Source organism: Chrysemys picta, chromosome 21, assembly GCF_011386835.1.
Source record: "Chrysemys picta bellii isolate R12L10 chromosome 21, ASM1138683v2, whole genome shotgun sequence".
Classification (NCBI taxonomy): domain Eukaryota; kingdom Metazoa; phylum Chordata; order Testudines; family Emydidae; genus Chrysemys; species Chrysemys picta.
In genome coordinates, this window is record NC_088811.1 from 10,719,185 (window position 1) to 10,965,835 (window position 246,651).

At 43.4% G+C, this 246,651-nt stretch overlaps 3 protein-coding genes across 24 annotated transcripts; 2 read left to right on the top strand and 1 right to left on the bottom strand.

Annotated features, from left to right (window-relative positions):
• The first annotated feature begins 1,936 nt into the window (after positions 1 to 1,936).
• On the top strand, positions 1,937 to 2,974 carry LOC101951144 (forkhead box protein L2-like). The gene has a single exon (XM_065575070.1). The coding sequence runs from the start codon at positions 2,077 to 2,079 to the stop codon at positions 2,821 to 2,823; it is 747 nt and encodes a 248-aa protein (XP_065431142.1). The 5' UTR covers positions 1,937 to 2,076; the 3' UTR covers positions 2,824 to 2,974.
• Positions 2,975 to 42,874: 39,900 nt separating this feature from the next.
• Positions 42,875 to 91,373, top strand: PIK3CD (phosphatidylinositol-4,5-bisphosphate 3-kinase catalytic subunit delta). Of its 2 annotated transcripts, XM_005292863.5 has the most exons (23): positions 42,875 to 43,022; positions 59,387 to 59,550; positions 60,704 to 60,932; positions 61,394 to 61,623; positions 62,527 to 62,706; positions 63,554 to 63,703; positions 67,109 to 67,198; positions 69,488 to 69,709; positions 73,697 to 73,793; positions 74,235 to 74,365; positions 75,841 to 75,900; positions 76,207 to 76,374; positions 76,955 to 77,076; positions 77,239 to 77,382; positions 78,526 to 78,625; positions 80,499 to 80,677; positions 81,498 to 81,607; positions 82,335 to 82,413; positions 83,535 to 83,702; positions 84,581 to 84,704; positions 86,588 to 86,733; positions 88,047 to 88,179; positions 88,954 to 91,373. In XM_005292863.5, exons 2-23 carry the CDS (start codon positions 59,410 to 59,412, stop codon positions 89,089 to 89,091), a joined length of 3,141 nt encoding a protein of 1,046 aa, XP_005292920.1. In that variant the 5' UTR covers positions 42,875 to 43,022; positions 59,387 to 59,409; the 3' UTR covers positions 89,092 to 91,373. The 2 variants fall into 2 exon arrangements, with proteins under 2 accessions (XP_005292920.1, XP_065431396.1); XM_065575324.1 differs by lacking the exons at positions 42,875 to 43,022; positions 59,387 to 59,550; positions 60,704 to 60,932; ... (1 more) ...; positions 62,527 to 62,706; positions 63,554 to 63,703 and adding an exon at positions 66,938 to 66,959.
• Positions 91,374 to 91,518: 145 nt separating this feature from the next.
• LOC101931671 (beta-catenin-interacting protein 1) lies at positions 91,519 to 237,261 on the bottom strand. 21 transcript variants are annotated; one of them, XM_042852904.2, is made up of 23 exons: positions 237,007 to 237,120; positions 233,407 to 233,533; positions 216,304 to 216,400; positions 210,007 to 210,128; positions 208,865 to 208,955; positions 129,648 to 129,770; positions 120,634 to 120,663; positions 119,272 to 119,467; positions 115,230 to 115,438; positions 113,902 to 114,051; positions 113,612 to 113,797; positions 110,853 to 111,101; positions 107,288 to 107,409; positions 105,992 to 106,154; positions 103,872 to 103,931; positions 102,352 to 102,509; positions 101,214 to 101,362; positions 99,307 to 99,533; positions 98,675 to 98,845; positions 98,349 to 98,494; positions 96,526 to 96,661; positions 95,306 to 95,490; positions 91,519 to 94,042 (listed from the first exon to the last, which is right to left on the bottom strand). In XM_042852904.2, the coding sequence occupies exons 4-23, from the start codon at positions 210,100 to 210,102 to the stop codon at positions 93,851 to 93,853; spliced, it is 3,039 nt and encodes a 1,012-aa protein (XP_042708838.2). In that variant the 5' UTR covers positions 210,103 to 210,128; positions 216,304 to 216,400; positions 233,407 to 233,533; positions 237,007 to 237,120; the 3' UTR covers positions 91,519 to 93,850. The 21 variants fall into 21 exon arrangements, with proteins under 21 accessions (XP_042708838.2, XP_005292909.2, XP_005292908.2 ...); XM_005292852.5 differs by lacking the exon at positions 233,407 to 233,533 and having other exon boundaries at positions 103,881 to 103,931; positions 237,007 to 237,148; XM_005292851.5 differs by lacking the exon at positions 233,407 to 233,533 and having other exon boundaries at positions 237,007 to 237,148.
• Between the last annotated feature and the right edge of the window lie 9,390 nt (positions 237,262 to 246,651).

Sequence of the window (246,651 nt, forward strand, 5' to 3'; positions counted from 1 at the left end):
AGCTGCCGTAGCCCTGTAGTATTCTGTCACTATGCCACCTTCAGCTACGGGCCCATCCAGCAGACCTCATCCTCTACCTGATATAAAGGGAGGCTGCTGGGGTTTCTAAACTGGGGGTGTTGTAGGGTGGATAAAGAGCGCTAGATTGAGCCTGGTTGATCACTTTGACTTGTGGCCTAACTCAGATCGGAGGGTTTCAAGACCCATGTGTTGATTCCTTAGAGATTACTTACTATCAGCATATTGAGAAAGTTACCAAACACTTTACTTTTTTTTTATCACTCCCCAATTTTCCTTACTCGCCTCTACCTCACCCACCCTGCAAAACATATCCAGTATAATTGCTAATTTAATTTTCACATTTAAATTAATAGATGTATAAATCTACTAGTAAATAACTTTTATATTCACAGAGTATCATTGACCCCTACTTTGTCATTCAAATATTGTTTACAGGTTTGCTCTGGTAGAAGTCTAGGACTTTTGCCACTGATTTCAATGGGAGGAGGTTCACCTGTCCACATTAAATTACTTTAAATTATTTAATATCTTTTCATAAGCATCGGGGTTGTTGGCACTAATTTTAAACTTTCCTGTGGTAGACCTTAAACCATCTTGCATTCTCTTCTTGATCTTGGTTATCTGTGCTCAAGGCCTCTCCCATCAACTAACTCCCTTTTAACTGCTCAGCAACTGCACTTTCTTTCTGTGGCTGAATTTATAGTCCCATCTAAGGCCTTGGCTACACTTACCGGCAAGTTCGACGGCTGGAAATCGAACTTCTGGGTTCGACTTATCGCGTCTAGTCTGGACGCGATAAGTCGAACCCGGAAGTGCTCGCCGTCGACTGCGGTACTCCAGCTCGCCGAGAGGAGTACCGCGGAGTCGACGGGGGAGCCTGCCTGCCGAGTGTGGACCAAGGTAAGTTTCAACTAATTCGAAATAAGGTACTTCGAACTTCAGCTACGTTATTCACGTAGCTGAAGTTGCGTACCTTAGTTCGAATTAGGGGGGGTAGTGTAGACCAAGCCTAAGAAAGAGGCAAGTAGGTGCTGCTGTGTGTATTCTTTTAAATTTACCATCAGGCCCCTTCAGGGAGACCCTAGGGGCTGGGCCCACAGCTTTCTGTACTAGAACAAAATCCCCCAGGCACAGCCTAGTGTCCTGGAACAGGATTGAACTACCCCCAGCATTATCGGAGCTCAAGGCACTCCGTGCCCTTGGGAAGGGGCTATGCTGCAGTCGAGCTAGATACTGTTTGGTTCACTTGTTTTAGAGGCAATAGGTCCCTACAACAGTCTGCTCTCAGGGCACTGCTGGGCTTGTGCAATCTCCCAGAATGCTCTGCAGTTGGCAGCTGAGGTACTGCCTACTGGTGATTGTACCTCTGGGGACTTACAGCTGCCCTGACTTAGGGTGATTACAGGCTGAGCCTGAATGTGGTCCAGCCCTGCTCAGGGGGAGGCTTGAACTAGTTCCCTTACAAACAGTTCAGGGGCCTAGTGTGGACAAGGCCTTCCTGCACTCTCCTGGGGCCTCCACTCCCTCAGGGCCTGGGCCTATGGCCAGAGGGGATCTCTCAGAGCAGGGCCCTGCTCCCTTGGGGTCATCCTGCTGCAGGCCCTTCTCCCTGGAGCTGAGGAAAACTTCAGCCCTGACACAACTCTCTCTCCTGCAGGCAGATGGCTGAGCCCGGGTTTGCAGCTGGTGAGTTTGGGTGGGGTCGGGGGGACACTAGCTTTGCTTACGCCCCCTCAGCCTGGTCCCTGAGCGGGGGGTGCAGGTGCCACCGGCAACCTCTTGACCTGCTGCTGTATTTGGGTTTTTTCGTAATGAAAGCAAGGGCGTGACCTGGCCCTGACCCTAAACCAGCGCCAGGAGCTCTGGCAGGCGGGGGGCGCCCCGGGCAGGACACAAGTGCAGGCAGGGAGCCGGGCGCAGACAGGAGCCTGAGCGGGGCAGCGCAGGACACCGCGTGCCCAGGCTGGGACCCAGCAGCGACCCGCGCAGCCGGGACCCCCCGTTCCCTCCTCCAGCTCCGTGCGCCCCCGGCGAGGGGCGCGGAGAGCGGGTGCCATGGACGGCGCAGCGTCCGGGGCGCTGGGTCCCCAGCCGGAGCCGCCGCTGGGAGCCGGGCAGGGCGCGGGGGAGGCTGCCCCGGAGCCCGCCGCCCCCCAGAAGCCCCCTTACTCGTACGTGGCGCTGATCGCCATGGCCATCCGGGAGAGCCCGGAGCAGCGGCTGCCGCTGAGCGGCATCTACCGGTACATCGTGGGGCGCTTCCCCTACTACCGGCTGGGCCAGAAGGGCTGGCAGAACAGCATCCGCCACAACCTCAGCCTCAACGCCTGCTTCCTCAAGGTGCCCCGGGAGCGGGGCGCCGAGCGCAAGGGCAGCTACTGGACCCTGGACCCGGCCTTCCACGACATGTTCCAGCAGGGCAACTACCGGCGCCGGCGGCGGGTCAAGAGACCCCAGCGGGCCCCTCTGGGGGGGCCCGGCCCGGCCCCCGCCTGCCTCACCTGCCAGGAGCTGCCCTACCACCTGCCCCACCAGAGTCCCCCGGCCGCCTACCTGGTGGGCAGCGCCTGGGCGTCCCCGGGGCAAGCCCCGCCGAGCTGCCCCCCGTGCACGGTGCCCCTGAGCGGCTACGGCCCCTACCCGCGGCTGCTGCTGCCCGGAGGGGTGGCGCATCAGCAGCTGAGCCCTGCGACGGGGGGGGCCGGCTGTCCTTACCAGCAGCCCCCGGAGCTGCCCTTCATGCGTTACTGGGGGGAGCAGGAGAGACCCTACGGCGCCTTGCCCGCCGGCATAGACCTTTGATTCCTTGGCCGTCGGACAGGAGCGGGCAGTGGGTCTCCCCTTCCCCCTGCTTCTACTCTGAGCGTTGCGGGGAGCCCAGGCTGCGTTTGGATTGATAACGGGGACCCCTCCCTTGTCAAGGCAATAACGGAAGGGGTGTCACAGGCAGGCGAGATTTGATGCGCGCTGCCGCTAAAGATAAATCGTTGAAAGGTTTTGGGGGAGCCTCGCTGGAGGAAGGGGGTGTAAATTCGGTTGAAAGGGGAACAACGCTTTTGAAAAGAGGCGCCACAGCGGAATGGACTTTGGGAGTGAGCCTGTACTTCCCTTGCTTTGAAAAGGGGAGGAACTGGGACAGTACCCCATTAAGATTTGTGTTTACATTGATAAACTTCGAAGTTCAAATTAATACAGTGAGGTGTGAGTTTCACCCTGCAGCTCTAACTCTCCAAATTGATTCTTCTCCGGGCAGAGGATCCTAGAGGATATTATTTGTTCTGCAAAACTAGACCCTAATATTTTAGAAATTCCCTGTCTGCAAAGTATTTGAAATAACTAATTTGGGGTCAAAACTTTCTTGTTCCAAGGAAACAATGACGCGTTTCAGACATTGTTCCCTGTTAGTTATATAGTTATTGTAGAAGGTGTAATGTGTTGTTTGAGTCAGAATAGTGTTAACATTTTCAGAGACGTTTATTTGTGAAAGCCGCTTTAAAATATGCAGTTACTGAAGAAGCATCAAGGACAATAGATTTGAAAACGGTTGGTTGATTGGTACATCTGTTAGGAATTAAAAACCCGTCTATATTCTTTTGGATTATTGAAGTGATTTAAAGTTTGCTGCCTTGTTCATTCTTTCCGGTGGCTCATGAGAAACGTGAATTCTCCACTGCATAACCGTTGTTTCTTTTATTGTGTTAAATTCAGTGGTACTAGTGAAACTGGAAATGCCTGACCTTGGGCTGTTAACTGAAAGCAAAAGAAGTTGATCAACTGACATTCCATTTTTAAGTCAAGTCTGAGAAATTGTTTTGGGAACTGAAAGTAATGTGCCATCATTTTAAAAAGTGAAATGTAGTTACTTTCTGGAAAATACTTTTTGCAAATGTCCTTCAAAACTTGATTACTGAACTTTTTTTTTTTTAAGCACTATGTAAAGGAATACCTTTTTTTTTTTTTTTTTTTTTTTTTTTTAAAGATGTTAAATACCAAAGACTTTTGGGATAGATATGATCCTTATGTTTTTATATTTAAGGATAAACTATTTGGGTTGACGTGAAGTCAGAAGGCATTTTATATACTGTTCCTTGTTAGTATAGTTATTGTGAACATGTTTATATAATGGCAATGCAGCAGTGCTTTTGTCATTTACATTTCAGGGGTGGCTTCAGCTCTTTTCCTGCCAAAAAAAGATTCTAAACGCAAATAGTATTTCTAATCGAAATCGCAGGTTGGTTTGTTATAGAAACGAATGGTTGAGATACTATCAGTGTGCATAGCAGCATTTTCTGGTCTGTTACATTTTGAGACTTGTTTAAATAAATATTGGTTACTTTATAAAACATATGGCTTTCTTTAAACTAGTTTTTTACTGTGTTGACTTCCCTCCCGCCTTGATTTAAAAGAATGTGTGACCCAAACTAGACCAGAGTTCTAATATTTAATCTTTAAAGTAGTTTTGAACTTGTTCTTCTTCAAAATAACTTCCATAATACAACACAAACAAAATTTTAGCAACCTTAGTAGATGTTAGTTATGGGACTATCCTTTGGTGAAGCAAGTGTGTATATAAGAAATATCCATTTGTTGCAGATTTTCAGAGAAATAAGTAATTTTCCACTGTTGCTTTAATGTGAATCCTAATATATTGTTCAACAAACCACCTGTTGATTATAGTTGAACTTCGGGTATTAAATGCAGAAAAAAAGCTACACAGAGAAATAATTCTGGAATTTTACAGTTGATAAGTTCCATGGAAAAGAGGTTTTTCCCTCACTGAAGTTAATCCACTTTTATGAGATGCGGTAGCTAGGTTGGTAGAAGAATCCTTCTATTGACCTAGCTGCATTTACACGTCGGGGGGCTAGGTCGACCTAACTACGGTGCTCAGGATGCAAAATTTTTCACAGCCCTGAGCAGCTTAGGTAGGTCAATCCAATTTTGAAGTATAGACCAGGCTTTAGACTCCCCTAGAAGTTAATGAGAGACAAAGACAGACTACAGAAGAGGCAGCGGAAGGAGTAAAATAAACTGTAGAGACCTGGGATAAATTCAATGTGTTACTGGAGCCTCTGCTAAGATGGAATTTTTTTCCACAGTCACTGTTAAGGGTGTGTGTGTGTGTGTGTGTGTGTGTGTGTGTGTGTGTGTGTGTGTAACTTAAAAAGGAAATTTTGTTTTTTTCCTCTCTCATAACTCAATCTTTGAATGGGCTTTCCTCAGATTTATATATATTCTCTCGCTGTGTATGAAATACATATGAATTATAAAATATATTCAACAAAAACCCTAGACTGGAAGCAGGGATGGAAAGTCTAGTCCCAGAGGAGATCTTTTCAGTAAGGTGTCACCAAGCAAAAAGAAGTTGTTAATGGAAGTTCATATGTATGACTGTGTCTATGAGTGGGAGAGAAATAAACCTTTCAAAAATCTCCATAATAAAAGGAGACAACTGATTGGTTTTGTGCTTTATTACAGAGAGCAGGACTTGTTGGATAGTGTTAGCGTGACCAGATGTCCTGATTTTATAGGGACAGTCCCAATTTTTGGGTCTTTTTCTTATATAGGCTCCTATTAGCCCCCGCACTCTGTCCTGATTTTTCATATTTGCTGTCTGGTCACCCTAGATAGACATTCTGATACAAGGAAAGGCAACACACTGTCTGCAAATGAGGGAAAACCCCATGCAGGACTTGCAGTTACTGGTTGGCAGCCACAGGTGAAATGTACAAGACCTATCTCATAGAACTGGAAGGGACCTCGAAAGGTCATAGAGTCCAGCCCCCTGCCTTCACTAGCAGGACCAAGTACTCAGGGCTGGCTCCAGGCACCAGCTTGCCAAGCAGGTGCTTGGAGCGGCCTCTATGGAGAGGGGCGGCACGTCCAGCTATTCGGCGGCAATTTGGCGCACGGTCCCTCACTCCCGCTCGGAGCAAAGGACCTCTCGCCTAATTGCCACTGCAGATCGTGACCGTGGCTTGCTTTTTTTTTTTTTTTTTTTTTTGCCGCTTGGGGCGGCAAAAACCCTGGAGCCGGCCCTGCGAGTACTGATTTTTGCCCCAGATCCCTAGGTGGCCCCCTCAAGGATTGAACTCGCAACCCTGGGTTTAGCAGGCCAATGCTCAACAGATTCAGCTCTCCTGCTGTTGGCATCTATAACATTCCAGCTTCCATCAGAGTGCGTGTTAGCCTTTCAAAACTAGGTAGAAGAACTTTGAAAATAATGATTTCCATTTAAATAGGGTGGTGAATTGTTTTGTTTAGTTTTTCAGTGATTTGGCCTGTTTCTAGAAGTGTGAATGGGCAGCCAGGGTCTGAGCTTGTAAACTGTTGGCAGGGGTATGATTCGTGGGGGAGGGGAGGGCAGGGAAAGGTAGTGGTAATAGTCTGCTCCGTTCTTCCCGTAATCCCAAAATGTGAACACAATCCCAGAGAAGAGGAATGCTTCTGCTAAAAGAAACCATAGTGAAATGGTGACTTTTAAAATATTGTGTCATGGCTTCAGAGCCAACACCACCAGTTTGATGAAAGGCATAAGTTCATACCTTTCATCTACAGCTATTGTTTTGGGCTGTCTGCAGACTCAGGAAGATAAACACACCAGTTTATATTTAGTTCACATTCAGAAAATGTTATTTGCAGCCACACTAGGGAAGTCTTAGATTGCAAACTCTCTGGGGCAGGGACCATCTTTGTTCTGTATTTGTACAGCGCCTAGCACAGTGTGGTCCTGGTCTATAACTGGGCCTCCTAGGTGCTACTGCAATACAAATAATGAGAGAACAATTTTTTAATGTTAAACAAAAATTGTGCAGAAACTGATGGGGTCACCACAGACATGCTGGTCTGGAAGGCCACCAAATACCACCAACTCCCTAGCAGTTGGATATTTCAGCTGAGGCTGCTAGCTGAGGGTGAAAAAGTGCTTTATTCCTGACAGCAGTTAGATGTTTGGTGCGCATGAAAGCATTAGTTAGTAATGCTCTAACCCGGGGAGAGGGGGGCAGGAGGAAGTATTTTTTGTGTCCCCCAAGGGCCCCCTGACTTTTTCTCTGGCTCACTTCCCACCCTCATTTTATTACCTTGTGCTAGCCAAAGGGGGTCAGATGGGACTCCTTAGATTCCATCAGTGTGCCTCCTGTATCATCAAAGTGGGGCAGGGTACAGGGCGTTCATCTCTGGTTGCTAAAATGTTATAATTTTTAAATTTTCGTGCTTGTGAGAGGTGCCGAAGACCAAGAGTCTCCCTCCTATGCACAAAACAAACACTGCATCAGCTGTGCAAGTGTCTCCATACTGCTCCACTTGTGTGCATTGCCATTGCTCTTAGCTTCTCTCTTAAAACTGCAAAAAATGGTTCAATTTCCCTGTGGGTTTTAATTCTGCAGGTAGCTGGACTGAGACCATCAACTCCTTGAACACGGGGTACTGAGCAGCCACCCAAGTGGTAACAGCTTTCAGTTGCTACTTGCATGGGTTTTCATTCAAGCCAGTGACTTTGAGGTGACTCTGATTTGTATTTTCAGTCCTGTAAATCTGAAAGTGAGTGGGACCTTTGATGCATAATGGAGAGTTTTTAGATGTCACTGCATCTAATTGGGGTGAGGTGACTTGTGGAGCCCTGTAGGGATCATCATTGTGTTATGCTCGAAAATCTATGTGAGATTGTAAATGATCTGGAAGATGGAAGTAAATAGCATGTTAATTAAATTCACAGATGGTCTCAAGCTACGAGGTGATGCAGACTCCATGGGGAACAAAGAAGGAAGTACAGGGTGATTCAGAGATGCTGGAAAAATTGGCAGAAACTCATAGATTTGAAAGGGAGGAGGACATAGCTTTTGTGATTAACCAACCCTCTCTCTTCTCCTCCCTTCCCTGCCCCCCCACCTCCCAAAAAGAAAGAAAAATACAGTAGAAACCAACCTCCTCTTTGTTATTATCTCCTAAGGAAAAACCCAGAGGCCTTCCATGACTTTGATAAGGCCAACAGAACGTGACTCTGTCTTACCAATGAAATAAGTGAACTCTAGAATTGCTGCCCCCTGCTGAGAATGCTCTGCCACCGTCCCCCAGACTTTGATCTATGGATTCGTAGCTCCAGCATCTTAAACTGATCTCAGCAGTTGCAATGGTACATACAGAGGCGGTGCTGTCTGATAGGCAGAAGCCGGAGTATGCTGGGGTGGGGGAATGGAAGGGAGTCGTCAGAACTAATGCTGAAAGACCCCGGTGGATGGCAAGGTCTACATTCAAAATTATGGCCAGTTTAACAGTGTCCCTGGGGGCGGGGAGGGGATAATATTTTAATGACATGCCTACATTGGCAAAATCCCTAGTGTGGATGCCCCTATATAGGGGGGGAAAGTGCTTTTGCTGTTAGAGCTATTCCCCCCCAGGGAACTGGTATAGGCTACACCAGGAAAAACATTTTTTTGCCAGAATAAGCTGCATGTACACTAGGAGAGTTTGCCATATAGCTATACCTGTATAGTTATATTGGCCAGCTTTTCTGTTGTAGAGTAGACTTGTAACTGTGACCAGCACGTTGGATGTGAGCCCATAAAGTATGAATAGAACTGGCCTTTTAGCCACCTTGAGCTATATACAGAGAAGCATCTAATTAAAAATCAGAGGTGGTAGTCCTCCTCTATGCAGCGTTGCTAAGCTCCTATTTGGAGTTTTATTTGCAATTTTGGAACACCTAACTATCGTTACAATCCAGGCATTATGTAGTAATTTTTGTTCAAGGCTCTCAATAAATTTCACAAGCATTAACAATTTAAGCCTCATGCACCACTGTGAGATAGGTCTCCATTTTACAGATGGAAAAACTGAGCCACGGAGATGGCAAGTGACTTGCTAATGGTCACATGAGGAGCCTGGTATAGCTGGGAAGAGAATCCAGGTCTTCCAAGTCTCAGTCCTGTGCTTGAACCCCAAGGTCATAGGCAAGTTAAAGAGGATAATAGGAGAAGCAACAAAGAGAGAAAGTGAGTGGAGGAAGCATTATAAGAATTAAATACATACAGCTTGGTTAAAAAGGACAAGAGTGGGAAACTGACCACAATCTGTAATGGGATGGAATAAAGTAAAACACAGTTTAGACTGGACATCATGAAATATTTTCTAACAATAGTTAAACTAGACCAGCGGTGACCAACCTGTGGCTCCGGAGCCACATGCGGCTCTTCAGAAGTTAATATGCGTCTCCTTGTATAGGCACCGACTCCGGGGCTGTAGCTACAGGTGCCAACATGCCGGGGGGTGCTCACTGCTCACCCCCTGGCTCTGCCACAGGCCCTGCCCCCACTCCACCCCTTCCCATCCCATCCCCTCCCCTGAGCCTGCCGTGCCCTCACTCCTCCCACTCCCACCCAGAGCCTCCTGCACGCCATGAAACAGCTGATCGGGATTTGCGGGGAGGGAGATGGAGGTGCTGATTGGCGGGGCTGCTGGTGGGCGGGAGCCGCTGGGGGCAGGGCAGGGCGGAGCTGATGGGGGGGCACTGCTGATGTATTACTGTGGCTCTTTGGCAATATACATTGGTAAATTCTGGCTCCTTCTCAGGCTCAGGTTGGCCACCCCTGAACTAGACAGTAGCTTTTCAAAGGGACCTGTTAGATTTGCATCCCTAGTTGTTGTTTTGTTGTTTGTATTACAGTAGCACCTAGGAGCGCCAGTCTTGGGCAAACGCCCCACTGTGCTAGGTGCTGTACAAACACAGAAAAAGGCAACAGACCCTGTCCCAAGATCCTTATAATCCCAGTAAATTACTCACACTTAGGCTGGACAAAGCATGGAACAGTCCTGCACTTAAGAAGAGAGAGACTAGCTCTTTCTGACCCTAATATTGTAGTTATGAATATTTTTAAATATCTCGTTTCAGCTTCCAGAGATGAATTTAGAGTGACTTTAGAGCTTGAGATGCTCCACTACTGCAGTGAGGAGCATGGTATACATGTTTAGCTAGACTTGGCCAAGATTACAAAAGTGACCAGTGAATGTGGGTGCCTGACCTGGGACATGTCATAGGAGGCTGATTCTGAAAACCAAACTCTTTTAAAGGTGTTTTAAGCTGGGCACCCAAAACCAGACCTCTTAACAGCCCTGGTTTTGTGGGACTGTCCCACTTTGACTCCCCAAACCCTCTGTTCCGGTTGAAGCAGCAGCTCCTGTGAGTATGATTTTGCATGCCTCCCAACGTTTCAAGTGGCTAAAGCGGCGGGGAGGGAGGGTAGGCCAAACCTGAGCAACACTAGTGCAATGCTAGGAGCCAGGTCACGATATCCGGAGCAGGAAGCCAAGTTCAGCCAGCCCTGCAGGATAGGAGCTGCCACTACAGGGTGAGTGGGTGTGGGTGTGGGGTCACTCTGCAACTTTCCCACCCCAACAAGCCTCCCACTGCTGGGCAGCACCCATTCCCCCAGGGCCTCCTACTTCCAGGGGACAGCACTCAGTCCCCCACCTCAGGCCTCCCAGCCCTAGGGGCAGGACCACTTTAGCCTGGGCACTTTAGCCACTGGAAATGTTGGGAGGTATGCAAAATCATAGTCATTTTTTAAAATCTGGGCCCTGGCTTATTGTTCATTCCCTTGTCGATGTACGATTTTACTGATTGGGCACGCTTCTCTGCGTGTGTCTGACACCTTTCAAAGATTTGCCAATCTCTCATCTGTGAGAGATTCTTTCAGGAATTCACCCTTATAGTGAATTCTGGCTTTGAAAGGGATAATTACAAAAACACAAAACAACTCATCATGCTTTCCAGGGAGCAGTTCTAGCTTTTAATTTAGGTGTTTGAATTTAAGTATAATAAGTAAACAGCACCTCTTGTCTCTGTAATCATAATCACAACAACGACATTCCAGGCCCTATTGCTTTTCTCCACAAAGTGTTCTCTGTCTAGGAAAAGGAAGCTGTGATCAGATAATATCTGAATACTGCTTCAATCTTTGTTTTATTTAGTGATTGCAGTGGATGCACCGGCACTAAGCGTGTTTAACATGTATGGCAATATTTGTATCTAATTAAATGTCAGAAAGTCTGTTTATATGATACTCACTTTAAAAAGCCTAGGAAATACAAAACTAAGGAGGAGAGTAAATCCCAAAACGCAGCAATGGGAAACTGAGTGGACTGTCAAGTCTTAACGTCAGTTTTTTTCTTGTGCCTGAGCGATGCTGCTTTGAAGAGAGAGAATCCTGGGGATGGTGTGCATGATAAAGCTACCTTTGAAATGTCTGGTGGGGGCAGAGGGATATATGAATGGATCAGATCATTGGTGATGGCAACTATAGGTCATCCGTTCTAACCCAGCCCCGCTCAGGGTTGAGGCAGTACAGGGGAAGCTTGGGCGGCTGCTGCCTGCACTGTAGATGCTGTGTGGACAAACAGGAGATTACAGTCATCAGGGCCATGACTCAGGGACCTTTCCCAGGACTATACTCCCTGTTGTTCAATTTGGTGTCTTTGTGCATTGGATGAAAGGGAGCAGATGTTAAGAGTGAAATACTGATCCTCGCTGGAGGGAAACCATTAAAAAGCTGAGTAAAATGAAACTGGCAAAGGATGAGAATCTCCCAGTAATTAAGGTAGCAGGAAGGAACCAAAATATGGTAAACCCCCTTCAGAGATGGGACTGCACAGGGGGCTAAGTCTTGTTTTGGATATGTAAAGCTTCTGAAAGCCAAGGTAAATCAGCTTACCGGCCAAGAAATACTTTGACAGATAGCACTGGTCTCCTCCTCTCCACTTAACTATCTCATCATTTTAACTATTATTGCAGGGTTTATCCTAGAAACAGCCCTAGAGAAAAGGTGCCCATATTCCAATGGGAAACATCTGATGCTCATCCATCAAGTCTCAGTAACTGATAAAACAAAAGACGGTCTTGCTGGGTGTGTTTTTGGAGGGCAGGATCTCCTCTTACTCTCCTCCCAATGCACACGCTCTGTCAAGACCAACATGGAGGCAGCTTTCTTGCTAGGAGGAAGATTGGGCATAGAACTTGTTGGCAGCTTTTGACAAAATGTTTTTTTGTCTTAAAATGCTGATTTGTTGAAACCCAAACTTCACACACAAATGTATCAGTTTTGATGAACAGGATGAACTTCAACCTGGGTCTATGAATGCCTCATGAATGCCCTAACCACTGGGCTATAGAGTCTGTCTCTTTCTTTAACTCTCACCTGCTGAAACTATTCCACTTTTTATGAATTAAATATTCATTGGACTAGAGAGAGGGGCCCTGACCTGGGATCTGGAAGCCCTAGATTTAGGTCTCTGCTCTGAATCAAGCAGAGCACCCCTCTTAAACCCTCTTGATGAACCCTTCCTTGGGAAGGTTTCTCAGGTCTAGAATGGGATTTCTGGTCAAAACCAGAGAGAAAAACCCACTCTAGAATAGCCAGTAACGTGGTGGCTAAGGCACATGCATCCCAGGTGTGTATCTCTTTTTCTATGTGTGGTGTCCCCCCTCCCCCCCCCAGTAAATTTTGTTGGAAGTTTTTGGTTTCATTCCACATCAGAATAGAACCAAATGTCAAAACCCTGAAATATTTTATAAAACATAATTCTTCTTTTCTGGCTGGCCTTAGTTGGGTCCAGTGCACTCTAGAACACATCGGTGCTGTTCCCACAGTTGGCCACAGGGAGACACTGGAGAGCAGCATGAGGCGCTCCCTCTCCTTCCAGTCCATAACATCCTTCCCTTTGAGCACATGGATTTCCCATCAGAGGGGAGGATCTAGCGCTACCTGTTGTGCCATAGGGTGTCCAATGGCTTAGAGTGGAAAGCTAGCCACCCGAGGGGAGATCTAGGCAAGCTTTAGTTAAGTGAGGTGGCGGGGGTTGTAATCTGCTGATGTGTGGTTTGCGGGGGAGGCAGAGGGAGGCAATATATGTTGAGTATATCAGGAATGGTCTTTCAGTCTCCTCTGCTGGGTAGATACAGTGCTCGTGTCTGGATTCGAGGTGTGGGCAGATAAAAGACCAGGAGAAATATATAGAAGGGGGACCCCACTTCTCCACCTCCACGGTGCTCATTGCTTTTACTCTTAATAAGTGCATCTCACTGGCGTGGTCATGGCCTTTACAGCGGCATGGGAACATTCTTTCCGCAGGTGAGCGGTTACCCTGAAAAGGGGAGACTAATGCTGGCATGAAAGCTCCCTAGCTATTCATCAGACACCTGGGTAGTGCTGGTCAGGAAATGGAGGTGTCTTTCCACTGAAAAGTTAATTTCTTTTGGCGGGGAAAAAGAAAACACTAAATCAAAATATTTTTATTCCAAAATGCTAACACAGTGCCTCACGGGAGTTGTAGTTCAAGTGCTTCTGTGAGCTTGCTGGTTGGAGCATGGGAGCCCTGGCTGGTGAGGAGAGGTGGTGCATCATGGGAGTCTCTGGCCATGTGCATGATGAGATGTAATCTGTCTGGGAGACAGGTCTATTGAAGAGAATGGGCATATAAGGCAACTGAACTACAGCTCCCAGAAGGCATGGCGACCTTGTATCCAAATAGAAACATTTTGGGGTTTGGGCATTAGTTTTTTTTTTATTGGAATTTTTTTTTTTTTTTTTTTTGCAGGAAGTCAACACTTTTCACTGGCTATTTCCTTTAGTCAACTCCCCCTCCCAATTTTCCATCCAAAAACAGTTTCAACAGAAAAATTTTGACCAGCCCTACATCCAACTGCATATTGGGTTGAATACACAACTGAGATTTCATCTCAGCCTTGATAACCACCTTCGCCTGCCCATGTGTGCAATGCTTTTGGCTTGATATTGAGAGAGAGACTTGGTAGTGGGGCAGGATAGTTGCAGGTTGAAAGATAACTGGTATCTCCTTACAAATACTCCTCTTCTCACCCCCCCCCCCTTTTTCTCCCTCTTACTGTGGCTATATTTCATTGAGCGGGAACTCCCTGAATCCCTGGAACCTCATGGGTTTGAATCACATCAGGGTCCGCTCAATGATCCCAAAGTGAATACACTGAGTACCAGGCATGGGTGAGTTCTTTTGGACAGGCCTTGTCATGGAAATCCAGTCTGGCTCAAGGAGAGGGGACTGTAGTGTACGACAGGAAATTCTGGCGGTACCGCAGATTGATCAGTGCGTGTCTGAATTTCAAATTGTGAGTTACATCCCCGTTCGCAATACCTTAAAAATGAACGAATACATCCCAGCACCCATCAAGACACAGTAATAATGGTGCAAAATTATAGATGAACCCCACCCAAAACACCCAAATTTAGGACAAGTTCAGATCTGGTCCTTGAGGCTCATTTTCATCTCTGTGCAAAATACTCAGAAGTAACAAGTCTGAGGGAACATGGGAAGGAGGAAGGGGGTCTATTCTTCCTTCGTTATGTGCTTGTCACTCCCACGGATGATGCTAAAAGCAGATGGGCGTGTGCAAGTTGATAAGAGAATGGTCACTAGAGTTAAGACAGTTGTCACTTCTTCAGCTCCTGAGTGCTTTACCTCCTGTCGCCACTAGATGGTGCCTTTGTATTGTGCTATTAGGATAGCTTGTCAATACATTGTTTTTAGTCACAGAGGGGTGAAGCACCTACAATTGCTCATCCCCTCTGAAAATGAGGCCATAAATACATCCAGTTGTAAGCAAATCTTATCTAGAGGGTTATTCTGAAAATCCTGGGAGGAGGGGGAGGCCGCTCATCCTTTGGGAGAAGAGCTCAGAAACAAATATCTGTTGTTGTCACTGAGCTACAGGTAAATGAGAATCATCTGCTGCTGACCTTGTCTCAGGACCTGGTCCCAAGATCTTTGTGACCCATTAGGCTATGCTGGGTTAGATTAATTTCAATTAAGGGGCTTGGATATGTGTGTGGACCAGCCAACAGAAATGGCACCCACTGTATCACTAATCAGCGCATATGTGACTCAGGCAGAGTGGTCATGACGCTGGGGTTATGGACTCCGTTGTGCAGAGGTTAAAGCCAAGGACTGGATTTTAAGCTACTTTGCACTGTCTCCTCTGGTGTTTCTCATGCTGCAGTCAGTTTGTCCCACTTCCCAGGTGGTGAGGAAAGAGGCATGCCCCATCAGTGAGCAATTAGATCCTTTTATGCAGAGGTCTTTTATAGGGTTGCCACGTATTGTCGTTCTCCATGCCTGCCATGGTAATATTGGCTTTGTCAAAGCCTGGGAGATTGACCTCAAGCTGGTCTAGCTGTTCAGGTGTATTTGGGGCCATCCTCAATGGGTTTTATATTCCTGTTAAAGGTGTAAGTCTTTTGTTGGTAAATCTCCTCCTCCTCCTGGGTCTGTGTCCATGTGGGTTTCTGTTTAAATGCTGATTTCTTCAGGTCTGTATCATTTTAAGAAAATAAAACAATTGTCATTATTATTGTTGGTCCTGCAGCTAAACCAGGCTGTGTCTGTTCTCAGCCATAGCCCTCTGTCTGAGCAATATGAAGACTTTTTAAAAACAAACCCAGAACTGGTTAGTTGTATTTCCCCCACTAAGGATTGGAATAGGATGACCTAGACCGCTGTTTTCCACTTAGCTACACTAGGGGGTGCTCTCTGTGCAAGAACAACAAGTGTGGATTTGGGTGGCAGGTCTGGCAGCAGTTTAAACTGTGTGAGGAGCGTCAGGTTTGCATTCAGGGCAAGTTTTGTCCCCTAGTTGCCATTTGTGTTTTCACATATGTACCCCAGCTGTAGTGTACTCCCCCTGTGTGTGCACCTGAACAATTCTACACTTGCATGTGCAAGAGACTTTCTACCCACAACACCCAGTAGGGCAAAGGGTTTTGCAGGTGCAAAGCCCAACAATTCTATGCATACAGGTGTTAGGATTTTTAAAAGCATGCATGGACGTATTTGTACTCGTAAAGATGCTGGTACATGTGCATGCAATTTTGCATGACTCATGAGATCTGATGAAGGTTATATGGATCTGGGATCCAAACTGGTCCTGCAGTGCAGCTCTGGTAGCCTCTCTTCCCTTGTCTCTTTGCCTCTCCTACCAGACAATGTCTGTCACCCATGCTGAGTTTAGTAATATGCAAAATGAATACTTGAGAAATTGTGGCTGTGAGGGACACCTGCACTGGTACAAGCATGCTGCTTTTGCATTGCACAACCCTACACTTGCAGCCCACAAAACCCAACAGGGTGAATAGCTTTTCCACCGACGTCAGGCATAGTGCAGAGAGGTGCTACACTGATGCCCCCCGCCCCACACAGCTCTGCCAATGCATCTCAGTCCTGACCTGCAACACTGCCAACTATCTTAATCTTGAGTAGAAACTGTCAATCATTCTGAGCTGTACTAGGTTGTTGAGTGGCTTCATGCTATGAACCCAGTTGTCCAATAAAGATTAGGCTGAGATCATCGAATGCATTCTTCCTGCAACCTTATCAGAATTGGAGCCTGGGTCTCCAGAGGCACAAGGCCAGCATGTTTCCCTTCAGCATCACTGAGCTTCTTGTGATATTGTTTCTATTGCTCCTACTTTTATCCAGTTAATTGTACAGTGTAAAAATAGAAGCAGCTGGTCATGGCAATAAAGCTAAGAAGTTGGCAACCCTTTGAGCAACTGTATAAATAAGGATCGCTGATGTTGGCTGTTGGTCTGTGCAGTGGATTGTTTGGCTTTCCCACCCCCACTGACTTTTTGTCCCTAGCTGTTCAGTTCCCTCCTCCCCACTCCTTAATCTCTCAGTGTCATGTACACTGGTGAAACAATAAGGGGCCATGAACAATGATGACTTCCTCAGAATAGAGGCCTCTCCCTCCTCTCCGAAATCACTGGTGATCTCTGAATTCTGAGGGCCCACAGAGCAAGAGGATCCGCCTTCCATCTTTGGTGGGTGCCCATGACTAGGTGAGAAGGAAGGAGAGAGCCACTCAGTAATTAAATGGCTATGCTAAAGAAGCCAAAGGCCGTTACCCTACTTGATTTCATAGAAGGTGCTGCGGTTTGCTGCACATCCTCGGTAGGCATTTGAAGTTACACATCCAGCACGTCGGGGATAAAGGAAAGTGCTCATTATTAACAAGGGAGAAGAGCAGCCGCTTAGCGGAGTGCATTTCAGGTCCTCCATGTGACCTATGGCAAATGCAACTTTTGGAAGTTCTAGTTGAGTGACAGATCCTGCCCCTTTGTGGCTAGCTTGGAGAGGGCTGGGTTACAGGGATGTAGCTGGCAGTTTCTCATCTAACTGTTAACCCCATAAATGGCCAGCTAGACTGTGGGAGGAGGGCTGAGCTGTGGCAAGGACTAAATAACAGATGCAAATACAGTGAAGAGCAGGGGGAAGAGCAGGGGGACAGAAGAATGGGGACAGTCTGTGCCGGGGATGGCACTTATTACTGGGGAATCCACTGCAGACAAACATTCAACAAACTGCTGCTTCCTGATCATTCCCTGCACTGATCTGATGCAGGGTTCAGGAACTAGCGTGTCCCATCGTCACTATACAGAGACCAGGGTTTCAGAACGCGGTGGGTGATTTTGGGTGCCCCAAATCCTTAGTCACTTCTGACAATCTAGCTTAGAACATCTGGAACAGTGAACAGCTGCAGGGCGGGGGGGGGGGGGGGAGTTAGGGGGAGGAGGTGATAGTGGGAGTGGAATGGCTGGCAGCCCTAGGGAAGGCTGGTGACAGAAGGGGAGAGAGAGGAAGCCCAGGAGAGACCCCGCTTACCAATGAAAGTGGGAAAAGCAAGTGGATTCAAAGGGAATAAGGCGGGGGGGGGGGGGAGGGAGCTGCCATCAGACTCCTAGAAGTAGAGGCTCCTTTGCTGCAGCTTTGCAGGTTCCGCCCCCCCCCCCCCCCCCCCGCCTCCCTTACAGTCACTTGCTATTTCTTCCCTATGTAGGATGGTGTCACTGGACACCTGTATTTGAGGACAGCAGAGGGTGGAGTCATGGCAGACAACACCTTGTTGGCCTGGCAAGCAGAACTCCCCTCCTCCTTGCCCCGGTGGAGTTCCTGGCATCCACCATGGTCTAGGCATGGTCAGAGGACTTGGGTCTGACCAGCAGTCATGAAGATCTCGCATGAGGGGGTGTGAGAGAAGCCAAGCTCTGGGGCTCTGCTCCCTCTTTTTATTTTTGCCGCTCATTCAGGCCATTTCTGGCCTGGGGTCTGCCAGGAATTGTATTAATAACCTGCGCTGCCGGGGATCCGTGAGCCCTTGCTGTACCGCAGCCCTGTTTGTTTGTTTTACACCCTTTTTAATTTTAACACAAAAACCCCTTGAGTCTACTTAGGTTTGTGAGAAGCATTTCCCTTCAGGCTGCTGGATTTCCCCTCTCTGGGGCTCTCTGGCCACACTGCAGCGTAACCAGTTTCCCGTCAGAGTTGGTGTGGCACGTCTCACCGAGAGGGGCCTGTGGTAATGGGGTGGGAGGAGAAAGGAGCGGGGAGCTGCTGTGACTGCTGCTGCTTGTTGCCTTGATCTTTCTTCTGTCTCTCTCCTCTGGCTGACTTCCTGTTTTTTCACACCACTGCTCTTTGAAACAACAAGCTGCAATTGACTGTGAGGACAGCTTGAGGCAGGAGATTAGTGGGCACGGAGGCACCTCTATCTGAGCTTGCCGAGGCTTGCGCCCCTGCCTTCAGGCCTAGCATTCCTCACTGATGCATCCCAAGAGGCGCCTGCAGCTGCATGTGGGGGCATGCCCATGTGAAAGGGGCTACCTAATCCCTGAGAATGGACTGCTGACGTAGGCACATGTTGCTCCAAGGTACATCTCTCTTTCATAGTGTCCCTGGCCCAGGAGAGGGCTCAGAGCAGGCCTATCGGCAGGGAAAGCTCTACAGCCCACTCTGAAGTTATGCAACAGTATTTCAGGAGATGTGACTGCAATTGCTGAGCTGGAATTTGCCCAGGGCACTGGCCTCTTGTGGAAAGTCCCATGGGATCCTGGACTAGATGACCTCCTGAGGTCCCTTCCAACCCTGATATTCTATGATTCTATGACCACAAGTGGCCAGAGCTTGAATGGCATTTCCATCAGTGTCACCATAGTGCCCTGTGTCCACCCCACCCCACACACACACCATCCTTAGGGCACTGGGTTAAGTCCTGGATTGCCAGCACTGTTTTCTGCAGCATCTTGAGTTTTCCTGGGAGGTCTCCTATCCAAATACCAAGCAGGCCCAGTCTTGTTTAGCTTGTGAGACCAGGCAAGCTCACAGCCTGAGGTGGTATAGCTACAGGCTGCCCTAAGCTAAGTGTTAGCAACTTGTGCAAACACTGGAAAATGAGTGAACTGTTCAGAGAAGTGAGTCCCAAACTCTGGTCCATGGAGCACTTGTGTGTAGTCTGTGGGAGACTGAATGGTGTTGGTTCCTCCTCCTCATTTGCAGCTGCTCTATAGCATTAAAAGAAGCTAAAAATCCATTAAGTACTTTCCTGGTATTACTTTTCCATGTGAGCAATTTCAGAACCTGTCACATGGATGTTGTTCAGTCATAATAGGAGGGGAGATGGTCTGTGGGATCACAAATAGGAGAGAAGGCTTCCAGAAGATAATCTCTGTTAAGAAATTATCTGCTATGAGCAAGATTGAGGTCGTGCCCATAGCAAACCTACAACCTACTGTCCATACTAGGACTTGTCATGTCCCAAACTGCACAGTTGCAGCCTTGAACAGTTGTAACATGCCCAGGTTCACACACAATGTGGTTACAATCGTGCTCAACTGTCCATCTAGTCCAGCATCCTGCTCTGATGGTGGCCAAACGGAAGGTGCAGGAAGCCCTGTAGCAGGCGGGTCTAGCCCAACTTTGGCTAGTAAGGTTGTTACAGAATTGACAATCCTGTTCACCATGACAAAGTGGTGCAAATGTGTTGGCTACAGCCAAAAAAAAGCAAACTGTTCAGAAGCAACATTTTGGCGGAATGGAGCTAGACATCCATGTTCAGTCCAGGCTGGAGCAAGCTGGGTTCAGGATTCAGTGTAGACAGGACTTTCTATGGAGCAGCTAGCACGCTAAAAATAGCGTCAGCGTGACTGGCGGGAGGGGCTAGCCACGCCAAGTGCGTACCCATCCAAGACAATAGGTACATACTGGGAGCGGCTATGCTCTATTTTTACGAAGTCCACTGATTGATGCAGTCTCTCCCCCTTTTCTTCCTACAGCATTGACTCTGGCAGCCAAGGAACCCTGCTCTATTTAACTGTTCTATTTATCTTTCTCTGAGCCCGGCTGCTATCAGCCAAAGAGTGCCAGCGTGGGTTTGTCTACTGGAGCTATGATTTACCTCTCCAGCTCAACGCGTAGCCATACCCTATGGCTCCGATGCTACATGTAGCTGAGCACCCTCCGACTCCCATTGGCTGAAAAAAGCTGTCCCTTTGGCTGACAGCAGCAGGATTCAGAGAAAGGTAAATGGAGTTAGCTACAAAGGGAATGAGCTTGCTCTAGCAATGTTTCACCTCAGCAGGTGGCGGATGGGACGTCATCTGAGAGCAGCTGCTGTAGGAAGAAAAGGGGAGAGATTGCATCGATTACTGAGCCTTGTAAAATAATAAGCCAAGGTTGCAGCAGGCAAAGGGGCAGAGAGGGGAATAAAACCAGATGCAGAACCATATCAAAGGCATGGGGAAGGATCCAACCTCTTCTTCAGAAGAGGAGGGAAAAGAATAGAATGATTTTTTTAAATTAACTTACCCTAAGGCAGGAGGGAACTAAAAATTAACATTCCACTTTGTGTGGGTGCAGATCCTGGAAGTGGAGGTATCCTCTATACAGTTATCTCCCCCAAACCTCTACAAATAAAATGCCACTTTCTTGGCCCCTTTCTGACCTCCGACCACAGGTGTGAAGATGGGAGAGAGCAGGGTATGCAAACACTTGCTAAGTATGTGGGGGGCTAGGCGACTTCGTTCCACCGGAAGCAGTTCCAGGGTAACAAAGGGATTTGTTCAGAATATTGGTACCTCCTGGTTCCTGAATGCCAGGAGCAGCTTTCTGGTGGGTGTTAATGATTTCCTTTTTCCATAAGATTACAAAACGGTGGATAGTTCAATCCAAGGACACTGGCACAGCATTGACCTGGCTGCTGTATTATTTGTGGTCTCAGATATGTTTGCAGAAGTAACTGTCTTCTGTGATACAGACATATAGCTAATAGGATCAAGTAATGGGTGTCTACTGTGTCCTAAATGTAAACAAGGAGTCTCTACTGCTTATGGTGTGAGTGTCTACCTGGTGCCCCTTTAGATTCTTTGTGTGACACCCTGGCACCCCAATATTCACCACTGTCATGTCATTAGGATATGTTTTGTACAAAGTATGCCTTGTGAGGTATCATTCTAAAAGTCTTGATCTGCTAGACATGAATATCTTACTGGATTGTATGTGAAGTTATGAAGTGTGGCTGTGTGTGTGTTACTGAAACATGCTGTGAGGTTGAAAACATCCAAAAGCAGCCTTTCAGGCACAACAGTAAAAAGGCCAAACAATGTTAATGGCTTATTGAGGAAACGCACACAAGCCACAAGGATTACCCCAGGAACTGTGTACAATAGAGATCTCTTAGAGATAGCACTACGCAGTGGGAACTGTTTGACCCAGGTCACAGCAAAAGAGCTTTCCAGCAAGTGGGAAGAATATATAAAAGGGGGAAAATGACATAATGGGGGGACCTCATTCTCCCTACAACAACACACCTGAAAACACCCGAGGAACAAAGACTGAACAGGGGCAAGTGATGGTCCCAGGCTGAAAGGGATTGCTAGCCTGTGTATGAAAACCTGGGAAACCCAAGCTGCAAAGCCAAGATTCTGTGCCTTAAGAATCTGTCAGCCTGTTTATCACTCATGAGAATTTGCTAATTCATATCTTATCTAGTATGTTCAACTCAGTTTGTGGTTTTGTTTATTTACTAGGTAATCTGCTTTGATCTGTTTGCTATCACTTATCATCATTTAAAATCTATCCTTTTGTAGTTAATAAACTTATTTTATGTTTTAATCCAAACTGGTGAGCGTTTGACTAAGGTGTCTGGGAAAATCTCAGCTTGGTTACCACAAGCGTGCATGGTCCTTGTCACATTGAGGGAGAGACAGACCGGGTGTTAAACCCATATACGGGCCAGAATTGACCAGGGCAGGATGGTACTGCTCTGGGGTCCTAGGCTGAGAGGCTGGTGGTTAGAGAGCCTGCATGTGACAGTAGCTGAGTGTGTCTCATGTGAATGCTGGTGGAAGTCCACGCTTGAAGAGCTTTGCAACTTGTCACAGCAGCACAGTGTGAGAGGGAGCCCAGGCTGGTGGGTCAGAGGGCTAAAGTGGCACCCCGGGGGGAACCATCACACTTTGATCTTCAATATGTCCATCCATACTGTTTTATTCATCTGCTTGGCACTTGGCTCTCTTTGTGGTTCCCAGCAGACCTCTCCCCCATCTAGATGGACTATTATTCTGAGACAGTATGGCCATTTTTATGTTCTCCCATGTCTAGAGTTTAGCTACCGCTCTATCGTGATCTTAGCAGAGAGTCCCATGTGTCTGCTTTCTGTGCTGGCTAGCTGTACACCAGAATCAAACCTTCTCACTTTCCAAGGTCCTTCTCTATAACCTTCATAATTTTAAAGAGACGTGATAAACCCAGAAGAGCAATTAAGCTATTACTATACTTTGTTGGACAAAACTGCTGCCAAATGGATAATCCTCAACTTTCTGACAGGCAGTTCCTTGCAGGGAGTGAAGAACAACTGACGTACGGGCAGGGCCAGATTAACTCTCCTGTGGGCCCGGGGCTATTAGATTTTGTGGGGCCCCTGTATACAAGTCTTTTTCCTAATTTAAAACACAATGATCACAGTTATGGCATCGAGGCTATTAACGCTATTCTAAACTTGCCTTTTAATTAACATAAAGCCGTTCTGTGGTTACATTTAGAACGTAAATGTAAAACATGTAGAATATAGTTAAGTTAATTCAAAATAGCTCACTTCTTACCTTAGAACAGCTGTTGTATTAGTTTCTTTCTGGGAGGGAGTTTGGGTGCAGGAGGGGGCTCCAGGTTGGGGTGCAGGAGGGGGTGTGGGAAGGAGTTTGGGTGCAGGAGGGGATTCTGACCTGGGGCAGGGGGTTGGGGTGCAGGAGGGGGTGCAAGGTGCAGGCTCTGGCCGGGAGGCGCTTACCACAGGTGGCTCCTGGCCGACGGTGGTGGCGCAGCCGGGCTCAGACCTGCTGCATGTCATGGCCCTACACCGCTCTTGGAAGCGGCCAGCTGTTGGTACATCTCTGCACGCCCCTGGGGGAGGGGGACAGCATGTCTCCATTTGCTCCCTGTGCCCGCAAGCGCTGCCCTCGCAGCTCCCATTGGCTGGGAACTGGCCAATGGGAGCTGCAGGGACGTTGTTGGGGTGGGGTCAGCACATAGAGCCACCTCCCCCCACCGGGGACCACAGAGATGTGCCAGCAGCTGGCCGCTTTCTGGGGCCATGGCATGCAGGCAGCCTGCATGAGCCCTGCTGCGCCGCTGGACTCTTAGCGGCCCGGAGATCACGATCGACTGGCAGAGGCTCCAGGATCGACGGGTTGGTGACCACTGAATTGTACATAATTATGGATTTATTTATTTTTTTGCAGGCCCCCCTTAGCCTGAGGCCCTGGGCTGCAGCCCCTAAAGCCCCTGCATTAATCCGGCCCTGCGGACGGGACCCAGCATGGATGAAGGCCCACTGAAGGGAGCATCCCAGCATCAGAGCAGGGAAGTAGTGTGACTGGAAAATCAGGTGTGTAGCCAAAATGTGACTTCTGAGCACTTGCAACTGAGAGAAGTGCTGCTGATCATTCTTCCATCCATGGAGAGTCAGCCACATGAAGGTGGTTGGGGATAATTTGGTCAGTGTTGATAGGCTCTTACTTGGTTACTTGTTTCTAGGTTCCCTGTATCAGTGAATCTCTCTCTCTCTGAGAGCTCTTGTCTACAGGAAATGCCCTGTGCCTCTCCGTAACATGAACTTTCTCAGAAACTTCTGGGGAATTTGTACACGGCAATCACAGCTGCTGACTCCTCATGCAAAACTTAAAAATGTGTTTTAAGAATCACTTCTGCTGATACGTGTTTTCTGTTGGTCTCTTCCTCTATTTCTTGTTCTTTATGGTACGAGAGACAGCAGTGCAAGCTTCCCACGCACTGTCTTGCTCATGTGCCCTAAGACTGACCACAAAGCAATGGGAAGGAGTCGCTGACCATTCAGTCCTAGGTTTTTCTGCTGAGGCTGCCAATACGGAGGTTCGGTTCTATCCGTATCCAATGTGACGGGGGGATTTGTGGTGAAAGGAGCACTTGTCCAGTAGCTACTGTGCTGCTGTGACTGCCAGCTCTCCTCATGCAGGCAAGGCTGCTGGAACCAGAGGGAGCAGGTGGGGTGGGAGAACACATGTTCTCCCCTTCCTCTGTTTAACCGGCAGGGGGCCATGCGCCAGCACATTGCCCACAGCAGCTGTCCCCCTAGAGGAGGATCAAGAGTGAAGGCCACTCACAATTGAGCCAGGGCCAAGAGAAGGCCATTTGAAGGTAGGCCAGGAAGCAATGGACTTAATCTGCAGCAAGGGAGATTTAGGTTAGATAGTAGGAAAAACTTTCTTACTCTCAGGGCCGTTAGGCTCTGGAATAGGTCTCCAAGGGAGGCTGTGGAATACCCATCCTTGGAGGTTTTTAAGAACAGTTTGGACACACCCCTGTCAGGTTTCCTTGTCCCTACCTTTGCGCAGGGGGCTGGGCTAGATGACTTCACGGTCCCTTCCAGCTGGACATTTCTCTGATTATACGATAAGTGTTCATGAGCTTGTGGGTGCTTTGCTACACGCCAGGGCACCTGATAGGAAGGCTTCGTTCCCCTGAACTCTGTGGATCATGTGGCCCTTGCCAACACACCTGCCAAGTGTCTTGATTTTCCCAGTATGGCACACGGGGGTGGGGTGGGGCTTCAGGTGCTGTGCGTAGTATGTTTGCAAATATACCAGATTCTGGCCACCTCCTCCCTCCAGTTAGTCAGAGACAGCAGAGGAGGGGCAGCAGAAGGGGTGGGGAGAGTTGCTGTGATGCTCCCTTGCTGAACAATCCAAGTGGAACCAGGCAACTGAGCTTTCTACAACAGCTCATGTGGTGCTGCTTCCAGTCCATCCTGCGGAAATCCTTCCTATACTCCAGTGCATGGAGCCTGCTGGTAAATGGGGTGAGAGAGCCTGGACAATCAGAGGTGAGAGAAGGCAACAGTTCTGCAACGGGGGAGCTGTGGGAGACGAGGGGTACTGCTGCTGTGGGAAGAGTGAACATAGGGCACCTACTTCTCCATCTCCTTTGTTACAGGGTTGGCCACCGAAATTCCATCAGATGGCAGTCACTCCAGACCTGGGCTGGATTTGATCCAGCAGCGTAAATGTTCCCACTACCAATTACCAATTTGCTGAGCCACCTATCCTTCTTTCCCCAGTCTCCCCTGTTCAAGCATTCTTTATTGCTATGGATGTTTTACATGCAGTCCGGGAAAGGATTGTCTTGCATTAAGGCCAGGAGTCAGAGGTAGCCTCTGTTCCATGCTCTGCTAGATACCACTTGTGTGATCTTAGGCAAGGCTCTTAACTGCACAATCCATGATCCAGGGATGGGGGGAGGGATAGCTCAGTGGTTTGAGCATAGGCCTGCTAAAACCAGGGTTGTGAGTTCAATCCTTGAGGGGGCCATATAGGGATCTGGGGCAAAAATCTGTCTGGGGATTGGCCCTGCTTTGAGCAGGGGGCTGGACTAGATGACCTCCTGAGGTCCCTTCCAACCCTGATATTCTAAGTAGAGTGTGGGGAATAATCAGCAGCAATAGATGACCTTTCAAAGGAAGAGGCAACCGTAGGAATAAATAATGTACACGGAGGAATGCAGAGAGCGTGGACCATCGGCACAGAATGATCTCTACATAGATATTGCACCTAGATTCTACAGTGACAGTGTTAAAGACCCATATATTGTATGCAGTGTTGTTGTAGCCACGTCGGTCTCAGGATATTAGAGAGACAAGGCAGATAAGGGAATGTCTTTTATTGGACCAACTTCTGTTGGTGAGAGAGACAAGCTTTCATGCAACACAGAGCTCTTCTGCGGGACCTGAAGGACCCAGGTCTCTCTAAAGACCACAATGGCATCAGAAGAAGTTTTATGCCAGAGGCGGACAATCATTTGGCTCCACAGCAGATGCTTCTGAATGATCAAGAGAGACAAATTAGTCTGGGAAACAACACAGAGAGCAATGTGCTTCTCTTAAAAAAGGGAAGTCTGAGAAGGAGGCAGGATATATTTTTAGTGTCAAAGGGTCTCTGAAGCTCTTTGCTTTTGCCACATAATAATCACAGGTGTAGCAGCTGGCTATGTTATTTAATGTGCCTGTTTTTTTTGCATACTTGTCTTTACACAGCTCAGTGAATATCTCAGTTCCTCAGAGCGTCCTGAAGTAACCCTGAGAGATTAGTAAGTGGGTGGATGTGTGGTCAGCGCAGTGGAGAGGAAACACTCTCATTGGGGACACCTTCAAGGTGGTGTGTCATGTGTTTGCTGCCTGGAGAGACTCACAAGCCTCCCTGAGACCTTTTAAGTTGCGCCTCATATAGAAGGCAGACATCTAAGGCGTCTCAGGCTGGTTTAACTTCTCACGCGTTGCTTTTTTCAACTGCTATAATATAACCTGGGACCTAGACATTGCACAACTGCATGCTATGGCCATGTGCCACTGAATTTTGACAACTGGTGTTGTCCTGCTCCAAAAGATTCTCCCTCGGGCTTAGGGAGAATCTCCGTTACCTGGAGCAGTATTGGGGCTTATGGCAGGGGTCGGCAATCTTTCAGAAGTGGTGTGCCGAGTCTCCATTTATTCACTTTGATTTAAGGTTTCACGTGCCAGTACAGTAATACATTTTAACGTTTTTAGAAGGTCTCTTTCTATAAGTCTATAATATATAACTAAACTATTGTTGTATGTAAAGTAAATAAGGTTTTAAAAATGTTTAAGAAGCTTCATTTAAAATTAAATTAAAATGCAGAGCCCCCCGGATCGGTGGTCAGGACCTGGGCACTGTGAGTGCCACTGAAAATCACCTCGCGTGCCACCTTTGGCATGCGTGCCATAGGTTGCCTACCCCAGCTTACGGCATAGAAGTGAGCTCACCTGATAGTTCATGTAGCAGAGGGCAGTGGTGAGACATAGGCACTAACCAATATGGTACTTTATCTAAGCCAGATCAAAGAGCTCTCCTCTGGAGTTAAATCTGCTGCTGCTAGGGTGCTTAAGCTCCAAATCTCTGAGCACAGAGGAGATGTTTGGGCTGAGGTGGGATGTTGGGGAGTGGGTATCAATCTGCCATCAGCATGGGTATTTAGTACAGGGAAGATGAGGTTGGTTCCTTTTTCTAGTCCCTTTTTCCTTCTTATTAAGTCTTTATATATTAATATTTTCCAAGACCTGGAGCCTGAGACCTGATTGCTAACAATTGACTCTCTTATTGACTCTCTCAGTGCCCAGCTTGTCTGTCAATTAGTTTATTCTGTCTAGGTTCTTATGTGATCTTCTCTCCTTGTTAGTATCTTAGAATAGAGCCCAAATCAAAACCCTAGACCAGAAAATGCCAAACTCTGTAGTGGGTCAAAATCTGCAAGTGAATTTTGCAGTGTCTTCAGCTCTACTTACTATGATGTATGGGTGGGGGCAAATTTATGTCAAATTTTTTCCCCCATTGGAAATTTTTTTTTAATTAAACAAAATTTTATCAGAGAGGATCTGCTTTCCCTGAACAGTTTTGGGTTTTTGTTTTGTTTTACATCAGAATGCCCCAAAATTTGAGAACCAACTGTTTTAATCTAGAAAAACAATTTTTTTTTTTCAGCCAAAAGCTTTTTGGTTTTCAGCCAAACGCTTTTGAAACCCCCCCAAAATCCGCTAAAACTGATAAAAATGTTGGCGGAAGTTTTTCAGGTTTTGGTTTTGTGATTGAAAAGTCAGCATTTTCTCTCTGTGTGTGTGTGGGGGGGGGGGAGGGCAGGGTGATGAAAGCCTTTTCTGACCAGCTCTAGTATTTAGTGCCAGTCATATGCTCAGGCAGGAGGGTTGCAGTGATTTAACTAAATCACTTTCTAAAATGATTGATTAAACTGGTCTGATTTTCTTGTGTAGACAAGGCTGTTTGTATTGGGTTCTCTCTTCTGTTTTCTTTTCCTGCCTCTTCCCCTGTATTTCACCTGGGGCATGTGGAAGTGCAAAACAGCTCATCTTGGACTTGGACCACATGCTCTGGATAGGTGAGCCTAAGCATTGTACCTTTTGTGTGGCTGCTCTGCAACATAAAGGAACCTCAAAAAAGGTCTGACTGCTCATTTAAGCAAAGGAGAGTGCTGGTTACAGGGCTGTCTGCAACCGTGTCCCCTTTCATGCACCCTACCAGGTGTCAGGCCCCATGCCTTTACCTATTCTGGGGCAGAATTCCACAATTCTCCTACAGTACCTTGTGTATCCACCGTACTTACCCAGTAGGTCCAACTGGGTTCAGGCACCTGCAGTTCTTCCTGTGGGAGTCTGCGACCAGTGGTACCCAGTGATCAGACAGCCTTCTTAAAACTCAGAGTGTCTATTTTAACAGTAGGAACAAAGTATTAGAGAGACAAAGATTTGAAAACCACCACCAGTCTGCACACATCTACCTTACAATTCCTAAACCCTAAAGTCTTACAATTCCCGGGTAGCAACTGAGGCTGGCCTAGCTTCTTCAGACATCCCAGCAGATTCCTGTGTGTCAGTCAGATTCCCCCATCCAACTCCTCACTGAGTGTTCCTTTTTAAACTGCTGTACTCCTTTGGACATCCTGTTTCCCAGGCCTTTTCCTGTCCTGGCTTTGTCTCTTAACAGCCCTCATGTGTTTGCAGAGAAGAGTCTTGTCCGGAGCCATTCTTTTTCCTTCCTCTATGTTTTTCCTTACAACCCCCTATTAAACTATACCAATATATTTGTCTAGAAAACATCCCCGTAACCTGGTCAATATACAGCATTTGTAAATTATTACAGAGCCGCTCCAACTCCATCACAGTATACAGACCCTTTAATAACAGTCTGGGTGCATTTAATGCAGGAGGTAATTGACTCTGTGGAGTTTCATCCTGAGTTCTTATGCAGTGATGACTCATAACAGCACAGTTTGCTATAACAATGATAAAGATCAGTCATCCTCCCTACACAATTCCCACACCATCGCTACCCAGCTTCTCAGGGGCAAGGCTGGGAGAAAAAGTGGCCCTTGCAGCATGCCCTGAAGGCTGTCAGAGATACAGAATCATAGAAATGTAGGGCTCTTGAGAAATTATCTAGTGCAACCCCCAGTGCTGAGGCAGGACCAAGTGTACCCAGGGAGGTGGTGGAATCTCCTTCCTTAGAGGTTTTTATGGTCAGGCTTGACAAAGCCCTGGCTGGGATGATTGAGTTGGGGATTGGTCCTGCTTTGAGCAGGGGGTTGGACTAGATAACCTCCTGAGGTCCCTTCCAACCCTGATATTCTATGATTCTATACCTCAGAAAAAAATACATCACCTGAGATTCTCAGGTGATCTCCCATCCAAGTGCTAGCCAGGCCCAGGAGAGCTTAGCTTCTGAGATCAGCCAAGACTGGGTGCATTCTGTCCAGTACGGCCATATAGGCATAAACTTATGCACAGAAAAGCGGGTGACTTGTCCAGAGTCACATAGCAGGTCAGTGGTAGAGGCAGGAATAGAACTCAAGGTCCTGTAACTCTGTGTCTAGGGCCTGATCTCCTAGGCCATGCCTGTCCACATTTTGACTTTTCTATCACCCACGTATAGCACTGCAGCGATTTGAACTCAGTATCTCTGGCCTTGTAGGCAAAAGCCTTACCACTAGGCCATCCAGCTGCTTAGATGCAGTCAGGAGGTGAGGTCCCATGGGCAGAGCACTAACAAGACCTCCTTGCCAGCTGCCCCTTCTCTCCTATGCCGATAGGGCTTCAGCTTCATTTGTTAGGCATCCTTGTATTATTACATTCCCCTTTAACAGACAAGGAAACTGAGGCACAGAGAGGTTGAGGTTGCGATTTTCAAAGGCGCTTGAGGAAGTTAGGTGCCCCTCGCCACAGTTTCCATTTCTGCCTTTGGAACAGCTCATTTAGGGGAGATTTTCAGTCACACAAGAACTCTGTGGCCTAATGAAGACTAGAATTCAGGTTTCCCCTCTCCTAATCCTGTGCTTTGAGTGTCTACAGCACTGTTAGACTGACCAGCCTGAGCTATCATTCCCCATGCACTCGGGATGTTCTGGTATTTCATTTACAGCTGGTACTGCCTCCTTCCCCATCACACAGCACCACGCAAGGAAAGGTTTTTCGCCTTCGTCGTTCCCCCCACGCCCCTCCCAACAAAGAATTCTGCAGCTCATTGAACTTATTTCACCATCCGCTCTAAACACGGAGCTGGAGGTGGGTTGTGGGAGAGGCACGAGAGTTGTTTTTTCCTGTTGCCAGGTACCAAGGAAACACAATAGGAGATGCAAGCTCAGGTTGTCTACAGCTATGAACTTGCTGTGCATTTAATGCATGACCCGCCTGCACTTTCCCACTGTACCTGTAAGATGCTGCTGCTTTTTCGGTAGTTGGGCAGAACCGAACTTTAGACCTCTAACATTGCAGAAGTTACCCCCAGTAGGAATGGTCTGGAGAGGCAGCTTCCAGGTGTCCCAGGTAAAAGAGATCCTCTAACCACTTAGTCTTGGAATGTCATTTTTGTTTAAAGCATATGTATAGAAGAAACAGGAGTTGCCATGTACTATTCTTGTCCAGGAATCAGCTAATGAGGATCCACTGGAAATACAGTTGAATGAAATGAACTCTTAGAACACTACAACTTTCCAGACAAGTGACAGCTTAGCAGGATGTGTGAAGGTGTACAAGTGGGGGGTAGTTATACTGTGTCATTGATTGCATTTAAAGTGGAAAAAAGTTTAGGTGAAAGCATTTTTTTCAAACTTCCGTCACTTGCTCTGGTATCAGGCATGGATATTTTCAGATGACTAGGCAAATTAGAGAATGAGCAGGGGCAGTCTACTCTCAAAGTTGAACCAAATAATAAAATTGGTTTTAATTAACAACTTTTGTTATGTCACTGCAAATTTATGTGTAGACACTTTTTTTTTTTTAAGAATAAAAGTGTCCTGTTTTGATTTTACTTAAGGCAGTATTCTGAAATGAGCACCCACAGACAGATGTGCACCAAATTAACGAAAGGAGTAAATTAAAATCCTTTTAATTATGTTGGTGCAACTTTGTGCATAAATCCAGTCCTTATATGTGGTGAAAATAGGGATTATACAACAGAAGTTGGTATGTAAACATGATAGATAAGATTGCTATCAATGAGTGCTGTAATATAAAAATATGTATTTATTATTTACTATTTAAGTTCCAGCAGCGTGCTCAGTGTTGTACAAGAGACAAACATGAACGTAGTTCCTGCCTCAAGCAATTTATATTCTAAGGGCCCGCTCTACACACACAATTTGCACCAATTCACTAGAATTGATTTAGCGATGGGTGCAACTGTTCCATGTGGAAACACTTACATCAATGTGAGTGGATAACTATGATTTAGCTAACATATGCTTTAAATGAAGTTCCAATGACTTTAATTGGGCTCCTCCTTTGCTTAAAGTTAAGCATATGCATAAGTGCTTTTCTAACTCGGGACCTAAAAGACAGACAGACAACATGACTCACTGGGAAAGCTCAGAGGAGAAAGATGGCTTGAATTTTTAAAAATTGTTAAATCACTTTTTGTGGGCATCGTGAAAGAAGCAAGTCATAAGGAGTGATTTGAATGGAGAGAGTATGGTGGCTTGGCAAACTGGGCTTGGAAGGGAAATCCCTGGATAAGGGGCATATATGTTATATTATCTACACAGAAAGAAGTGAAGTTTGTGTACATATTGCAGTCTGCAAAGGGTGATGTGATGCATTATTTTCAGAAGAGAAATTTGCCTTATTTACAGCACCGAGTTCCAACATTGCAAAGAGAAGGAAACTTATTTTCAAACTATTGATATGAAAAATTCTACTTTATCCAAAAGGATATGGTAAAGGTACATATGTGGGGATGGCTTTTGACATATTTAAGATACAATACTTGTATAAGCAGGCATCTCCTATATGGCTTAGTTTGTATGGTTTCCATATTAGACTGGGGTGTGTGTGAGAGAGAGAAACGTACACACATTTTCTACAGTATATATTATCACTACATAATCTACTTTTAATATAGGGAAGAGTTCTGTATTATTGTGGGGGATGGGCTAGATGTCCTGGGAATTGGGGTGTGTGGCCATTTGGGGCCAAAGGGAAGAAGCCAGTTAAAAGTCCCATGTCCTGAGCTTGCCACCCCATTGCCATAGTAAATTACTGCAGGAATATATGCAGGCCCTGAACACGTTAAGAAGCAGTTGGTTTTGTTGACAGGTGTCCCTTGTTACCTTGTCTAATACCCCAGCAGGCTGTCAGCTGCCAATCTGGAATCTGGTGGTGAGCAAGGGGTCACAGGCCCAAACCAGAAAGCCTTCAAGGCTCTTTCAAAGAGCTTGAGAAAGTTACAACTGAGTTTGTTGTTGATTACTGCAGTCGTATGGAGACAGTTACACAAACAGGTCTGTGGTTTTATTCTTGGTTTGTTCTAGTCAACAAACCGTTTAGAATCTCCGATCAGTGTGGGGAATATTTATTTCAGATGTAACACAGTAATTAGTCCCTGTTATTACAATCAGGATGTAAAAAAAGCTGTCCCTAAAGACAGCAACTATTTTGTTTTAGGCTAAAAGAAAAAAAAGGAGGGGGGAGGGTGGTGGAGGTACCGGAGATGGAGAGAAAAGAAAAACGATTGGGTCTTATTTCTATTAGTCCAAACTAAGCATGTCACCACTGGGGCAAAGCACTTTACCAACATTAACAACGTTCCTCTCAACACTGCTGTGAGGTGGTTAAATACTGTCCTTCCTACTTCACAAAAGGAAAAACTGAGGTAACAAGTTTGTGAGTTGTCCAAAGTCACAGAAGGGGTCAGAAGAGAGCAGGTGAAAGCTCTTTGAGATGGGGAATATAATTCACTCTACGTTTGTGCCTAGCACAATGGGGCTCTGACCTGGTTAAAGCCGCTGGGCACTACTGCATTATAAACAATGTGTAATAATAAATAGAAGTAGTGATAATCTTTGAGAGTCCTTGCTCCCACTCCTGATTAAACTGTGCCTCTGTGAAACATACCTGTCATTTTTAACAATATGTTTAATAAACTAAAAACTTAAAAAAATATATTTTTGGACCAAAGTTTGAGTACAAAATCTCTTTCTGCTACCAAAGATGGTTCCCTTTCCTCCCAGCACTGCCCCCCTGGGACAACAGTTGCAGTTTTCCCAGCTGCTGTGTAAACATGTGCCTCTACATGAATTTCTTGGGTGGAAATTCCCCCTGGTTCACCAATGGAAATTTCATCCTTTTAATAGCTAAACTAACAAATTTTGTCTTGCCAAAACACTTTCATTTAAAAAAAAAAAAGTCTTTTCACATAACTACCTCTTCCCCCTCAGCCCTTTGGCATCAGTGACTCATGCAATGGCCTTTGCTGCTTATAAGTGGTTTTTCAGGTGGTGGGAAAACTTCAAAACTTCTCGTAAGCTTTGTCACTAGCAACTGTCCATTCATGCATAACTGTGCATAGTTTCTGGTTTGGTTTGTTACATACTGGGTGTGGTTCTTTGCTTAAAAAAATTCAGCATAAAACACCTTGAACTTTAAATATATATTTTAAATCAACAGTCCAAAGCAAGCAACCTTTCCTGGCCCCATAAGTCCCAATCCTGCAAGCTGTCCTGTGGAGGCAGACACCTGCACTTGCATGGGCTTAACAGGGCTCTGTGCATATCAAGGTCCACCCCAACAAGGAACTTCCGAGATCTGGGCCTTAATGGAAACCGCTAATAAGGCCCCTCAAAATTCCAGAGCTAGGAGGTTCAAGGGCAACTTAAATATTGAAAGACAAGCCAAGCTTTCTCTAAAGCATTCCTTGTGCACCCAAGACTCTATAGTTGAACTCAACAGGGGTTTTGGGTACGTGATGATCGCATGCCTCATCACTTCTGATCTCAGACAAGGGCTATATAATCCTCCAACAGTAATTTTAAGAAGAAATACCTTGGTTTATTTGAACATGCTGTTGCAGCTCATGATGGAAATCTGTGGTTTTACGGGTCACTTACCTTCTGCAAAAATACTCCCAAGAAATTTGGGTTGCAAACCACTGAAAGGAAAGTTGTGGCATCTGTTAATGCTCGTTAACTTGTGTTTAGTACCTGCGTCTTGTCTTCGAAGATCCTCTGCATAAAAAAGGGGTGTGTGTGAAAAGCATTACTGACTGTCATATACTGGGGGGGAGGGGGAAATAGGGAAATTGGTACAATTTTTAAAAGGATAAAGAAATTAACATTATTTTCTGTGTTCACATACTAATGCTTTAATTTCAACAGTGCTGCCCTTTGAGGATCTCAGACTACTGTATAGAAGACTTACAAAAAGTCCTGTGAGATTTGGAAATAGTTTCATCCCTATTTTGCATATGGGGAAACTGAGACATGAGCAGGCAATTGCCCAAGGTCACAGAGAGTCAGTCCTGGGATTAGAACCATGAGCTCCTGACTCCCAGTTCCCTCTGTGAAAAGGTTAAACTAACTTTTTTTTATTATTATTATTTTTGTAAACTGTTTTGCCTCTTGTTTTAGAAGTGAATAACTGACACTATGCCTGATGCTGTTAGTGCCTCATGTATCTATAGAACTGGGTCAGTGGCTTTTCCTCCCCTTTTGTTAAACATGTGGCTAATAAATTCCACTCTGCGCTCTGAAATGCTCCTCCACTGTCTGTAAAATCAATGTAGAAGTCAGTTTATTTTTTTCCTTTAACATTCTATTTTGGCACATGTACTCTGAGCTGGTTACTCCAACAGGTTTTCAAAAGTTACATTCAAAGAGGTATCAAGCAAGGCCTGATGGTTCCTTTCTCATTTTACTAATCCAAACAAGACTGGGAGACTTTTTTTTACTTTAGAAGCCTTGTGCTATCATCAGTGATCAATAAGATAGGAATCTCAACTGTCTTGTTCAGGTCAGTTCTTGCTGCTTATTTTTCTTCTGCTAATATTGCTAGGGTAAGTTGTATAGTCTTTTTAAATACACAGTTTCCACTATCCAGCCACACAACTTGAACAGTGTTTTCCCCTAGGAATAAACACTAAAATGTGCCATTCTGTCCTTGAGACAGATAAGGTATTTTTCTTGTCTTCATCTTCCTTCTTTCTGCCATTTCTACATCCTGTTTGTTTCAGCATGTGTTTCGATTCAAGGATGCCTTTTAGATGGGACTCCATATAGGCAAGGTCATTGGAAGCTCATGCTGTGTCCTTCCCAGTACGTGTGCTGGTGGCATGGTGTCGTATAACCTCCAATGGATATAGACTTGGTTCTGTTACAACCAGCACCCTGTGCTGACCTCCTGCTGTTGCGTTTTTCCCATACTCCATCAGTCACTTCCTGCAGAGTTCAGGGAAAGATTCCTTTCTGTTGTTTCCATGTTGATGTTTGTCCAGTGAATAAACAAAAAAAAACCACCAAGCCCTTATCATCCATATAGATTCTTCTCTAGAGCTCCTGGCATCCTCCCCATGGACAAAATTATAAACTAGCACAGAATCTAGTGAGACCACCCAACTGACCCCAAGTCTGGTCTGTGCAATAACTATTTCTTTTTTAATTTTCATCGTGACCACTGCCAACACATCTCTTTCTTGGGAAGGTTACCCAAGAGCAAACACAGAGGAATGGAAGGAACTAAATACCAGCTTCTGGGTATGTGCTTCCTATTAGCAAACAGCAGCGATGGAGCTCCACTTCCACCCCAGAGAAGACCAGCAGAATGTAGCTAAGAATGGAATCCAGAATAAAACACTGGATGCCAGTTCTTACGGTCTCTCAGCTGCAGAATAGCCATTGAGTAAAGCTAGCGATTGTGCTTGCGACCTTTACGTCCCTATTCCTGTCATTCATCATGGTCACCTGACCATTCCCTAACTGTAGTCAGTGTGAGATGCACCTCTTTGATGGCGCTTTGATTGACTGCCTCAACTCACCTTTTGTTCCTGGGTGCATCTGCAGAGGTCAGAAGGTCATTTCCCCTTGAGAACATACCACCGTGAAATATCTCCCTTTCCCCCTTGCAGCCCCCCAATTGCTTTAACTAGAATGAAGATTTTTCAGCAAAAAGAGAGAATCCTTTATAATACCAATTAATTGGAAGCGTTGTACTGCAGATTAGCACCCAGCTTCCATGCTTCCCAGAGCAGCTTTCTTCTTTCCTTCTGTTCACATAACCCTGGTATCCTTTACAGTGAGCTTTGAAATATTTCCCCATATCCACACGCTCTTAGGTGGCAACTGGCATTACCCTAAGGACTACTGATCTTCCTTCTCATTGCTCATCTCTTAAGCGATCATTAGCCAACACCTTTTAAATACTTCCAGTTATGCATTTCATTCCATCACTGCCTCAATACCCTAATTACTCACCTACCCTCACTACTCACCTCCCTGAACCTATGAGTTGTTTGTTTGTGGGTTTGGTTAGGCTTTGTTTAATTTCACCACTACTCCCCAGTACAAGGGATTTATACCACTGTAAAACAAAACCGGGACCATAGCTCTGTGGCTGGGGCACCGGATTGGGACTCAAGACAATGGTTCTATTTCTTACCCTTTTGCTGTCTGTCTCTGTGATTTTGGGGGCAAGTCACTTCTTTGTGCCTTCATTTCCCCCTCTGTTTAAAAAAAGGGTGGGAAGGGGAAGGTTACAATGATTACTCACTTTTTAGAATATTTTGAGAGCTGTAAAGGAAAAGTGTTGGGTATATTTTTAATGTTTTGCACATGGGTGTAGTGCAGACTGTGGACAACCTCACCTGTGAAAACATTAGCTTGTAAAGCCAGCAGCTTTTGGTAGTTGGTTGGTAAGTGTCTTGCTTTTGGGGTATAATCAGTCAATGAGCATTTGTTATGATGATGCCTCTGATTCGTTATGGGGGCTATCACATGTGCTACCAAACTGTTGATGCTATATCCATAATAATGATAATGGGCTTGAAATTAAAATTTTGGAGACAGATCTGAACTTCCCCAAAGTTCAGGAGAGTTTGGATCTGGGTTCTGGTTCCGTCCCATTAATAGTTTCTTCCCCCCGCCCCCCCCAGTATCATTAAATAGTCTGGTCTGGGAGGTGGAGGTGGGATTAAATTACACCTTCTTACTGTAAAAAGCATACTGTAAAAAGCAACAGAGGGTCCTGTGGCACCTTTGAGACTAACAGAAGTACTGGGAGCATAAGCTTTCGTGGGTAAGAACCTCACTTCTTCAGTGAGGTTCTTACCCACGAAAGCTTATGCTCCCAGTACTTCTGTTAGTCTCAAAGGTGCCACAGGACCCTCTGTTGCTTTTTACAGATTCAGACTAACACGGCTACCCCTCTGATACTTGACCTTCTTACTGCTCTCTGCAGGGATTGTGAAAAAGTTCATGTATGAAGGTTCTCATTGGTCTGCTCTGCTGTGGCATTTTAGGTGTTTAAAGGTGGAGAATAGGGAAGCTGTAAATGTGAGAATGAACGTTCATGGCAGTCTGAGGAAGAAAAGTGCTACAGTATGTACATGTTAACTATTCCTTTCCCCTAACATCTGGTATAGAAGAACACAGTAAAGCCCCAAGATTTTCAGGCAGCTCTCTTAGGCTCTGCTCTGTGTGTATGTTCCTGACCCAGGAGAGACCATGGGCTGCTCCAAATTAAGAATGGATGCAAAAGGCAGCGGTGTGGCACGAGAACCCATTGCAGAAATTCATCTTTAAGATGGGAAAAGAGAATATAGAAAAATGGTCATCGTATCTTAAACTACCAGTACTGGTGTACTGTCCGTTGGCTGGCTGTAAACTCCTCTGAAGAAGAACCTTATCTTCTGTGTGTTTGTACTCTGAGAGGTGCGCTCTGAAGCTGACAAGGCAGTGGACGTCTTGCCTCTGTGATTTCTAGATTGCATTATTGTAATGGACTGCTAGACTTTAAAGTCAGAAGGGATCATTGTGATCATCTAGCCTGACCTCCTGCTCACCCTATGCAAGCCCTGACCCTGCTATGAATCCAATGGCAAAACCACTCTTTTGACTTCAATAATAATAATGATGTATTTATTACCTAGCTCTTAGCAGGATCCAGCTACCTTTGCAGACCCATTGGAAATTACAGCTGATGCAGAATGTGGTTGCCTGCCTGATTAATGGTGTTAACCACATGGAGAAAATAGTAGCAATTCTCCAAAGAGTGCTATGGCTTCCTGCTTGCTTTGTGGTGCAATTAAATGTGGTTTGTTTTTTTGTGTTTTTTTTTAACTCCTGGCTATTGAAGCTTTGACACTGGCAGTTGTGTGTACAGGTTATAAATAAAATTATATGTGATTCTATTATAAAGCCCTATAGGAGTTGGGTCCTGGGACCCCATATATCATTTCTCTCCCCAGCCACCATGGCAGCTAAGAGCACTCTTGCTAGCAGTCTCTGGAGCTGGGTTGTAATAACGTTCTTCAGCTGCCCCTGCCTGCCTGCTCTGTTTAACCTTTAAACATTGGATGAGTTTATTTTTGTAGGCTTCACAGCAGAAATTGGTCTTGAGAAGGGATTTGAAAGAGGGCAAGTTAGCAGCTATATGGATCCCTTAACAGATCATGTTCTGTGCATACGGGGTGTTGCGGGAAAAGCAGATGAGCAGGTGGTTATGGCTGACATAATTGTTTGGCGCAGAAAGGGTCGAGAGCAATGTGAAAAGGGACTAGTGGATAAACATGGAGGGGCAGAGCTGTGAAAGGCCTTGAAAATAAAGACAAAAGTCTTGGACTAGATTTGGTGGAAGAGGAGAACGAATTCAAAGAGGAGGGTGTAATACATATAGTCTTACCCACATGTGGTCACAAGATAGGTGTCTCCTGCCTTGAAAATATACTCTCGATTTGACTTTGGTGATCACGCAGCAGCAGCCCATGATCCTACACATATTCTGTGTTTTATTTTCTGTGTGTGTGTGTGGCGGGGGGAACTGAGCTCTGGGCCTTGTTTTCACCAGAAAGACTCAGGGCAAGGTATCTTGCAATATGGGTCAACAACAGCACGAGTTGGAGGGCTTTAATTAATCCTTTCTTCCTGGCCCACACCAGTAGCTTCTTCCATCATAAAACCCAGTCAGGCAAACAAATTGTGTCTTTAATGTTGCTCACAAAAAGGTGGGTCTTTTTGTTTGCTTTTAATGTTCTCGCTTGTGGCTATGTGTATATAAAATAAATTTTGTCCCCAGTTTAGAAACTACCATGCTTCTTTCACACTTGCTCAGTCTCCAGAATAATCAGTTAAACACAGGTGTAGGCTTGAACAGTAGTTGCAACAATGTATGATTGTCTGTTTTCAGGAATTTCTAATAAACAGGAACACAGTAGCTAAATGGACTTGGCTCAGACCATGTGTATACACAAAGTAACAACATGATCCTTTCACATCACATCCCCTTCCTACTGATTTGTTATCCTAACTTACTATGTCATCTTTGTAAAATTTAGCTTGTACATTCTCTGGGGCAACGGACCATGTCTTCTATGTTTTTTCTGAAGCCCTAAGTATTCTTTTGGTCTCTATAAAAGCACTTAACTCTTGAGCTTCTGGAGTAATATGCAATATAGAGCAAACCAAAACTTACCACTCCTTTCTCTTGCCGTCCTGGAGTTCTTAGGTTCTTACCAGTGGGGGACTGTAACTATTTTTTTCTCCTTTCAACTCCCCTGTCACCCACAGCCCACTTTTCTTTGTCCAGTGTCATGTGGGCAAGTGTGTTTGTTGTTGTTACCATATACTGCCACAAGCCCATGTTGTTGCCATCTACTGCTGCACATGTGATAGGCAAAAATAATGAATAGAAAGGCTGTTACAAAAAAGCAGAACAGAAACCAGAATTCCTGTAAACAGTCTGTTAAAAATATCTCAACACATGTCAGGGCCTATGGTTTAAAACTGAGAGGCTCAGAATTTAAAAAGTTCGGAATAAAATATGATATCTGGATTGAAACAACATTAAAGACAAGATGTTCTCTCTAACTCTATGATCGATAGTAACATTTTGTACTTATGCTAAGATTGCGGTATTGCCAACCCCAAATGTTAAAAAATTATATATTTAAAAACAATAATTTTGGGGATTCTTGCTCAGTCACACACTTCCAGGAGTCTGGTACTTTAAGAGAAACATCAAATGTTGTGAGATTCATGGTAAAATCACAAGAGCTGATAAGTGAGAGTGGGCTAATGCACTAACATTTATAACATAACATTATGTTATGTTACAGGGGAGAGGAGGAGGGATAGCTCAGTGGTTTGAGCATTGGCCTGCTAAACCCAGGGTTGTGAGTTCAATCCTTGAGGGGGCTACTTAGGGATCTGGGGCAAAAATCAGTACTTGGTCCTGCTAGTGAAGGCAGGGGGCTGGACTTGATGACCTTTCAAGGTCCCTTCCAGTTCTAGGAGATAGGATATATCTCCATTAATTATTCTCTTGCTACACTGGCAATTCACAGCGCTGCACTTGCTGCGCTCAGGGGTGTGAAAAAACACACCCCCCTGAGTGCAGCGCTGTAAAGCGCCAGTGTAATCAGCGCTGCACGCTCGCTCGCAGCGCTGCAAGCTATTCCCCTCGGAGAGGTGAAGTTCTCGCAGCGCTGTGAGAGAGCTCTCGCAGCGCTGGCGGCGCGACTACACTTGCAGCGCTGTGAATCCGCGAGTGTAGCCAAGGCCAAAGATCGACTATTGTAACATAAATAGAAACAAACCATAAAGAGGAGGAGAAAGAGGTAGGTCTTTTGGGAGCTAAGCAAGGAAACAGGAATCAGGAAATCTGGGTTCTTTTGTTGGCTATGTATTATTTAACACCCGATGCATCAAACATCTATTTTGAACTGGTAAAAGCGGGAGATTTTCAAATGCACACATGGCAGTTAGACGTCTAACTCCCATTAATTTTCAATCAGAGTTAGTAGCCTAAATGCCATGTGTGCATTTGAAAATCTCTGCCTAGATCCACTCACTCTCTGTGACAACTCAGGCAAGTCATAGACTCTTTGTGCCTCATTTTCCCTATCCGTAAAATGGGGATAATGACAACCTCCCAGGCGTGGGCTGAGGTTTGATTCATTCAATTTATACTTAGAGATCCTCAAACAGAAGGCACTGACTAAATGCAAGGAGCTGTTATGAAACAGTAGCTACAGTACGTGTCTATCACAAAGCTCTCAAATGTATCTCATTCTGAGGGATGGCACTCATTTTAGTTACCTACTTTCCATGCAAAGTTGCTGTCCCCTCACTTTTAATTTTGAAAATTAATTGCATTAGGAAAAATAAATCATGTAATTGAGATTATAGAAAGCTATTTTCAGTAGAGGAGTGAATCCCATATCAGCTTGTTTGCTCTGTGAATAATTTTGTGTGTGTGAGAAAGAAAGAGAGATTCTGGATGTTTGTGTTACATTGTGTCTCACATTTGGGCCTTGGAAGGCTCAGAGGTACTCTCCAGTCATTGCCCTCAATTTCTAGCACAAACTTGCAAATGTACATGGTACAAAACCTCCTCCTTCCGTCGTCATGACGATGATGGAAAAAATTAATGTTTTACTTTCAAAATAATTTTTCCAATTCCCTTCTGTTGTTTGCCATGCTTTGTTGCATTTTACTTTAAACTAGGCTGCAAGCTAACTGAAAGGTAGGGGATAACTTGACAAAGCCCTGGCTGGGATGATTGAGTTGGGGATTGGCCCAGCTTTGAGCAGGGGGTTGGACTAGATGACCTCCTGAGGTCCCTTCCAACCCTGGTATTCTATGATAATTCTCACTCTGTGTTGGCAGGAGCACCTGGCAGGCCAGGGCCCCACTCCCGATGGAGGCTGCAACAGTAACAAATCTAGGCTGGTCGAGTTTGGCAAGGCCACTGTGGCAATCAATATTGTGGGAGTCTGGGGGACTCTTTTTGCTGTGGGACACTCGTGGCCAGGTCGGAGTCTGTCTGGCTAGTTTCAGAGTAGCAGCCGTGTTAGTCTGTATCCGCAAAAAGAACAGGAGTACTTGTGACACCTTAGAGACTAACCAATTTATTAGAGCATAAGCTTTCGTGGGCTACAGCCCACTTCTTCGGATGCATATAGAATGGAACATATATTGAGGAGATATATATGTTTATGCTCTCTGTATGTGTGTATATATATCTCCTCAATATATGTTCCATTCTATATGCATCCGAAGAAGTGGGCTGTAGCCCACGAAAGCTTATGCTCTAATAAATTGGTTAGTCTCTAAGGTGCCACAAGTCCTCCTGTTCTTTTTGTCTGGCTAGTGATGCTCTTCGGGGTGGTAGGTCCTGCAGGAATTCGAGGGCCAGATCTGTTAGGGGGCACGGGGGGAGGGCTGTCATTGGGTTTGCCCAGCTCCTTGACTTCATGCTGCAGGAGCTGGGCCCCCAGCCACCCTTCCCCAGCTGCCAGCTGGGGGCTTTGCCCGGGCGGCCTTGCCGCCTGGGGCCGGGCACTTTGCAGACGGCCCCTGACGCCCTTGTTGCGAGCTGGGCACTTTGCAGCTGCTCCCTCCCCGGCCCTCTCCCTGGGAGGAGGCGGAGCCGCGCGCTGGGGCCCGGCCCCCCGCTCCCGCTCCACCTCCCCGGGCAGGGACGGCGGCTGCAGCCGCGCCGCTACCCCGGCTGCGAGCGAGCGAGCGAGGGAAGTCTCGGGGACCGGGTTCATGCCGGGCGGGGAGAGCAGGAGCCCGGCCAGGAATGGGCACGGAGCCGGCCGAGTCAGGTCAGTGGAGAGGGGGACCCCCCCATGCCCTGGGGGAAAGGGGCCCCTATTGCCTGGGGGCGCAGCCAGACCCCTGCGGGAGGGGGGAGCGCCCCATTAAGCGAGCCGCCAGATGCCAGCCGCAATAAATGACCCGGGCTCCTCTCTGCAGCACCCCAGCCCTGCCCCGGGCGGTGCTCCCCACCCCCGGCTCCTTGGGGCGGAGGTGGGCCCTGCCGGTGTTCCTGGTGCTTGGCCCTTCTCTCCATCCTTGCGGGTAAAGCCGCCGGGCCCGCCGCCACTCTCACTGCTTCCTCCTTTAGTCATAATCCAGAGCACTGGGCCGCCCTCCGCTCCTGTGGGCTGGACCCAGCCTCTGAGGCGAAGCTCTCGTGGGCACCCGTGTACTCCTGCTCTTTGGCCGCTTGAGGCCAGACATTCTTTTTCTTTGGCCCGAAATGAATATTTCTTGTTCATTGTGTGCGGACCGACTCCCGCTGCTTGAGATTTGCCTGGGCCACTACATGATATTACTCCATCAAGAAGTCAGTAACACTGCCTAGAGAACATGCAAGCCTCCTAAGTGTTCATTGTTAAGATGCCTTTGCTGTCCACCACTCGAAAAATGAGCAAGACGACCTGGGATTAAAGTCAGACTCTGATTTAAAATACGCTTCCCTCCATCTCCTAGGAGTAGCCATTTAATATTTTTGCCTTGTGTGATTTTTATATCCCAGCATGTTCATTATGATTTATCGCATCCAATATATCAACACAGTGCTCTGTTTCTAGGATATGACCTATTCTCCACTAAGATCCTCCTACTTCCTTTGAGTGCGTTATAATCTCAGTAGCATTAATTCAATCATTTTTCTGTTCTGATATTAATATGTGATGTTAAGAAATGAGGTGAGTTTGTTTCCAAAGCATCATAAGAGACTGTGAGATGTTTTTGTTGCAAGAGGCAAAACAAGCTTGAAGCAGTGTGTCCTTTTGTGTGTGACAACTTTGATTGCAACGGTTGTTTCAGACTGGTCTTGTTTGTATTGAATGGTTGGTTAGTGGTTTTTACTATAATACTTGTTGAAACAATTGGAAATATTTGCCCCTAAAAGAGACATCCTATTTAGGTAAGTTAAACTGTTTTAACACCCAAGAACAATATTTGCTAGACAACCTACGTTACAATTTGCTTATCATACTCTTCAGAAACAAAACAGAAAAAAGGAAAAATGCTTTATATAATAAGCGTTTTGGAGAGCAGACCATGATAAGATTATATTTTTGTAGGGGTGTGGTGGGGAAGGAAGGCAGGCATCATTGAAGAGGAAGGGCTAGTAGGACCAGACATGTTTCACTTCCCAATGTTGAGTTTTTGGATCCATTTCTTATGTCATCTGACTTCTTTCTGCTCCCTCTTCTAGACCATTTACATCTCTTTTCTGTTCATAAATTCGTGCAATTTAGAGAGGAAGTCCACTACGTCCTTTCATACCCATTCCCTCCTTAATCCCGCCCATTCAGGATTGATCCCTGTTATGCACTTACTAATGTTTTATCCAATCTAATTTTAAATTCCCAAATTAAAACTAAAGTGTGTTTCAATGGCGTCCAGTCATCACCCTCCCAAAATTTCATAGATTTTTAAATCCAGAAAGGATACATTGTAATGATCTAGTCTCTCCCTAGAATTTAACTCAGTAATTCATGCATGAAGCACAAGAACTTGTGGTTAGACTACAGAGTGTCTTTCAGAAAGATATCCTGTCTTGATTTAAAGACTTCAAGTGATGGAGAATCCACCACATTGCTTGGTAAGTTGTTTCAATGGTTCCTCCTCGATAACAATTTGGGCCTTATTTCCAGTTTGAATTTGTCAAGCTTCAACTTCCAGCCGTAGGATCTTGATGTGACTTTGTCTGTTAGATTAAAGAGGTTTCTAGCAGCAGAAATCTTCTTAACAAAAATTCCACAGCTTCGGAAGAAATCCCAAACATTAAGAAGTCTGGAAGTAAACACTTAACAGATGCAGACAATTCCCCATTGCTATAAAATCCTCATTATTCCCCCCCACTTGATTTACATAACCCACCCAGCCTTAATCTTGCCGTGTAATTAGTTTGCAATCTTTTGGGGGGCAGTGTCTTCTTATGTGTTTTGTATAGTCCCTAGTATAACAGGGCCTCAATCTTGGTTAGGGCTTTAGGTGCTTATGCAATTCCACTGTTGTAAGCCATTTCTTTGACTTTCCCAAATTTGTTTAGGTTACTAGGCTATTAAGAAATCCTGGTTTTCTAGTCTGGGGGGATATTTCCAGTATAGGAAATAAAACTCTCTTCTAAACTCCCCCCCCCCCCCCCCATTCTATCCTGGCATGAGATTTAGCATAAGAAATTTCAGGGGGTTTAGAATCTTTTGGGGAATGTTACTGGAGGTGTTTAAAAATTGGGCATATAATGAGCAGCTAGCTTCAACCTTAGCTTCTCAAGCAATGGGGCTTCTACCACTTGCTTTGGGAGGCTATTCTACAAGCCAATAGATGTGACCTTGGCATCAGGCAGTTTTTCCTGATATTCAGCCTCATTATGCCTTGTTATAGCTTTTTGTTCACACGCTAAATCCCTTTCTTTCCGTTTTTTCATCCTTCATGTATTTGTAGATTGCTTCCTCCCTTAGTTATTGCTTAGCGTATTTACCCCTTCTAATCTTTCCATATCTCAGTCCCTCCACGCTTCCTAATCACTCTTGTAGCTTTACATGTTGCCATGACACTTCAGCTGTTTTACAGATCTTCCTTTAGTACACCTCTACCCCAATATAACATGACCCGATATAACACGAATTCGGATATAACACGGTAAAGCAGTGCTCCGGGGGGGCGGGGCTGTGCACTCCGGCAGATCAAAGCAAGTTCGATATAATGCGGTTTCACCTAAAACGCGGTACGATTTTTTTGGCTCCCGAGGACAGCGTTATATCGGAGTAGAGGTGTATTGTCAAACCTCAATTTAATCTCTCCATCTTTGTGCGATTATAAGGCCTCATTGTCCATTAGGTTCCAGTGCTTTGTAGCTTGCCAGGTGCTGAACTCCCAATGTTGCTGTGGCATATGGAGGATCCAGTATAAATACGTGCTGTATGCCCTAAAGCCTTGTTATTTTTGCTGCCACCAGGAGATCCTCTTATTCTCCAGGCAAAACTGTTTCTTTAGCAAGTTTTAAAAGAGTCTGGTAAGCTGTTTTGCGAAGTAACTCCCTGCTCTCCCTGTGTCAGTATATAATGCCTGCCTCTGTAACTGTCCAGCCCCCTGCCCTCACTAGCAGGACCAAGTACTGATTTTATCGCAGATCCCTAAGTGGCCCCCTCAAGGATTGAACTCACAACCCTGGGTTTAACAGGCCAATGCTCAAACTACTGAGCTATCCCTCCCCTTGTTGTTTTTGTGAGCTGTAATTTGGTGCTTGGGACATGTTTTCCTCTAATACCTGGATTGCTTTGTTGCTTTCAGAGCCCTTAGGATTTCCTTTCACGTTGCCCTCTCCCCCCGCCAATTTTGCAGCCCTTTCTGTCCTCAGAGAACACCATTTTGCAGTGACTTTCCTGTTGGCCAAGGAGGGCTGAATGAGGCTCACTCCTAAATCTCCCACTGCACTGAGATTCCTGTTCTACACCACTAGGTGAAAGGCACTTGTCCTGTTAAGACATTAGCCTGTCCTTCCTTGTTCCTGAAGCTTTAGAATTCATCACCCAGCAGATTGTCTCCAGCTATCCGGAGTCACCCATTTATTTTTGTGGCTGGCCAAACGTAGCCAGCCTTCCCTCATTGGATACTAGGGGTGTGCTGCCAAAACCCAGTTGTTAATGGCACCAGACGCGCCTATTGTGTTCTTAGCGGTGGAGTTTGAATTATGTGGTTTGATGGGGTATGAGGAAGAAGGTCTTTTAAAAACTGTGATATGTGTACGTCTCTTGTGTGTGTGTTTAGGGAGGGAGGGAGCCAAAAACAGAGGAATTTGGTTCCTGCACGGTATAGTTAGAAATATGTGGAGGCTTCTTTCTTTTCCACCAGTGAGATGTATTGGGTTTCTGGCTTTATCAATGACCCATACAGGGATTGAAACATTTATTTCAGAAATGTCTTCTCTCTAATTAGGTGCTTTAAGTCATCACCAGCTCCACCAAACTCCAAATTGACCTCAGTTGAGCAGGAATAATAATACCTTCCACTTCTGTCGTGCCTTTCATCAAAGGATCCCAAAGCGCTTTACAAATATTTAAGACTTGCAGCATCCCTGTAAGGTAGATTGTGATATTTCTGTTTAACTTCTGGGGAAACTGATAAGCAGAGGAGTTAGATAATTTGCCCATGGTCGCACACGGAGTCAGTGTCAGAGCTGGGAATAGAATCTAGGAGTCCTGATTGCCCAAGCCCCTGCGTTAACTGCTGGACTATACTGTTTTCCCCTAGACATGCTTCCTCAAGTAACACTGAGAACTCGATCGCTTCACTATGAATGCATCTATTAGGTTGTGACACCCAAAATCTTTCTACCCAGACAAGGCTCTTTGGTCCCTCTAGACCAGCGTTTCTCAAATGCAGCTACCATGGCCGCGTGCGGCCACCAGGGGCTTTTCTTGCGGTCACAACCTCCTGGGCAGTGATTGGGGGTGAGGGTAAAGCAACGGTTCCTCCCCTTGGGCTGCAAGGAGGGGTTGGGCCCTGCCCCCTTTGGAGCCACAAGCGCCAGAGGAGCAGACAGCTGGTGTGAGTTCCCCACCTTCCCGGGGGCGGTGGGGCTCAGGCTTCCGGTTTCAGGCCTGGGGTGGTGGGGTGGCAGGTTCCGGCCACGGGCTCCAGTCGTGGGGCTTTGGGCTCTGGGTTTTGGCTGTGCAGTGGCGGGCTCCGTTTCCCCAGCCCCTGGGCTCATCACCCCTAACCCCTGCTGCCGCCCCCAGCCTCTCACCCATCAACCCCATCACCCTTGGCCCCCCTGTCTCCCTCTCCACCTCCCCTTCCAGGGCTTAATTTTTCCCCCGGCTTGCCCGGGCTGAGTAAGTCTGCTGTGGAAAGTGGTATGTGTAGGTTTGTAAATATCACTCATCACTGCCTCAGACCTAGATAATAAGGCTGCTGCTATGAAAAGTGATATTAAAAAATATTCAAATATCACTTTTCACAGGAGCAGACTTACTAGCTAGCAAGTCTTAAAAAAACCCGAAACCACAACTAAAAAAAGCAAAAAACAACAACAACAAAAAGGGCAAGAACATGCACAACACCTTATTTGTGTTTCTATTCTGTTTAAGTCCAGTAAAGAATAGAGACAAGAATAGAGATAATCTGTACATGATTATTATTGAGTATGCAAATAAAAACCCTACATAAATAAGTGATTTGGACAAGTATGTGTGCATATTTATTTGTTTTTCCTAAATTAATTATTTTAGGGAAAATGGTAATAATGGCCACCAGCAAGATTTGGTGGCCGCACTCTGAGGCCACCAAAAAATGTGCTGTGAGAACCCCTGCTCTAGACAGATAATTTTCCTCACTATTCTTCTGCTGTTCTCTTTAACTTCTCCCGGCTTTTCCCTCTGCCCCCTCTCTCAAACCCATTGATTGTGTGTCACTTCCAGGATGGTGCATGATGTTTGGCTTTAGACTTCCTTTTCTAAATGATTTGTACCTGATCTCCGCTTCCCCCCCTGCACGTGCTTGTGGTTAGATTCAGGGATCTGGTATTTCACCCATGCTTGTCTATTAGTGTAAGTGAGGGTGGAGCAGTTTGATATTCTTCTTCCTATTTATTCTGGAGCAGAAAGACCTAGTAGAGCAGCCTGTTATGCATAAGGAGTTCTTTTCTATCTCCCCTTGCTGACAGCCCCTTCCCCATTAGCCATATACGCAAACAAGGTTAGCTCCAGTCCAGATTACATTAGCAGAGCTCTGCTTCCCATTACTTTTCCCTGTGAGCCTCTAATGGTTGTATGTGTTTGCGTGAGCAGTGTAAAGTCTCTGGAGACAAGAGTTCCTGCATGAGAGAAAGCAGGATTAAACCAAAGGGAAGAAGTGAATGCTTTGGGCCTGACCTTGTGGTCATCGCATAGATAAAATTCCCCTTGACTTCAGCAAAGGGTTTGATCTGCAGGGCTGAGACATCAGTCAGTGCAATATTAAATCCACTTCATGTGGTGTCTGAGATTCCATGGTCACTACACTGCTGTTCCTCATTGATATTTTGACACTAGGAGATACCGAGCTAGCAATGGATAGCATCAGCTCTTCTATTAAGGAAGGGAACATTGTCTAGTGTTCAGAACAAAGTACTGGTGGGTCTGGACTCCTGGTTTAGTTTTTGTTCTGCCATCTTGGACAAACTGAATTGGACCCCTCTGCCTCAGTTTAATAGTTTGTGTTTGATAACCAACCTATGAAGTAGGTGAGTAAAGGGGATTAATTGTCAAGTGCTTAGATCTTTAAATCAAAGCACTATAGAAACATTGTAGCGGATAGGATTATATATAAACAGCAAAAGGATGACAAATGCTATTAGCGAAGGAATGCAGTGAATTAACCAGCAGAATATAAATGATTGATGTATTAAATTATAGGCTGGTTTAGACAGACAGGAGATGATGTGGAAATCCTTTCCTTGATTTTATTTTAGGTAAAAGTAAGGTTCAGAATATGGCAGGCCAAATAGACTGAAATCGAGTAGAAAATGTAAATGAGGATTTGAGGAAATTAATAAATAATAATAAGAATATTAAATCAATGTTAATTTGTATTACCATAGTACCTAGTCATGGACCAACACCCCATTGGGCATTGTATGAACACAACAAAAAGTCCCTACCCCAAGCAGTGTACAATTGAAGTACAAGACGAGACAACAGATGGATACAGATAGATGGGGGTGCATAAGTGAACAGTGAGACAGTATTCATCATCATGATAGGCAATAGTCTTTACACACCACCAGTCAGTGTTGCTGTTGTCAATGTTTTTCTGTAGGTATCATGGCAAAGGAGAGGGTTGAAGGATTTGAAGGTGGATAATTATGTAGCATTGCAGGTCTGTACTGAGAGCACCTCCCAGGCATATGGGGCAGCAGGGGAGAAACCACAAAGGTGCTTGTTTGAAAATGTAACAAGTGGGCAGTGGTGCCTGGCATCATGGGTGGATTGGAGGGGAGCATTGGCATCTTGATAGCAAAAGAGAGATGTTAGGTAGGGTGAGGATTGACTGTGAAGGACCTTAAAAGGGAAGACAAGCAGCTTATATTTGATGCAATGGAGGATGGGGAGCCAGTGGAGGGATTCAAAGAGAGTGATATGGTCCAAGTGGTGGCCCAAGAAAAGGATCTTTGTGGCAGTATTCTGAATGGATATGAGCAGGGCAAGATAGCATTTGTCAGGGCCAGAGAGAAGTTGCAGTAATAAAAATGTTAGATGATGAGAGCTTGTGTGGATAAGAAACTAACTTTGGTAAAATAATCTCGTGTGTTTAGTTTCTAGGCCAGATCTGGCCACACCATACTGGAGAAGGAACCAAAGACCTTAAGAGGGAGTAAAATAGGATGGATGGTAACAGAAGTTAGAGCAGCCCTGTGGCAGCTCTAATTTATGTTGAGGGTCAAACAAGCTCCTGGTTGTCCCAGGGATTGGGAGTGCACAAACATGGCTTTAAGCACAGCTGAGCTGGACCGCAGGGTCTGGGGCTTTCATAAATAACTTAATAGGGGTATAAGCAAAACTTGATGGCATAAATGTTCTTACTGTTCCCAAAAGAGAATGCCCTTTGTAGCCCAGGAGCAAGTCTTTGGTGTTAACGCTCCCACAATGATGTGGGCTGAGTTCCTCAGGGGCTTCAAAAGGGGGAAGTGAAGCAGCAACTTCTGCAGTAGGCCACTGACTTATATCTGCCCAAGGCTGACAGCAGGGTCCTCCTTAGGCATACGCGGATGCGTGGGGCACCTCTGGGTCTTAGTGTCCACCCTTCTGCCTCTTCCTATCCCTGTTCTGACCCTTCCTGCAGGCTCCCACAGCTAGCTACTGCAGTCTGGTGACTCTCTTACTCCGGAGGGGATCTAGTAACTTAAAAGTGAAAAAGCCTCCAGCCTGCCAGCCCTATTAGCCCAACATTGAAACTGTTAAAGAGCCATTTAACAGGCATTTGCCAACCTCCAGATATATACTCTCAGTTTCTGAATTAACTGACAAAAACAGTTGTGCATCACTGTAATTTACTCAGAACATGTTAGTTTAAAAATATTTAATTAGTGTGTTGCTGAAGATGATAAAATCACATCTCTAAAAAATCCTTGAAGAGAGCCCTTAAAGGGACAACACCCCTTTCCTGCCAGATAGCAGGACAAACGAGTTTCCTTTTCTTTACTTCTGACTATTTGATGAACTAGTTTTAAGAGAACCCTCTAGCAAAGTCAGTACCTTAGTAAGATATAAAATCCTTTGTTATGCCTAAAATTTTTGGAAACATATTTTTTAAAGTTGGTGAAATTTCATAAACATGTCTATTGTTATGGAGATCACACAAAGTAAATTAGAGTTTCCTTTTTCTAAAAGCAATGAACATTGTTATGAATATACTAAACCTCTGTGACTGATGAATTTAAAATAATGTCTTTGTTTCAGTGAGCTAAATATATAATAATCTGGAATGATTACTTTATGAAGGCTTAAGAGTACATTTAAAATATAAAATCAGCTTAGAAATACTGATTAAGAAAATGTAAAACAGAGAAGAGGTGCATAATGTATTCCATAATGTTTAATGTTGTACTCAGCAGGACACCTGACTTGCTCTAACTACAAAGTTTTTGCAAATAAATCTCTGACAAATTTCAGGGTATATCAGAAAACCTGTGACTGATATTTTTTATTCCCAAATTTAGTGCTTTTAATTAGGTACCTTTTGCATGTCCAGTCTTCACCTTCTGGCATGCAGTGGAAAACATGCTCCATTTTCTTTAGAAAAAAATTGCAGAAGAGTGTTTTTGTTTTTTTTTCCAAATGTCATTTGCTTCATTTGGGTTCAGGGATTTGACTGGAAGGGGGTGATCAGGGAGGGAAGAGAGGAGGGAGACAGTGGGGAGAGGGCGGGGCCTGGGCAGAGTGGGGGCGGGGCCTGGGGCAGAGCAGGGTAGAGTATGGGTGGGGCCACAGGTGGGCTGGGGAGGCTTCACCCACCACCCATGACAGCAGGTAAAAGCGGGTTGGCTCCCGCACACGCAGCGCGCGCTGCTGTCTCCTTAGGCAGGGGCCGTATTCACAGAGCCGAATGCGTCAGCGCTGCGCATTCTGCGTGAGGGAGAGAGTACAGGGGTGTCTGCGGGGAACTGTGACTCTCCGCCGCCGTGAGGCGGGCCGGGCGGCTCGGTATTCTTTGCTGCCTCGTTTCCCCCCCCACATCCCCGGGTCTGCGAGCCTGGGCTGCCATTGGGCATAGGGGCATCAGTTTAATTATACTGCGTAGGGCTCCATAAATCCTAAGGATGGCCCTGGCTGACAGCAACCAGTAAGTCGCCATCTGATGGCTGTTCAGTAGTGGCCTATGTGAAATGAGTTGGTAGTGTCAGTACTCTTGGTAGCAGAACCCGCCTTGCTGGCAAGATTCAATAAAGAGGCCTAGAATTGAAGGGTTTCTTGCACCGAGATGCAGTCCTGGGTAGATGCACTTGCTGGGATGACGCAAGGGAAGCTTGCATTGCCACAGGGAGATGAATTCAGTCCCCAGGGAAGCTGTTCTGGCACCTTTCACCAGCTTTAAATTCACTTTAAATAAATAAATACATTTGCCAGGTTAATTGGTCATAAATGACTTAAAACTTTAACGGGCAAATGTAGCCACAAAGGCCATCATCTTGCAGTGAGCTCGTTGTGGGCGAGTCCATGGTGATTTCTGTCTGTGCAGAACTTATTGCAAGAATGCAGCCAAAATAGGAACTTTGGTCTATTTTCATCAGAGTTGGGGGTGGGGGAAGGGTGTGTGTGTGTGTGTGTGTGTGTGTGTGTCTGGGTATAAATTCCTTTGGTCTTCTTCCCCACCCCCGTCACTGCCTAACATGAAAGTCACTTCTTGCTGTCCCCTACTCTACATGCATCACCTGTGAGCTCTGCAACAGGCACTTCTTACAAACTTGAAAGGTATTTTTGCAATCGTGGGATTAGCAATGTTGCTGTCAATTTGTAGGCGTCGGAGCATTCGCATCTGCCTGGTGCAGCATTGTGGAGGCTTGTGTAATGCTGTGCCGTTTGTGATCTCTCTCTCTCTCTCTCTTTTTTTTTTTTCTCACCCCCGGAGTGGTTGCATATTGTAAACAGACTGAAGCTGTGGTTGATAAGCTTTGTAGGAGGAGATGGGTTTTTTGTTTTTCAACGGGCTGGCTTGCTTAATAGTGACAGGATAACTTTAAGTGTCTCTTTATGTAATGTACTGCATAAAGAAGGGCTTTGTATGTGATGACACCGTCCTCGGGGCATGTTCTGAACTCATAGTACATGACTGAAGCCCCATACTTATGTCATACCAATGTGTATAGCATGGCAACGAATAATGTAGTTTTGCAAATGCTACCCCAATATACCAGTTCAGGGACTACCCTGCAGTGCAGGTATTTTCCACATTGTCTCACCAATATACTTCAACCCTGCCCTGGCATGCTCTTGTGCTGCAAATGCACCAAGAAGAAGGAAGCATTCTTACCTCATGGTAACTAACACGAGGTAGAAGCCTAGTGAAGGCAGGGCAGTTTGCTGCTTTCATGTGGGTTAGCAGGGTGAGATGAAGGCTATGGGGGAGCTTAAGGTTTAACCTCCATTTCCAACTCGTGTTTTAAACTATGATTGCCTTGTCTTCCCTAGGATTTCATGTTGTGGTAGCTAACTGGAAGTAAGACCCCCTTAGTGAAGACAAGGCCCCTAGGAGTTACCAAGTGGAACAGCGGGCCACGAGGCTGCCAGAAGGGAGCCAGTTAGGGCCAGTAGTGATAGCTTTGGTGACGTGTCCCCTAGGAACTAGGCTGAGCCCACACCACTCATTTTACAAAGGAACTTATGCAACGACTGTTCGTTGTTACCATCTCTTGGTCGCTGCTGGGCTAGCTTTGAACCGTTGACTGGAGCCCTGGGGAGAAAGCTCAGTGTCTCATTACCAACCTAGTCTCCCACAGTTGGGTTACGTTTCTCATATAATTATTCCACAGTGTGGCCGTTCCCATGGTCCGCGCACTGTGATGAAAGCTCTGGGAGCCGTCAATGCGTGGTGGCAATGGGCTTTTCTTAATCGCCTTGTGAAGTGGGTTGTCTTTTGTGGGCCTGATCTCCTAGGAGAGGTTAGGGAACTGAGACGGCATCATGCCTCTTCTTCCATGCCCGCTGGGAGGCCCAAGCTTTGTCATCTCTGTCACGTAGGAACTTGTCTGTCTTAAAGACTGCCGGGGTGACTGGCACCGCTGCACAGAGGATGGGGTCATGGCCCAAACCTTCCTCAGAAATGCAGGTCACTTTCAAGAATCCAGCAATGACCTGGTTGTCTCCTACCCTGCATGGGTTCTCCCACACATCCTCCTGCTAGCCTCAGTTGTGGTCCCCATCAGACAGGCTTGTGCCTTACAGAAGGGTAAGGGGTAAAGACTGGGCAGCTCTGCCCCTCAGTCTGCAGGGGCCCTGCCCATCTCAGGGCGTAAGAGAATACATTCTGAGCAAAATAGGTTTCCCTTCATCCTATTGCTACGCACCCAGTCGTGCCGGCAGCACCCATAAAGAGGCAGCTGATTGTACAGAGCCCCCTTCCAAGAGGCAGCTACTGCAGGACTTGAAAAGACCAGTCAGCCAAAGCAGAGCCCTGGAGTAAGGTGACCCTACATCCTGTTTTTGCCAGGACAGTCCCTTCTTTAAGCCCTGTCCTGGCCGTCCCGACTTTTTTTGGCAAAAGTGGGCATTTGCCAAGCGAGTAGCAACACCAGCCCCAGCCTTGCAGGGGGGACAGTCTGGGCTCCAGTGAGCAGCGACGCCAGCCCTGCATGGGGAGGGGGGCTGGGGCAAGCAGCTCAGGCCAGCCCCGTGCAGGGAGGGAGGGAGGTCTCGGGCTAGCCCCACGTGGTGTCCCGTTTTCCCTTTGGGAAATATAGTCACCTTACCTCAAAGGACATTTCACTGATGCTCTTATTAGGCAAACACGTGGAGCTACGCGGGGGGGCTAAAATGCTGTCCCTGGGGTAAGAGACTTTTGTGCACAGATGGGCGAGGAAAGAGGTTCTTTCCCACGGTGAATGAGGAAGCATTGGAGGGTGAGGCCCCTCCTTAGGGCTGGGTTCTAATGGGAGATGCTCGTGGTATATTTTTGTTACTGTGCTGTGTGTCTGTGGCCTATACACATACTATTATTTCTGTAAGGTTTGGGGAGCTCTGTGCAGGGAGGAGGTGCAGCCTTTTGTGTCTGTTTCTCTCTCTCTCTTGGCTTTTCTGGAGCACTCGTCCATCACAGCATCTTTCTGCTGCTTGAGCAAATGGGTGTGGTGACAAAACTGTGTGTATCCCAGAGAGGGTTACGGTCAGGGCCCTGCATGACAAAGAATTAAAATACACACCCAGGGAGGAAGGGTGTTTAAGTGGTTAGGGCGTGAGCCTGGGGCCTGAGACATGAGTTCAGTTCCCTGCTCTGGCACCGACTCTCTGTCTGACCTTGAGGGAGTTATTTAATCTTTTATATGCCTCTACTCGCTGTCTGTGACATGGGGATAATAGAAATGTCCACCCTTGCTGGGTGCTGTGAGGATAAATGTGTTAATGATCATGAGGCACAAAGATAAAATTATGGGAGCCAAGTAAATGCCATAGATAGCCTCATCCTGCAGCCCTCATCAGTGTGGCCGGTTTGGTTCTCAGGTGTTGCTCAGCGGGTGAGACTGATGACGTAGGGCTGGGCGTAGGAGATGAGGAAAGCAAAAGAAGCTTTCCCGGTGGGCTGGTCTTGCTAATGTTTTTACATGGTCCGTGAAGAGCCCTGGGAACCCTCAGGATGAAAGATCAGACACTGCGCCAGTCGTGTAGCCCTCCTGGAATAGGGAGAAGCGACAAGCTGGCAGGGAGGACACTGCACAAGGGGGTGGCTTCTGGCTCAAGGGCACCCGTCCCAGCTCCTGGCTTTTACCAAAATGCCATGGTCAATGTGTTCAGGGTGCTGGGAGGGTGGGGTTCAGAACCCGGCCAAATGTCATCCAAAAAAATAAATAAACCCCTTAACATTTTAAATGAATACAGGTTGAGGGGGTGAGTGGCTACCGGGTCGGGAAGAAGCAAAAGTAGGGAGGAAGAATGACCAAGGCAGGGACATTGGTCATGTTTAAAATAGCACCTGGGAGTGGGCTTTTATTTAAAAGTTTGGGGAAGAGAGAGACCAGAACCTCAAGGGTGAGTGAACTGTGAACACCACAGCTAAAGCTGGGGTCCCTTCTGGCATAATTCTGGTTCTTGTATCACTGTAGTACCTGAGCACCTGCCAAGAAGTTAACACCCGTCCCTAGTGGTTTGCAAAGATTTGCAGGCCTTGAACCTTCAGGTCTCCAGCTCAGAGCCCTACCACTTACGTTACAGGAGGAGCATAAGATGGGATCTCTGGTGGCAGCCAAAATTAGCAACTTCAATCCTCCACCCCCACCCTACCCTGCTTTATAGGCAGCCTGTGTGAAGAGTCATATAAAATGGGTAGCTCAAAGCGGTGACCCAAAGTATCGCTGCTACACTCTGAGTAAGCTGCATGCCACAGGGAAGTGCTGTTGTTGTGCTTCGTGTCCACAGGTGAGCATGGCACAAGCCAGGGCCCAGCCTGAGGATCACCCTGCTGTGGCATGCTGGGGGAGGACGCGAGTGATGCATGAATTCTTTCTCCTAACTCACCATCTCCGGGTGCTATGGTGGCGTTACAGTCCAGGCAGAGTTACTCAAGGCCTGGGCTGAGGAATCCCTGCATCGCTCATTGCATGGTCCTCGGGAGGACAAAGGACTGAGTTAGCCCTGCTGTGCTGTTAGGGAGTCTGGGTACAGTATATCACACCTGCTCTCTGGATCACTGAGGCACACCTCCAGGATGCCACGTGGGATGTAAAATACAGTTTAGCTGTGCTGGGGAGTCACTGCCCGCTGCTGCCCTCCCGGAGAGTAGTGGAACCGTGTTGGTTAAATGAAGAAGTGGAAGTTGCGGGTGAGAGTCCTGGAAATTTGCTCCTCTCACTGGTAGTGAGTGGATAGGAGAGCGGGATCCTTTCTGTTGTTGTGCCTGACTTGAACTCACAAACCCTGCTCCTTCCCTCCCTCTTTAAGACACATGGGTTGCTTGCGGTCTCTGCATCCGGTCCCAGTGTGATACAGCATGTGCTTTAAGGAAGCGGGACAGATAAAACATGGCTCGTGTTTCTGGGAATCCTTACCTCACTGCTGATGGGGAAGTGTTGCACTCCCAGGCACTGGCAGATAAGATTCGGGGCTTCTCTTGTCATGTTTATGCATAAGATTGGCTTACAAGCAGCTCCCTAGGTGCTTTGGGGATTCTGCCTGGCCTCAGCAGCCTGCAGTCCAGTTTTTCCCTCTCCGATTAAAGGGGGAGAGAACTCGCTGCCCCGAACCCGACCCCTTTCTGGCAGCTGCAGATCCTGTATTTTGAGTTGTAAACAGCATATTCAACATAAGTTTCATGGAGGAAGAATAAATGAAACCCCATAGTGTTGCTCCTCGCATGAGCAAGTCTGAGTTTAGGTGCTAGGGGAAGGGGTCAGATTGACAGAAACCAAAGCCTTGATTAACCACAGTGCGAGAAGCTATGGGGTGAGCTTTCCTAATGCTGCACAGTCGTTGTGCCTCACCCCGACGCAAAGGGAGTCCAGCCCTGTGGCTCATTCAGGCCTTAGTTTCTCGGCTGAGACGGCCAGTACGAGCCCGTGTGACCCTCTGGGTAGGTACTTGGATAGCTAACCTGAGCCATTGCCTTTACTGTTGTGGCCATACTGCCATTTTTAGCATGTTAGCTTGAACGGTGCTGGGAAGCATGCTGCCAGCTGCTGTGTAGACGTATCCTAAAGGGCTAATTGGAGCCACCCCAGATGTGATGTAGGCTCATCAGGAACCGTACCCAACACCTCCAAACTCACTGCACAGATCAGCAGATGGGAACAACACTTTTCTGACTGTAATCAACAGAGTAAATTAATCCGAGCTACGTTCTCTTGTGGATGTTTCCTGCTGGATAAATGGGTGGGAATTGATGAATTCTCCTGATCAGCATTACATATCCCCAAAGAAGAAACCAAGTGAGGTAGGGTTGTCAGTTTTGGTTGGATGTATTCCTGGAGGTTTCATCCCATAACATAATCTTTAATTAAAGATTAATCTTTAATTCTGGGAGACTCCAGGACAATCGTGGAGGGTTGGCAACCCTAAAGTGAGGGGATTGAAATAGTCTGTGGCTTCTGGTTAATGATTAATGCCCTCTGCTGTCCTTGGAGTGTTTGGTGACAGACTCTCCTGCTATTCATAGTGTGGGGAGCAAATTACACATTCCTGCAAGGCAGGAGGGATAAAGCCAGAATCAGCCCTTTCTCCCCCCCCCCCTCCCATCCTGGCCATTCCACTCTGTGCATTTATTCCCCCCTATTCTTTTTAAAACAAAATTAATTTTTAATCTTAAACATTTTTATAATCTGGACCTGCACCAGCTCTTCCTTGTACACCTGGAACTCGTCTCTAGAAGATAGAAATGGGGGTTGAGATAGTAAGGTCCAGGGAATAAGATGTCAGGCTGGGAGTTGGGACTCCTGGGGTCTGTTCACTGAAACACATGCAAAATAAAAACAAAAACAAAAAAGTTTGACTGACAAAAGAGAATGTTCACTAGAAATGACATTTCTGAAAAAAAAAATAATCAGGTGGTTGTGGGGGTTTGTATTTATTTATTTATTTATTTTTGACCAAAACTATTCACAGAATTTGCAAACAGTTTCGGTGCCCAGAAAAATTCATTTTTTGGCATATTTACCATTCATTTAAAAAAATTTCGCCCAGCTGTAACACTAAGTATTTCAGATTCTTAAATGACTAAGTAGAAGCTGCTTTGAACTATAACCATGGCAGCATCTGGGTGCACCCGAACAAGGATGTCTTTTTTTTTTTTTTAAGGCACTGGATTTGGACTCTGGAGATCCGGATTGAATTCCCAGTTTCCCCATCCATTAAATGGGGATAATAATCTGGTCTTGTCAGAGCAGAGACCGGGTCCCACTGTGTCTGTGCAGTGCTTAGCCTTAGTCTTGTTGGGGCTTTTAGGAATTACTGCAATACAAATAATTGTCATTTCTCTCCCTTTGTTGCAGATTGTAGCTAAGAAGTGAGCAGGATGCCCCCGGGCATCTATTGCCCTGTTGAATTCTGGTCCAAGGAGGAAAACCAAACCATCCAGGTGGACTTCCTGCTGCCTACAGGCATATACCTGAACCTCTCTGTATCCTGCAATGCCAGCTTGGGCACCATCAAACAGGTACCAGCCTTTACCGCAAGCCTCACCCCGGTGGCTAAAGAGTCACCTTTGGGATCGATTTTACAAGCGCGCCGGGCGTTTTTCTTAAGCGAGTTCAGTGCTTGGGAAAGCCGTCTCGTGGTGATTAGGGGAACTTTAGTTAAAAAGAAAAGTTTTTGGTGTTTCCTTTGAGGAATAAAATGCTGAACAGGAGAGTAGAGGAAATGAAATTCCCTTTTCAATTCACTAGGCAGAAATCCGAGTGGAAAAGGTTCTCATTGGAATAGCAGCCTGGCTTAGATGACTCACACAGCACAAGAGACAGACACACGGTGCCAGATCATTAGAAGTTCTTTCTGTGCCTGCAGTTTTCAGGCCAGAAAACCATGGGCACAATAGATGTGCTTTAGTTGTTAAGTCACCAGCTATGTGGTCACAATCAGGTAATTAGTTAACTGTCTAACTGGCATCCACTGGGGTGGAAGGATGGTCTAGTGGGGAAGGCACTGGACTGGACTGGGGTACAGGAGACCTGGCTTCAATTCCTGGCTCTGTCATAGATGTGTGCCTCAGCTCCCCATCTGTATAATGGGGGTAATGCCTCCCTACCGGGCAGGGGTGTTGCAAGGCTAAAAATCCACGAATAAGCATTGTGAGGTGCTCAGATACTGTAGATACCTAGAGAGATTTATTGCAGCTCATTGCAAGCACAAAAAAAGGGAAGCCAGGTTATCGTCTGGCTGAAAATTGGGTCCTCGCAGTTGATTCTGTGAGATCACAAGTCATCGAGAAATAATTAGGCCAGTTATAGTTACAGCTACTCATGTCGTCTATGTTTTAAGACCCGGGGATGTAGCGAAAAGGGTTCGCACTGCCTCCCATTGTAGTGCATTGCGCCTCTCCCCATGGGCACACGCGGGCGTGTGCAGTTGTGAATTTCCTAGGGATGGCATTTCTCAGGTGTCCTACAAATGACTGTTGTTCTTCTCCGGGGGCTTTCATTAAGGCCCTGCAAGATCCCAATCAATAGCTGCCCCTGCTGTAGTTTGTGACCGTGTGTAATGGCCTTGGGGGATTGTGGGGATGGAGTGGGTAGAGAGTGGGGCAGTCGGGAGGGGATGTGATGGTTCAGCCGGCACATGGGTGGTTCCATCCTACTGTTGGTTTGTCCCAGGTGGTCTGGCGTCACGCACAGTATGAGCCGTTGTATCACATGCTCAATGACCCCGAAGCGTACGTCTTCACGTGTATCAACCAGACGGCCGAGCAGCAGGAGCTGGAGGATGAGCAGCGGCGCCTCTGCGACATCCAGCCCTTCCTGCCTGTCCTTCGGCTGGTGGCTCGTGAAGGTGACCGCGTCAAGAAGCTGATTAACTCCCAGATCAGCCTGCTCATTGGGAAAGGTGAGACCCCACCTGAGTGCCAGCAGGAGCTGCTTTAATCAGGATAGGGCACGCGTGCTGGCAGCAGAGGGAGCTCAGTTACTCCAGGCTCAACCTCTCTCAGCCAGGGTTGCTGTGCAGGAAATAGCACAGATGCACTGACTGACTTAGGAGAGCTCTCAGCTATGCCAGTCCTAGCAAGAGTCCCTGTGGACTGACTAAGGGCAAGTCTGGTCTAGTCCCAGCCTGGTCCTCTGGTCTAGTCCCAGCCTGTCCCAGCAAGAGTCCCTAGAAGGGACTGGTGTAATTGTGTAGCCATCATAGTCTAATGCTATCGACTTGGCTTTTTCTACCATATGTTATGGGATGCTGCGATCTCCCCGCCCAGCAGAGGCAGCTGATTATCAAGGACCAGTGACCCTACTGCTATGTGGATCATCGCCTTTTATTTATCTATGTATTTATTTTAACACCCGGCTCAGGTTTGCATGAGTTTGACTCGGTGCGCGACCCGGAGGTGAACGATTTCCGTGCAAAAATGCGACAGTTCTGTGAAGAGAAGGCGGCGAAGCGGCAGCAGCTGAGCTGGATGGCCTGGATGGAGTACAACTTTCCCTTGCAACTGGAGCCCTTGGCCAAAGGCCCCAGGACCGGCCCCCTTCGCGTCCCCAACAAGAACATCTTCGTCAACGTCAAGTTTGAGTCTGGCGGGGTAAAATCTGAGCTTCCTGTGTTGTGTAAAGGGTTTGTGTGCTCAGTTCTGCGTCCAGCTGTGGGACCAGGTGCTATCAGAGAGAGAGTATGCCATGGTTCCGTCTGTTTGGGAATGATCTTGGCTCCTTGAGATTGAGATGTTTGGAAGGACTGTGTGTAAGCCGGCCACCTCCCCACCAAACAGCTGATTGATGGAAACGGTCCCCTCCCCAAACGAGCTTTGCCCGCACCCTCTCTCGAAATTCTGCGCTGCTGAAACAGATCCCCTTTTCTTTTGAAATAAAAGGGTCAGGCGGTCTCATGATCCCAGCATGCTGCTTCGAGGCATTAGGCTGCCTCTGTCACAGAGCACCTGATAACTTCTCATTCCTTCCTGCTGCCCTCTGATAACCTCAGTCCTCGCATTAAACAAAATTTCCAAGGAGGCACCCGCTCAATCTGAATGAACCATCCATAACATAGCACTTGCCAAGCATTCATCCTGGCAGCTCTCTCTCTTCCTGCCCCCCCCCCCCCCCCCCCACTGATTAGCAGGTATCGTCCCCCTTTTGTGCCGACAGAGGCAGTAGAGGCAGGAAGTTTTAAATGACGTGCTGAAGGCTGCAGAGGGAGTAGGCGGTGGAACTTCAAATGGGACTCGGGAAGTTCCTGGCTCCCAGTCCTGGGCTCACACCACTGGACATACCCCCCTCCACTCTGACCTCCGTCCATCCCTGTTTGTTAATGTGGATAATTACGCTGCCTCCGTAGCCTTCTCTTAACCCCTAGGTCCTTTTGGGGAATCTAGCTATCCCTTCTGGCCTCCGGGGCTGTGGGTCTCGCTCTCTGCAACTCCCGATGCTGATTTCAGCCCCTTCTCAGCTGGTATTTGACTGTATGTACTGTTTTGTTGGGATTGCAGGAGAGCTTCACCTTCCAAGTCTCCCCCAAGGAATTCCCTGTCATGTTAATGAGCTATGCCATCAAGAAGCAAGCTACCGTCTTCCGCCACCAGACAGTGGAGAGCCCTGAGGATTATACTCTGCAGGTGAAAGGGAAATGTGAATATCTCTACGGGAACTACCCCCTGTACCAGTTCCAGGTGAGTCTCTTTCCTCCACCTACTGGTGAGCTCTTTCCCAAGCGTACAGGCACTTTTCTCTCTGGGAGGCAGGAAAAGGATGCTCCATGCTATTGTCGTCCATGTTCCTTATGTCAAGCTGGAAATACACCCTAAAGGGACCCAGTCCATTGTCCAGTTAACAACGGTGACCTGGATGCTGCCCCAATGAACGGCCCTCTAGGGAGGAGTCTATGAGCAGGCACCACAAAGAACATAAGGCTGGGCTCGGTCATGGGTGGAGAAAGTTTGACTCGATTGTGGGTCCCTTTGGCATTGAGCGCTAATGAGCCAAACCCATTGTGTGTGTGTGGGGGGGATTATGGTTCCGAGGGGTGACTCCCTCCATCCCCTCTCCCCAGCCAGGGTGTAGCTGCTGAACGTCAGAGTTGAACAATGGCTCCCACTACTGGGAAGCAACACCGCCCCCCCAAACGGCATCCCCCCTCCTCTACTGTGACACAGGCGGGCTCTCTGCTGTCTGGAGCAATGAATCCTTCCCGGCATCGTACCATAAAACCAGGCAGCCCGGTGCATGTATGGGGGATGGGCTTGGAAACCTGGACCCACTCACTCTTGGAACTGCACTTTAGTCTTCAGGGTTCTTCGTACCAGGGACACCTCCTAGGAACGATGTAGGTTTAGAAAGGAATTGGCAGGAGAACCTAGTTTTGGTGGCTGCTGGGTCACTTTCACATGCTGCCCTTCCTCTCCTGTCTGACCCAGCCCTGCTTCACCCCCACCACTACCCTCTCCACATCCTCGTGGCTTCCAGGCTGTCTGTTCTACCAGGATTACTCTGTTCTCTCTCTGCCCCTCCTCCCACCAGTACATCCGCAGCTGCCTGCACCATGGCCTGATGCCCCACCTGACGATGGTACACTGCTCCTCCATCATTGCTATGCGAGACGAGCAGACCAACTGCACCGCCCACACCCCGAAGATGGTTTCCAAGCCTCCCCCGCTCCCCAAGAAAAAGGTAACCATGTGAGCACACCAGATACCCTTCTCCCCCTGCTCCCACCAGCCTGACACACCCATTTGCTGCTTCTCTGTCTTTTCCACAATGAAATTGAGATGCTTGTGCCACCTGGAAGTGACTGCCCAGCAGGCAGAGTGACACCCTGGCCCTTTAATGCAGAGGTCATAACAAGGCCAAAAGGGGGTAATTGGGGAACCCCCTCCCTCAGTTACATAAAGGACCTGCACAGAGACCCTCTGTTTCTTCAAATGATGGTCCCTGTATGTCCTCCAAACGTGGGTGCGTGTGCGCACCATGTGCCTGAGTCCGAAAGGTTTTCCTGGCAGTGTCTGCTGACCCACATGTGTGTCATGCATCCCTTCGTGTTTGCAGCCGAGGGTATAATAGGTTGTGTGGGTCGACGCCACTCTAGTGCCCTCTTACTGCCGCATGGCCTGCCTCGGCCCTGTTCCTTTGCGCTCTTAGTTTTTGCTAAGAGAGTGATTTCTCTCCATTTGTCTATAGTTGTGTATAGTAGTTGCAGACTTAGTAGTAGGTTGGTTAGTACTAGCCATTCCCATTTGGGGACTGTCCCTCCCCCCACGCGGGGATTATGCCCACATTCTGGGGTTTAAAAACTGTGTCTCCTGCCCGCATTCATTCTCCATGAGCAATGAGCACCGGCGGTGTCTTTATCACCTCGGTGAGTCTCGTGTCACGGCTCCTTGCTCCTTCTGCGAGTCCTTCCTGCGCTGGACCTGGGAAGCTTGGGAGCTCCACCTCCGTGAGTTCCTCCATGGAGGAAGCAATGAGGCAGTTTGCTCATTTGGATCCGGGCCCATCGGAACCACCCACACAGCGACTTTCACCGGCGGTGCACGCCCCTTCCACTGTTTCCCATGCCCCGGATCCAGCAGTACCACTGGGGAAGGGCAGGCCCAGCCATCCGAGCAAGAAGCACTCCGTGGGCACGAAAGCAGGTCCCCACAGCGGACTGCTACTAAACGCAGCGTTTCCTCCCTGAGACGCGCCCGGTTGGATGAGATGTTACGCGCAGAGACGACCACACCGACGCCCAAGCTTCCCCAGGTGGAGGGAAAAGCTCAGCGCAAACGGGGTCTGGCAGTACAGATAGCCGCCCATCCAGAGTGCTCTTGAACCACCCTTCCCGCTGCCACCTCCGTGCCATTTGGACAAGCTGGAGACGCTCCCTGGCCCTGTGAGCATTTCTACGGGCACTTGTAGGACTCCCGGCTGATCAGAGCCCCTCCTCTCCATTGTGGAATTGGTGCTATCCTCCCCAGACCCTCTTCGATCCTCTCCGCCCCCCCCCCCTCGCACGTGAGGTTCCCGCTCCAGTGGACGAACTGATCTTGCTGCTCCTGGAATGACCCCCGCTGGTGCCACACTGCAGCCCGCCCATTTCACTGGTCCCCCCACTGCTGGAACCATCCTCGGAGTCCGAGGAGTTTTTGGAGCTGGAGCCTTTGTTCTCCCCCCATGTCACACCGCAGCTTGGATTCGCGTCCCCGACTGCCTTATCCACCAGTGTATGATCCAGCAGCGAGGGTCTGGTACTGGTACCAGTGGGGCACACCACACCCACAGGCCCCTTCGTCTTGGCTGCACTGGGCACCCTGGAACACCTACCGCCACCACTAGCCGCCTTTCCAAACGTCCTATCACTCCGCCCAGCACCATTGAACACAGAGGAAGAGGCGGACATTGAACTAGTACTGCCGGCTCCTCCGGTCCCCATGGCCACTTCCTTCTTGTTCATTCGTCCTTCCCTGTCTCCGCCAGATGATCACCGGCAGTATCAGGACCTGCTCCAGTTGGTGGAAGAGGACTTGGGAATACCGCTGGAAGAGATTCAGGATCAGCAGCACCAGCTCCTGGACATTCTCCAACCTCAAGGACCATCTATTAATGAGGTCATCCTCCCGCAGCACCGACAGAAATCCACCCCTCCAGATTGGGCGGCGAAACGCATGGACCTCTTGGGGAGGAAGATGTATTCCCTGGCGATGCTGCAGTAAACGATCAGACTCCGCTAGTCAAATATGATTTTAACAACTATACGGGGCTACCAGAGTTCTGGGACAAACTGCCACCAGACCAGGGATTCTCAAACTGGGGGTTGTGACCCCTCCGAGCCTCCATTAAATTAAATGACCTCCCCACACCTTTTTAATTTATAAGGGCGGGGGGGGGGTGTCACACTCAGAATCTTGCTGTGTGTGAGAGTCACCAATACAAAACGTTTGAAAACCACTACACCAGACCACCAGCAGCAGTGCTCTGTCCACACGTTCATGTCCCACTACTCCGTCGCCCAAGCGGCGGCTGCGGACGCTGCTGTAAGCCGTGTCGTACTGTGGACTGCACTTCCTCTCGCGTTCTTGCACCCATCTCCACGCTGATTGTTGCTCGCTACTCACCTGTGTTTGGAATCCATGTGGGGACCATCACTCGAAGAAGAGGAGGTTACTTACCTGTAACTGGAGGTTCTTAGAGATGTGTGGCCCTTATCAGTATTCCAATACCCGCCCTCCAGCTGCTGTGATGCAGACTGGACTACTCAGTGGTAAGAGGGATATGGGAGAGATGTTGACCCATACGACCTATTATACACTTGGCTGTGAGCATGAGGGGATGCAGGATGCACGTGCGGGTCAATAGACATTGCTAGGAAAACCTTGCAGACTCAGGCGTATGGCACGCATGTGTGCCCATGTTTGGAATACAAATAGGGCTACCACATCTCAAAGAACCTCTAGTTACAGGTAAGTAACCTCCTCTTTCCTATCGGAGATCCTGAGGTCAAAATGGGAGTGACTCCCTATGCCCGCCCCGGGGGCACCTCTCCATCCCTATTTCCAGGGTTAATAGTCTGAGCACAGGTCAGGGAGCCAGGAACTCCAGCATTCTGATCCCAGCTCTCACCCTGATTGTCACTCTGGCTTTGGATTAATTCCTTAATTTCTCTGAGCCAGATTCAGCCCTGGCATGAGCAGTGTCCACTGGCTGCTGTGTTGCCCTGGACTGGGGTGCAGGAGAACTGGATTCTATTCTGGCTCAGCCTCTAACCAGCCAGGTTAGTCAGTTCACCTTCTCGTGCCCCAGTTCCCAATGGGGAAACGGATACTGTACATCTCCATAAAGACCTTTGCTGAAGAGCACTATAGAAGTGCTAGGTATTACTGTTACAGTGGGAGATCCACCCACTTACTCTGGCTGAATTTGGTCCTGGATCAGTTTCCCCATCTCTAAGGTGGGTACAATACATCCCAGGGGAGCAAGTGGCGATGAGGGGCTCTGCTGCTGGGGGGCACCAGCCTGTCTCCTTGCACAGAGACTGCAGGTTGGTCTTCATTCTGGGCCAAGTGCTAACTTAAGTTCTGTTCTCTCTGCCCTTTCTAGCCAACTCACGAGTCTCTCTGGTCCCTTAATCAGCCTTTTTACATTGAACTGGTGCAAGGCAGTAAGGTGAATGCAGATGAGAGGATGAAGGTAGGTGCGGGCTGGGTGTGGGTTGTTCGGTTTTTTGCATCTGGTTGCTTACCGCTTGTGTGAAAGACAACAGGGATCAAAGGCCTAAGATCACATGACTCATTGCTGCATCGTCCTTCATTCAGCTTTAGGGCGACCTCTAAAAAGCTTCACAACAGGAAGGAGAAGGGAACTTGTTAGCCAGCAGCTCGCTGAGCGAGCGGCACATTCTTAGAAGCCTGAGCTGCAAGAGTTTCTGAGTACTGAGCCTAGCTGCTCGTCTGCGGTGACCTCACCTCAACGGAGATGCAGAAGTGCTGGAGACCAACAAAGGAGGAAGAACTAGGGCTGTGTGAGGGGGGTGAGGGCAGAGGAACGGGAGGTGGCCCCAGCATAGGAGAGCAATAGGGGAATGGAGAGAGAATAGGCCCTGGGAAGCAGAAGACTTGCTAACAGAATGGGGCAGGCAACAAATGGAGTGGGACCCCTGAGTTCTGGCAAATGAGGAGAAAGGAGGCAGAGAATGGTGCCTGAATGTGTCAGATATAGATGATGTTGCCTCGCTGAAAGTGTCTCCCAGACTGTGCAGGGGATCCTGACTAGAGGTAATTTCTAGTGCCTGGATGAACATGCAGCAGGAGGGATGGCACGGGCTGGGAAGAGGTCTCTTTTCTGTTCTGTGATAGGGTCCAGGCAGGAGAGAGGAGAAGTGAGGGCTGATGCATTTCGCCATATGGAGACTTGCGAATGCCAGAAATAGAGTTTCATATGCAGAGGCATTTCAAGGGGGATAACTAACCACTGCCAATGTGCTTTGGGGTTTGTTCTGCATCCAAGCCAGTTCTACACATCCTCCCCAGTGCTATTAATTTGCTTCTCCTTTGGCATAAGCCCATGTCCGTTTCTTGTTGGTTGCTTTCCCTACGGGGCATGATCCGGTTTCCTCATCTGGGCCTGTCTAGCCTTTCAGCAGTTAAGATTTGTTAAATGTTCCCACCGATTGGTTTTACTGCTGTTGGATTTTAATTTATAATATTTTTGTATCTTTGGTATAAAAACAATTCCAACGTGATTCCCAGCTGGCAGCTCTTTGGGGGCTGGTGTGAAATGAGTGACTTGGTCTCAGTCTTGTATACGGTATAGTTGTAACCTTGTCAGTCCCAGAAGGACAAAGCTCAAAAGCTTCTCTCTCCCTCACCAACAGAAGTTGTTCCGATAAGAGAGAGTACCTCACTTGCCTGGGTCTCAGTCAAGGCAGTCATGTCTTGTGACAAGGGGTACACTTTTCATAAGGGCCTAAATCCCATTTTCAAAAGCAGTCTCTTAAACGCTGAAGTCACTTGAAAATGGGAATTATGCTCCTAAGTCACTTGGCCCTTTTGAAAACTCTACCCAGCATGTCCACACCAGAAAAAAAACAGTCGCAATTGGCATCCGTGTTGGCAGGCTCAGCAGAAAGGCCAATGACTCAGTGGAGTGTGGAGATTCAAGGGAGGGCTCGTCAGAAGTGTCTAAGTGATTTAGGAGCACAATTCCCTGTTGACTTGCACTGGGAATTGTGCTTCTAAATTACCTAGGTGCTTCTGAAAATTCCAACCTAAGGCAATTAAGCACCCAACTCCCACTGAATTTCAATGCTCCTAAGAAAATATCGGCCTAAATTTCGCTATAGAGGAGAGTCTCTCTGGGTCCTGGGTAAGGCATACTGGCAAAGGACAGCTTGTACCACTGTTGCCCATGTGGTACCTGTCCTGGGATTAACAGGATTTAATTCTCCAGGGCTGCTGATCTGATGCCTTTTACCAGCACTGAATTGACACCCCCGAGTTCCAAACATTACATATATGTGGGCAACATGTGCTTTCTAGGAAGGGTGATAGCAGCCATCTTATCCAACACACTGGGAATTGATCTAGTGACCTCCAGAAAGAGAGACATGAGTGCCTACAGCTTGAGCTAAATAGTCAGGCTCAGTAGCCAAGCCTGTAACAGACTCCTCTCCTCTGTTGATCGGGCACAGAAAGGGACCTGTAGTACAAGCTTATTAGTGGATTAAATAAGCACGTTGCAATCATTAATTAAATTGGACAACCCACATGTGAGGTAGGAAGAGATCATATTAACTGTATAGATCAGTACGCTGACACACAGAGAAGTTAAGAGACTTGACCAAGGGCTCACAGAGAGACCGTGGCAAGAGATGGGAATAGCACCCAGGAGTCCTGGCTCCCAATCCTGGCCCCATTCTAATCACACCCCCTGAGCGAAGAGCTCAGGACATTGTGATCCCAACGCACTCTTCTTTCTCAGTTGGTGGTGCAGGCAGGCCTTTACCATGGCAATGAGATGCTCTGCAAGATGGTGTCAAGCGCCGAGGTGAATGTGTGTTCGGAGCCGGTGTGGAAACAGAGGCTGGATTTTGACATTAGCATCTGCGACCTGCCCCGCATGGCGCGGCTCTGCTTCGCCCTCTACGCTGTCATCGAGAAGGCCAAGAAGGCACGATCCACCAAGAAAAAATCCAAGAAAGCTGTAAGTGAGGCCCGGGAGGGGCTGGGGTGGGTGCTGGGCCAGTCTCACCAGCTCTGTGTGGCAGCGGAAGCAGCATTGAGCTAAACACGTAGGACTCTTGCATTTCAAAGAGGGAACTTCAGCCAGTAGAAAAGCTGCTGCCATGATGGGCTGTCCCATTGCAACTGCTCCAAGGAGGTTGGGGAGTTCAGGAATGGGTACCGGTACGATGGGCTGTCCCATTGTAACTGCTCCAAGGAGGTTGGGGAGTTCAGGAATGGGTACCGGTATGATGGGCTGTCCCATTGCAACTGCTCCAAGGAGGTTGGGGAGTTCAGGAATGGGTACCGGTACGATAGGCTGTCCCATTGTAACTGCTCGGGGGAGGGAGGGAAGAGGAAATTCATATTTAATATTAAAATTTACTCTATATTTAACTGCAAAGAAAGGGGAATTATTTGTGTTCATTTCCCTTTCTCTGCATTCCAGCGCTTCCTCATTTGTAGCTGAGGTTAAACCTCATTCTGTGATGGTTCTTCTCTATAGTAATGTCTTTCGTGCAAACCCTGTGTACAGCTAGTTTACCGCCAAGGGAGTGGGGGAAGAGAACAAACTCTGTAAGGAACCAGTGTACAGCCCAGGGGGAGTGAGAACAAACCCTGTGCAGAGCTAGAGAACAAGAGGCATAACCAGTGAGCAGAAAAGATGTGTTTTCAGGCGACATTTGAAATGGGCTGGACAAGCAGGGAACCACAGACACGTTCAGGGAGGCTGTTTGGTGCAAGCAACAGAAGGGAAGGCCCGTGGTGCTCAAATTCACTTTGCGAGCTCTTTTTGTTCTCTCACCTTCATCTCCTGCACCCCAAAACGACCCTCCTGTGATCCCCCATCTCTCAGAATCCTCAGCCCCCTGTATTCAAGGATGCATGATGCTATTTCAGCCCCAAGTGAGATGACCCAGGGTAAAGTCTGTTGTCCCATTTGAGGCCAAATGCAGCATTTACAGCCAGTGCACAGGAATGTGATCGTTTAAATTCATAATATTATATATCCAAAAGCATATTCTCTGCACCCAGGAATTGCACATTCCCTGGTACTGTCTAGTCAGTAAACTTAATCCCTCCAGCTCTTTCCCTTTGGAAAGTTTTCTTAATGACCCCCAAAGGGCAAGAAACACTTTTGTTTCCACGCAAATGCTTCAATTCTGTACAAAAGTGTGCAACCTCCATGAAAACATAGGCACAGTCCCGAAGCTGAGAACCGGAGGCCTGCAGGGTTCATCAGGCCGCCTTCGCAAAAGGACAGAAAAGCAGAGGGTTGATGCTGTTTGATTATAAAGTCTTCCCCCTGATGCCCCAGTCCTGCAAGTGCCTCCCTGGAAATGGGACCCCTGTGCTTGCACAGAGCCATGTTGGCATTGATGGGGCTCCTTGTGGGAGCTAACAGGGCTCCCATTTGCAGGGAGGCCTGAGATTGAAGCACTTTGAAGAAGAGACTGTTTTTTAAGTGTGGGAACCAATGGCTAGCACAGTGGAGCCCCGATCCCTGACTGAGGCCTCTGGGTGCTACCACAGTACAAATAAAACCCAAGTCATTCAAATGCTGCAGTCCGTTAGGGGCCCAAATTTCATAGAATCGTAGGAGTGGAAGGGATCTTGAGTCATCTAGTCCAGTCCCCTGCAGTCATGGCAGGACTAAGTAATATCTAGACCATCACTGAAATTCAGTGCGCCCAATTTCTTTCAATTCTTTTGAAACTCCCAGCCGTGTAGCATGACCTTTCCCATTGTCTAGCACGGTCCCTGGTCAGCCTCTTGTTTGCTAATAGCATTGTAACTGTTCTGAGATGCAATGCATGAACTAGCTGGAGCACGGTGGTCTCTCTGGACTGTCCAGAAGCAGGAAGGTGAGGTTAAATCACTTACTACCAAGAAAAGAGGCAAACCTGCATGCTTACAGGAATGAGTCGAATGACTAGTGTTTTTCTGATTTGCTCTCTTTCCTCTTTGAGTCATGCCAAAGCTATTTCTGCCCTTATATAGACGATGTTGAGTCATTGCTTTCTGGACCTTATCCACTAAGTATCTCACTTTGTGCTTTGGCAGCCTCCACCATGTGTTTTGATAGGGACTTTTGCTGTTGTTTGGCTTCTCATTGTGGACTAGAAGCTAATGTTGCAAAGGTGACCGTGCTGAAGCTACCCAGAGTCTGACTAAATCAACAAAGGGGCTTGGAGATTGTGAGAGGTCAGTCAGAAGTGATTCATGTGTATTACTCTGGGAAAACAGCTGACTTCCCCGCCTTTCCCATGAATTAAAAATCCCTTTGCCAGGACTGCTAGAGAAGCCTTAGTGTGTTCTTTAGAATGTGTCAGTGGGAGGATGTAAAGGGCTTATCATGGCTCCTTTTAAATCTGATAGATGCCCCCTTTGTGTGTATGCGCACATTTGTACTGAAATTTCCCTTTCTGGCTGTGCTGATAATTTCATCTGAGATCTGTCCCCAGCTACCCTTTTGGGAGATCAATTTCTGTGTTAGTTTGCTCTTAGACCATGGTGGCTTCTGACAAGTCTTGCTAAATGCTGGTTCTGCCGTATTGACCAAACTGTTTTGTTGAAGAATTGAGTGCAAACAAACTCAGCTCACCAGTGGAATTTCAAGAAGGCAGTGTAGTCTAATGGGCAGAGCACCAGACTGCGAGTCGGGAGAGATGGGTTTTATTATTGGTTCTGCCACCATCTCTGTGCCGATTTCCCCTATCAGTAAAATGAGGTTATTTATACTTTGCCACCTTTTGCAAAGTGCTTTGAGATCTATGGGTGGAAAGTGCTAATTGTTATATTAAAAGATAAACAATCCGTCCCTTCCCCTTTATTAAACAACAACAACAACCCCCCTCTCCCTCTTGATCAGATATACCTGGCTTTATCTGCACATCCTGGTTTCTGAATCCATATTTACTGAACTGAACTGGTCCCTGTATTAAAGTGGCTTAGAGGGAGCTGTAGAAATACACAAAGTAGCTAAGTGTAATGATAAGAGAGCGCTACGGAGTTAGGGTTGGAAGGCCTTGTTGGAAACCCAGGGGTTCTCCAGGCGTGTAGGTAACGAAGTATTGTCGCTACACTACACCATGAAAAAGACAAAGCTATTAACAATGCAGTGTTGTAGCCGTGTTGGTCCCAGGATATTAGAGAGACAAGGTGGGTGAGATCATATGTTGTACTGGACCAACTTCTGCTGGTGAGAGAGACAAACTTTCGAGCTTACACAGAGCTCTTCTCAGACCTGAGCTCTGTGCAAGATCAAAAGCTGGTGTCTCTCACCAGCAGAAGTTGCTCCAGTACAAGATATTACCTCCCCCACCTTCTCTCTCTAAAGCTGTTAGCGAGTCTATTAATGCCATCTTGTGCTGTGATCCTGGCAGATCTGTCAAGCCATGCAGGGTTGGACATGGTCAGTATTTGGATGGGAGACCTCCAGAGAAAACCCACAGAAAGAGGTGGTGGTGGTGCTCTCCCTTCTAAGTCTGCACTGAACCAGTGCTTCAGGGTAGTGCTAGGAAGAGCTGTGCTGCAAGATAACCCCTACTCTAAAGTCCTTGACACGTGTGATCAAGATTTCATGGGACTTCCCACAAGTGTAGGCATTTCAGTCTCATCTGTGTGGCCAAATTCCAACTCCAGTAACTACATTCTGCCTTCTTAAATCCCCCCTGCAGTTTCAAGTGCTCTTCTTGCCCTAAACTGAAGCGTAATGTTCTATGTGCTGTTGAAAAGCTGCTGGTTCCACCCCAGGTCTGGGTGCAATGGGTACTATATATTGTTGGGTGTACGTTTACCTGCTTCAGGTGCTGGATGTGGAGATTCTGAGGGCTGTTGGGGGGAGGGGTTATTTCTTGACATTTTGGGGGGGCCTGTTTTGCCCTTGCTCCCTTGCTAACCCTCCTCTTCCCATCAGCCAGCTCCTGGCATTACACCTGGTTCAATCGCCCTGTTCCCCTTGCAGGACTGCCCAATAGCCTGGGTGAATGTCATGCTCTTTGACTACAAGGACCAGCTGAAAACAGGAGAGTGCTGCCTGCACATGTGGTCGTCATTTCCAGGTACCACAGCTGTGGTCTCCTCCATCGGGGTGGGGAGGGAGCACAAGAGGGGCAAGAGTTCTTGTATTTTACTGACACTCTCTCTGCCAGCTAGTATGACTGTTGTTAAGTCTCTGTGTTACAGTAGCACCTAGAAGCCCCACCCCGATTAGGGCCCATTGTGCTGTGCATCTGGTGCACATGTCATGAGAGACGGACTCTGCCCAGAGGAGCTCACAAGCTAGAGAGACAAGACACAGCAGGCTGGGAGGGGAAACAGGGCACAGGGAACTGAGGAGACATGCCCTACCCTAGACAGCAGATCAGTGTCAGAGCTGAGACTAGAACTCAGGTCTCCTGAGTCCCAGTCCAGTGCCCTGTCTGCTGGGCCATGCTGCCGAGTCTCACGCTGCCTTCACTGAGCTTTGGGAATCCAGCCTGAGGATCTTTTTACTTTTTCAGATGAGAAAGGGGAGCTGTTGAACCCCATGGGCACAGTCCAGAGCAACCCCAACACGGAGAGCGCAGCAGCCCTGGTCATCTGCTTCCCCAGCGGCATACCCCATCCTGTGTATTACCCATCCTTCGAGCAGGTAAAGGGCAGGGCATCTCTCCGGATGGGTCACCTTGCTTCCTGGCCTATAGAACACAGTTCTAAAGTGTCCCATAGAGCAGCATAGAAGGGCTGGGTGCAGGTAGCTGGTTAATAAAGGCTGCCAAGGACTAATTGAAAGCTTTGTTCTTATCGCAACACACACTGGGGTGGGTCCAGCCTGTCAGTCAATCAGTCCCATCTAAGGCCCAGAAAATCTGTTCTCCGTAGAGAGGTGGTGAAGCACTAGGAGTGTGGTGAAGCACTGGAATGGGTTACCTAGGGAGGTGGTGGAATCTCCTTCCTTAGAGGTGTTTTAAAGGCCAAGCTTGACAAAGCCCTGGCTGGGATGATTTAGTTGGTGTTGGTCCTGCTTTGAGCAAGGGATTGGACTAGATGACCTCTAGAGGTCCCTTCCATCCCTGATATTCTATGATTCTATTCTATGAGCATTTGTCCGCAGACAGATTTACAAACTTTGCAAGCTGTGGTGGAAAGGGAGCTCTGCCTGCGTTTCAACTGGATCAGAACTTTGGGCTTCCTCTGTTGACGACCTCAGATTATCTGAAGTGGCTTTGCTCAAAAAGGAAGAGTTTCCCGATCACTAGTGGAAGCTTGTTAATGCAAAACTGCCTGATTCCAAATGAGAGTAAAATTGCAGATGGGCAGTTGCAGGTCAGGAGTGAAGGGCCCAGAATTCTGCAGTGTTTACAGAAGGACAGGTTTTTGAAAAAGCCTGTGTTTTGGCGTGAGGTTTGTGGAAAGGAGGGAAGAGAGACATAAGGGAAAATGAGTGCTGTAAGAGTGCTCCCAGCTGGCCAGCACTCACTGATAACTGAAAATGTGGTATGAGAAAGCTACATCTATTGCTCATTTCCACTGACCAGACATCTGGAGTGGAAACAGCTCCAGGAGAGGCTGTGTCCGTTCCAGAAAAGGAAGCGGGAAGTCTGCTCTTGCTGGAAGAGGTGGATAATTTTTCCCTGCAGACACGTCCATAACCGACTGTGTCACCACCCGTGGCAGCTTGTACAAAACCATCCGCTTGGCCGGAGCACTTCCAAGAATCCATCACTCTGTTATTGCTCTGGAGGGAATGGTTTGTGTTATTTTGGACGTCACTGAGTGTGACAGTGCCTCACATCTCTGCGATCGTTGACAGGCGCGCCATTCACCCAGAGGGACTTGAACCCTTGGCTTGCACAACTGCTGCCGTCTTGCCCATTTCTCTACCTTCTTATTCCTGCTTGGTGCAGTGACCCCTGGTGGTGAGAGCAAAACTGCATGGCTGATCACTACCGACTCTCCTGCTGCCAAACTGTCAGCAGGGCACTGTTCTGCTCTGGAGGGCTTGGGAACTCACTGGGCTCTCATGAAGAGTAGCTGAAGAGCGGGCTCCCCATTGGGCATAAAGGGAAGGTAGGCTGTGAAGAAGATGAAGGCAGACGCTTCACTTAGCCTGTACTTGTATTGCAGCTGTTGGAGTTGGGGAGGAACGGAGACTACACCCGCGCCACTCCAGAGGATCCAGAGGAGGTAAGTGTTTGGCATCATCCAGGTCTGACAGGCCCTCCCTAAGGAACTGCACACATGGGACTCCCTGGGTGCCTTTCCTGGGAGACCCGCCCCCTCCTCACCCAGCTGCCCTCCGCTCTGCATGGGCCTGGCTTTCCTGGGAGAGGGGGCCCCACAAGCTGTGTCCATCCTGGCTCCCCTCCCCACTTAGATTGTGCACCCTAATAGCTCCCCCTGGGGCCCAGCCTTGCAGCACCTCCCAGGGAACAGAGCGAACGGCCAGGCCATTTCAGATTCAGACTGAGCCCCATACGTTCCTGTGAGCAGAAGCAGCAGCTGAGGGAGATCCTGGAGCGGAGGAGCCACACCGAACTCTACGAGCATGAGAAGGACCTGGTGTGGAAGATGAGGTTCGAGATCCGGGACCAGTACCCAGAGGCCTTGGCAAAGCTCCTCATCATCACCAAGTGGAACAAACATGAGGATGTTGCCCAGGTGAGGCAGGGGCGGGTGAGGACCATGGGTCAAGCAGCCAGCCCAGATTACAGACTTTGGGGATCCCAGTTGGAAAGCAGGGGACAATGCGCGGCTGCTTTTGTCTTTCCTTTTCCATCGGCCTTTGCTCTGTGCACAGGCGCATCGGGGTGTCCCCTGCCCCTTCAGGTCCTGAGATCCCAGAGCTTGTGGATTCTGTTATGGTGCAGGCCGTATATGCTGTAGGGCTTTTGGGTTGGGACTTGGGGAGCTGGCTCCCGGTTCCATTGGGTCCAATGAGACATTGGCCCCACCGCAGTTGTGGTGAACTCCCCTGAACCATCTCCGACAGAGTCAAGGTTCTGCTGTGTTCTGGGCGTTGCAGTCTCTGGGTGCTATACAAGAGACAGATGAAAACTGTCCTTGCCCCCCAAGAGCTGCCAAGGCCAAAACAAATGCAACCTTGTCAGTTAGTAAAGTGTTCCAGGCTCAAGGCCTGGCTCCTTGCATCAGCCTCTCTTGATGGCTTAGATGCTGCCCCCTCCATTGTCTCCTCTTCCTTTCTGACTCCTTGTTCCACATCTCGTTCTCGCCCTTGCAGATGATCTCCCTACTCCAGTCCTGGCCGGAGCTGCCTGTCCTGAATGCCCTGGAGCTGCTGGATTTTAGCTTCCCTGATCGCTATGTTGGTTCCTTCACTATCAACTCATTAAAAAAGCTGACGTAAGTACACACCACGGGGGGGAAGCTGTTGAGCTGCTTTCTGATTGGCTGTAGGGTGGTAGAGGAGGATTATGGGCAAATGCTTGAGCCTCTTCTGTACACATAAGTACAATTGATGCCGCCAGGGTGATGTCGTCTTTGATCTTCTTTTTCCTTCCCCAGAGATGACGAATTGTTCCAGTATCTGCTGCAGCTCGTCCAGGTGCTCAAGTATGAATCCTACTTAGACTGTGAATTAACCAAGTTCCTATTGGACAGAGCTTTAGCCAATCGCAAAATAGGACACTTTCTGTTTTGGCATCTCAGGTAAAGAGCAACCTTATTTCAGACTCTGCCTGGGTAACCAAGTAAAACCAGCATGTACTGAAATCCTGATTGCGCAGGATTGTGTGTATATGAGAGAGAGAGAATCTGGGTTCAATGCATGTATTGAAAGGCTATTGATAATTCTTACCCAGTCACTTTCAGTGAAGTATTTCTATGATTGTCAGACTTCCAGGAGTGCAGTTCTGACTCTGAATGTGACTGTAAAAATGGCATCCCAGGGTCTTCTGTGTTTCTTCTCTTGCTGATTCCATATCAAATGGGACTCCTTTGACAAGTAAAAAGATGTTGAGTACAATTTTCAAAAGTACCTTAGTGACTTGGGAGCTTAAGACACGTTGATTTCCCAGAAGACTGAGGCTTCTAAGTCAATTTAGATGCTTTTGACCATTTTACTTGTTATTTCTAAGTGCCAGCGTGGCAAACTCACCCTGGAATCCGAGAGGCAAGATGGTGATCTAGTTTTAGACTCCAGATTGCTGAGATTCTAAACATTCTGGGACAGACCAGGCCTGATCCACACCCAAAGTTGCAGTAGTTTAACAAGAGGTATGATGTTGCACTGACTTAGTTAAACCGTGTGTGTGGACACACTTTTATCAGTTTAACTCTGGCTTGTATCAGTTTAGGTTGGACCGGTAATGTACGTTGGTGATCCAGATGTAAAAGTTGCATTTTCAGGGCACGCTTTCCCCTCTCCGCTCTCCATGAAGCTTTAGACACATCTCCGTGTGTGCCCAAATGTGGTGACTGGGGGATGCTTCCACTGGGTGCCCTACAGGGGCCTGCTTTTCAGAAGGCAGATGCTCAGCACTTTCTGAAAATCAGGCTCCTTTAAGATGTCTCAGGCTGGGTACCCGGGATCAGCAGTCGCAGGCTCCTCCAGGCCAGAACACTGAGGTGGTTCTCCGAAAGGAATGCTTAACAAGTTAGTCATCCAGGAAGAAGGCTCGTGGCTTCAGGCAATGAAGTTTTCTTTAGAACCCTCTGGGTTTTTTTTCCTCTGTTACATAAAAGGAATCTAAATGGAGCCATTAATAATATTTGTCCTGTGCTGGTGTGAACAAGAGAACTAGTCACTAGCTGCAGAGAGTCAGGCGAGCTTTAATCTCCCTCTTTCTATAGGTCAGAGATGCACGTCCCTGCAGTCGCCCTCCGGTTTGGCCTGATTTTGGAGGCCTATTGCAGAGGCAGCAACTACCATATGAAAGTTCTAATGAAGCAGGTAAGGGGTGCTCTCAGGCAGGAGGCCGACTGTCCCCTGCTCACAGCTGCATGTCGTCCGTTAGTGTTTAAAGATTTATTTGTATTGCTGTAGTGCCTTGGAGCCTTAGTCACAGACTCATAGACTTTTAAGGCCAGAAGGGATCATCATGATCATCTAGTCTGCCCTCCTGCACACTGCAGTCCACAGAACCTCACCTGCTCTTGACATAGGCCCCCTCACCTCTGGCTGAGTTACTGAAGTCCCAGATCATGATTTAAAGACATCAAGTTACAGAGAATCCACCATTTACATTAGTTTAAATCTGCAAGTGACCTGTGCCCCATGCTGCAGAGGAAGGCGAAAAACCCCAGGGTCTCTGCCAATCTCACCTTTGGGGAAATTCCTTCCCGACCCCAAATATGGTGCTTAGTTAGATCCTGAGCTTGTGGTTAAGACTCACCAGCCAGACACCTGGGAAACAATTTTCTCTAGTAATTCAGAGCCTTCCTCATCTAATGTCCCATCACCGGCCGTTGGAGATATTTGCTGCTAGCAGTCGCAGATCAGCTACATGCCATCATAGGCAGCCCCACCATACCATCCCTTCCATAAACTTATCAAGCTCAGTCTTGCAGTTAGTTAGATGTTTTATCCCCCCCCATTGCTCCCCTTGGGAGGCTGTTCCAGAACTTCACTCCTCTGATGGTTAGAAACCTTCATCTAATTTCAAGCCTAAACTTGTTGATGGCCAGTTTATATCCATTTGTTCTTGTGCCAACATTGGCACTTAACTTAAATAACAAATCTCCCTCCTTGGTATTTATCCCTCTGATATATTTATAAAGAGCAATCATATCTCCCCCCAGCCTTCGTTCGGTTAGGCTAAACAAGCCAAGCTCTTTCTCTTCTCTTATAAGGTAGGTTTTCCGTTCCTCAGATCATCCTAGTAGTCCTTCTCTGCACCGGTTCCAGTTTGAATTAATCTTTCTTAAACAGGGGAGACCGGAATTACACACACTATTCCAGATGAGGTCTCACCAGGGCCTTGTATAATGGTACTAAAACACTTCTCTGTCTCCACTGGAAATACCTTGCCTGATGTGTCCAAGGACTGCATTAGCCTTTTTCGCCGTCGCATCACACTGGTGGCTCTCTGGCTTATAGTCATCCTGTGATCAACAAATACACCCAGGTCTTTCTCCTTCTCTGTCGCTTCCAACTGATAAGTCCCCAGCCTGGAGTCCATTGTATTAGGCGCTGTGGAGACACTGAACAAAAGGATGCTCCCTGCCCCAAGGGACTTAGTCTGACTAATATCAGACTGACAGCGATAATTTTTTCTTTATGGGGTGTTAGACCCAGAGTCCCCCTTCATGTGCAGTTTTGCTTACGTCCCTCCCCACCACACACACAATCCACGAGGTTTATAAGTGAACCTGCAGTCCTTCCAGCTGGGTTGGTCCAGAATGGACCAGCAGGGCAGTGCAATGCAATGTTCACTAGTGGGGACTGAGTCAGATCTCCTGTGTCGGTTCTTTGTTCTGCTGTTGACTCACTGTCTGATTTAGGGCCATGACTTTCTGCGCTTCACTTTCCCCAGGTAGGGATTATTTAAGCACTTTACAAATCTGGGTTTCAGCCATTGGCTGACGGGCTGTAAAAGTGCAAAGCATTATCTGTGACTGTTGGACACAGCTGTGCCAGGAATGGGCATGTGACTGTGATAGCCAGAGCCAAGATGTGATTGCAAATCACTTACCTCTCTGGTGACTCACACCATAAACTTTAGCTCCTGAGAGGTGCTTCCGCACAACCAGAAGCCCTCAGTTATACTGCAGGATAAAGACACGTTAAATCTCTTCTCCTCCCCTTTTTCCTCTGTCTGTGTCAGGGGGAAGCACTTAATAAAATGAAAGCCTTGAATGACTTCATTAAAGTGAGCTCTCAGAAGGCCACCAAACCACAAGCCAAGGAGATGATGCATGTGTGCATGAAGCAGGAGACCTATCTCGAGGCACTTTCCAATCTCCAGTGCCCCCTGAACCCCACCGTTATTCTTGCTGAAGTTTGGTAAGGAGGATTGGTGCTCCATGCCCTTAACTGCCATGTGGTTTTTGCATTACTGTTCAGTGGAAGAGCCTAGATCGCTGGCTTTCCTGATCCTTCCCTCCCACCCGTGCTAGTCACGTGTTTGTTAGGAGCATTTGCAGCTGGTTTTGCATATGGGGCTCCACTCCCCATGTCCGAGCGGGAAGAGACCAGAGGTGAAAGTAAGCTGGTATGGTCCGGTACGGCGTACCGGCTAGAGCCAGTACGCTGTGCCGGACTGCACCAGCTTCCGCGGCGGGGATTTAAAGGGCTCTGGGCTCCCCGCCGCTGCAGGGAGCCCAGAGCCCTTTAAATCCCGCCCGCGGCTTGGCGGCTGGGATTTAAAGGGCTCAGAGCTCCCCGCCGCTGCGGGGATTCCAGAGCCCTTTAAATCCCACCTGCAGCTCCGGCAGCCAGGCTGGGGCCGAGATTTAAAGGGCTCGGGGCTCCGTGGCGGCCGAGCCCCGGGCCCCTTAATTTGCCCCTGAGCCCCAGGGGCTCCCAGCCACCTCTGCAGCTGGGAGCCCCCGGTTGATTTAAAGGCCCTGGGGCTCCCAGCCACAGCTAGTGCCCCAGGGCCTTTAAATCTCGAGAGGCCCCGCCTCTTCCAGATGAGGCCCCGCCTCTTCCAGATGAGGCCCCGCCTCTTCCAGATGAGGCCCCGCCTCTTCCAGATGAGGCCCCGCCTCTTCCAGATGAGGCCCCGCCTCCTCAGGACTCTGGCAGTACTGGTAAGTTCTGTAAATTACTTTCACCCCTGGAAGAGACCCTGACTGATGAAAGGTTTCTTCCTTTTCTCTAGTGTGGATCACTGCACTTTTATGGACTCCAAGATGAAGCCGTTGTGGATTGTATTTAATAACGAAGAAGCAGGTGGAAGGGGAGTGGGCATCATTTTCAAAAATGGAGACGGTAAGTCCTGCGAGTTCTGGTCCTCTGCTCGCAAGGGGGCATTAATGGGTATAAAACATTCACATGCAGTAAATGGGCTGGGGCTTGGATCATTGTTAGGTAAGGAGACTGAGGCTTTGATAGCAGGATTTCCGATGGAGATCTAACAGGCTCTTATCTAAACAGTCGCCAGGCACAGCTGTCAGTCAGACCTCCTGGCAGCTCCATAGCCCCAGTCGCTATAAGGAATGAGGCTGGAGCTGCGCAGGAGCCCTAGCCTCTCTTAGCAGGAGTCACTACTGGGAATGGGGAAGGAGCGCTGGACCTGGAAGCGCTTTCAGGTATTCCTATCCCAGCCTCTGCCAGTAGGAGTCGCTGTAGCAAGGGGGTCCTGCCATAGTGTATTTTGGCTCATGGAGGCTCAGTGATTTCAGCTATACCTCTGTTCAGAGAGCGGCTTTCTGAAATGCCCCAGACAGAGCCATGGGAACAGAGCCATTGGCAATAGACAAACCTGTCCCACTCTGGGGAAAGGGAAAGCTCTAACACTGCCAGGCCCAATTGCGGTGACAGTGGGAAACTCTGCTGTATGCAGGTGCCCCCTAGTGGTCAGCTATAGAAAGTGAGAAATATGGCAAATGCATCTTCCATATGCATATGCTCTCAAGAGAGCGTCTGCTGAAGCTGAGTAGGAGGAGGGGAAAAGGGGAGAAATAGAACTCTGTCTTCATCTGTAATGTCCGACCAGATCTCCGTCAGGACATGCTGACTCTGCAGATGATCCAGCTGATGGACGTACTGTGGAAGCAGGAGGGTTTGGACCTGAGGTGAGTCATTACTGCTGAGTCACTTGTGCTACGCCAGTGGTAGTTTGCATTTGGACTGAATCGCTCTGTCGGTCGTCCTATATTGCCCTACCAGGGAAAGACAGAGACAAAGCCTATGTGCCTGAGTCTGTGTGGAGTGGGTTGTTTCAGGGGGAGGTAAGAGCAGAGGTATGATTGGGTGAGGGAGAAAGAACTTAAATATCTGATATTGCAGCTGAAATCACAGTGGACATGGGCTGATTGTGTCACAGCTGCCCTTAGAGGGAACCAGCGGGGTTGCTCTTACATATGAAACTAGCTGCTAGCCCTATTTATGGGGCTAATGAGTGGGAGGGTGGATGGAGGGGGTAGAATAACCGCAGCTCCTGCTCCCCTCCTACTTACCCCAAGAACTAAAGGGAACTCTTCCAGCTCAATGTCCCATCACCACCGAAGATGGTGAGTGAAGTTTCCATTTGTTAATAATAGAAATGGCCCTATTTCCATCGTTACTGCAGTTATCGGCCCTGAAATTCAGTGGCAGGAGTAGTGGTTAGAGTAGGGCACAGAAAGTTGGGCCGCCTCGGCTTCATTCGAAGCTCCGCCACTGAGTCGCTGCGAAGCCTTGGGCAAGTCACACTGCTTCTTTGTACCTCCCTTTGTCCTTGACCGTCTTTAAAAAAATTTTTTTTGGGGGGGGGGCATGTGTAATGAAACTGACCAGCCTTCCAGGAGGGTTATGACAAGGCCTAGTGGATATCTGTAACGTGCTTAGAGAGCCTCAGAGTAAAGGTGCTAGACCAGGGCAAAATATTTATTATTTAACCTGGGCCTCCAGGTGAGCACCTCTTTCTTCTGTGCGCCCAGTCCTCCAAGGTGCAACCTGCCCTCAGTTCACTTGGGAGTCACTGGAAGTCAAGGCACTTGGCACTTTTGTATGCTGATGCTTGTTACTGGCTGAGTACCCTTGGGATTTGCAGAGGTCCCTGGTTGCTGTGTGTGAAGTTTAGGTGAAACACACACACACCCTGGATTTATCCCAGCAAATCCCCTTTGTAAAGTGGAGGATGGGGAACCCCAAGGAAAAGCCAAGCCAACGCTGTGCGAGGTCTCAATGGAAGGTGTTTCTCTCATCTCTGCAGGATGACCCCTTACGGCTGCCTCTCCACCGGCGACAAGACGGGGCTGATCGAAGTCGTCATGCACTCGGACACCATTGCCAACATCCAGCTGAACAAGAGCAACATGGCAGCCACTGCAGCTTTCAACAAGGATGCGCTGCTGAACTGGCTAAAATCCAAGAACCCAGGGTAGGTGGGACTGTGCTCACTGCAGCTTCAGGCTTCCTTCCAGCTGGAGACGCATTCTGTTGCTTTGCCCTATTGTTCCCTCCCCTCTTCGGTTCCTTCTGATTTCCAAGCCATCCAGGAACAATGGGGAGTGCATGCTGCATCCCTGGGCTATAGCTTCATTCTTGTGCCTATGTCCTTCCCCGGTACACCAGCAAGCATTCCATGTGTCCAGCTGGGTCTTGGAAATGTTCCAGGGCAGGACAAAGCTCACCACTCCCTTGGGATACAAGAGGATTTTTCAGGTTCAACCCCAGACTAGGGGGCTGAGAGGTGCTGAGCTCAGCATCCACAGCTTTATTGGGAGTCATGGATGCTCATTACCAGTTGGATCAGGCTCTTGAGGCACTAAGGGATAAGGGCCTGCATCTTCCCTGTTTTGTAGAATCCTGATACTACTTAAGGGATATAAATGAGAGGGCCAGATTGATGACCCTGCAGGCTTGAGTTCTCTATCACTTACAGTGACGGGCAGTAACACTGCTTCCCTCCTCCCCAAATCCACTCTGCCTGTCCCAGACCTGCAGGAACCACCACTAGGGATGAGTGCGGTTGTTCAGTCCCCACAGCCCCTCCAGTCCTGTGAAGCCAACTGATTTGGTTAAGACCAAGCAGGAGTCCCAGCCACTCTTCCCTGATGGAGGAGGGACAAGAAGAGTCTCCGGTGAAGGACCTCACAGAAAACACAGGATTGGTAGTTTGTGTACATATCCCACTAGGTTCAGCAGGTTTACATGGGGAAGGGGGCATGAGAGCGAGAGCCCTAGGGTAAAGTATTTGTATTCAAAGTACATCATCTGTTTGGTACTTAGACTCATCTTTGTTTCTGTCCCCTGCAGTGAAGCACTAGAACAAGCCATAGAGGAATTCACTCTTTCCTGCGCTGGGTACTGTGTGGCAACGTACGTGCTGGGCATAGGGGACCGGCACAGCGACAACATCATGATCCGGGAAACTGGCCAGGTATGGAGCATTCGCTGGGACTGAAGATCTCATTGCTGCTGTTTGTCTCTTTTGCCATAGGGTGTGCAGGCCACTCCGAGAGGAATAGAAACATCCCAGTTGGTTTCTTCACTATCTTCGGACCAGATAGTGTGGGAGCTGCTGAGGCCCAGATAAAGGCCCCAGACCTTCCACCCCAATTGTAGAGAATGGAAAAATTCTCACTAGCTCTGCCCATTTGTGTGGCCAAAACAAGACTTGACTCTCAGGCGATTATATAGCTTCAGAATATATTTGCCCTTCTTTCTTGCATGCCTTGATCAGCAGTGAAATAGTTCAGGACAGTGGAAATGTCAGTATTTATTAGAATAGTGTTAACACCCACTTTGTAATTCCTAGGGTGCAAGTCACACTTCGCAGCTATTGTTTGAGGCTGTCTGCAGACTCAGGCAGAGATCATTTACGCTGGCTTCCCATTTTGAAACTTGACTTTGCTATTACAAAGACTAGAGCCTTTCATGAAAGCTGAGGTCCCAAAGAATGTAGTTTTGTGCTCAAATTTCACTTCCCTGGGATTTTCATCTTGAAGCTTATATTGTATCCTTCACTTCCATTATTCCAGAGGCCGCAGGCAAAACTAGGAAGGGGAAACCCCTTTTGCCAACAGGATACACGTTAGACTGTGGGGACAGTCTTGTGGGAAGGGGTGGAAGCCCCATCTCTTGTTCAGTCTAGTTTGAAATGAGCCAAAGCCATAGGAAACAGACATGTACTGACCTATGGAGATGAACTAGAAAGAGGCACAGTAGATTGCTAGGTGCTATAGTCCTGTTTGAATTGCTATCTGATGTTAGTGAGCAAGCTGTCAGCTGCTGAGCTCTGAAATTCAGAGTTGTGGAAAATAAGTGGCTCTGTCTGCACTTTCTTCATGTAGCACCCCCTGGATCCCTGCTTCACCTTCCTCATGCTGTTTTCGATCCCTGTGGGTGGGACAAGTGGTGTCCTGGAAACAAGCACAGCTATTGCTGAGATGAACGACCTTATTAAAAACCTAGAGATGCCTTTGCTTTGTGAATGCAGCAGCAAGGGGTCTAACTTCGCACTCTGCATCTGTGGGGCTCAAGAAAACTCTGGAGAGCTGCAGCTGAGGGTTTCTTTCTGCTTGACAGAAATTACATGAAGAATCTGCAAGGCTCAGGGATATAAATTCTGCACGGCTTGTGACAATCTACTTTTTGCCACTAGAGGGTGCTGGAACCCTTTGAACAGCGGCATTGATTTGTTTATTTCAGGGTTTAGAGCAGCCTTGCAACCTGGTCATGAAAAACCTGTACTCACCTAGAGAGAGCTCTATCCTAAAAAAACCCCACTTCACCGGAGTGTGTAGTTTTGCAGCTGTCTCCAACAGGGCATCAGACATCCAGCCATAATGTAGGAATCAGAATTGCCCTTCTGGAATGAATTATTGGCTCATCTAGTTTGCTATCCTGCCTCTGGCAATGACCTATTCCCAAGGCTTTAGAAGGACATAAAAATCCCCCAGGTGTATCAAGTGCTGCAGGGGTAAGAATCCTTCCTGACCCAGCCAGCACTTACCAGTAATGCATCCCTGCATAAGTTAACACTTGTGTCCTATAAAGTAAGTACTTCCCCCTGCTATCCATGGACTGAGATGGGAAAGGTGGCCTAGTGTTTCCAATGAGACTGTGTCTGATTGCTTTAGAATAGAATCCTGAGTACAGTACAGATGCCAGGCAGCCACAGGGGCCTGATCATTTTGAGTAGGGTTTTTTTTTTTTTGCTTGGAGATATAAAGCACATTCTCACACTGAGAAGTGCAAGAGAGTTTAATCAGCAGAAAGCAGACACATCCCACTAATAATTCTTTTCTCTCTTAATTCCAGCTGTTTCATATTGATTTTGGCCACTTCTTGGGGAACTTCAAGACCAAATTTGGTATTAACAGAGAACGGGTTCCTTTTATCTTAACCTATGACTTTGTGCATGTGATCCAGCAAGGGAAAACTAACAACAGTGAGAAGTTTGAAAGGTGAGTGCCACTGATCTAACTCAGGCTTTCACAAAATGTTTTGGGGTGGATGTGTCAGTTTGTAGCAATCACTTCAGCAAATAGTTTTCTGCAGATGCTCTGTATCCAAAACTGTTAGTGTGCAACAAGGTGGGTGAGGTAATATCTCTTATCTGGTGAGAGAGAGACAAGCTTTTGAGCTTACACAGAGCTCTTCTTCAGGTCTGGAAAATGTGCTCAGTGTCAGAGCTAAATACAAAGCGGATCAGATTGTTTAGCATAACTAGTTAACACAGGTTTCAAGGGACCATTCAGTGTGAAGTGGTCTGTTACCACTTCTACAGTCATGAGGAAGAAAGTGGGGACAGGTATAAATTGTTGTACTAAACTCTAAATCCAGTGTGTCTATTCCATCCATGTTTTTTCGTTTCTAGCAAATTTAAGCTCCCAGGCTCATCTTTTGAAGGTGTTGTGCAGGTTTCCTTTAAGGATGAGGCCTGCTAGTTTTGTGAAAAGTGTTTGCCCCCAGGTAACATGGTGTTTTTGTCTTTTATCATTATTCAGTGTGAGTTCATTTGAGAGTGTAGTGATGGTCTGGTTTCACCCACATAATTGTTGCTGGAGCATTTAGTGCACTGGATGAGGTACACCACATGTTGCGATAGGCATGTGTTGGGCCCATGGATCTTGAAAGGTGTGGTGTGCGAGGTATTGATCATCATAGCAGTGGAGATATGGCTGCAGGTTTTTGCATCTGTTTTGCTACAACACTTCCTCTTCCAGCCACACAAGCAGTTTAAATTTAGGGTGGGAGAATGTACTTGAGTTCAAAATGACCCAGGCTACCACTTAGCTCTTGCTTGAGCTGACAAACCCTTGGGAATTGTCCATTGGTATGCGTGGTTGGTTTTAAGCTATTGCATTTAGAAGATTTAGTTACAGGGCACAGCAGAGAGCTGGCTTTCCTTTGCGGGTGCTCTTGGATCAAGTGCTCATGTCATAAGAATTGGCCTCACTCTAGGGGGTGTGGACAGAGAGACTAAACACAAACAGTTTGTATGAGAGAGAGAGACTCAGGTCTGGATTGGATTGGGGCAGGGGCCAATGAGCTACTGCCCTTAGTCTTTTCCCACTCTTGCTAAAGCATATTCTTTTAGTAACAATTGGAAGCATGGGCTAGTCAAAAAACATTTGCCCAGCTCTTGGAACACCTTGATTTCAACACAGAGGAGGTGAAGCTTTCACTGTGCTGTTTTCATGCCATCATGGCTGTAGTCTTGCTTTAGTTGGGCTGCTTGTCTCACTTCCGCTTTGCCCCTTCTCTTCCTGCACAGATTCAGGGATTACTGTGAAAAAGCCTACATGATCCTGAGGTGCCATGGTCTTCTCTTCCTGCATTTGTTTGCACTGATGAAAGCTGCTGGCCTGCCGGAACTCAGCTGCTCTAAAGACATTCAGTATCTCAAGGTGAGGCAGGAGAGGGTAGGACTAAAAGTAAGAGGTTAAGGAGTGGGAGTTGAAACTTGAAAGGAGCATCCTCTGCTGCAGTTTAAAAGCAGATATTCCAGCATGCAGGAGCCAGCTGTCAGATAGCCACCACCAGCTGCTAATTGATTCTTCACCTCATGCTGCTGTTCCCTGTGCATAGTATTTAGAGTTTCTCAATCAAATAATTCTAGGAGCTGGGACTCGAATCGAGTTTTAAATAAATGAGATTCTCAAACAATGTGGGCTAGAAAAAGTTCAAACTAAAGCAACCAATTGGTTTTTAATGGAGAGGTAATTAGTTGAGACACATGTTTTTTGAAGAGTTGGCAATATTACCTGCTGCCATCCGGTCTTCCTTTTCCTTGCCACCTGTTGCAGCCAGGTATGCTTAGTTGAGGAATCAGCTGCAGGGAGGTAGGCACAGCACTGCATGTGTTTGACTCTCCTAGCTCCCACTTTCTGGTCCCACTGTGCCTTTAAAGTGCTAAAAACCTGGTCTCCCGGAGCTGGATGAAATGGGGTTGTGATGTAAGCTAGTGTTTAAAGGATTGTTTTCCCAGCTCCAGCATGAAAATAGGATGTAGTTTACTTGCTGAGAGAGCAGCCTGCATAAAACAAAGGTGGTGTGGGGTTTGTTTTTGACCAGTAGCTGTTTTCTCTATCCGAGTGCTCCAGTGCAATTGGGCAGGCAGTCGTCATTTTGTTTCAATCAGTGGGAGGTGCCACACACTCATTTCTGCCTTGTTCTTTCAGGATTCTCTAGCTTTAGGAAAAACAGATGAGGAGGCATTGAAGCACTTCAGACTAAAATTTAATGAAGCCCTGCGAGAGAGCTGGAAAACCAAAGTGAACTGGTTGGCGCACAATGTATCCAAAGATAATAGACAGTAATCAGCCTGCATGTGGTCCAGGTGCTCTAGGAGAATGTAATAGCAGTGGCCACGAGCCAGTTGTATAAAGACTCCTGAATGTTGCTGATCAGCACCTGCACCTCAAGTGTTTGAGAAGAGTCTACAGAACCAACAGCTGCATAAGCCCATTCTAAATCTCTAGGGTGACAGCATGAGGCAATAAGATTACTGGGTACACTGAAAGGTAGGTGAAGCTTGCAAATGTAAGTTCTTAAGGATGCAGTCCATCGTTTAAGGGTAGAGGGGAGGCAGTTTGCTACTTCAGTACATTCCTCACCTACTGCTCACTTTTAGGGATGTGGAGGTGTGCTCAGAGGCTGTAATTTGGCCAGTAGCATATCAACTTTTTAAAGCCAGACTAGATTAGCACTAGCAGTGAACAATGGAGAGACAATAGCATGTTGGTGCATCTAATAACTTCAGTCCCTCTCTACATAAAGTGGAAGGTGCTGCTAGGCAATACTTTTTCTAGTTGAAGATTTCACCAGCTTACCCCCACCCCTTCAGGGATGTATTTTAATACAGCAGCACAAGATGGTATACCTGTTTTGAGACAGTCAGAAGATAATGCTACTAAGCTCTATAAACAAACTACAGGAACTCCTCACTTAGCATTGTAATTATAGTCCTGAAAAATGCAACTTTAAGCAAATCCAATTTCCCCATAAGGATTAATGTAAATGTGGGGGTTAAGTTCCAGGGAAATTTTTTTCACCAAACAATTTAATATTGGTACACAGTGATGATGATTGTGAAGCTTGGTTGAGGTGGAGGAATGCCTTACTGCTAAATGAACTGAGCCCTCAAGGGTTAACTCTCACAACACTCTACAAGGCAGCAGGAAAGGAGGGACAGAAAAAATGCACATTTCTCCTTTAAGTCCCTGACGGTAGGCTTAAGTACACTGCCTTGTTAATTAAATCAGCTTGCTGACAGCAGCTACTGCCTAGAAGCTCCCTCCCTCCATCGTTTGCCCCCCTGCTCTATGGAAGATAGGGAGACACCCCAACATTAGCCCCCTTCTTCCCCCATACAGCCAGCAGGAGTCTCTGGGAGCAGCACATGGCAGTGAGGGGAGGGACAGCTGCTGCACAGGGAATTTAAGGGAGCAGGGAGCTGATGGCCTACGCTGGTTCCAACCAGCTAGCTGTAACAGGCTGCTCTTCCTGCAAGCAGCGGGAAAAAAACAGGCAGCTGCCAAACGAGTTAGAAGAGAGCATTTCACAATTTTAAACGAGCACGTTCCCTAACTGATCAGCAACTTACTTAAAGTCCTGTTTCAATGTTGAGGACTTCCTGTACTCAGTAGTTGAAGCATCACCATAGATCCACCTTCTGCCTGTCAATGTTAAGTAGCCTGGCTTGTTGACAAAGGAGAGAAGAAGTATGGTGCCATTAGGGTGACCAGAGTTGGGGGGTGGGGGGTGTTATAGGAGCCCATATAAGAAAAAGACCCAAAAATTGGGACTGTCACTATAAAAATCGGGACATCTGGTCACCCTAGGTGCCACCTCACATGCTAAAGGCAGAAGATTCACTGTCTATACAGGGTGATGGTAGTGGAGAGAGCCTGGAAAGTTGCACCTTCAGTTTATGCTGTGATACAATATTTTTGTTTACATTAGCTCAGACCCTGCTCTAGTTTTGTAAGGGAATGAAGCAGCACATTAGTTGCATCTATTTTGTTTTTAAGAGTGCAATAGATAGCAGGTGTACACCACACCCAACAAGCAGGCAGTAAAGTGCTGATTGCCATGACCCCATTGTAGACTGGTTAGGCAGTCTTGCAGAATTCTCCTTATCTGTAATGAATAAAAATAATTTAGTTTTTCCCCCCTTACGTCAGTAGTGGAATAACTACAAAATTGTTACCATCTTGTATAGCAAAATCATAGGCTATATCTGGTTAGCAAAGATCCAGGCTCTCCAAAGTTAAAGCAAACATTGTATCTAACATCATAATTTCAGCCTCTTTCAAATGAAGATTACCACCTTTTGTAAATAAGTCCCAGACACAAGTTACATCCTTTTTAAAGTGATAAAATAACCTTTTACTTTGATATTTATTTATTTAGAGAGGTATTCATGATTTCTTATTGTGTATGTGCCCTCTGAAAAAAATGAATTTATTTTTTTAAGCCATGTCAGGGTTCTGCAACAAGAGAATGTTTACATAATGTTTGATTTTTTCAGTTACCTTCAATCTGTGATTTTAGGTGCATTTTGGTAAGTCTAAAAATAAAATGTTTAAGTTGTACACTAGTCCTGGCCAAATCATTCCCTCATTTTAGGCATTAAAGTCAAACTGGGATAATGTAGCCATTACAGGCAAGCCATTTAAAACATGGATAGTCAGTTATCACTTGACTCATCAACTTTGTACCATTCAGAAAGCATAGCAAACAGATTTCAGAACCAGAAATTTATTGTAGCTTAGACTTTTCAAACTGACTTATTACCAATATACAGATCTGAAAAGTTACATCCACACTGGCTACAAACCGCATCAGAAAGTTTACAGCCTTTCAGCATTAGCATTCAATCATGATCAGTTTTAGTCTAAAATACAGCAGCTACAGTATATGGAAGAATAAGTCTTCTACACATTGACATTAACACAGGACAACTGTCAGACATAAGTTAAAAGTTCCCCAGTTTACTTAAAACTAGCAGTTATGTTACCACATAAAAGTAGTCAAACCCATATCCCCATTTTAGAAATCTAAAATTTTACATTAAAAAACAGTAAGATTGTGTGGGTTCTCTCCCCTGCTTTCAGGTCCATTATTGTAAAAGGCACTCCAGAGTCAAGCTTTACCCCAGATAAACCCACACCTAGGTCCTGTTTCACACACTGGGAGGCAAGATGTGTAGTAGGTAAGAATAGGTCTGCTCTGAAAAGATAAAGAAATAGCTGGGTCTACTACTTTTCCTTCAGCTGTTCACACCCTCTGCTGTCTGCCTTTCTCCCCCTACCCCTAACCCCCTTATACCTGCTCAAGGAACAACTGGAAACTATTCAACATTTCCCACTACTAGTATGGAAGTTGAGCCACTAACCTGTTTTGAATTGGTGTATGCCAACAGTAAACAGATTACATGCAATATCAAAATCTGGAACTCTGCTACCATAATGAGTGAATGGAGTTCTAATTTCACATTGCAAGCAAATCAAGTTACCTTTTAACCCACCTCCAAATGTCAAATTGAATAAGCAGCTATGCATAAGACACAGCTCTGAATAGGACCAAAAGTGTTAAATAGAGAAGAAGACCTGCCTTACGAAAAATCTAGCACTCACCACCACGGGGTCATAACTTACTTTTCGTACCTTTCAGCCATTCCTTGAAGTAGTCCTTTGCACTTCCAAGTTAAAGGTCTTTGATCAGAAAATCAGCCTGCCGTGTCTTGGAACAATAATCTTAACTCAATTGACAAGGTTCTCTGGTTGGATAATATATGCCATAATTTCATCAGCAGGAAAACAAATTTACTAAGTGTAAACAAAAGGTTTAAATACATCAACAGTCTAGATTACTGTACAAGGAGCTACAGGGACTAAGCAGGACTGTGTTGAATAGGAATGATGCCCACCCATGCCCTAAATTAGAAAAGTTCACAATCCAAAAAATAAAATCCCTCTCTAGACTGGTAGCCAAGGCACAGGTGTACACAGGTCTCCGGCTTTTCAGCTTCAGTTACTGTTATTACAAACAACTGAATGACTTGCCCTGCCAGCCATGTGACCAGCATGCATCAGCCTTGGACTACAACCAGCCCCACTCCAATTAACAGAGGCTCTGGTGAGAACACTCAGAATATCAATAGTACACTTACTTACTCTAGATCCAGGCAGTGTTTCTCTCTCTCAATTTAGTAATCCTTACACTGAAATAAGCGAAGGATCAAGACTTAAACTCTACCAGGCAGTGCAGTTGAACCTCTGCAGAAATTCTGAAAAACCTTTACAGTTGCAAGCTTGTCTGTTCTCTCCATAAAAACAAAGTGGGGAGGAGGGGAAGAGAAGAACAGCAGGGCTCGAGTGAACACAGCAGTCGCGGCCAATGACACTGCATTATTAATACATCTACACTAGATAACTGCGCCTGTGCTCCTGCTGCAATAGTTATGCGACTTGTATTATTTCATGCTTCATGATTTTTACCTTAGCGTGTTTTAAACCCCAGTCCCTGTTTTCACTACCACAAATGACATAATTCAATATATTTACAAAATATTCAAAAAAGTCAATCTTCTACATATTAACCTCATTCTGCCACTTTACACATGCACTAGTTTGGGGAAAAAAATTCACCAAGCTGAAATAAGCAACTTTACCCTTTGTCAACAAGTGACCTTTGCATCATTCAGAAAGAATAAGATGAATCAAGCCAAAGTTGTTTCACCAGGAAAAAAAAGTGTCCAGAAACTCACGTGCAATGGCTACACATCTGTAGAGTCACTTAGCTGAGATGACATGAAGAAAAAAGTGCAAGGTGGTTCCTCACATAGTGTAAAAAATCCAGTCACTGAGGGATGGGTGAGGGAGGAGAGGTACTAACTACAGTTCTAGAGACAGCATTAGGAACTAGCCCATATAACACAAATATTGGGATGGGTGTTGGTTGGCTCTACTGGCCAAAATGACTTTTTTACACCATGGATCCTTGGGAACAATGGAGAGGATTACAGTGAAGTCTTCTAGAGCAGAAACAAAACAACAAAGGGAACAGCTGGAATCAATAGCTGAGTGTAGAGTCATCCCATTCCAGCTGCTGCTGTCTGTTAACATTCTGTTGGTCCTCTTCCTGCTCCCCTTCCTCTTCCTCACTGCTTTCAGACTCTGCACTAGTGATATCATCTTCTTCCTCTCCATCTTCGCTTTCTTCTTCCTCTTCCTCCTCCTCACTGCTGTGCTGGTCTTCATAGGTCTGTCAGACACAAATTGATTTTTCTAGCTGCCGACATGCTCCCATCCGTTTATATGCTACATTCACTGGGAGTTGTGGATGCTCAACTCTCAGCTGGCTATTAGCAAAAGTAAAGTGGCTCTGAAGTAGTTCTGTGACTTCAGAAAGTTACCAGCCAGTCTTGTCACACTTTAGTATAACTACATTCCCAAAGGTCATCCAGCGCTTTAAAGAGGGTACTATTGAAATAGGATCCTTTGGTGTGTACTCAGCAGCAGCATTAGTGATTTAAAGTGTCCCTGCTCCTCCCACGCCCCCTCCTTTTTTAATATTAAAGTATCAGAAGTTAACTGAAGTAGAAATGATCCTGATCCAAAAACTAACTGCATCAAACCAGGTGGACAGCAAGAATAACTTAATGGAAAAAGCTGATGTGGTGTGGGTTTATTGCAAGGAATATACTGAAGGAGCCAGTGTTACACCTTTATTTACAGCCTGGCATATAACACACAGGTACTTTTTGAGCAGTTTATAGCCATCATCCCACAACACAAGAAACGTCCACTCAACCTGTGGAACTCTTTGCCAGAGGATGGTGTGAAGGCCAAGACTATAACAGGGTTCAAAAAAGAACTAGAGGATAGGTCTATCAATGGCGTCCCTAGCCTCTGTTTGCCAGAAGCTGGGGATGGATCACTTGATGATTACCTGCTCTGTTCATTTCCTCTGGGGCACCTGGCATTGGCCACTGTTGGAGGACAGGATACTGGGCTAAATGGACCTTTGGTCTGACCCAGTATGGCCATTCTTATGCTCTCTTTCTGAGGAATGGATTCAAAAATTTTCCTGTGGCATTCATTAAACTTGTTGTGCCAGTACCCCCTTTCCAGATCTATCCTGCTCTGACAGCCATGCATGTTTGACAGATTGGAAAGCAGTATTTGTAGAAAAGGACTAAGGGTTCTGTCTACACCGCAAGAGAAGGTGTGATTATATTACTAGTGGGCATACCCAGGCTAGTTTTAATCTAGCTAGCACAGGTAACAGTGGTAGTGTGGACGTGGTGGCACAGGCTTCAGCACAGACTAGCAACAGAGTTACATACCAATGTCCCCAGCAGGCTTTTTGTTCAGATTACTAGGCTGTGCTGAAGCCTGTGCTACCACATCTACACTGCTACTGCTACATGTGCTTGCTAGCTTAAAGCTAGCCTGAGTATGCCCACCAGTAATACAATCACTCCTTCAATTGCAATGTAAACATACCGTGGGACGCAAGCCTTACCTCCATAGGATTCACAGTAATGGTCAAGGCCGAGTCATCCCAATCCATCTCATTTTCCTTTCCAGTATCCTGGTCACGCATTGTTCTCTGGTGCGCAGCTCGGATTCGGAACACACCCAGAATAATCATGAAAACCAGGAAACTGACACACACGACAATGACAACAGTAGCAGTACTTGGAACAACTGTGACAAGAAAGAGGGAGTTTAAGAATAATCATACTAATACACAATACTTACAGGTTTTTCCGAATATTAACCCCATAGTACAGATGAATAAACTGAGGCAAATTTATCCACAATCACAGAATAAGCCAGTAGGGAAGCAAGGACAAAAACTTAGAAGTTCCTGGCTCCGTCCTCTGGTCAGACTGCTAAACTAGTAAGTTTCTTTATTGGTGGCCCAGTCCAGTGGGCTGGATTCACATCTTGCTCAGGTAAGAAGTGAGAAGAGTTTAGTGCTATCAATCTAGTCTGATGAATGAATGTTCACAAAATAAATGCAGTTTCACTAGGGTTGGCAGCATCTGCTCAGGAGCCAGAGGCATACCAGTACTTACAGGGCTAGAACCAAACTGCATTGGCAGAACAGAATCAGGCCTATTATGCTCAACTGGTGCTTTTATATAGATACTGAAATGAGTCAAACAAGGACTATGAGGAATTTGCATCAATCTGAAAGAAGATCAGCCACCAATTAAAAAAAAAAAAAAAAAAAAAACTTACTATGAAGACTCCTTTCTTCAAAGCCTATCGCTTTCCTCCCACATGCACCACTGGAACATTAAATAGTTCACACCAAGTTAAAACATAGTGGAGGAATGACCAATTTCCTCAACGGAATAAAAGGTCATACTGTTCATGAGAAATCCATTCCCAGTTCCTCAGAGCCCTTTAATCAAGGTCCTTATACAGCACCCACTGCAGTGCTCTGTATCCCAAAATTACCAAGTCAGGAAGGGCTGGACTTTGTATCTGTCATTAGATTGGCATTTTCTAGATCTCTAGCAGGCTGTTCCTCCCGAGTGGAGAACAGAATGGGACTTCGTATTTTAGAGAGCATTAAAGTTAATAGCTGCATAGATTACTAGTTTAATTTGCTGGCTGTTTCTGGAAAGGCACCCCAAGAAACTCCAACCCTCTGCAGCAAGAAGCCATCTAGTTGAGCCCCCAGTTTAAAAAAAAAAATTTAACTGGAGTTAAGTGACTGACAGTCCTTACCTGAAAAGGGGTGGGGATTAGCTAGGTTGTGACCAGAGAGGTCAACAAACGAATGATGAACTGGATGAACAAACTGTGGTTGCATAGCTATATGATTTGCATGTTCAACTGGATTAGCTGTATGGATAACATTCACCTGAAAACAAAAAGGAAAAAATAATTTAGGGAAAAAAAGCAGCTTGTTTATGCACTTGGTTCAAGTAGATGGGATTCAGTTCCTGTATGTCAGTATCTATCCCCCTCAAAACAAAACAACAGCCACCACTGATCTGTCATGGGCCCAGTTTTATATTTCAATAGTCATTTCAAGCAGCAGTTCCTGATATGCTAGGGCTGGTCTATACAAACTTATGTTTCCTAAAACTGATTTGGTTATCATGGTGGAAGTCTGTATGTGGACATCCTTATTTCAGAATAAAAAGAATGAAGTCAATTTGTTACCAACTGCAGCTAAATTGATGTTTGCCACTTTCACGCTGAAATAAGTGACCACACAGACTTTTACTGAAATAACTAAGCCATTTTTCCATCCACATCTTTTGTTATTTTGATGCAACTGTGTAGGATCACCTTCAGTTAACAACAATGGGTAAACAGGAGGTCACAGACAAAACACAAAGAATCAGGTTCTTTGGAACTCCAGAGACCATTTTTCAAAAAGTTTAACAGAGGTTCTGATGAGATGGTTCATTAAGTTAGGCTCAGCTACAAGTTTAGCACATTTCATGTTTTGGTGAGCTTCCCTTTCCTCCCCACCAATGCACTGCTAAGTGTATCCTCCTCTGTAATGGGGAGTAGTGACAGACAGATGTGGTGCATGGCCAGCTGCACAATAGGAAGAGGGGAAATTTAGTAAACAACAAGGAAGCATTTCCAGTTTGCTAAAGTGTGGAGATCCTGGATCAAAGTTGACAGTATTTCCTCAGGAAGCACAGCCATGTTAGCCACGCATGCAATTTCTGCTCCGCGATGGGGAAAAGGAAGTGGGGGATGGTTAGTGGCAAGTCAGACTTAACTTCACCATCCTCACATAAGCTGCGCTTTTAAAAATCAGCCTATGAAATTCAAGTTTACAATGGAAAGATGTATAGATATGCAACAATGTCTCTCAATGCAACAATAACTTCATGTTGCAGCAAATATCAAGATTTATCATCACTCAGAGGACCTACTGATGAATTTTGGTGTATAGTTACACTGCGGGTTAGTTAACATCAACAGCAGGACTCATTAATTCATATTCTTCTATAGATACTGTGTGGTTTTAGCTATATTATTCCCTGCCTTCCCGTGTAAATATGCAGGACAATAATAATTTTTATTTCAAGTAGTTCCTCCTGTCACTCAGGATTAGTCTTCCTGGTAATCTCTGTGTCATGCAAGCAAGACAGTAGTAAGCCCCATTGCAAGAAAAAACAGAATCATTTACAGAATCACAGTAATTAGAGTTGGAAAAAAGACTTCTCAAGTCCATTTCCTTAGGGTCAATGCAGCACTGTTCCCAACAGTCCATTTTCTAGTGTCCCACCTCCCCAACCAGCCTCTTCCCCACTCACTCCCCTTAACTGCATTCCATATAGTAGGATACACATAGGTCCCAACTCCATATGATCTGGTCTGTGCATCACTCAGAGTTGGAATCAGTGAAGGCAACTTTTGGATTGACAACTCATTAAAACAGCCTAACACACCCTAGTCTGCTCTGATGACATAATATTTAGAAAGCAGAGATCCAAACCAGTTACTGATCAATTTCTTGAAGCATTAACTTTCATCTATGTAGGCTCTGACAACTTTCAAAGGGATGAGATTAGCTCACATACCTCCACTTTAAATTCATTGCTGACATAGCGACCATTAAGCTCAGAACAGACCAACTTGAACTTTCGGTCAAACAGAGAGACAGTGTGCCAGTTTCTGTAGCGTATCAAGTGCAAAACCTCCTCATAGCTGGCCATAGTATCAACACCTAGGAGGATAAAAAAACCCAGTTACTTGTCAGAACTATAAACTGTTTGGGGTGGGGGGAAGGAGAAAGTTTTCATTCAGTTAATAAATATTTCACTTAGTAAGCACACAAATACACAGTTCCTGTTCTCATTTGCCTCAAACCCTTCCCAGCAAAAGGCCAAAGGTGGCAACCCCTTACCTGTGATGATCATGCCAAGGTTGGAGCTGCTCATCTCAATGCCCTTCTGCTGTAACTGTGTCATGTCAACCTCCAGGCTTTCCTGCTCCTGATTTAGCTCCTCTCCTAGCACTGTGATCTCACATGTATCCAAGTTGTGCATGATCTCCTCCGATACCAAAGATTCTTGGACTGAAGGAGGACATGGAAGCCAAAGAAATAAGCAGAAAGGCCAAAGGCAAAGTGGAAGGAGCTGTACTGTGTCGTAAGCAGCTATAATTCTTCCCTTCTGACTACATACAATGATTTGGCCATGAAGAATGATCTAGGTGTGAGATTGAATTCCCATTTAAGAAACCACACCCAAAAAGCATTCTCTCCCTTGGAGAAGAAACAGTCTAAGACTGTTCTCACTTCTGATTGAAGTTCTGCAGGCCCAGGGGAAAAACAGCATGCCCACTGCCTCACCCAGCCCTGCCTACCCACTCTCTTCCTGCTAAATCAAAAAGACAGTATCATAAAAAACTGGACACCCACCCCCTCCATTCTGTGCTACAGTAGGGATATCCACACAGGGAGGGCCATCCCCCACTGCAGAGAACTTGGGGGAGGGGCACAGATTCCACAACTGGGTTAATAATCAAGTTGGTTACCGGTAGGATCCTCATCTCCATCTCCCTCTGGTTCCACCTCCCGAGTGATGGTGCTGATTATGCGAAGCTCAGGGAAGAGAGAAACTCCCTCTGGACTCTCAAACTCTGAAGCAGAACGGGCAAAATGATTGATGCCACTCAAGCTGATCTTGGGTTCCTCAGGCTGCAAGACCATTATATACCCATCCACAAAGGGAATGGCAATGCAGGCTTCTTCATTGAAACACCTACAAAAGATACACAGGCTGTTTGTTTAACTGTGCAAGACAGGCTTAAAGGAGAGGCAGTTATGCATCCCAGTGGCAATTAAATAGTTAAAATACGCTGAACATTTCAATCATTAATTAAATCCCACATAAATAAGCTCTGTCTCGGACCCAAGGGTCCTATAATTCATCCAACAACTGTGTTGGAAATACAGACCACCACTACCACCTCCTCAAAGGGAACAATGTTAAAATAAATTTTTGCTCATGGAGAACATTTTGTCCCATTTTCTGGGCTATGACTGACATCCACAGATTATGCCAATAGGTAAGGCTGCAATACTGGATAAGTCCTCACAGTGCATACTTACAATGATCACAACCAAGATTGCCCAACTAGGAAAAATAAAATCAAACCGGACATGAAGGAAATAACTGACCTCAAATAAATAGAGTAGAAATATAAATAGGACTGGAAATGATGGGTCGCATGCCTACTAACATGGCCCAGAGAACTCTGGTCATTCAAGTGGCCAAATGATGCTTTTTTGTTTCATGAAAATATAGATGGATTTAGATGCCTAACTACATAATGGTTCATAATTCACAGTTCCATATGCTTCTGATGCAAAACCAGGAGAAACTTTGTTTGTGAAGTTCTTTTAAACTGGAGCATTCCAAGTTTTATTTTGGGATACGGAGTACGTTCAAACCCAAAACTTGGGTAGGAAGCCAGGAAAATGCACACCCAATGGGAAACATCACATGAACTACTATAAAGCAACAATGCCAGCTCTGACAAGAGCTCTGTTTAAGTGTCCAAACAGCATAGCAGTTCCTTTTAACAAACCATCTCATACAGATGCTTATAGACAGCCACTAGCTGAATCAATGGCCTATAGATTACCGGCATACTCAGAGATATTATGCATTCTTGTCCCCATGGAAAGTCCTGAAGAATGATAGAATACATCCAAAATAGCTTTTTTTTTTTTTTTTTTTTTTTTTTAAATAAAATTACCATTTTCCAGCCTGACTTTGGTCACCTCTCTCTGATCAGTGTCTTCAATGTCATCTGAAACCAGTCTGGAGAAGTTCTGATGGCAATGCTAACAAATATGCAATAGCTCAAGGCACTTAAGGCTGCTGTTCACAGCAAAAAGATTCTGTGCCAAAAGACTATTCCAGAAGCTTCATTTGACTTAAGCAGGAATTGCAGGTGTCTAACACCTCTTTAAAAAAAAAAAAAAAAAAAAAAAAAAAAAAAAGTCAGACCACTTGTTCAGGTGCCTAGATGCAGATGTAGGCACTTAAATTTGAACATGTTGGCCATAATCAGCATCAAATATTTTACTTTACATCTACAACAACATTTACTGATCCCTGGATCAGATCCCCCAAAAATGTTACAATACCCACTAATATCTAATCAACAGTTCCAAGAAACAGATCAGGATTTTTATGTAACAGAACAAATTTGATATTGGTAACTGTTCTAAGGGCTGGTTCAAAGCCCACTGAAATCACTGGGAAGATTCCCTTTCACCTCAGTACTCAAGGCTCATGATCAGAGCCTTCAAAATAAAGGTCTGCATTAGTGACCACGTCAATGGCACTGCACTAAAGAATTTTGTTTTAGTTTATTTATCCAAGCCCCCAATATCCTTATGTATAGATGCATTTTTCTGCAGTAGGACATACTTGACATTGCTGGTGATTTTGAGCCTCCGGATTCCAGGTGTTGGGAACTGGCGGGAATTCAGGTAGGAAATGTGCTGCATGGCTTTGTCAAACCTGTCAATATCATCCCCTTCCAAGGACAACGTTGACTGGCTGGGATTCACATTAATCTGAAACCATTCCAAAGAGCAGAAGAAAAATGAAAAAAGAGATCCAAGTACCAATTTGCTGGAATAATTAAACCGAAAAGCTCAGCGCTGCTTAACCTATTAAGCATGGAGATAATTAGCATTTGTATTCAAAGCAGAAGGAATCATTATTCACTGGCTTTACAACTCAGTTTAAGTCAAACATTTACAGTATTTCATTATCCAAGAAAAATTCCAGGAATTTGGCACAATGTTGACACTCTAGTCATCTGAAAGAGATATAGCTAACAAGTCAGGAAAACTTAGCCTTGTTCTCACAGGCCTTGATATTGAAATAAAATACCTACTCATAAATGAGACCTATTATGTTAAGTTGTTTTGTTAGGCTCCATAAATATAAAGCGCTTATGCATCCGTTTGCATTCTCAAAGGCCACTGAAGGCCAAGCCTACACTAGAAACTTTTGCTGGTTTAGTAATATCACTAGGGGTGTGATTTTTTTTAAAACTGCATCTCTATACCACTAACAGTCTTAGTGAAAGGCAGCTGTACTGGCACAAAAACGCTTTAGCCGGTATAGCTTATTTCATTTGAAGAACTGGCATAAGATATACTGGGGAAAAACACTCTTGCTTTTATAAGCTGCATCTACAATATAGCTATATTGGCAAATCTTTACCAGGTCAAGTACTTGCTTTCTTAAGGCTAATCAACACTAGAAAGTTAGGTTGACCTAGATACATCACTCAGAGGTATGAAAACTTCACAGCCCAGAGCAATGTTGTTAAGTGAACCTAAGCCCCAGTGTAGACAGTGCTAGGTCAACAGAAGAATTCTTCCATTGACTTGGTGACCAAACCTTTGGGAGAGGTGGATTACTACACCACCAGAAGAACCCTTCTATACTACAGCAGTGGTGCTGCAGAGCTGTAGCTGTAGCATTTCTAGTATAGACAAACCCTTAGTAAATCACAGCACATGCATTTCACTTCATCCATATGCAAATTTACCTTCATGCCTTTGCCAATGCCATCAGCAATTTGCAAATCTAATCCTTCCTTGCAGGTATAGAGGCAGTCTATCACCTTCTTGTTCTTCAGTTTACCAGACCGGATCATTAATCCAGCCAGATTGCCTCGGAAAAACTGAGCCATGTGGAGTTCGCCACCTTTATAAAGAGGGAGGAAAAAACTTTATAGACCTTAGACCTTTTCTTTTTATCATCAATTGTGCTTTATTTTACCATGATGTATTGACATGCAGGTTAGTTTATATCCATTCCGGGTGTTAAACTTGTGATCATGTTCAAGCACAATGAAAGAATTAAACAGTTCATCATGCATATGGCCCTCAAAACAGACATGTATGGCCATCCTGAACTGTGAAGCGGAGGCTAGTGTTTCCATCACAAATGTTACTTTTGCCTATACAGCGAGGTGGTGTACTTAAAGAAGACCAAAGATAGAGCTAATGAGCTCTTTGATGAGACTTTAACCCTAGTGCTGAAATGATATCTCCTATTTGTCATTAACTCTAGAAAATGAGGAGACGCCTATCAGGATAGGAGAAAGTGCAACAAAGTACAATTTATGCCAAACCAAGAACCTGAAGTGCTGCATACATTTTAAACCAGAAGGGATGGTTATGATGATCCAGTCTGCCTGACACAGAGCACAGAATTTCACTTAGTAACTCTTATTTCAAGTTCATCATTGATTGAGGTAGAGTGCAGTTTCAGAAAGATATCTAAGTGATAGAAAAATCCACTGCAGCCCTCAGTAAGTGGTTCCAATAGTTTCCCTCATTTAAAAAACGCTGCACCGCACATCCAGCCTGAATCTGTCTAGCTCCAACTTCCAGCCCTTGGATCTTGTTATGCTTTTGTTTGCCAAGATAAAAGTAAGCTATCAGAAATCTTCTCATGTATGTACTTCTACAGCATTCAAAGCAGTTCCAGACCTTACAAGAACAGTAAGTACCTAAATGTATTCTCTTAGAAATATGTAGTAAATTAAATCTCAAACCAAGACATGAAACCCAGAGAACAGCTGAAACTATGTAGAAAAATAAAACATTGCAATGTCAGCCAAATGGGAAGAAAAGCTGGTATTTATGTCTGTTGGCTCCAACTGGCATTTTTACAGACTACTGATCAAGTGAGTACCCACTAGGAATTCTAGGTGTTATCAAGACACATTGTCCTTTGGGTTACATATAAGATCTATGCAATGATATCTGAATAAAACTGGATGAAAAAAGTGTAGCTAATACTTTGCATTAATGGCTCATATTACACCACTTCACTGCAATCACAATGGTTTCAAGTTTGTACATGGATGTGCACTTATATGCAATAAAAATAAAATCAGGAGGTGAAGCATTGGAAATAATAGTACAATGAAGAAACAGCCCGGAAGCAGATTATGTGGGGGGCATCAGGGGCCAAAACGCAATGCCTGCATTTCATGCTATATGTGAGATGAAGCAATGTCTTGGCTTAAAAATGAAATAAAAAAGTAGCGGAAAATACTCCAGCAACCTGCAGATGTCTCAGGCACAGTTTCATTGTCATTTTCATTTCCTGTATATTCTGTAGAAAAGCAAGACAAAGAATAGGGACAATGGGGAAGGGACCAAGTAATGAGGGACTTGTAAGTAACCTTTGTGTACACGTACACACACACACACACACACACACACACACACACACACACACACCTCTTTCACCAAGCATATTCTGCTTATATCCCAACCAGCTCTTCACAACTGGTATGAATTTAATCAGTTTTAGCCTTGGACACAGAGTTGGATTTTCTTATATAAACCATTGCCAAACCCAGCAGCTAGAATACTTCATATTCCCATTTTCACGGGTATGATGGGGAGATTAAAGTCTATGTTAACAGATCTCCTAAGGAAAAAAGTATTATGGACAGATCAAAAGGAGCCATTACTGACCAATAATTCAGACCAAATTAATAATACTGCATATATTAATTGGCCAATTTTTGAAATGGCAGCTTTTTAAAAAAGAGTGGGAGAATAAAAATGTTAAAGAGGATTTAGAAAGCATGACTTTAAGGAGGAAAAAGTATTAAAGTCTTCTTTATATATAAATCAATGTATTTAAAGTTTGGTAAAGCAAACAATATTGCTCTCAGGTCAAGACCTTAAGCATTAGTTTCACTCTTGGCATAAATTCTTCTTTGACTGAGTTATAATCCTCTTAAAATAAGGTTTTCAATAGAATTCCCTGACAGACCCACAAGTCCGCAACCCCAAAGTTTTAGCATCCCCATTTCAAGTCCATTACTGGCAATGGCCAGGATGGAAGCAGGAAGGAATGAAAGGATTATATAGTGGTGCTAATGCACATCACTATAGGGAACCTCCATGTGGAGGCCAAAGGAACATAAATATTTACAAGTAAAAATGATTGGGCTTGTGTTAGGATACAAGAGCCTATATCGAAGCCTTGGGGCATTCCTGACATTTAGCTGGCATATTTCTGGTTTCCCCGGCACACTTCAGCTCTCTGGAAGCTAGTTACCGCTCCACTTGCTGCTGCACTATAGCAAAACAAAAGGGATAATCTGAAAGCCATCTATATAGCAATAAATGAAGTGAACTGGAACCTCGCTAATGATTGGGAGACTGGTTGCAAGTTAATTAATTTTGCAAATTAGCAAGTATTAAAAAGGTAATGGGCCCCTCAAAATACGTAATGCTTATTCTGACCCCTGGACTGTCATTTTATCTTTCCAAGGCCTCAAATCTCAGAGACAGGAGAGGCACCATAAGACTCTCCTTATTGCATGCTCTATGAATATCCTATGTACTGTATGCAGATGCAACAGTTTGATGTAAGCTTGCAGACCTATAGTAAAATATCTATGATCCAATATTTGTTCTACTAAAAAAGTATTGTTCTATTAGGTCAAGATTTTCTAGCTAGGTCAGCAGTTTTCCAACTTGTAAGTAATTTGATCAGTAAGCAAAATGCACTGAACTGAGCAGCCCACTGCAGTCCTTTGGTAATCTACTTCCAACGCTTCATGTTCAGATGACACCTGCCCCATTTTCTCCAGCTTTTGATGAGTAAGCGTCACCAGTATTATAGGCTGTGAATCAGCATTAAGCAGCCTGTAGAGAATCACAATTTAAGCTTAGTTTGCATATAATAAAACTGCTGCTATTTTCTTCTTTTTATAACCACAAGTGGCAAAATCCTCAAGAGAAAACATTATTGTTACTTAATTAAATCCTCATATGGAAACATGGCCAAAAATGAGAGCTTGGTTTTTCTAAAGTCTGTTTCAAATTAGGTTAGAAAGCGAAGGTTCTGCCTAGTAATCTTCAGAATAAAATGTACTTTTGTTAGTATTACCAAAAATAAAACTGACTATATTCCCATAATTATTACAGAAATCACTTAAGTGGAACCCTGCCTGGCATTTCTAGATGTAGTTTGGTATTTCCTATCCACCTATGGGTGATGAGTACAACGGCATTCCAGAAAAAGTGACTACATTAAAAAAGAAATATATGTGATAGTGGGACAGAGGAAAAATCTGTAGGAGATGTAAAAAGCAATCTTCCATTGCCCTGAAGAGAACTAACCATTCATGGAGATGAGAAATTAATTGTTACCTTGCCAACATGCTCCAACTACCAGCTGAGTTTCTATCTTGGAAGGATGTAGTGGGTAATCCTCAGTCACTGGGAAAGGATCATATGAAATTCCATCTACATAGAGTGTCACTGCTGGAAATTCAACATTGAGGACATAATGATGCCATTCTTTGTCACACACCTGGGAAGAGAACGACAGGTAATGTTTAAAAACAGAGTTCTACCAAAGCAGTCACTGGAGTACATTTAGTACACTGCCATATTAAAACACTATTTGACAAGATTTTCATTCAGTTCTCCTGAAGTATTCTGTCTAATAGTATATAAATATGGCAATTTCCAGGAAAAATTTTTCCCAAGCCAAAATTTGAGATCTTTAATAATGGAAGCTGGTTGCAATTATGGGAATGCTACCAACTCCCCGTAAGTATGCACAAGGCCATTTTATAATCACAGCAGCATATGCCAGTATGTGAAGAATGCTAGAATGTTACTAATTGGGTGGTTACATTCCAGCATCAGAAATTCGGATGATCTTACTGCTTAAATAACTGGCAGCAAACAAACAGATCCCCAACATTAGCTGGAAGCAGATAAAGGAACCTCTATATGAGAGCTATTAGCCACATAAAATTTACTTATTTTGCTCAGATTTATTGGTCCAATAATTTTTTTTTTAAACTCTCTAATGGTAGTCTTCCTGATCATGAGTGCTACCAATATTACACAAATTGCTTGTACCAATTAGCCAGTTTGCTTATCTAACGCCAGCAATGCACATGGTGTCAGGAAAATTTTTCTTCCAGTGTGCAAAAGGATTAAAAAAAAGTTTTTCTGTTATCTTATTACATTATTTGACCTACAAAAAAAAGTCATATGCTCACAAATACTTAATTGCTATAAACACATGGGAATACTTGCAAGTAGAATGGTCATTCATTTTTTATTGTGTTCAATGGAGACAAGTTCTACCAAATCTGATTCCTATCTTTTAAACACTTAATTTACTCACTTAAAGCCAGTTTCTACCCCCCTTACTCATACAGTTCAACTCAGTATTCCATAACTAATCCTCATTGACTTCTGTAGGGACACTAAAGAAGCAAGATGTGACTCTACATGAATAAGGATAGCAGAATATGGCCCTGAAACTTTAGAACTATAGAACACAGCTCAGTTTATTTTAGTAAACTGTGGAATGAGGCCTTTGGATTTCCACAAAGACTTAATTTACTATTAAAACTATCATGCTGTTTTAGGCTCCTATGGATACTTAAATTGTAAATTTCTTAACAAGTTCCCTTTCATACTAACCTGGTTCAATTTCCAGTGGAATTCAGCAGGTTTGTAAGTTTTTCCCTCTGAAGGATCTTGGCGGAAGAGGAAAACAAGTCGGCAATTGTGTACATAAAGAGAGTAGTGGTGCCGGTTCATATCTGCACAAAAGGTTACATTAATGTTACTCTTTCCCATTGCCCTGTGCCCTCAAACTCTAGAACTGGAAATGATAGTCAAGAATTCACATAACCCTAAACTACATGACTGATATGTAAATGTGCTATTAATACCGTCCTTCAGGATAGTAATAAGTAATGAGAGCACAAGACAGATTTAAAAGAAATCAAGCATGCTATAGTTTCAAGGGAAAAGAAGTGTCCACGGAAGCAGTTTTAGGTCATCCATTCCTAAACAATCCAACAGTAATACTGATAACACCATAGCTAATAAGACACATGTCCTTCCCAACCAAGGACTAGGACTAATATATCACAGGGGTAAGCCTACAGATAAGAGAAATCGAACAAAATTCAAATTGTGGGTAGTGAAAAATCTTCTGTTGCTAATTAATACTATTTAGCATGTCTATAGCATTACAGGCAGGTAAGATGCTTTATGAGGATATTAAAACACACATGGTCCATGCCCTAAATAATTAATCTAAACCAGGGTTTTCTCAAAACTTCATTGCACCGTGACCACCTTCTGACATAAAAATTACTACATTACCCCCGGAAGGGGGACTGAAACCCAAGCCTCACCGCCCTCGGCCGGGGGGGTGGGGGGAGAGAAGAGGAGGAGGAGGGGGCTGTAACCTGAGCCCTGGTGCCCATGGCTGAAGCTGAAGCCTGAGCACTGAAGCCCTGGGGCTTTGACTTTGGCTTCAGCCCCAGGCCCCAGCAAGTCTAACACCAGCCCTAGCGACCCCATTAAAATGGGGTTGCGACCCACTTTGGGGTCCTGACCCACAGTTTGAGAACTGCTAATCTAAACTAAATACAAGAGGAAGATGTTTAGAGAAACAAGGAAGTGACAGTGATGATGAAGTAATTTTAATTCAGGTTACCCATATCATGCATAAATCAGCCAAGGAGGGAGGGAAAGGAAAAGGCCCAAACCCTTGTAGTTCCCATCCCAACAACACAAATGTAATACATTTCTATACATAATATGATTAAACACCACAGATCATCCCCATAAGAGACCTAGTTTTTTAAAAAAAGAAATTGTATAATGTGCTGCTGAAATGAAGATGAAGGGATTCATAATTTCAGAAATTATCAACTTCAAACAATACTGGATTATGCTATGGCATAACTGCCCAGAAAAAGCCGCCTGTTTTGGAGATATGCTGCATATCACCTCTGTATGCCCCTCCCCCTGCTAAAATAGAGCACAATTCTAAACTAAGTTCATTTTTCTCCATTCAGATTACTTCAAGGATTCCAGTAACTTTAGTTTTTAATTAAGGGGAGTGGGGGGATCTTTGTTGATCCTACCTGATACTCTCAAGCAAACACACACACAAAAGTTTCAATGAGTGATATTTGCTACTAGGTAGACACTTTACATCTGATCAAAGAAATATTTTTCAACCTATTGCTGATACAGTTCTCTCTCTTTTGATCAAATTCAATTCTGTTAATGATAGGGGGCCTATTTTGTTTTGCTTGTGTTTTTGGCTTGGCTTCCTTTGAGAGACCAGACAGCTTGTTACCCAGAATGCCTTCTTCTAAAAATCACTAAACAAATCCCCTGCTCTAGCGAACAAAGGCAAGAATCTTGTACTCTATCAGCCAGCAATTATGAAGAGTTATCAGATATTCCTTTGTATCAATACAGTGATGTTGCACTCCATATGCTTTATAAAAATATGTTTATGGAGTGTAAATATGATGTAACTGGAATAAGCTTCATGCAAAAGGTCTCTTGTAAGGTATATTACAAAGATTATAACCTACTGAGTATATTCCTCTTATTTGTAGGCATGTATCATTCTTGTATCTGAAACTAGGAATATGAAGTATAACTCTGACGTCTACTGTAATTATGCAAAGTGTAGGCCATTAATGGTGGTTTAGAATCTTGATGGCTCCTATTGACTAGGATAATTGGCTATAAATGGTTTATTTACCTGCAAGCCTTCCTGTATATGTGCGGACCAGCCCTGGAAGAATGGAGGGGGTCTCACAGGACATTTAAACATGTCACCTGATACTGGAATCCATCTTAAACCTGGTACTTTCCATTTAGAAGGAGGGGTGTGAACCGAGAGAGACAAAAGATTCCCACCTTGTGCCAAAAATATAAAAGGGAGTGGAACAGAACAAAGGGTGTCCCACTCATGCGAAAGCCCCTGCTTTTCACCTAAGATGCCTGCTGAAACTAACAAGGACTGTACCAGGGGAAAGGATTGGGCCCAGACTAGGAAGGAATCTAGTCTGAGAAAGAAACCTATTGGAACATCTCTGAAGGTGAGATTTACCTGTAATCAGTTTCTTAATGTATTAGGCTTAGACTTGTGTGTTTTGTTTTATTTTGCTTGGTAACTTACTTTGTTCTGTCTGTTATTACTTGGAACCACTTAAATCCTACTTTTTTATACTTAATAAAATCACTTTTGTTTATTGATAAACCCAGAGTAAATTATTAATACCTGGGGGAGCAAATAGCTGTGACTCTCTCTCTATTAGTGTTATAGAGGGCGGACAATTTATGAGTTTACCCTATATAAGCTTTATACAGAGTAAAACGAATTTATTTGGGGTTTTGATCCCATTGGGAACTGAGTGTCTGGGTGCTGGAGATAAGTGTCCAGCTGAGCAGTTTTTGGTTAAAGTCTGCAGTTTGCGGGGCATGGACGAGACTTGGGTCTGTGTTGCAGCAAGCTAGCATGTCTGGCTCAGCAAGGCAGGGTTCTGGAGTCCCAAGCTGGCAAGGAAAACGGGCTCAGAGGTAAATTCAGCATGTCAGGTGACAGAACGCATCACAAATACCATCTTCAAAATGATGGTGTTTGAAGCATTCACAGAAACTATTCAAAGGATAAAAACAGCTTCATCATGGAAGGGGTGAAGGGAGAGGGAGAGAGCTATTTTCCCCTAGAAGCAAATATTCCACATTCAATCCTCTTATAAAAAACAAAACAAAAAAAGAGTGAGGATCCATATTGCTAAATCTACAGCATATAACCTCATGATTATCATGAGGTATCAAGAATGAGGGTCTCTCAAATAACACAATCTAAACAGATTATACTGCCAGATCAATTGGTATATCACAATGGCTAAAATCTCTACAGTATAAAGGAAACTGGATATCAAGTTCCCTTTATCTAACTGAAACTAAATATTCTAAGGGCTTGTCTACACAGGAAAATTGATCAGCAGAACTATAGCTGTATAATTACACTGTTCTAGTTCTATGCCAATGTAACTCCCTATCTGGGCATTACTCCAGAATAAAAGTGAGTTTTTCAGTGTAGCTTGTTGCTTCCAAAGTGAATCTAATCTAAAAGAGAGCTTCAGAGCCTCGAGTGACCTGCAATAAATACATCACCAAAACCAAAGAGAGACTGTTTATAACTGAAGTATTTACAAACCTGTCTTGTCTGAATTGCAGAGTATTGTCTCCTTCTCCTTGGTACCAGGCCCATGCCTCATCCACACCGAAATCATAAAGGGCTCTTTTAGATTGACTGTGACAATGCCATCTGGAATCTTCACAGCTTGAGTGCCATTAAATTCAAAGACTTGGTCACTGTCATGGCCATTATCGGTAGGAAGTCCTACTGTCCAGTTAGCAGTGCTACTTGGAGGGGGAAGCAGCTCAGCTGTGCCAGAGGAAACACCTACAATAAAAGTATATTACTAAAAACACCCAGAAGGAAACAAAGAATTGGTGTCAAACCAAATTGGTTTTTGTTTGTTTGGTTTGATTGCTAACCTTTCCGCATTAGCTGTAAGGATCCTGTATTAGTGTCATGCACCAAGCAATTTTAAATTTAATTGCAATGTAGTTAAACATTGTCAGGCCTAACAGCTCTGAATTACTTGTTCCAGCCATTTAACCTCTTGGTAGACATCCAATTTAGCAAACAATGTTTGCTCTCTAGGCTTTGCCTACCTAGAGCCTCCTTGTTGCTGTTTACGCCAGGAGTCATAATATCACACATTAATGGCATTTTACTTCCTGAATTCCTGAGTCATGAGGATGACACCACTTTTCTCCTGTTATAACTCTCTACCAGTCTTGAGAGCTTTACTTCTTCTGGTTAAAGAGGGCTGGATGAGATTCCCTTTAGAGCCCAAATCAGTCACAGGAATTGCTGTTTAATCATGTAAAATATCCACTTCCTAAAAGAAGCTGGGCGTTTACTCAGCACTCCAAATCCAGGGTAACTGATGTCATAGTGAAGCACACAAGACTTCGGCATTGACTAATAGTGCCAGGAGCTCAGGACTGCCACAATATTAAGTAAAGTTCACAAATATGGATGTTATTGGTTAAAGTTTCAGCAGATAATAAGACCGCTGCACACAGGTATCCAGCTAAAACCTACATACGAGTCAAGTTCAGCCCTTGGGTAAGCAGAATTGCTCATGTAAATCTTGCACCATTATAAAGAAAATAGTCTAAGAGGAGAGATGATAAGGGATAGAGAATAAGTGTAAGCCTTGTCTACACTACACAGTTTTGTCAGCAAAAGGCATCTTTTGCCCACAAAACAGATGTACATACTAGAATGCTACTTACAAAATAAAACCACCTTGACAAGGGACATAGAGCTTTTTGCAGCAAAGTTAAAGCGACAAAGCATTGGTGTAGACACTGCCATTCATTATGTCGCCATAACTGGCCTCCCTCACTATCCCACAATGCCCACCATGACCACTCTGCTCACTGTTTCGAACTCCACTGCACTGCATACAGCTACACAGGCATGCGCCCCTCCCTTTTCAAATCTCTGGGAAGTTCTGACAGCTGAGCATGTGGCAGCAAACAGCAAATCATTAACCCAAAATCCTGCTTTCCCTGGGGGAAACAGGAACACAGCTGCAGACAGGCTGCTGCTGGAAGGGGGAGGGAGAGAGGACAACTGCTGTGCAGAGCCAGGGAGGGAGGTGGTGATTAATGGGGATGGGGGAGCTCCCCCTCTCCCTGCCTCAGGACTGATTGCTTCCAGCCACTATCTGAACTTAAAGAAGCCAGCATGCTGACACACTCACTCTCCCCCAACACACACAGTATCTCTCATATAAACACTCCCCTAACACATGCTAGTTTCTGTCTCTCCCCTACACATACTCTCCCCCCACACTTCTGTTTAAAAGTGGCTGGCAATCTAGTTGGATGCCCATGGAAGATGGGATTGAGAAATCTGCATCATGTGATGCTATACCTGCCCCATGAGGCATTGCAAACCCTTCCCAAAGCACCCTGCAGCCAGTTGCACAGTGGGATAGCTACCCACAGTGCACTGCTCTCTGTGTCAATGCAAGAGCTGCTAGTATGGCTGCACTCTGGCGACAAGGAGCATAGCGCGGACATGCAACAGAGGTTTAATTAAAGCGGCATAGCTTTTGTCAACAAAACTAAAGTAGACATAGCCTCAGTTAACACTTTGGGAAGAGAAGTGCAATTTCCTTCTCACACCCAATAAAAAGACGGTTTGGCAACACAGGCCATTATAAGCATATGGCCAGACTTCTAGAGGTGCTGAGCCAACCACAGCTCTTGGGTGACTCCAACTAGAAGTGAAGGTGCTGAGCATCACTGACAGACTGGCCCATAATTTCCATCCTTTCATTTTGCATCAGAGGGGCTCATGAATTTTAATCCTACTAATCATAGCATAGGTGAATGCAAAAGGGTCCTCTAGCCCCTATGCAACAAAACATAGATTTAGCTGGTTTAAATGAAGTCCTTCATTCCAGGCCACATTTTCTCCACTTTATAATCCATCTCTTCATCATGGCCTCTGAAAAGACACCCACATTCATCCTGCATCTTGAAAAATAGGCAGTTTTCAATAACGATGCCCATCCACACACACTCAGCCATTTAATTCTGGAGCATTTATCACCAATGAGAAATTACTGCCCAAAATAGGAGAACAGGAAGGTTGGAAGGGGACAACGCAATGATTCTTCTTCCTCTGATGAGACTGAACTTGATGTTTTCAAATAATTGTCAGGCTCACCAAGTATAAGGTCTGCTAGACAAGATTTTGGGGCAACTTTTGTACTGGCATGTTATTAAGTGTGCCCATTCGTTTGATATTCCTTATTCTGACTTGTGAAAAGATTATATTCAAAGGAAGACTTTTACTCAATTTCAAACCAATCAATGCATTCTTACCACAGAGTCTGTGAAGAGATTTCTCAGAGTAAGTATCTCTGTCACAACCTTTCCCAATATGATTAGTCTCTAGTTCCACTGTTGCTTGAATTGAAGTTATGGGTTCATCACAGGTCTCCAAATGTATATTGGGGAATAGAGCCAGAGAACCAGTCCCAGGCTCATATTCTATTCTTTTGCTCCAGCCTGTATAGTCACACAAAGAAATAAGATTAGAGATCTCTGGTGTTTACCAGTGTTTAACTGCAGTAAAGTAATAGCAGCTGGTGAAAGGAGGGGATTGAACTAACCTTGCCAGCCAGGCTTGCATGTAGGCTTAATGCTAATCTTCACCAATACATCCTCAGCAGCTCTTTTCTTGCCACAGTCATATGCTGTCACAGTCAGCTTATATTGGCGCTCCTTGCCATAGTTTAACTTTTCTGTGTTTTTTATATAACCTGGCAATAGTGGAGAGCCAATTAACAGTGAATATATGTTCATCTTTTAGACTCAGCTTCATTAAGTATACTTTCTCCCCCCCTCCAGGTGCTAAGACTTGGATAGTCATATGTAATTAAGCTTTAATTAACCCCTCCCTCAATTTATGTGGGTATAATACCCTAAACAGCAAACCCAATTCTTTAAGATTAAACCCAGAAGATTAACACAAATAAATACAGCAGCAGATGCAGTCTTAGCACTGTCTTTTTACAGCTCATTATGTTAGTGTAAATCTTTTAATAAAACCAAAGATTTAACTGTCTGCAGATAAGGAGCGAGGATTGTAACTTTGTGTGGTCTACACAGTTCAGGGAGCAAGTTAAATTAGTACTTTTCATTGACCCCAGCATCCTTCCACTCCATAGTGTAACCTCTCAAGCCCTCTCTCAGTGTCTTAAATAAGGTTTTACGTGGTGTTTGCTGTTCAAGCTTTATAAATTTAAAACCAATCCTAAATACAGAAGAACAGTTATAGAAAGAAAAACATCTTAACAGCTGGTTTAGAACATGGTATATCTACATTGCTATTTTTAAAAGACAAAACAGCAGGAGACCATAGGCTCTGTACTTCATGGTTAAGATCCCGTAAGACCTGAACTTGGAACCAGCTTCTTCAATAGAGCCCACAATTAAACATGATATTTTTAAAAGCTACAGAAGTTTGAAAAAGACTGTCCTTCCTGACCAAAACAGCAAATGCCTTAGAAACTGCTCTCTCTTTGATCCCTGGGTTCTAAGATGTTCGGGGGGGGGGAAGAAACACACACATGACACTTTCCAACAAAATACAATTTCAGAAGCAGCAAACATGCTTGAAGTCACTGCTGTTTGAGTGCAGCACTGAATGTAGACTTGTGGAAGCTAGATATGTTAGAAAGGTGAAATAGCGAGATTGGTACTATCAGTGAAAGACAACCTATTTTATATTATACACAGTTCAAATAGGAATCCAAAATGCTCACAAAAACATGTCTGCTCAGTTACACTGTAGAACTAGATTAGAAAATGGAGTGATTTAAGTAAGTTTGTAATAGAATACTCTGAAGCACTAATTTTATTTTGACATTGACCACATTTGAAACATTATTCTAAAGTACCAAATTAGAACAATTTCTCCCCCCTCCTTGGTTCTTACCATCTTTGTCAATAGCAAAGGGAACATCTGGAGTTACAATTTCATAGGTGCATATCTGGCTGAACTGGGGAGAACAATCTGCATCCACAGCTTCTACTTTCAGGATGTTGTCATATCTCTTCCCCTCAATAACTGTTGCTTTGTAGGACTTCTCTTTAAACACTGGAGCATACTCATTAACATCATTCACCTGAATATGTACTGTTGCTCTGGAGAGGAATCAGAATGATCAGCTTTTAACACTGGGTGAAATAGGAATGTTACAGAGCTGCCATTCAACTAACATAGGAATAGAACCACATTTTACAGATTAAGCTCCCCACCAAAATTTAGGCTCAGAAAAGAATAGTAGCCAGTGGTGGAAGAGACTCATTAGCTCAAGTCCACCCCTCTACTAAGGCAGGATACATTTTTCCTTTCCCAGAAGATTAATAAATAATATTTTGTACTTCCATAGCACCTTCCGTCAGAGGATCTCAAAGTTCTTTACACACAAATAAGTTACTCCTGAGGGCATTCTGCATAAAAAAAAAATTAAAATTCTGCACCAAAAAAACCAACAACTCTGAGCACAATATTTTAAAATTCTCCAAAATTCTGCAAATTTTATTTGTCAAATAAATGTGGAGCCTCTAGCATAGCATTGGGGAGCACAGGACACTGGCTGCACAGAGGTGAGAGATCACTGTGCAGCTTCCCCCTGGGACACGGACTCAGTGGTGAGGCTCAACCCAACCCTGACACAGCGCAAGGACTGGGCCTGCCCCAGAAATACCCCAGGGCCCCGCCCATCTGTGCCAGGTGCACCAGGTGTGGGCAGGCAGGCTCAGCAAGGCAGGATCCAAGTGTGGATGGGCTTAGTGTGTGGGGGGGAATCCAGGTGTGGGTTGAGAGGGTTCTGTTTGGGGCAATCTGGGTGCAATTGGACTCTGCAGGGGGGTCCACGTGAAAGTAGTTGGGGCTCAGCAGGCAGGGTGTCGGTGTGGGGGTGGGGCTCAGTGATGGGGTCCAAATGCTGGGGGAGTGGGGCTCAGTGTGGTGGGGATCCTGACACAGCTGGTTGGAGCTCAGTATTCTGGGGATCGGAGTGTGGGTGGCTTGTCGAGGTGGTCCAGAAGCAGGGGGAGTGGGGCTCATTGGGAGGGGCTGGATATGAGGGGGTCTGGATGCACAGCTGATGGGGGAGCAACTCCCTGTACAGTGATCCCTCCCCCTGCAACTGAGGAGCAATGGGTGCAGGAAATGGGGACAGGGAGGACTGCAGAGCTTCCTACAGCCGGGGGAGAAATCTGGGGGTAGGTCTGACACAGCCTTGGATGCCGTGCAGGGGCAGAGGAAGTCCCATCCTCCCCCACCTAGCTGGGACTAGCAGTTGAGCCCGGTGCAGGGTAGGAGCCACCAGCTGGGTCTTTCCCAGTCCTGCCCCCTTCCCCACAGTGACCTACCTCTCTGTCGGCTGCCCTGGGCACCTGAAACATACTGCTGGGGAGGGTCGCATGACCGCTCTTATGGCTTCCTTTTGCTTCCCCATCAGAAAGTCATTTTTCTGCGGTGAAGCAAAGACATCTGCGGGGGACATACATTCTGCACATGCGCAGTGGTGCAGAATTCCCCCAGGAGTAATAAGTCCTCAACACCCTTGTGCAATAAGTAAGTTATTGCCATTTTACAGAGGAAAACGAAGGCAAAGAAAGGTTAAAAAAAAACTAAAATCTGTGGCAAACTGGGCATAAAACCTTAATATCTGATTATTAATTTTGTGCTTCAAACACAGTACTATCACTTTCTATCATGCACCACCAGATATCAAGCTTATACTACACTTAATTTTTATGTTTTAATTAACAATTTGATATGGAAAACAAATATACAATGACAATTAGAAGTCAGGCTTCAGACTAAAGGCTCAATTAAGAACATTAGACTAGTTTTGTTTCAATAAGAATACACCAAGTTGTGTAAGTCAGCTAAAACACAATTAACTCATTTTTTGGAGGTGGAAGTGAAAGGTCAGAGAATATAAAAGTAGCAGAAAACCCACCTAAAATAGTTTATCATGAGCCAAGTAATCCCAGAAAGACTGGGACCACAGTGCCTTTCCTCTTGCACTTGTCATAGTATATGTGTAAATACAGAATGGAAAAATATGTCAATGAAGAAAACAACAAAGAGCAAAGTGTGAATGATGGAACAAGTGTCAAGAATGTAAAAATACTACGGGGAAACATTTTATTAATGCATCCCTCCTCCAGAAGTAAATATTTCTAACGCTTACCTAAGAGGTTGGTTTTTGTTTGTTTATTTTTTGTTTTTTAAAGGGGGCTTATTTTAGCCAATATGGCCAACAAATGCAGTGCAAAGAGACCCACTAGACATTTACATTTTCTTTAATGCAGGATAGTTTCTTCCTGCTGATGAAAATGTAACTTCATTGCCACACATCAGTTAAGGAGATTCAGGATAGTACATTCTGAATAATTTGTATTAGAGAAACATAATTCAACATGAAGAGAATGAGCAATACAGAGCTGATGACTAAGAGCCTAGCCACCCACAAAGTGGAAGTGCGGTTTTTGACACGGGGTTGGGGTTAAGCAGTCATTAATTGATGCTCTAGGAAGCAAGTATCCCAGTGCTGTTGCTTTCTTACCCATGCACTGGGCTTGCTCTAAACCAGGGGTAGGCAACCTATGGAACACGTGCCAAAGGCAGCACACGGGCTGATTTTCAGTGGCACTCACACTACCCGGGTCCTGGCCACCGGTCCGGGGGACTCTGCATTTTAATTTAATTTTAAATTAAGTTTCTTAAACATTTTTAAAACCTTATTTACTTTACATGCAACAATAGTTATATATTTTAGTTTAGTTTATATATTATAGACTTATAGAAAGAGACCTTCTAAAAACATTAAAATGTATTACTGGCACACAAAACCTTACATTAGAGTGAATAAATGAAGACTCGGCACACCATTTCCAAAAGGTTGCCGACCCCTGCTCTAAACTGTTGATTCTGCTTGTCTTCCCTTTTGTGTGTAGCCAATGTTCCTTTTGGTGGGAATTGGCATTTACATTTTGCGTTTGGTCCATCTCCTGGAGCAATGGGGAAAAGTGGCTGGAAATTGCAAGTTCTACTACAAAGTGAACAACTGCTGTGCAGAGCGAGTCACATGAAGCCACGCTGTACAGAGGATAGAATTCCACCCAGTCTCTGAAGTGGTTTGTAATCTTTCCCTTTTGAGTATTTCTTCAATAGTTGATTGTATTATCAAATACTTTGTTTACCTAAATACCACTTTTCCTACAGCATCTTTCCGTACAAAAAGGCTTCCCATGCTTGTATCCCAGCTGGGATTACTTTCCCTAGGAAAGTAATGATGCCTACTCCTGACCCAATCCTCATCTTGTTTATGCCCTTCTTTCCTGAGCACTACCGGTAGTCTGCCACATGCTGTACAGATGTTTCTTCCAAAGTGCTGTATTATTTTTGAGTGGTTTTTCGAAGCAGATGTTACTATGTGGTTATTTCCTTTCCCTCTACATAAAGAGTAGATTGCTTTGTTACTGTCATTTTAATCTAGAATGAGAGGAATTTTAAACCAGCAATTTGATTTTCTATTCAGGCTGCTTGGAAATTATAGAAACATGTGTTCCTTTACCCCTCCACAACACTAACACCTTTTGGAGAGATTTTCTTTGGACTACTTTCAGCTCAGTTTCCTTCTGAGGTCCTTGACCTCACGGGATTTTAACTGCTTCCCTCAGTATTTCTGCTGCCTAATTTAGCACATTAGTTTCCTGTGGAACTTCCGGAGGTGTCAATATGTCAAAGGACAAATAAGTCACTACACCCTAGAATTTAGGTGTAACAACTTCAAAGCAGTTCTCGTTTTTGCTTTGACCCACTTGCGTTAATATAATTTTTAAAGCCTTCAGAATCACCTGATTTACGTTCATTTCAAATATACAGACTATAGGCCACATCAATCAGAAGACTACTTAAACTGAACTTCCCCTCAGCCACCCACAGATTTACTTACTTGTGGGATTTTTTTGCATTAGTTCCATCTGGTCCCTTTCCACAATCATAGGCCTGGATGGTGAATGTGTAGTCCTTCTGTAGTTCACAATCAAGTTTCTCTTTTGAGCGTATTATTCCCTCACCAGTGGATTTATCCACTACCACAGCATCAAAGGGGACATTTTGCCCATGAATTTTAAATCCACAAATCTCACCTAGAGATTCAAAGCAGCACAGGTTAGAATTTCAGTCAAAAACCTCTCCACGCATTTTCAAATGTAAATGACTCAGTATTTTGCAGCCAGGGATTTGTGAGGGTCTGTGGACAAAGCAAGAGCACTGTGCTTTAAAATGGGTGAGTTCTGGGAACTTTAGTATAAAAAGCATACATCTGCCTTCCAAGCAACTTGTTTACTTTGCATCCATTCATGCAGGAATACAAAAGAGAAACGTAGACAGGCATTTCACAGGAGTACTTGAGATAGCTCTAGGGTAAGAGTAGATCTTATGAGAGCATACAGCCAAGGCCACTGGTAATATCTTCTATGCCAAGCTACTGGGAATAGCTGGGCAGCTTGTTTACTTTGACCAAAGCAGAAGGTTAAAATGCACATTTACAAGTTGAGAGGTGAAGAAGCTTCAGGTATAGGTTCAGCACCATAATTACAGAAATTCTGTCAACAGATCAAATGGACAAAGTCTTCCTGTGCAATGTACCTGGCTAAAATTAGGGAATCAAAATAAACTACTGAATGAGAAAGGTAGAAATACCAACTTTTCAGGCATCCATTTCAACGCTGTCTACTAATATACCAATTACGTTAATCTTGATAGTTATTTCATGTAGAGGGATTTACTAGATATTTCTTTCTAGTCAGACTTTTCTTTCTAACAGACCTGAAAAAGAAACCTACAAAGTAAATCACTTTTATTATATCTAAAACTATTTACAAACTGCATTATAAATCAGATCTACGATTACTAGTTAATCATATAGTGAGGAAAGTGTATTGCAGGTTGTGGCTATGTTTTGGCAATTATATTACTTCTCAAAATGTATGGGAGAAACCTAAGATGCCCCAAAAATGTAAGCTATTAGTGAAAGTACTATTTTTTAACCAAAGCTTAACTGCAGTGTTCATATATCCTAAATATAATCCCAAACAGTTCAAATGGATGTCTGATTTAAAGATATTTCTAACCAAGGGTTTGGCTACATAACAATTTCTATCAATATATTTTAAAATAGAAAAAAACTGGGAGAATAAAATGGGGGTAAAAGAGCATGACAGGATCTTCTGTTTAGGTGCTGATTCCCCATTTCATAACCAAAGTTAGTGGGTTAATATTCATAAAAGGGATAGAAAGAACCCTTTATCACCTTCTTTGGTGACTGTCACCTCAAAACTCTCTAAAGGGAAAAAAGATAAACCCAAGTCAGTAATACAGGAAAGACTGAAGAGGGAGCAAATAAGGAAAAAGTCAAAGATGCACACATTACACAGAAAAGCTTTGGACAAAATTGTATGAACAAATTCCAGTGGTCTTAACTGTTACAAATCTAGGGCCTCATTCACTAATGTGATTTAACTTCAGCCTTCAGTTTATCATACACTGTGAAATTCTCAGGTTAAATTAATACTTGCCTTCAGATTGTAAAAAGGTTTCAAATTCCCTTATTGGGTATTGGTGATAAAACTGGATATTCATGTGTTAAACAGGTAGATACTCAGTGAATTTCTGGGTTTTTGCAGAGGTACCCATCAAGTTTAATTCTCACTGAACTTAGTGTCTAGTAGTATCTCTATTTAAAGAATACATCTTGAAAAGGGATTTTTTTTGGCTTTTTAAAATTTTACTTAAGGTTATTATCCCCACTTCACGTTTCTAAAGTTTTTTGTAAATCTAATTCACATTTCACCATTAATGAAGTTTATTTACAGTTTACATTTCTCACAGCTTGAACAATGCACACATTCATCAGTTTCACCACCAGGTTTTCATACTAAATGATGCAACGTATGGGGTTGCAGACAGCAAAGATTTCTTCATTGCCACTGGATTTTTATGCGTCCTGAAAACATTTTTATTGGTATAGGTTCTATAATAACTTGTGTTTGCAAACTTGAAGTTCAACGTCAAATTTAGCTTCACAGTATTTCTTTAATTCATTATTTAAAATTAACATTTATGTTAAACTTAAGCAGTTTACTGAACATAAAAACTAACTTGTGAACAACTTTTTTTTCTCCTCTCCCCATTTATTCATACCCTCAAGCATATTTTCCAGACTTAATGAACAAGGAATAATTTCCACTCCTCTTTCCCAGCCACACCTGGCTCCTTAACTACTTGAATCTGAACACATGATTACTGGACACAGCTGACAGTATGCTTTCTCCAAACAGCAATTATAGTGTTATTAAACTATGAATTTACACTTGTTACACACTGTTGAACATTACACTTTTATGACTACTATTCTCTTTGATCTGAAATGCAGTTACAGCAAAGTTGACCCTTAATATGCAAGTCAAGTGGAACCAGTGTCAATTCTCATTTATTTTAGTAATACACAATTGTGCAACTAGTAAAAACTTACAAATTTTGGCTCTGAAAAGGAATTATCTATGCAGCAAACAGAACAAAATGCTATGTTTATAAGTACAAACAAAATATTGGTTCAAAACTAAAGCACGCATATCCTACAGGATAAAGGAAAAATTACTGCAGAATGCCTCACTTTTAAATAGTGGAACCTTATTATAAAGGAGCTAATTTCAGAAACCATCTCTTATGAAGTTATCCCTGATGACCCCATTTAAAGTAAACCCACAAGTTTATAATCAGCTCCTTATTTTAATGTACCACGTTTATGATCTCCTAGGGCTTCCATATAAACTATTCCAGGGACATAGCATATAAGTATAATCCTGAATTTTAAGGTATTTTTATCAAATGATTATTCACAAAACCTGTACGCTGCTTGAATTCCTGGCTAACGCTACAGAATAATGAAAAAGGACTATAGAACAATTGCAAGTTTTTAAATACTGAGCACCCCACCCCACCTAGGGAGTCCAGCATTTTGAGCAAGGCATTAAGATTACAGAAGACTACATGACTGTAGGGACATGATATGGCAGAAAGCCCAATAATGAGTGTTGGGGTTAATGTACTGAAGTGTGTTAATGTGACAGTTGTCTTTAAAAAAAAAAAACATAAAAAAAAGCTGCTCAATTCTTGGTGAACTGAACTCTAACTCTAGCACCAATGCCAACCTCTGCCACTAGGCAGTTCAAGTATTACATTCCTTGGCATCCCTCCACTATAGTAATCCACAACTAATCTTCCCAATAAATACTCATGTGTCTCCAGATGCTCCCTAGGGTATTAAAATCTCTGTTCAAGATATACTACAGCTCAATTTATCAGAACAAGAATCTACCCAATATGTTAACTTTTCCATTTCATTGTAATAAGATTTTAATAAAAAGCCCATTTAAAAAACATTACGGTACAAAAACTCTGACATTACAAAGAAAGGGACTTATGCATCAAAAAGCTGAAGCCCATAAAGAACTGTTAGTTACGATAAATGCTGTTAACAGGCCATATGCAGCTTCAAGTTTGAGCAGAGCTTGTCAGATACTACCAGCTATTTCCTCCCAAATGGTCTCTACCATAAGAGGCAAAAACAAAACATTTCAATTCCCTAAAGCACAAAATATTTCCTCTCCTCCCTTCAAAACAAATTAAAGGTACTATTACAGAGCACATATCAAGATGCACAAGACAATGTGCAGATGAATATTTTGGCGCCTGGATAATATGCACCTTAAATCAGTACAACTAATAACGGAGATTATGCAGCAAAAATCAGGAGCCTGGTACATCAAGAGCTTTCATATGATTAAACAATTCTTTTTAGTAAATTTCTTCATCTTGACACAGCAAAGTTAAGTTCCACATAATGCATCAAGCACCAAGCCGGCCCAGTAAGAACAAGCACCATGCTATATATTATATATACTTTATATAGCAATGCTTTTTGTCAGAGCTTTCTGATCTCATTACGGAGTTGAGGTGAAACATGTTTCCATCCCTGCCATACCCAGAAGGGAATGTAAATCAGTTAGCAAGTTGAATATTAGTTTATCATTTGATACATTTTCATCTCTGTAGCTAAGCAAAACTTAGATACAGTTCAATATAAACTAACAAGATTATGTATCCACCTTACTGTAGCCTGAAAACATAAAATAATCCAGTCTCCTTAAGGATATTCTTTATCATGGAACTTTTTACTGTTTTGTTGCAGCACGCTCTGATGAGAGTAATTTTTTTTAGGCTCTCATGGTATTATGCTGCACTTTGATGCAAAATACTTTACTGAAAATTAGTTTTTATAATATTAGAATTAGAGGGCATAAAGAGTGATGTCTAAATTTGTCTTAAAATACTGGAGTCAGCATCTCATTCCAGCTACCTTCCAAAGAGAGAAAAAAAATTCTTCCAAAGAGGGAAAGTATGAATATGTTCTAACAAATTCCAGACATGTATCATTCTGTTACTAGGACTTTGAAGTGTGGCAGTCATTTGGAAGCTCACCCTTTACACAAACTGTGCCATTCATCTTCCCTACCTACCCTTTATTTAGAGCCACTATCCAGCTGACTGCTGCATTACACATTAGCAGGCTGCAGACAGGACGTCAGCACAGTTCTCTGCCCTAAACAAACAAGAGCTGGCAGTTCAGTGTGGAGAAAAACCAACAGCACTCACCCACTGGAAAATGTGAGTTACACACATCTCCAGGAAGGGGCTAACAGAAGTGTTTTTTGTTTTTCAAGAGAATGAACAGAGACGCTACAAGAGCATTTTTCAGAGTTGCATACGCATGTACTCTCCAAACACAAAGATTCCTAGTACCCACAAAAATATTTCTTGGACTCTCTTTATATTTATTAATATGGGGAAAGCTAAATAACATTGCTTAAGAGTGGTTAACTACAGTACCTTTTTAAAACTCTATTATAATCATGCTGAAGAATCTTAATTCCACCAGTGGATCATCTCAAACAAAGTGCTACTTTAAACCCATTTAAAGTCCAACATTGCAAATTCAACAGTTTTGAGGGACCCGGGGCATAAAAGCATAGTTCCTTATTGAAGTGTAGATAGAATTTGCTTGTATGCTAAGAATTTAAGGCATTAGCATGATTTTTAAAACACATCATTTGATCTCATTTATACCGCAAAATGTAATTGTCCATAGCCTTCCCAGGAAAAAGTCATATTTGACCATACTCTCCCAACAGCTGGATTTGTAGTGTAGAAGTGCTTTCACACAGGGTTCACTGCAGAACTTTGTCAGTCATCCTCCCAGGCATTCCCATGATATCCTATTGTGTATCAGCAAGATTGTTTGCACAGGGGCTACTTTGAAGTCAGAAAGCAAGACAAGGCAGTTTGGTAGGACCACATTCAGATCCCTGCTTTTATTTAAATATGCTATATTCCAGATGTCCAATCATTCAAATTAACTTGGAAGCAGATATCTGGATAATCACATTTAGCTTCAAACACCTGAGCTTCTTTGAATGTGTAATCACAGTTAAGCCATAGTGCAGGGAACCATCCATAGTGCAATTCAAGTGAGCAAAGCAATATTAATGAATCATAAAATACTGCTGTTCCTTGTCCCACAATTCCATGCATTATAAAGCATATTGACGGGTTTAGATGGATAACATGGAGGATGATCAGAGTGGTTAAAATAGCTCAGTTTAAATATTTTTAAACCAAATTAGAGTTCAAGAAGTGGTTTAATTTCTCTGAGCGAGGGCAGTTTATTAGAACTTCAACTCTTTTAGGCAACACAAATTTTGGCATTTCTAACCAATTTAAGTCTTTACCACTTAAAGCAGAATAAGACAATTAATCTGAAGCTCTTTGTTTTGCTGTGACAATATTTTGTCACTGTTCTAATAGGGCTTCTCACTTAAACACCCACATAAATGATGCTGGACAATAACAATACTATTCTATGTTCTAAGATATGCATAAGTCACCACCAAGTATTATCCAGAACAGGTCATTATGCCGACTCAGCACCACACCCACATCTTCACTCCTCAAAAGGAAATTGGGAGTATTGTCCTATTTAATGCTAGACAAATACTTTTATAAATTCTCATAATATATTTCTCATCAGGAATTTAAATACAAGTCTACCAGCTCTGAATACATAAAGGAAGGCCCTCTGTATATTTTGTTTATGTACATCATATAAAGTCTAGGATCTTAGCCAATTTGAGACTGTTGCCCTTTGGACTTTGCTAATTTTAGTTTTCTTGGAAGTCACAGTATTAACGTTTATTTAAAACTTACAATTAAGTCAACTTATAATTGTCACAGGCACTTGTTAAGGTAAAGCAGGTTTACATACATATTTTTACTGCTACCATTACACAAGAGTTGTTTTGTAAAGTAACATGATGCTCTAATTTTGAACCTCCCCTTTACAAATTTGATATGCTATTTGAACATATCCTGCCAGTATTTTCTTAAAGCTTAATTATACCAGGACATTTACTTCCCAGCAGATACAGAACAGCTAAACTGTTGCTTTCACAAACTACTGAATAGCATCAATTTACTATTAAGGCAAGCATTTAAAATATTTCTGAACAGTAAGAAAGAAGTCCTATCCTCTTTTCCTAATCAACAGGACTGAAGATCTGTCTTCCGATATCATTATTAGATTAATTTTTGTTTAATAGTCTGTGTGCACACCTGTAGAATAACATGGAATTCTAAGAATACCCATGGTTAAGAATCACTGGGGAGGAAGCAAGCTGGTAACTGCTCTACATATCCTTACTGACAGCCATCTCTCTATGCACTGTTTTCTTTTCCCTTGTAGTAGAAAGGACAGATGCACACAAGTGAGGAGATCATTAATTAGATGGTTAGAACTTTATTAGGTCTGTTCTTGCTACAGATGAGTATCTTTCTAAGTTAGCTGTTGGAGGGTCTGGTAAATTAGAACAGTCTCCAATTCCAATTTTAATTTAGTTTTAAAGATTAAGTGTAAATATCATTAACTTAAGTGTGAACCATTACAGGATACAGCTGTTTTCTCTAAACCAATCATTCCAAAACTCACGAAATTCAGGGTTAGGGTTACACCTAAGAAATCCAAAGACATGAAGACACCAAAGAACCTTAACTCTGTCCTGTAAAGACATTGATAAGATTTTAAAATCATAATAATGTTAAGCGTTTATGGTCCCAGATTAAACAGATTTTTAAAAAACATTTTTCCCCTAGTTATCTAGTCTTCCTATCATGGATTTATTACAACCAATGTAATTATTTCATGTAAGTTAGCTGTATAAGATGGGTGACGATGGCTTCTCTTAAGAATTACCTGAGCTGTTGACCTGACTCGGTTTGTAGTTTACATAGCTACAATTAGATATAGTCATTTATAACTCAGCTACAGCCTACTTCTTCAAATTATAGCCTATATGTAAGATTTAAGTTACTCTTCAAACTTTCTGTATAGCTAAAAGTATCACCCTGTTAAGATCATTCATGACAAGAAAAAGAGACTAAGAAGCTTAGCACCCTGTGTCAAAAGGACCCAGTTTTAAATTAATGTCAGCTAAAATAAATTTGTGGATTGCCTTGTAAATTCTTGTAAAATTAGTTCTGTACTTAAAGTGTAAGCGCTGTATATTTGGCAGAATATGCTTTATTATTCATACATAAAGAGGTTAAATCCATGCTTTAAGTGCAGTCTTAGCTAGGGAGTTGTGACCAGTACATCCATAACACTTGACACAATTAGAATACTCAATATTTCAGCTGGCTGCTGATTACGTAAGTTCATTTTCATATCATTTCCAGTCTTTATTGCCAGGCTGCAAATAGAAAATAAATTCCTAAACTTGATAAGGCCTAAAATGTTGAATTGCTTCTAGTTCCAATTATTTTACAGGAACTCTAGATTCTTTAAGATTTTACTTGTACAAGAAAGTTTCTGAAGACAAACATCTCATTCGGGCTGAGAGCTGAAAATGCCAAATGTCCTTCAAACACAATCTTCTTATATCTAGCCCAAGCAAAGAGACTATCTGTAGGATATTTATATCCCATTGTTGGCTATTGTATCTTTAAACAGTCTTTAGAAAGAAATTGTTGCTAAAAGTGAAAGCCATTATTCCCATGTGAAAAGTAAAGCACAGCCTATCTTCAAACAACTAATGTTTTATCCAATAGCGCAGAGACTGCTTTCTTTAGTGTTCATTTGAAGCACAGTAGCAAGAAGATGGTCTTGCTGTTGAGGCACCTGCTTGTGGACCAGGAGATCTGGATCCAATTCCTAGATGTCTTGTGCAACCTAGGACAAATCACTTACTCTGAGCTTCAGAGTTCCCTATCTGTAAAAGGAGTAGAACAATATCTCCCTTTATTTTTCTTGTCTATTTATATTACAAGTTCTTTGGTGCTGGGACTGTCACTCTATGCATTTGTATGGCACCTACTAGAATAAGTCTCCATCTCTATTGGGGCCTTTAAGTACTACCATATTGCCATAGTAACTTGATGGGATTTATAAGGGATATAAAAGTGATACGATGTACATTTATGATTAGCTCCCAGAAGTAAGCACTATAAGAACATAAGAACGGCCATACTGGGTCAGACCAAAGGTCCATCTAGCCTAGTATCCGGTCTTCTGAGAGTGGCCAATGCCAGGTGCTTCAGAGGGAACAAACAGAACAGGCAATCAAGTGATTCATCCCCCATAGCCCATTCCCAACTTCTGGCAAAAGAGAGGCTAGGGACACTTCAAAGCATGGTTTTGCATCCCTGCCCATCTTGGCCAATAGCCATTGATGGACCTATCCTCTATGAACTTATCCAGTTCTTTTTTGAACCCTGTTATAGTCTTGGCCTTCACAACATCCTCTGGCAGAGAGTTCCACAGAATGACTGTGTGTATGCGAACAAATACTTCCTTTTGTTTGTTTTAAAACTGATGCCTATTAATTTCATTGAATGACTCCGGATTCTTGTGTTATGAGAAGGAGTAAACAACACTTCTTTATTTACTTTCTCCACACCAGTTACGATTTTATAGATCTCTACCATATTCCCCCCACCCCCAGTTGTCTCTTTTCCAAGCTGAAAAGTGCGAGTCTTATTAATGTCTCCTCATATGGAAACTGTTCCATACCCCTAATCATTTTTGTCACCCTTTTCTGTACCTTTTCCAATTCCAAGATATCTTTTTTGAGATGGGGCGACCAGATCTGCACGCAAGATGTGGGCGTACCATGGGTTTATAAATAGAACAGTATGCAAGATGCAAAACTCAATTTTCTGGACATATTTTCTGCCCTATGGCAAGAACAGGTCAAACAATCTTCAAAATGCATATTTATATGACCCATTCACACACTTTCAATATAGAAACTAAGGCATTCTGCATACAGGACCATGAGGTGTTTTGGCTGGTCACTTGAGAGGGCTTAAGAGGAAGTCAGTCAGTCTCCCTACCAAGAGGAATGGGGAATTCTTCCCAGGCTACTCTGATTGGCAATCAGATTTCTAACATTATACTTCAAGCTAAATGATCCTCAGCTAACAAGCTATATTACTGGGATAAAAAAAAAGATGCTTAAGACACTCTATAATACTAACTTTAATATAGAAAACAGGATAGACAAATAAGGTATCTTCTCATCTGCTAACACAGAGGAAGCATATGGATAGCACTAACTACTAGACTTAGTGACTGTAGAGATAGAAAAGGATGTCCATTTTCAAGATTACTGAATAAACTGACCCTAATCAGTTTGGATTTCTGCAGAAAACCTCAATCCAAAAATGGCGCAAAAGGAATACAACATTAATCTTGGTAGCAATTAATCATTTCCTCACCAAACCCTTTCAGTCTATAATTGAGAACCAGCACAAGCCCAGAAGACTATGAAGATAAATGGTGGGTCCTTTCAGAATGATAAGAAAACTGACTTTCGCAGAACGTTTTCTGTGCTGAATTGTGCAAACACTTATCTGGAGCACAAGTATTTAAAAGACCGTTAGAGTCTACACAAGGAACATCCAGACAGATTGGTACAAGTGAAGTGAAATGTGTAAGCATAAAACCTCAAGTCTGCAAGATACAACAACCCCTTGTTTAGAAGAGCTGTATCTTTTAAACACAAACCCAGTATCATGAACCAACATTTGCTATGGAAAACCTTAGGAAGCATTCTTAAGCTGCAGTTCATTAGAGAAAAAAAATGCTGAGTAACATACAGCATCTCCAACAAACAAGAACTTACATCAACGGAAAAACAAAGATAGATTCTGTACCTGCAAACCGCAGAGGTGCATCTTTATCCAGGGCTATCAAGGGGGGATCCAGAAGTACTGTGTTGTCATTTTCTGTAACTATGCCATGATATGTAGTTTCAATCCATGGCTTGTGCTTGTTAACTATAAAGAACAATAAAAAATTAAGGAAACAAAGTTAATTTTTATTTTAAAAGTTAATAAAATACTGAAAATGTTTTCCCACTTTGAATTTTCAGATTTTGAATCAGCAAATTATTAAAACAAAGAAATCTCATTTCTTAATGTTACATGCATTTATGCCTCCATTTTCCTAAAGTGTTCTTTAAAAAAAAAAAAAAAAAAGGTTTTCTGTCTATACCTTCATCTGCAAATACTTCCTTTTTGTATACTGATACATATGCAAGAACCTTTCCTGGTACAAACAGCTCACCAATTTCTCTCTATAGCAGCTTTGCAAAGTTCTGTTTACTCCCTCATGAAGAGAGCTGCTTTAGACAGGCAAGTGAAATTCATTTTTTTCATTATTAACCAGTCATCAGAACAAAGAGAATATAAATTGCCTGCGCCAGGACTCAAATGTTTCAAGGCAGTTTTTCAAGGCCACTCCATGGAGACTACTGTTGCCAATGCAACATGTGCTTTGGTTTTGTTTTTTTTACTTCTATCTACAGTCCTGTCAATCTTGCACATTTTGTGTGTACTAAATTCTCTTTTTAAGAAAGTTACAGAAAAATTACAAGTAGTATTGTATTTAAAGCTAAGAGAAGTTAATTTAAAAGCAGGTTTAAGGAATAAAATGAGAGGACTGCTAATTTTCCACACCACCTCACTGCTCTTCCTACTGCTCCACTTAATGCTCAGCATATAACCAATCCAATTACATGCTTAACCTTTGTATTTACAGCACCTTTTTACTATTAATTGTTCAAGGAGACAGAAAAATCTACCAAGACAACAGCCGTAAGAAACTGCAGGTTCTTGCACATAAACTTCAAGAGCAACATTCTCACTGCAAATGTACATCTAAATATGTCAATGCTTCTGGAAACTGGTAAGTAGTAGAGTCATACAATTACATGAACAGATACTCTAAAGAAATAAAACATTGCTACCTATCAGCTTTGAAAAGTAGTTTGTTTTGGTGGTCCATTAAGGTCCTAATATGTACAATCACCTATAAGTCTCTCCTCTCCTCCCCCCTTCAAAAGCAAGGCAGAACCATTCAACCCTGCACTTTATGAGTAATCCCCATGTCTGATTTAAGCATATACACCCAGATAGATTTCATGAACTGAAACAATTACAAGTTACTACCTGCAAATAATGCACCCATTAGTCAAAAAAAAGATTTTTCCCAAAATAATGTGAGAAAGTGGGTCTAGCTGTATTTGTCATCATATGACAGGCAATTAGTGATCTAAAGTATCTGTTCTAAAAATGCTGCCTTTTTCTTTACCAGACCTCAAGTTTAGGCTTAACTGGTTGAAGATACTCAGAAAATAGTTGTGTCCTATATATTCTGTATACCTGCATATGAACAAATTAAATTATGAAAAAAGTTCCTCTAGTGTTGCATAATTTTGAAATCATTCATAGTAGTAACCCATAATAGTGGTTTCTGATCTACCAGAATTAAGTTCAAAGAGCAGTGGACATGGAGGGTAGCTTTTCTCCTCTTTAAAGCCATTCCTGGCCAAACAAGTCATTCCTGGATAAAAAGAGAGTTCCATCTTTTTATTTTAATGAACTTATTTCTATTAACAAATGTAATAACAGCTTGGAAAGAAAGTAAGGGAGTTTCAACTTTACTCACACATATGCACAAATAATGCAGAAACAAGTGATATACATTTATTTAAAGAATTTTAATTCCATCCCCAAGTAGGACTGTGTTGCTGAAACAGAACACTCAAATATGAAAGGTCCATACCACCAACAGTACTACCAACTCCTTTTCTTTTGTGCATGTTTAAAGCACGTAAGTATATCAAATGCAGATAAAAGTAATCTGTACAGAAAGAAAATGGATTTGTGCCTTTCTTGCTTTTTCATGTTTGAAAAAGGCCTAAGATGTTTCTCACAGCCTGCTCAAAAATAAAGAGGCAGGGACTTGGTTCTTCTTATTTATAGAGTACACATTCTAGGGTCTTGTCCACAATGCTTTTCTTGGAGGACCTTATGGAGGCCTGAAAAACTTACATCATACACCAAGGAAATAAAGCCCAATTGAGAAGGGGGAAGGCATTTTTGTTCAGACTTTAGAACTCCTGTTAAAACTTAATAGGGAATCTTACCTATAAATCCTCACACCTGATAAATATTTAGATTTTTATCCTTCAGGTCTCTTTTGCCTACAGAGTATCTCAATTCACAGTGCTAGACCCTGCAAACTGAAGTCAGTGTACATTACATAACTATCCAGAATTCTATCCCAACTCTGACAGTTTCCTAATTATTAAGGCAAAAAACTCTCAATTTAAGACAGTCTGAAAACTTATTCTTAGCCCATTTATGCAGTGTATTTATAGCCAAAACTATGGTTAAGTCTAAATACTTAAACACAAGAATTCAGTAATCAAGGGATTGTGTGATGAATGCACAAAGCTGCAAGTATGAGGGGCATTCAACATGTAATGGATTTAATCCAGACACCCGCTTTCATGTCGAGGGTGGCATACCAGTCTCCTGGATCCAGGGAAGGGAGAATAGTGCTCAGGAAGACCATGCGGAACTTCAACTTCACCATGAACTGGTTGAGTACTCACAGGTCTAAAATGAGTCTGAGACACCCCCCCCCCCCCCCTTTGCCTTGGAGATTAGGAACCCTTGCCCCATAGCTCCTGAGGAACCTCCTCAACTGCCCCTCTGGCAAGGAGCGATTGCACCTCCTGGATAAGGAGTTGCTTGTGAGAGGTGTCCCTGAAGAGGGACGGGGAAGGGGGCTGGGAGGCGGGGGAGGAGCAGAATTGGAGAGAATATCCCACTTCTACCATGCTTGGTCCCAGATAACATCAGACCGCTGGGTTCTTCACATGGTAGAAGTTCAGACAGACAATTCAGAAAACATGAGTAAGGATCTGGTGGCGTGGCAGGTAGCCGTCCTCAGGTGCACTGTCCTCGGGCGCATCTTCAAAAGGCCTGTTTAGAGCCTGATGAAGGCTTAGACTGGACATGACCTTGCCCCGAAGGGGGGTTGGAAGGTTTCCGCCTGCAGTTCTTGTCTCTTCATCTATAAAAATCCTTCTTTGGTCGAGGAGGACATGAGCGTTGTTGTTGTAGTTGGGGCTTAAAGTGCTTGTGTTGGGTTGCCGGCGTATGCATTCCCAATGACTTCATGGTTGCCCTGGAGTCTTTCAAGCTGTGCAGCTTGGAGTCTGTCTGCTCCAAAAAGAACCCCGCACCCTCAAAGTGAAGGTCCTGCTGGGTTTGGTCCACTTCCGGGGGTAGCCTGGATGCTTGAAGCCATGATGTTCTCCTCATGGCTTTGCCTGACAAGAGGGTACCGGCGGCTGAATCCGCCGAGTCAGGGGGCGCCTGTAGAGAGATCCATGCTACTCCCTTCCCTTCCTCTATGATGGCAGATAATTCAGCCATAGAGTCCGCAGGGATCAGCTCTTTGAACTTCAACATGGAGGACCATGAATTGAAGTTATACCTACTGAGGATAGCTTGCTGGTTAGCTATCCTCAGCTGGAGGCCCCCAGTGACATAGACCTTTCTACTGAATAGGTCCATCGTTTTTGCCTCCTTAGATTTGGGGGCTCATCCTTGCTGTCCCTGACACTCTCCTGTGCTAATTGTCAACACGACCAGAGAGCATGGCTGCAGGTGTGAGAATAAGTATTTGCGCTTTCCCCCCCTCCCCCCGACAATCGGTGGAATTGAGGCCGGGGTCTGCCATAGCATCTTTATATTCTTTTGATCAAAGGCAGAGCTACCCGTGATGGACCTTCGGGAATGAGAATATCCACCATGGGGTCCTTGGCCTTGACCACTTCCTCCGCTTGCAACCGGTGCCTGGGATCCACCGATGGGGACCGGTAGCAGGTATCCAGTCCCCGCAATCGAGGATGAAGGCCCGATGCCACCAGTCGGTGCCGGTTCTCTGACATCACCGTGGGTCAGTGCCAGTCCTTTGTGGGAGCCAGGGATTGGTGCCGGTCTGGCCTCGATGCCGGGGAGGGAAAGCTTTGCATCACTGGTGCCAAAGGTGCTCTCATGGGGCTTGGTGCCAGGGAATGGTGCCGCAGTGAAGGTGACCAAGAGCAGTGCCAGGATGATGCTGAGCCGGGGACTGTGAGTGCCGCATCATAGCAGGCTTGCCTCTAGACAGTACTGGTCTTATCAGCACCGGAAGTTTGTCCCTGAGATCCGGGGGCTGTGCAGCTGTCATCTCAATGAGATCTCTGGCAGCTTCAAAAGTGTCTGGGGTGGAGGATGGCTCTAACACCTCCACCTGGCACTGCCCTGCGGAACATGCTGGACTTGATGGTCCCCTGTGTGGCACCAAAGTCAAAGGTACTGACTTGTGCTGACTTGGTGTTAGGTCCTTTCTGGGGTGTGCTGGGCATCCCCTGATGGTCCCACAGATATCGGGGCCGGCAAGCACCCTCTTTCAGCCTTGTGTCTCTTGTGTGGTACCGGGGAAGTCGAGTGGTGCCAGGCCGCTATCCCTGGGTGCGGTGCCAGTGCTGAGGGTCTCTTGTGGCAGAGTCCTTCCTCGGAACAGTGTCACATACAGATGCTGGAACATTCCATACGGACGCACCCGGTGCCAGGTCCTGGAGGTCCGCAGCCGGCTGTGGGCGGAGAGCGGATTCCATTAATAGTTGTTTTAGTCGGAAATCATGCTCCTTTTTGGTTCTTGGCTGAAAAGCCCTGCAGATTTTGCACCTTTCCGTTTGGTGTGCTTTCCCCAGACACTTTAGACAAAAGTCGTGGGGGGGTCACTGATGGGCATAGGTTTATTACAAGCTCTGCAGGGTTTAAAGCCTTGGACTCGCGGCATACCCCAGAGCCCAAGATGGGTTAGGAATTGGGGAGAGATCATACTCCCAAATCTACTATCTATACTAAATTAAATTACAACACTAACTAGAAACAGTAATGACTAACAGAAGAATGCTAAGGGAGCACTTGCTGAGCAAGTGAGCACTGTTCCAATGGCCATCATGGACGGTAAGAAGGAACCGTCAGAAGAAGGGGGGTCAGGTCAGCAGGGTCATATATTAAGTGCCATGAAGGCGCCACTCCAGGGGACTCCACAGCCAACCCGACAGGAGCTGCTAAGGGAAAACTTTCCAACAACCATACACATGGCGCATGCACACCTGATTGACATCAACGTGAACAAGCACTCGAAGAAGAACTGAACATACTTTGTCTTATGTGGAAAACTGACCGTTGTTGCAGCTGTCCTGAAGCTTCAGACAAGTTTGTGTAACTGAAGGCCAACTCATTACATTTCCTTTTTCTACAACAAAACAATACATATTAACTATACTAATTTAAGTGCTTACAAAAAACTGAACTGTACCACTGCAGATTTAAAATGAGCAGAATTATGTTCTTGTTGAATGGCAAGGATGGATGATTTATCAGACATCATGGTAAAATACACACTTGTGGTCCACTAATTTTTGCACAACTGCAATTTCACAACATGGTTTATTTTGCCCTTATCAACCATATTTTGCTAGCCCAGCTGCGTCATGGGTGAGAGGAAGGAAACAAAAACAAACATCACACCCAACTGACATACCTGTACCATCAAAACATTCAAGTGTAGAACAGACCCTAGAGCAAGCCTGGCTTTCAATACATTAGTCAAACAATTATGTGACTAATGGATATCCTGAGCCAGATGTATAAGCTCACTTATTTCTATTTAAAAAAAACGTAAATCCTAGCTATAGTAAGAGTTTTCTTATTAGCATAGTCATTGGTTTTCATTTTGAAGAATAAATAAGATGGTTTGCCTTATATTAGAAAAGAAAATAGTAGTTCTGACAAATGTTCAGTTGAAATGTTAAGACATCCTTACTTAGCAGAAACACTAGCTGCAATTGTGATCTTGGCTGACTGCCATACAAGGGATCCAGGTTCAGTTCCCAAGTCTGAATCTCACACTTTAGGCAAGGTGAGAATACAGTAGAGGCACAAATTTTCACCTATGCTTTGAAGTTACAGGATTCCAGAGTTCATATACAGTAGAGGATGAACCAAATAGTAAGAGCTACTTCTCCCCAACCCAAAAGTCTACATGCTTCTCTTAAAAATTGTTTGCTTTGGTGATAGCACGCAACTCCTTTCTGCAGATAACTCTGTCTCTGTACCAAGTTTAGACCATATCCTGACATTGATTTTTAGTCAGAACCTACTTCTGAAATTAGTAATTTACTGAATGGTCTCATAATGGCACCCTTTCCCACATCTTTTTTTAAACAAAGTTTAACACACCTTTAGTTTGTAGGTCAGACCCTTCTAGCACTACCAAAAAAATTTAAGCCAGCATTTTCTGAGTATTGGACATTGCCTATGTGCAATATATTACTAAATAGGTTTCATTATACATCAAGTATTTATATAATGCTTAAGTAGCTACTTATTTCAACTTTGACAAATCACAATTGGTTTATATAGCATTACATGCTCTGAACACTGCTAGTGTCCAATGACAGTTTGTTAGATATCAAACAATGGTTTTGTCAGTCTGATTTTCCTTTAGTTTGTCAGAAAACTAGAAGATTCCAAAAGCCTGTCCAAAAACAAAACAAGGTTAAACTCTTTCCAAAGGCCACTTGAAATATCCAGTTCAAAATAAAACAGAAGCAGCCCACTTTAGCTCTGACATTCACAACATGCACGGGCTGCTGTTAATCTCCTGTCACATAAACAGGATAAGTTACATTGGTTTCCCTGAAATACAATATTCATCCTAAATTCATCAGTCCCAGCTGGAATCTGCTGTAAATCCCATGATGAATATGTGACAACATTATATCCTAGCTCACATTTAATCCAGTTGAATAAGAGAATCTTCCTGGACACATGAATGACTGCAGACTGAATTTTACTTTAACTCTGCTAGTGATCCTTAAAATAGGGTGCATTGATTTAAATCACCAAGTGGCAAACCTTGATTTAAAATCATTTAATCAAATTTTCCATTTGTACTTCAGTTATTTTCTAAAGAAAGGTGTATTCTCATTGATTTACTACTAAAAGGAATCTTATTTTTAAAAAGAAAAAGTGTAAACAAAAAAAAAATACAGTTCTTTTTTTTTTAAATAAAAACATTGATTTTTATCCTCACTGCTTTAAAATAGCACTCATGTTTACCTATTAAGATGGAATTTAAAAAAATATAAAACTCCCACCAACAAAATTAAGAAAGCAGTAGCTAAACAACCTTCTTTGTCCTGATGTTGGTAACATAAAAGGAATTTTTAAATGTCAGGTTAGAGCCTTTAACATTCACACATCAGCCAGCAACATGCTCTGTTTTGCAAGGTCAGTTCAAGCACCTGTCAAATTCTTAATCTGTCTAATGGCAATAGCCACTAAGCAATGAGGGGAGAGGGGGGAGAATCAATGCCTGATATGCTATCTGCTTTGGTGAACACAGGTTTTAAAAAATTCACTGAGACCTAGTCTACAGTTAAATTTCGCACCAAGTGCCATGGTTAGGTTAGCCAAGCCCCCAGTGTAGACAGAGATAGGCTGATGGAATAACTCTTCTGTCAAGTTAGCTACTGCTTCTCGAAGAGGTCGATTAGATACATCAATGGAAAAACCCCTTCTGTCATTGTAAGACACATCTACACTACGGTGTTACAGTGAAACAGCTGCACTGTCATAGCTGTGCCACTGTACCATCTGTATTGTAGACATACCCTCACTGTAGACTAATACGTCCAGTTTCTCATGCGATGAGAAATGGAACACCCAAGTTTCTGCTAATGCCAATTCATATGGATACAGATAGTCCTGCAGGATAATTTGAGAAAGTATGGTATGCTAGGCATTTTGCTTCTCTAATAGCAACAGCTTACAATAAAGAATGTGACCTGTCAGATCAAGCAATAGGCAGAAATTTCTGCTATTTCTTACAGAAGCACCAAAGGATGGAAAAAAAACAACCCTAATGTATATGTGCAAGGGGGGAGTGTTAAGGTTGGTTTGGGAACCCCAACTGAGGGTTTCCTGACTTTTTAATAGTAGTTTAGGTTAAGAAAAGAGTTATACTTACATCAGTATTGCATTTAGCACACACCCCTTTAAAAAACAAAAACAAACAAAAAAAAGCTTAATCCCAATGACTTTTTTTTTTTAGAACTGCTCATGCATGTTCAATTAGGTCTGTACATGTTACTTTTTCATTGTGGATGCCCTGTTCTTTCCTATTGCAAGTCTTTTCTAACATGTTGTGGGGCAAATTAACCTAATATAGCAGGCATTGTTTGTTTCCTTGAGAGTGATAACGAACCTGTCATAAATGTGATGTATGCAGAGTTGTGGCCATATCAGTCCCAGACTATCAGAGAGACAAAGGGGTGAAGTAATGTCTTTTATTGGACCAACTTCTCCTGGTTAGAGAAACAAGCTTTTGAGCTTACACAAAGCTCTTCTGCAGGTCTGAGAAACGTACTCAGGGTATCACAGTTAAATAGAAGGTGAAACAGATTGTTTAGCATAAGGGAATGGTCCCTTGAAATGTTTGTTAGCTATTTATGCTAAACAATCTGATCCCCTTGTATTTAATAGTGGCACCCTGAGTATGTTTCCCAGACCTAAAGAAGAGCTCTGCGTAAACTCAAAAGCTTCTCTCTCTCACTAACACAAGTTGGTCCAATACAAGATATTACCTCGCCCACCTCGGGCATCTATAAATGTGATATGGCAGCTGGGATACTGCAGCTTTATGTAGTCTACCTAGCTAGGACTAGGAGGTGTGAAGAAAAACATTTCATGCCCTCCAGATAATTTGTGTAATAACATTTAGTGACATGCTTGCGGTGCGGCTGTTAAACAAGATCACGTCATCTGGAATATTCTTCACAGTTAGGTTAGGAAGACTGAAGTCAAAACAACTCCTTTGAGAAATAAATCAGTGAATTATTATTTAAAGTACACACTATTATTGCCTAATTTAAATATCACTGAGCTTCACAAGCTCAATCAATTAGGTGTCTAATACAATGACAAACTATTCAGACAAATTATTTCCTTAAGAGTCTTTATTTAGTTTAAAAATATATCCATCATGAAGTATAAACACATTACAAGAGAATGGTGACCAATGTCAGTGTAAATGAACTCCTCTGAAAATGTCACTACTCTCCTCAACGGTTTGAATAAATAGACTATTCTTGCCCTAAAGGTCAAGAGATTCAAGTTTTGTTGATTATATCACGCAACTTTAGCCCACTGCCTTCCTTTTGGATCAAACACTTTTGTTTTGCTTGCTGTGATACAGTGTTAAACAATGAGAGAGAGAGCTGTAATTTTAAAGCCTTCTACCACTTTCATATTCCCAGGAAAATTAACTGCATAATCTTTACATTCAAACAATTTCTTTTCATGTGAAAGACTTCGTGTGGATTTTAATGTAGTAAATATACACGGATCATAGAACTGAGGAAACAGAAAAGTCAACCAGCTTAGACTCCAGTTCCCTTTGAGTCAGTAAAGGATACAGTCCTACAGAACCTATGTATTCACACTAAACTTTAGAGTAAAAGAGAGAAGCATGGTCTGGAGGTTGAAGTGTGGGTTCTATTCCTTGTTGTGCTACAGCCTTACTATCGAACTTTGGTTGCAGTTCACAGTTTCTGTGCCTCTACTCTCCCTCACACAATCTGGTATAACAATACCTATTTCAGTCCTTATGAAGTTCCGAGATTCTTGAATACAAGACATTCCTTAAGGTATTACTTCCTCTTGAATTTTGTGTCATTTGCAAAGCTGCAACTAGATTATAATGATGGAAATGAAATGCCTATTAATTATTGAGATAAGTGCTTTATAGAACTCTTCATACAAATAACCTCACCAAAGGTACATATACCTGACATATTGTGTCTGCAGCAGCCAGACTTTTTAAAGCAATCCTTGGATATTTTTAAGCAATGGGATGAAGTAATGAAATAAAAATTGTGGCTAAAGTTGAGGAAAATTTGAGCAAACTTTCCCACAGGGAGGAATTTGATTTGAATTTACTCTGTGATTGTGGAACAGTTTTACACGGGAATAACGTAATTCCAATTGCTTGAGACATTAAAACTGCAGAAAGTAAGGAAGCTGTAGGTAACAAGCCTGCACTGGGAGAGGGACTAGATACCTTCATCAATTCTCTACTAGGTCTAGTTCTATTATTAGAGACTATATAAAGTTGGAGATAATGTGTTCATAGCCTGAGCTAAAGAGTGAATACTGATAGCTTCCAAACCTCCATAACCTTCAGGTGAATAACTATTATGGAAATTAACAAAACTGTATAATTTACTAAGCCCAGCATGTTTCCTATGAAACTGAAATCTCTCTGCTGCCTATTTGTTCACTGCTTGAAAGAGGAAAACTAGTTCCCTGTTTTCCCTACATCTAAACAGTTTCTCAAATTTGAATTTACTAGTCCAAAGGTGATATTCTTGATATATGTGAAATGGTTCTTCTTCAGTCCTGAAATGGAAAATGACTGGTATAATTAATTAACAAGTGGGGAAATGCTCATGTCATAGTAGCAGAAACAGGCCAGAGCCACAAAGCTTACATTTGAACTTAAATTGGGCTATTAAGATCAGAGGTTTGGGTTTAAGCCCCCTCTCTGCATAGTAGATCTTTTCACAAAAGCAAGAGTGTTAACTGTAGTATTCTCACCCAGTTCCAATTTAGGTACGTAATAATATGCTGTCCAATACAACTTGTACTCTTCCTTTTAAAAACACATTAACAACTTTTATTCCTTAAAAAATATGTTATATTGCTGGTGCAAGATGGATGCTACTTCCCACCCTAGAGATAGCTAAATTTTAGTGGGGGTTAATGACCCCTACATGGACACTGTCCATTAAGTCCACTGGAATAAGATACTCCATTAATATAATAACCTGATTTTGTTTGATTCAATTGTATTAATTTTAATACATTTATAGAACATTTATTTTCAATTAGATCAAAAATATTCTATTATGCTGGGTTTTGTTCATTTAAATTCTAACAGATGTAGTTTAGAATTACTGTAATGAATTCATGGCCAAGTCAAATATAACTTTCACCAATTTGTACCATTTAAATATTTATATCATGCACCTCACTGTGATATCAGATCTCCTTAAAAAAATAAATAAGGAGATTTCCTGACTCCATAGCACTCAAGTAAAATTGTGAGGGGAAGTTCCTTCCTCCCCCGCCCCCCCATAACCATGGGAAAATTAAACATAAGTCTTGTATTTTGTCCAAATGTCAGTGAGCTTTGTGGTCATTCTTATGTCCTGCAGAAGGAAGTTCCAAAGCCATAAGCCAACCGGCAAGAATTCTGTCTCCAGAGTTCACAAGCATTTTGGATTAAGTGGTTCCATTGTTTCTGGAAAAAAATATAATTTTGCAGTCATGTAGAAGGGCACTGTCTGAGGTAACCTGGGTCCAACCCATCAAAGGTTTTGAAAATTAAGACCATTCCTTCTATCTGACCCAGTATACAATAAGGAGCCAGTGCAGAAAACTGAACACTGAACATAATATAAGAATGGCCATGCTGGGACAGACCAAAGGACCTATCCTCCATGAACTTATCCAATTCTTTTTTTAACCTAGTTATACTTTTGGCCTTCACAATATCCCCTAGCAAGGAGTTCCACAGGCAGACTCTGCATTGTGTGAAGAAGTACTTCCTTAAGTTCCAAACTTTAAAAAACAAAACAAACAAAAACACACATCGGCAGTTATCTGGTACAGAGGCTGATTTAAGCGACAGGTTACTTCCCACAGTTAGTAGCTCTGCAATTTCATATTTGAGTTTCTTCAGAACTCTTGGGTGAATACTGTCTGGCCTTGGTGACTTCTTATTGTTGAATTTATCAATTAGTTCCAAAATCTCCTCTACTGACACACCAGTCAGACAGTTCCTCAGATCTGTCATCTAAAAAGAGTGGTGTAGGTATCTCCCTCACATCCTCTGCAGTGAAGACTGATGCAAAGAATTAAGTTAGTGTCTCTGCTATGGCCTGGTCTTCCTTGAGTGCTTCTTTAGGATCTTGATCTTCCGGTAGAACCACTGATTGTTTGGCAGGCTTCCTGCTTCTGAATGTACTTATCAATATTTTGCTATTATTTCCTGTGTCCTTATCTAGTTTCTCTTCATATTCTTTTTTGACCTGCCAAGTTTTTCTTTTACACTTTACTTGCCAAAGTTTATGTTCCTTTCTATTTTCCTCTGTCAGATTTGACTTCCGATTTTTAAAAGGATGCCTTTTTGTCTCTAACCACCTCTTTTACTCTACCATTTAGCCATGGTGGCATTTTTGTTTTGTTTTGTTTTTTTATTTGGGGTGTACATTTAATTTGAGCCTCTATCAGGGTGTTTTTAAACAGTTTTCATACAGCTTGCAGGCATTTCATCCTTGTGACTTGTCCATTAAACTTCCATTTAACTAGCTTCCTCATTTTTGTGTAGCTCCCCCTTTTTAAGTTAAATACCATTGTAGTGGGTTTCTTTGGTATCTTCACCCCCACAAGGATGTTTATACTTCATTACATTATGGTCACTATTACCAAGCAGTTCAGCTATAATCACCTCTTCGACTAGATGCTGCGCTCCATTTAGGATTAAATCAAGAACTGCTTTATTCCTTGTGGGTTACAAGAGTAGCTTCTCCAACAAGCGGTCATTAATGGTGTTTAGAAATTTTCTCTCGCTATCCTGTCCTGAGAGGACATATACCCAGTCAATATGGGGAGAGTTGAACTCCCCCATTATAATTGGGTTTTCTATTTATGTAGCCTCTCCAATCTCCTGAACATTTCACAATCACCATCACCATCCTGGTCAGCTGGTTAGTAGTATATGCCTACAGCTATACTCTTATTATTCAAGCATGGAATTTCTATCAGAGATTCTATGGTAGGGTTTGATTAAGATTTTTATTATATTTGATTCTATGCTTTCTTTCACATATAGTGCCACTCCCATGCCAGTATGACCTACTCTGTGATTTGTATATATTTTGCATCCTGGTATTTTTCATGTCCCATTAATTATCATTGTTCCACCAAGTTTCTGTGATGCCTATTATATCAATATCCTCATTTAATACCGGACCCTCAAATTCACCCATCTTAGTATTTAGGTTTCTAGCATTTGTATACAAGCATTTGTAATATCTGTCAATATTTAGCTGTCTGCCTTCACCTGATGTAATGAATAGGCCTCTTTCATTTGACTGTTTTTCTTCAGTTCCTATCTGTACTTTATCAACTTCTATCCTCTCTTCTTTGCTAGGATACAGAGTAGCCCCTTTAATAAATCCTCCCCTAATGGACGTCACTGTCCAAACTGTGTGCTCCTCCACACCTGTCAGCTTTCTCCCAGCTCTTAGTTTAAGAACTCCTCTACAATCTTTTTAATTTTACATACCACCAATCTGGTTCCATTTTGGTTTAGATGGAGCCCATCCTTCCTGTACTGGCTCCTCCTTTCCCAAAAGGCTTCCCAGTTCCTAATAAAACTAAATCCCTCCTCCCAACACCATCATTTCATTCATGAAACCCTGCAGTTCTGCTTGTCTAACTGGTCCTGAATGTGGAACTAGAAGAACTTCAGAAAATGCTTCCATTGAGATCCTGGACTTCAATCTCTTACCTAGCAGCCTAAATTTGGCCTCCACAACCTCTGTCCTACCTTTCCCTATGTCATTGGTACCTACATGTACCACAACCACAACTCCTCCTCAGCAGTGCACACAAGCCCATCTAGATGGATCAAGAGGTCTGCAACCTTCGTGCCCAGCACACAATTTATTTAGTGGTTCTCCCAATCATCACAAATTCAACTATCTATATTTCTAAGAATCGAATTTCCCATCACTATAACCTGTCTCTTCCTAATAAGTGAAGTTCCTTGCCCCAGAGAAGTATCCTTAGTGCGAGAGGATACCATGACATCATCTGGAAGGAGGGTCCCAACTATGCATAAAGTCCTCACATCTACTGTCATTACTTAGCAGACTGGTTACAACATGCTGAACTGAATAGAGGTTTTTCCCCCCAAAGACCTCTATCTTTATCCCCTGGTCACTGCCTTGCATTACTCAAGCTTGGAGGACAGACTTGAAGACTGAATAAGTGTATAATAATTTAGGAAACAAAAAGTGAGCTTGTCATTAAAGCACAGGACTGACTCAAAGGGTCTAATTCCCAGTTTTCCCACAGATTTACTATGTGACCATGGACAAGTCACATAGCCTCACTTTATTTCCCCATCTATAAAACTGGAGCGATGACTCTTTAGACCCAAAGGTGCTAAAAGACTTGAACGAATTCATGTTTCGAAAAATTGGATGAATTTTGAGGCCTTTTAACAAAAGATATTAGAAAAGAGTAAAATAGAATTACTATTACCCCGTTTGAAAAATCCACTCTAAAGTGGGTAGCTCTCTCAGTAACTGAGGTGGCCATTTCTTTTAACTGAAAGCTTACATTCTGCAGAAAGTTTCCATTCCTTATAATAGAAGGAAAACCATCTAAACCAGTGGTGGGCAACCTGCAACCCATCAGAGTAATCTGATTGCGGGCCATGAGACATTTTGCTGACGTTGATCATCTGCAGACACCACCATTCCTGGCCAATGGGAGCTGTGGGAAGTGGCGGCCAGCACATCCCTGTGGCCCCTTCACCAGCAGGCGCTGCTTCCCACAGCTCCCATTGGCCGGAACAGAGAACCGCAGACATTGAGAGCTGCGGGGGGCGGTGCCTGCGGACGGTCAACATCAGCAAAATGTCTCTTGGCCTGAAATCAGGTTACCCTGATGGGCCGCAGGTTGCCCACTACTGATCTAAACATTAACTACTAGCTAAAGTAAGATTCTTATGAGCTCCAAACCCTGTTCAGGCACTTCTGCAGCTGCTCACAGCTTTACCAAGCAACAGCAGCAGTGCAAAATTAGCAAGCAAAGTCATGTTCAGCACTTGCGCCAAAAAGTCATCACCTTTTCACTTGCCAGCAGTGGGGTGTGTCTGGAAAGCTAGGAATCTAAGAGCATTGAGGGTTGGCCCCAATACCTTTTAAATCTATCTGCTAATAGGTAAGAACAGAAGAACAGCCATACGGGTCAGACCAAAGGTCCATCTAGCCCAGTATCCTGTCTTCCGATAGTGGCCAATGGCAAGTGCTTCAGAGGGAATGAACAGAACAGGTAATCATCAAGTGATTCAGCAGATACCTGATCATTTTTCAAGCCCTGAATTCGGATATGGCCACCTGAATTTAACTCACACAAACACTGGTCAATGAAATTTAATTTTGATGTTCTCCTTGTTTTTGGTATTTAAGAATGCTTAATGTCTATTGTATTGCTTTATTTTTCAAACTAAATGAATACTATACATTTTGGCAAGATTGGTGAATAATAATTTCACTTTCATTTAAAATAATGTATATTACCATGTCCAAAAGCACTACCCTTGTAAGATTTTTTTTTTCTTTTTTTTTTTTGTATTACTGGGCTTCATGTATGAACCTTGTCATCTATTGGCAGGCTTAGAAGGATTCGATTTTTTTCTTTTTTAAATGGTAAATGTTGATTTCACCATACACAAAACAAACTAAAAAATAATTTTGATTATTGAATGGAAATGGCAGGCTAAGTACAAAAATGCTTCTTTTCAACTTAGAGTTTGATTTACAGATATTTACTTTGTATATTTTGACATGGGATATTGATAGCTTGTGTTTTAGCAGTTATAAAGCTTTAAGTTTTTGAATCTCAATGTCTGTCATTAAATAATTATTTTGACCCCGCCCCATATTTTCCTGCAACTGTGAAAATTTAAAGTTGAAAAAAATAGAAAAAAATAATTAACAATAAACATCAATATTATCTGTCAAAATTATTTTAAACCAATCTAATTCAGACAAGCCTTTCTATTGATTATGGAAAACTGCTTCCCTGAGTACAAACTTTGACTTGGGAACTGCCCAGTTTCCATATATGCAAGCAATCATAGTAGGAAACAAAGCTACTCAGAGGTTAGCATACCCTACCTACCCAGATACTGCTATAGATATTTTAGCCATCAACAAAGGCTAAAAACAGGCTTCTTTACTTTGAGAAAGACTAACTCATTCCAGATGACTGAGGATACAACTCTTTTTAAACAGTTTAGCAAGGTGCAAATATAGTAACTTCCCACAATAGCTTGTGTATATTCTTTCAACTCCAGCTTGTCATTTTCTCAGCTATAATTAAACAAGACTAAACACACAACAGAACAGCAAACTGTAATGCTGCAAAGCTTGAATTAGCAAAGCAGCACAATATTTGATTCAACCATTTTGGGAGCAATGAATTCCTATGACGAAGGAAAGTAGCTCTGTGAGCAAGACTTAATGAGGACTCTCACCTTCATTGTACACAGCACATATATCACTGCTCAGGCTGACTAGTCCAAGTCACAGATGCCTTTTAAAACACACGTGAATACAAGTTTATGTTGTTATCTCTTCACACAAGACAAGAAAATTTCAAACCCCTTCTATTTCGGCAACTGACATCTTGCAAAGCTACAAGAAGCTTGGGATGTCTGAATGGCTAGTAATGTTAGCTTTCTTTCAGACATGTTCTCAACAAGAAATAAAGCCTTCAAATTGCAGAGCACTCCAGGAGGAAAAATGAGTCATTGATATATTATAAAAATCCTTTCCACATATCCCCAGGAGTCACAGCAGCCTTTAAGTGAGCCAACAGGTATCAGTAAAACTTTTTACCTCATGCCCTCCCTTAACCTGTCCGTGCCCCCTTGGCACAGGTCAAGGGACCGAGGCTGGGGCCAGGAGCAGAGCCAAGGCCAGGGTCAGGAGCGGAGCTGGGTGGCACTCCTTCCCTGCCCCCCATGGGGGCTGGCCTGGGCCTCAGCTGTGCCCTCTAAACATTCTGCCACGGCCGCCTAGAGCATGTACCCCCAGTTTGGGGACCTCTACAGTAAAACAAAGGGGCACTATTTTCTGTGCCCCACTTCCACGGGTAGTGGAATAGAGCAAAACTGTCAAAGTCCAATTTCGGAATCATCATCATACGGGAGAAGGAAACCAGAAATAAGAAGACAATGCCAAATAAAAATCAAGAGGCAGAACCAGAAAAAGTGGTGAAAGTAATAAAGATACATCCAGAGAAAAGAGAGAAACTATATTTTTAGGTGTGTCCACAAAAATATTTTAGGTATTTCCATCCTTCATGGTGTCTCATCTACATCAATTTTTTTTAAACAATCCTGAAGGAAACCCTGACAGTCCCTGGATGTCTTCTCCAATGTAACTAAAACAAAAATGGAAAAAAAAACTCCATCCCCATGAATTTATAACACTCTCAGCAAACACATGATAAACTCTTTTGCTTAAAGGCAGCCTGCATTGTCATGTGGTAGACCCAAATCAGATTATTTTCAGTTTCTCACTCCCAGGCAGAAGTAAGGGATCTGAACTAGAAATCAAACTTAGCCTATGTCTACATTATAGACACTACAGCGGCATAGCTACAGCACTACAACTGTGCCACTGTAGCAACACAGTGTGGACACCTGCTAAGGCAAGAGGTTTACCAAGCCCCTTTCATTGCTGTAGTAAATCCACCCCTCATAGGTGGTAGCTGTCAAAAGAAGAATTTTTCCATCAACCTGACAGTGTTGTCACTGGGGGTTAGGCTGGCTTAACTACATCTCTCTGTACACCCCTGTGTGATGTACCTAGGTCATCCTAAGTTTAAGGTATAGACCAGGCCTCAGGGGTCTCCTGCACAGCCCTACAGACTGACACAAATTACAAATGAAGTTAATAAAAATGTAGGTTAATGAGCCTGTAGCCTGTGATTTTGCCATAGTTAAAAACCAGATAGATGGACAGGCATAGGCAATGGGCAAATAAATTTACAATGAGTGTTTCATTGATAGTTCAGAAAGCAGAATGAAAACTTACATGGTCATATTCAATTTATTATAAGGTAACTAAAAAAAAGGTTATTTCTACAACACTAGAGATTTCTATCAGTGTAATTTATGGCTCATATTACTTTGTTGGCTGTAAGGGGGGAGGAGGGGGAAAGACATGTGACCTGCACTCTATTTCTACAAGAGAAGAAAAAGTAGGTAGTGCAATGCTGGAAACATAGGCATAATAACTGATACTTGTTTAAACAGAATCATTTTTCTTCCACTTTAATCCCTGCAGATGCACATCATCTCATTTGTACTATGGATGGAAAAACCACTTAGCATTGTCTCATCCAACTTATAAGGTGGCCATTATACCACGCCTTACCCAACAGTATACATGCATTAATAGACAGGTTTTTCTATCAGTAACTTATAAATTTCTCCTTCACATTTTCTCTTTTAGACCCATAAAGGACCTTTTAATTTTTTTAAGAGGGTACAAGGAAGTCCTTTTGGATTTAGCCATCTTTTAGGAAAATTTTAAACTCTGCCTTTTCTGAGGTGAAAATAGGAACCAAATATACCACTCTGTATCAAGAAGACTGGCCTGTGTAATGTCTTGAATAAACAATCTGGAAAACCATATGGTAGTTGTGAGAAAGTTGTTTGTGGTTAGGTTTGAGAAATTCATAAGAACACAGGAAACCTCTTGAATTGCTCAAAATCAGTGATGATTTCCTGGGCATTACACTGTTTTGATTTTTACTGTTCCTTTCTGTGATCTTTATCACTCAGTTAAAAGACAGGACTTAAGGCCTGAGGTGAAGCAGGGGTAGCTTAATGTTTTACCTGGTCAGTAAATGTCTGCTGAAGAACAAGTCATTAAATGTATTGCTTTCTCATTTAAAAGAAAGACAGAAAGAAAGCACTCTTCCCTTTTGCAATTCAATTTCCCTTTCAGTTATATTTATCAGAGTGAAGTATTTAACCAAAGCATTAAGGAGTATTTCTCAATGCTAACAGCTACATTTTTCCAGGTTTCAGAGTAGCAGCCGTGTTAGTCTGTATGCGCAAAAAGAAGAACAGGAGTACTTGTGGCACCTTAGAGACTAACAAATTTATTAGAGCATAAGCTTTCGAAGTGGGCTGTAGTCCACGAAAGCTTATGCTCTAATAAATTTGTTAGTCTCTAAGGTGCCACAAGTACTCCTGTTCTTCTTTTTACATTTTTCCAATAATTTATGTTAAAAGGTTTTACAACTCTGGTATTATACTCATTCTTATTCCAACATAACTGATTACAAGATAAACACTAAAGAAATAATGTAATAAAAATTGCTTTTTTGAAGGACAGAAACACTAGGAAGAAATCAGGTCAAATTCAGACAATGACTTAGGTTTTTTTGTGTGTGCGCGCACACACACACAAAAAAACCTAGCCCCACTTAAAATGTTTCCATGTTTTGTCATGTTGGAGTTAGTTATTTTTTTTAATTACCACAAGAGAAACAGCTTCCCATCCCAAAGACATTTTCATGCAGTGTTTGCATTTTGTTAGGACTGGAAAGTGAAACTGATTACAAACAAAAAAAACTAAATTGATTAGTCTGCTTTCACTATCAAAGATGAATGACATACAAGTATTCAATTTTCACTGTTTGGTTTTTAAAACTGTTAATGTATTAGTAGCATATAAGGAGATAGTATTTTTAATCTAAGAATTTAAATGTGTTTATTCAGTTTTATGCATAGTAACAGAATGCTATATATGTTATAAATTACACCGCCATGAAAAGCTTTGCTAGCTTTCACTAGTTACATGATTTTTTCTATAAATTTACTTAAAGACACTTAGTCCATACTAGAATAATTACTATAGATTGTATCTTCAGATAAACAAAGTGTTCCAAGTGTAGCAGTCTCTAACTGTGGATGTACCGAAGCCAAACAAGGCCTCATAACCCATAATTCACAGTAACAAGTTAGTTAAGAACTAATCTTTAGAATCTAGCAGCTCAGGATTCTACTCCAGTAAAAGCCGCTTTAAGCTGGAAAATAAGAACAGTCTGGGCTCTAACAAGAAACTGCAGATTATATATAGCCTTCTGGAGAAATCTCAACAGTAAATAAAAATAGGCAAGTGGAAAATTAAGTTTCTGCAGCCATCTTTTCAAAGAAATCGAACAAAGGTAAGAGTGTATTCCATCTTCCTTCTGATATTTCTACTGTTACTTCAACAAGGTAACCAAGTATTCATGTTCTGCAGATACATAGTGTTAAAATGAGATTATGAGATGATTTCATAAATATTACATGTATAAAATATTGTTACATTTTGGTCTTTAGACTAGTAATAACTTGCTCTTTTCAGGTACTCTGACAAGAGTTTGTGCACTTTTAATCATAGCCACTATCTATAAAGTCCTGTAGACTTTCAATTTCTTATAAATCTTGATGCTATTACATACTAGTGGATGCTATGAAAAGAAAATGCAGCAAGAGATTGCAATTCACCCCAGTGAATTTATAGAAGCAAACATTTTTACAGATTAAACTAAAATATTTCCATCCCAAGAAGTCATTTGCAAGACTTCTTTGCATTTTAATCTCTCTTCAAATATTCTCATTTTTGATGCTCCAACTTAAAATTATAAATGTAAAGTCCACAAATACCACCATAAGATCAATTAAAGAATCTTATATGCCTTTCGAATACATAGGTTTACATTCCAGTAAAGAATGCAATACAGTACTCTAATGAAATCTGTTCAAAGGCAGACCTGCAATGCGTATGCTTTCAGTTTGCAAGATCAATCAATATCCAAAAGGCTAACGTTTAAGACGGGTATATAGCAAAGATACAATAAAACGATGTATTTGCTTTAGGAACAAGACAATGTTCTCTATAAAATCATGAAGGTTACGTTCGGAGGGGCTCAATGAGGTGTTAGATTTCCCGTTTCTATTCACAGTTAACGATTAAAGCTCCTCCAGTAACCAAAATACCGTCATGGTTTTAAAACTGCACACAGATAACTGCCTTTCAAGAGCCAGGGGAGAGGCTTTATTTACAATATGCAGCCAGTCTAGGATTGGGCGGATAGTTAGTCTCATCACATTTCACGAGTTTAACCTTTCTTTGAAACAAGTTACGACCTCTATTCCTCTATTCATTTCAAAGCAAACTACGCTTAAGGGGAGGAAGAAAATATTCACGACGTAAAATCCAAGATCTTTTGGGGGGACTATTATGTAACACACACACCCCTTGCTGCAGACTCCAATCAATGCAACCACCAAACCAAAACAGAGTCAGAACCATTATGCTTCGCGCATTCCTTTCCTTCCCACCAACATACATCTTAAAACAAAGTCATTAGCAGAGCCATTGCCTCCCCAGCCACTCCTGGACACCCGGGCAGCCGAGCCCCAAGCAGGCTTTAGTTTAAGCTACACCTCTCAGAAGGAAGAGAACAGCCTAACCCAAGGTGAGCAAGTCTCCCTTACCGGGAATAACCTACCACTACAACCTATCATCACGCCCGGCTCAGCATTCAAGAGACGTGCGGGTGGCAATTCCCCTCCCTAGTTTGTAGGGGGTTAAACTCTCCCAACCACCAACACACACGATAGAGCATCCCCTGATCGGGCTGTAGGGAAGTCTCCCTCACTAGGACAACTCTCTCCTCCCTCCTCCATCACCCTTTGCTCTATGATTAGGATAATGTTTCCCACACTCTGTATGGGGGGTAACTCCCCATCTTACCTCCTGCACCCCCTAACCGAGCACCATAGAGGAGAGGGAGTAACCCCCTCCCATCCCCAGCACCCTGGAGAGGGGCATCATCATCCAGCGGTACCCATCATCCCCCAAAGGACGAAGGAAGCCAAAGACATTGCCTCCGCCCCAACTCAGCCCCCGCATAGGAGAAGGTTTTACTCAAAGTAAAGGGATTATTTCCCATGTGAAATAAGAGAGGGTTAAATCCCACCGGGAGAGGGGTAAAAGGGATATTACCATGGGGAAACCGGGTTAGATCCCCCCTCAAGGAGAAGAACGGGGGTCTCAAACCCCACAGATAGGTCGGTAAATTGTGTGCCACAAGGAGAATGCGGTTAGACCCCACCGAAGAGAGGAACCGGGGGTTAAATGCCATAGAGATTATAGATGGGATGCATGAGATGTCATCGTGAATGGAGTAAACACCCCCCACCAAAAAAGGAACGGGGGGGGGGTCAAGCCTCCCAGAGGGGACAACTAGGTGCCATAAGGTTAAATTTATACATGGGATAGATGGGGTGTCACGGGGGATGGAGCGAGACACCCTCGGAGAGGAATTGGGCGGTCAAGCCCCGCAGAGGACTGGCGGGGTGTCACGGGGAATTGGGGGGGGCGTCAAGCCCCGCAGAGGACTGGCGGGGTGTCACGGGGAATTGGGGGGGGGGGGCGTCAAGCCCCGCAGAGGACTGGCGGGGTGTCACGGGGAATTGGGGGGGGGCGTCAAGCCCCGCAGAGGACTGGCGGGGTGTCACGGGGAATTGGGGGGGGGGGCGTCAAGCCCCGCAGAGGACTGGCGGGGTGTCACGGGGAATTGGGGGGGGGGGGCGTCAAGCCCCGCAGAGGACTGGCGGGGTGTCACGGGGAATTGGGAGGGGGGCGTCAAGCCCCGCAGAGGACTGGCGGGGTGTCACGGGGAATTGGGGGGGGGGGCCGTCAAGCCCCGCAGAGGACTGGCGGGGTGTCACGGGGAATTGGGGGGGGGCGTCAAGCCCCGCAGAGGACTGGCGGCGTGTCACGGGGAATTGGGGGGGGGGTCAAGCCCCGCAGAGGACTGGCGGGGTGTCACGGGGAATTGGGGGGGGCGTCAAGCCCCGCAGAGGACTGGCGGGGTGTCACGGGGAATTAGGGGGGGGGCGTCAAGCCCCGCAGAGGACTGGCGGGGTGTCACGGGGAATTGGGGGGGGGCGTCAAGCCCCGCAGAGGACTGGCGGGGTGTCACGGGGAATTGGGGGGGGGGCGTCAAGCCCCGCAGAGCGGGGTGTCACGGGGAATTGGGGGGGGGGGGGGCGTCAAGCCCCGCAGAGGACTGGCGGGGTGTCACGGGGGCAGAGGTTAGCGCCCCCCCCCCACATGCAGTCTCCCAGGGAGGGGTTCAGTGCGGCGGGTTTACCATCCCTTTACACACACGCGCACAGCCCCGGGTCTCACTCACCTCTAGCAGCCCAGAGCCCGCCGCAAAGCAGCCCAGTGGTCAGGAGCCAGGCGGGGGTTAGGAGCGGGCAGAGCATCCCGGGGCGCAGCATCGCTCGCTCTCTCCCCGCTCAGAGTGGGTGGGGAAAGGGGGGGGATTGACCCCTAAGAGACAGGGGAGGGGGCGCCCCCAGCGGGCCCGGCTGCGTCCCGCGCCGCGCGGTGGAGGGTCAGGGGCGCTGAGGAAGCTCCGCTCCCTTCCTCAGAGCCCAACGCTCCGCCAGCGGTAGCTAAGACCAAGATGGCGGCGGCTGATGCTTAGGCTCATTCTCTCCCGCACCGGTTACCAGGCGGGGGAGGGGGAGCGGGGGAGAAACCAACTCAGAGGGAGGGAGAGAGAGAGAGATGGGATATAAGGGATGGGAGAAACCACCTCATCCCTATGGAGGAAGGGAACAAACCACTTAATCTTCGCAGGGGTGCAAAAGGAGAGAACTCACCTGAGGCAAGAGGGTAGAACCATTTATGGGGGGGGACACCTTATTTCATGGGGTGGATTAGAGGGAGGAGAGAAATCAAACCTGTTGAGGGGGGTATTAATGGCGGGGAGAAACCACCTCATGGGGGTGGATAACATTTCTGCGGGAAATGTGGGGCGGGGGTTGAGGGAAGGAAAGTACCATCTGGGGCAGTAGACAGATGGGAAAAACCATCTCATCTATGTGGGGAGAAGGTTGTTTTCACTCTCTACCTGGAAGAAACCAAAACTACCCCGCCCTCTCCTTCTCTGGACTCATGTCATAGCCAGGGCTGGTTGTGCCTCTGCAGAGTCCAGTGCTTCCTCCTCCAGCGTGGGGATGGCTCCATTCCTTTTCCACTGAAGGGGGGTGGGAGGATGCTGGTGCTCATGTGCCTGCCCTTTTGCATTGTATTAAACAGCACATTGCAATGCCATCTCACATGATTTGTTCTGTATAGGTAGGAGGGAGGGATGTAGATGCTGATGCACCATCCATTTTGTAGTGCATTGCAAGCTCTCATCGCTTGTATTGAAAAGGGGGCAGAATGTAGATGATGATGCTCAATCAATTGTGCACTGTGTTAAGCACCACATAGTGGGCGCTACCAGGATAAAAATAAATAACATTGCAATGCATACTCCCGTGGTCTGTGTTGGCTGGAGTGGAAGGCAGAGCTAAATGCTGATGCATTATTCAGTTTGCTTTGCACTGCATTTCACACTGCAATGCAGACTCACTTGGATGCAGGGAGGGAAGGTACAGATGCTCAGTTCCTTTTGTGTCGCATTAAACTTAATATCCCACTGCAAACTCGCGTGGTTTTTCGCTGGATGAAGAAGAGGCGGAGGAGTTAAAACGGTGGCACCCTGTTAATTATTTAATGTGTGCACATGGAGTGAGTGGATGGGGGGAAATGTAAAATACTGTATTACTAACAATGCTTTGTCCTTTTTGTATCGTACAGTATTAAAATTCACAAACTGCAATGCAATGAAATCCATCCAGAAACCAAATCCTTCAGTCTCTACTCAGCCAAAAACCTAGCTGAAATCAAGGACATTTTTCCTGTGTAATAGCTGAGGAAAGATGGTAGGATTTATGTAAGAGAGAGTTTGCAGTATAATTGGCCTAATGCAACAATTATTTTCAGGAGCCTAGATTTCCCTCCAAAGTATGTAGGATTGTTGTCTTCTTTCTATTATTGTGTACTCTGTTTCTATGGTTATGTTGTTAATTTTTCATGATTTTCTCCAAAGAATCATTTGCATTCCTGCCATTGAAATTAACTGTGTTACAAGATTGCTCTGTATCTTGATAATACAAAAATAATATTTTGCTCTTGTATACCTTCTTCCACCTGAAGATCTGGAGTTACTTTACAAACATGAACTAATTAAAACTTCATGACTCAATAGTGGGACACTATCAAGTCATTCTTTTAAAAAATTACTTTTTAAAAATTCCAGTTCCTGATACATCAACTTTTAAATAATATCGCCTGACTTTCTAAACATTCCTTTACATTTTTATAAGAGATTTGCCTGCTCTCCTGTTAATGTTTACAAAGATATTTCCAGCAAGGCTGGAATTGACTCGAGGCCCTGATCCTGCAATCAGGGAGTTTTTCCATTAATTTCAAGGGGAGCAGGATCAAGCTCTTAGAGCCTGATGCTGCAATGATAGGCATAGAGGTCTGCCCACAAATATCACATTGTAGGCTAGTAGCCTCCCAGAGAAATGGTAAAAGAGACCTGCATAAAGTACTGTTAAATGCACAACATGAAAAAAATAGAGAAAAATATGGTGAGGGTTGGTTTGTTTTTTTTAAATAATCTAAGGCCACAATGCTGCAAAGACTTATCCGTATGCTTAACTTTAAGTAAATGCATAAGTCTGTGTAGGATCAGGTCTATAGGTGATTTTTGAGTCTGTGTCCCTTTAAGAATTATTAGCCCCATTTTACAGATGGGGAAACTGAGGCACAAAATGCCTCTCCCATAACTGAGTAGTATAAACATTTCTGCATAGAGTAGCTACACTGTTTTTAGAGTACCCAAGAAGCATGCAGACATTCATATTAGTGAGATGCATGTTTATGTACATTGATTCTTTTTTATTAGGACACAGGGTTATTATTTCTATCTGGGAAAACGTGCAGGTGCCTCACATGGAAGAAGCTTGCATGTGAATAATTCAGGTGCACAGAACCTGTTCAGCAGCGGAAGGATGATTGTCTCAGCTTCCTTTGTTATTATTGCTCTTTGATCAAAAAATTAAATCAGAGAGCCAATTTCAAAAGAGGAAAATTTACCTTCCCAGATTTATGGAGCTTCATAAAAGCCAAAGTGAGACAGACTGATTTTATCATTACAGAGATGACTGTTTTGTACCTATAAGCCATTTCACTCCCACAGTGAAATAAAAATAAAACAGACTGTTTTGACATCCCTGATATGGTTTTCGTTTCCGTATTTTTTTATAGCTTTAAACTCATCATGTGACTTTAATGCTGGCATGACAGACAGCTCTGTTTATCTATAGACCAGGCAGCCCCCGTAACAAATCCTGCCACGTTGCCCCACCAATATACCAGCAAAGCAAACTCCAGATGTAGGGGCCATCCAGCCTTCCAGAGGCAAGAGGATAATTTATTCACCACACTAGTCAGTCTTTGGTCTACTCTACTAAAAGACAATTATTGACAATTATTGTGCTGTTTTGTCTTACTCTTATGGACACTTCATGACTGGGAATTGGACAAAGACCACCAAACTCTTTTCATATAGGCCACCAAAGAGCCATCAGAGGCAACTTTCACTCTCTAGCATCCTGGGCTGGATTTAAACCGGAATCTGCAGGTGAAGATTTTCTTGCATTATCAATCCCCTAAATTATCCATCCCACCTCCAGGATGCTTATTTTAGTTTGGCAACTATATATTCTATGATGTTGAAATATGAATGCTTCCTCAGTATGGAACCAACATCTTGTGAGCATGTATCCCACTGCACATCAGAGAAAAGTAGTGAAAGAAGAAACAATGTCCCACATCATTAAAAGGAGCTTGGGAAGTCTAATGCTTGGAGCAAGACGCTACGAGACAGAATTCTTGGGTGCTATTCCTAGCAGTGCCAATCATTTGCTATGTGATTTTTTTGTTAAAAGCAAGCCACTTAATCTTTCTGTGCCTCAGCTGACCAATCTGTAAAATGGTAATAATAATAATAATAATAATAATACTTCCTTATGGGGTCATTTGAAACTTGTGTTTGTAAAGTAATGTGTGATTCTCACATTTAAGGTGCTACGGATATGTACTGTATTATTATTAAAACAGACTGTCCCATTAGAAGATGACAGAGAGCATTATAGACGGTCTACAAAAATGTATGTAAAATCATTTATTTTCCCCAGCCCTGGTGCTCGATCCAGGGAGGTGCTGAGCATCCACAACTTCCCTTAACGCCAGTGGGAGTTGTGGGTGTTGAGCATCTCTTGGGCTCAGCCACAGGGCATGTCTGGGTAGGCCCACTTTCTTTACACAGTTCCTTACAGATGCATCATTTCCTATGCAAACTGATGCTCAAGGAAAATGAAACCCTTCCGGGATCTTTTTCTGTGAGGCTCCATCCTGAGGGAACAGCTTCTGCTACTCAGATTGCTCTTTGAATTTCCAGGGTGCTATTCGGCAGCTGGAGAAATGCCAAATTGTGCATTGTTCAAAGAGTTTTATGAGAGCTTAATATGATCTCAGAGATGTGCCAAGTCTATCATTACCTGACAATAGAATTTTGTTAGTTCATAACAAAGTAGTAGGGCTTGGACAGCTTGTATAAATACATTTATGATGTTATTGCTTCCTTGGTGGAGAGCAAGAGGGTGGATTTTTATTATTTTATTTTAGGTATAAACAGCAGCATAGATACAACGTCTGACTTGGCAATCAAAGACTGCTGGTGTGACTACATCAACCAGAGATGGACCCAGAGCATCAGGGCAACCGAATCTGACATGTTGCTCACCAGCAAATGGAAAGATTGAAAAACCCAAGAGTTTGAAAATCAGAAAGCAAACCAAAGTAGTCCCAAAAAATTAATTTGCATCCAGAAAAGCAAACCCCCCTTCATTCTACCCACACATTACAACACCTTTGTTAGAACCACCATGTTCTGAAAAGAGCAGGAAACTACATGATAATACCCGGAGGGAAGACAGTCAGTGTTATGCTCCCTGTTTGCCAGTTGTGCAGTGCTGCTTCTAACTGTGCTGTGTAACCATCCATTGGCAAAGTGACCAGTTTACTTCACAGCTATTTATTTTGGGGTCTGGACGATGACCCAGACCACTTGCTTTATCAGCAGCTAGAAAGTCAATCTGCATTTCTTATTCAAGTCTCCCATAAAAATGTCTTGATTCAACAATCTGTTCAACTGTGACAATTCGGAGGTTCTGTCTATACCCACTTCTGAGTTGTGGATGAGGTTATGAAATTGTATCATGACATTACCGTGTCTTGGAAAGCCTATATGTATGTGGAACAACCCTGCTAACTCACGGTGATGTCACATCTCTGCCAGGCCAGAGACAATCGTGGGTGACAAAGCAGTCAACAATAGCCTATTCAAAGTAAAATACCTTTGGACAATGGATTTGCTCTAGCTGGGGGAAGATACTTCCTCCTCTTGGGGGTGGGGGTTGAGAGCAGTGGAAAGTTACCAAAAAGCAGAACAAAGCAGCAGGTCACCCCCACTCCCCAGCAGGAAGTTATAAAGGGACACACAGAGGGGACATGGGGGAGGAAGCCATTTTACACCAGATTAAGATGAGGCAGGCTGCAGCGGGGCAGGATAGGCAAGGGGGCAGAGAACCCTGCCTGCCTGATGGAACACAGATGATCTCCCAAGGGAAGGGTAAGCTACCGAGGGACATTGTATTTAGGATATTTTATGGTTTTCTGTATGATCTGTACTCTATGTGTTTTGTTAAGTAAAGAGCAGCGGTGCTAGAATTGGGGCTAAGCCTGTCTACCAGTATGGCTTGGTCTACACTGCAAGGTTAGGTCGACATAAGGCAGCTTACATTGTCTACACTGAAATGCACTACACTACACTGCAAACGTCCACACTAAAATGTTGCTCCTGCTGATGTAACTCGCCCATTACGACTACTTAAGAACTCCACCTCTGTGAGAGGCATAGCGTTTAGGTTGATGTAGTTAGGTTGACACAGCGTCAGTGTAGATGCTGCATTGCTTACTGCCTCTGCCTTTCAGAAACCATCCCACAATGCCCCACACTGACAGTTTAATCAGTGCAAGTGGTGAGGATACGCACCGACAACACAAGGAGCATAGTGTAGATATGCAAAAGCAATGTAATTACTTCGGTGACTGTAAGTCGACATAACTTAGGTCGATTTAGTTTTATAGTGTAGACTTGCCCTTAGTGTTTAAGCATTCACAATTACCACGTTGGCCCTGAAAGAGAAACTGTAAACCGGAAGCCAGGGCCAGCTCCAGGCACCAGCAAAGGAAGCAGGTGCTTGGGGCAGCCAATGGAAAGGGGTGGCACGTCCGGGTCTTCAGTGGCAAGTCCCTCACTCCCTCTCGGAGGGAAGGACTTGCTGCCGAATTGCCGACGCCGAATGAAGCAACGCGGTAGAGCCGCCGCCGAAGTCCCGCCGTGCGCAGCTTTTTTTTTTTCTTTGCTTCGCCGCTTGGGGCGGCAAAAAAGCTAGAGCCAGCCCTGCTGGAAGCTTCACACCTTTTGGGTGGAGTTCTAGGAGAGGGGTGTGCTTAAGTACCAAGGAGCTGAAGGGTCAGTGCTCCATGCAGAGGGGCTAGGCAGCTGGACGGTGGGTTCCAACACTCAGAGCGGGGTGCTAGATAGAAGGTCTGAGCTGTGAGAGTGTGCTTAGGGACTTGGAGATTGGGGCCGTGGCTGGATTTAATTTACCTTAATTTTTAAAAAATGAATGCATCTGCAATTATGTCACTTTGTGCTATGGCACTACCAGATCTCAGGGCTTGTCTACACTACCAGCCGGATCGATGGGCAGTGATTGATCCAGCAGGGGTCAATTTATCGTGTCTAGTATAGACACGATAAATTGACCGCCGATCACTCTAGTGTCGACTCTGGTACTCCACCTCAACGAGAAGCGCAAGGGGAATCAACGTGAGAGCATCTCCCGTCAACACACCGCAACGAAGACACCGTGGTAAGTAGATCTAAATACGTCAACTCACGTAGCTGAAGTTGCATAGCTTAGATTGATCCCCCATAGTGTAGACCAGCCCTCATTAATTAGTCTAGGTTGGGCTGGGTCAGTATGGAGCTGAGAGATTTCCAAGGAACAGGTAGGTGCCGCTAGTATCTCAGTAACTAAAATTCTTCCATCACAGTCAGTGCTGACTAAGGCCCTGAGTCAGTAAAGTCAATGAAATTTAAGTATAAAGGTAAGAACATGTTTAAGTGTTTTGCTGCACTGGGGACCCTACAGCCCAGCACACTGATAGAGAGTGTTGTGGTGTTGGAAATGCCAGTTCTGGATGAGACATAAAAATAAGGTCCTAATCCTTCATAATCATTAAAGATCCCTGGGCACTTTCCTAAGATTGTTAAAGATGGAGTCCTAACCAAATGCCTTGCATTCTGCCAACCTAAATTCACCCTGCAATTTCAGGGTGAAATTGAAATTGGTTCCTGTCCTAAACTTGGGTAGTACTGTTTGCTGTTAAACAGCTGCTGTGCTTTATGACTTTCATTGGTGGAGCAAGAGATCCCTCTACTCTTTATAAAAATGCAAGCTGCTATTATTTTCATAGGAACCCCATACAGAACTAACATAGGCGCCGTAATCTTTCCCACCAGTCTTCCTCAGACACCTTGGCCTGCCTCTTCATCGCCACAAATATGCAATTTTGTTTTTACTAGTAACCGATAAAACTGGGACAAAGGCCTCTTGGCAGAACCTGTTTTCTGTTAAAGCTGAAAAACTAGTGGACTGGTGTCCTTGAAGCACACAGCATGACTCATGCTCGGTTTACAAGGATCTAGGAGCACACATATTTCTTGCACTTGTCAGAATGGAGCTGAGCAGTCAGAAATGAAGAGATAAGGCTATAAGTAAAAATGAATGCCCTTCGCTGCTTCTTACTTCAAGGAGAGGTGTGTATCATGCATGGAGAGCCAGGGTTCCTGACCAGCAAACTCAGTCTATAATAGGGATGAGCCTGATCCACAAAGCTCAGATCCAGAACCAGCTTTGAACATGCTCAAAGAGCAAAGTGGTGTTCAGTTATAGGGGTTACACTGAGGCCCTTTTAGAAAAAGGGACCGGGGCACAGGCGCTGACTTTTGTTTTTGCCGATGGGTGCCTTCCGGATTCACTGTGCGCTATATGTGTACTCCTGCCGCCAACTGGTGACTTTTTGGTGCTGAGCACCCCCTATTTTTTTTGATGGGTGCTGGCACTCCGGAGAACCCACGGAATTGGCGCCTATGGCACAGAGACCTACCCATGGGAACCCTAGCCCTAGCCCCAAATCCTCTACTAATAGGAATCCTAACCCTAGCCACAGGTCCCCTACCCATTGGAACCCTAACCCTAGGGTGGGGACCCCTATTCATAGGATTCCTAATCCTAGGGCAGTGTAATATACCCATAAGAACCCTAACCCCAACCCCAAATCACCTATTCAGAGGAACCTAACCCTAGGCAGGGAGACCTATCCATAGGAACCCTAAACCTGGTGTGGAACCCCTACTCATAGGAACCCTAACCCTAGCCCCAAGTCACCTATCCATAGGAACCCTAACATTAGGGAGAGGAGCCCTACCCATAGGAATCCTAACCCTACTCCAAGCACCCTATCCATAGGAACCCTAACCCTATGGCAGAGACCCCTACAAATAGGAACCCTAGCCCCAAGTCTCCTACTAATGGGAACCCTGATCCTACTCCCAAGTCCCCTACCCATAGGAACCCTAACCCTAGGGCGGGGTCCCTACCCATAGCAATCCTAACCCTAGCCCCAACTCCCCTACCATAGGACCCCTAACTCTAGAGTGGGGACCCCTACCCATAGGAACCCTAACCCTAGCAACAAATCTCCTACCCATAGGAACCCTAGCTCTCACTCCAAATCCCCTAATCACAGGAACCCTAACCCGAGAGTGGGGACCCCAACCCATAATAACCCCAGCCCCAAGTCCCCTACCCACAGGAAACCTAACCCCAGCCCCATGTCTCCTACCCACAGGAACCCTAACCCTTGCCCCACGTCCCCTACACATATGAATCCAACTTGAGCCCCAAGTCCTCTACCCGTAGTACCGCTAACTCTATCCACAAGAACCCTAACCCTAGGGCAGGGACCCTTACCCATAGGAACCCTAACCCTAGCCCCAAGTTACCTATTGTCATGGTGTATGCACACACCCCTGTCCCTTTTGGGGTTGGTCGTGGGTGAGGGGGCACTGCGGTTACAGTCTACCAGACTGTCCTTGGAAGCAAGGCAGTATGGCCTAAGGGCCAGAGTCAATATGGCTGACCTCGGGATCAGGGTTACAGGGCCTAATGGCTGGAGTCAGGGGCTGCCACCCGGGGGATGACGGCTGGGATAGGGGGACCCAAGCCCTCCCTGCTCCACTGGGTCCCAGCCCAAGGCCCTGTCAGTGGCAACTGTCAGTCAACAGGGATGCTATAGCTACACAGAGATCTTCTTCAGGTGGAAGACACCAGTCACATTGCCTCTCTGGGACACTTCCTACCATGTTTCCTGAAGCCAGGGTCCATACTTCGTGGGGATCTCCGAGCTCCTCCGTACAGGTAGTTCCCCAGTATTCTGACTCCAGTTGGCCGCCTGTAGGCAACAAGTCTCCGGTCTGGTCCTTGGGATCACTGGTTCCCGCAATCAGGTACTGAAGCAGTTCCTGGGCTGGTGCCTCCATCAAGTATCCTCCCTCCTCAGTGGTCAGGCTAGAATTTGCTGGGCTGCTACCTTTTATACCGAGGCAGCAGTTGGGGCATGCCCAGCATGGTCTGAGGGACGGGACTTCCGCCACCCATAGTGTGGGGTTAACCCTTTCTTGTCTAGTGCAGAATATGCTCACCCTGTCACACCTATCCAGAGGAACCCTAACTCTAGGGCGGGGATCCCTACCCATTGGAACTCTAACCCTAGGGCAGGGACCCCTACCCATAGGAACCCTAACCCTAGCCCCAAGTGCCCTACTTATGGGAACTCTAACCCTTGGGCAGGGACCCTTATCCACAGAAACCCTAACCCTAGCCCCAAGTCCCTTACCCATAGGAACCCTAACCCTAGAGCAGGGACGCCTACCCATAGGAATCCTAACCCTAACCCCAAGTGCCATAGCCATAGGAACCCTAACCCTAGGGCAGGGAGAGCTAACCATAAGACCCCTAACCCTAACCCCAAGTCCCCTTCACATAGGAACCCTAACCCTAGGGCAGGGACCCCTACCTATAGGAACCCTAACCCTAGGATGGCAAGGTGAGGCTCTGATCTGAATTCTTTGGAGTGTTTGGATCTGGGGCTTATTCCCATCTCTATTACACACTCAGTGCCCTTTCTAATGGTTCCATATTGTTTAAATCTGGCCCTAGGTAAAGTTTATGCTGTTAATGGTAAATTAGTGACAATGACCCTCTGGCAGGAAAATGCAGGGAAGGGAGGAAACTTCCTTCATTGAGTTTCCTTTGAATTCTTCCATCATGGGCAGGGGATTTGAGAGCATGTGGTAGAGGAAAAGGTTTGGTGCGCAAACCCCAAAGGTTCCCCCATGAAATCCAGGTGAATCTTGGAGGATTTGATGATGCACAAAACTAAACATGTGCCTTCTCAGAAGCTCCAGGCTCCATCCCCTCTGGCTCTTGGACAGTGAGATTCCATTGGAATCACACTACCAGAAACTCACTTGCCCATATCTGCTCTTGAGGCCACATCTGAGAGGAGGCGTCCTAGTGTGGAGGGAGTCTGTTGGGAAGTTAACACAGTTCATGTCTCATAGAGATGGCTGCATAATGCAGCAAAGAGCTGGAAGGTTGTGGGAGTTGCAGGCTGTTATGTTGCTTCTCAAGAGTTGGCCCATTCCCATCTCATCATTATTCTTTTTTCCACTGAATAAATCTGTAGGAGATGCTCCAGGATATTATTTTATTTAAATTGTCTTCCAGTATTTAATAGGACTGAAACCACTTCACTGTGGTGGGTGGGGATGAGAATAGGAGCAGAATAAACTGGGATGAAATTAAGAAAACAAAAAGTGGGGTGAATAACAGGAATCGTTTCCAGACAATCGTTTGAGATCTGTAAAACTGTGGAGCAGTCTCCCGAAGGAATGGTGCAAGCTCCATCTCTTGGGACATTTAAAACAAGACCCAACAACAAAGCACTAGAAACTATATGGTAGAGAGCAGCCCTGCATTGGCTAAAGTGGAAAATGGATTAGATGATTTACAGGTCTTCCTCCCTGCTTTCTATGATTCACATTGTTCCAGCACTGTGTGAACAAAAAGATGCTGTGAAAATTTTTTTAGCCTTGGATCTTGATTGTACATGTTGGGGGAGGGAATAAGAGGACTGTTTCTCCCCCTCCATTTGAAACTTTCCAGCGTGCTCTTTGATCATCTCTGAGGATTGATTTAGGGGATGCAAATGAAGGCCTTGGCAATCTGAAGATGAAAATCTTCTCCCCTGACATTTCTGAGAGCGTTCAGAGAATTCTCAATAAGCCATTGAACTACTGGCTTATCAGAAAAAGAAAAGGAGGACAATTCAGTAAGACAGGGAAAGGAAAGTACAGAAAAATAACCAGCATTCTCCACAAAAAGCTAGCAGCACCTGCAAACCTCTTCTGCCTTGTTTATTTCCCTTCCCAGTTATCCCTACATATACCAAAATATGCAAACGGAAACATGAAAACAACAAAGGTGAAATACAAGTCCCTTTCCTTACAAAGGGGTGGACTTAATATTCCACAACATAATCGTAATATTTTATAGTTCATTAGCACTTCTTATCCTAAAATCTCCAGGCATTTTACAATCATTAATGGAATTAACCTTCTCACAACACCCTTCGGAAGTAGAGAGACACCTACTATGGCTGTTAGGGGTATTATAAATAAGTAAGAAAGACAATTAATATTATTGCTGTTTTACATATTGGGGACACAGGCACACAGAAGTTAAGTGACTTGCCCAGGGTCACACTGAAAATCTGTAGGGAAGGCAGGAATAGAACCCAGAATGTTACACTGTGACAACTAAACTAGTCTGTTTAAACTCAGGCTATTTAACCAAAAGGCATTTGTCAGCTGGCCTCTAGAGAATTAAATTTAATCCAGTATATGAAAATTTCTCCAGGTGGGCATACTGCTCAGGGAGGGTGTTACAAACTGAGTGAATTAACCTAATCAGCCCCACTGTTCTTAGTTCTTGCAGGGGCTGTGGTTACTGTCCCCCATGGAATGACATGCAAGCCATGGCCCACAGTGATACATAATACAGTAAGATCTCTGAAAGATCTGAAAGATATTGCAGGAAATTGCCAGAGCTATCACAGGCGACTCTTAAGATCAAGGAGGGACCAGGATCACAGTCCACAGTCACTGGAGGCATGAAGCTATCCAAAGCCTCTAGGGTCCACCTGAGAGCCTGAACCTGCCTCTAGGGCCTTGTCTACACTAGTATTTTTCTAAGTCTCTCATGGCTGCAGCTTCTCTTGCGCTAGCAACAGTGGGAATGCTTGTGTAGACATTTTAATTGTCCCATCTAACTCGGCTCAGAGCATGCTTAGACAAAACAGTGATTAAAATGTCAGCACCAGATGGTCAAGACTAGTTCTCCTGCCATTATTCTCATTGTGGGAGACTTTTAGAAAAATACTCGGGTAGATAAGGTCTAGATGAGCAGCTTTTCCCGAGGACACTAGTTCATACCATTTGCTTCCTACTCCACTGCACTGCTATCCTTACAGGCCTCACATGGAAGTTGGGGCCCTTGGGCTCTGTTGCAAAAGGCACAGGCTTTTAAAAAAATTAACATAAACTACAGAATAGGAATAGGAAATTCCATTAGCCTTTCCTCCAGAGAGACAGCAGGAGACTTTTCTAATCCCAGATAGAATGTCCCACCTTTCCCTAGCCTATGGTGCCAGTGTTTCTTGGCCTTGGTTGGAAGCTCTCCTTAATGTGAAAATACACCACAAGTAGCTGTCATCTTAGGTTAAAATAGGGGAATCTGAACACATTCCTCTTGCATCTCAAACTGGTGACACCACATAGGGAGGAGGAAACATATTGTGCCTGTTCACGTGAAGGCTATTCTGAGCTGATGTGTATAACCTGGAAGTGGAATACTGAATGGATGATGACTTACTGAATTATTTAGAGATTTATTTCCCTGACATGCTCCAGAGGAACAGAGTCTCTTGAAGGACAGTCTATGACATCTTCAGAGATGCCCATCCACTGCAGGGAAGCTTCTGCACAGCAACTGCAAAAGTTATGAGCTTACATTGAAGAGGTAGAAAAAAATACCTAGTGAGGATGGGAACTTTTTATTTAATGAGTCATCCCCGGAACCATGAAAATAAGAACTCGGGTCAGATACTGTATTTGAACTACTCCAGAAGGGGTGTCTGCAGAACAGCTAGACACTGTTGATCTCTCTCACTGCCTTCTCTCTGTTTTGTTTCCCCATGTATTGTATTTGTCTGCCCAATTAGGCTGTAAGCTCTATGGGTCAGGGTCATGTTTTTTTTTTTTTTTTTTTTTAAACATACACATGGGTAATGCTTTAGAAATAATAGGAGTCCTCTATACATATTTCTTAATTAGTGTAGAGAATGGCATGAGTAGTTAATGCTGGGAAATGGGAGTGCTAAGCAAAAGCAAAATGGTATTGTATGAGTGGGAAGAAGGATGATTTTGTGATTAAGGCCAGGGTATTTGGGCCCTATTCCCATCACTACCATAGACTTCCTCTATGACTTTAGGCAAGTAGTTAGACACAGATCTTGAAAGGTGTTTAGGTGCCTAATTCCCATTAAAATCAAAGGGAGTTAGGTGTCTAAATACCTTTCAGGATCTGGGCCTTAGGGTCTGTTCCCACGGAGGTCAATGGGCACAGGACGGAGCCCTTAAACTCTCTCTGTGCCACAACTTCAGGGCCGGTGCAACCCATTAGGTGACCTAGGCAGTTGCCTAGGGCACTACAATTTGGGGGGCGGCGACCGCGGTGGTATTTCGGCGGCGGGACCTTCCGCTGCCTCTGTGGGGGGCAGCATTTCGGGACGGGACCTTCCACCGCCTAGGGCGGCAGAAAAGCTGGCGGCGCTCCTGCACAACTTCCATATTTCTTAAAATTAGGATGATAGTACTTCTCTGTATCATGGGTATGATATGAAGCTTAATTAATTAGTGCTAATAAAGTTCTGGAGATCAGTGGGTGTAGGGTACTAGAGAGCTGCAAAGCCTAGGATCACTGTTGAAATCATACAACCTGCTGATGCTTTTTATTCTTCAATGTCATGGTACAAAGTATCTATGTGCAACAGGCTTTCCGTTTTGTGCCTGTCTGCCTGCGTGGGTGCAGGGGTGGGGATGGGAGCAGGGAGAGGAGAGCCATGGCATGAGAACTCCCTCCCCAACAGTCATGCTGGAATGTAAAGGCATTCTCCATATCACTGCCCTGCCCCGCAACAAGGTTCTTCCTTTTTAGGCTGAAGAAAATGGATGTTAATTTATTCTTTATTACTAATTCAAAAAGAAGCCTAAACATGAAAGCTCCCTTCTACGAAGGGTGTAGTTTAAGTCCAATTATGTGCTATTAGTGCATTTGCTCTTTGTTCCTGTGGCATATTAATTGCATGTCTGGTATTCTGGTAATTAACACAATTATACTCTCCCCCCGCCCCCTTCAGTAGACCATGAAGACTTGCATTTTATTCAGACAAGCTGTTTTCAGTAGCTATAAGAAGGCTCATGATTTATTATTTATATAATAAAAATAATGAAATCAACAAAATCAACAGAGCCCTGAGTTAGAGCTATAACCAAAGTGCCACAAATGTTCTTCAGCAAAAATAAAAGCTGGTGGCTCTCTCCCATTGGGTTGCAGTCTATCTAGCAGACTTCTAATGTGAAACCAAATTATAAGCCTCTGTCTGTGTGTCTGGCATTTTAATCAGTGGCTAGAGGAGGGGGACTATGCTGGTTCTGCCACACATGGACACACCAGGAATGCGGTAGCTATTTAAGGACCCACTCCCGCCAAGCATCAAGAGCTCCCAACTCCCATCAGTCAGTGAGAAATGAGGATGCTCGTCACCTTGCAAGAGCATACCTATGAACCAACAAGGGTTGTTTATACCAGGGTAGATTATCCCAAAACAAACAGGTGTTGGAGCTTGTTAGTGTTTTAACTAGACACAGTGATGAATAGCTCTGCAGTAATTTAAATCCCAGGCCTGAGAGCTCACCATGTGCAGAAGTCTTCATGCCAGCACTGTAAGGCTATGGCAACACTGCACACCTTACAACGGCACAGCTGTACCTTTGCAGCCGCGCTGTTTTAAGGTGCACAGTGTAGCCGCTCTTTGTCGCCAGGAGAGAGCTCTCCCGCTGACAAAATAAAACCACCTCCAATGAAGGGCAGTAGCTTTGATGCCAGGAGTGTGGCTCCTGCCAATGAAGCACTGCCCACACCGGTGCGTTTCATCATTAAAACTTTTGTCATTCAGGGGAGTGTTCTTTCACACCCCCTAGCAACACAAGTTTTAACAACGAAAGTGCCAGTTTAGACAAAGCCTCACTCCCTTTTTTTGCATTGTGTCGTGAAAGGACACAGAGCAAATACTAGGTTCCATGAGTCATGTCACTTACTGCATAGCTGGAAGGTGCTCAGATACTACAGTAAGAAGGGTGGTATAAGAACCTTTATAGAATAGAATGTCACATTGTATTTAGCTTTCTTTCAGCAGGTGAAGTAGATAACTTGGTATAATGTGTGCCTCAAAGCTACCTTCTGCTTTTCTTTCTTGAAGTGAGCTTTTTTTTTAACCAAGTGCCTACAACCATGTGACCACCTTATACTGTGACACTATCAGATTTCACCTGCTATGCAAGGTAAAGATAGTTCCAGATGGGGAAGAAAGAACTGCAATTAGCACCTATCGTAGGTGCTTTACATGGGTGTTTGGGATAGGTGGAAGAGGATGTAGGCCATTGCTTCTCCCTTTAGCACATCCCTGCAGAAACAGGGCAGGATGGGAACCTGGTACTGCATCAAGTACTAAACTGAGGTTTAACTAATGCACAAGGGAGTGCTGTATGGTCCCATGAGGGTAGGTGACCAGCTGATATGGGGGCAATGCCACGTCTCCAACCCCATTAGATACAACTTCTTTCATCCAGAAGAAGGCACTGGCAGGGGCACATGCTGATCCTTTTAGGGGCAAACAGTAAGAAGAGAAGTTGATTTTTTGGAGCAATAGTAAGGAGCTCAGTACTAAGGAGCGCAAGAAAAATGACTCAGGAAGCCTCAGCTTAGCCACTCCCTACAACCCAACACAGCTCTGATGACTAAAGGCAACATTTTCCCATGACTTTTAAATCAAAAGAAGGAAAGAGGGAACAGAAGGGATGAGAATCTATGGAAAGGAAATTACATCAGAAGATAAAAATCAAGAAAGCAAGGGAGAAAGGAGGGAAAGCACTAGTGACTTTCACATCTGCTGTACAGTTAGCACCAACCTGCATTAAGGTAAAAAGTCTCACTAAACTCCAAGATTATTACAAAACTAACAAACAAAAAAGCAATGCCAGACATCCTCTGGGTCCCGCTGTGATGCTTGTGAGTAGTGGAAGTAGAAGGCCAGTCCTGCAAGGTGTACGTCACCACACCTCCCCAGTGGCCACAGCATCTTACAGGATGTGGCATAGACTTTGCCAGTAAAGAGACTGGACTGTTTACACTGGCAGAGAGCATTTAACCAGGCCCATTTCCAATCTTTTACGGGGGAATTCTTGTTTTGCTGATTGCATTGCAGTGCCCATGAGTTCCCTCGGGAAGAAGAGAAATGAAACCCAAGCAGGTAACCATCAATATGAAGGAAGAGCTTGCGTTGCCTTTTCCAGAAAACCCCATCTGGAATATTTTTTAATTTGAATCATTGACTATTAAACCATGGCTAGCTATGATAAAGGGACAGAAAAGACACTGAGCTTATATTATATTGTCTATCATAGTAATGCCAAGGAATCCTAAACAGGGCTTAGAATTCCATAATTTCTGTCCCACAGAGCTCACAGTCTACGACCACATAAATGAAAGGTAGTGGTATCTAGTGGTTAGAGCAGGGGACTGGGAATTCTGGCTCCTGTGTTCTATTCCTGGCACCTCCACTGATTCACCCTGTAACCTTGGGCAAGTCACTTCATCTCGCCGTGCCACACTTATCCTCTCCACATAATGCCACTTGCCTATCCCACAGGGATGTTGTGAGACGTCATTAACTAACACTTGTAAAGCACTTTTAAGATCCTATGATGAAAGATTCTCTAGAAATTCAGAGTATTATGATTTTCATTAAACTGGCAGCCTGATGAGACGACCCCGGAGACTGCTGTTAAACGACCACATAGATCTTAAACTGACGGTGATTAATTTTCAAACACACGGAGATGTTTACAGCCTGCTTTTATTTTAAATATAAAGTGCTCTATGTGCAAGAACATTAAACCAAGAATATTTTGCAAGAGGATAGAGAAGCACCTATCAATCCACTATTGACATTTGTAATAAGGGTACAAGGCTCATCTGTTCACTTCTGTATTAGCCTGAAAGCGAGTTAAGTTTGGTGGAAGACTTTTTTGTAAAGTCATGGTGGAGTGGGGAAGAATAAGGAGTCTGTTTAGCAGCAGTGCCTGCAGTAGACCATAGACTGATTTTGATGTATGCTTTTCCCCCCACTATGTAACTAATCCCAGAGGCTTGCGTGATGGGCTCATATTTATAAATTATGAAAGAAAACAAAACTAACTGAAGGTGCATATTCTGCAGCCTGAACAGATGATTTAAAGCAGTGTTTCTCAACATGGAGTCTCAGAGATCTCCCGAACAGCAAGCCGGTCCCTGGTATCAAAAAGGTGGAGAATCACTGATTGAAAGAACCACATTTTGGGGGGGTTGTTGTTTTTGCAGCACATTCAGATATTTTCTTAAAGAAGTGCAACACAAAGTCAGTCATCTGGATCAGGATTTTGATCTTTAGACCTGTGCTGAAGACCAGCTTTGGAGCCCAGTTTTTTCCTCCAGGAAGGATGTGCAGCTGGACCTGACAGCATTTGAGCTGGGACCTTCATTGAGGCCTGAACGACTTGGTGCCCTGAGCATCAGTAGCAGGGGCAGCTCAGATTGCTGCTGATGTAAAGTAGACACAAGGAGAAGGAGCTGTGACAGTTGCTCAACACCTATTGTGGTCCCAGATGCACAGTTGGTTCAACTCTTGGTTTATCCTCAGTGCTACTCCTTTCCACAACTTTTGGGATAACTATTTCAATACCACCCCAATTTGAATCTTCAAACAATAGCTTGTGAAACAAGACAGGGCTTCTGGGCATTAGCCTCTGAAAGGGATAATATTTTCTTCTTCCTCATTAGCTGACAAACCTCACAACTGCTACTACACCATCAGCCAGTTTAAATGGGAAAAACTGGCTCTCTCCATTCCTGCGAGCAATATTAGCAGACAGAATCTAATAAAGCAGAAAAGAAGCATGTATAGCAGAATCACAGGACAGAGAATTGGCCCTGGCCCACCTATTGCCAAAACATATGCTGCCAATTTTCTTCTCGGGGGAGACTGGAAGAAAGGTCAGCATGGAAGGTGGTTTGTGAAAGACAAAGACAAGGGGCCTGTCAGAGCTAATTGCTTACAGGAAACTGAAATATAACTATTCCCCTCTGCAGCAACTGGAAGACGCAAAAACCAGATGGTGCAATGGACAAAAGGGTTTATCAGGTCAGCAAGCCCAGATTCAGAGAATGCATTTCTCTCTCCCCTACCTTCTTGAGTTTTCTTCAGAGCATACCTTTTGAAGATATTGTTTTTAGACATCTATTTGCTCACCACTGTCTTTTTTATGATGGTTGATTGGAACTGTCCAGGAAGGAGAGTTGTTTTGCTGCCTATACGTGAGCAGTTTAAATTACAGGGATGTAATCAGTCCTGGTATAATTCCAGTGACCAACAGTTACATCAAAACCTAATTTGACCCAATGCACTGTGCATTTAGTTGATGTAATGCAAAGGGCATGTAAAATAATTCAATCACATAAACCATATACATTTTCAGGAGGCTTGTTGGGTTTGCATCTCAGCCAGATGTGATGGCTTAATGGCTTACGTGTCAAATTCCAGGTTGACCCACTGAAAGCACAGATTTGAATCCTGACAGGATTAAGTCAGCCCTTTGTCCTCCTGCAGCAGATAAATGTAGACCTATGCAGGGTAATATCTGGGGTCACTCAGCTCAGAGCTACATAAGAACCAAGGTCCTGTCTGCTCTGGTTGAACATTAAATAGCACTCCACATTTTGTCCCAGTTTCCTTAGCCAAACCATTCCCATCACCGTGCAGCGTGTTGGGTAGTTGCTGAAGATGACTGTGTATATGTCGGCTCCAGTCCTACAACTGTATCCATCTGGGGGGATCCCTGCATATGCATAGAGCCCAACTGACTGGGTCCTCACGGATGAATCCAATTGCAAGGCCTGGCCCATAGCTTGTAAACCTCTGTGAGCTCCATGAGAGTGAAAGGTGGTATCTGAGTTTAAAAAATAACTATCTTCCATGCCACTTCATCCACTGCAAGCTCGCATCCTGAAACAACTGTTGATATGTTCTGTGAGACACTATACCTGGGCCCTGTCCTGCTGCTACTGAAGTCCACATGAGCTATGCCACTGAGGTGAATGGGAAGGCTGGCTCTTATTTTCTATATCACAGTCTGCGCAACTGGCTTTGTAAGGACAATACAAATGTCTGTTAAAAATATATTTCATTAGTTGTCTCACAATCAGTTTAAAACTAGCTGTTTTTACTCTCCCTGTGTCTCTGCTTATTGCTTTAGAACAGCCCTGGTTAAGCTACAACCAGTGAAATTCCTTGCTGTGCTATTCATGCTTAATCCAGCCATGCAAGAGAAACAATTTTTATAACTTCTGTAATGTGAACTCTCTTCCAGTGGTGCCCTGCTTAAATTCAACACAGACAATAATAATATTTTGCAGCTATAAAGATCCTTCAGGGGATCTGAAAGCATTTTACACCCATTAATATATTAAGCCTCACAACAGCACTATGAGGTCGTGTCAGTATTACCACAGTTTTACAGATGGGAAAAACTAAGGTGCAGAATCAAAAAGACTTGCCCAAGGTCGTGCAGGGAGTGTGAAAGAGTTGGGAGTCAAATGCAGGAAACCTGACTCACAGTCCAGTGCTTTAACCACCAAGCCATCCTACCTTGATAACAGTGGGAGCTCCCTCTTAAGACTACTACCCCCCATCTTACTTAGGGGTAGTCTTTTTGTTCTGTATTTGTACAGCACCTATCACAATGAGATCCTGGTCTATGTCTAAGACTCCTAGGAACTATGGTAACAAATAAAATAATAATAGTTTTGCCTTTAAGAACTCCAGAGCTGCCAACTTCTTTCTCGCAGTGCCCTGGCTATGTACGTTACAATCCCATTAAACAGGAGAGCAGTTAAATCCTTCCATATTTAATATATTTCTCTTCCTTCAGACACCATTTGTGACTCCTCCCTTCATTAAGCCACTGCCCCCCTGGCCTTCACTCTAATTGCTGATTTGCTAATTATGTTTTGATCCCCCAGCCAACTAATCACTGTCTGCAGCAAACCACAGAGCTGGGCCTATTTGCAGTGAGGAAGAGCATTACATGTGGATGCAGCACTCATGCCCTCATCCTTATGGAAGGGATCAGGGGATTAAGAGGCACAGTCAACCCTGATTAATGCTGCAGACTGAACCAGTGCGCCTTGCTGAGTGTGAGGACTGATTGCCTCCCTATGGGGAGCTCCAAGGCAGACAGACAGTCTCCCCTGCCAAGGACACGTCTCTTTTTTCTTTAATTCAAGCCGCTGCTCAGAAGAAGAAGAGAAGGGGGTTAAATATCAACCCCTTTTCTTCATCAAAAGCAAACCCTCGAGGGATGATAATACAGTTTTCAGTGGAACATTGTTCCCAGTGTATGTACGTACGGGTGTACACACACAGGTTTCTATCACTGACTCAGCCAGTTGCTCTCCATACACTGACACAAAATTTACCACCAATAGAAAAATAGAACAGAATTTTGTCCAGAGGCTTTTCCCTAGGCTAAACACACACTAGGAAGGTGCCTTTTTCTGAAGGTTTGAGAAGAAGCAAAAGCTACATCAGATCAATGGACCAAAAAAAAGACACACCCAAAGTAGGATTAAAATACACCCCAGGATGATCATCAATTGTATTACAATAGCACCTAGAGGCCTCAGTTGTGCTAGGTACTGTACAAACGCATAGTAGGAGACAATCCCTGCCCCAAAGAGCTTACAGCTTCAATAGACACAGCCGATGGTGGGTGGGAGGGGAATCAGGGGCACAGAGAGAGAAGGTGACTTGCCTAAGTTCACCTGAAAGAGAGGGCAATATATGGAATACTAAAGGGAACCAACCTGGGGAGAAGGACTATAATGGTTTTGCCCCTTCTCAGGGCGGCTCCTGAAAAAATGGACAGGTGAAGTTAGCGCCCCAAAGTGTCTTCAGAGCCACTTTGAAATAGCAGGGAAAGATCATGTCATATTTGATTATAAATCAGGATAGGCCTGCCCCTAGTCTCTACAGAGCTCACAGTAGCAGTAAGTGGGAAACACCCCCAAAAAGGCAGGAGAGTGCGAGAAAGCAACTTTTGTAAAAAGGCTTCAGATCTCAGGGTGAGATTCTCTCCTTAACAGAACATAGGATATATAACTGAACCAGACGTCACTCAGAAAAATGAGACTCCTCTTGACATGCTTCATTTTAAGATGTTCTTTAGTCTTTTAACTCCTTCATGTTTGCCTTTATGCAGTGAAGAGGAGGAGAAAATGCCAGCACTGAGCTACTGTGTAAAAGATGCCAAGACTGACATCCAGGGTCTCCCACTCCCTCTAAGTGCCATGCCAGGCACTTCTTCGACATAGCACTTCTCACCTTTGCCATTTCTGCATTCAGCAGAGGATTAATTTGTTCCTGGAGACTGGTTGGTTCTCCCCTCACTCCCATTGCTGAAATTAATCAAAAGTTGACTAGCAAAGCCAGCCTCCTTCAGTGCCTGGTTAGTGCAAAGGTGTTTTTTGTGCTTACTGTATGAAAACCTAAGAGGCTGCAGATCCCAAGCTGTGCTAAATGATTGAAATTCAGTCCCTCTCACTCTGCTCCAGCAGCATACATGTGTCTGCCTGCTCACTGCTGCTCCAGAGACAAATTACCCACCTGGTGTAAGTAAAATACTTAGGAGATGAGGCAGGCCCATCATCCTGGTTGGAGCTCATCTTACACAGGCCACTTCCTGCAGCAGCGAGAACAGCCTCTGGGAACGATGGGTAGCTGCACAACATTAGATAATTAAGAAAAAGAAAATCAGAGTATAATGGTCATAAAAGAAGTATCAGCAAAATTCTGAATACTAGAAAGTGAACAAGTGGGATAAGTGAAAATTGGTACAGAGTGGATAGCCTAGACTAGGGTTTATTCCACACCAACAGGAAGTGGATTTCACTTTTGGGCTAAGACAGAACTCAGGCCAGAGTCAAACATTTAATTACATTATTTGTAAAAAGTGCTGTGCGCCCACACTTCCATTGGCATGACCAGGAAGAAGAGGTGTGCAGCACTTCTGAAAATCAGGCCACCGCTGACCAAGACAAGACCTCAGCTGAACCAAAGGAACTGGAGTAGCCTTTCTTGGGAAGGAATCAGAAAGTAAATAGAAGGAGAAATAGAGCCAGATCTTCATCCATGGTTCATTTATGAAATAATTCTATTGTATTCAACAGCAACAGTCCTAGCTACTGGGGTGTTGTATTTATTAAAAAGTAATGTTGATGCTAACAGAGAGACACCCCAGAGGGAGAAGATCCATGGAGCAGTAGAGAGCATTGATGGAGTTGAGCCGCTTTCAGTGAAAAGGATAGAAAGATGTACATTATCCACCAGACAGGCTCGTAAGAACTCAGCATTAGAGCTTCTTTATACCCTTCTCGCCACAGACATCTGTGCCCCTGAGCTGCCTAACTCTCATTCCCTTTGACAGTTTCCCAAGCACCATCTCCCACTTTAATGCATCAGGTGCTGTTTAACCCACAGAGGAGATGGAAAGTATGTTAACATCCATAGGGTTCCCCCCTTGATCTCATTCCCCCTTCTCTTTGCAGCTTTAAGTGAGATGGGTAATATGAAATGTAACTGCCTCCATAGAGGCTTATTCAGCCCTGGACAGGAGCCCACTCAAGGCACCCTTCCAAGGTATGAGGCTACAAAAAATAGGCTCTTCTTCCCCCCTGGAAAGCAGGTTGCACCATCCCAAAAGGCAGCGGGGCCTTTCCTACAGGAACGTCAATCTTCATAATTCTAGACACATAGGGTCAAAATAATCATGAGTGCAACTCCACTGAAGTCAGCTGAGTTACACAATGATTGAATTTGGCCCATGGTCCCAGGTCAGTATGTGTCTAGGGAAATTTGAGAATCTGTGTGCTGCTTTGGGCTTGTGCATTAAGCACATTTGTGCAACTTGCTCTACAACAAGCCCATCACCAGATGGGGTTGAATGTTATGTCCCATCTGTTGTGAGTTCAATTGAAGGTGTTATTTTAATCTATAAAGCCCTACATGGTCTGGTACCTGACTACCTCAGAGACCTCTTTCTCTACCTATCTTGCCAGTACAAACCTCACCGACCCTATAGCCAAACTTTTACAGATGTGAGGTAGGGCATTTGCTATGGAGGACCCTCATTTGTGCAGCATAGTGCCTATAGTAACTGTACTATGGTTGTTGGCATCTGAAGAAGTGAGGTTCTTACCCACGAAAGCTTATGCTCCCAGTACTTCTGTTAGTCTCAAAGGTGCCACAGGACCCTCTGTTGCTTTGTACTATGGTTGAGTTTGCTGGTCATCAGAGATTGGTACAAGACCTACTTTGTGTGTTGATTCTAATGTATTAAAGTACCTCTGAAAGCCTTTCCCATCTCTTAGTGACATGCTGTTAGCTCAGTGAGAAGGGACTAGGTTAACCTCTAGATCCTGCCTCCTTGCACTTGATAACTGCATTGGAACTGAAGACATTTTATTTACATTTCTCTGCACTGCTCTGATTATGTGACATGTAGACTTTCCTACATGGATGCCATTCTGAAAAGTCAAATAAAAATAATTTTTTTATGGCAAATGCTTGTCCCATTTTCTTATGGCAAATACTTACATAGAAACAACCAGAAGGAGAGAACCCAAGCCCTTCCCTCATTCTCAGCAGGGTGTGACCATAGGTCAGTGCAAGGCCAGGAGGACAGTGTTATTGCTTGAAACACAAAAGGACTCTACTGTAAACTCATACGGACAAACAGCTCAGCATGCTACAGAACCAGCATGCTGAACAATCCCTTTCAGAAGGGCACTTTAGGACTTAGTGCTGCTAGCTAGGGCAGGCTATTAGGAAGCTTAAGGCTCTGTCCAGTTTAATTAAAATCTTTCTCCAGGCTCAAAGAAGCTTATGAGAACACAGCAGTGGGAAAAAATTCTCTCCTTACCCTTCCAACTAAAGGGATTCACCCACTTTATATTTACTACAGAGGTTCACTATGGTCTCTATTTACATTCACTTCTAATTACACAGCATGGATTACACAATACATTTGTTGCTTGCAGCAGAAAACCACAGTGCTTAGCTGTGGTTGAGCATCAGGCTCCAGGCATTGAGCAGGACCCTTGGTCAGGCAAAGCTTTGCTATGGCTGTCTGCTCCAGGCATTTGGAAAGATACAAGACAAGAGAATGGGGGAGAATGCCTGCCTACAACTGTCTATTCCAATCACGTTCAAGGCAATTTCCTTAGTGCCCTCAATTAGGAGGTCACTAGTAAAGTTGAAAATGGATTACAGTGCATAGTCATCAGTGACACAGGTTTCCATTTCATTCCATGATTAAATGACTCCATGCACCCTCCCCTCCTCCTGGTGTACACGTATGTATATAAAAGCCACTGCTGAATATGGTAATGCTGTACTTGCGTTGCGCAGTCCTTTCTTACAAAGTCATATTTTAAGAGTCTGCAAACAATTTAGCAGCGTCCTGTCTATACAGCAAAGGCCAAAGATTTAGTTATAATACTCTAATCCTACACCAGTGTAACTAAAGCAGGCCTCCAGAGTGAAGACTAGACATGATCAAGCCATATTTTAACCATGTTCTGAAACTGCAGTGCAGCCTTGTAGCTGAGTTCTGTATATTGCTTCTCAGGAAGAGCAACCCAGGAAGTGGGAGCAAAGCTAGTTTTAAGCTTTTATGACTGCTTTGAACAGACCCCTTCTAGGCCAGAATAAGCAAAGCACAGGACACTTTGGCAACTTCCTCTGCTCCTCACACAGCCCTACATCAGGGGATACACCCAGCAAAGCCCCCTAAACTTTGGGGGCTAGTTAAGCCACCTTTGCAGTCCCTTTACTCCAGATGAGCCATCGTAAAGGTGCTGCAGCAGAGTGTCGAATCGTGCCCTGGACTTTAGCCTGATTTGAGAAGAACTGTTAAAAGACAATTCAGTTCAACTACATTGTTAGACGGAAACATTAACCATGGCAGAGGGACTGTTGTTATTAGTTTTCCCCAATCATATTTGTGTCCTTTACATGGGCCTTGTAGCTCAAAACCTGATGGAATACCTGTGCAGCAGTGTGTAGAGCAATTGGCCCAGGTTGCAGACTTATGATGTCGTAAGGCCCTATACACTTGGCCAGGAACAGAGTTAAGGATCTGTCTAAACACAGATCCAGTAAAATTGGTTTCTCATGTGGTTTGAGTGAGGAGCATGAAGCATAACCAGTCTTACCTCAGCTCTGCTAGAACACAGTTAAGCCTCAGGGCCCGCGCCCAGCCAAACTGCAAGTAAATTTAATTGAAGCTGTTTTCAAACCTTGTTTAAACATTTTTTAAACTTGGTTCTAGCACAGTGTGAACAGTGCCTTGCTTCCTTGGGCCAATGGTGCTCAGGTGCAAGTGACAGTGACAAGCATACCATGTGGAGAGATAATGTCTGCTCTGCACTGGATAAATGCCTCCAGCTGCTCCCACAAACAATACAGAAGAGGCTGCAGTGTCTGTCCCAGTGGGGGTTGCATGCATTTATGCTTGCATCAAAAGAAAAGAGAATAATTGAGCGAAGTGAAAAAGCAATGGAAGGAGCAGATGCATCAGTCCACACTTGGAATGGCCTTTATATTGGGGAAAGGCAAGTTAAAGAGTAACGTAAATGGAGAACTCCTTCTCTGGGTTTCATGGAGCTTCTGATCTCAATCACAGTTCGCATCTAGGAGGCTCAATGTGGGGAAATGGTGAGGCAGCAAGAAGCTCTGCACATACAGCTGTTCCATGCCCATACATGATGCAGCTTGTAAGCAACCAAATGCTAAAGCTTTAAGAAACAAAACAGGATTATCTTCCCCAAACACAATCCATAAAGTTGAGGTGATCCAGGTTATAGTGGGAAATTAGCCAGTTTGTTTTATTAAATGTTGCAATAATTCTGTCTGGAGCAAATCAGCTGAAAAGAAAATGAAAGAAGGGCCAGAAGGGATAGCAGGGTAACAAAGAATCCCTTACTCACCACAAGATATCAACTGCAGAAACTAGAAGGCTCTAACATGGATTGGAGCAGCCAGGCCATCTCCTTGCCCTGATAATGTCTTTAACAATATGTAACCCTGCTGTAACACTTGTTATCCCTACGTTTTGGTGTTGTCCAAGAGGTGAGGGAGAAAGGGAGTTACAGAGTTATGTGACTTGCCCAGGGTTACACAGCAAATCACGGTCAGATCTAGAAATAGGGTTACCATACGTCCTCTTTTTCCCGGACATGTCCGGCTTTTCGGCAGTCAAACCCCCGTCCGGGGGGAATTGCCAAAAAGCCGAACATGTCCGGGAAAATGGCGGCTCTGCTCCTCCCCGACTCTTCGGCTCTGTTTAAGAAGAGTCGGGGAGGAGCAGAGCCGCCGCGGCTGGAGGCTCTGCTCCTCTTCGGCTCTGTTTAAGAGCCGGGCTGCCCGAGCGCTACGGGCTTCGGGCAGCCCCCGTGCCTCCGGACCCTGCGCCGCCGGAGCCCGGGAGGGGAAGTGCCCGGCTGGGGGCGCAGGGTCCGGAGGCATAGGGGCTGCCCAAAGCCCGAGCACTACCGGCTTCACGGTTTGCCGGGCAGCCTCCAGACCCTGCGCCCCCAGCTGGGCGCTTCCCCTCCCGGGCTCCAGCTGCGCTGGGGAAGCGCCGGCCGGGGGCGCAGGGTCTGGGGGCTGCCCGGCAAACCCTTTCCCCTGGCTGGGAGTGGGAGGGAGCGGAGTTAGGGCGGGGCTAGGGGTGGGGAAATGGGCGGGGCCAGGGCCCGTGGAGGGTCCTCTTTTTTTATTTATGAGATATGGTAACCCTACTAGAAATAGAACCGAGCTCTCCTGTGTGTAAGCAGAGAGTTATTCTCCGACACCTGTCTACCAGTCCAGTGTCCTATCCACTGGGACTGGCTACCTCTCTGCTAAAAGGGATACTCTGAAGAATGCTAAAGTCACAATTTAATCCACATGTTGCAGTCTGGAACATGGTTTCTGCTGTTGCCCTTCTCCTGATGCCCACCTACTCTATTCTTGCCCTTCCAACACCACATTCTTTCAGTTATCCCTGTGCAATCACACTGAAAGCAATTGGTCAAATTCAGTGCCTTTTACCTCATTGATGGGGTTAAGCAAATTAGCTTCAGGGGCACTGTGCTGTTGATAGAGTGTAATCTTCATCATCCAGAACTGTGGCTGTCAATTCACTTGCATGACCCTAGAGGTACACTTGGGACATGTGCAACATTACATGAATACTAAAGTGAATGGAACTTCAGGAGGTGCACATCAGCATGCAATTTACTATAAAGGGGTTGCACATAGGCAGATGAGAGCAAAATTTGCAGTATTCAAATAAGGTACTAAACTTATAGTGTTAGTGGATGGGAGGCTATAGGGAAGAAGTTAGCCTAGACACAGTTACCAGCACTGTGTCTGGTTCAACTCAGGACTATTCACTTGCGCAAGTACCAAATTCAATCCCATATAATGCATTTAAAATGCAACTTTAACTATAGTTACATGGTACAGCACCAGGTTTACTGAAGCGACAGGCCCAGCTGATGGGAATTTTCACACTAATCAACAGAAGACATGTGAAGCAAATTACTGAGAAAGACTAAGAGGCCCGAATGAAAGCAACACCACATTTTTTAAAAAATGAGTTTTAAAAAAAATCTTGTTTCCTTAAATTTTCTGAAAGGTAAAAGCTTGATATGTTTTTAAATCCAATAGGGCAGGAGAAAACTATTTAAAGGGCTCCTTTTCTTTTACACTTTTAACTTCTTCTACCTTTATTCCAACCCCACCATTGATTTCAGCATTGCCTACATTGAACAGGTGGGTCTCTGGGTTAGCCAATAGCACTGGTCCAAATCCAACATGAAGCTCAATTGTACACAGTAAAAATCTTACCAGTGCAGGATATGCTACATAGCAATGCTTTGGTATTCCAGTCGTTCCTCTGTCTAATACTATTTCTTTGCATTTCAACAGCACCTTTTAGCAAAGGTTCTTAAAACCTCCTTACAAACAATTAAGCTTTGCAACACTTCTGTGAAGGTATTAATATACCCTTTTCTCTGTGGGATAAAAATGAGGCAGACATGCCTAACAACCTTGATTAAGTATCAAGAGGGAGCCGTGTTAGTCTGTATCCACAAAAACAACAAGGAGTCCGGTGGCACCTTAAAGACTAGCAGATTTATTTGGGCATAAGCTTTCATGGGTAAAGTGATTTTTTTTAATCCACGAAAGCTTATGCCCAAATAAATCTGTTAGTCTTGAAGGTGCCACCGGACTCCTTGTTAAACTTGCTTAAGGTTATCCAGTGGATCTGTGGCAGAGGCTAGAATAAAACCCAGAATTTCTGACTGCTTACCACCAGAGTACACAGCAAACCATCAAGGATTTGAGAGGCAGTTACTCTAATGGTCACATATTGCATTGTACTGGCCCTTGTGCCACAAGTTTTACTTGTGGCCAGCCACACCACAGTCCTTAAAGAGGAGGCAAGCAATACAAAAAGGAAGAAAACTGGAGAATTAATATTAAAATATTCTAAAGGTGTAAAAGTTTCTTCAATTATTCAGTAACCCTCGTATAAAACAAATATCTTACATAACATTTGTAAGTCAGATTTGCAAGACACATTGACTTGCAACCTCCCATTTAGTGGTCCTTATTTTTCTCTGCTTAATTTGTCATGAGAATTTAATGATTGAAAAAAACTTAAAATATTGACCGCCCTGAAGACTGAATTTCTCTATTTATCCTCAGAACAGGATCACCAGTGGCTGTAAAAATTTACCCCACCCTGACAAGCAGTGACCAAGGGAGGGAGGTTTTCATAAGCTATTTATTCCTTAGTTTCTCCCAAGACTATTAAGGTGGGCATTTTAGCAGTATGGGCACCTGTGAAGTGGGCAGTGCACTGCCATTGAGACTGTGTAACTCCTTTCACACAGGCCACTGAACAGCCACGAGAGAGTGACAAGTTTTGATCACTATTTACCTGGGATAGATTGGAATAAGCAACTTAAAGGTGAAAGGCTCTATATCCCATTACCAGTCCTCACTATATCAAATAACCATTCCCTCCAAGAATCCCTATTACTAAATCTTCACGGGTTGACATCTATGCCTCACCAACAGCTCACATGCTCTCTTACTATAAAGTTTATTTAGGGACCTGGAAGAATCAGTAAAGGCTGACATGAAAGATAAGAAGTCTCATTTTCTTCAGTTACAATGGGCAATGCTCACGGATGCAATGACCTCAGCAAAAATTACAGCAATTGCTACCCACCTGAAGAGACAGGAGGAGTGTTTCCTTCAGTTCCTAAATTCCCTCCCTTCCCCCGGTCTGTAAAACTCCAGTGCACGTTGTGCTTAAACTGGGTAAGGAGAGGTCTTTAATCTGCTCTACTCCTGCTGCATATACAAGCAGCAACCCTGAACTCTGAAGTGAATGGCAGAATCTGTTTTTCTCTCTCAACCATTCTCCTTCATGCTCAGCCAGGCTCTCAGAGGATGCTGAATTAGCATTACCACAGGTTTCAATTTAGTTCCTTCTTAGTTTGGTTTGCCTACATTGTTGGGGTAAGTTGTGAGCTCTTAAAAGAGAAAAAACCCTAAAGTATATGGGGATCACGAGGCACTCTCCCAAAGATTTCCACCCAAGGATTTCAGATCTGCTCTATTTGAGAAGCCACCTAGAGACCCCCGCTGCCACTTTACATAATGCCTTAAGTACATCTTTTGTGGGCTCTCTGGCGTCACCTTTTGTGTTATACTCAGTGTTGTCAACTCATGATTTTGTCATGAGTCTCATGATAATTATAGTTTTCCTTAAAGTCCCAGCTCCTGGAGTCAAGTGGATATGTGATGTTTTCAGCTTTCATTCTTACAGAAAAAGTAAGTTTCTGACCCTCGTGGCTGTGGAGAAAGCTTCAAAATGTGTCCGCAGTGCACCCAAAAGACTCAAAAAGCAGAAGCTAAATGAAAAGAACACCCAATCTATTATTTTACATAATCTCATGATTTTAAAGCCAATCTCATGATTTTTTGTGAGCCTGACTCATGATTTTTGAACATTTGGGGTTGGCAATACTGGCTCATGAGTTATGTCTTTCAGTTTAGAGTCACACCCACCTCTGGCCCACATGAAGCTGGAGTTCTCAACCTTTAATTAGAAATTGTTTAGACAAGACAGACTAAAGCATGAAAGAGAAGCTATAGAAAGTGTTCTGTACACTAAAAAAGTCAGTCCCCACTGCTCTGTGCCCTTTCTTCCATCCCTCACTATTCCAGGGTTAACAGGCAAATCTGGTTTCCAGAAGAGGGACAACACAAGCACTTAGGACTTGGCCATAGGGGATTAAGAGGGTTTCCAGTGTTCTACCATATTCTGCCTCCCCCAACATACGAAAGTAATTTATCACAGATCCTCTTGCCCCATTTCAATGTAAGAAACCACTGTTCTAAAACCTGTAGCCAATGGAAATTAGTGAGACTGAGGTGGGAAGAGGAGAGAGAATAATGGTATAATAAGGATGCCAGGCAACTTGGGTTCAGTATACAGATACAAGAGATGGCAGCAATATCCTGATGTAAATATATTTGTTCAGGCATCTGAACTCCACATTATCCTGTTTTCAGCGTATCTGCATCAGAGATGCCTACTGAACCCTTCCAGTTTGGACTTTACAGGTAAATCTTTCACAAGAGCAACATGGATATTTTGCGGGTTACCAATATAATAAATCAATAAGAAACAAGAGTAGCTATTAAAAACTGTATTTTCCCCCCAACAGTTACATTTTTAGTCAAAAGATTAAACCACAGAAACACTTCACTTTTCTTAAAAAGATGTAACAGCTCAGAAATGCCATAGATACACATGGAGTATGCATGTTAGCTTTGACAATGACAGGCCACTACAATCCAGCCCCCTCATTCCAGCCAGTGGCTGAAAATACATATCACCTTAAATTAACCCTTTAAGGGCTGCCCCCTTTGCACCAAAGTTAAAATCAAAGTGCCTCTTAGTTCAAATCACAAGAACCAATTGGGCTCATTGATGGTTTCATTTTAATACAGGGAAATCTTATCCAGCCTCAATAAACTGAGGTAAGAGATTAATTTTCACATTGAAACTTTACAAAGATGCAATTGAATCAAAAGGATCTTTTTCATAGATAGAATTACAGTTGTTCCCATTTACACAATGGTTATTTGTTCAAGATAAAGTCCCCACTTCTCTCTCCCACACATATTCCAATGGTTTCTTCTGTTTGTTCACTTTTGAGATTTTAATAACATCTGTATCATCATAATTGCATGTCATGAGAACAGTCAAGTAGTCACAGCCAGGATCCTGAGCTGTTACTCCAAATAATTAACAATCGCATGAAACAAACTAGGTACAGGTGAACGGATTTCTATTTAAATACGGTTTGAAATATCTTAAATCAGTGCAACCCACAACAGAGTCTAGAAGTATTGTAAAAATTCACTGCACATAATAGAGAATGAAGTGCTTGGTTTTAGGCAGCAGCACAAGGTACCTCAGGATTTTAATATTCACTGTGCAGATTCCTGAAGAGTGAGTGCATGGTTTTAAAATTTCACTGCAGATGAAGGCCCTACTTCTTCTCCCAGCTCTGTGAATCTGCGCATGTCACATGTACACTCATATTTGGGCAGTTTAGTGCATTCCCACTGCCACCAATACAGCAATGGCCACAGAAAAACTGATTCATCCTGGAGACAGATGACTTCCATCTCATTGAATTGTTGCAGGTACTAGAGCCATACTGCACATAATACTGCAGGTGATAAGAAACTTTGTTTATTGTATTCCAGTGCAACATGGATATAAGATCATGGGTGGTAATGTTCCCCTATCTGAGAGCTAAATCCTGTGCAGCAATTAAAGGGTTAAAGTGGAGCTGTATGTACTATTTTACACAATTCATTCATATGCTATACAGATTTGGGAATTTAATGTCACAGCCACAGATCTTATCTTTTTCCAATTCCTGCAAATCTACAGCTCCTCTGTAAGAAGCAAAGAGAAAAGCAACCCAAATGCCAAGTTTTTTTTAGCAATTAATTAATACAGCCCATAGCAAAGCAGAGGGCTGCAGATCTCCACATTCCAGCTGCAACAGGTAGACTTATTAAAGTAAGTATGTTTTTGACACACGCTCCCAAGAGTGCCAGAGGCCATAGAGCAGATAAGTATGGAAAAATTGATTGCATGGGAGACCTTGGAGCTAATAGGAAATTAAAAACAGTTCTTAAGCCAATCAAAAAAAGCAAAGTGTGTGCGTGTGTTAGGTGTGTAATAAATATTGCAAAGAACATTTGTCTTTTTTCCCTCAGATCAATAAGTGAAAAGTAAACCAATGCACCAAAAATCAACTTTCTGCAATGAAAATGTTGATGTCAGCAAAATACCTGCAAGCAATCTAGAGAAAGCTTTAGCATTATCAGCCAATCACAATTCAATTCCAGTTCTATGCAGCCAACCAAACCCTGTTCAAATTCACAAATCTGACCTAAATAAGCACCGGAGCTTGAAAAGCTTCTTTAGAAGAAGGCTGTCAAGAGACTTATTTTAAAATATAAAATAAAATCAGAACTAAAATAAAAGATTTCCATTGGTCAAGTTTAAAAAGTTGTCTTCCTTTAGCCAATCATAAACAGAGTCTGTCCCTTTGAACCAATTGTAAATGCATCGCTAGCTTCGTCCTTGATAACACAGCCCAGATGAGAAGCAACAGTGTATAGGAACAGATGGCTGTCAGATGTGTTCAGAGAGTTGGCAAAGGGAAGCAAAATTAAAAGGAAAAGGGCAAGGGCTGCCAAGGAAAATTAGGGGTGGGCAAAGGAACTTGTTAATGCTCTGCCATCCTCTATCTTCAGGAATCTCCTTGCCCTCTCCAGCTCTGTGTTGCTCAGACACTCTTTAATTACTGCCTTCTGTCTTCCGTCTCTGATCTGGAAAATGCCATCACCACGTCCTCAGCACCTGTAAGTACATATAAAAAAAATGGGAGCTAAGAGTACTGCATTCAGAGAATAGGGGGTGGGTTGAATTTCAGTATTGTCAAAAATTCAAAAGTCATGAGTCAGGATCCCAGAAGTCATGAGGATTTTAAAAATAATACATTTTAGGTTCCTATTTGCCTTCTGGTGTTGGAGGATTTAGGCTTCATGTTTTCAAGCTTTTCTCTGCAATCGCAAGGATTAGAATTTTTGTAACCATTTAAAAAATGGCTGCTGATATTCTCCAGTTTTCACATACCTCCAGGAGCGAGAGCTTTAAAAAAACCCACCAAATATTGAGAGAGTTGGAAACACTGAAATTTGCAAATTCTTTGCTGGTCTCATCATCCTTCAGATCCCTGCACTGCAAAAGGGCCTTGCTGAACTATCCTGGAGCATGAGAATGGGGATGTTCAATAAAAAGATGTTTGGGAGTTGCTGCCCTATGTGTCGTTTTCTCCTTTAATGGGATATTTTGGTTACTCTTTGCAGCCTGCCTTCATTATTCCTAACAGGAATTTCCTTCACACTAGGACTACACTGTTTTGTTAGACCTGTTGAGAGGCTTTTCATTGTCCATGGTTATAATGCGAGCATGTACGGCACCTTCCATTCAAGGGAATCAAAGTTGTTTCTAAACATTAATTCGGCCTCAACACATGTAAGGAAGGTAAATATTATTCTCATTTTAAAGATGGAGAAACTGAAGCACGGAGGTTCAATAGCTTGCTTAGGGTCTCATGCCAAAACCTCCCAAATGTGGCATGGAACGGAGCAGAACCCAGATCTATTGTTTTCCAGCCCTCCGTCACCCACTGCATCCATGTAAACAACTCCTTGTTTATTCCAAAGATGGAAAGTCCCAGACACCATCTTAATGTTCTCTCAAATTTATTTCTGAAGACCACTTTTCTCTTACTTCTCTCTGGCTGTCTGGAGATATTTTTAATGCTGGCCAGCTGAGCAAATTCAGTATTTGCTACATGGTGCAGTTGATAAGTGCAGTTATAGTTGTCAATATCGTACGTCCTTTCACTGAGAAGTTGTTTATATTAAACAGATAACAGTGGGGGATATGTATCATATGCGCACCTACTGGCTCACAATGAGTCCAAGTGTTGCCAAACAGAGATGATCCAAAACTCAAGACACATTGGATTCTCACCTGGTAAGGTGTATAATTGAGGAACATAAAAATGGTCATACTGGGTCAGACCAATGGTCTATCTAGCCCAGTATTCTGTCTTCCAGCAGTGACAGGCGACAGTTGCTTCAGAGGGAATGAACAGAATACATCAATTATCGAGTGATCCATCCCCGGTTGTCAAGTCCCAGTTTATGGCAGTCAGAGGTTTAGGGACACACAGATCATGGGGTTGCATCCCTGACCATCTTGGCTAACAGCCTTTGATGGACCTATCTTCCATGAACTTACCTATTTATTTTTTTGAACCCAGTTATACTTTTGGCCTTCACAACATCCCCTGACAACACTTTCCAGAGGTTGACTATAGGTTATATGAAGAAGTGCTTCATTGTGTTTGTTTTAAACCTGCTGCCATTTAATTTCATTGGGTGACCCTTTGTTCTTGTGTTACGTGAAGGGATAAATAATACTTCCTTATTCACTTTCTCCACATCATTCATGATTTTACAGACTTTTATCATATCCTCCCTTAGTCTTCTCTTTTCTAAGCTGAACAGTCTCAGTTTTTAATCTCTCCTCTTACAGAAGAGGTTCCATACCCCTAATCATTTTTGTTGCATTTTTTCAGTTCTAATATATCTTTTTTTGAGATGCAGTGACCAGAACTGAATGCAGCATTCAAGGTGTGGGCATACCATGCATTTATATACTGGCTTTATGAATTTTTCTGCCTTATCTATCTCTTTACTCATGGTTCTTAACATCCTGTTAGCTTTTTTGAGTGCTACTGCACACTGAGCAGATGTTTTTAGAAAACTATCCACGCCGCCGCCAAGATCTCTTTCTAGAGTGGTAACAGCTAATTTAGACCCCATCATTTTACATGTATAGTTGGGGTAATGTTTTCCAATGTGCATTAAATTCAACGTTGATAATGCAAAGTAATCTGCCATTTTGTTGCCCAGTTTTGTGAGATTCCTTTATAACTCTTCCAAGTCAACTTTTGATTTAACTACCTTGAGTAATTTTGTGTCATCTGCAAACTTTGCTACGTTATTAGGAACGTAAGTTGTGAGCCATGTTTAGCTTTCCTCTTCATTTTGTAGAGTTAAATAGCACTGAACATCACTGATATGTGAGCATCGCTAAGTATATTAAGAGACAGACATTTTTGTTACACCCCTAACAGTAGTTCAGAACACTCTTTTTGAAACTGAAGGCCTCTATTAACCCACAAAACAGACTTGCCATGCTGTACAAGGTTCTCACACTGAGGTTCCAAAGTGCTTCAACCAAGACGTGAAGGAACCACCTGCAAGGTTCAGTTTCCATGACTTATTCAACCCTTGGCCTTTTGGCTGAGGCTGTCAGTTGTGGATGATCACCTAACTCATGCCTAACATGAGGGGAGAACTGAACTGAGACCTACCTAGCTCATTTCACATAAGCCATGAATAGCCTCATTCACTCAGCACTGACTTGGGTAGGATTTGAACTTGTGATTTATAGGCAAAAGAATCTTTAGTTAACTATAACCCACATGAGCTATCCAGTCCCATGAAAAACATTCCATTCTAAATTATTTTCATTCTTCAAATGACATTTCCTCTTGGGCCATCCACAAACCAATCTGTTCTCTGGACTCCTAAATATTCAGAGACGAGCACAAGGTGACATGTAAAAGTTAAATGTCTTCAGAATGTTGGGGAAATGAGAGCAGGTGGACTGGTCGTAAGGCAGTGCTACAAATAAATCTCTTTAGTCTAGATAAGGCCATAAAAAAGCAATCTAGGGGTTAACTGTGCAAGATTTTTAATCTGTTTCAGAACTTCCAGCCCCCAGAGACTCAAATAAAAGCAAATGCTGCTTTCATCTGTGGATCCCATAGCTCCAACTATAAAAATGACATTTTTTTTTATTTATTTAAAGAACATATTCTAACAGCCACAACCCACACAATTTCTGATATCTGACCAACCATTAAACTGATCCTTGCCATTTAAGTGGAACCGATTACACACACACAGCATTTTTTTCCCTTCATGAACTAATTAGGTCTGCATGAGCTAATTATTTCCTTTATTTAGATTTCCTTTGAAGCCTCTAACTAAAGGACTAGACTGCAGAGGAGGAAGCTTTGAGTGCAACCTTCTCATTGATTGTTCTCACTCCCCTCCCTAACTTAAATAAGACTCAGAGAGGCAGCTCTTTGGTGTTCTTACTAGAGATGAATGTGAACCAAAATGCTGTATCAGAACACCACAAACTAAGAATATAAGAATGGCCATATTGGGTCAGACCAAAGATCCATCTAGCCCAGCATCCTGTCTTCCAACAATGGCCAATGCCAGGTGTCCCAGAGGGAATGAACAGAACAGATAATCATCAAGTGCTCCATCCCCTGTCGCCCATTCCCAGTTTCTGGCAAACAGAGGCTAGGGACACCATCCCTGCCCATTAGCCATTGATGGACCTATGCTCCATGAATTTATCTAGTTCTTTTTTGAACCCTGTTATAGCTCCAAAACCTCCTCTAATGACACCTCAATCTGGGACAGTTCTTCAGATTTGTCACCTAAAAAGAATAGCTCAGTTTTGGGAATCTCCCTCACATCCTCAACTGTGAAGACCGATGCAAAGAATTCACTTAGTTTTTCTGCAATGACCTTATCGTGGAGGAATACTGGCGAGGACTGGTAACCATGCAAGTTTTGTTGGCTTCAATGTTGCCTGTAATTCTCATAGTATGATTAATCTGTGTGTCTACTAGTCTAGTGTGGGCAAGGGTTAACCAAACTGAGGCACAATATTTGCCAACTGAGTAGCAGAGAGTGAGCCCCAAACTATGAAGTGTTTATGTATTAATTTAAGAGTAGGTTAGATAAATGTCCATCAGGGATGGTTTAGACAGTATTTAGTCCTGCCATGAGGGTAGGGGACTGGACTCGATGACCTCTCGAGGTCCCTTCCAGTTCTAGAATCTATGACTAATTCACGAGGTGGACCCTACCCATTTGTTTGGGGGAAGAGTTTCTGCTCTTGATTTTCTCAGTTATTTTAGTGAGATGGTATTTATAACCAGCAAACTGAGTCAATTGGATCCCAGTTACTGTGGATCTAAACAAGGACAAGGAAATGCTAAAAGTGTTGGCCCCTCCCTCAAGCCTAGGCGGTAGTACTGCTGAAAAGGATCTAGGGGTTATAGTGGATCACAAAGTGAATGAAGCCAACAATGTCATGGAGTTGTGAAAAAGGCTAATTTAAGGCTGGGGTGTATTAATAGGAGTGTCATATATACCAGAACAGGTAATTGTCTCACTCTACTTGGCCCTTGTAAGGCTTCACCTGGAATACTCTTTCAGAAAGATGTGGACAAATTGGAAAGAGGCTAGAGACCAAACAAAAGTGAAAAAAGGTGTAGAAAATCTGACCTATGACGACAGGTTAAAAAAAAAAACCTGGTCATGCTTAGTCGTGAGAAAAGAAGACTGAGCAGGGACCTGATAACAGTCTTCAAATACGTTAAGGGCTGTTATAAAGACAACGGGGATCAGTTGTTCTCCATGTTCACCAGTGGTAGGACAAGAATAGATCATCTACAGCAAGGGAGAGTTAGGTTAGATATTAAGAAAAACTTAAATTATCCTTATAATTAGAATCACTGGAAAAGGTTTCCAAGGGAGGCTGTGGAATCCCCATTAATTGGAGGTTTTTAAGAACAGGTTAGATGATCAAGGATGCTCTACATATACCTGATCCTGCCTCACCCCAGGGAGCTGGGCCAGATGACCTCTCAAGCTCTCTTCCAGCCCTATATTTCTATGATTTTGTCCCTTTATGCTTGTGCTAGTCTTCTGTACTCCGCTGTAGCAAATTGTCCATGTTTCCACTGTTTGTAGGGTTCTTTTGATTTTCAGGTCATTAAAGAACTGCTGATGCAGTCATATCAGCCTCTTACTTGCTTCCCATCATCAGGATAATTTAATATTCTTTAATATTGTTTATCCTGAACTTTGAGAAGGTGCAGGTGTGGATCTCAAGTTTGTAGCTTGGGCAATTTTAGAGGTTGATCCCTACCAACCGATGTAAACGATGACTACTGTGCTTTGCAAATTAACTCAGCCAAAATTTCACTTTCCAATAAGCTGGTTTAATTCAACCTTTATTCTGGTCTCAGAAGGCAGCAATGCTACCACTCCCCAAAAACCAACCAAAAAGTTGCTCTGTTGCTTCCAAATGTATTTGAGGTTAGGAAAATAACTTCTGAAGGATTTACACAGAGAAGCAAAGCAACAGAAGATGCAAGTGGCACTGACAAACAGCAGCTGAGGTTGTGAAATGAAAATACAGCCATACATTCAGGCTGTATTTATACTAGAGAAACTACAGTATTTGACATAGGGTACTGAATAAGACAGTCCTTCTAGCCCCTTTTCAAAACCGGTCATTCAGCTGATATGGACCAGCTCCAAGTTCAGTACGCATTGTAGCAAAACATACTTGACACCACATAAAATTAGGTGTCTCATATTGCTGTGAGTCTATCCACAACAGCTTAGGGATGTTGAACTGGCGACAGAAGTTGTATATTACAGCTTCTGTACCATGGCATTTATTTTTGTTTTTAATAGCTGCGTTATACTAAACAGGGTCCCCCTCTCTCACCCTGGAGATACCTCAGCTCGGCTTGGCTGGTAAAGAAACTCTTACATCTCAGTTGAAGCTGCATCAGCTGGTCTCTGTGCTAACAGTGTGTAATGAATAGACAATGGAGAACAAGAGAGGCTAATTGTTTTGAGACAAAATTCTGTACAGCGAGCTGGAAAAGGGTAAGGAAAGAAAACACAAAGACAGGATGATAACCAAGTTTATTAAGACTTCTTTAAAATACAGTTTGTACTGTACCAGTTTTATTGGAGGCTTGCACAGTACATTTTATCCTCATTTTATAATTGGGGAAACTGAGGTACAAATGGAATTACCCAAGACCACACAGAGTCAGTAGCAGAGCCTGGTACCGAACCTAGGAGTCCAGACTCCCATGTTCATGCTTAGACCTCTAGACCACAATTCCTCCTGCTAATGTAATTCAAAGAACAAAAGCACTACTTATGATATTTATGTTCAATAATTCTTATACTCTAGGGCAATTTGTTTTAAGTTGTATATCCAAGAAGGGAATTTAAACCAGGGGCTAAGGAGTCATTTTGGTTTTCTTGTGTTTTCTTTTTTTAAAAATAAAGAGGTGCATCTTTTAATTATTACCCTCCATATCAAATAGGTATTGACTAGTAAGGATTCTAATAAGCATAATATGAGAAATTTAAATGCAGAGAGCTCCTGATAGTTGGTGCAACATTGAAACAGTTAAACAGAACGGGCAGGACATTGCTTGAACTTGGCATCCCATGTCTTGGTATTTGCCCCAACTTTCCTATTCCCTTAATATACATCCCCCTTTAAACTAAAGGTGCCTTTGCTATGTAGTTCCAGAGCAAGCAAGGTCTCCTAGCAACAGTAATATCACAGATGATATCAAACCCAGCACAGCAGACAAGCTAGTTTGGCTAACAGTTATTGTTTGTTTTCTTTATTTCTTCTCTTTTCAAAATTTAAAAAATTCTTGTGGTGGGTTTTATGGAAGTAGAGAGACTTATTTCAAGATAATCCACCAGCTCCGTAAGTCCCTCAGCTGATTTATCTCTACAACCCAACAGTCCTAGCTTTCTATGCTGTTCCCTTGCACTGCTCACTGTGGCCAGCATAGAGCAGTATGCAAAGCACGACAGGAGCAATAAATATCTCTAACCACACAGCAGATGCTGGGAATTTTGCAGTTCACATTGGCTTTCTCAGTCAAATCAGCTCTCTGAATAGCATGTTCACAGCTTGCTAGCTCCTGTTCTAAACAGCTGCAGTAAAAATAAATATTCAAGACAGTTTTGGGAAATACACATCATGGTTTCAGCAGCCCCACCCGATGAATTGTGCGGGTCTCTCTTGGGCTAGGAGCTTCTCTTTACCATGCCATTTACTTGAACCTCTTACTGGGAAACAGACTGGGGCACAGGAAATGTCCATGTATTCCAATGATGAGGTGAACAAACAAACAAAAACAGAACATTAAGAAAGTCATAAGGTAAGTTCTATTTTGAGGGGGGGGGAGGGGGATTTATAACCATGCTGAAGATTCTCAATTGCTATTAATTTCACTAGAGCTTCATTTCTTGTGGCCTGACCTGAAGTGGCAGTATGTCTAGTGACAACAGCAGGGGCCTTTAAGTAAAAAAAATCTGGGTACCATTAACTTAGCTTTTGGCCAAGTCACTGATATTTTCTGTTTCCCTAACTGTAAAATAAACAAAATAACCACCTTTGTAAAATTCTTTGAGATCCTTGGATGAAACACAGTAAGTACATACAGGTTTTATTATCACATTAACCATCAAGAGTATGGCTGCCTTTTTGATATTCTTTAATACATTCTATATAACTTGACTGATTTGCTCTTTGTAATTAGATGTAGGAGCATCTTTTGTACTATATTGCAGTTTCCCCGTTCTAGCTGCAACTGAACCAGTTGCATGTGGCTCATTGAGCACTTTCAATATCTATCCCTTTTTTCCTACAAGTTAAATTTAAGCTTGAAAATGTTTTCATGTACCTAATATAATTTGGGATCTCTCCAATCTAGCTGTTTCCTACAGTGCTAGAAATCTATAATAATTGTAAATACCAGTCCCTTACCCATGTAATTCTAACTCGTTTGATTTGTTTACCCATTTTCCCTTTAAAATGAGGTTTAAAAACTATTTTATGGCGACTAAATCTTATCCTATTATTTTAAGTTATATATTTGTAAAGTGCTGTTTGTGCTCATGAAAAAAAAATCACATTTGTGTAAGTTACCAATTGTAATATTCTTTGGTTATACGTTTGTAAAAGGCACTTTACAAAATGAAACTGTCCCCATTTTCAACACCTAGGAAAGTGAAGCAGAGAGAATAAATGACTAACAAAGTCACACAGGAAGCCTGTTACAGAGCTGGAATGAGGAGCTATGGGGTGGGGTTTTTTTTTTTGGGGGGGGGGGGGGGGAGAGAAGAAGGGAAGCATGAGAAGAGGCAGCCTTTGAGGTCCTTCCATGGATCTCATCTTGTCATGAGGTGTTTTTCCAGCTCAGCTTTCTGGTATGGTAGTGCATATGCGGTCTCTATTGCTCTCACCCTTCCAGTACAGTTTTTGATAAAGTTAATCAACACTGAATTTTTTACACAAACTTTAACAGCTTTACTTCCTCCTCCCATTCCTTTTTGATTCAGGGGGTGATGTGTTCATATGTGGTAGTTACATCCAAACCACTGTTTGCCAGAGTCTCAAGCAACTGCATTTAAACATAACAATAATCCATCAAAAAACAGATAACACCCCCCCAGGGCAGCCAGGTGGATGGGTGAGTAAGCAGATGGCACCACATGACACTCAGAAACATAATATACAGCACAAAGAAATTTGCAGACATGTAATACTGATTCACAGATAGCAGGCCCGGAGAGTGAAAACAAAACAGAACATTCCTATCCTGCAACAGAAGCAAGCCTCTGCTGTATTCCAATGCTCCCAACTATAAAGTCTAATAAATTGTGTAGCTAAGGCAGGAGGAGATACATTATTACAGAGAGCCACTGTTTGTCCAACCAGCACTAGCCATGAATAATTTATCTGACAGGCTGTGAAATCTGAAGCTGTATGTCCATGTTCAGCCATGAGCACACAACTATCCAGGGCTTAAATTCTCAGAGTATTTCCTGGAGCCCCCCATACCCCACCCCCATTAGGGGCTCCAGGTTTCAGCTGCAGGGGCGGGGATCTCAGGGCTTCAGCCCTGAAGGAAACAGGGGGTGCTGGGGCTTGGGGCTTCAGCCACGCGGGGTGTGCCGGGGCTACTGCAGGTTTGAAAATATTTACCGGCACTCCGCTCTGGACGTCTCCGGCTGAATTTAAACCTCGTAACTATCCCACCTTACTTTGAAACGGATTGTTTCTCACAATGGGTTCAGGTTTCTAGACAGCCTCAGGCCTAATCAGTTCCAACACACAATTGTGCCCTCTGGCTGCTGTACTTCATATGCTGGTTTGACATTCATAAAGAGCTTTATAGTTTATTGCCTTTAATAATGATTCAAATGGACTCAGAGGACTCTCCAAAGCCTAGGTTTCCATTCCAAAAACTGCTGTATGGCCTTAACCTCTCTGCCTCAGTTTCTTAATCTGTAATATGGGAAGAACTCATGGGGGGGGGGTGTTGAGGCTTAATGAGTATTTCTAAGCACTTTGAGATCCATGTTTTAAAGTAACTATAAATGGCAAAATACTGTTCAATCCCACAAAGTTCTCATTTCAGTTTCATTCAACTCTGTCTAGGTATTCTGCCACTGGGTTTAATGGAGTTTATGGCGGAATACGGGCCTGAGGCCCTGCATGTCAAAACAGGGAGACAAGGCGAATGAGGTAATATCTTTTACTGGACTAACTTCTGTTATGGAAAGAGACAAGCTTTTGAGCTTACAGAACTCTTTTAGTCCAGACCTGAAGAAGAGCTCTGTGTAATTATAAGCTCAAAAGCTTGTCTCTTTCCACAACAAATGTTGGTCCAATAACAGGTATTGCCTCACTCAACTTGCCTCTCTAATATTCTGGGACCAACACAGCTACAACACCGCAAACAATAGTAAAAGCATGGTAAGGCACCGAGGTGCAGGGGGCATACCTTGTTCATTAGCAAGACCTTGAAATGAAATGGAGATATCCCATCTCCTAGAACTGGAAGGGACCCTGAAAGGTCATCGAGTCCAGCCCCCTGCCTTCACTAGCAGGACCGAGTACTGATTTTGCCCCAGATCCCCAAGTGGCCCCCTCAAGGATTGAGCTCACAACCCTGGGTTTACCAGGCCAATGGTCAAACCACTCAGCTATCCCTCCCCCTAAACTATATCCTGGTTTTGTTCAGAGCACAAGAGAGTCATTCATCATTTTTCTCTAAGCACAAGGAGTGTTCTCACCTCCCCCTATTATCAGAGACCTGACAGAACCAGACTCAAATTATGCTCAGAAGCAAACACAAGATACCCATACTGGAGGAAGCCTATTAAAAGGTGTGATCTCCCCAGAATCAGCCCACAGTTGTGGAGCTAGAGGGAGAGAGAAGCAACAACAACAATGAAAGAAGGAAAAAACAAGTAAAACTGCATCTTTATGCATGTTTTCTAAATCATTTAGGTTTGTCCTTAGACTGAGTCTGGTAGTTAATCTAGGAAGGAAGAGTTATGACTTCTAGGTCCCAGTTGTGTGAGACAGCTGTGGTCCCCTATGGAAATTCACTTCAACCCCCTATGCCCTATTTACCCCTCTGAAACAGAGACCTACTTCTTGGGGGAGGTGTGTGTGCGCCAAGCACTTTGAGTTTCTTGGATGGAAGGCAATACTGAAGTGTCAACTACTAGATCTGTTTCCTCAACATATGCTCACAGCCTTCACATATTCGCAGTGGAGATGAGCAGCAGATGCTGCACTTCGCAGAGATATGCAACTCACCCTCACAGAGGCAGCATTGGTGGTGTCACTCAGAAGGAGCAAGGGCAAGAGAACTCCTGAACCCTGAGACTCTGGGCATAGTCCCAGACTGTGAGGAGGGGCTCCCCATCAAGGTGGAGGGGGGGAGGAAGGAAGAGGAGAGGGGAACAAGCTATAATAACTATACTATAAAAAATAACTCTGCTAACATAAAAACTATTTACAATATCTATTTACAGGCTAGAAGGAAGAAGCTACAGAAAACTGGATACAGAGGATTCCAATTCAGGCCTTGCAGTGGTAAAAAGGAACTGGAGCGGTATTGGCCTGCACCACCTCTTACGCCCTCTGTCTGGAGCATGAGGAGAACAACTGCACTTGTGTGGGCCAAAGGACACTACATGTTAATAATCTCCAGACACTAATGGCACACATGCATATCCATATGTGAAGTACACATCAGGACCAACACTTGAAGAACGCATCCTTCCTAAACAGGGACAGCTAGCGTATATGCAATAGAACTGGAGTGGACCCTGTCATGAGATCTTTCACCCTTCACAACCTGCTTATGGAGCATTAGACTGTATGAAGATACTACAGCAGAAAGTTTGGGCACACTTGCCCAGGGAAAGTTCATAGCATACCTGCATTCTTAGAAGGGACAGCAGTGTTTGTTGAAGTCCACTCCACCCACAACACAACAAGTTTGCTAAGCAGCCTGTGTTCACATACCATGACAAGTATCTCTAGAGAATGGAGCAAGGGCTTCCATCTGGGATGAGGACAACAAGGCTTAGAAGTCTTAGTGAACAGACCCTCAGCCCCAAACTAACTTGGCTCTCACAATGGACGCTTTCTTTGACGTGAAAAACCCCCAACACAGAGTTTTCAAAGTTAAGATGGACCTTTGCCAAAAGCCTGTGATCCAAACAATAGGGTCCTGAACCATATTTACATTGAGCACATCCTTCATTAGACATTTACACTTCCAGTAATTAAGGTATATCAAACAATGAAAAGGTACATACTCAGACTTGACCTTCCAGTTCCTGCTCATGCAACCCCTCTCTTCAAGACCCTCCAGAGTCCTTGGCCACTCGTTCCTGCCTTCAAATACAAACTCATATTATGAATCTGTATTTGAGGGTAGGAATATAAGCGCCAGAGCCCTGCTCCATGTCCCACCCTCCCACTCCCAAAACCACCCTCATCAAACAAGACTGGACATTCAGAACCTTTATCAACAAAAGTTTTTCAGGGCCGAGGTAGGTGTATGCACCCCCATTACTTTATTTTTAAAATGTTTTCTTATACACATTGGTTGATAGCCCTAATATTTAAACACTACCCCTAAATAACATATATTCCACGTTAAGATGCACTAGTGATAAGTCTCCCCCTTATTAACTTTCCAAATAGATTGCTGCAATAGCGTTAAAATCCCAGTTTCAAAATTGAACCCAAAGAAAGATACCCTGCTGGCTGGCAGGAGTTGTTGCAATTGCAGATACATGCCTATTACAGCAGCCTCTGCTTTCCCAGCCACATCAGTAAAGAGACAGGAGCTTGTCATTTTCACTCAGACTGCTCACACATAAGAATAGAAGTGGCAGGGAGAGAGGATGGATGGAACCAGAATGGCAAAATATCCTGCCCACATATGTGGTTGGGTACCATCTCCAGCATCTTGCACAGTTTGCAGGTTCTCACTCAGTGATGGTACTTGGATTTAACACCATTGCAGCACTTAATTTGGAAGATTACTAGCTGGTGGGAAGACAGAGTAATTTCTTAAAGAAACAAAATCTAATGTAGGTGGCAAAGGAGGAGGAGGAAATTTGGCACTTTGTGGGCCAGTCATCTGTGACAGCATCTTTTCCCAGCACTCTGGAACCTCAGTTTGTTCAGCTGAATACGGAAACATCTCTGTTTTGATTATATGAATTCATTTGGCCCTTTAAAAGGCAGGCAAAACATGCCCTAAAACACAAATAAAATTACTTGAAGGTCAAGCAACTAGTGAATGAAGCCGAACTGTAGGGAAGGCTGCAGGCAGCCACTGAGCTCAACACTTTCCAGCAAGTGGATCTGCCACTCAGTGGGAATCAGTTTCAAAGAAGAGATAGCAAAAAGACTGACAAAGAACATTGTTAAGTGGACTGTCCTTCAGCACAGGAAACTCCACCTTAGCAAGGTTTACCTGAGTTGTTCATCTTTGCTGTGTGACTCATAAGTGATGCATGGTAAATTGTTCTAGTGAGACAAGCTGTGTCTACATTAGAAAGTAAGCTCTACTAGAGAGTCCACTCAATATGACACTCCTCCGGCCCTATAAATCACGAATATGATTAGGCTGCTGTCACAGACCCCTTCAGCATGAGTCATACTTTCTGTATCATGTGTTGTGTAATGTGGTTCAGCCCTGTCAATAACAGAAGCCAAAACACTGTCCAGACATTCAGTTGAGTCAGAAATATGAAGCTTGCATTTTAAAAAGTGATACAAAAGTGTATTTAACACTTTACAACATCTAATGAGCTATTTCAAGTATCTTTTCAGTAACAAATCTATTCCCCTTTGCCCTGAATGCTCTGCAACCACAAGGAAACTAAGCCACCTAAGGAGCTTTTAGGGATTAAAGGGTTAAATATCTCAAGCAGCTTACTTGAAGGATGCAGAACTGGAAAAAAGTCTCTCTCCTTGGCTCATCCTCTTCTCCTGTCTCCGTCACCTACTCTCAAAGACCTTTCAATGTTTAGCCCTTTCCCTAAATCCCAGGTCTGGCACCCTAATACACAACTTTATAGAAGGAATAGACTCAGACAAGCTATGTGTGTATAGAAAGAGAAAAGCACTCAGTTGAAGAGATGCTCTAGCCAACAACTCCATCCCTCCTCAGCAACTACCCCAAATCTCATGGCAATAATCTCTTCTCCTCAATTTACACTGTGGGTTTATTTTTAATACTCTAACACCCAGATAGTGTGTCTAACCCAGCCAGTGTGTGTTTGCAGCTCAGCTCTGTCCTCCCCAAGGGACCTACTTTCTTTAAGAAGAGCATGGCATTCCTGTTGCTATAGGAACAGTGGTGTAGTCCCCAAGGCCTTAGAAGTGAAATCCAGGTACTGTACTTACTAGCTATACAGCTTCTGTTTTCCAGTTCAACCACACAGCAGTAGCCAAGCACAATTTAAAAACAAAATTTGCTAAGAAAAGGGAAGTACTGTATTTTTTACAAGGATATGTTTAGCTGAACACTTCACTGCAAGATACATTTGAAGAGTGATGGAGATTTGGTGGAAAGCCATCAACTCACAAATTCAAACACAAGAAGCTTACAGTCTGAATTGCTTTAGTATTTGCTGCAGTGGGGGGAAAGGGACTAGTGTGGAATAGATCAAAATAGATAACTGAGAAGAGGGAGACCAACATCCCTCCTAAGCATGTATTTATGAATGGAAATTACTTAGTTCCTTAGATCTTTCAGGACTTCTGAGCCCATGAAGAAAAACCTTGAGACTTAGTTACAAAATGTTTTGGAGTGGTGAAAGAGGAATAATGTACACTTATAAAAACTCTACACTAATGGCGCCAACATTCTATGGTTACAACACTGTTACAGCTGCATTTAGTACCGAAACTGTAGAATACTGCAGTCTTTTTTTCTCATTAATGTAAATGGTGAAGGGTGGGGAGGGGGAGACATGAAGCTCAAAAAAGTTTAGTCTCTTTCACCTAGTCAGGGAGTAGAGAACTCTGGTGCTTTCATAAAAGTCATACTAGTTTTTCCTGATAAGAGACATCTCATCCCATAGTTCCATCCCTTCCACTAATACTTCACCTCTCTCTAGCACCTTTCAAAAATGCTTCACAGACATTAGTTATACCTCACAACACACCTGTGAAATAAGGAAGAATTATCATATTTTACAGATAGGCAGACTGAGGCAGAGTGATTTTAAGGAACTTGCCCAAGGGTCAGAGCAGTCAGTAGTAGAGCTGAGGCTAGAAGTCAGATGCGTGTGGACTCCCAGTCCTGTACTCTAACCAGTAATAGCCACTGGTCCATGTTAAGGAAGCAGCACTGGGAGAGATGCGCTGCAATTACAGTCAAGATTTTGATGAGGAGTTTGCAGGAAATAGCCTCCTCTATGACCCTTGTCTTGTAGGGGACTGTCTCAGAGCTTGCTCCCTCACCCTAGATTCTCTTTGCAAGTGGCCCCACACTTTTATGTCAATTCACCCATGGTGTCCTTTATTTACACCTTATGCAGCTTCATATCCCATCACCAAGCTTCCACATACCCCCTAGTCACAAGATGAGAGGGTGGGGAGAGAGGTCTCACGTCTGAGATCCTGGGCTTCTTTGCCCTTCCTTCCAGGCTCTGCCTCTCCCTGTCTCCCTTTTAACCGTCCCCAGCTGACAAGCCGAATCCCTTTGTTACCTGGTTAATCATCCGGTTTTGGCCATGTGGGGGTACTTGTCAAAGTGCACAGAGTGGTGAGCACAAGGACTGAAATGAGGAACTCTAATCTGATTGCTAGAATTCATCACAACCACAGCTACCTTTATAAAACTGTTTGCTATATCCAGGCACATTTTATTTGTTCATAGCATTCATTACTGTAAAATTATGAATAATCAAGTCAGTATTATCAGTTGCATGCTATTTGGTTTGACATTTGCTAGAGTAACAAGGGTGGTATATCACAGATCATTGGAACAAGTTCATTGCCTGACTTGCATAGAGAAATACAACACAGAATCAAACTAAACTTGAGGCTTGCACAATTTCCTGTCAAGAAAGCAAAATTCACCCTTATAGCACATCCTTCAGAGGCATCTCAGGGGAGCAGCAATCACAAATGTAAAATGAGGTACATGATTAAGCCCAGAACAGGAGTTTGTAAGTTTTATAAATGGATAGCTTTTGGAAAGCAGAGTGAGCGATATAAGAGCACTAGATTTTGATCTGTTTTTCCCCCTTGGAATACAAGAACAAACTGCAGAAAAAATTCTGAGTCTATTCCTTTGGGGCTAGCTTTTAAATACATATATTATAGGAATTTTAAGGTGTTTCTTGATTACAGTTGGAGATTATTAGTGTCTATTTCTGACAGATCGTGTAATCCCCTAAAGCCTTTTGCCGACTATCAAGGTTGTAATTTAAACTTCAGTTTTTATTAATGGTGGCTCATTGGAGATTTATGACTGGAACAATTTTGTATTCAGCAGGGCTTACTCCCTCTGAAGCACCGTCTTGATGCTGCAAGTAAACATCACCCAAGACTAGATGCCCCGGTTGTAGAGTGATTCTCAGTAGACACAAAAATATCCTCGCTCAAATAGGCTGACAGGTCCTTATTAAGAAAGCTACCAAGGAACACAAGAAAAGGAAGACCTCAGTGGTCTTGTCTCAGGTGAACGTATGGCAACCAAGCTAGCTGGCATTGGTTTATAGGCAATTAAAGAATTTCTTCTTTTCATGTCCCTTGGTGCCTTAATTTTGTTCTTGACATCTTGATTTTGTGCTAAATGAGTGCTCATTTGTTCTTTTCATCCATCCCTTTTGTTTTAATGCCTTCCTGATTAGTCTAGCCAGCCTGTCGCCCCAGCAAACTGGTTTCCCCCTTCTACTGAGATGAAGGGCATCCAAACTGTACAGCCCTCTGTCCCCATAGGACAACTAATGTTCCACAAAACTAACACCCTCTACCCTTACACCATTTACACAGCCAAAGGTTCACTTCCAGAATCTTCTGTCTTCACTCGTGGGATAGGAAGGATTTCTAAGAAGATCACTTGGACTTTCCACTTCTTCAGCATACTTCTGAGTTTTCTGAAGTAATCTAATTTACAAGTATCAGAGGGCTAGCCGTGTTAGTCTGGATTTGTAAAAGGCAACAGAGTGCATGCATCCGACAAAGTGGGCATTCACCCACGAAAGCTTATGCTCCAATACATCTGTTAGTCTTAAAGGTGCCACAGGACTCTCTGTTGCTAATTTACAAGGTATCATCTGAAGCCAGTTCTTCCCATTCTTCTTAGCACAGATCCCGCACAAGGTTCTTCTGTCTTCCGTGGATGGGGAGAGCTCTCCTCTTGGGCATGCTTGATAGTCTTGCATCCTGGACTGAGCAGCCATCCTCAAGCAGAGGCTGGACCCTTTTCATAAAGGGTTTGGCCATGAAGTGTTCTCTCTCTCTCACCACATTACATTTCTGGATCCTTATAATTCCATTTGTTGGAAAGAGATTTTCTTGCTCTGCAGAGTGAATTCCATTGCATAATCTCTACTTGCTGTAAAAAATACTCACCTGACAGGGGAAAATTTAAGGCTCCAGGATTGCAGTTGGGTGAGAAAATAGGTGCCTCCACTTTCATTGGCATTAGAATTGTGTGGGAAGTTGATCTAAATCTTTTATTGGTATCATAGTTACAAGTCTAACGACGAACAAAATTAAGCCTTAGGATCCCATATTTATTCTCCCTGAATGTCTAATGCTGTGTGTGCTTAGTTTACAAGCTCAAGCAAGGTGGTTTTAACTGCCAGCTTAATATGTATCATGATCTTTTCTTTCTGCTTGATATCCCCATCACTAAGATCTGGAAGGAAACAGACTTCAGTTGGCAATTTGTGGAGTATGAGGTGATAGAACAGAATGCAGTTAACTTATGTATCTGTATTAGTTCTGCATGCAGTGCTGGCAGCAAAGTACACATGGGGTTGATATCAATGCCCCTTCCAATTAAACAAGTCTTGACCACATCACACCAGAACCATGCTTGTTACAACAATGGTTGAACACAGTCCTCTTAGCACGTCTTGATTTGAGAGGACAAAGTGTTTTAAGATTGTCACATGAGAGGCAGAATACAAGTACAATTTTAACAGTTTATTCCATTTTGCATTACTGGATTATACTGTACACAAATTAGATATTAGGACAGGTATTAAATTCTTGTCTTTTTTTTTTTTAAATAAAGTATCATTCAGGACTTAAGAACTTCTAATCTCAATATCCTCTGTTGACCCCGGGAGAATTACTTACCTCTCTGCCTCGACTGCATAACAGCTAAAATAGGGATCCTTTCTGTCCTGCTTCACAAGCATGAAGAGATTTAGTTAATGTCTGTACAACATTTGAAGAGTCATATCTCCAAGGGAAATAGGCAGAAGGGAGGAAGAACCAGGAGTTTGTCTCAAACCTCTAAGAACAACATGCCTGTTGGCAAGTTCAGCTCTCACAAATTCCAACTCTGGTACATAATTCTACAGCATGCTTAGGTTAGAGATGCAAATAGTTTTGTATAACACTAAAGGTCTGCTTCTCTGGTTCTATTGCATCATCTAGAATGCTAAGACTCCTGTTGCCTTTAACACATTGCTCCATATGCTGGGGAGAAGTTGGGCCATGAATTCCAACCCCTTCTGGTCTGTCTGCTGGGAGAAGGAGATGGTACAGATGGTATAGGACAATTCAGGTTGAGAGGTACCTTTCTTCTGTCCTATTGCTGGAAGAAGAAATCAGGACTTCCACTTGGCTGCCAAATCTTTGTAGGTGGGCCCAAAAATGTACATACTTTTTCCTAAATAAAAACTTTTTGCTTGTGCTTTGCAAAGGCTGAAAAAAAACACATGACAAGGAAGATCCCATGAAAGAGAAGAGAAGGAGGAGAACTAAAGAAAGAAATTCCTTTAAGAAGTTTTGAAGAATCAATTACGATTTAAGTACCTCACTGTGTGTCTAGAATAGAAGTTTTCAGCAAGAGATACTGCCATCTAGTGGAGAGGGAGCTTCCCTCAAGATGTTAGATTTTAAGTAAGCCATTAGTGTCGTTGGGATTTGTATCAATTTATTTTTGAAGCCATAGTGAACTCTTCCTTTTTCCAGCAACACTAAACATGACAACATGAGATAAATATGTCTGATGTAACTTCTGGCAAATCCATCACAACTGACATGTACCTTTAAAATAATACCACAGAAGAAACAAAGGCCAACGTTGTGGTAACATACTTAAGTGCGATAGTTTAACTGGAGAAATTAATTCTGGGATGGTCGAAGCCTAGACCAATAAATTTTACAACACTCATGCCAATATGATAGATTAGAGCTCCCTCTTCGTTCCTCAAAGCAAATGAGAATTGGTTAGGATGCCTGATTTACTTAACTCCTATTCTCCGTACTGCTCACTTTTACTTAACCTCATCATGTTCAAATTTGCCACCTCACTCTCTGGCTAGTGAGCCATTATCTCACCCTTTATTTTTGTTTTCTCCTCTCAAAAGGTGGATTTCTCTGGCTGTGGTCAGGTTTCCAAAAGCTGAAAGGGAAAACTGGTCAGGCGGATTTGGTCTTCAAAGACAGAACCGGCTCTCATTTGATCACAGTGATTACCAGTGGGGAGGAATTTACTTCCAGGAGAGAAGGGCTATGGCCAGAGATTCCTGGGACTCAGCAGGAAGTATAAAGGAGGTTAGCTGCAAAGAAGTCAGTAGTTATCTGTTCCAACATGGGACAGAGGTTTAATGCAATGAAGTAATTGCTGGTCTTTTTTGTTTTGTTAAAGAATGAACATGCAGATTTAAAACTGAAGAGCAAGTTTATGCAGGTTGTGTTTGGAATTGTTTTCTAAGTGACTTAACTATATTAAATGTCTTTGATTCTATATTAAAATCTGGGCTTTCTGGTAACAGGGCTCATCAACAACTTCCCCATCAAACCCAGATCTCATAATATGAACTTAGTTGAGCCAGTGCAGAACCCTTCAAAAGGAATGCTGGAGAATGAGGCAGTGAGATACAGAACAGATTTATGGTCTGGGTTTAGACAACTACATCAGTGCCAGACAATTTCCCTCCCACCAAAACTCTGATAAAGATTCAAGAGACCAAGAGCCAGCCCCATACCCAGTGACTAAACAAAAAAATAAGGCAACCTGACCATCCAAATAAGATTACACACAGTGCATCACCAAATGAAAACACCACAAGGAATAGTTTAGCATATATCAAAATAAGTATGGAAGTTTTACTGCAACATGTCCCTCTCCATCATCATCATGTTTCACAGTTCTTCATGGAAACAGGGAAATAGTTTAATGTAATCTAGAAACTTATTGAATCGTAATGTGCAATATACATTAACACAGCTGTAACATGAAGCATGGGGACCATTTCACCTGTCTGGGCCCTCAAAACTAATAGCCATATTCATCTATTGCATAAGAGATACTGTGCAATAAGGTATCCTAGCTCTTTTAAGAAGGTTTTGCCACACAGAACTACAGAAATACAATAGGGGAACCCAATCAGATAAGAAGATTTCTCATACTGCTCAGCATTCAACCTCACTCTGCTGGCTCTGAGTTACCTGAAGAGTCTTATAATGGACTCCTGTATTGACAAACATTTTACTCCGCTCACATATTTGGGTAAATGAGAAGGGCAGAGTGGATGCTAAACGACTCCAATTTATTCTGTGTGAGCCCTCACTTCAGTGTGATCAAATATCTGCTTGCAGGTACATTAATTAAAGCATCACAAGCGATGGGAATGCATTGTGTGGGTTAGAAATCTATTTCTACTTTTCCATTTTATTTTCACCTATACAACAGCCAAACAGTTTGGAGAACAGAGAAAACTACTGAATCCCATGTTCCTCTAACTACAAAATTATATAAAAGCACTGTTCCATTTAAGAATAAACCTCAACATTAAATTATTCATCTTCCCAGTACCCCCTTCTAAAGGGTTTCCTATACCCGTTTTTATATTTATATGCACTACTGTAATCTAAGACCACTGTGTTAGTTATTAGATAAAACACAACTAAAAGAGGGCCCACATCCCAAACCATTTACCTGTTTTTCTAGACACACCTTAGCTTATTTACTTTTTATACACTTCTTATTGTTTGACTTTGTTTAATCAGTTTCCTGCTAATACTCTTGTATAAGTGCCATGCTGCTGTGTTTGAGTCTGCATCACTACAGGAAAACGTTAAAAACTTCTTTAGTGGGAAATTTAACTTAAAAAGTCATGAAGTATTTCCATTCATTATTGTGACCATCCTTCACCCCTTTTTTTCTGGAGTAGGCAGGAGAAGAGAAGCACTACAATTCTGGGCATACACTACTTGACACTGTCAATTTAAAGGGAAAATCTTTCCGCAAGATTATTACCACCAGAGAAGTCTGCTCACGACTTTGAGAAAGGTAAAATGGTCAGTGAGAGAAGGCAATTCACGATGTGCTAGCACTTCCTTAGGAATGGGGATGAACAAAGAAGAATTGAGCTCACATTCTGGTAGGATCTCTCCTTTCTATCTTTCCAGAAAGCAGGACTGCAGTTTGTGCACTTTAACACATATAACATAGTCCACAGATCATTCCCAGCTAGAGAGATAGTGACAAAATTCAGACCACAGCTAGCGCAGGCAGATGAGCCACAGCATGTATGGTAAATGCAGATGCAGAGATGTTGGGTGCACCACACATACCTGGAATTCAACCATGGCCCCAAAAGAACAAAAACAAATACAGTTATAAGAATGAACAGAAGATACTGGGCGGTCATGGCTTACAGTCAATTTGGGAGAATTTGGCCTTCAGTGTTCTAAGTGGTCATGAATAATATTGACAGAGACAAGATGGGTGAGGTAATATCTTTTATTGAACCAACTTCTGTTGGTGAAAGAGACAAGCTTTTGAGATCTATAGAGCTCTCCGACAGGTGTCACCTTATCTCTCTCATATCCTGGGACCAACACTGCAATGAACAATACTATTTATTATGAAACTGCTCATCCTAAAAGATCCCAAATACATCCAGGATTCACTTCACTCATCACTGAGATGCAGCCACCTGTTTAACAGTGCATGGTAACACTCCTCCACAGTTTAGGTCAGAAAATGAACTGTGTATTTCTCAGACTACAAGAAGGATTTATGTAGGTTGGAATGTAATTACCCACATACAGGTACCTAACTCAATGCTTACCAAGATTATACTCAAAGGTTAAGTAGACATTAGAAGCCTGGCAGGCACAGGGCAAATGAATCCACCAGGATATGCAGATCATGACCAGTGTCATGAATGACAAGCAAAATGTGACAGTTCTTTCCATGACAGCAAAGATCATTCAGCTTTTGCCTCTTCAGAGAATGAAGATGTACCAAATTATGATAATGGCCAGTTTTCTGTGGGCTGTAAACCACTTCAGCAATTCTTATCAATTCAAGTGACATCTCCCTTATTTGAGACCAAGTCAGATCACTTATCTACCAATTGATAGAGAGACCTAGGGAGATAGATGCATGCTTTTTCTAATGGTCGATCATTGTATCCGAATTAAGGTTTCCTTTTTGTTCAACATGTACATCGTCCAAAAATATGCATCAGACCAAAATGCCTCAGGAACAGCATCAGCTGGAAATGAGTTAAAACTAGTTTCAGGTACTATACCTCCCCTCTACGAAGTAGTTTTGCCAATTGGGGGGGGAGAGAGTGAGGGGGGACTTACAGTCATTTTTCTTTTTTTAAAGAAAGGTTTTTCTTTCCAGTGTTGCTGTGTGAAAGCCCAATACAAACAGGAAAAACTGCTGTACAGATTGAAAGCACTGGTAAATCTTCCCCTTTGCTGGTACTCACCCTGATCAATAGAGTGCTGAGGAAGCTGGCTAAGTTGGCTATTCACTACACCTGCATACGTCCGCAAGAATTCCTCTTCACTGGCAGTCAACTGGAAATGTGCAAAAAAAGGAAGGATGAATAGCAGGAAACAGACTATTGACAAATACCACTGCCTTCCCCATATCAGTCCATGTACAATTTAAATTTAATTCATTTAAAGCATTTAACTCCAATTGGACCCAACTCTTCCCTTGCTACCATATTCTGATTTTTCAGAGTCTTACACTTCAAAAGCAGAGAGTATCAATCCCACAACCCATACTCACTGAAAAGTGGACTATCACAAGGATGGATGGAGTAACTTTTCCTTTCCTCAATGTCTTCAGATTTATATCCTCACTGTGCAAACCTAACTGAGGTTAATTGTACAGTATACCTGAAAGCATTTTCTGACCTCTAGTATGAGTACCCTATTACTGCTGATGACATGCAAGAGGGAAAGAACTTAGCTTGAATGTTAGAGCCCAAGGAAAATTTATGGGGCTGCACTTAGAGACTTCTTTTTATTTGTTAACGGAGTGAATTGTACATAGAAATCAGTGGGACCCAATCAATACAGAATCCGACAATCCAGATTTAAAAAAACCAATTTTTAAGATTTTTAACATCTTTTTTTAATCAGACCCAGTTCATCTACAATTTTTAATTTTACAAAGACTATATGAATTCCCTGAAAAATTATGAAAACTATAAACCCATTTATACAAACTTGGGTGTATGAGCCATATCTATATTCACTGCAGCCCTGCTATTCTAGTGCTAGAATCAGTGATCTCTACATGCACTTAGATCTTGGGTCAATGATGGCAAAACCCCTTCTGCTGCTGTAAAACTGTCTCTCCACTATGGGGTTATGCTGGCATAGTTACAATGCCATAGCTACGCTGCTATTGTCCCCGTAGTATAGACATGACCAAAATGTGTCTTGCAAAAGTGAATTCCAGAACAAGTGGCCCCTCCACCCATCTTAAAATAATTTAACAGAGTTTAACCCTGGGGACAGGGAATGGGAACATCCCAGTTGGTCACAAATTCCATGATGGGGTGGAAGAAGGAGGTGGTTAAGTTCTGATACTTTTTCAGGACTCCATTAAACTTACATTTGATCCCATCTTCCTAAGCATGAGCAGAACTCTCACTTTCTGCTGGATGTACATCTCCTCCGGACTCTTCCCGGGGACGCCCTCACGGTTCATTCCCCTCCTCCCAGCTCCTGGGACTCCTGCAGATGTAAAGAAACCAGAATGAAGTGAACTGATAGTTATGGTTTGATATGCATAACTAGAGAGTTCTATTTCCAAAACACCTATTTTTCACCATAGGCCAAAATACTTCATGAGTTGGTTTGACAACTAGGCTGGGATGGCTTGGTAGTCTAACTTCTGACAGGCGAGAAGAGGCCCGAGTCACTCCACTGTAAAAAGCAAACCAGACAGTGGATTTGGAAAATAAACCCATCACAAGTCTGGCAGCAGGAGCTGGCTGAGCAGAGTTTGCACCTCCATAACACTTGAGCCATTGAGTGTGGTTGGGGAAGGGCACAGAGTAGCCATGTATCCCCTCACACCACGTACATGGGATTAAATTATACAGGCAGAGACACCATGATAGAAAAAGGCTCATCTACTGACCTCATGACAGAGGGCTCAATCCTGCAAGATTCTGGGCATCTCCATCTCATTTTCTTCAAAAAGTTGAGAATGCTCAGCAGGTCACAGGACTGAGCCTTAAGTATGAAACTCAAACACACCACCACATTGCTGATCATGTCAATATCAGTTCACTTAGCACGTGTCATGACTTTAAATCTAAGGGGAGAAGATAGGATTCAAGAAAAATTGAAAGAATCATCTCTAATACCAATTGATTTAACTTCACCTGCCTATAGACTTTTTTGTAATAACCATGACTAAAGGTGGAGACAGGATGCAGCGCGTACATCATTCAAGTTTATTTAGCTCTACAGTCAAACATAAGTCAGGTGAAATTTATTCCCCAAGTCATTTTCCCTATTTCTGTTCTTATAATCTGAAAAATATCCATACATAATCCTTCTTTAAAAATTTCTAAAACTGATGTGTTGCTTTTTAGTAGGAAGTGGAATATCTTAAAATTTCCTTCCCAATATTACTTAATTGTTTATGTTTTCTGTCAGAAGGAAGCGTTTTATGGAAATAGCAGTTGGAGATTTATATCCACCATGTATGCCCACAGTAGCACTTCATTTTATTGCAGGAGTAGGTGGAAATTGCTTAAATCCCATAATCTGGTACTTTTACCAACCCACAGAGTAAATGTTTTCAATTATAATCCACTATTACTATGAATACACACACTGCATACCAGTTCATTCAGAGTCAAGGTTCAAAAAATTCTTAACTACAAGTTGTTTTGAAAATTAAGATGCTTCACACAATATTCACTCATGAAACAGACTAGCAAACTAACAGCTACTGTGCACTGGCTCCAGACCTGTGCATCACAGAAACTTAATCCCCACCAGGGAATTCCTTCATGGAGATGTAAGCCTGGTATTGCTCCACACTGCACATCTAGCAGACTGGTCCCCAAAATTCGGCCTGTGCTGAGTTGTCAGCCTTGTGATTCCTGGCAGGTTTCAGTAATCCAGGGAACACATCAGATTCATCAAGGCACTACTGCTAAAGAATTTGGAGCACCAGGTTTAGACAAGCTTTTTTATTTTAATTTTTTCTAAAGCAAGTCAGACCTCTCCTTTTCTCCTTAATTATAACTTTTAAAGAGAAAAAGTAATTAGGATGTGGAAAGAGTTCAGGTTATATATTGGCATTCCTGGATGACTCAGTAATTATTCAAACTTAAGCAGTAGCTGTAATGGAGAAACCTCACCACCCACTTTATTTCAGTACTGCCACGGTGCCGGTAAAATGCAGGCCTGAGATTTAACTATAATTTCACCAACACTACTTGAAAAAGTTCCCAGCGAGAGGTTCTGCATTGTGCTGATTTTGATGTAGAAGGCTATATTTGAAAACCAGCAACTGGTAAATATGCAATGTTGACTTCATTTATAATTGAGTTAACAGATGATTTGGGGAAGGCAGAAAAACAAACACAATCCAATGACATAAAAAAATTATAATTTCTTCTCTTAAAAAGGTGGAATAGTTTTTCCATTCAAAATGTCAGTAACTTTATACTGAAATGCCACACATTCCACTGTTCTGAACTGTGAAAAGAAAGTGAACAACGGAGAATAAATAAGCATGTGATGAGACAGGCAATCTAATTCAAGCATTTATAATAATTAACTGATCCATATGACACTGTGAAAAAACTGTGCAAGTGGTTCTGAATCACTCTCCACTGCACAGCTGTGCAAAGAGGTGAATTTAACACTAGTGAAAGGTGCTGGATTGGCAGCCAAGGAGATTCAATCCTATTTATCCTGTAAAAAAAAGCAGACAGCAGCAGCACAAGTTTCTCCCACTTTATCCCACCTAGACGCCCAATCTGGATGGACTGTTATCTGCAGTGTGCATCAAACACTGCACAGGTAAGATCTGTACTGCATGATCCATAATGGGCTTCACACAGTCTTCTGCTCTTCATACTTCTAGAACTCTAAGAACCCCACCTTGAAATTTTTTTGCCCCATTCCTTTCTCCTTCATTTTGTATTTATGGTTGAAAAGCTCTATTAAAAGGAAGGGTTTTGCAGAGAGTTGAAGTTGTAGAATAGCACGAGACAGCTGACACTCATTTTTGCTGTCCCAGCTTTTACAATCTGCACCAGTCAGTCATACTATAAGGCCACAGGAGCTAACAGCAGTGCGGCTGAGCAATGGCACAAATTAAGAATCAACATACCTGCTGCCTAACTATTAAATTCAAGCCATTAGGATTCAGTTACAAGTAATAAATAAAGACAGAACTGCAGTCATTTGAGGACTGGAAAGCACACCTGAAATAATCATTGGGGAGATCACAATACTTTAGCCTACAAACTAACATGATTTTGAAACAAGTCTGATCTTCACATCATTGATCTTAAAAAGTATGGATGTGGGATAGCTTTGGAAATCCATGGATGACATCTTAACTGGCTAGGCTGAGATTCAGAACCAAATGCCATCATTAACTGCTGTACCCTTATATTAATTCACTTTTTTAAAAACATTCTGGAAACATTTCACATACCCACATTTCTTTTCTCTTCTCCCGGTTACAGATTTTGGACCATTTTTGTAAAAGGCTTCACTATGCACTTTGACATTTGAACCACACAGATTCTCAGCAGGTTAGATTTCAGAATACTGTGCTTGGCTTTATGGATGCCATGTTAGTTTAAAGGGCTATCAAACACATCCATCTACCAGTGCAGCCAGTACAGGAACAAGCATCAATAGACTGACTGGTTCAGAATCCAGAGACAAGGCCCTAATGTGGGTCAGTAGTTTGAGAAGGGAAAAGCAAGCAAGTCCTTCAAAGGATCAACATGGGGCCAATTTCATTCACTTCATACACCAATAACCTGGAAGACGATGACAGAGCAAGCTTGTAGCAGGTCAGTACAGAAAAAGGTTTCATTTACCCAGGGTGTCAAGTGTCCCTTCATAATCTGAACCCCTGAATGGGTAAATCAGATGTTTCAGTGGGGCAGAAAGCAAGATATCCTCCAAAAATTAAAGGAGTTTAATCTCCCCACAAAAGCCTAAAAATGCCAAGAAATGCTAACACTCAAGCATATTAAATGTGGATAAAATTATACCAATTATCTACCAGTAGAAAGAAGAACAGGAGTACTTGTGGCACCTTAGAGACTAACAAATTTATTAGAGCATAAGCTTTCGTGGACTACAGCCCACTTCTTCGGATGCATCCGAAGAAGTGGGCTGTAGTCCACGAAAGCTTATGCTCTAATAAATTTGTTAGTCTCTAAGGTGCCACAAGTACTCCTGTTCTTCTTTTTGCGGATACAGACTAACACGGCTGCTACTCTGAAATCTACCAGTAGGTGGCACAAACATCCAGGGAGACGCCACTTCTGCCCCACTCTCCCACCTAGAGAAATCCCCCCACACTTCAACAGTTTATCTTTAACCATGGAAGGGTGACAACTCCTCTTCACTTTACCCCAACCTGAGAGAAGACAAAAGAAACAAAACAGGGAGAAAAAAATAGAATAGGATGAAAAGGAAGGAGATGATTGAAGAGAAACAGGAAGAAGGTTGAGGGGAATGGGGAGAATGAGGAGAAAAACACACAAAGATCAAGGACAAAACCAAGAGAATTGTTGGGAATACACCATTTCAAACTTCTGAATTTAGAATTCAAACATTCTCTATGTTTGCAGCAGAGAAATTGAGTTGGTTTGATACCAAGGACTAAAAAGAAGTGTAGAAAAAACACTTCCAACCCAATGCCATAAATGAGTTTTCCCACTCACAAGTGCTTGTGCTGGAGTAATTATAAACAATCGCACCCCCAACTTTTAAGACTCCAAAAAGTCAGAACTGAATCAAAGGTAAACAATCTAACAGTGTTATCTCTAGATTTGTTCTGCACTTGAGAGACCATTTACACAGTAGAGCATGTCACTTAACTTGCCTCAAAAAGGTAAAAAAATATAGAATTGAAAAAGCATCAAAAGTGATAAAAGGGAAAAACTAAACAGAGCCTGGTTTAGCAACAACCAAGCATGTGTGAGAACGGTGCCCGAACACACTATCCATTTTATCTAAGCCAAGAGAGGAATTGTTTAAGGTGAGCCATGAGGGCATATTAAAGAGTCATGGGATGAAACTGAGCAAATGAAAATTTAAGCTGAGTATCAAAAAAGATCTCTCAGCAGTGAGATCTATTAGGTCATGACAACACTGAGGAAAAAAAAGATGCATTTTTACAAGACAGCTAATGCTGTAAAAGCCTAGTGTAGGCAAGGCACTAGGATTTTATCTTGATGTAATTGGCTGAGATACCTAAATTAGAATTTTACAAAGTGTGAGCTCTCATGTTATTCATTGCTCTTCAATGGACTTATTTTCTGTGGAGATGCAAGTTTGGGACTCCATAACAGAACTTTTACTAAAGAAATTTCAGTAATTCTGTTAGTCCAGTATTTTAGATATTAGCCCTCTTAGGTTTTTTTATTTTCATAAAGTAATTGTGCTGTTGTTCTTTTAAATAAAAAGCAACTGTTTCTCTAGTAGTACAGCTGACTTTATGTTTAACAATAGGGAGCAATTCTGACTCTGCCTGACAACGCTGCCTGGATGAATCTTAACTATAGCCATATCTAATACTTTCCATTATAAGACCCTTTTTTCAGTTGCTTATAAATTTGTCAAATTTTAGACATTCATGCCAAAGTTTTCCATGCCAGCTATTTGCCTAATTCTGATTTTTTTTTAAGTATCAGCTAAAATTGTTGAGCCATTTCCAAGAATGAGGTTAGAAGAAAATATGTTGTTTTGCCTATTAAAATACTTACAACTATTTCATCGAGAAGTTGTAGTGCCTCCAAGCATTGGAGCAGTGACTTGAAATTTGGCAGGGGATTGCCCAGTGTTAGGGATGTGCCCTTTGTTGTCCACATGAAATCTGGCCAAATTTGGACCAAGTTATAAGCTCCTGAAAATCACAGTGTGCACATGCTTAGAATGGCTTGTTAAGAGTTTGACAGCTAAGTTTCCTGAAGTTTTTTGTCTTCGCTGAGCATGCTCCATCCCCACACAGCTCTTATGCATCAACCAAATTGTGCAAGCACTACTCCACTCCCTCTACCCGGAGTAACAAAGTATTCTCCATTCTAGGGCTGCAGGGGCTGAGCAGATTTTTTCCTGGATCTGTTCCCTCTTGGCTGCTAGGGCCTGCTTTGGTGCTGGGCACTGGAACTAAGACCAGGAAGACAGTCAATGTGCTCTTTTCCCTGTCCACCCTCCTGAGCTGTGCTGCCCATGCAGTGTGGTGAAGGAAGAAGCTGCCTGACTTGAATGCAGGGAAATCAGAAGCTAAAGGGGAAACAGAGCAGGAGCTGGAGAGACGGGGGGCACATACACAGGAGCAGAGAGTTTATAACAACTAGAGCACACTCCCCTTAAGAACCTGGAATCGAACCCATGTTTCTCACATCAGGATTCCTTTGTTTCTAATAAATAAGTTGTGATTCCAACTGGCCAACTGTCTCTCATCTTATTCTAGTGGCTGGTCCACAGTGAATAACTACCACCAGTTATTCTGTTAACTCAAGTGGCAGACAGGGAAAGGGCTGTGCTTTGGGTCTAAAGATCCCAAACTTGCTGATGAACCATGTGGGAGTCAATAGGGTTCAACATGATGGAATTTCCCCCCACCCCCCATCCCAGGTTCCCTTTTTAAAAATCTAAGGATATTACATACAAAACAAATACAACTTACCTGCTTTAAAAAAAAGCGAACCACACAAGATCAGATAACCCAAGTGCTCAGTCCTGATTAATGATCACAACTGGAAAAAACGGGGAACGAAAATGCCCTGTGAAGATAAAATATTAAAGAGAAATATATAAACTGAAAAACAGCAATACAATTAACATTTTTTTTCAATCAGTCTTATACCATTGCATCTAGCCAATGTTTGTAAAACTGAAGACAGGCTACGTGAAGCAGAAATCTGTATAATACTCCTTATGTATTATTTCAGTAAGTGATTAAAGATGAAAATCAATCACTAACTACATTCCTGGTGGAATTCTGCATCACTGTTGATCAGAATACACTCAAGTCTTGCTTTCTTTGGGAGTTGGGGGAGGTTTCAACATAAGACCCGTCTCTTTGGACAAGCAAGTAAAAGTGCAGCAGAACAACCAGGTGTAACCTCCTCTGGGTAAAAACAAGCATGATTCATCACTTAAAAATTCAGGGTGGGGTAGAAAAATATAATGCTTATGGCCAAAATTTATGTTTTCAATTATGCATATGGCATCTGAATATAGCACTTAAATGATTAATTAAAAACCCCTGCTTCTTTTACACTGTAATTAATGTTTCAAAAAGAAATTTTAAATATTGGCTAGTCACATACTGATTACATTTTTTGACTGATCAAGATGTGGGTATTTCTAAACCAATTTTATAATTATCATTAGGAACTAGAGGTTGAGTAGGTTCCCTAACAGACAATCACTGGTCACCAGAGTCCACACACATCAGGGCTAGCTCAAGTGAGATTACTGGTCATCAAACCTTTCACATAATATGGCACAACAGTGTGAGTAGCTTCTGCTCAGGACAGCTCCACAACTTGAAGCATGTCAATCATTACCATACAAAGGGCCAGGTTTTAATTAAAACTCTGATTAGAAGAGCCAATTTGTACACACCTGCACTACCCACCTAAATGAAACCTCCAGCATGGAGACCAGGGTTCTTGATTAAGTGTAGAGATACACACTTGTTATTTTCAATCAGGAGGTGAAGGCAAAATTGGAGTAGCTCAGAGTTTCTCCTAGTCAGTGCCCTGCACCATTCCATGCTGGGAGACGGCCAAGCCTGAGTTCTCCTGAACCATTATACCAACTTTGTCCAAGAGAGACCAGGGCTGAAATTACTGCAAGCTTCACCCACAGCACTCTACAATGGCTCCTACTAGGAAGAGCTGGGAGTGGAGGAGCTATACCAACTGCTTTAAAAGCCATTCATTGCACCTCTCCAGAAGAGAGAAAGTGTCTGTTATGAAAGGACTATTTAAGCCTTACCTTCCTCCTTCACTAATTAGTTCCCACTTTTCTTACCCCCTAAAATGCAATACAGCCCAATGACCCATCACCTACAGTGCTGACAACAGAACCATTTACAGTAACTAATTGCTCTTTTCATTTTTATAGACTTCAAAGGCATCCCACCCTCCATCATTACATACACATGGAACTGTGGGAACTCCTTCCTTCAAAAAGAGATTAAAGCACAGGAACTAACCACTTCTGAAGTGCACTAATTTCTATTAACAGCCAACAATAGCACTCTCACACTTACCATTAAAATGCCAGACCCTTCCAAAAAGCTTTAAGTAATGGCAATCTATCTATGCATATAAGCCCCATTTATCAAACAATCCATTATCAAGTAACTCAGAAAAGAGAACATTTTCCTGGCCAGGCATTGTAGTTACCATCTCACAAACTACAAATCCCACCTGAACTCAACTGCAGATTGAAATTTGGTCTGGGTAAAAATTACAGCACAGCTAGTCAGAAAACCATGGAGACCAGCTTTCAGAACAAGTATACTAAGTTTACAACTCAGAAGCAGCAGCACTGTGCAAGTGATACAATCCTGGTTAGTTTCACTTTGTCACTCCCCGCTGGGGTTCTCTCCATTGCACCATGAACCCCTTCCGACAACAAAAATTACTACATGATCCCAGGAGGGGGGACAAAAGTTTGAGCTCGCCCAAACCCCACCACCCCGGGCGGAAAGAACGGGGGGTGGGAGGGGCAGAAGGGGCCAAAGCCGAAATCCAAGCTGCGCCAGGCGGGGGGTGGGGGACGGACCAAAGTTGAAGCCTAAGGGCTTTAGCCCCAGGCAGGGGGGCCTGTAGCCTCCATCCAGGACTGACGCTGAAGCCTGAGCCGTGCCGCCCAGGGCTGAAGCCCTTGAGCTTCGGTCCCAGGCAGTGGGGCTCAGGCTTTGGCCCCGGGCGGTGGGATTCAGGCTTCGGTCCCCAGTAAGTCTAATGCCAGCCCTGGTGACCCCATTAAAATGGGGTCCCAATCCAGTTTGAGAACCGCTGAGCTAGAAAGGTTGGGGTAAGTGCTCTAAATAATCAGCACTTCTTCTGCAAAGGGCACAGGGTGACTGGAATAGATAAATTGGGATTTCACTGTCCTTTAAGAGGTGGGATGGAGACACTAAGTCCCAAGAGGTCCACTGACTAGTCCAAGATCACATAGCAACTCATGGTAGAGCCACGAATAGAACCCAGGTACCCTAAGTTCCTGCTCTAGGGACTGGACCATGCTGCCTCTCACTTTTTTTAAACTAAGAATCCTGAGTGATGATCTTTAATGGACCCTAAGAAATATGATCTAAAAATACTCTGCAACAGGATATTTTGGGGGTGGGCAGGAAGATGACAACTGAGGTCCAAAATATGAGAGAGCACGCTTAGCTAAACAGCTGAGGAACAGCTGAGCTACCATCAGGGCACGTAGCTTTGCTCACCATCTTAAATGTTCCAGTAGATCCAACTGATCCACAAGGTTGGGTAATTATTTGGTTCAATTAAGAATACTAGCTCAGAACTATGCTATTTTACTTTTTTTGTGGGTCAGCAGACATGTGCAGATTGGGAAAGGTCAGAAGGCTGGGCATTCTGCTCCAAGTCTATTCTAATTACTTGACCCTATGGATAGGTCTATAAACACATGACAACTGCTTCAGTTAACAGATTAAATACTTTGAGGGTTCATCTAGGTTCATTCCCCTCCACAGAAGCATCTCTGCGATTTCACAGGTACTGAAAACAGCTGTTCAGAGCTTCTCTTTCCAGTCAACATCCCTTTTAAGGCAAGCTTCTAATTTCTCTTTGGCTGAAAGAGATCCATCCAAAGCCTCATTCTTACTATATGCTACTGCAGGTGTGGATAAGAGTAATCAAATGCATTGAATTTCATTGCCAATAGAATGTGGAAGAGAATACAGCCATTTTTCTGGTTTACACACAAAATTCCTCTACCCCCAAGCTTACTCATATGTTTCCAAGAAAGACTTAACAGTTAAGGTTATGCTGGGCCTTTTATTCTAAACTTCATGTCTGACAGATTCCACAATGCAGAGTTCAGGTTGGTTAGCAGGACCAGATGACAGAATGGAAACTCTTCCCATGCCAACATTTTCTAGGCATCTGGAATTCATCCCTTTACTGTCCTCTCCAGAGAACAGTTCTCTACCAAATAATGCCACTTTCATAAAGTGCTTTACACCCATAAATCTCAGAGTGTTTCACACAGGTGAGCATTTTGTTTTACAGTTAGCAAAATGATGCACCTGAGGTCACAGCACAAGTCCACAGGAGAACTGGAAATAGTACCAATTGTCTCCCTCACACCCTATCAGCTGAATCACAATACTTCCCAGTAAATAAAGCTAGATCATATGAGGTTTTCAGCTGAACAACAAAAATCACACTGGTTGAAAGGGGAAACACATTTTAAATCAGAAAAACATTAGCAATATCACTGAATTGGGACAACATAGAAAAAACAGCAAATTGAAATCAGGAGTCATGCTGAGATATTACGCACCAGGTTGCGGCATCTTGGGAGTTTAATAGCAGCGCTGATACTTTATCAGCATCAAAAAGAGAAAAACACCAACAATAATTTCATCCCCCCCCCCACTAATTATAATTAAACTTTGGTCACTGCACTTTTGGACCCTCATATTTATTGGTTAAACACAGTAGCTTAGTTTGCTTTTCTTATTTCTGCCAGATGTTTTCATACCACACATCAGAAAATATTAGCTTTACAGAGTGCTGTTTAAGCAGAGTTTCTAACATCTCTTAGGAAGACATGCAGACAGATAAACATGGACTGTGTCATATATAGTACCACAGGAGTCCTGGAATCTAATAAAACTTAACTGGGGACTAGACGGCTCAAAGGATTGAATGGGATATAGACAGATTTGGAAGGATTAAAATCTAATTAGTGGGGGTAATTGCCCACATCCCCCTCCACCCCAAAAGCAAAGAAAAAAGAAGAAAACATTCTAAACTATTTTGGGGTGGAAAGGCTAATAAGGGATTGTTTTCTGTACACGAAATCTGATGAAAATAAAATCTATACTTTTGAATCAGTTATTGTTCTTGACTACTTTTTATTAAAATATCTTCAACACGAAATATTTCTCACGTCTAGTGAAATAATAAATATAAAACTATACAAGATAATTGAATATTGTCTTTTTCAGTTAATTTCACAAAGATAAAAATCTAAACCTTCCAAGCCTAGATAGAGCCTTTCAGATCTAGGTTAGAACTGAATCCAGAGACAGTTACTTGAAATCACAACTATGACCTAACATGTTTGCTGGTCTACATGAAGTTAGATTGGAGTCTCAACTCAGGTCCTAGTGATCAAGTGTCCATATCCCAGAAATGACCGCCACTGAAACCCTCAGTAGCAGTCACAGCTGAGGTGCCAAGAACTGGATGGGCCATCAAGAATGAACTGCCTTGTCACACCTGGAGGTGTTCACTCTAGGTCAGGGTGAGACAAACTCGCAAGGCAAATGTAAAAATGTTCTTTTCCTATGCCCATGTTGTATCTATTCTGTGGCTAAACAAAGGTCTTCATTCTCCAATGCCATCAGCCAGCACCTCTTACAAGAAGGGAACTAAGTTCAATTATTTCAATAGCAATTTTAGTCTGAAACAGAGTGAACACTTTCACAAAGCTGTGCATCTAATTTCTTCTGGACAGCATAAAGCTTGTTTGGCACTTGCAGGGAGTGACAGTTACTTCTCATTTATTTTTAATATGATGCACAAAACAGAATAATAAATGAAGAAGATCTGTAGGCTACATCTAAGGCCGCCTGCATAGCTTTGCCAAAGCAACAGCTTCAGGCTTGAAAATGTTCTCTCCCTCTCCCAAATGGCAAATAAAGTTGGCCAGTGGACAAATGCAAAACTGCCCTGCACTTCAGTACTACATTCTTCATTCTGCCTGAAGTACATAGTGAGTACGAGGCAGAGTGAGGATCACAGGAACACTTTCTGTCCTGCAAGGCCCAACATGTGCACTGCGCAGAGCAGAGGAGGCCTGTCATCCAAGTTCTGATCCCCGCTGTCTCCATACCAAACCAATCTACGTGCAAGTGCTGTCTCGCTCGCAAGAGAAAGAAAACAGTACCATCCTCAACCACCCGAAGAGAGAAAGAAAGTGACAGAGTAAAGCCACTGGACCCCTTCTAGCAGCCTGTAAATTTGAGGTGGGAGCGACCAGGACGAACTAAAGTCTTGGCTATAGAGGGTGCACCTAAACAGTAAAAAGTTACTATCCTTATTAAGCAGTATCTCTGAGATGCTAATGTAGACTGGAATTAGGCATTGTTAAGTACCATGTCAAGAACCCCACTCTGCCACGATAAAGATCTTTTTACTATCTACACTAGTGATCCCATGGTTGCTATTACCAGCAGAGCTACATTAGTGAAAATACAAAATTTTCAGAATTTGCTAGTGTAGAAGCAGCTAATAAAAATAGGAGACCCTATCCTGGTAGTAGAGGGAAGAAATTAAACATTACAGTTGCCTGTTCACTTTCAAATGGAACAGAGGCCAAGAACTTAGCTGCAGCCACAGGAAGGGGCAAATGCTGGCTCCACAACATGCTCCCCCTCTTAGCAACCCCACAGAACCTTTTCTGCTGGAGCTCCATGAGAGTTATGCCATACTAGTTTGGGGGGCTAGAATAGGAGCAACAGGTGGGGGAGCAAATGTTCTCCATAGCATGCTCCTGCTTGGAAGGTCAGTATACCGCTGCAAGCAGCATTAACTCTCCTTTGTTGCTGGTGCTGCACAGAGTGGAGAGGGAAGGCAGTCAATTGCAGTGTAACTCTTGAAGCCCCTGTGCTACTCAGAAGCAAGTCTTTGATCCTGAGTTGTTGTGGGAGAAGGGAAGAATCAGGCTGCCCAGACACAAACTTAGTTTATTAAAATATTTTTTCTCTCTAAATCTACAAGAACAACCCCTTAGGTAAAGTGAATCTTGCCACTGAGAGTGGTCTTGCCTCAAATTAAAGAACAATTACAACGAACAGTTACTGAAAGCTTTCCCTTCGCATCATGCTTCCGTCAACTCTGCCCATTCTACCTCAAAATTCAGAGTGGGGTAGGGAAGTCATTCTCATCACAAACCCCGGAGGGTGCTTCTCTCCTAGGTAATATCACAAGCAAGGTTCATGATATAAAACATCAAGAGCATTCTGATTATGTCTTCAGTAACATTATAGATCTGTGTCACAAACAGGTACATTAATAAGCAGCTAGTTTGTATCCAAGAAGAGAATCAAAACTATAATCCTCCAATTCATATCTAGGTTCTGCATGAATGTGACACCCAACTAAAACCCACAACATTTTAGATTGAAAAGCATATTTGTTTTTAATACAAATCTTAATAGAAATAAAAATAAAAATAAATAAATATATGGAGATATATCTATCTCAGAGCTGGAAGGGACCTTGAAAGGTCATTGAGTCCAGTTCCCTGCCTTCACTAGCAGGACCAAGTACTGTCCCTGACAGTTTTTTTTTTTTTTTTTCCCCCAGATCCCTAAATGGCCCCTCAAGGATTGAACTCACAACCCTGGGTTTAGCAGGCCAATGCTCAAACCACTGACCTATCCCTCCCCCCCCAAGTATAAGGTTCTTTTTTTTTTTTCAGAGAAGTATTCCTCTGCAATGTTGTATATCCAAACACCAACACTGTACTTGTGCATAAGAATAAAAGTCTGTTCTATTTCACTATTAGCATAGTGCAGACTGACCAAAAGGCCAAGAGTAAACTGCCCACACAAATAATGGACTAAAATAAGTTTTATCAGTTCCGTTTTAATAATGTAAAGCATTAATGTCAGTCATATGGGAATCTCTCAAGTTGTAGATTGACAACGTCCTTTAGAAGGTTGCATTTTTCCAACAGTTTCCAACAAATAAAAACCCAATGGGAGCTGGTTCAGTTACAAAAAATATTTCTCTTTGATCTTTGCTGGATCTGTAGGAAGACATCTTTCAATCTAGAGACCTACATTAAAGGGAGAGGACAATAAAAGTTCAAATGACCAGGTGTCTTGAACAAACCTAGCTTTCGCAGGTTTCACATGAACTATGCAAATATAAGTTAACAACCAACATGAAGTCCCTTTAACTCTGTGATGTTATACAAGGTGAAGCCATTGGCCTCAGCAACTACACCACGGAGCATTTCATTTGGTGACATCATTGTCACACTGGTCAAGTCATAAGCATGAGGGACGCTGCACCTTTAAAGCCTTGTTGATTTACAATGAGATTTTCCAGTTAACAGCTGGAGCTCTGAAATCAGGAATCAGAATCTACAAATCCTGCTACAAAATTTTCCTCTAATTCAATCTGACCTTCAGCCACAGGCAGCTGGAGGCTACATTAATTCCCATTTCCAGAAGGATACAACAATCCAGAACCCATAACAGCTATCTATTTATAAGTGAACAGTAAACGCTGAACTCCTGAATGTCTTTTTTCATCTCATTTACTGGGCACAGAGCTATCAAGTATGTCTTGGAGTCTGAGGACTCCTGGTGTTAGATTTTAGTTACACTTCATGTAGAACTCTAAATGTGGTTCAGAGATCCCTGAGTGTCTCGTCCAATTCAGAAAAAGCAGTTACAGTCCTCCCTCTGGCGGAAAAACAAACAAACCCACAACTGCAGCCACCCAAACATGAGAATTTATAAAACCAAACTGGGAAAACTTCCTTTCTTGGTTATATATGTTACACTTCTATAGCTCCTTTCATGAGAAGATCTCAAAGCACTTTGAAAATATTAATGAAGCAAGTTGCAAGAAAAACCCAGATGAGTATGTACTTCTGAACGTCAGGTCTAACATGAACTTTGAGAAGCTATTCTAGCTACATAACCATTATTCTTACACAACTGTTTCCTATCTCTTGAGATTTAGGCATATAAAAAACATGTTTTGAATTAGATTTTTGCACTATCACATTAGCAACATATGAAGTAGAGTATCTGGTATGCCTCATAAAGGTAAATGAAACAGCATATATTTTTAGTTAATTTTTTTTTTTAAAAAGGCAATTTTTAATTCCAGAAAAAGTACTCAGCCTTGTTGTGCCTTTAAGTTACATTATGTATCTGAAATGATATTCAAATCTCTTTGATAACATGTTCCTAATTTAAAATGTTTGTTAAAACTAGAAAAAATCCTTTAGCAAAAGCTTATTTTCATATACATTCAAAACAAAATATTCACATGTTTAAGGACAAATCTACACTTAAAATCAGTGTACATCTGCACCGATGGAGCTGCACTGCTGTAGCACTTTAATGAAGATGCTCTATGCTGACGAGTGAGAGCTCTCCCGTTGGCAGTTAATCCACCTCCCCGATTGGCAGTAGCTACGTCTATCAGAGAAGCTTTCCTGTTGACATAGTGCTGTCCACACGGGAGGTTCGGTCGGAATAATTATGTCACTCAGGGGTGTTGATTTTTCACATCCCTGAGAATTGCAGTTATACTGACATAGGTCTTAATGTACACCAGACCTAAACCACATTTACCACTTAAAAAATGACCAAAAACGTAACAGAAAAAGTTGCAAGAGAGACTATAGAATCCTAAAGTCACCAAAACAATGTAATTCTGAAGAAATAATATAAAATAGAAGATGACCTTTAACAGCTGATAAAGGAATATTCTATCGGTTATTTCAACAGCTAGTGTCTTCTGCAGGTCATCATACACTCAACCACATATTTAGAACACAGCTACAAACCTTCAAAACAGGAAATTGTCCAAAAATATAATAATGGAGTGCTGCTCATCTTAATGACCAGTAGCAAATTTGAGAAAGAGTTGCATCTGTAAAAGTAATTATACATTAAGCAGCAAAAGAACATTCTATGGGAGTCCTTTCTGTGGATTACTTTGTAAATATCCTCAACCCCTTAAGAAAGAGGGAAAAATAAATTCCTAGGATAAAGGTATAGGAATCAGAGTAGACACAAGAATGGGAAGTTACATGAGATTCAGTCTCAGGGCACGTCTACGCTACCGCTTAACTCAATCTAACTTACATTAGAAAAAGACACCCCCAAGTGACTTAAGCGCCATCCACACTGGTGCTATGTCAGCAGGAGAGCATTCTCTCATGGACATAGCTTCCACCTCTCGTGGACGTGGAGTAATTACGCTGATGGGAGAGCGCTCTCCCATCAGCATAGAGCGTCTTCATCGGACATGCTGCAGCTGTGCCAATGTAGCATAGACCTGCCCTCGGTGACCAAAGCATTTAAGGCTATAGTGAGTAAATAAGATATACCTGTTATATAACTCCACTTAATGTAAAAAGAATTATAATATTATCAAAAATGAACTAGCGGCTTTACAGACGGATTAAAAAAAAAAAAGAGATACAGTACCCTCCCTGAAAAATTTACAAGCAATACAATTTTAGAAAAGATGACACAAGTGGCAGCAAACAATAGGATGGAAGGGGTGACAGTGGTTACAAAAATATTATGCATTTACCTGTATTTAGGATTATATACACTTTCCTGTCAATATGTTTATATAAACATTTATGCACTGTAAGAAAGCAAATTATTTATTCTTTTTTACTACACACTAGCCAAGTCTTGGTAGGATCTCTAAAGGTATGCTGAAAATAGAAAGAATTAGGCACTTTAATTCACTCCCAGAACACATGCCTTTAAGTAAAAGCATTTTGTACAGGCATTAAAGTAGATTTACATTTTTCAACTAATGCCCAAGTTAACAGATATTATCATCATATTAACTCAAAATGAAACAAACCAAGACATACTAATTTGGAAATAAGAAGTCTATAAAACTAGTATCTCGAAAGCTAATATTCTGGAGTATATTAACAGGAGTGTCATATGTAAGACACGAGCTGATTGTCCCGCTCTACTCAGCACTCGTGAGGCCTCAGCTGGAGTACTGTGTCCAATTCTGGGAGCCACACTTTAGGAAACATGGACAAGTTGGAGAGAGTCCAGAGGAGAGCAACAAAAATGATAAAAGATTTAGAAAACCTGACCTGTGAGGAAAGGTTAAAAAAACTGGGCATGTTTAATCTTGAGAAAAGACGACTTATCAGATCTCTGCTCAGTCTTCAAATATGTTAAGGGCTGTTATAAAGAGGACAGGTTTCAGAGTAGCAGCCGTGTTAGTCTGTATCCGCAAAAAGAAGAACAGGAGTACTTGTGGCACCTTAGAGACTAACAAATTTATTAGAGCATAAGCTTTCATGGGCTACAGCATATGCCTCCGAAGAAGTGGGCTGTAGCCCACAAAAATCTTATGCTCTAATAAATTTGTTAGTCTCTAAGGTGCCACAAGTACTTGGCTGTAGTCCACGAAAGCTTATGCTCTAATAAATTTGTTAGTCTCTAAGGTGCCACAAGTACTCCTGTTCTTCTTTTTTCATAAAGAGGACAGTGATCAATTGCTCTCCATGTCCATGTAGGACAAGAAGTAAGAGGCATAATCTGCAGCACAGAAGATTTAGGTTAGATATTAGGAAAAAAAATTAACTATAAGGGTAGTTAAGCTCTGGAACAGATTTCCAAGGGAGATGGAGGAATCCCCATCATTGGAGATTTTTAAAAACGGGTTAGACAAACACCTGTCAGGGATGGTCTAGGTTTACTTGGCCCTGCCACAGCACGGGGGGGACCAAGGCATGACATATTCTGAAAGTCCCTTCCAGCCCTACATTTCTATGATTCTATGAAAGATGGAAAAATAAGATGTTGCTAGGACTCATTTATCATGATAGTTTAATACTTGTTTGTTAGAAGTTGGAAAGAACCTTCATTCTGCCAAATGACAGAACTTCTTGCAAGAACATTAGATGATTCGTGGTTTTATATGGAACAGTACAAATATGTAGGACAGGAAAACAGATACCTAGCAGAAACTATACAGAATGTAAAAAAAATGAGAAGTACCCCAGAACTTTAGTTGTAACCAGTTACGGTGCCTCTTTTTCTTAATTTCTCAAGGGACCGGACTTAACATATTGAAGCCCATAGTTACCTTACTCTTGTAAACTCTTGAAATTCAGTTTTCTTATTGTTTCACAGTTCAAAAAAAGTTGACAAAATGAAGAAACTAAATCTCCTTGTGTGAACCACCTCAACCCCCATAATTTCCCACTGCTCTTTGAGAAAAAAGATTTCCAACTGCAGACCACAAAGTTACTCCACATCTTGTGGACTCCATCAAAGAGAACCTTGAGCTGCCTTTTCAGGATCTCAAAGAGCCGCATTTTTAAAAGTTTGAATTTAATGTGAAATAATTTTTTCACAACTTTATTCTTCAGTCCCAAAAGAGGACACCTACTTCAAGTTCTTGTTGATGCCCTTGAGGCAACTGTAATGTATCCACCCATGTATTTTGGGGTACTAATCAGTTGGCAGTCATCTTAGGGAACATATTTCAGAAACTGATTCAGGGGCTAAAGGATGAATATTCACATGGAGATCAAAACCGACAACTGTGGTCACATAACTCATAATGGACTTAGTCATCTTTGTCCCTGAATTCTCTCACATTTCGAAGGAGAGGATCTTTCACTTGAGGCTTTACAAGAGCTAGTAAGTGCTAGATTCAAAGCAGTAAAACCAACAAAAAAAACACACCCAGGCTCTTACGTCTAAAGACTTATGAACCTTTTCTTCAGAAAAACCCAGTCTATATGCATGAAGCTGCTATTTATTACACAGAAGCCAGAGCACTAGGCAACAGCAACCATCATTCACGTGGTGTCAACACTTTAACTCCATGTAGTAGGCCTAGCGATAAAGAACTGGCCCATTGTCACAATGGACAAATTGACAATCTGCTAGGCCACTCTACACACTTATTGAATAAGTAAAATGTAATTTTTTCACGAGCTTAATCAAAACAAGTCTACCACATATATGTATCAAAGTATACTACAGGACTTGATATAGATATGTATGAATGGCCTAAGTGTAGGTGATTTCCAGCTCCATTAGGCTATTTTTTACTGGCCAGAAGGTGAACTAGGAAGAAAACATCAGCACTCAAGACTGCACTAGTGGAGAACTAGTCTAGTATTATTTTCTATGTTCAGATCTAGATTTCAAGCCAAATAGACATTATTCACAATAATTATTTTTTTATTTAGATTTCAAAATCTATAACAATTTAATGATTTACCTACCACAATTATATTGCAGGTGAATGTGTTGTAGCCAGTTGCAGCCATACACCATTTATACCCCCTGGTTATTTGGATAGCACTAACATCATACTTTGCTCTATGCAAAACAGTTCCCTGCTCCAAGGATCTTACCAAGAATGTACTCTATATGAAATATTTTTCCTGCATGTTATAAATTGGTCTGTGTTAATGCCATAGTTAGTTTATGCAAGCAATTTTCCTGCCTTCTTACTCTCTTTGAAGCTTCTGTTAAAAAAGCAGCAGAAACAGCCTCAAAGTTTCCATTTTGTTTATTAGATCATTAAATGAACTAGCCCAGTTTTCAAAGGGATTTATTGGGGGGGAAGGGGGAGAGAAGAGGTGGAGAAGAAAGGGATTTGATTCCTTGTCATCCTTTTCACAAGTAGGACTTCTACCATCCACAAATTCAAAACACAAACTCTTAATTACATATTGGTTTTGATGCAGATGTTTTACCATCTGTAGTTTTTCATTTGTTGTAATTTTATGCTATATAAGGTTTTTTGATAGAAGGTGGGATTGCAGGGAAGGAAATCTTGCCCTCAAGGGGCTCCCTGTTTCTCAGGAAGCAGGGATGTAATTTCCTTCCTTCCTAGACACAGTCTTATATGTGAAAAGTTAGTTATATTAGCACTAAACTGTGAAATAATCTCAATGAACTCATTAGCTTGACAACAGAATTTTCCCCTTAGCAGAAACCTATTAACATATGGGCTGTAAAGAAATAACCCCTACAAACTTTCAGTCAGTGGATTAAACAGTGCCCCAATCAATACTGAATTTATTGCATTGGAGCCAATATTGGAGACTGTGAGAAAGACAGGCCGTTAAGAGGCTGAGAATATACTCACATCAGTAAAGAAAATAACTAGACTGTGCTGCATATGGGACTCCATGCTCAGCTGTCCCGAAAGTTTGATTTAGTCTAAACACTTTTCAAGAAGACTGATGGGGCCTCTGTGATATATAGAGGCCTCTGAAGCAGAGCATTTACCAGATAGATTGCACCCCTAACCCACAGCAAAGAAGAGGGATACAGACCCAAGAGTACATACCCGATCAACCAACGTAAGCAGCTTAACCAAAATGCTATTATACATCAGTAATTATAATAAGTGTTTCAGAAACCCTGGGACCATTAACCAACACACTTGATACAAGGCAGATATTTTTGCAAGTGTTTAATGAGATTTGTTTTGAGCTCTCAAATTAGTTATTGTTTAAGAGGTTTTACTGATCAACTGTTACAGTGTAACCATATCACATAAGGGGGAAAATCCAATGAGATTCTAGCAGGCTTTTTGCATATCCCAAACAATTTAGCATAATTACAGACCATCTCTAGAAGTGAAATTCCCAGCTGAAGGGAAAAACTAGATGAAGGTTACTATATTAGTTATAACCATTAAGAACATTATCAACTTTATAATCTGTCCCTCAGAAATGATGTAGTTAGGGTCAAAAGCTAAGTTTTTTCACCATTACAGGTTCAATATTTTAGGTAGAATGATGGTTAGATATAACATACTGTTTTGTTTTTGGTTAAGACAGTAATCACAAGTACTATTATACAAGAGAAATCTTCCACAGTTCAGAGTAAACTACTGTGTAATCAGGGCCCCATGCATTTCAGTTGCTGTGAAATTTAATGCTGAATCAATACATTACTGTAAGTTTTGCATCACTGGTTAAGTTTTCATTAAAATAAAAATCTCTAGCTTCCAGGACTGAAGGAAAATCTTCCAAATGCGAATCCTGCATAGACTGATGAGTAGTTTCCAGAATCTGCTGACAGCCAAAAAAAGCAGCTCAGAGATATGAACACTCCCAACTCATCTCAATCTGGGTGTCAAAACTTATAAGACAATAAATATATTTTTAGTATCTGTATCACTACTAGACATTTTAGCAGAAGCATCCAACTATTGTGTTTATCCCACAGTCTCTTATCCCCTAACTATACAACCCCACCTCCCACTCCCCCACAATTTGCAATTAACTTATCAGCATTCAAAACAAAATTTGTCTCATTGATAAGTGAGGGACCACCTAAAATTAAATGTATATATTAAATACCAGAGAATATTGTGCTGGTGGTATTATTCTTTCATATTTTAATTAAAGACCTCCACTTATTGTTTTGCTGCTGCAGTATTTTCAGTTTGCAGCACTGGAGAAAACTTACTAAAAAAATGTAGGTCATGTTTACCATAGAGTACATGGTGGGACTTGTGTAATGAAAAGTACTAGTGAGCTCTGAATCAGGCCCATAAAGTTAATGAAAAGACTCCCAATTATTTCAGCGGACTTTGAATCAGGCCTTATGAGTGCAGCAGCCATATTAACACTAAATCTCACAACATTCTTACAGGGTAGTTTATTATTTTATAGAAAGATAAGAAAACACTGTGTGACTCAGCTTGACTTGCCTAAGGTGACAAACAGAGCTAAGCAGATAATTAAAAAATTGACAATTTATTTTTCTATTTTTCTGTTAATTATTCTCTAACAAATTGAGAAAATGTAGAATTTCTGATAAATAACTCTTGGGCAGCAAATCTGCAAAGAGCCCATGCAAATTTTTAATATTTAGTGATGTTGGTTACTTACGCAAGTCAAGTTTTATTATTTCTGTTCTCTGACTGGTGACTTCTGTGACAACCCAAGAGAATTTTAAATAGTCAAGTGAAAATCTGAAATTCAAGATTTATACTATTGATTAGTTTTTCAATACAAAATCTGCTTCCAGTCATATTAGTTTTAAATTCAGTTTTTTGCTAATATTCATGTCTAAAGTTCATTTATAGAATATTCACAGAAAGTGAATGCAAAAGAGGCACAAAAAAGCCAAACACTTAAACTAGCTTAAAAATTCAAACCGATATTCAAAGTATTTTCAGCATTTGTCCAACTCATCATATACAAAGTCAAATGTAGAGCAGTGAACAGAACAAAGGAATCCTCATTTCTAATTCTCTGCAGTATGCAATATGCAACACCATCTTATATTTCTTTGGCCAACACAAACCCAGACTTAATCTCGGCTCCTCAGAAGTGCTCGCTCTATAAAATTACCAAGGAGAATTGTTTCAGGTCCTTGCTTTCTCTTAACCTGTAAATACTACATAAACCTTAACTTAGGCACATGAGTAGCTCAATTAGCTTTAAGTATGTGCATAGTACCATTTAAGTTAAACATGCTTTCTTGGATCAGGGCTGAAATTAATGCACACACTTCATGTCTCAGCAAATCAAAATTCTTAAAACCGAAAAGACAGAAAATAGAGCATAGTCTCAAAGTTTTGTGAGAGACACAGAAGAGGCCATTTACAATGGGTTTCCAAAACTGGTTCCTTAAATATGAAGGATGTATAGTTCTCATGCAATATGTAAGTTAGGGTGTAAGAATATTAGATAATATCTTAAACAGCACACCTAAATATTTATATATGCATTTCTTTATAAGAAGCACTCTGCATGATACTTGGGGACAAAGGAAGGATCTTGATTAATCTAATTATCTTGTGGGGTGAAGAGACAGGAAGAACTATTTCTTTTAGAGTGTTCAGCAGAAACTACTAAATGTTAAATATTGTTTTTATCTCTTGTAAGCCTCTATTTATTATGTGTTTCAGACTTTGTGGCTTATAGTAGGCCTATTCAGCCACAGATAGCATTCCAGAGGAGCATGCCATAGTGGACAGTACTTTAAATACTAAAACTAATCGGTCATGTTTTTAATTTTGAAGTATTACATTTGCAAATACAGAAATCTCAATTACTCAACACTTTCACTGTCTAATCAATTTCCTGCACATCTCCCTGTTCTATTGACTCCCCATTATATAAATATTCAGCATAACCATAAGGATTCTACTATTTTTAAAATGTTTTTCAAAATAGTTACTACAAGGACCAGTCACTGTTTCAGCATCTCAACTCCATGACTGGTGCTGGTGTGTCAGTGACAGCTGCTATTTTACTGATACCTCTCAGCTAGAAATCCAATCTGATAACTGTTTGCAACAGAGGAAATGCAAGGCAGCATCTGAATAAATGGAAAATGTTCAGGAGATATCAAAGTTGTTAAGAAGAAAGCTGTAATGAATTTTTTCTAAATAAATTCAACAGTGGGTTTTGAAAGTCTCTTGCCTCCCATATGCATTCAATGCTGAGCTGTATTTCTGGCATCGCAAACTAGGTCAGTCTATGAAGATGGCTACTTTCTATTTAAATATTGGATGTATAAATGAAATTTTTTTTAAAAATTGAATAGATTTACATTTTACAGAAAGGTTCTAATTCCAGATGATAATGAAACTTTAGAGATGTTAGCAACTCAACAGCATTTCATAGCAAATAGCCATGACCAATTTATTTTACACAAGTTGTTTCCTTTGCACCTACCATTCTTTAATATTTTATAAGAATAACCATGTGTATGCAAACCCCTGATGGACATTATATTTGCCACATAATATGATATACATCTATGATACTGTTTTGAACTTACATTTAATACTAGAAGCATTTGAAATTTGAGAGGGTTTTTGTTATTGGGGGAGAGAGGGGAAATAAATAAAATTTCTTGTAGTCCTGTCTCTGTTCCTTGCAAAACAAGAAGTGCAGAATGACATATACTAGGAACAACAAGGGGGAGGGAAAAAAAAGTCACACAAGGCAATTAAATTTGTAAACAACAAATGTATAGATATCATATATGGGTTTCATTCAGAACTTGCCTTTCACATTCCCCTAATACTACTACTTAATACTAAAAATATCACTTCATATCTTTAAAGTACTGTACAGTCATTAACCAATTATTTCTTGTAATGAACATTCAACATTGGCAGAAACTTATACTTAAAAAAATACTCCTCTCCCTTCTGAATGAGGTCCTAAAGCACATGCATCACTATCAGGCAGAATTGCTCCATTCTCCTTTTTGGCAGTAGGGACTGTATTTTTTATTCTGTGTTTGTACAGCTCCTAGCACAATGGATTCCTGGTCCATGACTAGGGGACCTAGGTGCTACTGCAATAACAAATAAATAATTACGTGTCCAGGAAGATGACAAACATGATTCATGTAAATATTGTGGGTGCCATCCCCAGAATATTGAATGGGTTTCCACTGGAAATCTCAATCTCTGCCCACTTTGAGGTGTTTTCAGGATTTAGCTGAAATCTGTATTTTAATGACGCTACATTTTTAAGTAGTTTATTTCACAATAGTTTTTATGAGGACCCAAGCACTTCAAATGGCCAGCTTATATATATTCAGTTAACTCACTTAAGTCTCCCTCTCTCTCATTGCCACTTTATGATTTATTTATTAATTCTAGAAGACGCTGCTTAGATTTATCCAATTAACATGTGCTTACATCAACTGAAAGAGTGCACAAATCCACACATACAAATGCTAAAAGTTATACTCTGGAATCTACTAATATTTACAAAAATGCTGCAAATAATATCAAAGAGCAAACACTTTTTGAAGCTTATAGCATCATGAAGCCACTTCAGGGTTTCTACAGCACATCCATTACTGTGTTCCATCTATGCCAATTTGTCAGAGGCAAAAGGAAGGATGAGAATAGGGCACTAGCTTTGTGGTTGATAAGTCTGTTTATGTAAAGATATAGTATGAAAAAGTTTTATACATACACACCCTTCAATATTTCTATTTTCAAAGTAAGTGGATTTACACTAAATTACAGTGATGCACGTCCAATCCATGACAATTTACTGGCTATCCATCAATACACACTTCATGTCAGACACTGGCAATAAAATACCAAAGCTAGAGAAATTAATGCACAACATAGTTTAGTGGGCTACCTAAAGGTAATTTTTACTTTATATACACTAAACTGTGCCCCCCTCAATATTTATCAGAAAAGACAGCTGTTTAGATATAACAGGATAGTAGCTGTCTAACTTTCTACAGTACTTGATTCAAAGCCAGTAATCCTGCAGATTTTTGAAAACTATGATGTAGCCGGATTAGCTCAAAAGACTAAGCAAATCACCTAACTTCTTTGTGTCTCAGTTTTTGCACACTTACCCCATTTGTAAGAAAGGGATGTCTTACCTCGCCTCATATGAGCATTATAAAGCTTATTTAATTAGTTTGTCAAGAGCTCAGAAATCCTCAAAAAGACCCTCCACAAAAGAGCAAACTATTCTATTCTTCTGTCCCACAACAGAGTATCTATACAGTCCACAAAATGACGTGGCTTTTACTTTTCCTCAGAGTGTACCAGAAATGTGTTTATAAAGTACATTTAGATGGCAAGCAGAGCCCAAACTAATTTCTTATCCATTTCCCAGAGCAGAAACAGTATTTCAGCTACTGACATACCTCTCTCCCTGGCCTCTGACAATGATTTGCTCTACCGAGTATCATTCATTGTCCCTGTCACAAGCAGCTGTCTACCATCAAAGTGAAGAAAAAAATATATTGTGAGCCAACAGATGTCCACCTTTATCCTCAATATTCAACTAGGGCACAGGAAGCTGGGGAATGAAGTCTCTACTGAAGCCTACCAAAGTCAGAAGAGTGGAAGCAGAATAGATGGTGCTGGGAGTCCAGTTGCATGCATGTGCTACAGGAACAGACCCCTGGAAGCACAGAACCCTACTGCAACTGCACCTTTGGCTCAGGCTACCATAACATTGTGCACCCTGCAATGATATGTTACTTTAACAGAAATGATCAAGAGCACATCTATTAACATTCAAGGTTATACAGACATTATCTGCAACTAAATTCCATCTCAATCTCTATTAAATACTTCCCGGAGCCTCACAATGAAGCTCTTCAAATTTCTTCTACCTGTATGCCATTCAATCTAAATTACCCGTATTTGTCTCTACCAGACAGACAGCTATGACGCTGGGTGTAACTTTATAAGACATACTATACACATGAACAGATTGCATGGAATACACTGCTGTAAGCTTAAGTGCTCTGTTTATTAAAATTTTATTCCCCACCTGTCATTCTGAAGATTTTAAAGCACATTAATCAGCTTCATGTGGGAATTACCTCACCTGCCACAGAAATGCAGTCACTTCTGGGGTAGGACATGACAGCTGTTTAATAGTGCACAGAAACACTATATAGCAGTCAGGAAGTAAAGCAAAATACCATATCTATTTTAAAAGACTGTGGTGACTAAGTATCCATTACTAGTTGGGGTTTAAAAGCCATGAATGCCTAAAACCACTTGGACTCAAGGCAGACAGAAATCACATGCTATTACCCAACCTTCCACAGCAGCAGCAGTTAAGATTTTTTGCACCACCAGCAGAAGGAGAGAGAAGGGAGAGTAAAAGGCTGCAGAGACAGTAGCTATCGGCTATACGACCTGACCGAAAGCGAAGTGTCATCTTCATCAGTCAGTTTACGACTGTGACTACCTCGCCAGGCAGCTCTGGCTAGGGCGGAACCAGTGAGGAGTCAGTCTGAAATCGGCCTCCTCGGTGGGGAAGGTTGCATGGGGCAGAGTAGCGAGGTGAGGGGATCGGGGAGGATGGAGGAGGGCAGGGATTCAGTGCAGGTAAGGGAGGACCAAGCGGACGGGGGACTCTGCAGAGGAATGTCCTGGGAGGGGCGCTGAGACCAGCCTCGAGAAGGGCGGGTCCGGGTGCCCCGAGAGCAGAGCGCAGGGGGGATTCGGGGCCCCCTGGGGAGGGCCTGGAGCCTAGCAGGGAGCCCCGAGAAAGGGGTGGAGGGACCTGGGGGAGCCCTAGAGGACGGAGGCAGCGAACGGGGAAGCGGAGAGGCGCCCTGGGTGAGGAGCGGAGCGGGGCAGCCCCAGGAGGGGGCCTGGGGCAGCCCTGGGGTGGAGGGAAGGCCCCAGGAAGGGGAGAAGGTAGTGCGCGGGGCTGGAGCTGAGGAGGCCAGGCGGAGCGGGACCCGGGCGGGGGGTGACGGGTCTGGCAGAGGGGCCCGGGACAGGGGCAGTGGGGGGCTGGCCCCCAGGCTCCCTCGCACCAAGCGGCTCCCGGCCCGGCCCAGCTCCCTTTGTTACAGCAGCCCGAGCCCCGGGAACAAAGGGCGGGCGGGTGCGGAGTCCCGGGCCCGCAGGCAGGCGGTGCTCACCTGGGTGCGGGGCCAGACCGCCCGGGGCAGGCGAACGGGCGGCTGGATCCCGGCGGGACGGGCGGCGGCGACAGCAGGAGCGGGGGCCTGATCCGGAGCCGCGGCAGAGCGAAGGCGAGCGAGAGCGGCCGCCTCCTCCGTCGTGACTCACCGCGGCGGCCCAGGGAGGGAGGCGCCTGGGCGGCTCCGGGGGAGGGACCCGCCGCGTCCCAGCGCCCAGGGCAGCGGTGGCGCCTCAGGCACAACTCGAGGGGGGAGGGGCAAAGGGCGGCCTCAGAACCTGGGGGTGGGGCCATCGTGGCAAAGGAGGAGGAGTTAGAGCCATAGGGAAGGGAGGGGCCAGAGAGGTGGAAAGGGGTGTGGCCACGTTTGGGGTGGAGCTAGAGGCAAGGGGCGGGACCAATTAACGGGGGGGCGGGGGGGACAAAATGAGTTTAAACCCAGGGAAGGGGGGGAGCCCAGAATAAGGAATAACCAGAGGACTAGGAATGGGATTAAAACTAAGAAGAGCGGGCAGAATTGTAAAGGAGTGGGGTGAAAGTGGCCAAATAACCAGTGGGAGGAGTTAAAATGTAGGGGGATGGCTGGCTGGGAAGGGGGTGGGGGGTTAGCACTAGAAGAAAGGGTGTGGTCAATGATTCATCAGGAGGAGCCAGTGAGAAAGGGGTGTGGACAACACACCTAAGGGAGGAGTCAGTCTGAGAAAGGGGAAGGAGGCAAAAGCAGTGGGGCGGAGATGGTAAGAACAGGAGTTTAGGGAAGGAAGAACAGGAGTGGGCTAAACACAGGCTCATTGCAAGGTTGCTAGTACAAGCAGGAATCCACACATACTATCATTTAAGCTTCTTGCTGAAAGGTTAGTACTGTTAGCAGAGTTGGCTCTAAGTCCACGTCCTGGTATGAAGTTAGACACCCACCTCGTTAGGACAGATATTATAAATCAGACTCTGACATTATAAAGCAGTGCCAGGCGATGTTGTGGACTCATCCTCACCTTCCCTCTAGCCATCCTACTCAGCCCCATGTGGTTGTGCTATTGCTAGCTAGGGCTCTACCAAATTCACAGTCCATTTTGGTCAATTTCACTGTCATAGGATTTTTAAAATGGTAAATTTCATTATTTCAGCTATTTAAATCTGACATTTTACAGTGTTATAATTATAGGAGTCCTGACCCAAAAAGGAGTTGTGGGGGGAGGGGGGAAAGTGGTGTCATGAGGTTATTGGAGGGGATGTTGTGGTACTGCTACCCTTACTTCTGCAGTGCTGCTGCTGGTGGCGGTATTGCCTTCAGAGCTGGACAGCTGGAAAGCAGTGGCTGATGGCCAGGAGCCCAGCTCTGCCGCCAGCAGCAGCACAGAAGTAAGGATGGTATGGTATGGTATGGCCACCTTTACTTCTGTGCTGCTGCCTGAAGAGCTGGGCCCTCAGTCAGCAGCCACGACTCTCCGGCCACCCAGCTCTGAAGGCAGCAGCGCAACAGTAAGAGTGGCATGGTATGGTATTGCCACGCTTACTTCTGTGCTGCTATGGGCGGGGCGTTGCCTTCAGAGCTGGGCGCCTGGCCAACAATCACCGCTCTCCAGCCACCCAGCTCTAAAAGCAGTGCAGAAGTAAGGGTGGCAATACCGTGACCCCCTTAAAATAACCTTGCCACCCCCCTGCAACTCCCTTTTGGGTCAGGACCCCCAATTTGAGAAATGCCGGTCTCCCCCATCAAATCTGTATAGTATAGGGTAAAAGCACACAGAAGACCAGATTTCATGGTCCATGATGTGTTTTTCATGGCCGTGAATTTGGTAGGGCCCTAGCTATTACAGTATCTTCAGCCCAGTATTAAAATACATTTCACTAAGACTAAAATACAGACACCATAACCAGCTATGTTCTAACCCTGCCAAGAAACTGATATATTAAGAATGCCCAAATTATTGTGACATTCAAGTAATAGGTCTTTTTTGCAAATTATGAGAAATTGCTTTTCTGAGCACAGATGCCACAACCTTCAACTCCTATAATTTTAGGAAGAAGTCACATGGCCATTGAGCCATTCTGAAGTAGCTACGATATAAAGTCAAAAGTCAAATCTCATGCCTTGGGAAAATTATGTTTCCAAATAAATATGGCACAAGCTTAAACTACTAACAAACTACTGTAGGAGTTCATGTCCAACTGTTAATGCAGCCAGAATGACTAGTGCTACAAAAAGTGTCAATCACTGGGATGCATAGTTTAATGAAAATTGTTAACTGATATTTTTTCAGTAAAAGTAGGATGGAGATTTTGACTGATGAGAGAAGTTAACACAAAACTGGAAGACAAAAATGTCAGTTCTGATACTCAGACTCGCTCTGACACGGATTTCTTTTGTGGTTAAGTTGCTTACTTACCTTCCACACATAGGAGTTGGGGGAACACTGAGTTAAGGCTCATATCCTCAAAGGTATTTAGGTGCCCAATTCCCATTTAAATCATTGGGAGTTCGGTGCCTAAATGCCTTTGAGGATCTGGGTCTAAGCATTTATAAAATTATTTAGATGAAAAGGGTTATAAGTGTTAAGTGTTACTTAGTAAATATATCTTTATTCTATTTTATATTTTATCTCAATTACATAAAAATAGTCAGAGAAATTAAATGAGAGGCCTGTCTTTTGATAGTTTATTTAATGACATCAAAGCTTAATGACACTGAAATCTGTACCCCACTGCCAGTTAATGAAGGTCTTAACATGAAAGCCCTTCCAAAGAGCAAACCCAAGCTGCAGACAGGAACAGAAATGGTGCAAACATGATGGGTTCTGAGATTATTACCAGCACATACACACTGCACAGCAGGCAGTAATGATTATTAATTATTTAAGAAAAGAACATGAGAGCACCAACAAAAACTGGAAAGAAAAATGCGGAAGCATCGCTCTGGGATCCTCCAGTTAGAATAATGTTAATTAGCACGGTACATGAGTCTGAGGGAAAGATCCAAAAGTACTTTATGGTAGTGAGGAGTTGGCAGCTCCACAATGAAACAATTTTCTCATTTGTAATAGGATGGATTTGCTTCTGAAGGCATTTATGGGCAACGTGTAATTTAAAAATAAAATACTGTACAGGCTCTAGCTCTCCTATCCTCATTTGATTGCTTGGTTGTGTAACATATCCTATAGCAATTTTATATAGTATCAGTGTAGCACCCAGGTTGAAATGCATACCTCTAGAAAGCTTTTTAGTGAGGGATCTGTAGTGTTTTGGGGACCTTTTGGGAATTCTCAAGGTCCTCTTCTTAAAATGATGGGTTCAAAACAATTCGCTCCCTTCTCCCCTACTATCTCCAACAACAATTTTGAGTTTGGGGATCACTGAGTTTTTACAGGTTTTAAGGGATGTGGGGGTCACTTTCAGGAGCCACCCAAGGTATTATTAATTTCCGTCTTTGGGGACATTATTGTAGCCAAACTGGGATCAAGAGTGATCTCAGAATTTTTCATGACTAGTGGCTAGCAGAGTTCTGGCATTGCCTCTATACTATGTCAGAACAATGTTACAAATATCTCAAATTAAATAATTCAGCAGCCTTTGCTGCACTACTTAGTGCTAAGATTCCACTGTGATGGGTGCACTAGAAATTCCCAGAAAGATTAGATGAGGTGGGCAAAAAAAGACATGCACCACTGGCTGTTTAGTACAAGGGTAGGGCTTAAAATCCCATTTTGTTATGAAATCTGTGCTTAAAGTTCAGATGCTGAGAATCCTCTTTTCCCCTCAGTCTCATCTGCTAATTGTATTTTAAAATAAAATGTTGTTTCCAGATAAAATTTTGTAGTTACAACCCTCCTGACTGTAGTCATTATCTTGCTAGATACTGACTTACCAACAGCACAGGGATTTAACATCAGGCACTGCAAATGGTCTCCATCTTGTTAGGATGCCAGTTTGACAATCAGAAGAAAAGCTTTATTACTTATATATTAAGGACTGTGTGCCAACAAAATTTGCAAGGGGAAAACCCCAGGCAGAACAAAGCACTTGCAATCATTATAGACCCATTTTTGGAGGCCTGTTGAAAACTGGGTATTGAATATTTTGTTTTATTAGTAAAGAGGTTAAACCAGTCTTCTGAATGATGGAAAGAAATTTCCATGACTAGAACTCAAACTCACAAAATCAAAAAATTCTGAGCTGATTAAAACTCTATCCTTAATTTACCCCATGGTTCCAGTGTAGCATAGGGATTTCAGCTAAGCACATGATATTGTATACCATGTATGTTACTATACCTATTGGCATTAAATCTCCATTTCCAAACCTACTTATTTGTAGCTATATTTTCAAAAGTAGCATATTGTTTTGGATGCTCACATTTTTGATATCCAACATTAGACACATTGGGACTGATTTTCAGAGTTTCCATTGACTGCAGTTAGGAGTTTTAGGTGCTTAGTGCTTTTGAAAATCAGGTCCAAAATGTGTCAAATTGGAAACACAAAAACTCAGGCACCAAAAAGTATAGGTCCCCTCTTGAAAAATGTGACCTTGTTTATGTAAGGTGGTGTTTTACATTGAAGGAAATTTTCATGGAATAGGAAAATATAATCACCTATCAAGAGTTTTGTTTATCCTAGGATTTAAAGGTATGTTAGAATATTGGCTTACTTATTCTAACTAACATGTTGTAAAAGTCTAGGGCAGACAAGGCAGAATATATGTACTAAGTTGGCTAAGCTAAAGCCTATGTGATTACAGCATTTGACTCAAGCTAGGCATTTTTGGTGGCACTGTGGTAAAGCCTTCCTCTTGGAGAGGCCAAAAGAAGCCTCTCATGAGGACTAATAAGATTTCTACAAGTCTTTGATATTAAGTTCATTTATAACAGATGTCAAATGTTGAATTTATATAGGTAGTAAAATCTAATGGTTAGAGCACCGAATGAGGCATCTTGGCTTCTGTTCCCACCTATGTACCTGAGTCACCAAGCAGTTATGGGCAAGTCACTTTCATTCTCTGTGCCTGTTTCCTGATCTTACCTACCACAATTATAATTAAATGCTTATACTTTGAGATCCTCGCAGGGAAGAAGGCATAGCTATGCAACGTATTATAATACTTAGACATTCCCTTGCACAAGACAGTAGCAGCTCTGGAAGTTTTTACTTGAGTTAATGAGACATAAGATACAGTTTACAGAGACAGTTTTCTTACTACTCCAGTGGTGAATTGACTGTCATTCTCTGCTTTGGCTGTTATTTGTTAATAACAAATTTGTTTCTCCTAGGGTTGCTGTGATCCAGGCCAACATTTCCTTGGTTATCTCTTTAAAGTCTTAAATAATTATGGCATAAAGCTTCTTAGAAAAGAGAGATCTGAGGCAACATAGAGCCAGACAACTGCCTGTACAGTTTTCTGTGTATCAGGCTGTTAGTTTTGGAAGAGGATAAGGGAATTCCCAATTTACTTATGTTTGGGATTGACTTTGCTTCCTAACATATCAAGACTACTAGAATTCCCTCTCCACTAAGAACAGGTCTTGCTTCTAGCCAAGGAGGCCTACTGCTATCTCACACAGGACATGGAATTGGTAATATCTCAAGAAACAAAAAAGTCATCACAAAAAAATTACTTAAATTCATTGCTCCCTGTGACCTTTTATTATGTCCATATTTATGGAAAGGGGCAGGGTCTGCCAGAGGAGAAAGGAAGGGTGTGGAAGATGTGGGCTAGTTGGATTCACAAGAAGATATTCACTCCTCTAACCAAAAGGCCACAGCACTGCTCAGAACTTGCTATAATGATGAAACAGTTGCAGACCACAGGCACGACTAGACCAACTGTGTTGAGGACTTCTAGGACAGAGGGGAGCTTGAACATCTTGTACCAAAGCAAAATATCAGCTTCTTCCATGGATCCTACTAAAGAGCTCAGCATGGGAGCACTCTTACTTATCTTAATAATTGGTGGCTAAGTAGACACAAAACAGAAAGGGGCATTTATTCACTAATAAGCAGAGAGGCTTTCTCCAGGACTGGCCGAGGGAGAGAGACAGAGAAGAGAGGGAAGGCGGGAAAGTAGGGAACAGCATCTAGGAGACATTTACAGCTTTTTTAATTTTCAATAGCTAATTATTTTTCTCTGGCCAGGATGGGGAGAAACATAAAATCAGTGTGGTAAAGGGTTTGCACAGTGACTGAAAAAGATAAAAGGATAAGTTTTAATTTGCCTACTATTTCTACCACTAATGACATCCTACTAAGACAGCAGCTAAAAAGGCTGTAACACTAACACAAAATTCCCTACCCAACTGAAATAGATTTTCCTCAACTGAGATAACATGATGGGTTCTTAAGAGATCTCTTTGATTAATTTTATATTTTTCCTTTAATGGTAACACAAATGACAATTTGTTACTTTTCCATTCAAGATCACCCATGAACAAGAGGAAAACAACAGGGGGAGGAAGGGATGGAAGACACACACAAAAGTATTCATAGAAGCAATTTTTTCCCTGTCCCTTTTCTTTCTGATCCTACAACCACCACACTAGCCCTACAAAGAAAAAAGATTTAAAAATGAAAAATCATATATGACCAAAATGAACTTTGGGCAGCTGAACTGCCAGGTTTACAGCTGTTTGCATTTTATAATACTGGCTTTAGAAGTAAAATGGTAAACATATATAATGCTTTTAATCTTCAAAGCACTTTACAAACAATGATTTAACCTCACACCATGAGGCATGAAAGTATTAAAATCCACATTTTACAGATGGGGAAAAATGAGACCGAGAATGAGTGATTTGCCTGGAGGTCACACACTGAGTATACTGCAGAGCCAGGAACGGAACCCAGATTTCCTGAGTCCAAGGCCTGTGAATTATTAACTACAAGACCATCCTTTCCTCCAGACGTTGTTTTTTATTAAAAGATGATGATGTGAAGAGGAAACACTTGCTAAAATGCAGGATTGAAGAAAAAACATTTAGATGTTCAGGCTAATGCTTTCCTAGCTGAGCAAACGATTACCATAATATTGGAACATGGATGTGAGGGGGCGTTCCAGGCACTTGCTGCCCCCTACTGGAGGCCCTTCTACTGTGGCATGCCCCACCCAAAGTAGTAGTAATGCTGAAAAAGGAAGAGCACTGAATTCAGACCATCCTCCAGCCCCCCAGGTTGCCTAGAGAGGCCTCACATGATCAGCCACAGGAAGAACAAGTGAGACTTGGTCCTCCCACACCTAGAAGGGCCAGGAGCCGGCAGTGACCAATCAGGGCCCAGCAGCTCAGATAAAAACAGTTGGCTGGTTCTACTAGGGGCCACTTCTGGGTGAAACAAGGTTGTGTCTACCATAACCCAAGTGATCTGGCATGGTCAAGGCCTACCCAGGACAGCGTATGCATTGTACCTCTATGAAGGACTGTTTCTGTTGTGGACTTTAATGCCTAGCTAGCTCGTCTTAGTTCAATGTTAATTTGTTTTCAGTAAAACCTGAGATAAGCCTGCTCTATGGGGCACCAGGCTCTGGCAAACTCTTGACAAAGTGTTTATCTTCACCACCTACAGAAGCATCAGGGTGGAGTCATGATACCAAGATCACTAGGGACAATGTTTAATATAGCACACTTCTCAGTAACATGATTACTTTGTGATGTCTCTCTGATATTACTGTAGCCATTTAAAAAGTGGTAATCTTAGAGTAGGGCTGGCTTTAAGCCGATTCCCCGATGGGGCCCCATGCCTAAGAGGGCCCTGCAACGTCCGGGGTTGCCGGCGGAGTGGGAAAAAAAAAAAGCCACGTCCTGCTTCTCCCCCTCCCTCCAGTGCTTGCACCGCCATACAGCTGATCAGCGCAAGTCTGGGAGGTAGGGGTGAGGAGGAGGAATGCGGCGTGCTTGGGGAAGATGCAGGGCCAGGGTGGGGATTTGCGGAGGGATCCAATGGGGCAGTGAGGGGGCGTGGCTGGGGGGCAGGGCCAGGGCAGGGATTTGGGGAGGGATCCAATGGGGCAGGGAGGGGGCAGAGTCGGGGGGGCGCGAGGCAATTTGCGTCCCACCGTGGGGCCCCGCACCTGCTAAAGCCAGCCCTGTCTTAGAGAAATAGTTTGTGTAGCCAACATGTAAGTAGCACATAGTTTCATTGTCTTCCTTTGTAAATTACATCCATGGCTAAGGTATTCCGTGGGAAGGCCTCAACCCAAAGGTTAAGATACACATTTTTGATCCCACCCAAACTGTAACCAGGCATGTCTGCTTAGCCCACAGTATCCTGCAACGATTTTGACAGTTAATCTTGAAGTCTCTTTTGGCATGCGTCCCATCTCACCTTTACCTTCCTAAATCAGGGAACTTCTGGGGGGAAAAAAAAAAAACAAAAGCTAGACCCATCTACATCCTTCTCTATCTTTCATCACAGTAAATAAGTCTGTTGCAGCAATTCATATTTTATTGTTTGGGGAGGGGGAAAAGTCTCCCCCTCCCCCCCAAACAGAGAATTCAGTATGCTTTGAGAGAAAAACACAAGAGAGGAAGCTTCCACTCGACAAATTCAATGTTCATGTCCTTCCTAATCATGTTTGGAACATTTCATCATTAAGTACACTGAACATCACTTTAGGGAACCTCTCTTGAATTATAAGATGGTCTATGACTAGTGTTTATTAAAAATCCACTCTTGCTCCCACATACTTAACACACAAATATACTGAGTAAGGGAGCCATTTTAATAGCAATCTTGCACCTTCCTGTAGAATGGAGGCTTTAAGAAACCCACAAGTATTTGCAAATCAATTAAAATATAAAATAGCATTTCTTTTCGCAATTAACACCTCCTTTCTAGTACTGGAGAGAAGGGAAGCGATTTCCATGTTGCCATACAGTAAGCTCACTGGGATCTGTGGGAACGCTGAAAGATTTCATTTACATATTAATGCTGCAAGCATTTCGGGAAGCGGAGAGTTATTTAGCACCAGTAATGAGCAGAGTAAAAGACAGAGGAGAGGAAGGTTAAAGTCTCCATGGACTGTTTTGTTTTCAATAATTTTAGACTGTCCATAATGCCCTTTAATAAGCTGCTTTCTCAGCTGTGAAGCTACAGCAGCCTTTGTGTGAGTGAAGATAATACTGTCCCAGACACCGAAACAAAAAGTTGTGATATTATGGACTAAGGATCCCACCTAAAAAAGAGGATTGTTTTGCCTCTATTGATTTATGTGTTTTTTTCATTAAGGTAGTGGCTTTTAGAAACAGGTCTATCCAAATAAAAATTTTATTTTTGAAATTCCTTCCTGGTTATTTATAACAACCTTAGTTTACAACTAAACGAATTAGTCAAAGCCTCATTTACCTTTTCATCCTTCATGATGTTTGTTTAGGATTTATTTATTACACTTTATACACTATCCAAACAAACTGGACTGGTCCAGTTTTACTTACGATTTATAGTCAACGTCATTGTCTAGTCTCATTAGATAGCTGCAGTGTATAGCATTTGGGTTTTCAACGCTGTAGTGGATTATTTGTGTAAATTTAGATAAGAAAAACACTTCATTAAATTGAAAAAACTATTGTATAGATTTGGTAGAAAAATCAAAGTTTGGTAGAAACCTACTAAAATATCATCCCCTTTTAAAAAGTAAAACTCTAATGTTCCACAGAGTGCAT

Bases quoted from the DNA above. Each gene is read 5' to 3' on its own strand.
- LOC101951144 (XM_065575070.1), top strand. From the start codon at position 2,077: ATGGACGGCGCAGCGTCCGGGGCGCTGGGTCCCCAGCCGGAGCCGCCG.
- LOC101931671 (XM_005292851.5), bottom strand. From the start codon at position 210,102: ATGAACCGTGAGGGCGTCCCCGGGAAGAGTCCGGAGGAGATGTACATC. The intron at 106,155-107,287 runs GTTAGTATGAAA...TTCTCTTCCCAG, and splicing joins TCCACTGGAAATTGAACCAG to GTGTGTGACAAAGAATGGCA. The intron at 99,534-101,213 runs GTATGTCCTACT...TATCTTTTGTAG, and splicing joins AAAATCACCAGCAATGTCAA to GTGTTTCAATGAAGAAGCCT.
- PIK3CD (XM_005292863.5), top strand. From the start codon at position 59,410: ATGCCCCCGGGCATCTATTGCCCTGTTGAATTCTGGTCCAAGGAGGAA. The intron at 76,375-76,954 runs GTGAGGCAGGGG...TCGCCCTTGCAG, and splicing joins AACATGAGGATGTTGCCCAG to ATGATCTCCCTACTCCAGTC. The intron at 86,734-88,046 runs GTGAGTGCCACT...CTTCCTGCACAG, and splicing joins AACAGTGAGAAGTTTGAAAG to ATTCAGGGATTACTGTGAAA.